Source organism: Astyanax mexicanus, chromosome 23 (assembly GCF_023375975.1).
Source record: "Astyanax mexicanus isolate ESR-SI-001 chromosome 23, AstMex3_surface, whole genome shotgun sequence".
Taxonomy (NCBI): Eukaryota; Metazoa; Chordata; class Actinopteri; order Characiformes; family Acestrorhamphidae; genus Astyanax; species Astyanax mexicanus.
The window spans coordinates 18,332,860-18,546,506 of NC_064430.1; the positions used below are offsets into that span (position 1 = coordinate 18,332,860).

Below are 213,647 nucleotides of genomic sequence, written 5' to 3' on the forward strand. Positions count from 1 at the left end.
TTTGTGGGGGGGTCCACTGTGATTTTATTTCTGCCCGGAACAAGCATGTATGTTTTTTTTTCTCACATGTCCTCTAAAAAAAAAATACAGGCTGAATTACCTACTGTTTTTAGCTTAACTCCATGGTCCTTTGGTAATTTTATTCCCGTCCAGAATCACATCTCTGTCTGCTTGTCTGCTTGTGTTTATTAATAAAATAGCTATTTGTTCACTGCCACGCACCGTAATTACACTTCGGCTGCACATATCCACGGAAATACATGTAAACACAACAGTGAGTGAAAATGGAGGAGCTACTGAACACAATGTCATGTGACCAAGAAAGCCAAAAAACTCACTGGTCTTCCTGTTTTTCCAGTTGCAAACCAGATTTAAAAGTTTTATCAATAAGAAGACATGCAAAATATTTTTCACAGACGTCCTCCTGAGAAACTAATCCCCTCTAGAGGGGCTTTTGTCTCCATCTTGTGTCGGGTGTCTGTAACTGTCTCAGCTTCAGTAATAAGACAGAACAATGTGGCCCACCAGGGCTAGAGACTAATAGGCTGTTTTTTAATTCTAGGTCTAAACCCACAGGCAGTTCACTACCCTGCACAATTCCAACTATTCTCTTCAGCGGCAGAATCAGGCTGTTTGAAGGGCAGGGGTGGAAAATAAAAAGAGCACCTAGAACATTTTTTGATTAATCATTTTTGATCAATATTGACATTGCATTATTGGACAATGCAGACTACAGTTTAGTACAAAAAAAATCATTTTAAATATTAAATAAAATGAAATAGCATAGTGTGAACAGGAAAGTGGTCACAAGAAAAACACGCTTTGATTTTTTTTTGTTTACAACATGAGCAGACAACATTTAACATACATATATTTACTACACTTAATATACATTAACAAACCTATAAAAATATATAAATCACTTTTCAGTCAAATCAAATTGAAATCTGATGTACTTCATACGTAATTGACAAATAATTCATAATTTTAAAATATAGGACAAAGACAGATATACAAATATTAAAAGAAATAATAGACAATACAGTACTTACAATAACAATTAGGATTAATTAAAACATTTTATGCAACAAAAATATGTAAAACTGCAAAAAAAATGTAGAAAAAAGAAATATAAATAAGAAACAGAAATAAAAGAAACAGTAAATAAAAAAAGAAACTTATAAACCAAAACTTCATTCTAGATGAGTAGTCTGGTGTAAGGCCATGCAGTCCCTTAAAAACTAATAAATTTACTGTGCAAGTTATGAACATATCTATGTTGTAAATGCCAAGTACTTTAAAAAACTCAATAAACAAAGCTTTAAAAAAATAATAATAATAAATATTAATTAATATAAAAACTAAATAAAGTGTAAAGACTAATGGGTTCTATATTACACCCTGCACAAGGCGTGTTGCGATGCTTATTGCTATCTTAAACAATGACAAAAGTCAACTGTCAGACGTTCATTCCTATTTTTGCTATGCAGGTGCAAACACATATTACACCCTTAAAGGTGTAATATGTCTTCTCCTTTTGGTTTAAATATAAAATCGTGCAAAAGAGTTTTGCATCATAACTAATTAACTGATCAACTAACTATCCTGCTAGCTCTTAAAGCATGCATGGGTCTTTCTGTGTTGCTCGGAAAGAGAAATTCATGTTAAATTACATGGGTGGTAAAAAGGTGTGAAATATTCAAAATGCCCTAAAATAAAACATACTGTATTTTTTGCACCTTATGTATGAATGTGTATTTACCATGTTAAAACAAGCTACGTGGGACAAACTGCTAGTTAATGTCACCCTGACTTACAGGAACACTCACGGTTTCTCAGTGTCGCACTTCCTCATCCTTTAAATAATAAATAAACCACATAAAAATATGCAGTGTGAAAGCAAAACTAACCAGACCGAATAGACTCCTTGGCCAAAAAAAAGTCCCCCCCTGGATTTAAGTAAGTAAATGATGTGGGGTTAAAGCTTCAGTTGGTCTGCAGGTCTAGGTTCAGCAACAGTATGTGCTGAAAGAATGAGGTCAGCTGACTTCCTGAATAAACTGAATATAGACCAGGTTATTCCATCAATGTTTTTTTCTTCCCTGATGACACGACCATATTCCAAGATGACAATACCAGGATTTATGGGGTGGGATTGTGAAAGAGTTCAGGGTTCAGGAAGCATGAGATCATCATTTTCACACAAGGATTGAGAGTTTTCTCCACAGAGTCAACCTCATTGAGAAAAACCCTTAGCTACATGTGATATATACAACCATTCCATTAAGTAAGTAAATTTATCTCATTATTATTCTCTTATTTGATTTTTCAAAATCGATACTTCAGACCATTTGTATGTGTGTTGGGGGTTAAGTTTAAAGCTCACCTTCCGTCGTTTTTTCTTTCATTTTAAAATGTCTAGTTGTGGTCTCTAGTATGAATGAATGACATGTGAGCCGTTTTTGTAAAAAAAAAGTGCTCAGGTGTCTCTGTATAGTAGAGGTGTGCCAAAAAATCGATTCACATAAGAATCTTGATTCTCATTTACTACGATTCAGAATCGATTTAAAATGTCCCAAAATCGATTCTGAGGGGCAGGTTTTAGACTGATTTTGGGCTGGGTATTTTTGTTGGACCTGGCAACCCTGGGGATAGGGCTTGTCCCTTCAAACGGAGATCTTCCAGACACACACAGAGCGTAGGTGTTTGAGAATCACCGGTAAGATGGCAGAACAAGCACTATATTACCTTAGATTAACGTGTAGTTTCAATGTTTTATGGCAGAATGCTTCATAACAAGCATAAAAAAGATCGCTAGTAGTTAGTTTCAGTAACTGTTAGCTAGCTAACTAGCTAACTTTCCAGTTCCACCTTAAATAACGCTACAGGTGGCAGCGGGCTGCAGCATTTAAGGCGGAACGGAAAAATAACAATAAGCTAATCAGAGCTAATTTCAGCTCCTCATCACAGAGGAATTAAGGAATGGACAATATGAATTAATTTCTCCACCTCCTGCCCCCTTTCTGAAGAAATACAACGACCTTAAAGTTAACTAGTTAATCAGCAGCTGCTCCTGAACTTTAGCGCTCCACTGCTATCATCACATCAGCCCAGCAGCGTCACCTACACACCACCGCTAGTAGCCTGGTAATAAAGCAGTGTTATTTATTATTTATTTATTGTTCATTAACGTCATTGTGATATCCCAGTGATTTCTCTGTCACTGAGGACCCACATTCCTGCACATTTTATTGTTTTTGTAACACATTACTTGCTCCAGGACCAGTGTATATTATGGAGGGTTTTTTTTCAATAAGATTCATAAGCCAGAAGCAGAAATTTTTATAATTCAAATCGTTTTGAATCAAAAATCGATTTTGAATCGAATCGTGGCCCCCAAAATCGGAATCGAATCGAATCGTGAGATAGTAAACGATTCCCACCCCTACTGTATAGCTCTTTTTTAATGGACTGTTTTAGGGGTGTGTCCAAAATGACCGGATTCCAGCTTTGCTAATGAATATTCATACATGCAAACAGCATGCAAATATCTCTCCTCTGATTGGCTAGGAGCACTGCGACGCCCCTCCACCGCTCTGCCGCTCACTGCCTCCCACCTCCTAACTGATGAGCGGTGATGTTGCGTCGCTTCAGCTCCGCCTCTGGGAGTTTCTCGAGCCAAGGTGGGCTGGTCTGTGAGTTTCTGCCTAGGTAGGCAGAAAGATAATTCAAAATTCACCCGTTTTTCGGAGGGGGGGAGGGGGGATTTCTTTGCTTAGCTCCTGCAGACAATGGGGGCTGCAAAACAGTTTAATGTGCAGGTGTACACATTCAACTCGGAGAGACCTACTGTATTCCACAAAAAACAAGAAAAATCTGATTTTCGCGGAAGGTGAGCTTTAAGAACCCCTGATTTAGAGATTTATCAGTTAAAACAATGACATGCTAAGGTCAATGTTGGTGTAATACCATGTTTTACTCACTGGGGGTCAGCAGGACTTTTGCTGAAGTTTACAGCAGCGTACTCAACATCCTGCTCCTCTGGAGCATCTACAGGAAGTGTGTAAGTTGTGGGTTTTGGAGAGGTTTTAAAGCGAACGCTGGAGTACTGAACAGTGTCCTGATCTTCTGAAGCTTCTCTTGATGAGGGCTTTGTGCTCAAGACCGGGTTTGAGGTGCTATCATTCACATGGCAGGAGTCACACTGAATAAAAGAGAATAAAATGCAAATAGTATCAATATTAGGTTAGATTTGTTAGAATCACATGATCACATCCCCCTCCGCCTCATGCTCACCTCTCCACTTTGAGCTTTAGACCTTCTCCACCTAAAGAAGCAACAAAGAGAACAGGGCTCTGTTTACTTGTTCATTTGACAGGCAAATTTAAAATATAATAATACAAAAAAAATCACATACCAAATCCACACAGCAGCTGCGATGACTATCAGAGCCAGAATGACCACCAGTGATCCCACTGTGGTCAACAGTAAGCTCCTCTCTTGAGCTTCAGAAACAAACCATGAACCACAGAATCATCAGATGTTACAGCAGATTACAGATTCTGATCATGATAAAAATATAGTGAAACTATTGGAGAGACTACCAGCAATTTTACTTTACACAACAAGAGTGGAACTTGTTTTGGTTTAATGGTTCAAGTCTGATAAAAAAGTATCTTCATAGAAACATTTGAACCATTTAAACAAACAATGAACTACTGGGTGAGTCAAAAGTCACAGGAAAATCTTACATATCTGAATTCAACTGCAAGTAATTGGTGAGGTGGCCGATACAATATAGGCCATCTTGAAACAAGGTTATTATTGTTGACGAAAACGAACAAAATAACGAAAACTGAAAAAAGTGAAAAAACATTTTCGTTAACTGAAACTAATAGAAACGTTAATTAAAAGGAAAAAAAGGTAACTAACTAGAACTGTAGTTTGTGTTTATAAAACTAACTAAAGCGAGCTGAAATTACAAATAGAATACGAAATCTTGCTCGCTAAGGGGAGTCTGTGGCATTACTTCTTGTTTAGAGAGCTAATGTTAGCTGCAAAATAATGACAGAAAACCCTGAGGAAGCTGCAGAATTCTGAATGGGATTAAAATATGAGTGTGAGGGAGATAAAAGCACGTGTTCTGTAGTGAAACAGGAGATACAGTATGAGGAATAAACTCCACTCAGCTATTGGTCTATATGAGAAGCAGCTGTGAGAACCTTTACCTGTGAGCAGCTTAATACCTGAACACTCCACGTGGGAGAATTAACTGATTAATCTCTCTCTTTGTCTCTCTCTCTCTCTAATTTCTTTGGTGAAAATGAGTGAAACCTCTAGAGTTTATTGAGTTTCTGAGTTTGATTATGTGTTTCTCAGATTAAGCTTTCTGATATGATGTGTATTTCATGTTTATTTGTGTCCTGTTCTCTATTTTAAGCAGCAGTATTACATATATTTTACACTTAAGGCTGCAGCTTGTGGACTGTTACAGTTTTTGTGGACAGTTGGTTGTTTGACAGTAACTGAATATGTTTACAAATGGTTTCTTTTTGAATCCTGTACTTCACAAATAACACAATGTATGAGAAAAACTAATACTAGCATTAATAATAACTAAATAATAACTAAAACTAAGCATTAATAAAAAATAAAAACTAGCAAACCTACTCTAAAAACTAATTAAAACTAACTGAATTGGGGGAGAAAAAATGAAAACAAAATAAAATTAAACTATAATGAAAAATTCAAAACTATTATAACCTTGTCTTGAAAGGGTCCATATTTTGTTTCTGAAATAAAAGGGTGTCCTGTGATTTCAATATTTTATACATACTCTGTTGTTAAGTATAGAAATTGTTTTAAAGGGTTTAAGATTTCATGGTTTAGTAAATACCCACCATCTTTAATAAACAGGCTCTTTTTTTTAGGAGTAATAATGTCAAGCACTGTTTTGCATTTCTCAAACTGGAGACTAGGGGGTGCTAAAGGACAGCAAAAAAAGTCTCTAACAGCAACTTTATAGGTTATTAAACAGTCTTTTGGCATATCTACAAAATGTGTTTTTACAAAATATTAAAAATAAAAGTCATGGCAATCCAATGCTCACATAAAAAGAACAAAGCTAGCAAAAAGTTCTGATTATACTGATCATTTATCTGGTCCAGAAAAAAATTAGCATGCAGTTATGTAAACGATTACAGTTGTGGTTAGATTATACACTGCGTTTTGTCACAGGCCAAAAGTCTCTTAACCTAAAAGTGTGCAGGATCTATAGGCCTAGCTGCAACATCTGAACTATCAGAAAAAAGAAACACTTTCTGATACCTGTAACTTTCAGAGTGACTCCAGGATTTCCAGAGAATTTGTTTCCTTTAGATCCATTGATTCGAAAATAATATTCTCCAGAGTCGTTCATTCTTACATCTCTTATCCTCAGAGTGCAGTTCTTCTCTTTATCTCCAATAAACTCCACCCGACCAGCAAATTGCTCGTCCTCTTTCAGGTCATTTGGCTCAGTTTTAAACCACATGTAATGCCAGAAGACTTCAGTAACTGTGAGACCACTGGGATATGAGTAAGTGCACGGAAAGTCCACTGATGAACCCTCCAAAACACACACTCTTCTGTTTGTGTAGATCACATTCCAACAGTTCTCATTAGACACACCTGTAAGAAAGTAAAAGATTAGCATGCTTTGATTTGATTTGATCATAAATAATTAGATATGAACAGATCTAATACTCACACACTGCATTGGAGTGGATTTCTGTATGGCTGCTAACAGAGCAGGAGTAACTGCCAGCAGTAAGGTGGGACAAAGTCAAAGAACCCTTATCACCACCAATTCCAAAAACCTCTCCTCCATTCTTGTACCACTTGTAAGAATGAGTCCCAGAAGTCAAACTGCAGGAAGTTCTACAGGTCAATTTCTCTCTATTCTCCTTGACCTGAAGGACTGAAATGAAAATCATTTATAAACACAAGCATCATAGTTATAATTACTGAACAGATCATCATATTCCTGCTCTGTTTACCCATAACTGTGAGTCTGACTGCAGGAGAGCTTTGATGTTTCACTCCATCATCTGTAATAATCATGAGCTGATAATCTCCAGAGTCTCCCTCTCTCAGGTCTCTTATTGTAAGAGTTGAGTTGGAGCTGGTGGTCTTAGTGGTCACTTGTTCTGCGCAGTCTGAATGTAAAGTTAAATCCTCTGGATGATCCTGATTCTTCCATTTATCTTTCTGTTTGGAGTTGAACCAGAAGACAGTTCTGATGTTGGTGTTTGAATAAGAGCAGGTCAGGTTCACCTCTGAATCCTGCAGAGCACAGATAGTCTGAGGCTTGCAGGACACACTGATACGCTCACCTACAGAACCTGAAAGAAATGACAATTACAGAAAATGAGGATCCATACAGTATATTCAGTACATTAGCTTCCATTCATTCCATTCAGCGGCAGACTGCTGTCCCAGTCCTGCTCCACAGACAGACTCCGAAAGTCTTTTGTCCCTCAGGTCACAAGACTGTTCAACTCCTCTCAGCACAGCAAACTGAAGACTCTGTGACACCTTTTCTTTCCGGCAATTCTGGCCACACCATGGACACACCCCCATTTATGGACACACTCTCAGTCTTGCTGATGCCTATAACACTATTTTTATAGTTCTACCCTATTTTGCACTAGTAGTTCATTCACTAGTTCACTCATCTACTGTTTACGTATCTTTTGCACTGCTAAATTTAAATTATTATTTAGCTTTTTTTTTTTGTTACCAGTGGATACCAGTGATCAATATGCTGGATTATTCTAGTCTGGTGCTGGATGATCTGAATAGGTTCTATTGCTAGTGGCCAGACTTTTAGGCTCAGTAAGTTCCATTTAATGATCTGCTGATGTACAGCGGTCCTGTGCTCATAAACTGACCAAGTATAAATGTGTTCCGAATGTGAAGAATAATATAAAGTGGTCAAACAAATGATGTATCTAATAAAGTGAAAAGTGTGTGCATTCTTACCTGGAATAAACAACAGGATGATAAAGGATAGAATTTCACATTTAAAGCCCATGGTACCACCAGACCTGATCTCTGCAGAAACAAACAACAAGCAGCATTTAAAGAAGTCAAATTCTGTGAGGCAGTCAAGGAACCACATCTTGTTACAGGAAACCCTGTGTGAATGCCAGTGCTACGTTTAATACACTTGAGGTTCATGCTTTAACATGTAATATTGGCACTGCTGCGGTAGAGGCTGAGTGCCATAGAGCATGTAGCATGGTTGGTAGGTTAGCATGGTTGCCTCTATTGTCAACTATTTCAGTCAAAATTGTGGAAATCTAAGCTTACTGTGAATAAACCTGCTTTACTCACTTAAATAAGGGTTTCAGGACAGAAATCTGTGTAGACTAAAGTGTAGTGCTCATTTAACCTCGAAAGAAAACGTTTTTTTAAGAATTAAAGTTTTGTTTACTTCGGTGTTCCCTAGCGGCAGCACCTGCAAAATTACCCTACACTGTAAAAAATTGCTGTAAAAATACAGCCAAATTGCCACAGTACAATACTGTTTTTCTTAAAATAGGGTAATACTGTCAATAGTAACGCTTTATTCACAGTATTACCGTATTTTGCCGGCATATGGCACAAGTAAAACATTTTACAGTAAAGAACAGTATTTTCCCAAAGCCATCCTCAGGAGATGTATCCAATTGCACAGCCGGAGAGCCACCGCAGACCTATCTAGACCTGTGGTTTTAGACCTGCAGTTCTAGACGTGCCGTAGTTATAGATGTGCGCAGCCAAGGGGCTTGAAATGTAACATGTAATATACAGATACTGTTTTGGTATGTCATGGGAGCAGACTAAGGAAAGAGATGTTTGTAAGCAACAATAATATATGATAGCTTGTAATGTCTGAAGGTCATTTTTATAATATTTTTATAATAATTATAATTTTCATCATGAAGGATGAATCTGGCTAGCAATGATGTGTCTTAGTTCATTAAGTTCTACTTAGCTTTATAGCTACCAGGTAGCTAGTTTGACTAATTTTACCAAATTACCAAATTAATCAAAACTGTCCAAAAAAAAAAGAATGAAAAAAATGAGTTTTACTAATTTTATTTAAATACAAAATGTGGTGTAAATGTTACGGGAGAGGGAAGTGTTGGATATTTTATTTATATATGTTTATGCAGATATGTTTATATTTCGTTGTTTATTTGATTAATCATTATGAATGTGCTTTACTATTATTTAGCTTGCACTTTCTTTTAGTGAAATAAAAGGGTCTGCTTGTGGAACTTGTTTTGACTGGAAAACAGGTGGAAAAATAAATGATCTTAAAAGAGGTGTAGAAAAAAAGGCGGGAATGAGAACAAACAAGGAAAGGAGCTCAGTCTTGAGGGTCGTGTCATTTGTGAGGGCATCCTACCTACATTCTTGACCAGGTTTGCAACTTTGTTTGCAATGTACTATGTGTTCAATTTGCAGTACCAGGAGGAGGCCTCTTGTACTTTGAAGTTCATTCAGAGTTGTTTCTTATATCTGTCATTTTCTTCTTGTGCATGCTTAATTTCCTAAATCACTCTAAAAGTCACCAACTGAATGCTATTTTATACTGCTGTATCTCCAGACGCTTCATTGGGATAAACCTAGAGAGGGGTTCAAAGACGATCCGGGGCAAGGTGGTCTCAAAGAAGACAAGCAAAATTGTCTACAAGAAATCTCAGGCAGTCAATCCTCGTGTCTCCACACTCCTAAAACATCTCATGAACTTTCAGTGGGACTTCATTTAAATGTTCACACACTCATTTTTTGCATTTTTGTTTTCAAAGAAACATTTTAGTTTATTTTAACTAGCCTTTACCAGAAAACAACTAATTTTTTATTCTTACTTTTTTGGAGCTTGAGAATGAGAGGGGTTTGATGGACAGATTGTTTAGAACTCACTGAGTGTATCTGCTCTGAGGTTGTTATTATATTGTCATTTTGTTTAATAAAAAAATGTACTATAGCATATTTAGTGCTGTTTTTGTGTTTATTCAATTGCTATCAGCTATGCCCTTATAAAATAGTAAATGTGTGGACCATGCTATCAAAGTATGCACACTGAAAAACACTCTCTGAATTTATTGAATTATTTCATTATTGCCACTGATGAACCATGTATTTATGTAGTCTATATTTCTGTTTCTTTTCAGAATATGCTGACCAGGTAAATATTTTCTGGTGGATAATTATATTTATTTTTTGGGGGGTTGGCAAGGGCACAGATGTTGCAGATGTTCCAGATGTGGCAACAACGGTGTCTACGCCAAAGACTTTACATTAATTGTTATTTGTTATTAATAATTCATTCAGCTTAGTGTAAAAACTGACACAGAATATTGTTAAAGTATACAACAGTATACATGTATTTTTTTTTTCATTTAGATCAGTTGTTCACAAAATAATGACAACATAATGAACATAGAACTACTAGGCTACTTCAATAAACAGGATATGACGCTCCTCAAGCCGGGCCAGAACATAACTTATAATGCAAGTTATGTCCTGGCCCTGGCTTAAGGAGTTATACATTGTCAGTATGGACAAAACGAGATGTATGAAAAAGAGAGAAAAGGGGAAATTTTATATTAATAGAGCTGTAGAATATTAAGTTTTACGTTACACTGGTACCAACACCTCAAATGCAATCAAATCCTCACAACAATGCTCCAAAATCTATTAGAAAGTCTTCCCTCTACAGTAGAGACAGTTACTCCAACAAAAGAAGGAAAAACATTGAAGTACCTCTGATTATAGAAGAAATACTTAAAGGACAGGGGTTTCAATTCATTTATTAAGATAGTGTAAATGGTGTAGTACAACATTGTAATATATTCACCTGTGGAGTTTAAATTGAGGCCAACTGAAGTTATTTAAAGTTAAAACATATTAATGCATATTAATTGTGTAGGCCCCTTTATATTAATACTAATTTAAATTCCTTTCAATATTTACTTTTAAAGGTAACAACATTTTGGATGCCCAAAAATTGGAATCAATTATTATTTTTATTACATAAAATGCATGGTTGATATACTGTTTTGCAAATTTTATTGAAGATTAGAATTGGAGAGGGGTGTCATCTCTGGGTCATGTACATAGTAAGAGCTAATGATTAAGATTTAAGGTTTTTAGAGTCTCTCACTTTTTCATTTTCTGTTAAAAGAAGTGTTTTTTCTGTTGTTTTTTTAATTAGTTTTAAATCATCGATACATTTCTGCATGTTTTTAATTTGTAAATCTCTTAAATAAAAAAGTAAAAACTGCATATTATACAGGATACTTGAGAAAGCTGTAAAAAATCATATAATTAACTCTACTGAGCTTCCGATCTGTACATATCCAGCCAACGCCCTGTCGCCCAGCCAACATACAACTGCAACATACAACTGCAACAAATTCAAAGTTTCCAAAGTTTAAAGTAATTTAAGTTGTTCTTTAATATATAAACAGTATGCAAACCAAACATTTGTGGACACCCTTTCTAATAAATTAGTTTAACTGCTTTAAATTGCACCTATTGCTGGCACAGATGTTTAAATGCGCACACTCACACACTGATCTCTCCCTCAGAGGAACATGCTCAGGATATTATTATGGGATGAGTTGTAAATGAGGTAGAGTGGTGATCCTCCAACATCCTGACCTCACTAACACTCACTAACCATTGGCTGAGAAAGAAACAATGAATAAGCTGGTGTCCCAATACTTATGTCTGTGTAGTGTATGTAGTCACAGCCAATCACAGCAAGAACAAACATACGTTATTTTATCTCTCTTTCTTTCTTTGGTGAATCTTTATAGTGATCTAAACGGGTCACAAAACACGCTGTGTTTGTCATGTGATAAAAAAAAACAATATGAAGCCAATTATTCTACAATTCTACTTTTCTATAATCATGGATAATTATCCACAGAATAATGGATAAAGAGATGCTGATCTTTATAGAATGATCTTCTGCATGTAGAACAGAAAAAAAAACAAATCTTTACTTACATTTCGTAGAGAAAGTGTCTCACTTTTTCTTTAAGTGGAAGACAGCTTTGAGAAGTGTGGAAGTAGAGATGGTGTGTGTGTGTGTGTGTGTGTGAGAGTGCATGTTTCTTTTTTAAAACCAGCAATGTGCTTCCCTTTTTTAATGCTCATAAGATTTTGTTTTTATCAAGCACATTTATAATTAAAGTGCTGTACACATTTGAGTCACAGAAAAAAAAAAATCTTTAAAAACAGATGAAGAGCTGAAGACTTTTGCATTTTTATTTTATAAAAAAATTGAAAACAATGTATAATTTTCATTTCACCTTACAATTATGTGCTATTTTGTGTTGATTTATCGATTAAAATCTCTATAAAATTCATTTAAGTTTGTGGTTGTGAGGAGACAAAATGTTCAAAAAAGGTTCAAGGGGAATGAATACTTTTGCAAGCCACTGTATATCACAAAACTACAACACTAGAACTCAGGGAGCATGAGATATCATTGTCACACATGGATTGGCCACCACAGTCGAGACCTCAACGCCATTGAGAATCTTTGGGATGTGCTGGAAAAGACGTTGCAGAGAGGTTCAAATCTCCCATCATAAATAAATTAGTACAAACTCTGGACAGAAATAAATGTTGTGACATTGCAGATGCTTGTGGAAACTATGGGGCAGTTAATGCAGTCCAACCAAAGTGTGTGACTTTTTTTGGGCACAAGGCGTATACAGTAATTGGAGGAAGCTATGGTTAAAACTCATGCAAAGATTTTTTTTTTAAATGTTGACCACAATGACATTTGCACACTGGTGTGAAAAAGTGTTTCCTCTTCATGATTTCTATTTTTTTGCATGTTTATCACTCTTAAATGTTTCAGATCATCAAACAAATTTAAATATTAGTCAAAGACAACACAAGTAAACACAAAATGCAGTTTTTAAATGAAGGTTTTTATTATTAAGAGCGAAAAAAATCCCACATGGCCCTGAAGCAGACAAACAGCCCCAGACCATCACACTACCACCACCATGTTTTACTGTAGGTATGATGTTATTTTTTTTAAATGCAGTGTTACTCTTACACCAGATGTAATGGGGCATACACCTTCCAAAATTTCAACCTTCGTCTCGTCAGTCCGCAGAGTATTTTTCCAAAAGTCTTGGGGATCACCAAGATGTTTTCTGGGATTTTTTTTTTTTGCTTAGCAGAGTTTTTTTTTATTTTGGCACTTTGCCATGTAGGCCATGTTTGCCCAGTCTCTTTCATATAGTAGAGTCATGAATGCTGACTTTAACTGGGGTCTGCAGTTCTTTGGATGTTGTTGTGGGGTCTTTCGTGACCTCTTGGATGATTTGTCACTGCGGTCTTTGCGTAATTTTGGTCAGCAACCACCCCTGAGAAAGTCACAAAACTTTAAAAAGGCTTTATAACCTTTTCCAGACAGCATTACAACATAATGCAAAGACACTTAGTTCTAAAAAATTATGACTTGTCGTAATGTTTCGGGGATTTAAAGGCCACCAATTTCAGAGAATCAGAGAAAGATACAGGGGAAAAATACTTTAATTTGTAAAATTTACTTTATTTCTAAAATTAGTGCCCAGAAAAATTACACATTTGAAAAAACTTTTTTTATGTAATTTTTCATTCAGTTTTTTCTTAATGCAGGGTTGATAAATCAAAATCAGTTTGGAACAATGGTTTATTAATGAAGTTGATGTTTTTTACGTGCATATCTGTATATCTGGAAAGGAACAGTACAATCACAATAAAGATTAAATGGCAGCACTATAACTCACCACTGAGGTAGGTCTGGTGAAACAGGATGTCGTGAGGAAATCAGTGGTTAAAGCTTGTCTTACTTCATCGTGTGCTGCAGGCTGTTCTGAGCAGATTAGCAGACCAGTAATTTAAATTTAGTAAATTAAATAATAAATTAGACGGCTGATCCTTTTTAGATATGATGTTGACTACTGATAAACAGAGCTAATCACTCTGCTTACTTTCAGTTTTGGATCACTGTCCTGCTGCAGAACCCAAGTTTGTATCAGCTTAAGGTCACAAACATTCTTTTTGGTAGACAGAGAAATTAATGGTTCCATTAATCTCAGCGGGTCTTACAGGTCCTTAAAACAGCCCCATAACATCACACAACATTTTACAGTCAGTATGATGTTCTATTACTGAAATGTGGTGGTACTTTTACACCAGATGTAATAGAACACACACCTTCTAAAATTTTAACTTTTGTCTAATTAGTCCACAGAGTATTTTCCCAAAAGTCTTGGAGATCATTAAGATTTTTTTTTGGGGGGGGGGGGGGATTCGGATGAGCCTTAATGTTCTTTTTTATAAGCAGTGATTTGCCATTTTTTTCCTTTAACTGTTTCTCATGGTGGAGGCATAAACACGGACCTTAACTGGGGCAAGTGAGGCCTGCAGTTCTTTGTATGTGTCTTTTGTGACCTTTTGGATGAATCGTGCTGTGTTCTTGGGGTAATTTTGGTCAGCCAGCCCCTCCTGAGAAGGTTTTTCCATGTTTTTGCCTTTTGTGAATAATAGCGCTCACTGTGGTTTGCTGGAGTCCCTTTAGAAATGGCTTTATAATCTTTCCAAACCCTAATACTGCGCAGCCAGTCACAGCTGCTGCAAACAATCAGCAAACATATGGTTATCTTTTATTCTGTTAATTGTGTATATTCAAACTCCTGGTAATTGCTGAAGTTTTTTTTCAAGTCCTTATTTATGTCTTATCTGATTGTGAACAAGATATAGAGTGTGCGGGAACAAACAGGAAACTGTTCTTAAGGTTCTTATCTAATTAAAAGAAACTTCTTATCACTTGTCACTTATTTAACCTTAGATTTAGGCATATCTTTACACTGACTATTGTGTTAAATTCGATTTTTCTGTTGAATTTAAATATTTCTGGAAATCATCAGGTCCTATTTTAGTAAGGTAGTAGTTAAAAAATAAAAACTAAATGTATACACACTGCTACTGTGACACAGGTATGATTTTGTTTGATTCAGCATGTGAGTTTGACTTCCCTTCAGAAACTGAAATTCTTATTGGATGTGCTGTATCACTGTTGTACTGTGTCTATATTTTAGGGTCTGTCTGGTTTAGAGAAAAATAAATGTCTTAATCAGTGGCTTAAGTTTTGAATATTATCCATTGGGAATATGGGTACTAAATTAATTTTCCAGATTAAAAACTGTGGCATTACTGTCCCGCAGGCCATCTGTTTAATATCCCTGTTTAGGACGAAAACAGAAATATCTTTACTAAAGTTAATCAAAGATACCATGGGTATAACATAAGTTGTCAGTAATGCACAGGGAGAAGTAAAATTGTACAACCTTTTATTTTCAAAAATAGAAATATTTAAAAGAAAAGAAGAAAAAAAATACAACATTAAGTCTGATGCAGTCCACAAGCCAAGTTTAAGGGGGAGAATAATCATCCAAAGTCCAATTTACAATAAAAGTCCTTAAAAAGGGGGTGCTGCAATCTAAGAAAGAAAACTAACTTAGTGTAGCGCTCCCTAGAGGTGACTACAGGTAAGTTTAATTTTAGAATGGACAAAGGGAACTGATGGACCAGTTTAGGTTCGCTCGTGAAGCAGCAATAATAAAGACACAAAATTAAACTGGGGTAAAATTACAGAAATTGTATTAAAACTTTAAAAATAGGGGTCTCAATAGGTAAACAGAGTAGGGGGTAAGGAAATAAAATAAAAAAAAAGATCAAAGAAAACACAGTATCACAATAAAACAAATAATAAACAATGGTATTCACCAAGAGGTATGTATCAATTTTGTTTCCCTCTTTCTATAAATATTTTACATAATACCCAGTGTTAGACGTTTATAATATTTTAGATATATATTTAGAAAGTATTTACTATTTTATTACTCAGTCCTCAGTGTTAGTATTTTAGGTTTTATTAGGGTTTTTAATCATCGGTTTCTTTTCCTTATTTTAGGTTTTAAGTTAGGGGTTTTGGATCAATATCTAAGGTAAGTATAATTAGGGAATTATGGTAAGTATTTAAGGTAGGTATTGTCTATTTTGCAGGTTAAGAGGTAAGTATGGTATTTATATTATTCTATAATATATTTTACACAGTTTTCAGTCTCAGATTTCTTTTTCCAACAGAATAAATGATTCCCAATGTTTCACAGTAACAATATAACCAAACAATTAACCAAAATAACAAAATAACAAAAATAAATGATTCAACAGTAAATTAAGTTCAAAAGAATTCAACCCAATCATTCAATTAAATTCAATAAAAGAAATATAGTAAAGGTGTGGATTTCAACAAGATAAAAGTCTCTAGTGAAGGTTTAGCGCTTCCAGTAACCTTTAGAGATTAGAGAACTTCAGTCTATTATGTTTAGCGCAGTGTAACTCACTCAGAGTAGTTGGAAAAACAGTCCAACCTCAAAAATATGGGATACTCAGAATCAATGCTCGGGTACGAAGTTCCGTGGACCGTGGCTCGCCAGCTCGTGTCCCACTCGACTGGACTCTCGCACCCAGGCGGCAGGTCAGAGCAGATCAGTAAGATTCATCCCCAGGGAAACTGGCCTATTCATATGAAACATGGCTTTTAGTGCTCAATCAGAGTTTTTTTTTCCTAACATTTAACAACTATTTACAGTAGCCTTTTAGGTTCTTATGTCTCTGGTTACACATCTAACATCCCAAACTTAGCGTTAATATATCACAGCACAGTAGTATTAAACATTACAGAATTACAGCCTTAACTCATCAGAAAAAAAAAAGGGTACAATTGAAAAAGATTTGCTTAACCCACTCTTATTAGCTTAGCTAAACAGTTATACCTTCACCTATGCACGTAAAACCAACCAAAATACCAGCTTTTAAAGTGTAGAACTCACCAAATCCGATCCGGAATTCTTTTATTTTTTGTTAGTCTGGGATCCGCGTCAAGGACTCGGCTCCCGCTCGGGCGACGAAACGATTCACAGCGAAGAATCGGCTCCTTGCGGTGATGACAAAGCGATCGCGGTGAAGACTCTGTGTCCCGCAGCGATGACTAAGCGATCCGCTGTACAGACTCGGCTCACCGCGGCGATGACTAAGCGATCCGCGGTACACTCGGCTCACCGCGGCGATGACTAAGCGATCCGCTGTACAGACTCGCTCCCCGCTCGGAATAACTCCGTCTCTGTTACAAATCCTCTCGCCGGTTTACACGACCGAACTGCTTGTTAGCCGTCTAGCGTTAGTACCGATGGCTAATAAGCATTACTCACGTATGAGGTACTTATATCTCAACGTAGCTTTCTATTCTCAGCGCGATAGCTGTGCCGCGATCCGCACGGTTCAGCTTCCAACTCAAGAGTGAATGCGTTTTCCACACAGGGGGTACTAGACTAACTTACTAAGCTGCTGATTGGTTGGTCTTCCCGCGCAGTAGGCTGCTTCAGAGTTATCTATTGGTTAAAATAGTGGCGTGATCTGTTTCAGGGTTTCTACTGGATAAAATTGGCGCGATAGGGGTTGTCCTATTACCACTGCTGGTCAGATTTAAAGAAATAGTTGCCTTATTTTTAAAATAAGTATTTTCTGAAATAATTATTTAGTTCTTTTTTTTTCTAATTTCAATTCACAAAGAAATTCCTATTAATTATATTTTTAGTTCTTTAATATTTTAATTAATTAATATTTTATTATTTTCATCTTATTCGTTAGGACTTGATAATCTATAATACTTACTAGGGGTAATTTCTCTAAAGGGTGTCAGCTTTAGTAACCTGGGTTACATCCTCCCGCCTTAAACGGTATGCACGTCCCTGTGCATGCGAAGGGCATGGTAATCAGGTGAATCTGGGTTCCCATAAGGGGTTTCTAGGAGGGACTGGGTAAAGGCAGTACTTAGGCCTTGAAATAGTGACTGTACTACGGAGATGAGGGGATTCCCTAACTCAGGGTAGGTTAATCTTTTGGCTCTTGTTCTAGACCTAGTAGAGTGTCTCACTGGGTTTTCCATTTCATCCTCTTCAGCTATACAAGACTGTTGATGAATTTCTGTCTCTTCTTCCATCTTGCTTTCAGGTTCCACTTGTTCGGGTGTGTCCTTGGAGTCAGTTTGGTGTACAGTAGGATCAGTAGCTACAAGTGTGATATGTGATGTTTCTCCTGGTAACTCGGGAAAGACATCCCTATCCTCAGGTGGGTTTTCAGGAATCATTTCAGGTAAGTTTTCAGGTAAATTCTCAGAGATTACTTCAGGTATGTTTTCAGAGGTTGTTTTTGGTGGGTTCTCAATAGAGCATGTTGCTTCTATTGGATTGAATCTGAGTGGGTATGTGTAGTAGTGAATGGGGCTTTCATCAAAATCTGAATCGACTTCAGATTCTTCAGGGTCATTTATATGTGATGCTGCTCTTGTCCTAGGTTTTGTTACCTTGATTTTGGGAGTTACATCTTCTGTCGACAAGAAGTTACAGGGTCGCAACAGATCCCTGTGTAGTGTGCGCAGCTGTCCTTTTTGATTTTCAGGTCTGACAGTGTACACAGGAAGTTCCCCTGCTCTCTTCACAATAACATGGACTGTAGGTTCCCATCTGTCAGCCAGCTTGTGCTTGCCTCGTAGCTTTACATTCCTGACCAACACTCGATCTCCCTCCTCCAAAGTAGACTCTACCACTCTTTTGTCAAATCTGGTCTTGTTCTTTTCTGCCATCTTAGTTGTGTTCCCCATGGCTAGCTTGTAACTCTCCTCTAGTCGCATTTTGAGATGTTTCACATATTGAGAGTGAGATTTCCCTTCTGGCTGACCAGGAAAGATATCAAAGATGAGGTCAATCGGTAATCGTGGTCTTCTCCCGAACATAAGCTCGTAGGGTGTAAATCCGGTGCTTTCATGTTTGGTGCAGTTGTAAGCGTGCACTAGAGGTTTTACAAAGTCATGCCAGTGGGCTTTTTGTTCTTCTCTTAGGGTTCCAATCATACTTAGTAGTGTTCGGTTGAACCTTTCTACTGGATTCCCTCTTGGATGGTATGGTGTGGTGCGAATTTTGTGTGTACCAATCACTTCACATAATTCTTTTATTGTCTTTGATTCAAAGTCAGGACCTTGATCGCTGTGGAGTCGTTCTGGAATGCCATAGTGAACTATGAAATGTTCCCACAAACATTTAGCGACTGTCTTGGCTTTTTGGTTTGGGGTAGGCACGGCTACAGCGTACTTGGTGAAGAAATCGGTGATGACCAGCACGTCTTTTGTGTTGCTTCGGTCAGGCTCAATCGAAAGGAAATCCATGCAGACTGACTCTAGAGGTCTGGTAGCTCGGATGTTGACCAAAGGGGCAGCTCTCTCCAGCGGTGCTTTACGTAGGATGCAGCGGCGACAAGTTCTAATCTTGTGGCTGATGTCATGTGCCATTCCAGGCCAGTAGAATCGTGACCTTACTAAATCTAAGGTGCGTTCTACACCTAAATGACCCATATTATCATGAAGGCTTGTCATGACCATGTCTCGCCACTGTTCAGGGAGGACCAGTTGGTACTGCATCTCCTGTTCTCCTTGGCGTCTCCTATACAGTATGCCGTCTTTCAAGAACAGTTTGTTCCACTCTCGACACAAAAGGGACAACTGTGGGATCTCCTTCTTTACTGACGGAGATGGCACCCCTCCCCCCTTTAAAGAAGAGATTATTTCTCGAATAGCCACATCCGAGTTCTGTTTGTCACGGACTTCTGCTGCAGGCACTCTAGAATTTAGCGGGAACCCATCAAGGAATTCATCTTGTACAAAGTCATCTGGTAGGCAATCCGGATTTGAAGCCAATGATTCTACAAATGGGATTCTGGAACCTTCTGAGGATTTATTTGAAGACTGGCGTACTAAGCGAGCTTCACAGATGGCGTGAACTACTTCAGTGTCAAGTTTGGTGTTGTCAGCAAGCTCTGGCAAATGCTTCAAGGTAAACTGACGGATTCTATCCTCTTCCTTCTGTGAGATGGGGTCATCTATTGTATGGTCGTGAGGACGTCTGGAAAGAGCATCAGCGTCTAGGTTCTGTTTTCCAGGTCGGTACCGAAGGGTGAATGAGAAAGTGGATAAAGCAGACAACCACCGGTAACTTGTGGCATCTAGTTTGGCAGAGGTTAGGATGTAGGTTAAGGGATTACTGTCTGTGATGACTGTGAATGTATTGCCATAGAGATAGTCGCTGAACTTCTCAGTTACAGCCCACTTGAGGGCTAAAAACTCCAGCTTGTGGGCGGGATACCTAGACTCACTGTGTGAAAGTCCACGACTAGCGAAGGCGATTGCTCTTAGTTGTCCATCCTGTTCTTGGTAGAGTGCAGCTCCTAAACCTGTGGTGCTTGCGTCAGTATGTAGAACATACGGGAGTTTGGAATTGGCATACGCTAGCACAGGGGCTGAAGTCAATTTGTCGATGATTGTGGTAAAGGCGGATTGACATTCCTCTGTCCAACGGCATCCAAAGGGTTCTTTAGGCTTAAAAAGAGGAGATTTCCCAGAGTTCACTTTGCTTCTCTTCGCAGGACCATAACCAATGGTTAAGGAGTTCAAAGGCTTCACTATTTTTGAGTAGTCCTGTATGAATCTTCTGTAGTATCCGGCGAATCCTAAAAACGATTGTAGCTCTTTAAGGTGTCTCGGACTTGGCCAGTCTCTAAGAGTTTTGATTTTTTCAGGGTCAGTTTCAACACCATTCCGGGATACGACATGTCCAAGGTACTTGACAGATGTTTGGAAAAATTTACATTTTTCGGGGGACAATTTCAACCCGTACTCTTTTAACCTTTGAAGGACCCTGAGCAGCCGTTGCTCATGTTCTTCCAGGGTTGCAGAGAATACTATAAGGTCGTCTAAAAAGACAATGACTTCTTTTAAATTCAGGTCAGATACGCATCTCTCCATGAGCCTCTGGAAAGTACTAGGGGCGTTGGTAATCCCCTGCGGCAGCCTGTTAAATTCCCAGAACCCTAATGGACATACGAAAGCGGTCTTGTGTTTGTCTTCTTCTGCTAGTTCTATCTGGTAGTAACCAGATTTCAGATCTAGCACTGAGAACCATTGGGAACCACTCAGCACCGAAAAAGTCTCTTCAAGATTTGGCAGGGCATAGGCATCCTTCACTGTCTGCAGATTCAACTTGCGGTAATCCACGCAAAGCCTGATGTCACCATTCTTTTTTCGGACTACGACAATGGGAGATGAAAACGATGACTCAGATTCTCTAATCACTCCAGCTTCTAGCAGTTCTTCCAGGTGTTGGCGCACAGCATTGATGTCTTGGGGGTGTATGGGTCTGGCCCTTTGTTTAAAGGGAGTCTCATCATTTAGTCTGATGTGGTGTCTTATTTTGCTTGAATGACCAAAGTCAAGATCGTGGTGTGCGAAAACTTCAGGGATGGCATTAAGCTTTTGAGTTATCCTTTCTTTCCATCTTTCGGGAATGGGAGAATCAGCAAAGTCAATCTGCACTCCTGGAGTAGGGGTAGATGATTGGGATTTTGAAGCTAATTTCTCTGCAGGGGTTACACTAGGGACAACCTGCTGCACTGCATGTAGCTCAGCTATAACTCGTTTGGGCATAAGCACTATGTCGTGATCTGATTCATTCCTCAACATTACTGGCAATCTGGCACGGGGCTTGCTAGGTAAGGTAAGTAAACTACTTGTGATTATCAGCCCTCCTGGAAGAGGAGTAGTGGGTTGTTGTATGACGACTCTGGTCTCTGGGTTTTTGGTGGTCACTGAACCCTCTAACACTAAACTTTGACGTGCAGGAATGACGCGTGGTTCTTGGCTGGAGAGTCGTACATCTCCTACTCGGCTGTCGTCTGTTTGCTTGTGTCGGATTTCAAGCGTTTGCAGTACCATCTTATACCCATAGCGATGTGGAAGAGGTTTTTCTGGGCTACCTTCACAGTAGCTCTCATAGAGGGCATCTAAGGTGTTGGTACCGATCAGTACAGAAGACTGGGTTGAGCCATTTGCATCTGGAACTACCAGGGCTAGGGTGGGGATAGTCAGAGTGGTGCCCAATATCTCTTTGGGAAATGTGATGGTCAGTTCGATGTATCCATGATATGGTACAAGCTGTCCGTTCGCTGCTTCTACTTCAAGCAAATCACTAAGGGGTTTAACACTTATGTGGGGCAACCAGGTTTCATGAAATGACTGAGGAACTGTGGTGACTTGAGATCCGGTGTCCAGAAGGCAATCGTGGCTGTGACCATTGATAGTTACTCGGGAAGTACATTTGGTTCCTACCAGCCTATGCGGTAGTTGGTTTTGTGAAGTTGCATGAACAGCATTACTCTTTGCTGACATCTTGTAAGGGTGGGGACTTTTCACATGGTCAGCCTCCATCCGTCCCTCGACAGAGCCTGACATCAGTTTAAAGAGGGTTCGGAGGTTTTTCCCAAGTCCCACGCTCGTTGTTTTTCCTTCAGATGTTTTCTTTTAGTGGCCACTAAAGATGGATTCGGGACAGACTGGCATGAAGCAGCTATATGTCCATCTTCGCCACACGAAAAACAATACCAGGCTCTGGGCCTCCCATCAGCTGGCTTAGAGACAGTGGTTGGAGGATTATGTCTCACAGTTTTGTTAGGTCGTCTCACCTTGTCATCCTGGCGTAGTTCTTTCTTCTCAGAGGTGCAACTGGTTTGTAGACGTGCTACTTGACTCTGAAGCTGAACAACTTGGTTTCTCAACTCGGACATATCTTCAGAAGGAGTGGGATTCTTTTGAGATCTTAAGGCCTTGAGGTGTCCATGAAACTCACCCATCTGTGTCTTTAGCTCCTTCACCATCTTGGTCAGTGATTCTTCTTTTCCTTCAGCCTCATTCGTTGCCTGAATAGCATGAGAGCCAATGCGGTGCTTAACAGCTCCAAGGTGTTTTTTCATCCGTCTCTCCTTGGCTACTTGCTTCTCTTCTTCCGTACGTAGCAGGAGTAACATTTCAGAGAGTGGTGGGGGCTCATGTTTCCTCTGCTCTAACTGGAGGTCAGCGATCAACCCATTGTCCCAGCATCCGCGACAGAACTGACGCAGTATCTGTTTATCAGCTTCAACAGCAGGTACAACTCCTTGCTTCGTAACTCTATTCATCACTGAATGCAGCCTCTGGAAATATTCCGATGGCTTCTCGTTTGCGTCTTGCAGAGTATTTAGAAATTTTGCAAAAAGTTCATCGCCCTCCTCAATCGTGGCAAAAGCTGAATCAAGCAACTCGAGGTAGGCCTTGGGTGCAGACATCGGGCCTAAATGCTTTACAAGGTGGGCGGCTGGAGGCAGAAGACTATCCAGAATCTTACGGGCTCGGTGTAAATCTGACAAGACAGGGTCTCTCAGGAGAAGTTCGACATTGTTACGCCAAGTGTCGTAATCTACCTCATGAGCGGGATGAGGAATTCTTCCTGAGAAGGTTCGGAGTTTTATGGTTGCATGGGAATGAGAAGCAGCTTCTTCACTTCTCACTATATGCTCAACGACGACGCGCTGTACTGCAGGTGGGTTTGCATCGCACAATGGGATGTTTACACTTGCACTGGCTTGTGTTCCAGAGTCAGTTGATACGGCACTTGGGCGGTGTGAATAAGAAGGTGCTTGATGAATCGATGGAACATCACTCACAACAGCAGCTGCTGGGTGTTCTACACTGGTATCATCATGAACTGGTTTAGGTATGCTCGACTCACTGCACAGGGAGAGGTGTTCTTGTAGGAGTTCAGAGAACGGTTTACCACTCTTATTTGAGAGTTTCCTTAATTCTTCCAGGAAGCAGTGGGTGGCGCGTTCAGCGGCTGAAGGTGCATACACTGTGGCTAGGGCTTTTAGGTGATAAGCAACACCTTCTTGGCTAGGGCTATGATAGGTGTGTGGAAGTGCTTTAAGTGTTTTCAAAGCATGAGCAGTTTTGAACTCAACTACTGCAGCTCTATGAAATGAGGATGTTGGGTCATCAATGCGGAGTACTCGACTGATGGGACCATGCTGCTCTAAGTAGGTAGTTAGATCATTATCAGTTTCAGTTTCGGTTAGACCACTAACGAGGACTGAGTTTGCCACCACAACAGCTTCTTGTTCTATTAATTCCATGTTGGCTATGTAGGTTATCTGTTAGTTGACAAGGCACTCTAATTTGAATAATTATAGTAAGTTGGGCAGAGGCTTTTATTTTAGTGTCTTTTAGTGTTAACTGCTCCTGGCTGGCTCGCCAAGCTCTGTAGCGCTCCCTAGAGGTGACTACAGGTAAGTTTAATTTTAGAATGGACAAAGGGAACTGATGGACCAGTTTAGGTTCGCTCGTGAAGCAGCAATAATAAAGACACAAAATTAAACTGGGGTAAAATTACAGAAATTGTATTAAAACTTTAAAAATAGGGGTCTCAATAGGTAAACAGAGTAGGGGGTAAGGAAATAAAATAAAAAAAAAGATCAAAGAAAACACAGTATCACAATAAAACAAATAATAAACAATGGTATTCACCAAGAGGTATGTATCAATTTTGTTTCCCTCTTTCTATAAATATTTTACATAATACCCAGTGTTAGACGTTTATAATATTTTAGATATATATTTAGAAAGTATTTACTATTTTATTACTCAGTCCTCAGTGTTAGTATTTTAGGTTTTATTAGGGTTTTTAATCATCGGTTTCTTTTCCTTATTTTAGGTTTTAAGTTAGGGGTTTTGGATCAATATCTAAGGTAAGTATAATTAGGGAATTATGGTAAGTATTTAAGGTAGGTATTGTCTATTTTGCAGGTTAAGAGGTAAGTATGGTATTTATATTATTCTATAATATATTTTACACAGTTTTCAGTCTCAGATTTCTTTTTCCAACAGAATAAATGATTCCCAATGTTTCACAGTAACAATATAACCAAACAATTAACCAAAATAACAAAATAAATGATTCAACAGTAAATTAAGTTCAAAAGAATTCAACCCAATCATTCAATTAAATTCAATAAAATAAATATAGTAAAGGTGTGGATTTCAACAAGATAAAAGTCTCTAGTGAAGGTTTAGCGCTTCCAGTAACCTTTAGAGATTAGAGAACTTCAGTCTATTATGTTTAGCGCAGTGTAACTCACTCAGAGTAGTTGGAAAAACAGTCCAACCTCAAAAATATGGGATACTCAGAATCAATGCTCGGGTACGAAGTTCCGTGGACCGTGGCTCGCCAGCTCGTGTCCCACTCGACTGGACTCTCGCACCCAGGCGGCAGGTCAGAGCAGATCAGTAAGATTCATCCCCAGGGAAACTGGCCTATTCATATGAAACATGGCTTTTAGTGCTCAGAGTTTTTTTTTCCTAACATTTAACAACTATTTACAGTAGCCTTTTAGGTTCTTATGTCTCTGGTTACACATCTAACATCCCAAACTTAGCGTTAATATATCACAGCACAGTAGTATTAAACATTACAGAATTACAGCCTTAACTCATCAGAAAAAAAAAAGGGTACAATTGAAAAAGATTTGCTTAACCCACTCTTATTAGCTTAGCTAAACAGTTATACCTTCACCTATGCACGTAAAACCAACCAAAATACCAGCTTTTAAAGTGTAGAACTCACCAAATCCGATCCGGAATTCTTTTATTTTTTGTTAGTCTGGGATCCGCGTCAAGGACTCGGCTCCCGCTCGGGCGACGAAACGATTCACAGCGAAGAATCGGCTCCTTGCGGTGATGACAAAGCGATCGCGGTGAAGACTCTGTGTCCCGCAGCGATGACTAAGCGATCCGCTGTACAGACTCGGCTCACCGCGGCGATGACTAAGCGATCCGCGGTACACTCGGCTCACCTCGGCGATGACGAAGCGATCCGCTGTACAGACTCGCTCCCCGCTCGGAATAACTCCGTCTCTGTTACAAATCCTCTCGCCGGTTTACACGACCGAACTGCTTGTTAGCCGTCTAGCGTTAGTACCGATGGCTAATAAGCATTACTCACGTATGAGGTACTTATATCTCAACGTAGCTTTCTATTCTCAGCGCGATAGCTGTGCCGCGATCCGCACGGTTCAGCTTCCAACTCAAGAGTGAATGCGTTTTCCACACAGGGGGTACTAGACTAACTTACTAAGCTGCTGATTGGTTGGTCTTCCCGCGCAGTAGGCTGCTTCAGAGTTATCTATTGGTTAAAATAGTGGCGTGATCTGTTTCAGGGTTTCTACTGGATAAAATTGGCGCGATAGGGGTTGTCCTATTACCACTGCTGGTCAGATTTAAAGAAATAGTTGCCTTATTTTTAAAATAAGTATTTTCTGAAATAATTATTTAGTTCTTTTTTTTTCTAATTTCAATTCACAAAGAAATTCCTATTAATTATATTTTTAGTTCTTTAATATTTTAATTAATTAATATTTTATTATTTTCATCTTATTCGTTAGGACTTGATAATCTATAATACTTACTAGGGGTAATTTCTCTAAAGGGTGTCAGCTTTAGTAACCTGGGTTACATTAGGGTTACCAAAAAGAAGAGAGCTGGCGACAGCTTAATACTGTAAAACATATGGATCTAAACAGGGATGTAATTAAAAAAAAATACCATAAAGTATAAACCTTCCCAACAATAAGCACGCACACTACACACAATAATAAAAATACTCCCCTAGCTAAAAATTCAAGAAAACTCAACACTATTCACAGCAAGAAAATAAAATGAATAATTAAAACAAATAAAAAATGTATTAATTAATCAGGCATAATAAGAGGCCTAACAGTAATAATTACTCTCCACCACAAATTCAAGACTATTAAATTTTACAAGAAAAAAATATCAGCTTGTTGCACATAAAATGAGGGCACCATATACATAAACACATGTGCACATTAATGTAGAAATTATTTACAACTGTACAGATTTTCAGACATGCATTTAGATGGTAAGTATTATTACTTGTTTGTTCTACTCATTTCTTTCCCACTGGTTTTTCTACAAATATAATGAACAACTAATATGAACAACAGTGTCTTTGTTCTATATATGTATATATTTTAGGCTATAAGTATATAATAGTTATTGGGCTGAACTGCTGAGCATTTTACAGTTGTACATGATGATTTCCTGAACTCTCGCTGGGATTACTTAATTTTAACATTAAATGGGACTACTGATCATAAAGCTTAAAGTTGTGAATGCAGGAACATTGTTAAAAACATGTACTGTAAACACACACTCAGTGTAGGTGCTGCAGGCGGCCTGTTATATTGCTGTAATCAGACGACAATGTGGATTGGTTCAAATTTGAGTATGTGTCACTGGAAGAGCCTGAAACACACTGGGGTTGGTGGGGCAAAGAAGAGGGGGGGGGGGGGGTTACAATTAAAGACCAAATATATATGACCAAGAGAAAAGTCACAAAACACTCACACACACACACACACACACACACCCACACACACCCAAGACCTACCTGTAGAGCATCATAGTCTGAGCTGATGGTGGTGGGGTTCAGAGCTGTGTAAGTGTTGTTTGTGTCTTCAGGATTTGATGTCTTTTAGAGAGAGATAAGAAGAAAAACACGTGAGACGCCGCAGTTCGCTGTTTGGGATTTTTCAAGTTTTGTTAGTGCTCGAGTCTCAAGACAATAAACGAACCTTAGGTAGCAAGCAAGCTATATAACCTTAGCAATGAGCTAGCTAAAATACATTTTTTACCGGACAGAGATCTAGCATTAGCAATGAGCTAGCAAACCTTTGCGATAAGATAACTAAAATACTAATGTTACCAGGGAGAGACCTAACATTAGCAATAGGGTTGCAGCTGTAACCGGTTTCACGGTATACCATGGTATTAAAATGCACGGTTATCATACCGTGTGTGTTTGCTTATTACCGGTAAAACGCAAGCCAGCGGAGAAACTCACCCGCGCATGCGCGACTCTGCTCCGCTTCAGCTACTCAGCACACAGCGGTGAGAACAGCAGAAAGAGCATCAGACTAAACAAATCTCCGTCCGCCTAAAAAAAGGCTAAACTAAAATCAGCAGTGTGGGACTATTTCAGAGACCCGCTGAACGCACCCGAGGATGGGTGATCAGATTTGTAATCAATGTGGCCGTAAAGTCACAGCTAAAGGTGGACATACGTCAAACCTGTTCTCCCATCTCCGAGAACATCACTCCGCTGTGCAGCGCAAAGTATGTGTTTAGTTTATAATTTTAATCTGAACCTAAATAAAACCTCTTTGTAGTCGTGCATAACCCAAAAGCACTGAGTTATCCGAAATTTGGGCACGCAGGTACAGGCGTGAAGTGCGTGCTACGATGGATTCACGTGTCCGTGTAAAGGCCGGACTGGATGTGAAAGACCCCATTCATTTACATGCGTTCATTTTCAAATTCTGACATGCCTGTTTTTCATATGTTAAAACCAGACTCGGTGTGAAAGCCTTAAAATAGAAATCTCTATTGTGAGGATCATGTCAGAAATAAATCCCCTCTTTCTGCAGTATCTGGTTATATACCAACTTGGCAGTAAAACGGACGTTTACAACAGTTGTTGATCAGACACTGACCCAGGCTCAGTTTATCAGATATTAAATAATTTAAACTTAAATAATTGTACTGAATATTTTAAATACAGGATCTTTACTTCTTAGAGGACATGTAATGTGTGTAACGTGTGTGTGTATGTGTGTGTGTGTGTGTGTGTGTATATATATATATATATATATATATATATATATATATATTATATATATTTATATATATATATATATATATATATATATATATATATATATATTTTTTTTTTTTTTATTTTTTTTTTATATACACTCTTAATGCCCTTAAGAGTAGTGGAAAAACCTGGTTTCCTTCACCTGATGGTGTACAGCTTTTTTTTTTTAAGGAGACATTAAAATTATTGTTCCAGGTTTCTACAATAAATAGTTAATTGAACAAAAAACCTTTGTTGTAATTTCTTTAAGGGTCAGTTTAATAATATATGAAAATTTCATACCGTTGCAACCCTAATTAGCAATGCCCCTCCTTATAAGAAAGATTCTGATTGTTTCAGCCTCTGAGATTCACCACCCTACAAGGACTTGGTTTGATCGAGACAACCATAAACCAACAAGAGAAAAGTCACAAAACACACGCACTAGACGTACCTGCAGAGTATCATAGTCTGAGCTGATGGTGGCGAGGTTCAGAGCTGTGTAAGTGTCGTCTGCAGGATTCAGACTCTTTTAGAGAGAGATGAAAAGAACACATATTTTCATTGGTCTTCATTCAGTAGCAGCTTCAAAGGAGTAAGTAAAGAGAAAGAAAGTGAACTCTTCTCTCAGTACCTGAATATGTGTGTCTCTCTCTGCTCCTCTCTTCTTCCTGATCACACAGAACACACACAGAGCTGCAGAGATGATTAGTAGGACCAGTATGACCACCACTGCTACTGTGATCAGCTTTAACTCTACGTTGTCCTCTGGATCTTAATCATCGTGAGAAACAAAGCATGGACTGCAGGTTAAATAACTTTAGGAACAATGCATGGAATAAACAAATGTTCATCATCATAATATCATCATATTTATTGTTTTAATCAAAACATTTAAGGTCTTGAAATTGCAAAAGTAAAATCAATCAGGAATTTTAAATTATACAGACTCTGTATTTAAGATCAAACTCAAAATAAAGTGCTAGTAGCACTTCCTGTATTTTAAAACAGTTGCTATCTCAGATAACAGACATAACGCTTTTCCACCAATGTGTAACCGGCACAGTTCTGGTTCGCTAACGTAATTTTGAACTGGTTCGCCGCGTTTTCACCAACAAAAGTAGGTTGAGGAACCAGGAATTTTTGTTCAAAGCGGGAACCAAAAAATACTAGGTTCTTCAGCGTTCTTCAGGTTCTTCTGTTCACCGCCGCTGTGCAACGCCCTCTGTTGGTGACATAAGATGTGACATTTTGACGGTTCCACTTAAATTGGTGGAAATGCTGGCTGGTTCGCTGAAGAGCACCTGAACAGAACTTTTTTAATATAATGTCCTTGTGGGAAAGGTGTTGTAGCAGTGGTGTGCAATAAGGCCCTTCTAACTCTTCAGAGAAAGGGTGACAATAGGTGCATGTAAATCATTACATAATATTTAATCAGGAAATATATATTATAGTTATTGTAAGTGTAAGCATATATTTTTATACATTAACTAAAATAAAATGTCTGTCTAATCCCTTCTCAGCGTTCTGATGAAGGTGCTATGCATTGGTTAGTTGTAAAACTTTGTTAAATGGCTGTACATGTACAAAATTAAGCATTGATTGTTGTGGTCTATTGTACATGATACTTTTGTCATTTATAGCTGTATTTGTGGGCTGTTAATGTGTATTAAGTTCATATCACTAAGTCAAGACAGAGAATATGTATTTATTGTAATATGTGTAGGCCGGCGGGGGTGGGGTGTTGCAGAAGGGGTACCCACTATATTAACTGCACACCACTGTGTTGTAAACAATACATTATGAAATGAACAGCAGAACCAGTAAAAAATACTAACCCTTTCTGATACCTGTAACTTTCAAAGTGACTCCAGGTTTTCCAGATAATATTTCTCCTTTAGATCCAATGATTCGAAAATAATATTCTCCAGAGTCGTTCATTCTTACATCTCTTATCCTCAGAGTGCAGTTCTTCTCTTTATCTCCAATAAACTCCACCCGACCAGCAAACTGCTCGTCCTCTCTCAGATCATTTGGCTCAGATTGAAACCACATGTAATGCCAGAAGACTTCAGTAACTGTGAGACCACTGGGATATGAGTAAGCGCAGGGAAAGTCCACTGATGAACCCTCCAAAACACACACTCTTCTGTTTGTATAGGTCACATTCCAACACTTCTCATTAGACACACCTGTAAGAAAGTAAAAGATTAGCATGCTTTGATTTGACTTGATCATAAATAATTAGATATAAACAGATCTAATACTCACACTCTGCATTGGAGCGGATTTCTGTATGGCTGCTAACAGAGCAGGAGTAACTGCCAGCAGTAAGGTGGGACAAAATCAAAGAACTCTTATCACCACCAATTCCAAAAACCTGTGCTCCATTCTTGTACCAGATGTAAGAATGAGTCCCAGAAGTCAAACTGCAGGATGTACTACAGGTCAATGTCAGTCCGTTCTTCTTTACCTGCAGGACTGAATTGAAATAATTTGTAAACACAAACAATATAGTTATAATTACTGAACAGATCATCATATTCCTGCTCTGTTTACCTGTAACTGTGAGTCTGACTGCAGGAGAGCTTTGATGTTTCACTCCATCATCTGTAATAATCATGAGCTGATAATCTCCAGAGTCTCCCTCTCTCAGGTCTCTTATTGTAAGAGTTGAGCTGGAGCTGGTGGTCTTGGTGGTCACTCGTCCTGTGCAGTCTGAATGTAAAGTTAAATCCTCTGGATGATCCTCATTCTTCCATTTATCTTTCTGTTTGGAGTTGAACCAGAAGACAGTTCTGTTGGTGTTTGAATAAGAGCAGGTCAGGTTCACCTCTGAATCCTGCAGAGCACAGATAGTCTGAGGCTTGCAGGACACACTGATACTCTCACCTACAGAACCTGAAAGAAATGACAATTACAGAAAATGAGGATCCATACAGTATATTCAGTACATTAGCTTCCATTCATTCCATTCCATTCCATTCAGCGGCAGACTGCTGTCCCAGTCCTGCTCCACAGACAGACTCCGAAAGTCTTTTGTCCCTCAGGCCATAAGACTGTTCAACTACTCTCAGCACAGCAAACTGAAGACTCTGTGACACTTTTTCTTTCCGGCAATTCTGGCCACACCATGGACACACCCCCATCTATGGATACACTCTCAGACTTGCTGATGCCTATAACACTATTTTTATAGTTCTACCCTATTTTGCACTAGTAGTTCATTCACTAGTTCACTCATCTACTGTTTACGTATCTTTTGCACTGCTAAATTTAAATTATTATTTAGCATTTTTTTTGTTACCAGTGGATACCAGTGATCAATATGCTGGATTATTCTAGTCTGGTGCTGGATGATCTGAATAGGTTCTATTGCTAGTGGCCAGACTTTTAGGCTCAGTAAGTTCCATTTAATGATCTGCTGATGTACAGCGGTCCTGTGCTCATAAACTGACCAAGTATAAATGTGTTCCAAATGTGAAGAATAATATAAAGTGGTCAAACAAATGATGTATCTAATAAAGTGAAAAGTGTGTGCATTCTTACCTGGAATAAACAACAGGATGATAAAGGATAGAATTTCACATTTAAAGCCCATGGTACCACCAGACCTGATCTCTGCAGAAACAAACAACAAGCAGCATTTAAAGAAGTCAAATTCTGTAAATTGATAATCATGTGAGGCAGTCAAGGAACCACATCTTGTTACAGGAAACCCTGTGTGAATGCCAGTGCTATGTTTAATACACTTGAGGTTCATGCTTTAACATGTAATATTGGCACTGCTGCGGTAGAGGCTGAGTGCCATAGAGCATGTAGCATGGTTGGTAGGTTAGCATGGTTGCCTCTATTGTCAACTATTTCAGTCAAAATTGTGGAAATCTAAGCTTACTGTGAATAAACCTGCTTTACTCACTTAAATAAGGGTTTCAGGACAGAAATCTGTGTAGACTAAAGTGTAGTGCTCATTTAACCTTGAAAGAAAAAGTTTTTTTAAGAATTAAAGTTTTGTTTACTTCGGTGTTCCCTAGCGGCAGCACCTGCAAAATTACCCTACACTGTAAAAAATTGCTGTAAAAATACAGCCAAATTGCCACAGTACAATACTGTTTTTCTTAAAATAGGGTAATACTGTCAATAGTAATGCTTTATTCACAGTATTACCGTATTTTGCCGCCATATGGCACAAGTAAAACATTTTACAGTAAAGAACAGTATTTTCCCAAAGCCATCCTCAGGAGATGTATCCAATTGCACAGCCGGAGAGCCACCGCAGACCTATCTAGACCTGTGGTTTTAGACCTGCAGTTCTAGACGTGCCGTAGTTATAGATGTGCGCAGCCAAGGGGCTTGAAATGTAACATGTAATATACAGATACTGTTTTGGTATGTCATGGGAGCAGACTAAGGAAAGAGATGTTTGTAAGCAACAATAATATATGATAGCTTGTAATGTCTGAAGGTCATTTTTATAATATTTTTATAATAATTATAATTTTCATCATGAAGGATGAATCTGGCTAGCAATGATGTGTCTTAGTTCATTAAGTTCTACTTAGCTTTATAGCTACCAGGTAGCTAGTTTGACTAATTTTACCAAATTACCAAATTAATCAAAACTGTCCAAAAAAAAAAGAATGAAAAAAATGAGTTTTACTAATTTTATTTAAATACAAATTGTGGTGTAAATGTTACGGGAGAGGGAAGTGTTGGATATTTTATTTATATATGTTTATGCAGATATGTTTATATTTCGTTGTTTATTTGATTAATCATTATGAATGTGCTTTACTATTATTTAGCTTGCACTTTCTTTTAGTGAAATAAAAGGGTCTGCTTGTGGAACTTGTTTTGACTGGAAAACAGGTGGAAAAATAAATGATCTTAAAAGAGGTGTAGAAAAAAAGGCGGGAATGAGAACAAACAAGGAAAGGAGCTCAGTCTTGAGGGTCGTGTCATTTGTGAGGGCATCCTACCTACATTCTTGACCAGGTTTGCAACTTTGTTTGCAATGTACTATGTGTTCAATTTGCAGTACCAGGAGGAGGCCTCTTGTACTTTGAAGTTCATTCAGAGTTGTTTCTTATATCTGTCATTTTCTTCTTGTGCATGCTTAATTTCCTAAATCACTCTAAAAGTCACCAACTGAATGCTATTTTATACTGCTGTATCTCCAGACGCTTCATTGGGATAAACCTAGAGAGGGGTTCAAAGACGATCCGGGGCAAGGTGGTCTCAAAGAAGACAGTCAATCCTCGTGTCTCCACACTCCTAAAACATCTCATGAACTTTCAGTGGGACTTCATTTAAACGTTCACACACTCATTTTTTGCATTTTTGTTTTCAAAGAAACATTTTAGTTTATTTTAACTAGCCTTTACCAGAACAACTAATTTTTTTATTCTTACTTTTTTGGAGCTTGAGAATGAGAGGGGTTTGATGGACAGATTGTTTATATAACTCACTGAGTGTATCTGCTCTGAGGTTGTTATTATATTGTCATTTTGTTTAATAAAAAATGTACTATAACATATTTAATGCTGTTTTTGTGTTTATTCAATTTAGCGTAATATGTAATTGAGAATACAGCACAAAAACTTGGTAAATTTGGTAAAAAGCTGGAAGCCCTGCTGCCAGTATTTTACTGTATTTTGTCAAATTCACGGTCTTTTCATGTTTTAAATAAAACAGTAAGAAACTGTTATTCAGAATACAGGACAGAAACCGTAAAAATTACAGTAAAGAGCTGGAAACCCTGCTGCCAGTATTTTACTGTAATTTTACAAGGAAATTTTTTACAGTGTATTTTAAATCCCCTTTTTTGGCCACCCTACATTTAGCCTAAAATACCCTATTTTAACTGGAAAATATATACACTTGAGCTTTTATTATAATAATAACTCTTAACCTATGCCATGTCATGGAGACATGGCATTTCTGCACTGCGCTTATCCAGCGCCTCCCCAGTGGTGTATAATTACATTGTTAAATACATTAAATTATTGTTTTGTATATAAATTAATATAACTCAAATATATGTTAACTTACATAATAATCACTATCATATTTATGCACACTTACATAACATTGTCAAACCACCATGCTATCAGCTATGCCCTTATAAAATAGTAAATGTGTGGACCATGCTATCAAAGTATGCACACTGAAAAACACTCTCTGAATTTATTGAATTATTTCATTATTGCCACTGATGAACCATGTATTTATGTAGTCTATATTTCTGTTTCTTTTCAGAATATGCTGACCAGGTAAAACATTTTCTGGTGGATAATTATATTTATTTTTTGGGGGGTTGGCAAGGGCACAGATGTTGCAGATGTTCCAGATGTGGCAACAACGGTGTCTACGCCAAAGACTTTACATTAATTGTTATTTGTTATTAATAATTCATTCAGCTTAGTGTAAAAACTGACACAGAATATTGTTAAAGTATACAACAGTATACATGTATTTTTTTTTCATTTAGATCAGTTGTTCACAAAATAATGACAACATAATGAACATAGAACTACTAGGCTACTTCAATAAACAGGATATGACGCTCCTCAAGCCGGGCCAGAACATAACTTATAATGCAAGTTATGTCCTGGCCCTGGCTTAAGGAGTTATACATTGTCAGTATGGACAAAACGAGATGTATGAAAAAGAGAGAAAAGGGGAAATTTTATATTAATAGAGCTGTAGAATATTAAGTTTTACGTTACACTGGTACCAACACCTCAAATGCAATCAAATCCTCACAACAATGCTCCAAAATCTATTAGAAAGTCTTCCCTCTACAGTAGAGACAGTTACTCCAACAAAAGAAGGAAAAACATTGAAGTACCTCTGATTATAGAAGAAATACTTAAAGGACAGGGGTTTCAATTCATTTATTAAGATAGTGTAAATGGTGTAGTACAACATTGTAATATATTCACCTGTGGAGTTTAAATTGAGGCCAACTGAAGTTATTTAAAGTTAAAACATATTAATGCATATTAATTGTGTAGGCCCCTTTATATTAATACTAATTTAAATTCCTTTCAATATTTACTTTTAAAGGTAACAACATTTTGGATGCCCAAAAATTGGAATCAATTATTATTTTTATTACATAAAATGCATGGTTGATATACTGTTTTGCAAATTTTATTGAAGATTAGAATTGGAGAGGGGTGTCATCTCTGGGTCATGTACATAGTAAGAGCTAATGATTAAGATTTAAGGTTTTTAGAGTCTCTCACTTTTTCATTTTCTGTTAAAAGAAGTGTTTTTTCTGTTGTTTTTTTAATTAGTTTTAAATCATCGATACATTTCTGCATGTTTTTAATTTGTAAATCTCTTAAATAAAAAAGTAAAAACTGCATATTATACAGGATACTTGAGAAAGCTGTAAAAAATCATATAATTAACTCTACTGAGCTTCCGATCTGTCCATATCCAGCCAACGCCCTGTCGCCCAGCCAACATACAACTGCAACATACAACTGCAACAAATTCAAAGTTTCCAAAGTTTAAAGTAATTTAAGTTGTTCTTTAATATATAAACAGTATGCAAACCAAACATTTGTGGACACCCTTTCTAATAAATTAGTTTAACTACTTTAAATTGCACCTATTGCTGGCACATATGTTTAAATGCGCACACTCACACACTGATCTCTGCCTCAGAGGAACATGCTCAGGATATTATTATGGGATGAGTTGGGGGTGAGGTAGAGTGGTGATCCTCCAACATCCTGACCTCACTAACACTCACTAACCATTGGCTGAGAAAGAAACAATGAATAAGCTGGTGTCCAATACTTATGTCTGTGTAGTGTATGTAGTCACAGCCAATCACAGCAAGAACAAACATACGTTATTTTATCTCTCTTTCTTTCTTTGGTGAATCTTTATAGTGATCTAAACGGGTCACAAAACACGCTGTGTTGTCATGTGATCAAAAAAACAATATGAAGCCAATTATTCTACAATTCTATTTTTCTATAATCATGGATAATTATCCACAGAATAATGGATAAAGAGATGCTGATCTTTATAGAATTATCTGCTGCAAGTAGAACAGAAAAAAAAACAAATCTTTACTTACATTTCGTAGAGAAAGTGTCTCAATTTTTCTTTAAGTGGAAGACAGCTTTGAGAAGTGTGGAAGTATAGATTGTGTGTGTGTGTGAGAGTGCATGTTTCTTTTTTAAAACCAGCAATGTGCTTCCCTTTTTTAATGCTCGTAAGATTTTGTTTTTATCAAGCACATTTATAATTAAAGTGCTGTACACATTTGAGTCACAGAAAAAAAAAATCTTTAAAAACAGATTTTAATAGATTTAAAAATATATGCTAAAAATAGGTTTTGAGTCCATTTTCTTTAAATACTGAGGAGTAAGAAATTGTTTAAGTTAAGTTAAGTATTTTGTGCTAAATTATACGTCAGAATCCAGAAATTACAATGTTAGGTTTTTAATATGTTGTTTCGAATGTTCTGACCCAAAGGGACTTTTAGATTTAGATTTTAGAAATCAACCGGGTACTGCATATATTTTTATGTGTCATTGCTATCATAATAATGGGAAAAGTACACCTTTTGCAGCTAGAAACACGCAAAAGGCATGTACTAATTTATTAATTTATCATGGGCATCTGTGTTGCCAAGATAGCAATGAACGCCTGACTGTTTTCTAAGTTGCTTTCAATCGGTGGTGCACCTGTCTTATCTGTTGCCCAGATAGCAATACACCAAAAATGTACATAAACACACCTCAATTCCAAACCACCACTATGCCACATCTGCGTAGATGGGCATGAAAATAGTGAAAACAGTTGGTGGAGTATAAGATAGCAATAAGCATTGCAACACACCTTGGGCAGGGTGTAAGGTGTGGAAAGGTCGTAAGATAGGGCCCCAAGAGTTTTAGTTCCTATAATTTCAGTACCTACAAAAAGTACCTACATGGTACAAAGCTTGTAGACTATTGTAATGACAGTGGCTTGCAATAGTATTCATACCTCTTGAACTTTTTTCACATTTTGTCACCGTACAACCATAAACTTATACGTATTGAGGTTTTAAGTGACAGACAAGCACAAAATATTCCATACGTGTGAAGTGGAAAAAAGACACATTGTTTTCAACATTTTTATCAAATAAAAATCTGAAAAGTGTGACGCACAAAAGTATTCATTCCCCCTATATCAATACTTAGTAGAGCCACCATTTACTGCAATTACAACTGTAAGTGCTTTGAGGTTTATCTCTACCAGCTTTGTGCATCTAAAGACTGAGACATTTGCCCATTATTCTTTAGAAAACTTTTCTGCTGCTCCTCCAGAGTGACCGTGGGCCTTTTGGCTCTGACCAGTGCAGATAACGTTTTCTATTTTTGGATGATGGATTAGACAGTGCTATTTGGGATGCTTAAAGCTTGGGATATGTTTTTATAACCTAACCCTGCTTTAAAGTTCTCCAAAACTTTATCTCTGACCTGTGTGTAGGTCAGTATTTACACTAAATTACACACAGCTGGACTCTATTTACTTCTTCAGTGATATCTAAAGGGAAATGACTGCACTGGATTTTATTTAGCGGGTTCAGACTAAAGGGAGCTGAAGACTTTTGCATTTTTATTTTATAAAAAAATTGAAAACAATGTATAATTTTCATTTCACCTTACAATTATGTGCTACTTTGTGTTGATTTATCGATTAAAATCTCTATAAAATTCATTTAAGTTTGTGGTTGTGAGGAGACAATATGTTCAAAAAAGGTTCAAGGGGAATGAATACTTTTGCAAGCCACTGTATATCACAACACTACAACACTAGAACTCAGGGAGCATGAGATATCATTGTCACACATGGATTGGCCACCACAGTCGAGACCTGAACGCCATTGAGAATCTTTGGGATGTGCTGGAAAAGACGTTGCAGAGAGGTTCAAATCTCCCATCATAAATAAATTAGTACAAACTCTGGACAGAAATAAATGTTGTGACATTGCAGATGCTTGTGGAAACTATGGGGCAGTTAATGCAGTCCAACCAAAGTGTGTGACTTTTTTTGGGCACAAGGCGTATACAGTAATTGGAGGAAGCTATGGTTAAAACTCATGCAAAGATTTTTTTTTTTAAATGTTGACCACAATGACATTTGCATACTGGTGTGAAAAAGTGTTTCCTCTTCATGATTTCTATTTTTTTGCATGTTTATCACTCTTAAATGTTTCAGATCATCAAACAAATTTAAATATTAGTCAAAGACAACACAAGTAAACACAAAATGGAGTTTGTTATTATTAAAGAAGAAAAAAAATCCCACATGGCCCTGTGTGAAAATGTGTTTCTTCTCTAAACTGGTTCAGCCACCCTTAGCAGCAACAACTGCAATCAAGTGTTTGTGGTAACTTGCAATGAGTCTTTCACAGCGCCTTTTTCAGCCCACTCTTCTTTTCAGAATTGTTGTAATTCCACCACATTGGAGGGTTTTCGAGCATGAACCATCTTTTTGAGGTCATGCCAAAGCATCTCAATAAGATTCAGGTCAGGACTTTGACTACGCCACTCCAAAGTCTTCACTTTTTTGGTTTTCTTTAGCAATTCAGAGCTGGACTTGCTGTTGTATTTTAGATCATTGTCCTGCTGCAGAACCCAAGTTCGTTTCAAACTTTTTTGTTTTATTAGATAGCAGACTTCATGGTTCAATTTATCACAGCAGACAAACAGCCCCAGACCATCACACTACCACCACCATGTTTTACTGTAGGTATAATGTTCTTTTTCTGAAATGCAGTGTTACTCTTACACCAGATGTAATGGGGCACACGCCTTCCAAAATTTCAACCTTTGTCTCGTCAGTCCGCAGAGTATTTTTCCAAAAGTCTTGGGGATCACCAAGATGTTTTCTGGGAGTTTTTTTTTTATTTTGGCACTCTGCCATGTAGGCCATGTTTGCCCAGTCTCTTTCATATAGTAGAGTCATGAATGCTGACTTTAACTGGGGTCTGCAGTTCTTTGAATGTTGTTGTGGGGTCTTTCGTGACCTCTTGGATGATTTGTCACTGAGGTCTTTGCGTAATTTTGGTCAGCAACCACCCCTGAGAACATCACAAAACTTTAAAAAGGCTTTATAACCTTTTCCAGACAGCATTACAACATAATGCAAAGACACTTAGTTCTAAAAAATTATGACTTGTCGTAATGTTTAGGGGGTTTAGGGATTTAAAGGCCACCAATTTCAGAGAATCAGAGAAAGATACACAGGAAAAATACTTTAATTTTAAAAATTTACTTTATTTCTAAAATTAGTGCCCATAAAAATTACACATTTGAAAAAACTTTTCTATGTAATTTTTCATTCAGTTTTTTCTTAATGCAGGGTTGATGAATCAAAATCAGTTTGGAACAATGGTTTATTAATGAAGTTGATGTTTTTTACGTGCATATCTGTATATCTGGAAAGGAACAGTACAATCACAATAAAGATTAAATGGCAGCACTATAACTCACCACTGAAGTAGGACTGGTGAAACAGGATGTTGTGAGGAAATCAGTGGTTAAAGCTTGTCTTACTTCATCGTGTGCTGCAGGCTGTTCTGAGCAGATTAGCAGACCAGTAATTTAAATTTAGTAAAGTGGAGTTATGTATTATAACTAAGTTTTGGGAGTGATCCACGCCCTCACTCCTCCCACTTTCTTCCCTATTTAAACAGTCACTTCCTCTCTACCTGCTCATTGAACAAACCTCGCACCCACCTCCTCCCCATCTTCCTCCTTCTTTAATTTTTTCTCTTCTCGTGTTTCTCTTCATGTGAGGGGGGGCTTCGGCTTCACGCTTTACAGCGAAGCTGCCCCGAACTCCTTCCCAAATACTCTGAGTTCGCTCCCCCTCTTTTCTTCTTCTCTGCCCAGTCAAGGGCGTGGGTCAATCCTAGCAAACTAAATAATAAATTAGACGGCTGATCCTTTTTAGATATGATGTTGACTACTGATAAACAGAGCTAATCACTCTGCTTACTTTCAGTTTTGGATCACTGTCCTGCTGCAGAACCCAAGTTTGTTTCAGCTTAAGGTCACAAACATTCTTTTTGGTAGACAGAGAAATTAATGGTTCCATTAATCTCAGCGGGTCTTACAGGTCCTTAAAACAGCCCCATAACATCACACAACATTTTACAGTCAGTATGATGTTCTATTACTGAAATGTGGTGGTACTTTTACACCAGATGTAATAGAACACACACCTTCTAAAATTGTAACTTTTGTCTAATTAGTCCACAGAGTATTTTCCCAAAAGTCTTGGAGATCATTAAGAATTTTTTTTGGGGGGGGGGGGGGGGGGGGGGATTCGGATGAGCCTTAATGTTCTTTTTTATCAGCAGTGATTTGCCATTTTTTCCTTTAACTGTTTCTGATGGTGGAGGCATAAACACGGACCTTAACTGGGGCAAGTGAGGCCTGCAGTTCTTTGTATGTGTCTTTTGTGACCTTTTGGATGAATCGTGCTGTGTTCTTGGGGTCACCGCTGTTCCATGTTTTTGCCTTTTGTGAATAATAGGGCTCACTGTGGTTTGCTGGAGTCCCAAAACTTTAGAAATGGCTTTATAATCTTTCCAAACCCTAATACTGCGCAGCCAGTCACAGCTGCTGCAAACAATCAGCAAACATATGGTTATCTTTTATTCTGTTAATTGTGTATATTCAAACTCCTGGTAATTGCTGAAGTTTTTTTTCAAGTCCTTATTTATGTCTTATCTGATTGTGAAAAAGATACAGAGTGTGCGGGAACAAACAGGAAACTGTTCTTAAGGTTCTTATCTAATTAAAAGAAACTTCTAATCATTTGTCACTTATTTAACCTTATGTTCCTTATTTAGGCATATCTTTACACTGACTATTGTGTTAAATTCGATTTTTCTGTTGAATTTAAATATTTCTGGAAATCATCAGGTCCTATTTTAGTAAGGTAGTAGTTAAAAAATAAAAACTAAATGTATACACACTGCTACTGTGACACAGGTACGATTTTGTTTGATTCAGCATGTGAGTTTGACTTCCCTTCAGAAACTGAAATTCTTATTGGATGTTCTGTATCACTGTTGTACTGTGTCTATATTTTAGGGTCTGTCTGGTTTAGAGAAAAATAAATATCTTAATCAATGGCTTAAGTTTTAAATATTATCCATTGGGAATATGGGTACTAAATTAATTTTCCAGATTAAAAACTGTGGCATTACTGTCCCGCAGGCCATCTGTTTAATATCCCTGTTTAGGACGAAAACAGAAATATCTTTACTAAAGTTAATCAAAGATACCATGGGTATAACATAAGTTGTCAGTAATGCACAGGGAGAAGTAAAATTGTACAACCTTTTATTTTCAAAAATAGAAATATTTAAAAGAAAAGAAGAAAAAAAAAACAACATTAAGAGAGCTGGCGACAGCTTAATACTGTAAAACATATGGATGATCTAAACAGGGATGTAATTAAAAAAAAAAAATACCATAAAGTATAAACCTTCCCAACAATAAGCACGCACACTACACACAATAATAAAAATACTCCTCTAGATAAAAATTCAAGAAAACTCAACACTATTCACAGCAAGAAATTAAAATCAATAATTAAATCAAATAAAAAATGTTTTAATTAATCAGGCATAATAAGAGGCCTAATAAATATACTACTATAGACTTCTTTAGTAAACAGAATAAAACACTGAATTATAACACAAGTTAACATTGGTGACGGTCCGGACCTTAGCCTGATGAAATTTTCTCTAACTGGATCAAACTGAATTCTAATTAAATACCCCTGCTTTATACCATATACTGTATGATATGTTGCTTATTGCCACAGGCCTAATACCCAAATCAAAAGCTGTGCTACCTTTACTGGCTTCTGTCTTCAGGTCCATCTTCACAGTGTGTATTTACACAGAAGCCTACACATTCTCAGTCCAGGCTACACGGTTATGACTGAAGCTTTCCTCTTAAGAAAGGCAAAACCAGTTGAGGCACATTTGAATAACTTCATACCTCAGGTTATTGTTAAGTAGGTTGGGCTAAAGTGTGTTCGGATTAATGTCTGCCATAATAAAGAGAACGAGATGGATGAATAAGTATAAATAGGAATACATAAGCTGTTTACTAAAAATACTTGATATTTTATTTTAGTACTTTTTAATTTGAATCACATTCTAATGTACTTTGAATCACAGTTTGAAAAAAAAATAATTGATGGTTGTCCTGTGATTCTTGATTTGCACAGATTATTGGACAGTGAGGGGTCATGCTTGAATACCAGAGGTGGAAAGTAACTAATTACATTTACTCACATCACATTACTGTAATTGAGTAGATTTTATGAGTAATTTGTAATTTTTAAAGTAGTTTTTAAAATAGGTAATTTTACTTTTAGTCAAGTTCATTTTGACAAGAAATTTACTCCCTGTTACTGAGTAAAAAATAAAATGCTGGGAAAAAAATAAATCTGAATAAAAAAAACAAGGAGTTTTGTTCTCCATGGCAGCGCAGCTGAACTTTTCCATGCAGTGTTTATTACGCTTAGCGGGAGAGGCGCTTTGTAAATCAGCTGTGTAGCCTGTGGTCTGTGTGCGTAGCTCGGGGGAACTGGTGTTCTGTCGAGTTTTTATTGGCAACATTAAACAATCTGCTTGGATGTTAAAAAAACATGTAAATAGCAGTTAAAGCATAGCAATGGCAAGTTAAAAAATAATAAACTGTAGAAACTATAAAAATGCAGATTAGTTACCTATATGACCAAAGTTTTTAACTTTTTAACAGTATAGGAAAAAAATGGATCATAGAAATCTATGCCACTTGTTCTTGAAAACATTTTATGGGGTGTTCTGAACAAATACTGCCTAAAGGTCCAAATTATTTAATTTAATAATTATTTAATTTATGATTTGTACTTTTTACATCAAAAATTAAAAGTAACTAGGTAACTTTTACTCAAAGTAAATTTTAAATTTTTTACTTTTACTCGAGTAGATTTTTAGATGAGTACTTTTACTTTTATTTACTAGAATTTTTAAAGTAAATGTACTTTTACTTAATTACAATTTTTCAGTACTTTTTACACCTCTGTTGAATACTAAAAAACTGTGTAAATAGAAAAGTTTGGATCTTAACTTGTAAAATGTATATCATATTTTGAAAATGTTTGATGTATAAATATGTATGTAGCTCAAAAATGGTTTTACCAAGTCTTACTATCCTGTTATTTAATGCACTCTGCTTTTATTATTATGGTTTACCACAGGAGTATCTAGATAAGGTGGCTGCCTTAAAAGTCTCCTTCCGCTAAAATCCACTTTTTCTTGTACTTTGTGAAATACAATACAGCTAATGTCACGTTCGCACTACACGATTCTAGCCCAGTTTTTCTGTTGCAGAAAGTTTTTTGTTGATCGCTGACAAAAACTCTGCAAGAAGGCAAATCAGGGATCTTTTGGCACTTGCTCAGTCGTGTAGCGTGAACTACTGAAAGATGCTCGCCGAGCCGTCGCAGACACAGTTGCCTGGCACAATACAGTGTGAACCTGACATAACAATCACCTCACCAATATAATAACTTCTATAAAATGTGTTAATTATAAAAGAAAATGGGATTTGAAGTCGGCGTTAAATGTTTTACTGTAGCCAACCACCAGAGGGCATAAGAGCACACTATAGAATAGTTCTGCACCATAACGCATTCTACAAGTTTTAGGGTAAAGTGTGAAATACACCCTCTTAGTAGGGTATTGTAAGATTAGCTAGCTGATGAGATTATAGCCTGTCAGATCCTTTTAGCTTTAAAATTAGCAACCATCTAGATCCCAACCCACAACCTTGTGGTATGTTTTTTTTAGCTCTAATGTGCAGTAGTGAGGTTTGATTTAGAGGAAGCAAACTATGGAGAATAAATATGGCAAAAGCCTATCTGCTAAAGTTCAGATTTCACTTCCTCGCTAGAAAATCAATCACTTCTTCACTTTCATTTTTGTTTTGATTTTTTGACACTGACATCATGAAAATAATGTGCTGTTCTGCAAAGCACTTTTTAGTTTTCTGACCAAATCTAAGTTTATTTTAGACTGTTTACAGTTTCATTTTAATGTGAATCATATCTGACGTGTCTGAATAGTTTGAAAGTGAAGCTGATATGCATGCACAAAAAAAAAAAAAATTCTGGTCATAAAGTTAGCCAGAATCCAAATCAAGTAAAGTATCCTGGAAATAAGTATATCTGCCACTGACTTACATTTTACTCACATACTCTCATTAATAATTTGGTCTTTTCTTGTGTTTAGTAGACCTGTAAGTGTACTCTGCTCTGCGGTGGGATTTACATCTGTATCATGATAGACTACAGAATAGAATGAGGTAAATGAATGGTCAAATAAAGGTCACTTAATGAGTATGATAGAGAGGTTAATATTGAGGCTAGGACCAGCAGATTGAGGGACAACCCCATCCATCAGGCTGTTAGAATGCTGAACTCTCTCCCTGCTCTACCCCCCCATCCTGCCCCCAGCACACACTCACTCAGCATCCTGACCCCCACCTACACAGTACTGCAACTTTAAGAACAGACTTGTGCTCACACACCCCACACCTGCACTACTGCTTATACTCGCACTGTCATACCCACTTTAATTCCCCCTACAACTGTGAACTTTTCAGAACTACATGCACTCATTGACTTTACCATCCTTAAGCTTTTATACCACTATATTTGCACTAATGTTTATACAGGTTATGTTTATACTTGTACTGTCATTCCCTCTAAATCACCCCCCATCACTACTGCACTATTGTCTTCTGTCTCACGTATGTCTATCTGTGTTCTTGTTGTATTGCATATAAAGTGTCTCAAATTCTTTTATATTTATAATCTTTTTCTGTACTTGCTGTAATTCTTGATACCACCTCCTTGTGCAGGGCTCAATACGTTTGTTTTAGTCTGAACAAGTGTTAACCGGACCACATACTCCTGTGCTGCTCACATCATTAAAAAAAGTTTGAAATGGTTGAACACAGAATCTGCTCACTGTATTTAGAAAAAAACACTCTAAGTAAACCAACTTACCACCTGATTTTGAAGAAACAACCTACAGGTGTAACAAAAACACCCTCAGTGCTTTTATGGAGAATGTATTGTGCTAGGGAATACTCACAAAGCAGAAAAATTATCCTCAGTTCCGTTGGGTGTACAGTACACTCCAGGTCTATTCACAGCATGCATGAATCCTCTGAAGCCCTGTCCATCTTTCACAAAGCCCATTTACTGTGAGGGCCAGCAACCAGGTTTACTTAATAACTATAGAGAACGTCTACTTTTACAATGGCCAGCTAGTGCAGCTCTGCGTGTTTATTGGATCCGCAGTCAGCTCTCTCACTGACTTTACCACAGCGTTTGGTTTCAGTCCTCCCTCCCTCTCCCACCCTTTCTCTCTCTCTTCCTCGCTCCCTCTCGCTCCCTCTCTCTTGCTCTTCCTCCCTCTCCCTTCCTCTCTCCCCCTCCGTCTCCCTCCCTTCATCTCCCCTCCCTCCCTTCATCTCCCCCTCCCTTCCTCTCTCTCTCCCTCACTCTCTCCCTCCCTTCTTTCCCCTCCCTCTCTCTCTCCCCCTCTGTCTCCCTCCCTTCATCTCCCCCTCCCTTCCTCTCTCTCTCTCTCTCCCTCACTCCCTCTCCCTCCCTCCATCTTCCCCTTCTTTCCCCTCCCTCTCTCTCCCCCCTCCCTCCCTTCATCTCCCCCTCCCTTCCTCTCTCTCTCTCCCTCACTCTCTCCCTCCATCTTCCCCTTCTTTCCCCTCCCTCTCTCTCTCCCCCTCCGTCTCCCTCCCTTCATCTCCCCCTCCCTTCCTCTCTCTCTCTCTCTCCCTCCCTCCATCTTCCCCTTCTTTCCCCTCCCTCTCTCTCTCTCCCCCTCCCTCTCTCTCTCCCACCATCCTTCCCCCTCCCTTCCTCTCTCTCTCCCCCTCCCTCCCTTCCTCTCTCTCTCCCGCTCCCACCCATCCTCCCCCTCCCTATCTCCCCTCTCTCTCCTACCCTCCCTCGGCCTGCCTTCCTCTCTCTCTCCCACCCTCCCTTCCTCTCTTCCTCCCTCTCCCTCCCTCTCTCTTGCTCTTCCTCCCTCTCCCTTCCTCTCTCCCCCTCTGTCTCCCTCCCTTCATCTCCCCCTCCCTTCCTCTCTCTCTCCCTCCCTCACTTCCTCTCTCTCCCGCTCCCTCCCTCCCACCCATCCTCCCCCTCCGTCTCCCTCCCTTCATCTCCCCTCCCTGCCTCTCTCTCTCTCTCCCTCACTCCCTCTCCCTCCCTCCATCTTCCCCTTCTTTCCCCTCCCTCTCTCCCTCTCCCACCCATCCTCCCTTCCACTCTCCCTCCCCCTCCCTCTCTCCCCTCTCTCTCCTACCCTCCCTCGCCCTCCCTTCCTCTCTCCCCCCTCCCTTCCTCTCTCTCTCTCTCTCCCTCCCTCCATCTTCCCCTTCTTTCCCCTCCCTCTCTCTCTCTCCCCCTCCCTCTCTCTCTCCCACCATCCTTCCCCCTCCCTTCCTCTCTCTCTCCCCCTCCCTCCCTTCCTCTCTCTCTCCCGCTCCCACCCATCCTCCCCCTCCCTATCTCCCCTCTCTCTCCTACCCTCCCTCGGCCTGCCTTCCTCTCTCTCTCCCACCCTCCCTTCCTCTCTTCCTCCCTCTCCCTCCCTCTCTCTTGCTCTTCCTCCCTCTCCCTTCCTCTCTCCCCCTCTGTCTCCCTCCCTTCATCTCCCCCTCCCTTCCTCTCTCTCTCCCTCCCTCACTTCCTCTCTCTCCCGCTCCCTCCCTCCCACCCATCCTCCCCCTCCGTCTCCCTCCCTTCATCTCCCCTCCCTGCCTCTCTCTCTCTCTCCCTCACTCCCTCTCCCTCCCTCCATCTTCCCCTTCTTTCCCCTCCCTCTCTCCCTCTCCCACCCATCCTCCCTTCCACTCTCCCTCCCCCTCCCTCTCTCCCCTCTCTCTCCTACCCTCCCTCGCCCTCCCTTCCTCTCTCCCCCCTCCCTCCCTCGCCCTCCCTTCCTCTCTCCCCCTCCCTCTCTCCCGCCCTCCCTTCCACTCTCTCTCCCCCTAACTCCCTCCCTCCCACTCTCCCCTTCCCTCTCCCCCATCCTCCCTTCCACTCTCCCTCCCCCTCCGTCTCCCTCCCTTCATCTCCCCTCCCTGCCTCTCTCTCTCTCTCCCTCTCCCTCCCTCCATCTTCCCCTTCTTTCCCCTCCCTCTCTCCCTCTCCCACCCATCCTCCCTTCCACTCTCCCTCCCCCTCCCTCTCTCCCCTCTCTCTCCTACCCTCCCTCGCCCTCCCTTCCTCTCTCCCCCCTCCCTCTCTCCCGCCCTCCCTCCCCCTCCCTTCCTCTCTCCCCCCTCCCTCTCTCCCGCCCTCCCTCCCCCTCCCTCTCTCCCGCCCTCCCTCCCCCTCCCTTCCACTCTCTCTCCCCCTAACTCCCTCCCTCCCACTCTCCCCTTCCCTCTCCCCCTCTCTCTCCTACCCTCCCTCCCCCTTCCTTCCTCTCTCCCTCCCCCTCCCTCCCTCCCACATATAAATATGGGTGGGAATATTAAAATAAATGATTTAATAAGCTTAAAAACTTCATAAAACACATAGCAAAAATAACACTACAAACACTACAAAATATTAAACAAAATGAATTATTATTTGCGATTAAAGAATTGGAGTGTAATCACAGGACATTAAAATATTATTACAAAATGAGTTAAACTCAGTTTCCAAAATACAAAAATGAGATAATTAGAGAATTAACACTGAAAAAATGCTATTATAAAGCTATATGATCAAACTCAATCACAGTATAATACTAGATGCAATGTACATATATGAAAGGGTTTAAAAAAGAATACATTTGTAAGCTAAAAGCTTGAGAATTAAAAAAGAGTGAAAAAAAACAAAATCATTACAAATAGTAATGAAATTCTCTAGATCAATAATTAAGCTAAATGCAATATATAAGCAATATGTAAGTATATAAGCAGAGCAATATACATTTTGACAGATATTAAGAACAGCTTTGAACATTACTTATTTTAATATGGGTAGTCTGCTGGAGAATCTGATGGTTTGATGGTGAGTTTTAATTCTTTATAGCAGATTTTTGGACACTAGTTGGTGTGATAAATTGCACAGCTATGTTTACCAACCTTACTGAAGCTCAGTGATTACCTGTTCGGATGAAAAACAGCCAGCTCGCCCATGGTTTTGTGGCGGCAGCAGACTGTTTGCATGCTGTTTTCTATACTTGGCAACCCTGAGTGTGGAAATGTGACTGGGGGTGGGCAGATTTGTATGCTACATCCCACACATATTTCTGTGATGTACTGCACAGTTACAATAAAAATACTGGCTGAGGGTCTGCTGATAATATCTGCCAGTGATTAGTCCTTAATATCTGATGATACATCCTGATATGTTATGAGTTACTACAGAAATAATAATCCTTTAAGTGTGATTGAAACTATTTTTTTTTTATTCCCAGTCATTATTTTCTGTGCTCAGAGAAAGTCGTTAAAAGTTATTGTAAACACTGTTTGAAATGCTATAGATCAAAAATATATACATGATCGGTTTTACACTGTCTTATTTAACCTTTTAAGAAAATGAATTTATACACTGCGCTAAAACAAGGGGGCGCTATTAGCACAAAAATGTTTATGTCTGTTTAAAACCAGCATGAACTCACACCAGCAGGATCTCATGAATGCAGTGTTTTGTCTACCTGAGAGCTCAGGGTTTAACAGATTTCACTGTGCTGTACACGACCTCGTCTTCCTGCTTAGGAGCATTTCCGTGTTGGACAGTGGAGTACAGAGCCGCTTCCTCCGCGTGAGAGCGTTTGAACTGAACACTGGAGTACTGAACCCCTTCCTGATCATCTGAGGCTGCTGTTGTTGTCAGGGTGGAGGTTGTGGCCAGGTCTGAGACGGTCTCATACACAGGAGTGGAAGCATGCTACAAGAAAGAGAGAGAGGAGAGATAAAAACGGTGGTCAAACTTAAAACTCAAAAAAAGTACACTTTCAGACCTGAATTATCTCCAGTGAGGAAATAAGGTAGAATGCTGTTTTTTGTCTGTGCAGAAAAGAAAGCTCTAATATTCTATAAAAAAAATCTAAATAGCAAACAAATTCATTTTTTGTATTTCGATTGAAGTGAAAGCCTGTGTGTAATATTTCATATATGTTTTATATTAAGTACCTTTTGATTACTTTTTATTTCTTAAACAATCCCTATAAACCTCCATAAAATGTAATTTAAAAGTGTTCTAAATCACAATAAATTAGCAAAAAATTGCTATTACTCAATGGCTCTAGTACTACTGTTTTTTCCAGTGCAGTGGGCGGGGCCAAATTACAGTTTCAATGGTATATAAACTTGTTTATTGGATGGTTCATGGTCTATTCTGATGGAAAACAGTCCTCAAATAGTGAAATGTGCAACAACACATTTAAATTGAAAGATAATATCTTAATAAGATAATGTCTAATCCAAAGTGAAGTACTGGTAACCTTATTCATTTAAGAGTTGTAACACTAATATTAAAACATGTAAGCAAATGATACTGCACATCAGTTAATCTGGTTCTTGATAGTCAAGGTGGTTAAAAAGCTGCTCATTCTGGGGAATTCTGTCCCAATGCTGATAAGCAAGCAGGATGAGCAGCTTAGCTCCTAACCAGCGCAGCATATGATTTCAAATAGGTTTGATGGTTTAGCTGATACTGCTTGTAGTCAAATAATGTTGATTTAGAGCACAGCAACATTAGCTTACATTTAACAACATTAAAATTTGAACTCTTGAATTACCTAATAATTGAGAAGATACAGTGATGTACAGTACACAATTTTACACAGAACAAAACACTGTATTACAGAATGTGATAGAGATCATTTTTGAAATCCATTACTGTCATTGAAAAATCAGTGTTAGACCCAGAGTGTCAAATATGGCATACAGAGGACTACAGAAAGATGCATTACTTCTGTGGGAAGAAGCAAGGGTTAAGGGTCTTGCTTAATGGGGTATCTTGGCCCAACAGTGTTGGCTCGCCAAACCCGGGTATCAAACCCAAACCCTGTAACCAATACCTGCTCTAACCACTACCAGCTGAACCACCACTGTCCCTACTGCCTGAAGGCAAATTGGAAAATGCTTGATAGTTCCTTGGGTTTTTAGGCATGTCTAATTGGAGTCCTAAATGAGACTCCCGTTTAATCTTTAGACTCATCAATACTCACAGTTCCTCTGTTCTCTTCTCTCCTGCTTCTGGAAGTGCCAGAACGTTTTCTATTGGCAATTACAAAGGAACATCTTTAGTTTTGTGTATTTCTTGTCTGTCACAGCTGACAGAGCACAGCTGCATAAGGCGTTTCTGAGATGTGTAATATCTTAAATGTAAATGAAGGTTCTTACCTCATGAACAGAAAGCCAGCAATGATCATTAGAACCAGAACCACAGCGACTCCAGATGCTGCATATTTCACTGAAGAGTAATCTGAATCTGTGCAGAGCATCGAAGACATTGTACATCAAAACTGCTGCAGGCAGGATTTAATGGTTTAGATGGATTTAGCTTTTTTTTTAAAACATGCTTTAGCTATGCCGATTATCCCACCCATTCAGCTGTATCTCCCTCATCACTAGCGATGTTCCAACACTAGGAGGGTGAAGACTAACACATTCCTCCTCCAACACATATGAAGTCAGTCACCTCCTCTTTTAGAACTGCTGCTGATGAAACATTACTTGGTAGCCAGCATGCTCAGAGGAAACCGAACTCGACTCTGATCCATCAGCTCACAGACGCCTTATGCTGACTGCCTTGTGGTTATGTCAGACTAATGTGGAGGGAGAGCACCAACTACCCACCCTGAGAGAGTATAGCCAATTGTGCTCTCTCAGACACTTGTTGCTGATGATAAGCTGCAGAGATGCTCACAAATTTTTGGTCACGAGTCCGATTCAAGTCTCAAGTCTTTGGTCACGAGTCCATGAGGCAAATAAGGCCTGCTCTTTAAAATAATGGAAAATGAATAACAAAATTTAATACTAACAGAAAAATAATATTACAAAAAAAATATCAAATATATCAATAATATATCAAAAATATGCAAATATCTGCATCTAAATAATCTGTGTCTGGACAAGTTAGCAAATCTAAGAGCTTTCTCAATGTTTTGTTCTGCTGAACCGAGTGCTGGTATCAGAAAGTTCTGCATACTAGAGTTTAGATTGTCTGCTTGAACAAAAACCTAAACCCGAGCCTGAACCCGAGCCTGAACCCAAGCCTGAACCCGAGCCTAAACCTGAGCCTAAACCCGAGCCTGAACCCGAGCCTAAACCCGAGCCTGAAGGCAAGCCTGAACCCGAGCCTAAGGGCAAGCCTAAACCCGAGCCTGAACGCGAGCCTAAACCTGAGTCTGAAGCCGAGCCTGAACCCGAGCCTGAACCTGAGTCTAAACCCGAGCCTGAATGCGAGCCTAAACCCGAGCCTGAACCTGGGCGCGAGCCTGAACTTGAACCCGAGCCTGAAAGCGAGCCTAAACCAGAGCCTGACTGACCCAATGCATGAACTCGGGCCGTCTGAGAATTCCCACTGCTTTCCTCGATGCTCTGTCAGGTTCAGCTGAAGAAAATGGTCATGACATAGACCTATGTTTTAATGTAACACATTACACTTTTGTGATGTTCCACCAGTTACAACTCATCCGTGTGTTTAAAGATCAATGCGTGAATTAATCTGTGCGCTGCGCACCTCACGTGCTCGCTGGGGGGGTTTAGAGAGTCTGTCAAGCAAGATAATGGACAGTTTTGGGGGCAGAGATGATGAAGTGGTTGCATATTGAAAGGGTTGCATATAAACTGTTTTATCCCATGAGAAACAGCCGAAATAATTAATAAAAGGGATGATCTATTGACACAAACAGACTGTCAAAGCCCACAGAACAGCCCAACTCACTATTTCAACTGAATCTTCATTTTGACAGGGCTTCTCCTAAACCAGCACAAATTCTGATTAGGAAAGAAATGGTGCTGTGCATTTTTTATGGTAAAAGTTTAACTGTTAGCCTTGGGGGCATTTTTTTTATACAGGAATAATTCCTAGTCTTGGACTACAAAGCATTTTGAATAGAGGTTTTCCACTGTAAGGAAACTATAGTCTGGAAAACTGATGATATTAACATACTGGTCACAGTTGAGTGGAAGTTACTAAAAGTCCATCCAGCATTATTATTATTATTATTATTATTATTATTATTATTATTATTATTATTATTATTATAGATAGGTTAGCACGTTTTTCTAAAGTGATCTGTACTATGCTGGCTAACGCGGTCATGCTGCACACACTAATGTGAACTAAACTCAATAACAACTAGGGGCAGCCGTGTCACTTCTGATTAATACCTAAGCAGAGATGAGTACTCCTAAATGTACGGCAGAAACCGACAGTCTCTATACTGACTCAGTTTATCTATGAATGCGATTATATATATTGATTGATTTGTTATGTCCAAAATGATTAATGGTAAAAGTTACTTATGGCCTACCTAGCAATTATCGAGCTATTTAGCTGTTAATTTATATGTCTGTCGTGTAACATACAGTCAATATAACGCTAGATACAGGTTTAAGAAGAGTTTAGAATTTCTCCTCCTCCTCCACTTACCGCTCTCTGCCTCTCTGCTTGATAGCATCTAGATCAGGCTACAACAAGATAAAATGGTAGGATACTTAAATGTACATGTACATGTTATCTGCTAAACTAAGCAGTAAATTACTAGGACCTGTAAAGTAGTAACTCCAGCTGTGGGGTGTGTATTTTTGGAGCAGTGGGATTTTTCAGGTATAACGCATGGCTTAGGCTAACGCAGCTAGTGGTGCATGAAGCTAGTTTAGCTAGCTACAGATAAAGTTCACATGAGCCGGTTTATAATATGACTTGTTGTTTCAGGTCATGGTAGAAGTTACTGAACATGTCTTTCACTGGATTGTGTAGATTCAGGCTGGCCCAACTTGGCAACCCGAGTTAATGTCCCATCTGAAGAGGGGTGGGCGGGGCAGATTACTCTCTGTGGTGTTTTGAAATTGGACTGCTGTAGCTATTTCACACGCTCGCTCTGATTTCCTAAAGAATGTACCTTAAAGTGATTTCTAGATTCTACAGGTCTGGCAGTAATCAGGCCTGGTTGTAGTTGGTAGTGAAATTGAACTCAGCTTTACAAAAAGTGTGATTAATCACAGTTAATTTATAGGGGGGCAAACACTTTTTCACAAAGTGCTAGATTGGTTTGGATAGTTTTTTTCCTGAATAAATAAAATCATCATTTAAAAAGAGCTTTTAATAGATTATATTATACAAAGTGAAAACTATTTTACAGGCATGTACGTAAATGCTCAAAAGGCAAGCCGACTAAATCTCAAGAATTAATAGATCTTAATGACAAAATATAATCATAATACAACATCTTTGATATCCTGTTATGCTGCTGTTGTATCTTTTGATTGATGCTTTTTATTCTATTGCTGTATTTGATCAATTATAAGCATGAAGTTTTGAGCTGTTTCTGAGATTAACAGAAGCAGTGTTAAGGTGCTGAATTGCTGGAAAAGAGACATTGTTTTATGTTATACCTTCAGCCTTTTTAGCGAACATTGTACCATTAATTCCTTAATGTAACAACACATTTATAAACTATTTTGCTCAAATGATCCACATCAACCCATATATTTTGTCTCATTTGGGAGTGCCCTCTTGTGTCTGAAAACCTCAGAAGCACAGAATTCTGTCTATACACCCAATTTCCACATTTCCCATGCAGAAAAGAATCATTAAAAACACACAAAAAAAGTCTGATGATAAAGAAACATGAAATGCAACAATGATCAGAGTCCAAGATGAGGAACTTACGTAACACATTCAGATGAATGGGTGTTGAGCTGTGATGTCCGAGCTGGTTGTGTGCAGTGCAGTAGTAGAATCCGCTGTTCTGGGAGCTGATGCTGGTGATGATGTAATTCTGTTCTGTAGTCAGTGGTGTTTCTGCAGGTTCTCTCTGATTAAACCAGGAGTAGGAGAGAAATGGAGGGTTTGCATCACTGCTGCAGCTCAGAGTCACTGAATCCCCCTCCACTATCTCTCCAGAGGAAACCAGCTCTGCTCTGGTGTTTCTGGGAGGATCTGTAGAGTAACAAATTATTTTAAACAGAGCCAGTGAGCCTCAATAAATGAGAAATAAAAGAAACACTAACAGATGACAGAAGGAGAGAGGTTAAAAGTGAGGTTCTTACAGACAGCAGGAGAGCAGAGTTTCTCATATCCTCTTACAGCACAGGAGTAGTTGCCTGCATCAACAGTACTGTCTTTAAGGTAGAATTCAATTTTTGACTGGTCAGATACGGGCTGTCCGTTCCTGTACCAGATGTAAGTGTAGTGGTCAGTCAGAGTGCAGGTGCTGCTACAGATCAGCTTCTTTCCTCCACTATCTGTGTCTGACACTGTAATCTTTAGACCTGTAAAAGATTTTAAACAAGGTTTGGTATTTTCATTTGCTGAATATTCTTATATAAAAGTTACTTAATGTAGGGCGGCGCTACCTGTAACAGTCAGAGTAACTCCAGAATCTCCAGTGTGGTCTCCTCCATCAGTGTAGAATCTGAATCTGTATGTTTGAGCGTCGCTCTCTCTCAGGTTATAGATTATCATACTACAGTCATTCTGGGAGTTCTGTCTGTTCTGCACTCGTCTCTGATACTCCTCATCCGCTCTCAGATCCTCAAGTTCAGCAGCAGACTGATCTTTAATGAACCACACTGTTTTAATGATCTTCTGATTATCAGGGAAGGTGTAGTAACAGTCTATGTATGCTGAAGATCCAATCAGAGAGCAGATAGCTTTGCGGTTATAAGCAACACCCCAGCAGCTCTTCTGATCTGAATCAGCAGAAACACCTAAAATACCAGTAGAATAACCCTTTAGAAAAATGAACACACTGGAAACACTGAAAACACTAATTATCTGTAATTTCAGATTATAGTAGAGCAGTATATCCTCACTGTCCAAACAAAATCATCATCTCCAAAACCTAATTTTTCTAAATATTTCACATTAAAAAACATTATTCCAAGGTTATGAAGTGATATTTTACTTCAAATAATACAATGTCTTGCAAACGTATTTATAACACATTATTTTTTTTTTACATTTTGTCACCTTATAACCACAAAATTAAATGTAATTTATTCTGAATTTAAGTGATAGACCAACACAACTATTATTGTAAAGTGGAACAAAAATCATACGTGAAAATCTAAAAAATGTGACATGCAAAAGTACTTAACTCTCTTATATCAATACATAGTAGAGCCACCTTTTGCTGCAACTACAGCTGAAGGTTTTTGGGGTATTTCTCTACCAGCTTTGTGCATCTAGAGACTGAGATAATAACTCAAGCTTAGCCAGGTTGGATGGAGAGCATCTGTGAACAGCAATGTTCATCTCTTGTTACAGATGCTTAAATGGATTTAGGTCAGGACTTTTACTGGGACATTCTAAAATATGAATAAACTTTGATTTAAAATGTATAAAGGAAAATTGATTGCACTGAATTTTATTTAGGGTTTTAAAGCAAAGGCGGCTGAATACTTTTGTACATCACATTTTTTCAGATTTTATTTAATTACAGTTTTGAAAACCATGTATCATTTTCATTCCATTTCACAGTTATTTGCTACTTTGTGGTCTTTCACTTACAATCTCAAAACATACATTTATGTTTGTGGCTGTAAGGTGACAAAATGTGAAAAGTTTACTTTTGCAAGCCACTGTAGATGGTTTTTAATTAACAGTAAGAATTTATTAGGTCATTAGTAACTGACATCTCATTAAAGTCAAGCAGCCCTCATTTAAGCTGATCTGAATATTAAATATGAAATATTAAAGTGAAAAAATATTCTGAGAGAATAAAGTAGAATTATGAAGGATTGTATTCATTCCTCTAATGATTTATGATTAAAGTAATTCTGGTTTAAATGAACTAACTGATCTTTGCAGATGTTCAGAGAGTCTGGAGAAAATTTAGGTGTGATATTTGAGCTGAGTGTCACTTACACACTGGAGGAGAGCGATACCAGCTTCCAGACACCTTACAGGAGTAGCTGCCCTGATCAGATGGACTGGTGGAGTCGAGCAGAATGGAGGAATCATCTTTTCTTTTCGTGTATTCTCCATTTCTGTACCAGACGTAGTAAAGGTTTGTACCGAGACTGCAGGTGGAGCTACAGGACAATTTCACCTTATTCTGTCCTACAGTGTTAGGATCCACCTTCACCTGCAAATCTACACACACACACACACACACACACAAACACACACACACACACACACACACACACACACACACACACATTACAGTGTACACAAGAACTGTGTAAACCATGTCCTACAGAGACTGTATGTGTGTGTGTGTGTGTGTTTACCTGTAACAGTAAGATTAACTCCAGGTGAAGCTGATATCCAGTCACTGCTTGATGTTTTAAATCTGAAGTTATAAACTCCAGAGTCGCTCACTCTCACATACCACACAGTCAGATCACAGTTATTCTGCTCTGAGTTTACAGAAACTCGTTCTGAGAATTCTGGATCTTTTTTTAGAACTCGTTCTACATCATCAGAGTTCAGGTACCACTCTCTCTCTCTGACACTGGAGGAATCAGGTGTTGTAAATGTGCAGGAGATTTCTACTGTAGATTCAGTAACAGCACAGATACTCTGAGAGGAGAAAGTTACACTGGACTCAGCCTGAACTCCTGCAACACACACACACACACATACAAACACACACGCACACATATAAGCTCTCATGGTGTAACTAACAGACTGGCCACAGGTATTGTTGCTATGGGCAACACAGTTAAGTTCCTCTGTGGTTTTTACATCACCATCCAGCTTTATAATAAAAAGTACCAGAGGTGACCACAGCACCGTGACAGATATAAGCTATATGGGGCCTTATCTATCACCCTACAGACTAAGATCTTACACCCTGCACAAGGCTCATTGCAATGCTCATTGATATCTTACACCCCGCCAACAGTCTATTTTCACGCCTTGCACCGGCATTATGTAAATAACAACAATGATTGTGAATATATATACACCAATGTCTGTGGTCTCGAAATAAGGTGTGTTCAGGTAACCCAGATAACAGTCAGATGTTTATTGCTATCTTAGCAGTTAATTGTCAACAGGCACATCCCCAACATGCCTGCACCTGTAAGAACCAACCAAGGAGATTTGGATGCAAACGCAGGCAGGCTTTATTAATCCAAAACGCAAGGCAAAAATCGTAATTCAAAAGTACAGGCAGTAGTTCAAAACCAGGAATAAATCACTAGGCAAAATCGTAGTCAAAAAACAGGCAAGGATAAAAAAAAAAAACAGATATAACAAACACAGGCATAAACGCTCGATAAGACACTAGAGTGGCAATATCTTGCAACTAGACTCAGTAAATGTCCCAGTATAAATAGTCTCAGTAATAAGCTGATGTCCCACAGGTGTGTGGGAGGGGCGGAGTCAGCTTATTAGTACTCCGGCGAGGCTGATCTTAAAGGTGCAGGTGTGACAGCACCCCTGCTTTTTATACTCACATGCACACGCGGCAATGTACTTAATTTTACAACAATAAACTGAATGAACAAATAGGTCAGTGTACAAAAAAACGTGGCAATAAAAATACATTAAGCTTTATTAATAGTGGATTAATTCAATATGTACTATTTGAAATTGTTTAAAATATGTATGTAGGAGATGCAAATACAAATACACCCACAATTTTAGAATAACCCAAATACACTGATCAAGCATAACATTATGACCACCTACTTGCACCCGTTATGCATTTTGTCAGCTCCAGTGAGCGTATAGGAGCACTTTGTAGTTCTATAATTACAGACTCTGTTTCTTTGCATACTTTAATTTTCTTCCATTCACCCTGTTCTTTAATAGTCAGGACCCCACAGATCAGGACTTATTTGGGTGGTGGTTCAATCGCAGCAATGCATTGATACTGGTATGGTGGTGATGTGTTAGCAGTGTGTGTTGTGTTGGTACAAGCTTGCAAAACACACTGTAACACACTAATCACCACCATGCCAGTGTCACAGCAGTTTTTTTAGGTTCTGTGTTATTTACTACACTGTAGATTAATAGATTAATAATTCTCAGCATCAATCCATATTCACATTTTTGTTAAATGTCCAAAGGTATGCGACAAATAAACCGAAATTCCTGGGGGAGGGCCGTTCTCTGTTTTCCCTAGAGACAACGGTGTGAACAATTCTGATTGGTTAATTTTCTAAGCATTCTTTGTTTTGTTTTCAGCACAAGCAAGAAAAGTGGTTTTGAAAACCGATTTAGAGAAAAAATCCAAATGATTGCTACAGCATATTTACGTGAATTACATAAAATAGAGAAATTAAGATTATTTTCTTTTTCAAATACAACAGACCTTCAAAGAAGGCCTTGAAGGCCCTGACATTTTGCCATAGTTAAGTATTCAGATAAAGATATTCAAAAAAATGTAAAAGAATGTCCATGGAGGCAGGTCCTTTATCAGAATTTAGCTCAGGACCCCAGTGAGATCTGAACTAACTCTGAGAATAACCCAACACTTAAATAACAGCTAATCTGTGGGGGTCCTGTGGGGTTCAGACTATTGAAGAACAGGGTGAAAGAAGAATAACAAAGTATGTAGAAGGTACAACAGTCTGTAATTAAAAACTACAAAGTGCTTCTAAATGCTCAGTGGAGCTGAAAAATATGATAAAGGGTGTAGAAACAAGGACATACACAGATCAGATATACTTTACAATTTTGTAGAGTATAGATGTCAACACCTCTGATCCCATCCAGAAGTTTCCTATCTAGGTGAGCGCAGCATGCAGTACCAATAAACACCCCTGATAATTTGTGTGGGGAAGCTAAATTACAGGAATTAAATCTGTAATATAAAATGTAAAAGTTTACCTGCTAGCAGGATGAGGATCACTGCTGCTGTAACATTTCCTGAAGTTCTGGAAAACATGGCAGCATCACTCTGCAGTCACAGCTCTTAAATGTCTAGAAAAGAACAGATTAAATAAAGTTTCACTGGAAAGTATCAGGATTGACCCCTTACTAAAATAAATGAGCAAGTAGAATCACTGTATTATCTATGAGAGATCAATGAACTGATCACTACTCTGATAACTCTTACTCATCCTACACTGCTGAACAGGCCGAGACCCGAAAGATTCATTTTTTATCACCAGCATTGTGCTTCTGAACACGACAGAGAGGATTAAAGTCACTGATGATTCCTTTCCTGTTTTATATGATTTATCTTTACACAAATACTGGAACAATTTGGAAAAATGAGGTGTGGAATAAAGTAGCAGCTGGTTTCATAGGTAGCTTGCTAGATTAGCCTCTGTGCTAACCAATCACGCCTTTACACGTTCATAAGTGACATCTCAAGTAGCCGTGAACGCAGCCACAAGAGACACAGGGGACGACATGGACGACTCGTCACCTGCCGTCTACATTCATCAGAGCAACACTTCTTTCTTATTGTTTAAATGGCTTTGACGATTTTATGCAGCTTATGACGGTCCAGCAAACTAGGCTTACCTGTATTTTATAGTTTTTGACTCATATATTTTAAATGAATCTGCTTTTTTTCTATTTAGGATAAATTAATATCATACAGTGTATCAAACTATGTTAAATATTAGTCAAAACAGAGACTTGCTCAAAACATATGGCTATATGACTTTTTCCTGGACCATTAGACACCAGTAGGTAGATTTTTTTATTTGTTTTTTACCCTGATTTACCCTGAAATCATTGTCAAAGAATATATTTCAATTTTGAAAATGAAGGCATTGGAAAGAAGACACAGTTTTAATTACATACACACTATTCATAAATTAGATTATTTAAAGATAGATAAGATATGGTTAAGAAAATAGTTATTACTACTTACTTTTCTCTAAAAAGGCCTCTCACTGCAGTCCAACTTGGTTCACAGTGTAGACTGTGTTAACAGTTAATGTGAGTGTGTGTGAGAGAGAGAGAGAGAGAGAGAGAGAGAGAGAGAGTGAGAGAGAGAGAGAGAGAGGGAGAGATTTTTTTTATTTATTTCCTTCCTTATTCTTTGAACGTCATAAGGGCTGCTGTTTAATTATAGCTGTGTTTTAGCAGTAAATATTAGACTGACTACATGCAATGCAAATATATAAATACACCACATTTCAGAATTTCTTTATAGTTATAAAATTCACACAGAGACTACACCACCCATAATGCATTACTGGAAGAGGAACATGGTTACTGTGATGAGAAAACAAGTGATAAAGTGAAGATTTGTGTAAAAAAAAAAAGAAAAAGAAAAAAAGTCTGTCCATTAATCATCTTAACTGGAACTAAATCAATTTATGTGGTGCAGTTCCAACAATATGTGATTTAACTGTGTTCATAGTTGTGCACTTGTGTCTTGTCATCAATTGAGTACATGCTTAAATATGTCAATCTCAAAGCTTCACAGGATTGGTTCTGTTAACGTTTTGGCTCTCTTCCAGTCAGTTAAATCAATGAACTGGTTTTACTGGTGTTAACTTTAGGAAAGTAATGGATACATTTTATTAGAAATATCCTGTCATGCTTTTCAGTTCAGCTCTGTTGTTTCAGATCATTTTGAGTTACACATGGTAGACTGGAGCTGCTACAGATTTAGGAGATATAAGAGATTTAAGAGATATAAGAGATTTTCTCTTATATTCCGTAAACACTGCTACTTTAGTTCTGAATCATTTAACTATGTATTTATTTATTATGTGAAGTAATACAGGAAAAGATGTCACAATACTGAACTTAAGAATTGGGGTTACACATAGGGCACAGTACAATTCCTCATAGTCCAATCAACCACTACATCACCAGCTCCTCACAGGGTCATCAGATAGGCCCCACCCTTCATCCCTTCATCAGTGTTTTATTGAGTTCAGCCCATGACACCTCAAGAAGACCCAGCAGTGACATCTGGTGTCCGGACTGGTATCACTGGATACTAAGGTCCTCCTAGTCACATCAGCCCTGTTGATGCATGCTTAGTGCCACCAGATCAACTTCACTATAAAAACATATCCAAAGAACACCTGCCACCACGTCACAACTACACATTAATCACACACTGCCCTTCCACAACCAACCTCAGCCCTTTTTATCCACAATCACTGAATAGATCCTTCAGGTATTTATGACCGTTTCTTCATGGCTGCTCTGAGCACATGACCTCTGATTCTGATTTTTGGTGACTCTACAAAACCCCTAACCCTGCGTTCACACTGGCAGACGACAAGTTCCTCACACTGCCACAAGTTTGTCTCTTGTGGGTGTGTTTGAGGCACTGAGCTTGCACTGTTGATGTTGGTGTGTATCACAGTGGCTGGTTAGCATGCTGGCTAATCTATATGCTGCCTATTCAACTCTCCATCACTTTTTTCCACACTTCATTTCTCTCCATATTGTCCCTGTATTTGTCCAAAGACACATCGTATAAAACAGGAAAAAGACGAAACTGCAGTTATATGTCTCTCTTCCGTGTCTATAAATACAATAGCTTGGTATCAAAGCCTCTGCTTCATTTGAAGTAGGACAACACGAATGCTAACATAAATAGAACAGTGTAATGAGGCTGCATGGCTTGGTGTGCTTTTTAATTTCTTCACAGAAATAATTGATGAAAATGGATCATTCAATTTACTAAAGTTACTAAAGCACACATTAATTCAGTAGTTTAGTTTAGGAAGGTTTCGTTTACAATTAGGCTACTCCAGTTTATAAGGGGCAGCCAGTCACCGTGGACAACACCAGTAGATGGCATGGCTCTCCAAACCACCACTGATTGTGGAAACTTCACACTAGACCTCAAGCAGCTTGGACCGTGTGCCACTAGATGGCAGCACTGTGTTAAAGACACCAGATGTCTCTGCTGATCTACTGGGATGAGTGTGTTTAACTCCTTCAGAGTTATCATAGGCGTCTTGGTAGCCTCCCTCTCTAGTCTTCTTCTTGCAGGGTCGTTCAGTTTGTGAAGACAGGAGAACTATGAAGGTACGCATATGGAATTATGAAGTAAACAAAAAAGTGATTAGCCTCCACAATCATCCCACCTAAACCCAACAGAGAGGAGCTGAGATGAGATGAACTGCAGAGTAAAAGAAAAGCAGCCACAAGTTCTCAGCGTGAATTTACACAATACCAGGTCTGGTCAGTGAGACATCTCAGGCAGAAATTGGGATATACAAGGAAATACTTGGCGGGAAATAGGCGTATATTTATGGAAAATTTGACCCATACCTACAGCCATACAAAATATTTGGAAGAGGCGACTAGAAAACTTTAGAATTGCAACTAAATATTTAAAGTATCATCATGTGTACCAGTTTATAATAGGCCACTAAGTTAGGACATTCATACTAAAGCATTATTTAGCTTGAGGTGTTGATTTATTTTGAGTTTAGCAGTTAATTAGCCTATTTTTATGTTTGGCATGTTTTGCTCTAAACAACTGTGCCTTCCAATGTTCCTGATCCCAAAGTTAAAAGAGAAATTCAATCATTATGGGCTGGAAATAGCTGTCAGTTAGCCTCATTAATAAGTGATGTTTTTAAGGCTACACAGATGTTTAGTCCTAATCTATTGAGTTATCTTTTCATTGTGCATGTGGAAACCTACTTTCACTAATAAACATATCCCTGAGTTCTAGTGTTGATTTTCTACCATTTGATTTCACTTAAGGTATTAGAACAGTATATCCTCACTGTCTAAACAAAAGCATAATCTCCAAAACGTTAGTGTCCTAAATATTTTAGACTGAAAAACATTATTTCAAGGTTATGAAAGGATATTTTAATACAATGTAATACAATGGCTTGCAAAAGTATTCATATCACTTGTAGCATCCCAATTTGCATGACGGCATGAAACTTTACTGAAGGTTGTTAATGTTGTTTTATTTTTCAGTCTTGAGCACAACTTGAAGTAACAAAAAATAAAAACAATTTGACATTAACCTACATAAAAGCTTGTGCCTTTACAAACCGGGGCTAAACCGCGTGAACAGCTCTGTCTGTCTCCAGCACTGCTGCCTACTACTCTTCAGTCCTCACTTTTTCCCCGCAGTTCTGGAGGCTGCCGTTTTTATAAACACCAAATAATTTGTGTTTACTTAAGGTAGACTTTAAACACAACTAATTTACAACAAACAAATAACCGTAGGAAATTATTGTAAAAACTATAACACAGTCCATATCTGTAATATGCCTACTCAGCTTCTAGCAATAAAACTAACTTGTGAACTGGACGTTCTACCAGGGAGAGTTTGCCGGTGTGTTCATCTTTCTTGTTTAGTCCCTTTTCCCCAAAACATATTTTGACTCTTCTTACCAGTCCATCTTTGTCAGTAAGAGTCTCTGAGACTCTTCCTAGTCTCCACTGACTTCTTGGTATGGATTCATTAGTGTCCATTATTACATCACCAATCTGTAGGTTTCTCTTGGCGCTGTGCCAGCACGGTCTTGCTGTCATGTTGTGGACATACTCTTTTTTCCATCTACTCCAGAATTGTTCTGTGAGACACCATCTTTTTCTTCCATATAGATCCTCTCTTTCAAATTTGCCTGGAGGAGGTAAGACTGTGGTGGATTTCATAGATATCAAATGATTTGGAGTGAGAGGTTTCAAGCTGTTAGGGCTGTTTAGGTTATCCACAGTGAGTGGCCGACTGTTAACTACAGCCATGGCTTCGTAGAGCAAGGTTCGTAGTGATGCATCATTGAGCCTACCTAAAGAGAGTAGTAGGGTGGCATTCAGAACACTTCTAACAGTTCTTATCTGGCGTTCCCATATGCCTCCTGCGTGGCTTGAATGGGGTGCATTCATGACGAATTCACACTGCCTTTCTGCAAGAAACATGGTGAGTTTATCTTTGTTAAGCTCTTGTAATGCAGTGTTCAGTTCATTCTTTGCTCCAACAAAGTTAGTGCCTTGGTCACACTTTATTTGTCGAGCATATCATCTCAATGCAGTAAAGCATTGCAAACCATTAATTAATGAATCAGTTGACATTTCAGTATGAATGGCTCTGGAGCAGAAACAGGTGAAAAGCAAGCCATGTCTTTTTACTTTGCTGAGTCACAAACAGACCAAAACAGTCCATCTCACAATATGTGAAAAGTGGTGTGGGTTCTGTCCATTCCTTTAGTGTAGATCACTTATTCTTTGACCTTCAGCAGACCTTTTGAGTTTTCGACAAGTAACACAATGACAAATGTAAGTGGAAACTGCTCTGCTTAGTCCAGGAATCCAGTAGCCATTGGACTGAATTTCATTGATGGTAAAGCCTTTGCCCTGATGTTTAACCATCATGTGGTAATGAGAAATTATCAGATTAGTGACATGATGTCCTTTGGGAATGATTGTGGGGTGCTTAAATGAGCTAGAAAAGAATGAGTGCCACTACACCGTCTGTGTCCAAAAAGATGCCAAGATGATGCAACTTGTTGTGGCTTGGTAGCTGACTCCCTTTGCTTAATAGCTGTATCTCTAACTGGTATGCTTGTCTTTGTAAGTCTCTGGTGAGGAGTCTTTCGGCGCTTTACCTCTCACTTACTGTCGACAGGGCTTTTGATTTGTTTCCCTTGACACGACGCAAAAGGCGTGCTACTGCCTGAACGACGTCAGACCAGGATGAAAAGTTGAACAGTCTGTCTAAAAGGCTCAAATGTTCTGTAGCTCTGGTCTGCAGAATTTGGGCCTTTCTTACTTCTGGATCTCTAACTGGCAGCTCCTGAATCACCTCCACTGGAGTTTCTATTTCCTTTTCCCACAGGAACTGGGGACCCGTGAACCAATTCGATGAAAGCAGCTCACGTACTGATGCCCTTCTAGATGCATTGTCAGCTGGGTTTTCATCTGTAGAGACGTAAAAATACTGCTTGGGACATGAACCTTGGCGGATTTTCTGCACTCTATTCGCTACAAAGGTGTTAAAGCGACGAGCATCATTATGTATGTAGCCTAAATCTACTTTACAATCTGTCCAAAAGAATTCTTCTATTTGAGAGTAACTTAACTCTTCTCTAAGCAGACTGCTCATTGAGACTGACACTGCTGCTGCGATCAGTTCTAACCTGGGTATAGTTGTGATCTTCATTGGAGAAACGCAAATTTTGCCCAGGACGAGAACGCAGTGAACTTTTCCCTTCTCATTCTTCAGTCTCAGGTAGGCGCATTGGCCATAACCACTGGTGCTTGCATCTGAGAAGTTGTGCAGCTCTGTTTTAATTACCTTTCCAAAGTCAGCTGGCAAGTAGCATCGAGCTATGCATATCTTTTCCAATTCACTAATATCCTTTTGCCATTTCTCCGTCGTTCTGGTAGTGGGTCATCTCAACCAGTTTGTTGGTGGCACATTTCCTGGGCAATTATTTTTCCATTGAGGAGATAAGGTGCTACAAAGCCTAGTGGGTCGTAAATGGAAGCAACAGATGACAGAATGCTGCGACGTGTGGCTGGCTGGTTCTTTGGTACAACTTTAAATGTGAAACTGTCACTCTCAATGTTCCAGTGGATTCCAAGGGCTCTCTCTAGTGCCAAGTTACTAAATGTGAGGTTCTTTGTTTTGATGTCTGTGGCATGCTCAGAGGAAGGGATACTCTGTAGAACAGCACTAATATTATACACATAGTTTACGTGCCTCCTTTGCTAACTGAACTGCCTTTTTTCAGATTTAACACTGCAAATCCAGTCCTCCAGATAGAAATCTCTTGCAATGAATTGTGCTGCGTGTTGATGTGGGAGACTGTATTCTTTGGCCAGCTGCTTCAGTACATAGTTTGCACAACCTGGTGAAGACACAGCTCCGAACAGATGCACTTTCATTCTGAATTCATGACGTGTGGTGCTTATGTCTCCATTTTTCCACCACAGAAAGAGCAGATAGTTGTGATCATTCTCCTGGACATGAAACTGATGTTACTGCTTAGTTACCTATTAACTATGGAACAGTATTATAAAGTGTTACCGTTTTTTTCAGGAGTCTCTCTATACTTACTTTTCATTGTTTGGTAGAATGTTGGCTATCAAATCAAATTTAATTTATATGCTACTTTGTATTGGTCTTTCAATAAAAGTCTCAATAAGATACATTTAAGTTTGTGGTTGTAAGGTGACAAAATGTGAAAAAGTTAAAGGGTTATGAACACTTTTGCAATCCACTTTACATATGCAGGGCAGGGTGCCTCCAGGACCACAGTTGAGAAACTTTGTTAGTTAATTCTGATATTATTATGAAATTGACACTAAGCAAAGAAGTAGGACAGAGTGTAATCTTTGTCTTCTTACGTAAAAATGATATTGCAGGTATCTTCATTGATTAAGAGAGGATTCCATTCTCTTAAAAGTATCATACATAAAAGAAAAAGCAAAGGGGCTCAATTTGGGACTAAAGGCTTGGAAAGTTCTATAGAAAATCCATCCAACCCAGTACTTTTCCCAGAAGGCAGTGAACACATTGCTCACAGCATTTCTGTATAAAAGTGAACGTAGAGTTCAGCTGTTTGTGTTGTCTTTAAAGATAGACAACAGGGTAAAGATGCAGAAATTTGATTCATAGAGATTTTCTGATGTGCATGTCTGTGTATAATAGTCAAGTAATGAAACTTTAGTGACCGTGTATCATAGTTTACCCGTAGTGCTGCATTAAGCTGCTATGCTAAGAACCTGCTAGTCTTATTTCCACAACTGAAATTTCTTATTCTACACAGAACTGAATTTGTTGAATTTCACCGATATCAGGATTTTTTAATGGATGTCATAAAGTTCAAATATTCTTTGTCTTTATTGAAATATCAGAATATGATGTGATTCTGTAAACATTTTAGATAAATAATATTCAGAGAAGACATTCCAGTGAAAATACTTTATTTCCTTTCACAATAATGACACATTTAATTTGGTCAGTTTTCTACATGAGGTCATCCCATTATAATTTGTATCATAAAGAGAGATAAGAAGATGACAGGATCATCACTTCATCTCCAGACGAGCTGTGATCAGTTGTAAATGGGACACAGTAGGGTGTGTATTTCAGCAATTGTAGAGAGTGTTGATCCTCTGGATGTCGATGACGGACAGGTCCACTCTCTGTCCAATCTGCACTGATGCATCAGGAATAGGTGTGATGGTGTTCAGGCCGTTGATGGTGAAGGCCGTTTTCCCATAGTGCATCACGGAGGAGTAGTCGTACGGTGTGTTGAGGTTGTTGGTGTTCTCCTTGTTGAAGTTGTACTGCATTGTAGGGTCGATGTTCTGCCAGTTGATGGTCACGTAGCGGTCGCGGTCACTCCTGGTGTGCTCGTGGTAGAAGCCCAGAGCGTGGTTCAGCTCGTGCTGGACGATGCCGTGGTACACGCAGCCCCTCGTGCTGAGAGAGACCACCTGCTTCCCACCTGTTCTGCCCAATGGAGAGTAACACCTGAGAGGAGAGAGAGAAGACTGTTCAGGTGACTGAAGTAAAGCTATGGACAGTGCTCTTCAAACAGGAGGAACACAAGTGGAAGATCATCTAAAAGCTCCTTTAAATACTTCAGCTGCTCTCACCCATCTCTGTTCTCAATGCTGAGGTAGTCGATTTCAGTGCTTCTGGAAACAAAGCGAATGCAGGTCTTGCTGTGGAAGGTGGCCATGGCCCCGGCAATCACAGCCCTGTCAGTGGATGCTGTAAAGAAAACCATCAAAGCATCACCAATCAATAATCAGATCATAGCCTCTCTAATCAATAAGATGATGAGAACTGGAAAGAGTGAAGCATGAGCTTCTACTTACAGAAGTCGGCGCTCACTGTGAAAGGCACCTGCACTAAACCAGTTGAGGACTTCTTCCAGAAGCAGTTGTTGTTGGCACAGACCAGAGCGTTCTTGGTTCTTGGTAAGACTATGTCTCCCTCCAGCAGCAGTTCCCTGGATCCTTCATCCACAGATGGAAATGAGGGTTTGATTAGGAAAAGCAGGAAATGGAGTTTAGATCAAAACTATTCCAGGAGTTTCTCAGTCTAGTGTCCTGTTTTGGAGCAAAGCTCAGTCTAAGAATTCTTATCTAGAACTAATAGAATAAGCAGCTTCTTTACCGTTGTTGGTGCTCAGAATTCTTGTTGTGATGTCCACGTGCTGAGGCTCCATGAGAGGAACAGCCTGGGTGAGGCCGAGCATCAGCAGGGCTAGAATGGAGAGAGAGGCTGTGGGCTCCATGTTGCTTCAGTGTGTGGAGATGATCTGGATGCTCCTTCAGTGAAGCTCAGTGTCTGAACCCTGTCATACCTGCTCTTTTATACACATGGACACACATCGGTGTGGCTGTCTGGGGATTAAAGCTAGGCTCTGTCCACTGTCTAATGTGTGGAACTAAAGGGAGGAACCCTCTGAGCTTAGGGTTCTGATATCGTCGCTGTCCAGTGAAAAACACTTATGTCCAACACAGCAACTTTACAGGAGAGAGAAAAAAAACTTGTAAACTTTCAATGGAAAGAGTTTATTTCACGTCATTTAGAATTTCTATTGGTCCGTTCATCAAGAAAGTTTGGCACAGTGTAAGGAACAGTTTGTCTGTTCAGATTATGTGATAAACTAAAAATCGACAAAAATGGAGATAAGTGTTTTTCATAGGACAGTGACGATATGGAAAACAGAACCTTGAGTTTCGGGTTTGGGAGTTCCTCAGGGTCCTGTGTTTTGACCTGTTTTATACAATCATTTATTGTTGTTCCATATATTCTAGGTTAATTGCTTATTTTGCTTAATAACTATGATAACTTGATCCATCATTGTGTCAGTCAGAGTTTGTGTTGCTAATCTTAGCTAATAGTGAATATGTGAATATTTTGGTATTTTACATACATTAAAGATTTAAAACTGTTGCTGTTTTATTATCAGTAATGATAACTTATTTGAGTTATTATGCTTATGTGATTTCTTTATAATTTTCCTTTTTGTTATATTATTTTTCATAATTCCGGAAGGTATAACATTTTATTTATTTATTTATTTTTACCCACATGAATTTAGACCTAGATATCAGATTGTATCTTAAACAAATCTTCCTAATATTATTTTTTTTCATATGTGAGCATTTATGCTTTTTTAGGTCATTCATACAAAACTATCTTTAAAATTATAATAATATTTTTATTTATTAAATGTAAGTCAGTTTAAGCAAATGAAATGACACTTTGGATGTACATGTTGTAGTGTAAATATTGTGTATTTATCTATGAATACAATTTACTACATCAACATGACAGTTTAATATTGTATGAGTAAGTGAGGTATTATACACATTAAACAATTGAGATTAATAACTTTTTAGAAAAGTGTACATAATAATAATGCTTCAATGCAACACATGCTGTTTATTTCTTATACCTTTTCATTGATTATTTTTTATTTTTCTGTTTTACCCTTTTTACTGTTTACGTTTTTTAGAGTTCATTCTTATTATATCTTAGTGTTTTTAGTTGCTTAATATTTTAGTCTTCTATTATTTTTTAATATTCTAATTTATCTCTTTAATTTGGTTATAAAAAGAAAGGTTTAACAACATGCTACATGTCTTGCGTTGCAGCATCATAATAACGTAAATATATATAACAATTCTAAAAAGTTATTAATCTAAATTATATGATGTGTATAATACATACATTTTTCTTACAATTTTGAAATTTTCAAAGTAGTCATAGAGAACTAAAACTAATTATTTCTTTTTTGTATTAATTCATTTTGAAATTACAAGAAAAGGTGGTTGATAATCTATGCTGTATAGAGTATTTATACTACTATAATATAAACAACTAAAGAGGCAGTTAATATATGTGTGAATATGCTGACTTATATTTAAGAAAAAGGGGAAAAAATATATATTTTTTAAGGACTGCACGTATCAATGGTTTTGTATAAATTAGCTAAAAAAACATAAATGCTCACATTTACAAAAAATAATTGGGAAGGTTTCTTTAAAATAAAATCTGGTCTCTAGGTCTGAATTCAAATGTGACTAAAATAAAAACTGAACAATAAAACGTAATACGTAAAAGAAATATGAAAACTAATATAATTAAAAGTATTATAGTTATTAAACAGAGTAAATAAGCAAATTACCAACAACATATGAAACAATGAATAATCAGAGTAAATATGAAATAAAATGAGATGTTTGCAAAAATATAACAGGGCCATGAGAAACACCAAAACTCAAGGTTCTGTTTTCAGATCAGATTCCTGAGCTGAGCACTTATATGAAATATGAGGTAGAAAATGAATAGGGCCTAAAACAGAACCTTGAAGAACACAAAAGGAGATAAATACAGTTCTAGAAAAGAAATCACTGATATTTAAATAGAAGATTATGTTTATGTAGAGAACAATCATCTACAAATCAGATTCCTGAGCTCAGAGGGTTCCTCCCTTTAGTTCCACACATTAGACAGTGGACAGAGCCTAGCTTTAATCCCCAGACAGCCACACCGATGTGTGTCCATGTGTATAAAAGAGCAGGTATGACAGGGTTCAGACACTGAGCTTCACTGAAGGAGCATCCAGATCATCTCCACACACTGAAGCAACATGGAGCCCACAGCCTCTCTCTCCATTCTAGCCCTGCTGATGCTCGGCCTCACCCAGGCTGTTCCTCTCATGGAGCCTCAGCACGTGGACATCACAACAAGAATTCTGAGCACCAACAACGGTAAAGAAGCTGCTTATTCTATTAGTTCTAGATAAGAATTCTTAGACTGAGGAGCTTTGCTCCAAAACAGGACACTAGACTGAGAAACTCCTGGAATAGTTTTGATCTAAACTCCATTTCCTGCTTTTCCTAATCAAACCCTCATTTCCATCTGTGGATGAAGGATCCAGGGAACTGCTGCTGGAGGGAGACATAGTCTTACCAAGAACCAGGAACGCTCTGGTCTGTGCCAACAACAACTGCTTCTGGAAGAAGTCCTCAACTGGTTTAGTGCAGGTGCCTTTCACAGTGAGCACCGACTTCTGTAAGTAGAAGCTCATGCTTCACTCTTTCCAGTTCTCATCATCTTATTGATTAGAGAGGCTATGATCTGATTATTGATTGGTGATGCTTTGATGGTTTTCTTTACAGCATCCACTGACAGGGCTGTGATTGCCGGGGCCATGGCCACCTTCCACAGCAAGACCTGCATTCGCTTTGTTGACAGAAGCACTGAAATCGACTACCTCAGCATTGAGAACAGAGATGGGTGAGAGCAGCTGAAGTATTTAAAGGAGCTTTTAGATGATCTTCCACTTGTGTTCCTCCTGTTTGAAGAGCACTGTCCATAGCTTTACTTCAGTCACCTGAACAGTCTTCTCTCTCTCCTCTCAGGTGTTACTCTCCATTGGGCAGAACAGGTGGGAAGCAGGTGGTCTCCCTCAGCACGAGGGGCTGCGTGTACCACGGCATCGTCCAGCACGAGCTGAACCACGCTCTGGGCTTCTACCACGAGCACACCAGGAGTGACCGCGACCGCTACGTGACCATCAACTGGCAGAACATCGACCCTACAATGCAGTACAACTTCAACAAGGAGAACACCAACAACCTCAACACACCGTACGACTACTCCTCCGTGATGCACTATGGGAAAACGGCCTTCACCATCAACGGCCTGAACACCATCACTCCTATTCCTGATGCATCAGTGCAGATTGGACAGAGAGTGGACCTGTCCGTCATCGACATCCAGAGGATCAACACTCTCTACAATTGCTGAAATACACACCCTGTGTCCCATTCACAACTGATCACAGCTCATCTGGAGATGAAGCGATGATGCTGTCATCATCTTATCTTTCTTAATGATACACATTCTAATTGGATGACCTCATGTGGAAACTCATTGTGAAATTAATAAAATCAAAAAACGATTTTTACTGGAATATACTCTGAATATCAGTTGTTATCTAAACAGTTTATCTGATCTGATGTTTTATCATACATTCTAACACAAAGTGAACAACTAGGAATAAAGGTAATGTTAGTAAAGTTAGGATTACACAGGGACTTTGAGGTGATGGAGGTAACATTAGCTCTATTACGGTCAAGAATGAGAACTGTAGGATGAGCAGCAAGTGTATATTTAAGGCTACAACTTTATTTTAGATATGTAGGTTAAAGGTGTGTTGAAAGGCTGCATAGTTTGAGTTTTGTAGTTCATGTGCTGTGGTTCAACTTGTTTTAAAAACACTAAAACAAGTGAAATAACAGATTTTAAAACTGATAAATGATCAGTTAACCTAAAAAGAAAGCGTAAAAAATCTAAATGTTATATTAGCAAAAGGTATGCCCACACTGAGTAAAACAGTGTCAAATGCTTTGAAGTTGCATGAATTTAAAAAGCAGCCCTGTTTGTAGCCTGATGCATATATATGTTATAGCTGCCTATTGTAACCTGAAGAATCAGAATTGAGTTGTTATATCAGAGAAATTCAAAAATACATATTAACCATAAACACAATTACCCCCCCCCCAAAAAAAAAAAAATAAATAAATAAAATAAAATAAATAAATAAATAAATAAATAAATATATAAACCCAAATCGGGCCACACTACTTTAAGGGGTGATATTTGGTGAAGGAGGGGGCGTGTCCTCAGGCTCTGACTGCGTGTTCACTTTAAGGGGTGATATTTGGTGAAGGAGGGGGCGTGTCCTCAGGCTCGGACTGCGTTTTCCCTTTAATGGGCGTGTCCTCAGCTGTTCAGACTTCCTCATTAGTCCGAGAAACACAGAGGAACTTCAGCAGCAGAGAGAGAGAGAGAGAGAGAGAGAGAGAGAGAGAGAAAGAGGACATGGCTGACCAGCACAGCAGCGATACTCTCAGCTTTTATGTTAATGGAAAGAAGGTGAGGGACTGTGTGTGTGTGTGCGTGCGTGTGTGTGTGTGTGTGTGCGTGCGTGCCCGTTGACCGTTTTACTAGTATTATGTTATCTTAGATTTTCGTTTTGTGTGTGTGTGTGTGTGTGTTTATGCCTACCTACTTAAGCAGGGCTCTATATTAACTTGTTTCTTAGGTTCACAAAAGTACAAAAAAAAGTACAAACAAATAAACAAATTCAAATAGCATTACATAGCAATCAGCTGTTACTCACATTACTGTCAGTACACGTTTTACTATTTACTGCAGGACAAATATGTACTTTATATTATGGAATCAGAAATCTTGCACAAAATCAGAAAATGCGATTTTCAGTTCTATTTGACGTTCACAATAGGAGCACACATAGAACGTAATAATGCTTTCCCTAATTAAACTGAATTCATTAATATAAAGTCTTTTGCAGTCTTTTCTCATACAATAAATGATCATTTCTGGTCAAATTATAAGTTGACAGAAACACCTATAGATTTTTAGCGCTTAGGTTAAACATAAGCTACAGATTTCCATAATCTGCATGAACGTATTTTGTTAGAAATTGAAATTCATAGGATCAAATTAAGGAAAAATAAATTGGCTCTAAAACCCACAAACACAAGAGGAGAGAAACACTCCAAAAAAGAAAAATCACATTTTAACGGGTTCAATTTTTTTATCGCTGTGCATACAGGCAATATGTAGCTACCTTTATTTGAAATAAAGGTACATGAATATGTTTATTTTCACATGGATTTCTAGGGCTATGAAAAATATGTTTTCAATGTAGTCTTTATCACAAACTAATATAAAATCTATTTTATTTATCTATTTTCATTGTTTTAATTACATTTGTTATCTCTGTCAGGACTGGCATTGGTCGTTGAAAGTCACGTCTGTCTAAAGGCGTAACGTCATCAAAGGTTGAAGGTAGAGTTACTGAAAGCTCTGCAGTGAAAGTAGTAGAAAGTAACTTGTGTGGAGAATTTTACCTGGATATGACAAATGCTATCTTATCTACACATGTAAACACTACTGAAACCAGGCTTTAAAACCATAGACCTTTTTCCATTTGAGCTGAAGTACCAGAACAACACAATCCAACTGTCCTAACTGTCCTGCTGTAATAATTAGTAAAACTTTTGTTAAATGTACAACTTAAAGGTATGTACTTTCTCCTCTGCCGATACTGGTGCAACGTGCATTCTGCCATGTCGGACTGCAAGAAGTCCACACAAGTCACCTTCCATGCATCCTCAATAATGTGGGAGGAGCAAGAACACATCCAGGTATTTGTAGTGAACTTGGCTAACTGTGAACTCCTAACTGGAACAGTACTTGGGCTGCGACTGATGACGTTTCCCGAGTCCTCAGGAACACAAGTACAGACAAGAATGCAGATTGTATGTGTGTTAAAGAAATAAATAATGTGTGTTAAAGAAATAATGTGAGCCTGCTGTGTTTCAGGTAACTGTGAGTGATGCAGACCCGGAGACCACCCTGCTATCCTTCCTCAGAGACACCTGTATCCTTTACTGCTTTCACTGCGTTACTGTTTTACATGCAAAATCTGTCAGCAAGAGCACTGAATAGTTCACTCAGAAAAAGAGAGAGAAAAGAAGAAGAAAGTAAGAAGGAGAAAATAAAAATGGCTTGAAAACTAGAGTTTTATTTGACAAAATCATATAATGCAAACTATATAATAACAGACTGATTTCTCTCACACATTTATTTTATAAGACATAGAAATAAGAATAAGATCTATAAAAATAAAACTTTTCTAGGTCTTATATAGTGCAAACAATAAGTGCAAACCACAACCAGTCATATGGTTTGTGTTATTTTCTCCTAAATCTCTTGTAATTTAACTATGTATTACCATAACCAGTCATATTAAGACTATGCTTGAGGTGCAAATATTATGTAGTAAACTAGGCAGGTAAGGAGCTTATATAGCCCCCATCTCCTATTCTTAAGTATGTAGGCACAGAAGTCATTGCTGTACACTTTAACTGTTTCCGTTATTTAAGTTGCCCCATGTCAAAATAATATAAAACTAAGTAAATAGTTTAAATAAATCAGGGAAATATTTATATTTACTTTTATTCACTGATTTCTTTCCAAAACCCTTAACAAATCTTAAGTTGTATTTTTACAACTGCAGCATGTTATTTCCTTGACCGTGTTTGTGTCCAGTGCATCTGACGGGCAGTAAGTCCGGGTGTGGAGGAGGGGGTTGTGGGGCCTGTACTGTAATGGTGTCCAGATATGACCCTCACACCAAAACCATCCAGTATCCTTCACTCAGCTGCTTAACCTACTACATACACTGTACAGCCTAATGTTTGTGGATGTCCTGTATTATAAATGCATTCAGCTATTTCAAATTGCAATTATTGCTGAGACAAATGTGCCAAAAGTATAGGAATCTCTGGAGGAGATGAACATGAACCTGTTAGAGCCATACCTAATGCCAGTCTTGGCATAGAGAGAGATATAAAGCCCCCAGAATTAAGACAACAGGAGTGGAGCAGTGTAACTGTGTTCTCTGGAATGTTGGTGCTCAACCCACAGTACTGTCCACTGTGGGCAGTAAACCTTTGTTGACTTATTCCCTCTAAACCTGAGACACTGTGGATAAAGGAATATCAAGTTCTTGAACAACTTTGGAAATTAAATGTCATATCCATTTTGCATCCACCATATCATCCCTGATAACGCAAACCACCTTGCCATGAGCATGCTGGCATGTATTCATCCGTCCCCACAAGATAACACCTCACAAATTCCTACGCTGTCCCTTTAGGTAACACTTCATGATGAGTTTACAAACAGCTGTGCCCTGATTTGTGGCATGGCAGTGTAATCTAGTTTATTAACATTAATAAACTAATATTAAAAGAAGATATATTATGTAAAACTCCCCTGCCCCTTTAAAAACTCCAAGGCTGAAAAAACTATGCATCCATTTTCTGTGATTTGCGTTCTGGTGTAGGGGAAAGCCAAACATGTGACCATGTGCTTCAGTTTGAATCCAAAGCAGCTTTTCAAAAGTCCCTCTACTGGACTGAAAAAATAAAATGAAAACACAAAGAAATAATACATTTAAACAGTATTTAGGTCAGTAAAAAGATTTAGCTCACGGCTCAAATAATCTTAAGAATCTTGAGATTCAGTTCACAGGCAGATTCCCTAACATTTTCTCTCAGAATTTGCTGATATATGATGACAAGCTGTAATGGCCCGGGTCCAGCAAAACAGACCCAGACTATGATGCTACCACCAGCATGTTTCATAGGTGTTTTTCTTTTTCCAAATGTAAGATCTTTCATTAGCCTTCTGGCTCGTCCATGTGAGTTTTAACTAACTGTAAACAGGCAGGGATGTTCCTTATGGAGAGCTACAGAATTCTCCTTCGTTGCAACTCTACCATGCACACTAATGATGGGAAAAGTATGCCTTCCGCGGCTCAAAATGCACCTCATTTCGAGACCACCACGCCCATCGGCATAGATTTTTTTAGAAGCACTGTTGCTATTCACTCATAATCCTATGCGTGTAGTGACTGCTGCGATTTCCTTCACTGTGGAGTCATTTCTCGGTTAATGCCTGTCTGATGCCCGTGTGCCAGCTGGACGGGGCAGCTGTCACCACTGTCGAAGGCATCGGCAACACCAAGACCCGGTTACATCCAGTGCAGGTAATTCAGATTATAACACAGAGCGGATTAGTGTGCATTAGTTTTAGTTACAGCAGTTTGCAGAGTTGATTTTGTGAGGGCTTTTATTTTTGCAGGTGTTACTTCATTCATGTCATATTTACTATATTTATGTTTATATCATATATTTTTATTTATGTCTTTTTCTAGTGGTTTAATTAGAAAAATAAAGTCCTTTTTGGATTGCTTTAAATGCAGTTAATGTTAAAATAAATGTGCGTATGTTTTATCAGGAGCGAATAGCGAAGGCCAATGGCTCTCAGTGTGGTTTCTGTACTCCAGGGATGGTGATGTCCATGTACACACTGCTGAGGAACAAACCAAAACCCAGCATGGAGGATATCAAAGAGACTTTGGCAGGTAACACACACAAAAAAAGCTTTTCCATCTTGTATACTGCAATAAATCATTTGAAGCACTACTGGTGGGTTATCATCAAAACATCCTAAAAACAGCAATAAACATAGCACCCTAAAAACCATCTAATAACCACCTACCCTTACTCTGTCAAAAGCCAGGAACATTATGGCTATCTAGCAATACCCTTGCAATCAGCTCGAGGTACATCAGTAAAAAATATAGGACATCCATCAAGAACAAAACACTTGCTGTTGCTCTGCATCTTTTACACAGCAAAAAAACATGAAAGCAACACATTTACACAATTATATTTCCATAACAGCACCCCAGAACAACTATTTAACAACCAATTTACCAACTTCCTAGCATCACGCTAGAAACCATCTGGTTCCACCCTAATAAAACATTGGAGATACATCAGGAAAAATACAGCGCATCCAACAAGTACAAATACTTTGTCCATTATTTACTGTAAATAGCAAAAGTGCATGGTGATAATACCCTAGAAACTACCCTATTATCAGTCAAACATGCAACTAAAATTTCGTACTTACCTAGCAACATCCTGTACAACTGTAAAACCCTTGCCAATAAACAAATACTCAACAAGTTTGTTTCCATCAGTGGAACAACCTCTAGGTTAATAGCCGTAATAGTGTAATCACTAAGCATGTTTAACTTTTTTTTATTTTTGCAGGAAACTTGTGCAGATGTACAGGATACCGACCCATCATTGATGGATATAGGACCTTCTGTGAGGTTTGTAATTGCTCGCCAATTAACTCCTTCATACAGCACCATACCACTGCTTATTTCACCATTTTTACATTGTAGGTTATAAAAATATATAATTATAATAATTATATTACTATTTACTATTTATTTAAACAGTTACAACCCATAAACTCTTATCATTATTATTTTTTATCATCATCATTAACTTCATCTTTACATGTAAAGCTGTAAAACTGCTCTCAGCTAAGCTCTGTTTTGCACTGTGCTGTTCGTCATGTGAAACACATTACCTGTGTCCGTCAGGGTCAGTAGTGGATTAATCCTTGACTAATGATGTAATGGCTTAATATTGGTATAATGACTCAGCAGGTTTGGCCTTTTATGCTTTGATCTGCTTTTATTCACTGAAAGTATGAAGTGTATATTGTTTATCAGGAAGAAAGTGTGATGAATTGATGTTGCTGTGCAGATCACACTTGTTATTAAATGTGAGATTTTTTTTTTAGGGTTGTAATGTAACATTCACTAGTTTGACCCTACAGTGTTTTTTTTTTGCATTATTCTCAGCACTGCAGTGACACTGGCATAATGATGGTGCTGTTTTTGTTTTAGAGTGTGTTTTGCTAGTATATGTGGATCAAAAACAGCAGTGCTGGTGGAGTTTTTAAACACCTCAGTAGTACTGCTGGGTAGGGAATAGTCCACCAGCAGCATCCTGTGTGCAGCATCTTGTGAACACTGATAAAGAAATAGAGGATGACCAACAAAAACTGTGCAGCAACAGATTCAGAGCTTCTGTCTCTGACTTTACTTCATCTACAAGGTGGAGCAGGTCCTACAAGTAGGAGTATCTAATAGAGTGGAGGACAGTGGGTGAACACAGTGTTTAAAAACTCCACCAGCTCTGCTGTATCTGATCCACTCATTCCAGTACAACAAAAAATAACACCTCATACACCACAACCATGCTAATCATTGATAATCACTGCAATGCTGAGAATAACGACCCACAACCCAAATAATAATAGCTGCTCTGTGGTGGTCTCTACTGAGCAATGAAGAACAGAGGAAGGGAGGATAATAAAGTTTAACATTAGCTAGCTCTCCGCTAACCTTAGTTAGCTAACTCTGTGCTATCCTTGGTTCTCACCCGGGTAACGTTAGCTAACTCTCTGCTAACCTGAGTCTGTTAGCTAGCTCTCAGCTAGCCTTAATTATCCTCCAGGTAGCATTAGTTAACTCCGCTAACATTAGTATGTTTGCTAGCTCTCCACTAACCTTAGTTCTCTCCCGGGTAACGTTAGCTAACTCTCTGCTAACCTTAGTATGTTAGCTAGCTCTCGTCTAGCCTTAATTATCCTCCAGGTAGCATTAGTTAACTCTCCGCTAACATTAGTATGTTTGCTAGCTCTCCACTAACCTTAGTTCTCTTCTCTTAATTATCCTCCAGGTAGCATTAGTTAACTCTCCGCTAACATTAGTATGTTTGCTAGCTCTCCACTAACCTTAGTTCTCTTCTCTTAATTATCCTCCAGGTAGCATTAGTTAACTCTCTGCTAACATTAGTATGTTTGCTAGCTCTCCACTAACCTTAGTTCTCTTCTCTTAATTATCATCCAGGTAGCATTAGCTAACTCTCCGCTGACATTAGTATGTTAGCTAGCTCTCCACTAACCTTAGTTCTCTCCTGGGTAACATTAGCTAACCCTTCGCTAATGTCTTAGTTCTCTCCCTCATAGCGTTAGCTAACCCTCCGCTAATATTAGAATGTTAGCTAGCTCTCGGGTAGCCTTAATTCTCTCCCATGTAGCGTTAGCTTACTCTCCTCTAACGTTAGTATGCTAGATAGCTCTCCGCTAATGTTTGTTCTCTTCCTGGTAGTGTTGGCTAACTCTCCTCTAACGTTAGTATGTTAGATAGCTCTCCACTAACCTTAGTTCTCTCCCCTGTAACATTAGCTAACTCGTCGTGTTAGTAAGGGCTTTCTCACCAGCATTTAAATCACTGTCTAAAAATGTAGAAGGTGATTTTAATGTTATGCTTGATTATTTTATCATCCCAGAAATCATAGCAAAAAAAAAATTATAAAATAAATATGTATTAAGGTTATGTTCATATATTGCACACTACCTTAGTAAATTCTAGCTGTGTAATGTATGTGTATGACTAGATTCATATTTGTATGCATAAAGCCTAGTTTCTTTTTTTTTCTTCTTCTGCAGAGTGAAAACTGTTGCCAGATGAATGGCAATTCCTGCTGCATGACGAATGGAAGTGGACCTTTGGAGTCTGCTGAGAACGTAAGATTATCTCAGGACACTGATTGGCCCATTTCATTGTTATATAACTGTTTTATTGGTTTGGCATTTTGAAGTTTACTGTATTGCACTGCACTGCTTTTACACACTTACACTTCTTATGCTGTGTGAATAACTGTTCCACATGTTTACACTGATAAAATAATTTTGCAAACATTTATAATATTTGTATCATGTATAATGCATGCTTTTTTTTCTATACGGTCAGCACACTTTTTACACATGTTTTATGCAGGAAGAATAGATTCTGCATATCATTTATACTGTATGGATACTGTTTATATATATCTTATACTGCCTTGTGTAAGGATAACCCTTAAACACGTTTTGTACTGTAATAATTATGCATATTGCTTATAATATGGAAATCACGATTGAACACATTTTATGCAGTTAGGGTGACTTTTGCATGCATTCATACAACAGCTATACAAAAAGATATATGCAAAAGTGTTTACATTTCCTATACTATAAAGAACATTTTTGCACATTCTTTCTACAGTAAAGAAAATCCACACCTTTTTGCCATAAAGCTCATGTTTTTATATTTGTTATACTTTTAGTATATATTTGGTGCATTTTTAAGCTGTCAGATTAACTTTTGCACACTTTTTATACTGCAAGGATAACTTTTGCATACTGTTTATATTGTAAAGGCAAGGTTTGCACAATTTCTGTACTGTAATTGTCATTTTTTTACACTTTTATACTGTAAAGATAATTTTTGATTTAATATTTATACGACAAGCATAACTTTTACACACTTTTTTTTACTAAAAGGATAGATTTTGCACACTTTTCATACTTTAAATGTAACTTTTACACACTTCTTATACAGTAAAAATAACTTTTGCACATTTTTTTAATACTGTGAAAATACCTTTTGCACACTTTTGTACTACAATGATAATTATTGCACATTTATACAGTGAGAAAACTTTTGGACACTTTTTTATACTGTAAGGATAACTTTTGCTTTTGCTTTTTCTTATTTATTCATAATATAATAATTGCATCATATTTATACCATCAGAATAAGTTTGTATATAATACTATACATTTTTATTTTTTTTCTAAACTATAAAAATAATCTTTCAATACTTTTTATTCTATACAAACAACATTTGGAGGTTTCTTATAATATTTCTTTGGAACTTCGGAACTGTTTATATTGGAGATTAGATTTCTTATTGTACTGTTACGTTGTATCTTTTTTTTACTGTAAATATATTTTTACTGTAGGAATTACATTTACACAGTGTTTATGCTGTAACCATTTTGCATAATGTTTGTTCTGTGAGAGTAAATTGTACACATTTAAAACTGTTATATTACCTTTATAATGACAGGACTGTGAAATATTTGTTTTCATGTCTCTTCTCAGGGTCAGCCGGAGCTGTCTGGTAAGGAGGAGTTTATGCCACTGGACCCCACCCAGGAGCTTATCTTTCCCCCGGAGCTCATAGTGAGAAATTTACACATTTAATTTGATCTTAAAAGGTCATCATATGATAGTAGAGCGAGTTAAAAACTTTTTTATATAATGTTGATTTTGTTACTGTGATAGAGAATGGCGGAAAGTGCGAAACCAACTACTCAGAGGTTCCGGGGGGAGAGGATGACCTGGATCTCCCCCGTCTCTCTAAATGAGCTTCTCCAGCTGAAGGCCCAACACCCACAAGCCCCCATCGTCATGGGCAACACCAATATAGGTGAATATATTTAAAGTATTGATAATAGAAGTAACTCCAGAACTCTCTGGACTAGACAAACAAGCAGAATATATTTGTTACCATGTCTAATGCCAGGCGTCAAGTGGAACCGTATAAAGCCCCCCCAGCAGTGTAGCAGTGGAACTGCTCCATCCCATGCTTTCGGGTGTGATAAGATGTGAATTTGGGAATGATGAGATAGGATAGTGATCATCAGCCAACATCCTGACCTTATGCTGTTGCTGAATGCAATTAAATCCTCACAGCAATTCAAAAAGTCTAGTAGATAACCTTCTCTGGACAGTGGGGAAGGTTACTCCAACAAAAGCAGAATAAATACCCCATTTCAGATGAAACAATAAAAGAGAAGATGTGCCTATGCTTTTGTCCATATATTGTAAGAATATACAGTGGGAAGAGGTTTGACATTTTTATCATAGGTACACTTCAACACTTCAAATCCATAAAATCAAATTTTAATGCAAGAAATAAGTATTTGTTCAAATAGAAAAACAGAACTTAATATTTAGTACAGAGACTACATACATTTAATGTAGTTTTTGACCACGTTTACACACACTGTAGCTAAGATTTTGGCCCAGATTAAGTTTCAGCTCTCTCCAAAGATTTTCTGTTGGTTTCAGTTCTACCTCTTTCGCCGTTTAGAGGTGAATATATATCTCAAATTGTAGCCTGTGTGTTTACCTTGTTAAAACAAGCTACATGGGATGAACCAGTAGCTGATAGCACCTTGGTTTACCGGAACACTCAGGGTTTTTCAGTGTAGCGCTTGTAGTGTGGCGTTTACTAGCGCTAAGAACTGCTAACCGCAGCTAGCGGTGCTGCTAACCGTGCTTAAATATTGGAAATCTAAGCTCACTGTAAATAAATGGAAGAGCTGTACTCACCTAATATATATATATATATATATATATATATATATATATATATATATATATATATATATATATATATATATATATATATATATATATATATATATATATTTTTTTTTTTTTTTTTTTTTTTTTAAGAATTAAGAATTTATGAATTTTTAAGAACTTAGTTTACTTATGCTGCCCCAGCGGCAAGATTTTCCCCACTGATAAAGACTGATAAAGTTCTCCTGTTTTGCTGATGTTTAAACCAGGACCAGACATTAAGTTTAAAGGAGTCGTCCATCCCATAATAATCTCAGCCTCCCGAGTGAGGGAACTGTTCGAAGTTGAGCACAAGCCCGAGGGTAAGTGTGTACACTCTGTGTGTGTCTGTGTGGGTTTACAATGTGCACTGTGTAGTAGTTTTCATACTATATTGTGACATTTTCATTGTTATCTGACAACAAATGAAATTTGTGTGTGTGTGTGTGTGTGTATCAGGTGTGTGTGTGGGTGCGGGCAGCAGTTTGTCTGCGGTGCGTAGTGTGTTGGAGAAGAGTGTGAGCTGTCTTCCTGAGGAACACACTCAGACTATGGCAGCGCTGCTGGATCAGCTTGGACGAGTGGGAGGAGAACAGATTCGCAATGTAGCTGTGAGTTAGTCACACACACACGCACACACACACACACACACACACTTTGACACACACAACAAAAAATAACCCAGGGGTTCTCAACCTTTTTTAGCTTATTCATAACAGGTGTGCAAGACAATGGGCAACAAAAAAAAAAGCGAGGAAAAAATGTTGGTAACACTTCCTATGAACCCTGTATTCATAATGCTTTATGAATTTATTCATAGTGCATTATATGACATGCCTAATACCTTATAATGACTGTAATAAGCCTGTATAATAACTCATAAGTACTTACAGCGACATTCATAACACATTATAAACTATAATTATAAGGGTATGTAAAGAAAGGTCTTATAATACCTTATAATATCACATTATAAAGCCTTATATAGAGTCATTACTGACTTTTAAGTGAAGTGAATTTTATCATGCTGTTTAAACATGAAATAAATTTTATTATGCCTCACTATAATGTCTAGACAGTAATGACTGTATATAAGGCTTAATAATGTGTTGAGCACTATATAAAAGCTTAATTTCAGAAATAATAACTGCATATATATAATGCATTATACCAAAATATACTGAATCTGTGTTATAGTGCATTACAACACTACATTGTACAATGTTCTTATGAACAGATATTATAAGGCATTATAAGCCCTTTCTTTATAAAGCCTTATACTTGTAGTTTATAATGTGTTATGAATGTCGATGTAAGTACTTATGAGTTATTTTACAGGCTTATTACAGTAATTATAAGGTATTATGCATGTCATATAATGCACTATGAATGGATTGATAAGGCATTATGAATACAGGGTGTGGTGGAAATCAAAGATTAGGGACAGAACAAACACGAAAATCTGAGTCTGGATCAAGTGAGTAGCATTTATTTAATTGGAGAAAAGATAGAATACATTGCAAAGCATGCGTTCAAGTCTCTCCCCCCATACAGCCAACATCTCAGCGTATTTGTACCTTTTTAGGTCCCCTCAGGCCATTGCCTTATATGGTAAAAAGTCCACGTCTCTCTGTACAGCACCTGGCCAGTCTTGCCAGTCAGCTCCGTTGCATGCCTACAGCCTGGGGCGAGGGTGAAGCTTACACTTTAGAGACACGTAGCTTCCTGAAACTTTCAGGCCACTGGTCAGTAACTTGTGCCACATATGTTTTATGGTCGATGCCCGAGGGATGTGATCGTGTGGTCACCTGTCCCGCACGCCCATGTGAGCCACATACGCACGTTCTAATCTCTGCAGCTAGTCACGTATCTCCAATCACAAGGACATACATGATTATGGAATAATTTACCCTCATTATTAATTATGAATCACCTTAATTAAATACATTTCCATTACAAGGGTTCATAGGAAGTGTTTTGTGTATATATACTGAATTACTGAAATAAAGTAACTTTTCAATGATATTAATTTTTTTGGAAATGGACTAGTAAATATTATTATAGTGTTTTACAAAATGTCTTTATTGTGCTATTTCTATGTGTTTTTATGCATTTGAGTGTAGACTCTTGGTGGAAACATTGCCAGTGCGTATCCAAACTCAGACCTAAACCCTGTTCTAGCCGCTGGGAGATGTTCAGTGCTTTTGCTGTCCAAAGGTGAACTAATCACTCACTTATTAAATATACATAAAGCAGACCTAAAGCAGCAGGACAACACCACCAGACACTGACAAAGCTTGAAATAAAAGTTTAAAAGTTTAATCAGAATACCAATATTATAGTATATTATAATCATTTGCTGTCATTTGCTGTAGAAGATTTTTCCATCATTTTGGTAAAGTAACATGGTTGCCAAACCTTTTGAACTGGACAGTAGATCATTCAGGAGAACAGTCCGTTTTTTTTCACTGCTGTTCCAGTGTTATTTGTTGATCTGTGTGTGTTCTTCTCTGTATTTGTGTTTGTATGTGATTGCAGATGGAAAGCGGGAAGTTCTCCTAAACAAGGAATTCTTTGTGGGGTTTGGAAAGACCATCCTGAAACCAGAGGAGATTCTGCTGTCTGTCTTTATTCCCGTTTCCAGAAAGGTAATATCCGGCATGTATTTCTAATAACATTGAATATTCAATTTGATGTTCGTTCTCATAACTGTAATAACATGTTTGTGTGTGTTGTTGACCTGCAGGGGGAGGTAGTCCGGGCTTTTCGTCATGCTCCTCGTAAGGAGAACGCTTTGGCCACGGTGAACGCTGGAATGCGTGTGTGGTTTGAGGAGGGTTCTAATGTGGTGAAGGAGATGAGTGTGTATTATGGTGGGGTGGGACCCTGCACAGTCAGCGCAGAGAAAACTGCCCAGCAGGTCGTGGGAAGGTAGCACAGTTACTATCTGCTTAAAGCATGTTTGATTTGAACTACAACATTCATAGCATGGCGGCAAATTAAATCAGAGGACTTTTATAATTGTAGTTTATTTCAGTATAAGGAGCACTTAAAATCTTTTAAATTTCCCATAAATCAACAGTGTGCCTTACAATCTGGTGCACCTTGTGTATGAATTCTACCTGTCACATTGTAAAGAGCAGTAAAGCCACTACTCTGAGGTACAGTGTTATAAAGGAGTTTCAGTGAAGTTTCTCCAGCACTGAGGCTGGAGCAGTATTAGCATTAGCTGCTAACCACAGCGCTAGCTCTTTTGCCGTTCAGAGGTGGGTATATCGGACTGTAGCCTTCGTGAATACCATATTAAAACAAGCTACGCTGGACAAACCGCTAACTAATAGCACCCTGGGTTACAGAAACTCTCAGGGTCCCTCAGTGTAGCACTGTCGGCGGCATTTACTAGCGCTAAGTGCTGCTAACTGCGGCTAACTGCGGCTAGTGCTGCAGCTTACAGCACTCAAATGTCTGAACTTACTGTAAATATATGGACGTTTTACTCGCTTTACTCACCTAAATAAACAGTTTTAGGAGATAAATCTGTGTAGTTTAACATCAATTGCTTGTTTAACTTCGAGTGAATTTTTTTTTTTTTTTTTTTTTTTTTTTTTTTTTGAATTACAGTTTTGTGCACTTAGGTGCCCACAGAGGCGAGACCTGATGAATTAGATGGGAAACATGGCAGCACCCTTGTTCCTTACTATTGTAGCTTAAAATGCACCTTAAAATCTGATGCATGGTACATATGGTACAAATGGTACATATTTAGTAGGTTGTGTAGGTGTGTGCAAGTGCATTGACTGCATGTTCTTGTCTGTTTTTGGGGGCCAGGTCGTGGAATGAGGAAACGTTATGTGATGCATACAAGGAGCTGGTTGATGATGTCACTCTGGGGGCGTCGGCTCCAGGGGGCAAAGTGATGTTCCGCAGGTCCCTCACACTCAGCCTGCTCTTCAAGTTCTACCTGCACGTCCTGCAGCACCTTAAAGACACGGTACATCCTCCACTGTTATCTGTTTCCACCATGCACACTTGTTTTCAGTGTAAATAAATCCAGTAGGAATGAATGGGGTGCAAAAGTGTGTGCATCTTTCTTATGTTACTATATTGGTTAAATACCTAGCAACACCCTATCAACCTCTAAACAGCACCATATCAGACCCCAGCAGCACTATGGCAACCACTACACATTAGGCTACCATGGTAACCACCTAAATGCACAATAGCACCCATCTATCTATACCATAGCAACGCCATGCTAAACATATGTAATACTATGATCACCTAGCAAAATCATTGAAACAGGCCCTTTAAACCACATATGAACACAAAAGCAAACACTAGCCATTATTTAGCAACAACATTGCAGTCATCTGAAATTCCATGGAAACCATCAACCAATCTATCAATAACTTCTGGTCACCTATGGGTCCGTGGAGATCACAAGCAATGCTCTTAACAACCACCATAGCAACAGCTTAACATGGCGACACTATAGCTATCATCTGAGGCATCATGGCAACCACCAACAAGGCCTAGGAAGCCCTTAGTGTAGCAGCCACTTGAAAAACCATAGCAACCCCATGATTGCTCAATTGGAGCCATTTACCAGCAACCATAGCAGTCGTCTTTGATATCATGGGTACCCTTTAGCAGCATCATAACAAACAACCCTAACAAAAGACACTATCAACCATTTAGCAACACCATAGCAACTATCTGAAATACCATTGTAACCACCTACTACCATCAAAGCAACCACCAACAAGACCATAGAAACCACCTAGCTACACCAAAGCAACACAGTAACTTCTAACTACCGAAACCCTAGCAATCAACCGGCAACAACCACTTGGTAAGGCCACGTGAACAACTTGTGAACAACACCATAGCAACCACCTAGCAACTCCATATTAAATACCTGTCTGTGTTTGTGTTGTCAGAGTGTGAGTGAGGGGCAAATTCCCCCTGAGCAGCTCAGTGCTGTGGAACCTCTTCCCAACATCATCCAGCCCAGCTACCGAGAGTTCCAGGTACTGAACTTCACCTATTACTGAACACCTTGTGCCGGGTCTGTTTGTTAATGCTATTTTTATTTTAGATAAACCCATGGCGTGCTAATCACAATATAATCACACAAAGCAATCCAGACTGTTCTCATACAGAGTTCCCCAATGGTGGAACAAACTACCTTCCACTACCAGATCAGGAGAATCTCTCGCTATCTTTAAGAGACTCCTGAAGACAGAGCTCTTCAAAGAGCACTTACTCTCTTAACATCTCTAACACACTAACTACTTCTAACCCCATTTCCGTCCTCCCCTCCTTCACTTCTCTATCCCTTTATTTCCCTTCGACCTCCTTTAAGCCCTATCTAAAAATGGGTTATCTAAATTCCTATTACTTTTGTACTTCATTATTGTAAGTCGCTTTGGACAAAAGCGTCTGCCAAATGAAATGTAATGTAATGTAATGTAATAATCAAGTAACAAATCAAACTGTGTTTTACAAAATGTTGCACGAGTTAGAATGTGAGCTCCTCCGCTTGGCCCTCATAGCTTATAAAATTAAAAAATCATTTGTTCAGAAAGTATTTTATATTCTTAAACATTGTTAATTATATTAGAGTAGAAGAAAGTAATGGTAAATTATGTTATTGTTCTTGGTCTTTTTTGGTTTAATGATTGTGCCTTCCATAGCCTTATTGCTATTTCAAGTGTTAATTATATTAGAGTAGACGGGGAGGATTTGGTTCTTAATGAATATTTTTCTTAAATTACAGGTCTATGCTTCTTCAGTGTTGCAATGTTTAACATAATATTGCAACTTCTTCAGTGTTGCAATTAACATAATACTGAACAGACTTCACTCATTCAAACAGTCTGAAAATTATTGTAAAAAGCTCAGTTTTAACGCTCTACTTACTAAAAAAATGTCTTGTTTAAATCAGGCTCGGGCTCGGTCTCAAAAACAGTTTATGAGGGGGGTGGGGGTTTAGGCTCAGGCAGAACGTGCACGGGCTCGGACCGGGGATGGGTCGGATTTTTCGGGCCTTATCTAAGCTCTAATCCACACGCATTAAGGAGAGAGTATGTGATGGTCCAGCATGCAGTTAGCACAGTGCTAATACGGTCCTATTACACATTAGCTACGCTAGCCTCATAGCTACAGTTCTATGTTTTTCTGTTTTTGTGTAGGATGTGTTGGAAGGGCAGTCGGAGCAGGACCCCGTGGGCCGGGCGCTCTGGCACCGCTCGGCTCTGTCCCATGCCACAGGCGAAGCCGTGTACTGCGATGATTTCCCTCACACTGACGGAGAGCTCTTCCTCTCAATGGTCACCAGCACCAGAGCACACGCCAAGATCACGTAAACCACCTCACACACTCCTCCTCTCACTACACCGACCACACAGGAGAACACCAGACACTGACCCAAGTCAATTTCAGAATCATTGGAGAAACTTTTACCGTGTTCTAGATGTTTAAAGAACATTTAATGATTTCAGGAAAGATCTAGAATAGGTAATGTTAGTACATTTTTTAAATGTTGAGTCAAGTTATACACCGTAGGCAGTTATATTTTTAGTAATAAATTATAAAATTATCAGGATATATCATCAGATATTAAGGAAAAATGCTGAGTTAAATCACTGGCAGCTCTTGTCAGCAGGGCTTCAGCCAGTACATACCTATTTGGACTGTGCAGTATCATCTCTGTTTCTGTGTTGACCACTAGCAACACCTGGCAACAGCATAGCAATCATCTGAGGCACCATGGCAACCACCTAGCAGCATCATGGCAACCACCAGCAAGGCCGAGGATGTTGAGTCAAATTAAACTGCAGTTTAAATTACAGTATTCTGGAGTTCTGCTGGATTAAAGTAAGGGGTTAAATCTGTGAGGCTATATAGTAAATATCAGGTTTGTTCTCTCATTTGTATCTCATGGGGAGATTAAGCTAAACCAGCGTTCTCATTGGCTGGGACTTTATTGGTGGAACAGAAGACCACAACACAATACAGCCACTTTAGTCCATCTGAACGCTGCAATTATAATCAGTAGTTTGAGCAGATACATATACATAGTATTGCCGTCCTTTTGTGGAAGTTCTAGATAGTCTGAGTGTTTCTGTAAGCAAAACAAATGCAACTCTAGTCCTTCTGATGGTTCTAGATAGACTGTGAGTGTGTGCACTATTTTCATTAGAATAGATTGCAAGAATAACAAACATTACTCTAGCCCTACTGGAGGTTCTAGATTGGCTGTGAGTGTGAGCAAAATAAACATTGTTCAGGTCCTTCTGGATTTTCTAGCTAGGCTGGATTTCTAGATTTCCTTTGCAGAACCATCTGCAGAACCCTGAATGTACCTGAGTGTTGACTAAATGTTGTGGATTCTGTTTTTTTTAGCCATATTGATGTGAGTGGAGCTCTGAGCATGCCTGGAGTGGTGGATGTCTTCACTGGGGACGATATTCCAGGACAGAAGTTCAGGTCCTTCGCTGGGATCAAGGAGGAACTGATGGCTGGAGAGGAGGTAGGTTCATTTCCTGTACACAAGGGATTGTGACAAGAGCTCGTAAAAATTTATTGACATCCATCCCTCCATCCCTCCATCCATCCATCCATCCATCCAGATGATTACTTATAAAATAAAAAAAATCACCTGCAGTTTTACATTTTGTGAGTTTTGGTGAAGTAAAATATAAAATAAGTTAGATATTTTCAATCATACATTTCAAAAATACAGCTCTGGAGAAAATTAAGAGACCAATTCAGTTTCTGAATCAGTTTCTCTGATTGTGCTATTTATAGGTATATATTTGAGTAAAATGAACATTGTTGTTTTTATTCTATAAACTACAGACAACATTTCTAACAAATTCTAAATAAGAAAATTGTCATTTTTGAAATAGCTGAAATAACAAAAAACGATGTAGAGCTATCAGACCTCAAATGATGCAAGAAAACAAGTTCATATTCATAAAGTTTTAAGAGATCAGAAATCAATATTTGGGGGAATAACCCTGGTTTTTAATCACAGTTTTCATGCATCTTGGCATGTTCTCCTCCACCAGTCTTACACACTGCTTTTGGATAACTTTAAATCCCCAGTGCGCCTTATAATCCGGGGCACCTTATGTATGAATTCTACCAATCTGGTTGTATGGAGCAGTAAAGCCACTCCGCTGAAGTGCACCAATATAAAGAAATTTCAGTGAAGTTTCTCCAGCACCGAGGCTGGAGCAGTATTAGCATAAGCTGCTAAGCGCTAGCTCTTTCACTGCTCAGAGGAGAGTATATTGGACTGTAGTGTGCCCGTACCATGTTAAGATAAGCTATGTGGGATGAACCGCTAGCTGATAGCGCCCTGGCTTACCGGACCATTCAGGGTTCCTAAGTGTAACGCTGTCGGGTGGCATTTACTAGCACTAAATTGCTAAACCTTTGATCCTTGGCTGAACCTGGTCACAAATCAATCATTCTCATCTAATTTTATACTGAAGAAATATATTGATCTTTACCTGTGCTCAGGTGACCTGCGTGGGTCAGATGATTTGTGGGGTCGTCGCCGATACGAAGCAGCATGCTAAACTAGCCGCCAGAGCCCTGAGGATCAGCTATGAGGATCTACCAGACCCAATCTTCACTGTAGAGGTCAGAAACTGCACTCGTGTAAAATAATAATATTGCAGAGCTTTGTGTTCTATAATGTTTATTCATATTTTTATTATGATATGTTTTATTGTTTATGTTGAAGTTATTTTGTGTATGTGTGTGTGTGTGTGTGTGTGTGTGCGTGCAGGAGGCTGTGCAGAAGCATTCCTTCTTCTTGCCTCAGAGGAAGCTAGAGAAAGGAGATGTGAGCAGGGCGTTTCAGGAGGCAGATCAGGTTCATGAAGGTCCGTGTTGAACCAGACGCAGCACCAGTTATGAGTTCTGAACCACTGGAGTCACTTTGTGTTTTTGTAGTGTGGAGCTGAAAATGCTAATGGAATGACAGAATTGAGGAATAAAAGTGGAATTCGGCTATAAACTTAAAAAACGCAGAATGCGAAAGTCTTAAAAAACAATTGGCACTCTAGCTTGATCTGCTGTTCTGACCTTCATAACTGTAGGCCGGAGTAACTTACAGACACCACACACATATCATATCAAACAGCAGAACATACCATATCTAACCAGCACATTAATATCATTCTGGAATCAAAACTCAGCGATTAATTCAGATTTCTCAAAAAAAAACATAGCATCCAACCATTATTATTGCATTACAATGTCTTTGTTCATTATTGTTTGCAATATTTTGTGCAGTTAATCCTGATTAATTGTTTTATTCATGCATTTCAGTGGGTAATTGTGATTAATCACTTTTTGTAGTGTTCATGGTTAATTATTTTGATTTGTGTGGTCAGTTGAGATTAATTGCGTTGCGTTATGTGCAAACAAAATTATTGTTATATCTATATGACTATATGAGTCCTGCATGCTTTAATCCTGAAACTGTGAATCCCACAGGAGAGATCCGACTGGGTGGTCAAGAGCATTTCTACATGGAAACGCAAAGCATGCTGGTCATTCCAGTAGGAGAGGAGAAGGAGATGAAGGTCTTTGTGTCCACTCAGCACCCAACAATGGCCCAGGTACAACTACATCTACCAGTTCCCAGTATATTCCTATTTACACTATCCGTCCTCGTCATTACAAACATCTGCCTTCATCACTGGCCACTTTATTAGAAACAGTTCTCTTTTCTTGTGCTTTATCACTATCTATATTTATATTAAAAACTCCTCTCTTGTGCTTTTATGTTTGTAGGAAGCTGTAGCGGAGACGTTGGGGATCCCGTCCAATCGTGTATCTTCTCATGTAAAACGGGTCGGTGGGGCATTTGGTGGCAAAGTGACCAAAACGTCCATTCTGGTCAGCCTCACCGCTCTGGCTGCTTGGAGGTGAGCTTGGAGGAATGAGATAATGGTCATTCCATCCTCCTATTCCTTCATTTTTATCTATTTGCCTGCTCTTCCTAATCCTTTTCCATGAGTGTGCTATGCCTGTTTCACTGCTTTTGATAAACTCTTTTGATAAGCTAGACCAGGAGTTCTTAAACTTACCCCACCACAAAACTTTCCACAGTCCCAATGAATACTTCGTCATTTTCTGTTCCTGTGCACGTAAGGCCCAGTGCTGGGTACTCACTGCTGCAGTTTCTTCGTTTGAATTTATGCTTGCTTTTCTTGCAGTGGCTGCTTTACAACCACAAACTTAAATGTATTTTATTGATATTTTGAGCGATAGAACACAAAGTAGCACATCATTTTGAAGAGAATGCTCAATAGGATTTAGGTCAGGACTTTGACTGGCCGTCCTAAAACGTGAATATTCTTTAATCGCTGGTTCGGATCCTGGTCATGCAGCTCACCATCAGCTGCTGGAAGCCTGAGAGAACACAATTGGCCTTGCTCTCTCTGGGTGGGTAGATGGCGCTCTTTCCCCTCATCTCTCCTAGGGTGATGTCAATCCGCTGCGCTTTCCTCCGAGTGCACTGTGATGCTACTCGGCAATGCTGCATTAGCAGCAGTTGGAAAAGAGTATATATATGTATTGTGGCTGGTCTTCACCTTTCTGGTGTTGGGGTATCATTAGTGGGAGGGGGAGTCCTAATGAGAGGGTTGGGTAATTGGCCTTGTAAATGGGAGATAATGGGATAAAAATTAGAAATTTGAAAGAAATAACTATCCTTTGATCTAAACCATTCCACTTTAGCTCTGGCTGTATGGTTAGGGTCATTGTCTTGCTGGAAGGTGTACCTGCTGAAGAAAAGCATTCCCACAGCATGATGCTGCCACCACCATGTTTTATAGCGGGGATGGTATTTTCAAGGTGGTGAGCCGTGTTACTTTTCCACCACGCATAGCGCTTAGCATCTAGGCCAAAAAGTTTCCATGTTTTATTCTGCTGTTTTTCTGCTTTGGTGTGTAGGACAGGGAGGCCTGTGCGGTGTGTGCTGGAGCGAGGGGAGGACATGCTGATAACAGGAGCACGACACCCAGTGCTGGGAAAATACAAGGTTTACCATTGCTTAACTTCATTAGTTTATTTATTAGCGATTAACTTGGAAACAGCAATGCGTTATTATTTTTCTAACACAAGTTATCCGTTATCCTTAATCTGCTCCTCCCCCGCATAGATTTTTTTTCTGACTGAACGAATGAAAAGGTCCAACATGACAACACAATGACATATAGAAGCACATGGAGCAGATAGGACACTCTGACCCACTCTGGCAGTATTCCTATTGTTTATTTATGAGTTCATACATGAGCTAATGCAGCAACTAGGCACATTTATGGTGTTACTTACAGAGATTATATAAATAAAGAAAGGAGCTTGGTCCAACGGTCTCCATGGTACAGAACAGCACACACTCTGGATCTCTGCGCTCTCAGCATAGCTACACATATGCCCCACGACTGGCTGTTACATATTTCCCGAGATTTTGTATACTCAGCAAATTAAGTTCTAATTCAGAAATCATTACGATCAAGCTGAGATATTTACAATAAAAAAGTAAAAAAAAACAACCTCTATCCAATTTATAATGCATTTTTATTCCAGTGCCCCATGGCTTTATCTCCCCTCAAACATACAAGTACATACTAGTATGTTAATTGACACCACTAATATAAATATAACTGCATTGTACATTTCTTATATTCATTCTTTTATTTATGGTTGAAAAACCACTATAAAAATGTATCTTAACATAATCACAGAATGTTGTCATGATAATCAGATTACCTTTTTTTTACACCACTAGTTTATTTAATCAGCATCATTAGTTTGTGAAGTGCATTTATGTGTAAGACAATACAGTTTTTTATGATTTTCTACATTGTAAATTTAATATTGAAGACTTATATTAATGCTATACAGGAACACATACTAAATTATTTTGGAAAAAAATGCTAAACACACCAGTTTTATACTTTATGTTCCTCTAAGTACCATATGTAGCTTTGAGGACAGATCTGCACACTCTTGGTATTTTAATCTCAGAGTCTTTATGAGGGAGAGTCACCTGGAATAGTTTTTTTTACTGTCTTGAATGAGTTTCTGGAGGTGCTGAACAATTGTTGCTGCTTTTTCTTCACGCTGTAAGGCTCCAGCTCATCCCAAATCACCTCAAATCACCATCTCAGTTGTGGAGAACAAACTTTTTTTTTTATTATTTACTACGTAATTCCATATGTATTAATATGTGTATTAATATTAAATATAGAAATAAAGAAAAACACTAAATGAGAAAGTGTGAGCAAACTTTTGACTGGTACTGTATTATTTGTGTTTGTGCTCAGGTGGGCTTCATGAAAGACGGCAGGATCACTGCAGCTGATGTTCAGTACTACGCCAATGCAGGAAACACAGCAGACGAGTCTGTGCTGGTACTCACCTCAACTACTCAACTACTCACCGCCACTAAACCGCTGGAATATTAATAAATAAGACAATAAGAACATCTAAATACAGACTTGCTGTTTCTCTCATTCTCTCTTTTAGGTGGCTGAGAAGATCCTCCTCCACATGGATAACTCTTACAACATCCCCAACCTCCGCGGCCAATCATCTGCCTGCAAGACCAACCTGCCATCCAATACGGCCTTCCGAGGGTTCGGCGTTCCTCAGTCCATGCTGGTTATGGAGAACATAATCAACGATGTGGCGCTGATTCTCAACCGGCCAGCTGAGGAGGTCATCATTCATTGTAGACATTCAATAATCTATAGTAAATACTGGACAATATATAGATGATGCATTAAATGAATACTGAACAATTCATAGTGGATCCTGAATAGATCATAGAAAAATATAATAATCCGTAATAGATATTTTTAGTGGATACAGGACAATCCATGGAGGATACTGAATCATTTTTAGTGAATGCTAAACAATTCATAGCAGATACTGAATAATTCATAGCGTATACTAAACAAGCCATAATGGGTCGTGAGTAGTTCATAGTGGATACAAAAAAAAATCATAGTGGACACTGAATAATTCATTGTGGAGACAGAATTAATTATAGTAGATACTGAACAGTTCATATTAAATCCCGAACAATTCACTATTCCTAGCAAGTGCTGACTCATTGACGGTGTATAGTAAATAATTCATAGTGGATACTAAACAATTCATAACAAAAGATGAATAATTCACAGTAGCTACAAACTCATTTATAGTGGATGCTAAATAGTTTACAGTAAATAATGAACAATTCATAGTGGAAACTCAATAGATCATAGACTACATGAATAATCCATACTAGATACTAAAGACTTCTTAACAATAACTTCTTTATTGTGGATTCCACAATAGTAACATAGTTACATTTTGTCAGTATTAAACAGTTAGATCTTGTTAGACTAACATTATAGATCCTAAACATTTGATAAAAATCCTCATCATTCCTAGCAGATGCTGAATCATTCATAGTGGATCATGAATAGTTTATAGTAGATACTAAACAACAATAATAATAAATTATAATAAAAGCTGTATTATTTACAATTGAATAGAATAGAATAGAATCCTGCATAGTGGATACTGAACAATTCATAGTGGAACCTAAATAGTTGATTAAAAAAATGCATAATAAATAGTAGATACTTAATCATTCATAGTGTGTACTAACAAATTCATAGTGCACTCTGAACACTTTATTATAAAAGCTGAATAATTCACAGTAGATACAGAATCATTCATAGAAAATACTAAATAATAAAAATGGAACCTGAACCATTCATGAAAAAAAAACACAATACATAGTATATATTTTTTCATTCATAGTGGATAGTAAATAATTCATAGTGGATAGTTAACAATTCTTAATAAAAACTAAATCATTCATAGTGCACCCTAAACAATTCATAGTGGATAGTAAAAATGTATTGATAAAAGCTGAATAAAAAAAGTATATACAGAATTATTAATAGTGGATACTAAACAATGTATAATAAAAGCTGTATAATTCATAGTATATACTCAATCATTCATTATGGATATAAAAGTATTCATAGTGGATAGTAGAACATATCTTAATAAAAGCTGAATAAATCATAGTATATACTGAATCATTCATAGCGGATAGTAAATCATTCAAAGTGAATAGTAAGCAGTTCATAAAAAAGCTGAAAACTTCACAGTAGATTCTGAATTATTCACAGTGGATCCTTAACAATTCATAGTGGATAGTTAATAATTTATAGTGAATAGTAAGCAGTTCATATTAAAAGCTGAATACTTCACAGTAGATTCTGAATAATTCATAGTGGATCCTTAACAATTCATTGTGGATAGTAAACATGTATTTATAAAAGCTGAATAAATCACAGTATATACTGAATTAGTAATAGTGGATCTTGAACATACTAAACATACTAAAAGCTGCTGATTAGAGTAATTCACAGTAGTTACTGAATCATTGATGAGGGCGTACTGAACAGTTATATGAAATGTTTTTTTCTGTGTGGTCTAGATCAGGGAGAAGAACCTGTATAAGGAGCCCTCTCTAACCCATTATAAGATGGAGTTTGACCCGGAGAATCTGCTGCGCTGCTGGATGGAGTGTAAAGAAAAAAGTGAGCTGGACGGCAGGCAGCTGAGCATCGCCCAGTTTAACCAGCAGAACCGCTGGAAAAAACGAGGAATCTCCATGATTCCCATCAAATACGGCATCGGCTTCGCTGAGGGCTTCCTCAACCAGGTGCGTCCATATGATGTAGAACCAGAGAACTGGAGTCTGTCTACCTTAGAGTTCTAAGTTTACAATAAACACTGAAAAACTACACCTTTTCAGGGTAAATGTAATGTGTGTGTGTGTGTGTGTGTGTGTGTGTGTGTGTGTGTGTGTGTGTTAAAAGGCTGCTGCGCTGGTGCACATCTATAAGGACGGATCAGTGTTAGTCAGTCATGGAGGAACTGAGATGGGTCAGGGCATTCACACCAAACTCCAGCAGGTATTCCTCCTCAGCCAATCACTGCAATCCTTACTGTGTTAACTCCGCCCATTCTAACAACAGGCTCTGTGCAGGTGGCCAGTAGAGAGTTGAATGTGCCCCTTTCTCTGATCCACATCACTGAGACCGCCACCAGCTCCGTCCCAAACACCTGTCCCTCTGCTGCGTCCTTTGGAACCGATGCCAACGGCATGGCTGTGAAGGTAACAGACACACATACAGCACTTAAACATTATATTCTATTATATTCCATTATACCCTATTTTATAGTGGTGCTTGAACATTTGTGGACTCTTTAGAACTTTCTTAATATTTCTGCATAAATATGACCTACAACATCATCAGAATTCCAAAACATAGAAAAAGACAAAAATATTATACTTGGCCATTTATTTATTGAGAAAAGTGATCTAATATTTTGTTTTAATGAGTGCCAAAAGATTGTGAACTTCTTCTCTTCACAACACATTTGTGGAAGTATATTATGGCACGAACATAGGAGACTTCTAAGGAGCTCAGAAAAAGAGTTGTTGAGGCTCATCAGGCTGAAAAAAGTTCGAAAAACATTTATAAAGAGTTTAAACTCTTAAAAGACAGACAGACAGATTGTGTACAAATGTGTGGAGGAAATTCAAGACCATTGTTACCCTCCCCAGGAGTTGTCAACTAACAAAGATCACTCCAAGATGAGCAAGATGTGTGATGGTTTTAATGGAACCCAGGGTAACTTCAAAGCAACTGAAGGCCTCTCTCACATTGGCTATTGTTAATGTTCAAGAGAACAATGAACAGCAGGTGCTCTCCAAAAAGAACATTGCTGCTGGTCTGCAGTTTGCTTAAAATCCCATGAAAAACCCACAAGGCTATTAAAATAATGTTTAAGGGACAGATGAGACTAAAAATATGTTTTTTTGTTAAATGAAATTGAAAAGCATTTTGTGTGGAGAAAGGAAAACTCTACATTCCAGCATAAGAACTGTGTATCCCATCTGTAAAACATTGTGGTGGTAGTATCATGGTTTACACCAGATACTGAAAACAAGGGTTGTGATACTTTTGCAACTCACAAATATGTAACATATAATATATTTCCCTAATAAAAAATTGATCTAATTTGTTATGCTTTTCTCTTTATCTACTTTTAGGACTTTTAGGAAAATCTGATGTTATTTGCAGAAATTAAGATATTTTGATAAAATCCACTGTATATACACCATTTATTTGGTCACACTACTTATTGTATTATATTGCATTATATTGCATAGTAATTGACCAGCAAAAATAAATAAAAATAGAAAAAATATGATACATAAAGTGATGTGCACAAAATGATGTATGCTTCTGTATTACATATTATTGAAAACTGTGAAATAAAGGCTGTATATATTTTTGTATTTTGTAGGATGCCTGTGAAACTCTGTATAAACGACTGGAGCCAATCAGAAAGCAGGACCCCAATGGCACATGGAAAAGCTGGGTACTGCTATTTATATAAATGTTTTATATTATTTAATCACAGCTAGTGATACATATTCAGTGCATGATATTAATGCATATTATGTTGTTTTTGTGCAGATTTCTAAAGCGTTCTTTGACAAAATCAGCCTCTCAGCTACTGGGTACTACAGGTACAGTTGACTCTGTTCTTTGTGTGTGGATCTATGATCAGCAGAAGAATAATAATCAGAAGAATTGCCAGTTTGTAATGTATACCACTAGGCTATACTATATACTGTATGTAGTAAAGTCAAAAGTTTGGAAACACCAGAATATGTGTTATATTTTAGATTTTTCAAAGTAGCACCTCTTGCTTAGATGACAGTTTTGCACATCTTGGCTGGATTTTCTCAGTCAACTTCATGAGGTAGAGTCACCTGGAATTCAGGCTTTCAGTTAGCAGATGTGCTGAACTTATCAAGAGTTGATTACTTGAATTTCTTGTTCTATTAATGTTTTGGAGAGCATCAGCTGTAAAGATGTGAAGAGGCAGAGTTACAGGTATACAGTGAATAGTTCTATTTGAGTAATGTTCTAATCCATTCCATAATAAGAACTACTCAACTAAGTAAAGAAAAAATGACTTTATGAAATGAAGGGAAGTCAATCAAAAAAAAAAAATCAAAAACTTCCAAAGTATCCTCAAGTTTACTTGCAAAGACCATTAAAAACGTTATGATGAAACTGGCTCTAATGATTACTCAAGTTACTACATGATTCCTTAGGTGTACCTTCATAGTGTGGATCACTTCAATATTAATGTACAATTTAGAAAAAAAAACAAGTAAAAACATTAAATAAGAAGGTGTGTCCATACTTTTGACTGGTATATATATATATATATATATATATATATATATATATATATATATATATATATATATATATATATATATATATATATATACATGTGTATTTGTTTGTTTGTATCAGGGGTCAGGACCTGTATATGGACTGGGAGAAGCAAGAGGGCCTGCCGTATGCGTATTTCACCTACGCCGCCTGCTGCAGCGAGGTGGAGCTGGACTGTCTGACTGGAGAATACAGGGTCAGTCAAACCCCTGACACTAAAACAGCTGAAGTTTAATAACCCTTTAACACTTTTAAGCTGGCCTAAAAATCCACACAAAACACAACCGTGTAGCAGCTTTGTGGTGACCATGTGCATAACAACTGCATAGCAACCACATGGGATTTAATAGCAGTAAACTATGAACACCAAAACAACCACCAGATACCTCAGAGCAGCCACCTAGTGCCTCCATTGCAACCACATAGAAACTACATTGCTGCCATCTGGCTACTCCTTAGAAACCATCTACAATACCATAGCAATGCCACAGCAGCCACAAAGGAATAAAATGGCAACTACTTATTTCTCCACTGCAACCACCTAGCAACTACAGAGCAACCACCTAGTAACTAACTATCAACCACACAGTTACTAGGTGGTTGTAGCAATATAGCTAGGTGGTTGCCATAGTATCCCACTTGGTTGGAACACAGGGCACTTGCTCTGGAGTTGCCAGGTGATTGTAGTGGAGTTGTTAGGTAAGTTGATTTGGTACCCTAACAATCAAATAAAATACCTAGGAACTACAACCACATATTACCTGTGTTTCAAGCATCTTCGATACCATAGCTACCACCTAGCAACTCCTCTACAACCACCTAGTAACTGTGTGCCCCCCAGCCCTCCATTTTTGCTATAGTAAAATCACATTTGACTTTTATAATTAATAGTATGGAATGTGTTCTTCACGGATTTAATGGTATAATTTAACAGTTTGATTGGCTGGTTTTATAATTACTTCGCATTATTCCAGATTGCTACAGTAAAATCATTTGAAACATATACCTTGAATAAAATAAAATAAAAATAAATAAAAATTGAATAAATTTAGTGGTGAGATATGATTACCCTTTGATTTTTATATTTTATAGGACTCCAAACTCTGGTCTATACAACCAAATTTTCCTACATTTGCCATACCATTGATTCAAATTCTTACAGTATTATTTCTTGAAACATCTGTAATAAATAATATTACAAGTATATTAAAGTTTTCTTAAAGACTTCAGTGGTTTCATTTGAAAGCACCTCGATTGTCTTCTTGAAGAGTTTAAATTGTGGTTTATACATAATAATAAGTAATGTTTAAAATGCATTGTACTTGAACTGAAAACAGATTTACTTTTAGTTAGAGAAAGGTTTGCATTGCCAGAATGTAACACTGTTCTAAAGATAGGTAGTTGTCTTTCTGGTGTATTTCTATTGATTTGATCTGGTTAATTATGTTCATTGAGCTGTAAAACTAATTTCTGTTAAATTTTCCATCTCTGGACAAGAAGTGAAGCAGCTTCCCCCCAGCATGCTTCTGTAATACACGATTTAGAAGCACAATCAAACTTTTGCACAGGAGATTCATCTTTTTCTCTAGCAAATATGTAACTTTTGTATTGATTAAATATGCCCTGATTATGATTACTATTATTATGTTCATTTTTCACAAGCTACATTTTTGGTGCCCCCTGTGCACTTGGCGCTCTACGTGCAGTCCTTGATGCACGTGGGTGGAGCTCTGGCACTGAAGCTACCAATTTCTTTTCAAGCCAATTTAAAAGTTGTTTCTGACCTTTTCTTTTTATTAATTGTATTTTGTAATGCTTTCAGACTATTAGAACTGACCTGGTTGCTGATATCGGCAGGAGCATCAACCCATCTATTGACATCGGACAGGTAGGCCAGAGTCCTCATTTACCTGCAGAGATAATGGAATTCTATACACTTCTGTAAGCTGTACGTGTTTGTGTGTGTGTGTTTCAGATTGAAGGTGCCTTCATGCAGGGTCTGGGTCTCTACACCATGGAGGAGCTCAAGTTTTCCCCCTCAGGCGTTCTCTACACCCGCGGCCCGGGGCAGTACAAGATTCCTGCGGTGTGTGACGTCCCACTGCAGTTCAACGTTTACCTGCTGTCTGGATCCCACAACCCCCACGCCATCTACTCATCCAAGGTGGGTACTCCTATTCTACTATGTATATTCAGTGTATTAGAGATCAGCTTTTGGGTCCATGAATAAATGTAGGGGTTACATATATTTTTTTCCGCACTATAAGGCACACTTAAAAACCTTTTTGTTTCCCCCAAATCCTCCGAGTGCTTTATAATCCGGTGCCTTATGTATAAGAGCAAGCTCTTTCTTTACAGGTCGGGCCATCCCACGGTGAGCCCTGCTAATTTGATCCTGTTCCATCCATGTTTTGATCCTGTGTCGCATAATGCGCCTTATAATCCAGTGCACCTTGTGTATAAGAATAGACCAGAAAAAGATGTTTATTGATAGTGTGCCTTATAATCCGGTGTGCCTTATAGTGCAAAAAATACAGTAATATTAGACAGGTGGTGTAATGTTATGGCTGATTGATTGTAACTATATAGGATTCTATAATACAGCAATGCCAAAGCAACTACCAATAAATGCCAAATAGCAACTCAATAGCAATACCAAAGCAACCACCTAGCCACTATATTAACATTTTAGTAAGCCCGTGAATAATATATAATAAAAAGCATCTTATTATAGTGGGTCACGGGTACCTTTTAGATGTCTTGTAGTCCATGCTTTTTTGAGTCGGAACTGTTTTGAAGGAATGTTACACAAAATCAGACAGGTGGTTTTATTGTTATGGCTGATCGCAATCATCTCGAATTTTACATGCCAAAGCAACCAACGAGTAATACCTTAGTAGACACCTAACAACTGTAGAAATTCTATAAATAGCTAGCCTCTATTATTCATTATTATTATTATTGCAGAATGTATAAAGTAGAACAGAGAGATTCAAAATATGTCTAAAAATTGAAAAAGTAAAAAGCCCCAAATATGGTTTGTTTGTTTGTTTATTTCAGGGTATTGGTGAGCCTACTCTGTTCCTGGGCAGTTCTGTGTTCTTTGCGCTGAAAGAAGCCATGGCAGCAGCCCGGAGTGACTCGGGCCTGAGCGGACCGTTCCCTCTACACAGCCCGGCTACACCAGAACGAGCCTGCAGTGCATGCAGCACTCGCTTCACACAGATGGTACATAGACCTGCCGTTTTACAGTGTTTTGTCTACAGTTATAGTTGCTTAGTTAATATCAACTGTAAATCCATAAAATATATTACATTTTTCTTGTATTTACATATTGGAGTGGAATTAGAAATAACTTTTTTCACTTTGTCATCTAATTTATTTTATTAAGTATGTAATAAAATAAATTAGATGTAATTTATTGAGATTTTTAAGTAATAGACCAACCTAAACTAGCACATAATTGTAAAGTGGAATGAACATGATTTTAATCAAATAAAATTAAACAAAAAAGTTAACAAACAGGTCACCAGCTCACAAGGAACTCACCAGACAGATAATTTATTAGCTGTGGAAATTTTTAATGCAGGTTTAGGTTATCCAAAGCTTTGCTTGTCCCAAAGAGCACTACAATTGCAACCGTACTAAGACATGGCTGTCCACCCAAACAGAGCAAGGAGAGCACTAGTCAGAGAAGCAGCCAAGAGGTCCATGGTCACTCTGGAGGAGATACAGAAATCCACTACATTGGAATGGTTTAGATTATAAAATATTTATGTGATAGAATGGCCCAGTTAAAGTCCTGACCTAAACCCACTGAGTGTCTGTGACAAGACATGACACAGACGTGCTCAGTTCAACCTGGCTGAGCTTGAGCTGTTTTGTAAGAATAATAGGCAAAAATCTCAGTCTCTATATATACTTGGGGTTTTCACACTTTTCTACTTTTCGATCACTGGCACTAATTTCTCTTGGGAAAAATACTATTAAAAACCAATAAACAATTGTGACTTATATCATGACTTACTTACACCGTGTTTCTTGCTTTTTCCAGATTCCAGAGGCAGAAACAGGATCTGCCCGTTCGTGGGCCCTGGAGCTACCATGATCTGCCCCAACAGTCTTCTGTTCACCTTCACTATAGTTATTCTTCCACCATAACATCACAATGTCTGTTTTATTTTATAGGTATAAAAAGTGACCAGATTTTAAAATACTGCTAAAATGGTTCAGCTCACTGTCAGTATATACATACTAACATACTCATGGTTTGGTAGCTGCAGGGTTCTCGCAGGGTCCAGCGTCTCTTGCACGTCAGGTCGGGAAGGTTTGAAGCAAGGAGTTTCTGAAACACAGGGGTTGACTTGTACAGTGGCCAGCCCTCTGCCATTCTAACCATTCTCTTGATTAGGGGATCCTGCCTGCTGCCCCTGCTAAAGAACATTAAGCTAATATTACAATTCATAAACTGAAACATTAGCAGCATTTTTTAGCTGCTAATCAAATTTAGCTGCTAATGAAAAGTTTAACAAGCAATTTTAACTATAAAAGCTGTAAACGCTGCATCATATAGTGCTTAATCAATTAAAAGAAGATTACTTACTGTAATGATTATGATTTTGTTTAAAATTATTTGTTAAATCTGACTGAATGCTGATCGTGAAAGTGCAGTGCAGACTGACTTAAATAACTGTGTACCTCTTGATCTGAGTAAAACCGGTTCCATATGGCTTTTCTCCTGAGAAAATTTTCACATGGGTTGGGACAGGTTTGGTAACAAGGCTTTGCTGATGATTGCAGCTAATAAAAATATAAAAACATGTAACGATTTTCTACTTAATTTACTTTCGCTGAACATTACTGTGTTTTTTGCACTAATCAGTGCACTTAATCCTTCCATTTTCCTAAAAATTGTCAGTGTGCCTTTTAATCCGGTGCACTTTATGTATGAATTTTACCAGTCAGGTTGTAAAGAGCAGTAAAACCACTCTGCTGAAGTACAGCGATATACAAGAGTTTCCGTTTAGTTCTCCAGCAGTTTTAGCATTTACTGCTAATAGGGCTAAGCGCTAGCTCGTTTGCTGTTCAGAGGTGAGTATTATCAGCCTGAAGTCTGCGTGTTTACTGTTTTAAAACAAGCCACTTGGGACGAACCGCAAGCTTATAGCGTCCTGACTTTCCGGAAAACAAAGCTCATTTGACTTTAAAATATATATATATATTTTTAAGAATCACAGTTTTGTTTAATTAGCTTAGCATTTTGGCAAGACCTGCTAAATTAGAAGGAAAACAAGACGACACCAGTTATTTACTTGTGTCGCGTAATGCGCCCTATAATCCAGTGTGCCTTGTGTATAAAAATAGACCAGAAAATAGACGTTTACTGATAGACGTGCATCGTATAATCCTGTGAGCCTTTGTAAATTCAAAAAACAACTTAATAAAAATGTCTTGTTATCTTTAAGGTTCTCTTAATGTAATTATTTTTGATACATAAATTATAATACATAAATGTGTCTATGTTTAATTCTTATTAGTTATGAGACAATAATCAATAATCATGCATAAATAAGCTTACTGTAAGTTAGTTAGCATTCAGTAAATATGATACATACCTGCACAACTTTGAATATGAAAAAGCATGCACCATAGATATTTACCACCACACCATTAACATGAGCAGCACATGCAATTTAACTAGCTAGTTAGTTCACAAAGGTAGCGTTAGTTATCTAGCAGAAGTTTCAGGGACATTTGATATTAGTGACCTAGGTTAGCTAGCTAATGTTATTTTGTGTGTGTGTGTACTGTTTGGTATGAAGCTAGCAGTTAGCTTCACACATAAAAAAAACATTAGCTATTACTTCTAGCTAGCTAACCTCATATCTAACCATACACAGAAAAAAATGTTAGCTAGCAAACTACTGACTACTTCATTCTATGGCAGTTCATGTAATTGTAGTGCTTTTAATGTGATTCTTTTAACACTTCTTGCCAATACACAGCCTTAATACAATGACTGACATATTTCTACACTCACTGTTCATATTTTCAGCTTAGCAGTTTCTCTACATATTTTAACAGCCTGTCAATGTCACAGCAGTGCTGTTCCTCAACCCAAATAACATCTGGTCCTGACCAGTGAGAAACAGGGTGCAGGGAGGATAATAAAGTATACTGAGAAACATACAGGACTACAGTCTGTAATTCTAGAACTACAAAGTGCTCCTATACGCTGGAAAGAGCTGGAGTTGAAAAGATGACAGTGTGTAAAGCATGTGGTTTTAATGAAGTAGCTGGTCAATGTTTGTAACCAACTTATGGGTTTAAAAAATTTAAAGACGTAAAGAATGTTTTTAAACTTTTGTACTAATGATTTGCTTTGTTTGTTATAGAAGCAATGCACTCTGCAGCAGTTGCAAATAAAATATTAAAATACGTTTCAGTGTAACAAATCAGTTTTATTGAAAAAATTGTTGTTTTTAATGTTGTAGAAGTTTTAAGAACATTGTATTTTTTAAATTAAGCAAAGTTGTCTTCAATTTTTCCTTTTATAGGAGTAGCAAGATTTTTTTTACTGTATTGGTTTAGTATACTATAAATACAGTAATATAGACTGTAGTGGTTTATTATAGTATAAATACAGTAATATAGACTGTAGTGGTTTATTATAGTATAAATACAGTAATATAGACTGTAGTGGTTTATTATAGTATAAATACAGTAATATAGACTGTAGTGGTTTATTATGGTATAAATACAGTACTGTAGACTGTAGTGGTTTATTATAGTATATTTCTTTCATTGCTTGTTTCATTGTATTTTTATGTATTGTAATTACTTTTTTTTTCTTGTGTCTTATGATACACTAAACACATATATAATACACAAGCAGATAAAATAATTTTAAATGTCTTTTTTTGTAATTAGTGATATTTAATATAAGGTATTTTATTTAAGATCATTTTGGGATAAACCCTGTAATATGCTGAAATTAGCTGTTTGGGCGGTTTGCCTGCATTTTGGCAGAGTTGAAACGTTTTACCAGTGAATTGGGTTTACCTGAATCCCAATGTAATAATCTGGTAACCCTGATGGCTGACCAGGGAAGCTAAAGCCTTTGCGCAAGGCTGTATGTTGGTGCCATATGGTAATGAGTTATTTCAGATAATTTGAGACAAGCCAACCCTTAATCATACTCATAATCATTAACTTTAATTAGTTATAAATAACTTTGATAATGACCTGTGATTGACCTATTAATGTTTGATATCTCAGACAAATATGTCCCATAATAAAAACACTCCGTAAACACATACTTAGGTGTATTAGTTTTATTATGGTGATTCATAAACAAGTAAACATCTGCCGCAAGGCCACAGTCTCTCACACGTTAAGTTATTATATTATTATTAATTTAATCTCTCTTTTAGTATTGAAGACTGACCTCATTCTTCACTCAGGTTAATAACTGACTTTAATGTTAGAGCAAAGTCCTGTTGGCTGCAGAATCTGCTGATTCACCGTCCGGCTTGCTGAGGATCAAGGCTAGGTCATTGTCCAGCAGTGAATTAAAAACAAATGACATTACATTCAAGGACCAGCTTTTGCTGAGCCTGCAACACATTAAAAAAAAAGTTGGGATGGAGTCCCCCCGGAAAAAAAAAAAAATGAAACAAAAATACTGATGTGATTCTAAACATGTGATGTCAATCATGCAGACGTGATTATAATCAGGTTCTGGTACAAAAGCAGCATCCATGGAATGCTGAGCTTTTGAAGAGCAAAGATGGGCAAAAGATCTCGAGTTTGTATATAATGCATGAAAAAACAATGTCTGCCAAAATCACATAGGGAGTGATTACTTTGTGTTGTAGAGCATAAACAAGATGCGCCACGTCTCTGAGACATGTAGATGGACCATCATGCATTGGAATCAATTATTGTGGTCAGATGTAACAGTATTCCAGATATTGACATTGTGAGCTCAGGAGCAAAAACAAAAGGATCATCCGGACCGTTATCAGTCAAACCATCAGGCAAACTTGGCGTGAATGATATGGACAGATGTGTAATAACGCAGCAAAAGGACTTTCATTTTGAAGTTGATGACAATTGGGGGAAATTATGCTCATTTTTGGGATATAATATTTTATAGTCCGACGGTGGCAATATGTCATTGTCTCCAATAAAAGCAGTTAAACCTCCTCTGTCCCACATGAAAGGAAACACTGCCTTCTTATTTGCATGTTCCATACTATCCTGACTTTTTCTGATTTGAGGTAGGAAATAGAAAACTCAGATTTAGGTTCCCAGGGGCTTTAGAAATTTATGCAGTTCTCCAATTATTGTCGGTAGCAGATTTTGTGAGGGCAAAGGCAACCTGACTCCTTATCAACCCAGAGTTAATGATGTGTGTGAGACACTGAAGAATAAAAGAAAGAGTTAGTTTGGATAAAAGGTGAGAAGCCCACAGGTGAGCATCAGAGAGGTTTGGATGGATGCCATTCAGATATCAATAGCCCAGGGTTTGCAGGGTTCAGGCGTCACGGAGAAGGCCTAAATAAAGAGAAAGAGAGGATGAAATAAAATAGGAGTGAAATGTAAAATATGGGCTTAAAATAGTCCAGGAATAAGTAAGTGTTGGTGTAATAACAGGTGAGTTGTCCTCACCGCGGTGGTACAGGTGTCTTCACAAGCCAGCCGGATCTTCTCAGCCGTGGCCGGAGAGGAGAGGTTAAAGCTCTCACTGAGTCCTCTCTCTCTCCGAGCTGCAGCAATCGCTTCTTTAATAGCAAAGAAGATGGTGCAGCCGAAGAACACGGTGGGCTCGCCGATACCCTGCAACATTTTATATACACATAAAAATCTCAGGAAGTGTTTGGTATTGCACACATGCTTACAACAGGGGGATGACCATTTAAATGGCCTGGGTGAAATATGTAATGGCTCCGGGGTATTACAACTTGTTGGATCATTTTTAGTTTTTTTTCAGAAAGAAAAAATAAATATGTGCAGAATATGTGGAGAAGTCGGGACAGATTACAGCAGAAGTTGGGATGAAAAAAAAATAAAAATTTAAAAATTAAAAAGTTGTGTTAAAAAAATTAAAACATTACCGATTCCAAATGAATTGTGTGCATTAATGCTTTAAACATTGACAGCCCTTATTATTTTGTACATACAGTGGCTTGTGAAGAATATTCATACCCCTTGAACTTTTCCACATTTTGTGGTGTTATAACCACAAACTTAAATGTACAAACACAAAGTATTGCATAAGTGTAAAGTGGAACGAAAATGATACATGGTTTTCAAATTTTTAATCAAATAAAAATCTGAAAAGTGTGACAGTCAGAGAAGCAGTTAAAAGGCCCATGGTCACTCTGGAGGAGCTACAGAAATCCACAATTCAGGTGGGAGATTCTGTATAAAGGACAACTATCATAAGTCATGCGCTCCACAAATATGGCCTTTATGGATGAGTGTCAAGAAGAAATACATTGTTAAAAGAAATATATGAATTGATGTTTGCAGTTCCTGCAAACATGTGGAAGAAGGTGCTGTGGTCAGATGAGACCAATGTTAAACTTTCTGGCCTAAATGCAAAGCGCTATATGGGGAGAAAGAGTAACACTGCTCATCACCCAGAGCACACCATCCCCACTGTGAAACATGGTGGTGGTAGCATCATGCATAATGTTGATTGGAAGATGGATGGAGATTAAATACAGGGCAATCCTGGGAGAGAAAACCTGTTGAAGGCAACTAAAGACTTGAGACTGGGAAGGAGATTCACCTTCCAGCAAAATGATCACCCTAAACATACAGCCATGGCTACAGTGGAATGGTTTAGATCAGAAAACATTTATGTGTTTGAATGACCCAGTCTTAAATCGCGTTAAGCTTCTGTGGCAAGACATGAAAATAGCTGTTCACAGACACTCTCCATCCAACCTGGCTGAGCTTGAGCTGTTTTATAAAGAAGAATGGGGCAAAAGTAGAAAAAATAAATGTCTCTAGATGCACAAAGCTGGTAGAGACAAACCCCAAAGCACTTACAGTCGTAATTGCAGTGGCTCTAACAAATATTGATATTTTGAATACTTTTGCACGTCACACTTTTTTATATTTTTATTTGATTAAGATTTTGAAAACCATGTATCATTTTCGCTCCACTTCACACTTATGCACTTTCTGTTTGTCTATCACTTAAAATCTCAATAAAATACATTTAAGCTTGTGATTGTAAGGTGACAAAATGTGGATAAGTTCAAGGGTTTTGAATACTTTTGCAAGACACTCTATATATAAATATATATTTTTTGGAGATGGGGTCACTGGATCAGAGTCTGTGTGATTGTGTGTGGGGGACTGTTTACCTTGGAGGAGTAGATGGCGTGGGGATTGTGTGCGTTGGTCAGCAGGTGTGTGTTGAGTGTGCGTGGGATGTCTATGAGGGCTGGGATCTTATAGTCTGAAGGTCCTCTGGTCCTCAGAGCTCCATCAGGAGAAAACTGAAGCTCCTCTATAGTGTAGAGTCCCAAACCCTGCACAAAACCGCCCTCAACCTCAACACACACAAACACACACACACACACACACATTACATTGCATTACATACACTTGAACAAACACATTTCAGCGTATTATGATTGGGTTATAATGTGGTACCTGTCCGATGTCCAGGGCAGGATTCAGACTTCGACCAACGTCCATCACAATGTCCGTCCTAATGTTCTGAAATAACAGAGCGGAGAGGACAGCGGGATAAACCGTGATGCTAACAGAAACAGCAGCCGGCTTCATCTGAGCTTAAACAATTTATCTGTGATTGCTAACAACCAAATTAAATAAAGTATGTAATGCTTCCAGCCTAATTGGTTTTCTGAGCTGGATTACTCGCTGAGGTGACGACAGGCTGAAGTCTTTATTGAGCTTAGCCTTCACACTGCCTTGTGCCTTTTGATAGCTTCATGCTAACTCTGATGTATTTGGCTCCATTTTGTTTTTAAATCTAGTTAAGTGTGAAAACACTTTGATATGATATTAAATTATGTTAGTTATAGTTTGGCATAAATCAATCAGTCTTTTAACTTTTTTGACCAAAAGGGCTGTTTTTTGTCTGCACTGCAAAAAACATCCAAAATATACCAATGGTGTAAGCACATATTCCTTACTATGTCTTAAACTAATTGCATAGTCTCAGAGTGAGTCAAGTAAGACTTTAATTACCCTTAAATTGGGCACAAGAATCAGAATGACTTGACTGGTGTGCTTATTTTAGTTTGGATTAAAACAAGTTCTAGTGATAATCTAACATTTCTAACATTTAAGACAAAAAGTCTTAGTGGAGTAAAGAAAAATAAAAGTTTATAATTTTACTATAAAATATTTTATATAATGCAGTGTGAATATGTGTGGTTGCCAAATATTCTGTGCATCATTTTAAAAAAATCTGTTGAATCTACATGAAAACAGTGCATCCACCCAAAAATCCTGTATTCAAAGCAAACCCCACACAATCAGACCGAACAACCTGAACAACGAGCTAAACTGTCGGACGACTTACAGAGAAGAATCTATACAAACTGCATATCAATAGAGTTGGGTATTGCTTTGCAATGGGATAAACATATTACTTATTATTGGTCTAATTTATTATGAGGCTCTATTTGTTTAATAATATGTGCTGATTAGATATCTATAACACTGGCTTAGATATGCAACAGAGAGATAGGAGATAAAGGCAACCAATACTTCTCCACAGCACTGTAAATTATACAGTAAAATTAATTAGCATTAGAATTCACCTAGCAAACTTTAGGCCTGGTTCTAAACCTCAATCTCATCAAAATCCCAATTTTTAATCCTAAAATACTGCTGATAATCAGGTGGATTATCAATTGATATTGGTTAAAATGTACCAAAATTGTGACATATATATAGTATATGGACAAAAGGTGAAAAGAGTTTATCCTGCTTTTCTGCCTACTGCCCAAGGATGGATTTTGCTAAATTTTGGAGCATTGCTGTGAGGAACTGATTGCACTAAATCTTAAATTTAATTGTACTTTAATTGTAGAGGTATTAAAGCAGTTCTGACTGTGATACAAAAGGTGCATAAAATGTAGGAAGGTGATTTTTGACACAGTACTTTGTGATCTCCGGTCAGACAGTCGATCTCCACCTCAGAGCAGCACGCCCCAAAGGTGAAGTAATAATATGCAGTCCCCTCACTCCTCTCCCAGTCCACACCAGTGTGGGGCCCCCTGGTGGACAAACAGAGAAACACAGTCACTCTCTGAGGCTACTGTACTTCAGCTGAGATTATTTGAGATTTATGATGGGGTTGACCTACATGAAGAAGCCTGTGGCTGATAAGCTGACCTTCTGACAGTAGGCCTCCACCACCTGATAGAGAAAAAAAACAGGTTTATATGGTTTACTGTAATGCAGTAATGCATGTAGGCACATGTTTACTGTTCTGTTTTTATATATGTCTAATAATTAATGATTCCACTGATGTGAAAACACAGAGGGAATCTGATACAGGGGTCAATATCAATATCAAACATATCTATTTAAATTTCAGACAAACAGTGTGTAACATTACACTTTTTAAAATTTACTCTGAATATATATATATATATATATATATATATATATATATATATATATATATATATATGCACACACACACACACAGTGGCGTGAAAAAGTATTTGCCCCCATACAGTTTTTTGTGTTTTTGTATTTTTTTTAGACTTACATTTTTCAGATTATCAAACAAACTTTAATATTAGACAAATATAACCTGAGTAAATATAAAAAAGCACTTTTTAAATAATGATTCAATTTATTTATTAATATCCCTTTGTGAAAAAGTGTTTGCCCTCCTATAAATTGACTGTGATTAATTACACTTTTTGGAAAGCTTAGTTTTTACTTTAATTTCACTAAAAACAACCAGGCCTGATTACGGCCAGACCTGTAGAATCAAGAAATTACATAAATGGAACCTGTCTGACAACATGAAGCAGATAAAAGACCCCAAGAAGCAACACAGCAAGGCAGCCGTGTCATCCCATTACAATACCATTACAGCTAAACTTACCCATTCCTTCACTAGTGTTTATAAACACAGCCTGCATGACTAGGTGCTGGATTTTTTTTTTACACTTGTTGCAATGGGCCTGAATGCAAAGCTTAAACTGAATTATTGATAGGTGTCTATATAATTTGTATTTGTAAATAAATATGATTAAACTATGGCATCGTTCATTTAACCCTTTGTAGCATCTTTATTTTTTAACAGTAGCATGCAGCTCTATGCTTACCAGCTGTTGCCAGGTGTGTTTAGGGTTATTCTTTCTGATTGGCTCCAGTCGGCCCATCAGCTTCTCACAAGCATTCTGTAGGAATCATACAAATCAACTCAGAACATTCAAAATTATGTTTTTTAAGGCCACGTTGTTTTCTTGTTTGTACCCTCACTGTCCATTTGATCAGCTCAACAAGGCATATAGGAGAACTTTTTAGTTCTATAATTACAGACTTTAGTGTCTGTTTCTCTGCATACTTTTATTATACTTCTTTTATCATGTTCTGTAATGGTTAGAACCCCACAGGTAGACCACCATAGAGCAGGTATTATTTGGGTAGTGGGTCATTCTCAGCACTGCATTGACACTGATATGTTAGTGGTGTGTTAGTGTGTGTTGTGATGGTACAAGTGGACCAGAAACAGCAGTGCTGCTGGAGTTTTTAAACAACTCAGTGTTTCTGCTGGACTGAAAATAGTTTATTAACCAGAAACAGCTAATAGCATCCTGTGAGCAGTATCCTGCGATCACTGAAGAAGGACTAGAGGATGACCAACACAAACGGTGTAGCAACAGAGTCAGAGCTTCTGTTTTTGACTTTACTTCAGCTATAAGGAAGCAGCTCTAGGCAGAAGTAAACACTCCAGTTTAAAAACTCCAGCAGCACTGCTGTATCTGATCCACTTACTCATATGAGCATAGCATACACTAACACACCACCACTATGTCAATACAGTCACTGCATGGCTGAGAAAGACACACCACTCATATAGGTAGTTTTAATGTAATGGCTGATTTTTTTCTAATTTAATTACCTGTTTATGATGGTCTTGACATCAAAGGGGGCATATTATAAAAAAAAACAAAAAACTTTTTGCATAATATTTTTTGGCAAGTTTGTATTTTGTTTCTCAACTGCCCCTATAAACACTCAAAGCGTGGAAAAAAATCCATCTGTATTCTGTGACTCAAATGAAAGTGTTTGGTGTCAGGAATCATATGCTTCTATGAGCTGTTTGGTGGGTTATCACGATTAGGAAACCTGTTTAGAAACATCCTGGTATCACCCCTCACCCGTCACCCCAACAGAGCCCTGCCCACTAGATCAGCTAAAGATCTGCCATTTCAGTCAGACTTTTTCTGAATGAGGGATCTGCACCTACTGTCTGTGATTAGTCAGCAGACGAGGGAAATGGAAGTAGTTTTGAATTATGAAATAATGTTGGGCTTCTATTGCAGTTAAGCATGAATTAGCTTGTACGTGTTTTGCCATTCAGCACAAGCTAACACTAACGTGTGGTAAACGCTTAGCATATGCATGGTGTGGCCAACACTGACAGAGCCCTTAAACTGCTCATTCTTATAGTGACTAAAACTGGCAAGAACTGAAGTGGGGAAATCTCTTTATGTGAGAGTGACTTTGTCCAAAGAACTTCATGAACATGTTTTGTATAGCCCATAGATAGAACTATTGTAGCAATAAAAAAAGAGATTGAGGATAATAAAGTGTGCAGAGTGAAACTAATCAAACAAACAGTGAGTGTAGAAACAAGGAGTTCGCATATTGAAGTATTAGGGTTTGTTTGATCTATATGTGTCAGGTTACCTTCACGGCCATGCCGACGGCGTCTGTGCCGAACGAGGCAGCCGATGGAGCAGCATTAGGAACATTGCCAGTACAGGTTTCCTTCACATGGATGGAGGACATGGGGACGTTCAGGATACGACTGGCAATCTAAAACACACAACACAAGACTATTTGTCCAAATATGGCCCTTTGCTAATTAGATTAGTGACCCCTAGTCTTGAACATCCTCTAGTAAAAAAAAAACCTGAAAAGTTTGAAATGATCTAAATTTAAGGCAATAAATTTTATTTTTGCTCTTACAAGTATCTTAACAACCACTGCAAGTATAAAATTTAAAATAAAAAACAGCCTTAACGCAGACATCCCAAGTTGCAAAAATGTATTTCAGGGAGGTACCCCCAGACCTGGACTTGGACCCCCCCAATCCCCAGCCCAAAAAAAAAATAATCTTGCGCACACACAAGGATGGCAAAGGAAAATAGAACTTTACCTTCTGGCTATTATATATACACTGCGTTCCAAATTATTATCCAAACTAGATTTAAGAGTCATAAAGATATTTTTTTTGTTTCTCAATTAAACTCATGGATGGTATTGTGTCTCAGGGCTCTTTGGATCACCGAAATCAATCTCAGATACCTGTGATAATTAGTTTGCCAGTTTGCCCAATAAAAGGAAAACTACTTAAGAAGGATGTTTCACATTATTAAGCAGGCCACAGGTTTCAAGCAACATGGAGAAGAAAAAGAATCTCTCTGCTGCCGAAAAGCATTAAATAGTGCAATGCCTTGGACAAGGTATTAAAACATTAGATATTTCACGAAAACGTAAGAGTGATCAACGTTCTGTAAAGAGATTTGTGGCTGATTCAGAGCACAGGCAGGTTTGTGCAGATAAAGGCAAAATGAAGAAGGTTTCTGCCAGGCAAGTTCATCGGATTAAGAGAGCAGATGCTAAAATGCCATTACAAACCAGCATATAGGTATTTGAAGCTGCTTGTGTCTCTGGAGTCCTGAGAACTTCAAGGCGTAGGATCCTTCAAAGGCTTGCTGATGTGCATAAATCTACTATTCAGCCACCCCTCACCAGAGCTTACAAGCAGAAACGGCTGCAGTGGATCCAGACATACATGAGGACTAATTTCCAAACAGTCTTCTTTACTGATGAGTGTTGTGCCACCCTGGATGGTCCAGATGGATGGAGTAGTGGATGGTTGGTGGAGGTCAACCATGTCCCAACAAGGCTGCGACATCAACAAGGAGGGGGCGGAGTCATGTTTTGGGCAGGAATCATAAGGAACAGAGCTGGTAGCCCCTTTTAGGTCCATGAAGGTGTGAAAATGACCTCAGCAAAGTATATAGAGTTTCTGACTGATCAATTCCTTCCATGGTACAAAAGGAAGAACCGTGCCTTCTGGAGCAAAATCATCTTCATGCATGACAACGCACCATCTCAAGCTGCAAAGAATACCTCTGTGTCATTGGCTGCTATGGGCATAAAAGGAGAGAAACTCATGGTGTGGCCACCATCTTGCCCTGACCTCAACCCTATAGAGAACCTTTGGAGTATCATCAAGCAAAAGATCTATGAGGGCGGGAGGCAGTTCACATCAAAACAGCAGCTCTGGGAGGCTGTTCTGACAAAGAAATTTAAGCAGAAACTCTCCAAAAACTCACAAAGTTCAATGGATGCAAGAATTAAGAAGGTGATATCAAAGAAGGGTTTCTATGTTAACATGTAACTTGGCCTGTTAGGATGCTTTTGATTAAAATAGATTTTGATTTCAGTGAATGTGAAATCCTCCTAATGCTGAAAACTCAACAAATTATCATTTTCTGTTCTTTACAACCTATAAAATGTTTTGAAACTCTGCTGTGCATAATCATTTGGAACAGTGCATTTTGAGTTTTTTTATTTTCAAAGAATATACTGTTATCATCAGAAGTAAAATTAGATTTATACTCTAACGGGTGGTGACTTTTATTATACTAACTGTCATTTGCATCAACCATTTTGGAAAATCAGGGAAAGAATGTTGTTTTGCAGTCAGAGATTTCCTCTCTTAGAATAGTTTTTTTTTTTAATTATGTGCAATTGATAATTAAGACAGAGCTGACCTGTATGGCTTTGGTGTTGATGCCCTGACCCATCTCAGTCCCACCATGAGAAACCAGCACTGAGCCGTCCTTGTAGATGTTCACCAGTGCTGCTCCCTGACCAAGACAAACACAGAAATAGGGTGTCAGCCCATTTGAACCACTCAGAAGCTCACCTGTGGACCTACAAGAACACCACAGCCCACCTGGTTGTAGAAGCCCTTGGAGAAGCCTATTCCGAACTTCATCGGGACAATGGACATTCCTCGCTTCCTCCAGCGGTTGGTGGAGTTGAACTGCTGGACAGCGAGGAGGCGCTGCTCATAGTCCGATTTCTCCAGGCACTCGCTCCAGCAGCGCAGCATATCTTCGGGGCTGAAGAGCTGCTTGTGGTGGGTGTAGCTGTCCTCGCTCTGGTACATGTTCATCTCTCTCACCTGCACAGAAACAAACATACACGAGTGTAGTTGTTATACATTTACACTCCCAGTCTCCGAATAAAGCATTCGGACAGCAAGTCCAAGTTGTTTAACTTTGTTTAGCTATGAGGCTTTTGAGCTATGTGCCTAAGGTAACCAACATGTAACGCAAGTTGAAAACCAAAGTATTAGCTCTTGAGCTACAAGGCAAATTACGCTAATAAAATAATGGATAAAATAAAATAATGGCTTATTCCCCACTAATTAGAACTATAGATATAAGGCTGCTGTAGATAACAATAAATACAAATGGTTACCCCACCAATTAGCAGTGGAGCTATAAGACTAAATCCAAAAACTGTTAATGCAAATGTATACAACAAATTAGCACCATAGCTACAAAGCCATTTTTAACCATTTAACAATGAAGCTATAAAGCTAACAATGCTATCAATTAATATAAGCTTATTTTCAAACATTTAACAATAAAGCTATAAAGATAATGAAGCTACAAATTAATACAAGATTATTTATAATAATTTAACAATGAAGCTATAAAGATAATGAAGCTACAAATAATACAAGATTATTTATAATCATTTAACAATGAAGCTATAAAGATAATGAAGCTACAAATAATACAAGATTATTTATAATCATTTAACAATGAAGCTATAAAGCTAATGAGGTTAACAAGTAATGCAAGCTTATACTCCACCAATTAGCAAAGGAGCTATTAGGTTAATGTAGCTTAAAAACTAAAGGAAGCTCATACCTCTCCAATTAGCAAAGGAGCTGAAAGGCTAATAAAGCTAACACTTATTGGAAGCCTTGTAGCCAACCAATTAGCCCTAACGCTCTGAGGATAAAGTAGTTCACAAATAACGCAAGCTTATAACTCACAAATTAGCATTAGAGCTATGAGGCTAATAACATAATGGAGACTTATACTCATCAATTAGCACAGTAACTATGTGGATAATATAGATAACAATACCAAAGAGATAAAAAGCTATTTTATGAGGTTTACCTGGTGCGCAGGTAGCCCACATTTAGCTGCCACCTCATGGAGAACGCTCTCAATCATGGTGAGGCCCTGAGGGCCACCAAAGCCTCTGAATGCTGTGTAGGAGGGCAGAAATGTCCGGCACACAAAACCACGCCCACGCAAGTGAGGAATCTTGTAGCCATTGTCCATGTGAAGAAGAGCTTTCTCCATGATCTGAATTAATAAAAGAGAGAAAGAATAGGCCACAGACAGAAAACTGATAGGTACACGGGTTTGATAGGTGGTTGCTAAGCTGTTAAAAAGGGGTAGATATGATATTACACATTGTTGCTATGGTAAATCTAGTGGTATATATATATTAGTGGTTGCTGTGGTATGCCTCATGGTTGCTGTGAGTTTACTAGGTGGTTGTTTGGCAATTACCAAGTGGTTGCTTTGGTATTGCTAAATGGTTGCTGTGGTTTCTTTAATGGTAAAGATAGATTTGTTAGTTGGTTGCCAGACTGGTATCTGTGGAGGTTGTTATGGCTTTGCTAGATGGTTGCTTGGATGTTATCATGTGGATGATATGATATTCCAAGTGGTTGCTGTGAAATCTTTGGTTGATGCTATGATGCTATTGCTAGGTGGTTGTTGTGCTATTCCAAAGTGGTTGCATTGGCATTGCCAAGAGGTTGCTCTGCTATCCCAGGTGGTCAAAACTCACAAACGAAGACTCGTCCAGTGTGCACCCCCCATTGCTGTAGTAGGTTATATCCGCAGCCAGGATGGTGCCATCGTCCATATACCCGACCTGAGAACATGCACACCTCCATGTTATATAAACCTGCAGAAGGCAGGGCTAATGGCCAAAAAAATATTGTTGTGCAGTACCTTATACTTGCCCAGGAAGGGATGTCTGCCACTGGTGATAAGCATATCATCACCACGTTCCAAAACACACCGCACAGCACGGCCGGTTCTGTTGAATGAACGATCATGATAAATCAGGGTTTACAAGCAGTGATCACTAGGAGCATTATGCACTATTATGGTGTGAACCCATTTTAGTCCCACCAATTTTGCCAGCAGTTACTTCCTGTCCAGCTCTTCCTGCCCAGCTCTCAAACAGTTTACAGTAGTTTAGCACCATCCATTCATACTGCAGCAAACTAAATGATTTTATTGTGTGCAAGTGAATTTATTAATCAGTCGTGCCTGTAGGCAGCAGTTGCAGTGATGGCGGACAATGAGGCGATCTTCATCACTTTCCCTCCGAATGCTCCACCCAGTCTCTTCACGTGGCATGTAATCTTATTGGAGTCCACGCCCAGAGTCAGTCCAACCACCTCCTGGTGAAGGAAGATGGAAATTTCACTTTAATCCTGTGTTTTCATTCACTGGCCACAATATTGGATGACTCAGACATATGTTGCTGCACAGTTCATCATGCACCATCTACTGCCTTAATCAGGAGTTAGCTTCTGACCATAGACACAGGCTACGTTCACACAGCAGGTAAAAATTGCCCAAATCTGATTTTCTGACCAAATTTAATGTTTAGTTTAGGCTGTTCACAATTTTTGAAAGTAACTCATATCTGACATCTGTCTGAACTGTTAGTGCTGTGCAAGTGATACACATGCACAACAGAGGAATGCTTCATGTTAAGTTTCACTTTGATTTCAGACACTTTATGTGAAGAACTATGAATGAGTTCAGGCTGCAGCTGAGCTAATCAAAGAGAATTTGCTCTAGCTCGCACAAAAAATAGCACATGTTCTGACCTTGGACAGCTTTTTATATTTTTTTATATTTGACACCGCAGCCATGACCTGTAGCCATGTTTGGCCAATTAATTAGTAAACACCACAAGGATGCAATCTAATATTATTAAAACTAATTATTATTATTACTACTATGTTTTTCATTTCGCCATCTCTTCATGGTCATTTTTCTCTATATCTTTTTTCTTTATTTTGCCATCAAACATGCATGAATATCAATCTAGTCATTCAGACCTAGTCGCATTGCCTCAAATCAGATACTTATTACCACATATTGAAGTGGCCCAGATTGGAATTGGAAATGTTAGATTCTGTGTGTTTTTTGCTGATTACACAGCCGACACAGCTGTGTCACATGTGATGTAAAATATCAAATTTGGGCCACATTTACCTGCTGTGTGAACGTAGCCTAAGTGTATCAGTGTCTGACCTGAGTGTAGGCTGCATGCTGTGTGGCTACATAAAGCTCCATCTCCCCAGCCTCTTCTCCTGGCACTGCAATCAGCCCCTGAGTCTCCATGTAGAAATGCTCCTGTCCTCCCATATACAGCTCACCTGAAAAAAAGACCAGCACTAAGATTAGCAACTCAAGCACAATTATGAAAAGTAAGAACACTGTATCAACTGTTAAGCATGGTGATGATAGCATCATGCTCTGGGACTGTTTTGCTGAGAGTTAAACTGAAGATTAGATTCAGAATTGGAATTAACATCAGAATCTCCAATGAATGTGCCTAAAGCCAGTCATAATGCTATAGCCAAGAGCAGTATGGGTTGCACCCAGACTTAAAAAGTATTTTTAGTCTCTGTAACAGTCATGATGATGCTGCCTCCACCTTTCTGGGTTGGAGTTACTTCTGAAATGAAGATTAAACAGAGCAGAACTGAACAGAATTAGGATAATAAACAGTGCAGTGATACATTACCCTCCAGGATGTGGTCTGATTGTTCAAACCCTTCCTCCACATTCCCTCTCTCCAGCTTCCTTTTTGGCTCAAAGAAGGACTGGTGCTCTATGGCTTCCTGAAGACAACATCAAAGAACAATGAACAACAATAATGGGGAGAATCGGATGGCTGCATTACGCAGGGCCGCATGCGCACAGTCCAGTGACTCTGAATGGCTTATCTTTATCTTTAATTCTGTTTTTGTCTTGGTAAAGACAACGAGTAAATCAGTGAATCAAAGTACAGAACACTATTAGAAACCTCTACAATCCTTGTAAAGATGTCTAGAATGTTGTGGTAGCAAACCTTGCGAAACAACTACATACTGAGGCAGTTCACTTTTATTTGTGTAGCTCAATAAACATTGGCCATATCAAGTCTATTTTTAATTATTCATTGTTCCTGGTCACTCTTATCTTACTTCTGAGTTGTACTGTAATCCAACACTTCCTTATCAATGCAATTATAATATTTTGACTGAAAAAAACCTGTATAGTGAAGAAGACAGGCAGTACATCCTCATATGTCACAGTGACCAGACATGATGCTCTCTTCGCAAGCTCTCGGTTTTCAGCCACGATGGCTCCAATAATCTGACCCACACAGATCACCTGTATTAGAGATAAAAAAATGATGACATTAAAAAAAAAATACACATAAATACATTTCACAAAACCAATGGTTTGTGGTTGCTATTTGTTACTGTTGTAATTTCTGCCAATTTAAGACCATTTAATTGTTTTTAGGCGCTCTTTACTTGCTTTCGCTATACACTGAAATACCAAAAGTATTGGGACAGGAATAAATACTGTGTGCCGAGACTTTTGCCATGTCCCATGGAAGCTACAGAAAACTGCACTGACCAGCACAACATGTGTGTTCTGTTCTCTGCATTGAATGTGAATATGACTGACGTATTGTCAGAACACATGTGAATGTTTTATTTTTGCAAAAAGATAAAAAAAAAAACTTAAACCTGCAGTGTTTTTTGCTGCCAGCTAAATTTTCCAATCACAGATATGTTTTTTTTTCAGCTAATATTTTAATTTGCTAAATATTATAGGAACTAGGAACTCCTTCAAGAGTTAATAAACTATGCCTGGTGACTAACTCATAAAGCTGTCAGAGAATGCCCAGACATTCCATGTGTGTGCATATACTTAGTTCTACAATGCTAAATATATAAATAAATAAATGAATAAATAAATAATAAACACATTAAATGAGAAGCTGTTCATACAGGTTAAAACTACAAAAACTGTAAAATGGTACCTCCTCCTCAGCAAAGAGTTCTTCAATGTTACCAAACCACAGTCTTCTGTTTTGTCCAGGGACATGTTCAGCAGTAATGAAAGTCACAACTCCAGGCATGGCAAGTGCTGCTGAAGCATCTATGGACCTAAAGATCAATTACAGCAGATATTAAAGGAGTTTTGTTTTTGTATTTTTGTCATAATTACATTTTTAGATTATCAAACAAACCATAATCTTAAACAGATTTGTTTAAGTTGTTGCCGCCAAAGTTGAATCTGTAGAGGGCAAATACTTTTTCATGTCACTGTAGGTAATGTGTAGAGAACACACTAAACTACAGACAAACAAGTATTTCTCAACATTCACTGTTAATCCCCATAGTTCCCCCCTTCATTAGTGCAGTTTAGCCAAACAAACACAAACTGCCACTCAGACTGAATAAAGTATTGGATTTCTGAGTTCTGTATTACTGATTTCAGAGGGTTCCTCTCCTTACTTTCACACATTAGACCAATTAAATAACCAAATTACAAAGAGCTAATGGTACAACATTGCGGTATCAGAGTAAAAATGAATTAATTTGAAACAATTGTTCAAATGGAATTGTAGGGTAAATACAGATCCAATAAAACAGGGCCTAAAATAGAGCCTTGAGGAACTCCCAACCCCAACACACAAAACAATGTATGATTCCTGACCTCAAAGGGTTCCTCCCTTTAGATCCACAAATTAGACAGTGGACAGAGTCTAGCTTTAATCCCCAGACAGCCACACCGATGTGTGTCCATGTGTATAAAAGAGCAGGTATGACAGGGTTCAGACACTGAGCTTCACTGAAGGAGCATCCAGATCATCTCCACACACTGAAGCAACATGGAGCCCACAGCCTCTCTCTCCATTCTAGCCCTGCTGATGCTCGGCCTCACCCAGGGTATTACAGTCATGGAGCCTCAGCACGTGGACATCACAACAAGAATTCTGAGCACCAACAACGGTAAAGAAGCTGCTTATTCTATTAGTTCTAGATAAGAATTCTTAGTCTCAGGAGCTTTGCTCCAAAACAGGACACTAGACTGAGAAACTCTTTTGATCTAAACTCTATTTCCTACTTTTCCTAATCAAACCCTCATTTCCATCTGTGGATGAAGGATCCAGGGAACTGCTGCTGGAGGGAGACATAGTCTTACCAAGAACCAGGAACGCTCTGGTCTGTGCCAACAACAACTGCTTCTGGAAGAAGTCCTCAACTGGTGTAGTGCAGGTGCCTTTCACAGTGAGCGCCGACTTCTGTAAGTAGAAGCTCATGCTTCACTCTTTCCAGTTCTCATCATCTTATTGATTAGAGAGGCTATGATCTGATTATTGATTGGTGATGCTTTGATGGTTTTCTTTACAGCATCCACTGACAGGGCTGTGATTGCCGGGGCCATGGCCACCTTCCACAGCAAGACCTGCATTCGCTTTGTTTCCAGAAGCACTGAAATCGACTACCTCAGCATTGAGAACAGAGATGGGTGAGAGCAGCTGAAGTATTTAAAGGAGCTTTTAGATGATCTTCCACTTGTGTTCCTCCTGTTTGAAGAGCACTGTCCATAGCTTTACTTCAGTCACCTGAACAGTCTTCTCTCTCTCCTCTCAGGTGCTACTCTTCATTGGGCAGAACAGGTGGGAAGCAGGTGGTCTCCCTCAGCAAGAGGGGCTGCGTGTACCACGGCATCGTCCAGCACGAGCTGAACCACGCTCTGGGCTTCTACCACGAGCACACCAGGAGTGACCGCGACCGCTACGTGACCATCAACTGGCAGAACATCGACCCTACAATGCAGTACAACTTCAACAAGGAGAACACCAACAACCTCAACACACTGTACGACTACTCCTCCGTGATGCACTATGGGAAAACGGCCTTCACCATCAACGGCCTGAACACCATCACTCCTATTCCTGATGCATCAGTGCAGATTGGACAGAGAGTGGACCTGTCCGTCATCGACATCCAGAGGATCAACACTCTCTACAATTGCTGAAATAAACACCCTACTGTGTCCCATTCACAACTGATCACAGATCATCTGGAGATGAAGTGATGATCCTGTCATCTTCTTATCTCTCTTTATGATACAAATTATAATATAATGACCTCATGTGGAAAACTGTCCAAATTAAATGTGTCATTATTGTGAAGTAAAATAAATCAAAGCATTTTCACTGGAATCTCTATTCTGAATATTATTCATGTAAAATGTTTACAGAATCACATCATATTATAATATTTTAATAAAGACAAAGAATATTTGAACTTTGACATCCATTAAAAAATCCTGATATCGGCGAAAATCAACAAATTCAGTTCTGTGTAGAATGTACATTATGAAAAAGGAAATAAGACTAGCAGGTTCTTAGTATAGCATCTTAATGCAGCACTACAAGTAAAGTAAACTATGATACACAGTCACTAAAGTTTCATTACTTGATTTTTATGCACAGCTACACACATCAGAACATCTCTATAAATCAGATTTCCGCATCACTACCCTCAATCTCTAAAGACAACAGCAAACAGCACTACACTTACTTTTATAAAGAAATGCTGGGAGCAACATGTTCACTGCCTTCTGGGAAAAATACTGGGTTAGATGGATGTTCTGTAGAACTTCTCAAGCTTTTTGTCTCAAATTGAGCTCCTGTTCATTTTCTTTTATGCATGAAACCTTTCTGAGAATGGAATCCTCTCTGAATCAGTGAAGATACCTTCAATATCACTGATATGTAAGAAGGCAAAAATGACACTGTACTTCAATCCATCCTTTTTTATTACTTATGGTACATTTCATAATAATATCAAAGTCACCTAAGAGAGTTTCTAATTCGTGGCCTTGGAGGCACCCTGCCCTGCACATTTACCGCTTTCCCTGCACCCAGCACTTCTCTTTATAACGGTCCATTAGTTACGGTACGATAGAAGACTATAGATTAATTAATGTCTATTATAATACATTTAATGAGGGAATACACTCTTTTTGACGCTACATGCATGTAGTTGTACATGTGTTTTGCAACTAGATACCCCTCTCTAAAGTACACCACTAAGCCCAGTACAGTGAGTATCAGAACAACAACCAGATACTATTCTCTAGAGTATACCACTAAGCCCAGTACAGTGAGTATCAGAACACCAACCAGATACTACTCTCTAGAGTACACCATTAATCCCAATACAGTGAGTTTCAGAATACCAACCAGGTACCCCTCTCAAAAGTACATCAAAGAGACCACTACAGTGAATAATAAAGAACTAACCAGATACTCCTCTATAGAGTTAACAAATCAGCGCAGTACAGTGAGGTTCAAAACACTAACGGAACACAGCTATGCTCAGAATCATCGATCGGCTCATCATACTGAAAGACAGTCAGCAGTCCAAATCAGCGCTGAAAACTGATCGTCAATCACTATTTTCTACTCTCATATCTAACATTTTTTAAAATGAAAAATAAAAAACTAAAACGGTAAGTACTACTACTAATAATAAATCTTTTAATTAATTAATATAAAAACATTTTTGCAAAAACTGCATTAAGAGGTTTATAATTATTTTAACCCAATTTGCTTTTGTATTTCTGAATTCCAAAATTTATATTTTACTTTGATTTACACAATTTAAGATGTGTTTAATTGACATTTTCACTTCTAATCTCTTGGATTCATAATCTTACAATATTACAATTTTTAGACAGAACTTTATATCCGATTCTCTATGTTTTGTCATTTTGTATATTTTGATGGAAAATTAACTTTTTCAGAATAGAGGCATTTTTATTTAATTTAATTTAATTTAATTTTTATTTAAGACTTTCCAAATATACATAACTGAAAAAAATGCCTCTCAATTGTTCCTTAAAACAATTAACAATTGAGATGTTTCAGTTTAATGCCTGTCTGAAATAAAGTTGTGTATTTTTCAAAGCTGATTTTGTTTCTGATACTGATGAATGCAGAACAATTAAAAACCTACAATCAAGAATCTGGAGTTCATATGTACATATAAACAAATAGTGCCTAAATTACAACCCTGAGGAACACAAGAGAATGTAAATACTGTTCTAGAAGAGGAATCAGATTCTGTTTCTGTAGAGAACAATCATCTTCAGATTAGAGCTCAGAGGGCTCCTCCCTTTAGTTCCACATGTTAGAGAGATTAACTGAGTCGGGATTAGAGACCAGTTTAAACAGAATAAACTCATTTTCAGCAGATCATTAATAAGAAATATGTAGGTAGAATTTAGAAATTGGAGTTCATATGTAGGTAACATTATTAGAACCTTAAGCAGAACCTTGAGGAACACAAAAGAGAATGTAAATACTGTTCTACAAAAGAAAATCACTTAAAGAGAAGCTGCTGTTTATGTAGAGAACAATCATCTACAAATCAGATTCCTGAGCTCAGAGGGTTCCTCCCTTTAGTTCCACACATTAGACAGTGGACAGAGCCTAGCTTTAATCCCCAGACAGCCACACCGATGTGTGTCCATGTGTATAAAAGAGCAGGTATGACAGGGTTCAGACACTGAGCTTCACTGAAGGAGCATCCAGATCATCTCCACACACTGAAGCAACATGGAGCCCACAGCCTCTCTCTCCATTCTAGCCCTGCTGATGCTCGGCCTCACCCAGGCTGTTCCTCTCATGGAGCCTCAGCACATGGACATCACAACAAGAATTCTGAGCACCAACAACGGTAAAGAAGCTGCTTATTCTATTAGTTCTAGATAAGAATTCTTAGTCTCAGGAGCTTTGCTCCAAAACAGGACACTAGACTGAGAAACTCCTGGAATAGTTTTGATCTAAACTCCATTTCCTGCTTTTCCTAATCAAACCCTCATTTCCATCTGTGGATGAAGGATCCAGGGAACTGCTGCTGGAGGGAGACATAGTCTTACCAAGAACCAGGAACGCTCTGGTCTGTGCCAACAACAACTGCTTCTGGAAGAAGTCCTCAACTGGTTTAGTGCAGGTGCCTTTCACAGTGAGCGCCGACTTCTGTAAGTAGAAGCTCATGCTTCAGTCTTTCCAGTACTCATCATCTTATTGATTAGAGAGGCTATGATCTGATTATTGATTGATGATGCTTTGATGGTTTTCTTTACAGCATCCACTGACAGGGCTGTGATTGCCGGGGCCATGGCCACCTTCCACAGCAAGACCTGCATTCGCTTTGTTGACAGAAGCACTGAAATCGACTACCTCAGCATTGAGAACAGAGATGGGTGAGAGCAGCTGAAGTATTTAAAGGAGCTTTTAGATGATCTTCCACTTGTGTTCCTCCTGTTTGAAAAGCACTGTCCATAGCCTTACTTCAGTCACCTGAACAGTCTTCTCTCTCTCCTCTCAGGTGTTACTCTTCAGTGGGCAGAACAGGTGGGAAGCAGGTGGTCTCCCTCAGCACGAGGGGCTGCGTGTACCACGGCATCGTCCAGCACGAGCTGAACCACGCTCTGGGCTTCTACCACGAGCACACCAGGAGTGACCGTGACCGCTACGTGACCATCAACTGGCAGAACATCGACCCTACAATGCAGTACAACTTCAACAAGGAGAACACCAACAACCTCAACACACCGTACGACTACTCCTCCGTGATGCACTATGGGAAAACGGCCTTCACCATCAACGGCCTGAACACCATCACTCCTATTCCTGATGCATCAGTGCAGATTGGACAGAGAGTGGACCTGTCCGTCATCGACATCCAGAGGATCAACACTCTCTACAATTGCTGAAATACACACCCTACTGTGTCCCATTCACAAATGATCACAGATCATCTGGAGATGAAGTGATAATCCTGTCATCTTCTTATCTCTCTTTATGATACAAATTATAATGGAATGACCTCATGTGGAAAACTGTCCAAATTAAATGTGTCATTATTGTGAAGTAAAATAAATCAAAGCATTTTCACTGGAATCTGAATATTATTTTTAATAGTTTAATATCTGTATACAGCATCACATCATATTATGATATATTAATAAAGACAAACAATATTTGAACTCAATGAAATCCATAAAAATAAGAGTTATGATTCGTGATATTGGAGAAAATCATCAACATACTCAGTTACATGTAGAGTGTTTATGATGAATAAGAAAATAAGACTAGCAGGTTCTTAGTATAGCATCTTAATGCAGCACTACAGGTAAAGTAAACTATGATACAAAACAAACCGATGTGTTATTACTTGATTTTTATACACAGCTATAGACATTAGAAAATCAATTTGAATCAGATTTCATCAGCTTCACCCTAAATCTTCAAAGACAACAGCAAACAGCTGATCTCTACATTCACTTTTATAAAGAAATGCTGTGAGCAATGTGTTCACTGCCTTCTGGGAAAAATACTGAGATGGATATTACGTAGAACTTCCCAAGTTTTTTGTCCCAAATTAATCTCCTTTTCTTGTTCCGTTTTCATTCATTTCATAATAATATCAAAGTTATAACAGTTTCCCAACCGTGGTCCTGGAGGCACCATGCCCTGTACATTCACAGTGGATTGCAAAAGTGTTCATAACTCTTGACCTTTTTCACATTTTGTCATCTTACAACCACAAACTTAAACGTATTTAATTGAGATTTTAAGTGATAGACCAACACAAAGTAGCACATAATTGTGAAGTGGACCAAAAATGATACAGGTTTTTAAATGTGTAATTAATAAACATTTTAAATGTGTGACGTACAAAAGTATTCCACTGTAGCTCTGGCCGCATGTTTAGCGTCATTGTCTTGCTGGAGGATGAATCTCCTTCCCAGTCTTTTGTCTTTTGCAGCCTTCTTTCCCATATTCCCCTAGATGGGTTGTTTCAAACTGCATACGGCACTTCTTATGTCTTAGTTCCAAAAATGTTCTTTTTTTGCCACAGTTCCATAAAGGCCAGAGTTGTGAAGTGCACAACGTATAGTTGTCCTGTGGAAATATTCTCCCACCTGAGCTGTGGATTTCTGCAGCTCCTCCAGAGTGACCATGTGCCTCATGGCTGCTTGTCTGACCAGTGCTCTCCTTGTTCGATCTGTCAGTTTTGGTGGACAGTCAGGTCTTGGTAGGTTTGCAGGTGTAGAATACTTTTTCTATTTTTGGATGACTGACTGAACAGTGCTCTGTATGATGCTCAAAGCTTGGGATATGTTTTTAAACCTAACCCTGCTTTAAACATCTCCACAACTTTATCTTTGACCGGTCTGGTGAGTTCCTTGGTCTTCATGATGCTGGGTGTTCACAATCAAACTACTGAGCCCTACCTGAACAGGTTTATTTACACTGAGACTTTATTACACACAGCTGGACAGTATTAACACATTAAGAGACTTCTGAAGGCAATCGATTGCTCTGCACTTTATTTAGGGGTTTCAGAGTAAAGGGGGATTAATACTTTTGCACGCCACTTTTTTCCGATTTTTATTGCGTTAAAATTTTGAACATCAAGTATCATTTTCATCCACTTCACAAGTATGTGCTAGTTTGTGAGTACGTTTGTAAGGTGACAAAATGTGAAAAGTCTTAAGCATATTAATTCTTTTGCAAGCAACTCTACAAGTTTGAATTCTAAGAGCCAAATCAGACCATAACATCTAGTTAAGATTTACAGCATCTTTAAGTACAGTGAGTATCAGAACCAGATTTCAGGTTTGAGAATACATAATTCAGCCCAGTACAATAAGAATAAGAACACTAACCAGATATCCCTCTGAAGAGTACACCACTCAGCCCAGTACAGTAAGTATCAGAAAATAACTAGACACCCCTCTAGAGAGTAGATCACTCAGTCCATTACAGTGAGTATCACAACACTAACCACAGATACCTATTCTAGAGTACAATTCACCTTGAAAGACCACACAGAACATTACAGATACCCTGCAGGAGCATGCTCTACTAAGTCTGCCTGGAAAGGTTAAGTGGTATCTGGCCCCGCTGATTATACTCATTGATCCACATCAGCGCTGGAAACACTGATCAATTTAATTCTTTATGTTTTGTCATTTTGTTATTAATTTACATTAAGAAATATTACTAAGTGTAATATACTATACTTTTATCCTATTTTCAGATACATTTTTCTGGTACTTTTGCCATTTACAGCAAAAGTACAGTTCATGGAAAGACATTTATTACAGTACAAACAACCAGACTGTCAGCGAATCACAAAAACCTACAACCTATCCATTAGAACAGATTAGCCAAACAACGTGACAGTGTGAGTTTTAAAATACTTGTTGACTCCAGAGGATCCTCCCTTTAGTTCCACATGTTAGAGAGATTAACTGAGTCGGGATTAGAGACCAGTTTAAACAGAATAAACTCATTTTCAGCAGATCATTAATAAGAAATATGTAGGTAGAATTTAGAAATTGGAGTTCATATGTAGGTAACATTATTAGAACCTTAAGCAGAACCTTGAGGAACACAAAAGAGAATGTAAATACTGTTCTACAAAAGAAAATCACTTAAAGAGAAGCTGCTGTTTATGTAGAGAACAATCATCTACAAATCAGATTCCTGAGCTCAGAGGGTTCCTCCCTTTAGTTCCACACATTAGACAGTGGACAGAGCCTAGCTTTAATCCCCAGACAGCCACACCGATGTGTGTCCATGTGTATAAAAGAGCAGGTATGACAGGGTTCAGACACTGAGCTTCACTGAAGGAGCATCCAGATCATCTCCACACACTGAAGCAACATGGAGCCCACAGCCTCTCTCTCCATTCTAGCCCTGCTGATGCTCGGCCTCACCCAGGCTGTTCCTCTCATGGAGCACGTGGACATCACAACAAGAATTCTGAGCACCAACAACGGTAAAGAAGCTGCTTATTCTATTAGTTCTAGATAAGAATTCTTAGTCTCAGGAGCTTTGCTCCAAAACAGGACACTAGACTGAGAAACTCCTGGAATAGTTTTGATCTAAACTCCATTTCCTGCTTTTCCTAATCAAACCCTCATTTCCATCTGTGGATGAAGGATCCAGGGAACTGCTGCTGGAGGGAGACATAGTCTTACCAAGAACCAGGAACGCTCTGGTCTGTGCCAACAACAACTGCTTCTGGAAGAAGTCCTCAACTGGTGTAGTGCAGGTGCCTTTCACAGTGAGCGCCGACTTCTGTAAGTAGAAGCTCATGCTTCACTCTTTCCAGTTCTCATCATCTTATTGATAAGAGAGGCTATGATCTGATTATTGATTGGTGATGCTTTGATGGTTTTCTTTACAGCGTCCACTGACAGGGCTGTGATTGCCGGGGCCATGGCCACCTTCCACAGCAAGACCTGCATTCGCTTTGTTGACAGAAGCACTGAAATCGACTACCTCAGCATTGAGAACAGAGATGGGTGAGAGCAGCTGAAGTATTAAAGGAGCTTTTAGATGATCTTCCACTTGTGTTCCTCCTGTTTGAAGAGCACTGTCCATAGCTTTACTTCAGTCACCTGAACAGTCTTCTCTCTCTCCTCTCAGGTGCTACTCTTCATTGGGCAGAACAGGTGGGAAGCAGGTGGTCTCTCTCAGCACGAGGGGCTGCGTGTACCACGGCATCGTCCAGCACGAGCTGAACCACGCTCTGGGCTTCTACCACGAGCACACCAGGAGTGACCGCGACCGCTACGTGACCATCAACTGGCAGAACATCAACCCTACAATGCAGTACAACTTCAACAAGGAGAACACCAACAACCTCAACACACCGTACGACTACTCCTCCGTGATGCACTATGGGAAAACGGCCTTCACCATCAACGGCCTGAACACCATCACTCCTATTCCTGATGCATCAGTACAGATTGGACAGAGAGTGGACCTGTCCGTCATCGACATCCAGAGGATCAACACTCTCTACAATTGCTGAAACACACCCTACTGTGTCCCATTCACAACTGATCACAGCTCGTCTGGAGATGAAGTGATGATCCTGTCATCTTCTTATCTCTCTTTATGATACAAATTATAATATAATGACCTCATGTGGAAAACTGTCCAAATTAAATGTGTCATTATTGTGAAGTAAAATAAATCAAAGCATTTTCACTGGAATCTGATTATTATTTTTTACCCCAACTGTATACAGCATCACATCATATTATGATATATTAATAAAGACAAACAATATTTGAACTCAATGAAATCCATAAAAATAAGAGTTATGATTCGTGATATTGGAGAAAATCATCAACATACTCAGTTACATGTAGAGTGTTTATGATGAATAAGAAAATAAGACTAGCAGGTTCTTAGTATAGCATCTTAATGCAGCACTACAGGTAAAGTAAACTATGATACAAAACAAACCGATGTGTCATTACTTGATTTTTATACACAGCTATAGACATTAGAAAATCCATTTGAATCAGATCTCATCAGCTTCACCCTAAATCTTCAAAGACAACAGCAAACAGCCGATCTCTACATTCACTTTTATAAAGAAATGCTGTGAGCAATGTGTTCACTGCCTTCTGGGAAAAATACTGAGATGGATATTACGTAGAACTTCCCAAGTTTTTTGTCCCAAATTAATCTCCTTTTCTTGTTCTGTTTTCATTCATTTCATAATAATATCAAAGTTATAACAGTTTCCCAACCGTGGTCCTGGAGGCACCATGCCCTGTACATTCACAGTGGATTGCAAAAGTGTTCATAACTCTTGACCTTTTTCACATTTTGTCATCTTACAACCACAAACTTAAACGTATTTAATTGAGATTTTAAGTGATAGACCAACACAAAGTAGCACATAATTGTGAAGTGGACCAAAAATGATACAGGTTTTTAAATGTGTAATTAATAAACATTTTAAAGGTGTGACGTACAAAAGTATTCCACTGTAGCTCTGGCCGCATGTTTAGCGTCATTGTCTTGCTGGAGGATGAATCTCCTTCCCAGTCTTTTGTCTTTTGCAGCCTTCTTCCACATATCCCCCTAGATGGATTGAGTCAAGCTGCAAACAGCACTTCTTATGTCTTAGTTCCAAAAATGTTCTTTTTTTAGCACAGTTCCATAAACGCCAGAGTTGTGAAGTGCACAACGTATAGTTGTCCTGTGGAAATATTCTCCCACCTGAGCTGTGGATTTCTGCAGCTCCTCCAGAGTGACCATGTGCCTCATGGCTGCTTGTCTGACCAGTGCTCTCCTTGTTCGATCTGTCAGTTTTGGTGGACAGTCAGGTCTTGGTAGGTTTGCAGGTGTAGAATACTTTTTCTATTTTTGGATGACTGACTGAACAGTGCTCTGTATGATGCTCAAATCTTGGGATATGTTTTTAAACCTAACCCTGCTTTAAACATCTCCACAACTTTATCTTTGACCGGTCTGGTGAGTTCCTTGGTCTTCATGATGCTAGTTGTTCACTAGTGTTCACAATCAAACTACTGAGCCCTACCTGAACAGGTTTATTTACACTGAGACTTTATTACACACAGCTGGACTGTATTAACTCATTAAGAAACTTCTGAAGGCAATCGATTGCTCTGCACTTTATTTAGGGGTTTCAGAGTAAAGGGGGATTAATACTTTTGCACGCCACTTTTTTCCGATTTTTATTGCGTTAAAATTTTGAACATCATGTATCATTTTCATCCACTTCACAAGTATGTGCTAGTTTGTGAGTACGTTTGTAAGGTGACAAAATTTAAAAAGTCTTAAGCATATTAATACTTTTGCAAGCAACTCTACAAGTTTGAATTCTAAGAGCCAAATCAGACCATAACATCTAGTTAAGATTTACAGCATCTTTAAGTACAGTGAGTATCAGAACCAGATTTCAGGTTTGAGAATACATAATTCAGCCCAGTACAATAAGAATAAGAACACTAACCAGATATCCCTCTGAAGAGTACACCACTCAGCCCAGTACAGTAAGTATCAGAAAATAACTAGACACCCCTCTAGAGAGTAGATCACTCAGTCCATTACAGTGAGTATCACAACACTAACCAGATACCTATTCAAGAGTACAATTCACCTTGAAAGACCACACAGAACATTACAGATACCCTGCAGGAGCATGCTCTACTAAGTCTGCCTGGAAAGGTTAAGTGGTATCTGGCCCCGCTGATTATACTCATTGATCCACATCAGCGCTGGAAACACTGATCAATTTAATTCTTTATGTTTTGTCATTTTGTTATTAATTTACATTAGGAAAGATTACTAAGTGTAATATACTATACTTATATCCTATTTTCAGATACATTTTTCTGGTACTTTTGCCATTTACAGCAAAAGTACAGTTCATGGAAAGACATTTATTACAGTACAAACAACCAGACTGTCTGAGAATCACAAAAACCTACAACCTATCCATTAGAACAGATTAGCCAAACAACGTGACAGTGTGAGTTTTAAAGTACTTGTTGACTCCAGAGGATCCTCCCTTTAGTTCCACATGTTAGAGAGATTAACTGAGTCGGGATTAGAGACCAGTTTAAACAGAATAAACTCATTTTCAGCAGATCATTAATAAGAAATATGTAGGTAGAATTTAGAAATTGGAGTTCATATATAGGTAACATTATTAGAACCTTAAGCAGAACCTTGAGGAACACAAAAGAGAATGTAAATACTGTTCTACAAAAGAAAATCACTTAAAGAGAAGCTGCTGTTTATGTAGAGAACAATCATCTACAAATCAGATTCCTGAGCTCAGAGGGTTCCTCCCTTTAGTTCCACACATTAGACAGTGGACAGAGCCTAGCTTTAATCCCCAGACAGCCACACCGATGTGTGTCCATGTGTATAAAAGAGCAGGTATGACAGGGTTCAGACACTGAGCTTCGCTGAAGGAGCATCCAGATCATCTCCACACACTGAAGCAACATGGAGCCCACAGCCTCTCTCTCCATTCTAGCCCTGCTGATGCTCGGCCTCACCCAGGCTGTTCCTCTCATGGAGCCTCAGCACGTGGACATCACAACAAGAATTCTGAGCACCAACAACGGTAAAGAAGCTGCTTATTCTATTAGTTCTAGATAAGAATTCTTAGTCTCAGGAGCTTTGCTCCAAAACAGGACACTAGACTGAGAAACTCCTGGAATAGTTTTGATCTAAACTCCATTTCCTGCTTTTCCTAATCAAACCCTCATTTCCATCTGTGGATGAAGGATCCAGGGAACTGCTGCTGGAGGGAGACATAGTCTTACCAAGAACCAGGAACGCTCTGGTCTGTGCCAACAACAACTGCTTCTGGAAGAAGTCCTCAACTGGTGTAGTGCAGGTGCCTTTCACAGTGAGCGCCGACTTCTGTAAGTAGAAGCTCATGCTTCACTCTTTCCAGTTCTCATCATCTTATTTATAAGAGAGGCTATGATCTGATTATTGATTGGTGATACTTTGATGGTTTTCTTTACAGCATCCACTGACAGGGCTGTGATTGCCGGGGCCATGGCCACCTTCCACAGCAAGACCTGCATTCGCTTTGTTGACAGAAGCACTGAAATCGACTACCTCAGCATTGAGAACAGAGATGGGTGAGAGCAGCTGAAGTATTTAAAGGAGCTTTTAGATGATCTTCCACTTGTGTTCCTCCTGTTTGAAGAGCACTGTCCATAGCTTTACTTCAGTCACCTGAACAGTCTTCTCTCTCTCCTCTCAGGTGCTACTCTTCATTGGGCAGAACAGGTGGGAAGCAGGTGGTCTCTCTCAGCACGAGGGGCTGCGTGTACCACGGCATCGTCCAGCACGAGCTGAACCACGCTCTGGGCTTCTACCACGAGCACACCAGGAGTGACCGTGACCGCTACGTGACCATCAACTGGCAGAACATCAACCCTACAATGCAGTACAACTTCAACAAGGAGAACACCAACAACCTCAACACACCGTACGACTACTCCTCCGTGATGCACTATGGGAAAACGGCCTTCACCATCAACGGCCTGAACACCATCACTCCTATTCCTGATGCATCAGTGCAGATTGGACAGAGAGTGGACCTGTCCGTCATCGACATCCAGAGGATCAACACTCTCTACAATTGCTGAAATACACCCTACTGTGTCCCATTCACAACTGATCACAGATCATCTGGAGATGAAGTGATGATCCTGTCATCTTCTTATCTCTCTAAATGATACACATTCTAATGGGATGACCTCATGTGGAAAACTGTCCAAATTAAATGTGTCATTATTATGAAATAAAAAAAATCCAAGTATTTTCACTGGAATCTCTATTCTGAATATTATTCATGTAAAATGTTTACAGAATCACATCATATTATAATATTTTAATAAAGACAAAGAATATTTGAACTTTATGACATCCATTAAAAAATCCTGATATCGGCGAAAATCAACAAATTCAGTTCTGTGTAGAATGTACATTATGAAAAAGGAAATAAGACTAGCAGGTTCTTAGCATAGCAACTTGATGCAGCACTACAGGTAAAGTAAACTATGATACATGGTCACTAAAGTTTCGTTACTTGATTTTTATATACAGACATGCACATCAGAAAATCTCTATGAATCAGATTTCTGCATCTTTACCTTCAATCTCTAAAGACAACACAAACAGCTGAACTCTACATTCACTTTTATAAAGAAATGATGTGAGCAATGTGTTCACTGCCTTCTGGGAAAAGTACTGGGTTGGATGGATTTTCTATAGAACTTTCCAAGACTTTAGTCCCAAATTGAGCCCCTTTGCTTTTTCTTTTATGTATGATACTTTTAAGAGAATGGAATCCTCTCTTAATCAATGAAGATACCTGCAATATCATTTTTACGTAAGAAGGCAAATACTACACTCTGTCCTATTTCATTGCTTAGGGTCAATTTCATAATAAGATCAGAATTAATTAACAAAGTTTCACAACTGTGGTCCTGGAGGCACCCTGCCCTGCATATGTAAAGTGGTTTGCAAAAGTGTCCATAACCCTTTAACTTTTTAACCTTTTGTCACCTTACAACCACAAACTTAAATGTATCTTATTGAGACTTTTATTGAAAGACCAACACAAAGTAGTATATAATTGTGAATTAGTATGAAAATTATATGTGATTTTCAAAGTTTTAATCACATGAATATCTGAAAAGATGTACAAAAGTCTTCCATTGTAGCTCTGACTATATATTTAGAGTCATTCATTGTCTTGCTGGAAGGTGAATCTCTTTCCCAGTCTGAAATATTTAGCTGCAGTCTTTAACAGGTTTAATTCTAGGATTGCCCTGTATTCAGATTCATCCACATCACAGTTTTCACATGTTCCTCTACATGACTGATGGCAAACTATAAACGGCAGGTCTTATGTTTTTTTTTGTTTTTTGTTTTTTCAAAAAGACGTTTTTTCCATGAAGGTCAGATTTGTGGAGTGCATGACTTATCGTTGTCCTGTGGACAGATTCTCCCACCTGAGCTGTGGATTTCTGCAGCTCCTCCAGAGTGACCATTGGCCTTCTCTGACCAGTGCTCTCCTTGATAGATCTGTCAGTTTGGGTGTACGGCCATGTCTTGGTAGGTTTGCAGTTGAAGAATCCTTTTTCCATTTTTGGATGATGGATTGAGCAGTGATCCTTATGATGATCAATGTCTGGGATGTGTTTTCATTACCTAACCTGGCTTTAAAGTTTTCCAAAACTTTATCTCTGAACTGTGTGGTGAGTCTGTTGGACTTTACAATGTACTACCAAATACCCCCTTAAGTGTAGACCACTCAGTTCATTACAAGTATCACAACAACAAACATGTCCCCTTTCTAGAGTACATCACTGAAAACAATACAATATGTCTCAGAACATTAATTGGAATGTCCTCTCGGAAGGACATCATTCAGAAAAGTAAAGGGAGTTTTAGAACAGTAACCAGATACCCCTCTGAAAAGTTCATCAATCAGCACAGTACAGGGAGTATCAGAAAACTAAACATATCCCCTTCAGAACCCCAGTGTCTATTATTCTGGTAGTTTTGCCATTTTTAGAAAACGTCAAGTTCAAGAAAAAAAATTTTAAGTGGAAAAAAAAGTAAATTTTCCATAAAACAAATACACTGTTTGAGAATGTTTGACCAAAACATACAACCAATCGATTAGCACAGATTAGCCAAACAATCTGACAGTGTGACTTCCAGTTGACGCCAGAGGATCCTCCCTTTATTTCCACACATTAGAGAGATTAACTGAGTCGGGATCAGAGTCCAGTTTACACAGAAGATACTAATTTTTAAAGCACTAATAAGAAACATGTTGCTAGAATTTAGAAACCGGACTTCCTATGTAGAGAAAAATGAAACAATATTAAAACAGGACCTTGAAGAACACAAGTGAAGAAATGACTGATATCTAAAGAGAAGAGTCTCTTTATGAAGAAAACAATCATCTACAAATCAGAACCCTGAGCTCAGAGGGTTCCTCCCTTTAGTTCCACACATTAGACAGTGGACAGAGCCTAGCTTTAATCCCCAGACAGCCACACCGATGTGTGTCCATGTGTATAAAAGAGCAGGTATGACAGGGTTCAGACACTGAGCTTCACTGAAGGAGCATCCAGATCATCTCCACACACTGAAGCAACATGGAGCCCACAGCCTCTCTCTCCATTCTAGCCCTGCTGATGCTCGGCCTCACCCAGGCTGTTCCTCTCATGGAGCACGTGGACATCACAACAAGAATTCTGAGCACCAACAACGGTAAAGAAGCTGCTTATTCTATTAGTTCTAGATAAGAATTCTCAGCTTTGCTCCAAAACAGGACACTAGACTGAGAAACTCCTGAAATAGTTTTGATCTAAACTCCATTTCCTGCTTTTCCTAATCAAACCCTCATTTCCATCTGTGGATGAAGGATCCAGGGAACTGCTGCTGGAGGGAGACATAGTCTTATCAAGAACCAGGAACGCTCTGGTCTGTGCCAACAACAACTGCTTCTGGAAGAAGTCCTCAACTGGTGTAGTGCAGGTGCCTTTCACAGTGAGCGCCGACTTCTGTAAGTAGAAGCTCATGCTTCACTCTTTCCAGTTCTCATCATCTTATTGATTAGAGAGGCTATGATCTGATTATTGATTGGTGATGCTTTGATGGTTTTCTTTACAGCATCCACTGACAGGGCTGTGATTGCCGGGGCCATGGCCACCTTCCACAGCAAGACCTGCATTCGCTTTGTTGACAGAAGCACTGAAATCGACTACCTCAGCATTGAGAACAGAGATGGGTGAGAGCAGCTGAAGTATTTAAAGGAGCTTTTAGATGATCTTCCACTTGTGTTCCTCCTGTTTGAAGAGCACTGTCCATAGCTTTACTTCAGTCACCTGAACAGTCTTCTCTCTCTCCTCTCAGGTGCTACTCTTCATTGGGCAGAACAGGTGGGAAGCAGGTGGTCTCCCTCAGCACGAGGGGCTGCGTGTACCACGGCATCGTCCAGCACGAGCTGAACCACGCTCTGGGCTTCTACCACGAGCACACCAGGAGTGACCGTGACCGCTACGTGACCATCAACTGGCAGAACATCGACCCTACAATGCAGTACAACTTCAACAAGGAGAACACCAACAACCTCAACACACTGTACGACTACTCCTCCGTGATGCACTATGGGAAAACGGCCTTCACCATCAACGGCCTGAACACCATCACTCCTATTCCTGATGCATCAGTGCAGATTGGACAGAGAGTGGACCTGTCCATCATCGACATCCAGAGGATCAACACTCTCTACAATTGCTGAAATACACCCTACTGTGTCCCATTCACAACTGATCACAGCTCGTCTGGAGATGAAGTGATGATCCTGTCATCTTCTTATCTCTCTAAATGATACACATTCTAATGGGATGACCTCATGTGGAAAACTGTCCAAATTAAATGTGTCATTATTGTGAAATAAAAAAAATCCAAGCATTTTCACTGGAATCTCTATTCTGAATATTATTCATGTAAAATGTTTACAGAATCACATCATATTATAATATTTTAATAAAGACAAAGAATATTTGAACTTTATGACATCCATTAAAAAATCCTGATATCGGCGAAAATCAACAAATTCAGTTCTGTGTAGAATGTACATTATGAAAAAGGAAATAAGACTAGCAGGTTCCTAGCATAGCAACTTGATGCAGCACTACAGGTAAAGTAAACTATGATACATGGTCACTAAAGTTTCGTTACTTGATTTTTATATACAGACATGCACATCAGAAAATCTCTATGAATCAGATTTCTGCATCTTTACCTTCAATCTCTAAAGACAACACAAACAGCTGAACTCTACATTCACTTTTATAAAGAAATGATGTGAGCAATGTGTTCACTGCCTTCTGGGAAAAGTACTGGGTTGGATGGATTTTCTATAGAACTTTCCAAGCCTTTAGTCCCAAATTGAGCCCCTTTGCTTTTTCTTTTATGTATGATACTTTTAAGAGAATGGAATCCTCTCTTAATCAATGAAGATACCTGCAATATCATTTTTACGTAAGAAGGCAAATATTACACTCTGTCCTATTTCATTGCTTACGGTCAATTTCATAATAAGATCAGAATTAATTAACAAAGTTTCACAACTGAGGTCCTGGAGGCACCCTGCCCTGCATATGTAAAGTGGTTTGCAAAAGTGTCCATAACCCTTTAACTTTTTAACCTTTTGTCACCTTACAACCACAAACTTAAATGTATCTTATTGAGACTTTTATTGAAAGACCAACACAAAGTAGTATATAATTGTGAAATAGTATGAAAATTATATGTGATTTTCAAAGTTTTAATCACATGAATATCTGAAAAGATGTACAAAAGTCTTCCATTGTAGCTCTGACTATATATTTAGAGTCATTCATTGTCTTGCTGGAAGGTGAATCTCTTTCCCAGTCTGAAATATTTAGCTGCAGTCTTTAACAGGTTTAATTCTAGGATTGCCCTGTATTCAGATTCATCCACATCACAGTTTTCACATGTTCCTCTACATGACTGATGGCAAACTATAAACGGCAGGTCTTATGTTTTTTTTTGGGGTTTTTTTTCAAAAAGACGTTTTTTCCATGAAGGTCAGATTTGTGGAGTGCATGACTTATCGTTGTCCTGTGGACAGATTCTCCCACCTGAGCTGTGGATTTCTGCAGCTCCTCCAGAGTGACCATTGGCCTTCTCTGACCAGTGCTCTCCTTGATAGATCTGTCAGTTTGGGTGTACGGCCATGTCTTGGTAGGTTTGCAGTTGAAGAATCCTTTTTCCATTTTTGGATGATGGATTGAGCAGTGATCCTTATGATGATCAATGTCTGGGATGTGTTTTCATTACCTAACCTGGCTTTAAAGTTTTCCAAAACTTTATCTCTGAACTGTGTGGTGAGTCTGTTGGACTTTACAATGTACTACCAAATACCCCCTTAAGTGTAGACCACTCAGTTCATTACAAGTATCACAACAACAAACATGTCCCCTTTCTAGAGTACATCACTGAAAACAATACAATATGTCTCAGAACATTAATTGGAATGTCCTCTCGGAAGGACATCATTCAGAAAAGTAAAGGGAGTTTTAGAACAGTAACCAGATACCCCTCTGAAAAGTTCATCAATCAGCACAGTACAGGGAGTATCAGAAAACTAAACAGATCCCCTTCAGAACCCCAGAGTCTATTATTCTTGTAGTTTTGCCATTTTTAGCAAACATCAAGTTCAAGAAAAAAAAAATTTAAGTGGAAAAAAAAAGTTAATTTTCCATAAAACAAATACACTGTTTGAGAATGTTTGACCAAAACATACAACCAATCGATTAGCACAGATTAGTCAAACAATCTGACAGTGTGACTTCCAGTTGACGCCAGAGGATCCTCCCTTTATTTCCACACATTAGAGAGATTAACTGAGTCGGGATCAGAGTCCAGTTTACACAGAAGATACTAATTTTCAAAGCACTAATAAGAAACATGTTGCTAGAATTTAGAAACCGGACTTCCTATGTAGAGAACAATGAAACGATATTAAAACAGGACCTTGAAGCACACAAGTGAAGAAATGACTGATATCTAAAGAGAAGAGTCTCTTTATGAAGAAAACAATCATCTACAAATCAGATTCCTGAGCTCAGAGGGTTCCTCCCTTTTGTTCCACACATTAGACAGTGGACAGAACCTAGCTTTAATCCGCAGACAGCCACACCGATGTGTGTCCATGTGTATAAAAGAGCAGGTATGACAGGGTTCAGACACTGAGCTTCACTGAAGGAGCATCCAGATCATCTCCACACACTGAAGCAACATGGAGCCCACAGCCTCTCTCTCCATTCTAGCCCTGCTGATGCTCGGCCTCACCCAGGCTGTTCCTCTCATGGAGCCTCAGCACGTGGACATCACAACAAGAATTCTGAGCACCAACAACGGTAAAGAAGCTGCTTATTCTATTAATTCTAGATAAGAATTCCTAGTCTGAGGAGCTTTGCTCCAAAACAGGACACTAGACTGAGAAACTCCTGGAATAGTTTTGATCTAAACTCCATTTCCTGCTTTTCCTAATCAAACCCTCATTTCCATCTGTGGATGAAGGATCCAGGGAACTGCTGCTGGAGGGAGACATAGTCTTACCAAGAACCAGGAACGCTCTGGTCTGTGCCAACAACAACTGCTTCTGGAAGAAGTCCTCAACTGGTGTAGTGCAGGTGCCTTTCACAGTGAGCGCCGACTTCTGTAAGTAGAAGCTCATGCTTCACTCTTTCCAGTTCTCATCATCTTATTGATTAGAGAGGCTATGATCTGATTATTGATTGGTGATGCTTTGATGGTTTTCTTTACAGCATCCACTGACAGGGCTGTGATTGCCGGGGCCATGGCCACCTTCCACAGCAAGACCTGCATTCGCTTTGTTGACAGAAGCACTGAAATCGACTACCTCAGCATTGAGAACAGAGATGGGTGAGAGCAGCTGAAGTATTTAAAGGAGCTTTTAGATGATCTTCCACTTGTGTTCCTCCTGTTTGAAGAGCACTGTCCATAGCTTTACTTCAGTCACCTGAACAGTCTTCTCTCTCTCCTCTCAGGTGCTACTCTTCATTGGGCAGAACAGGTGGGAAGCAGGTGGTCTCCCTCAGCACGAGGGGCTGCGTGTACCACGGCATCGTCCAGCACGAGCTGAACCACGCTCTGGGCTTCTACCACGAGCACACCAGGAGTGACCGTGACCGCTACGTGACCATCAACTGGCAGAACATCGACCCTACAATGCAGTACAACTTCAACAAGGAGAACACCAACAACCTCAACACACCGTACGACTACTCCTCCGTGATGCACTATGGGAAAACGGCCTTCACCATCAACGGCCTGAACACCATCACTCCTATTCCTGATGCATCAGTGCAGATTGGACAGAGAGTGGACCTGTCCGTCATCGACATCCAGAGGATCAACACTCTCTACAATTGCTGAAATACACACCCTACTGTGTCCCATTCACAACTGATCACAGCTCGTCTGGAGATGAAGTGATGTTTCTGATTCTAATGGGATGACCTCATGTGGAAAACTGTCCAAATTAAATGTGTCATTATTGTGAAGTAAAATAAATCAAAGCATTTTCACTGGAATCTGATTATAATTTTTTACCCCAACTGTATACAGCATCACATCATATTATGATATATTAATAAAGACAAACAATATTTGAACTCAATGAAATCCATAAAAATAAGAGTTATGATTCGTGATATTGGAGAAAATCATCAACATACTCAGTTACATGTAGAGTGTTTATGATGAATAAGAAAATAAGACTAGCAGGTTCTTAGTATAGCATCTTAATGCAGCACTACAGGTAAAGTAAACTATGATACAAAACAAACCGATGTGTCATTACTTGATTTTTATACACAGCTATAGACATTAGAAAATCAATTTGAATCAGATTTCATCAGCTTCACCCTAAATCTTCAAAGACAACAGCAAACAGCTGATCTCTACATTCACTTTTATAAAGAAATGCTGTGAGCAATGTGTTCACTGCCTTCTGGGAAAAATACTGAGATGGATATTACGTAGAACTTCCCAAGTTTTTTGTCCCAAATTAATCTCCTTTTCTTGTTCTGTTTTCATTCATTTCATAATAATATCAAAGTTATAACAGTTTCCCAACCGTGGTCCTGGAGGCACCATGCCCTTTACATTCACAGTGGCTTGCAAAAGTGTTCATAACTCTTGACCTTTTTCACATTTTGTCATCTTACAACCACAAACTTAAATGTATTTAATTGAGATTTTAAGTGATAGACCAACACAAAGTAGCACATAATTGTGAAGTGGACCAAAAATGATACAGGTTTTTAAATGTGTAATTAATAAACATTTTAAAGGTGTGACATACAAAAGTATTCCACTGTAGCTCTGGCCACATGTTTAGCGTCATTGTCTTGCTGGAGGATGAATCTCCTTCCCAGTCTTTTGTCTTTTGCAGCCTTCTTCCACATATTCCCCTAGATGGATTGAGTCAAGCTGCAAACAGCACTTCTTATGTCTAAGTTCCAAAAATGTTCTTTTTTTAGCACAGTTCCATAAAGGCCAGAGTTGTGAAGTGCACAACGTATAGTTGTCCTGTGGAAATATTCTCCCACCTGAGCTGTGGATTTCTGCAGCTCCTCCAGAGTGACCATGTGCCTCATGCTGCTTGTCTGACCAGTGCTCTCCTTGTTCGATCTGTCAGTTTTGGTGGACAGTCAGGTCTTGGTATGTTTGCAGGTGTAGAATACTTTTTCTATTTTTGGATGACGGACTGAACAGTGCTCTGTATGATGCTCAAATCTTGGGATATGTTTTTAAACCTAACCCTGCTTTAAACATCTCCACAACTTTATCTTTGACCGGTCTGGTGAGTTCCTTGGTCTTCATGATGCTAGTTGTTCACTAGTGTTCACAATCAAACTACTGAGCCCTACCTGAACAGGTTTATTTACACTGAGACTTTATTACACACAGCTGGACTGTATTAACTCATTAAGAAACTTCTGAAGGCAATCGATTGCTCTGCACTTTATTTAGGGGTTTCAGAGTAAAGGGGGATTAATACTTTTGCACGCCACTCTTTTCAGATTTTTATTGCGTTAAAATTTTGAACATCATGTATCATTTTCATCCACTTCACAAGTATGTGCTAGTTTGTGAGTACGTTTGTAAGGTGACCAAATTTAAAAAGTCTTAAGCATATTAATACTTTTGCAAGCAACTCTACAAGTTTGAATTCTAAGAGCCAAATCAGACCATAACATCTAGTTAAGATTTACAGCATCTTTAAGTACAGTGAGTATCAGAACCAGATTTCAGGTTTGAGAATACATAATTCAGCCCAGTACAATAAGAATAAGAACACTAACCAGATATCCCTCTGAAGAGTACACCACTCAGCCCAGTACAGTAAGTATCAGAAAATAACTAGACACCCCTCTAGAGAGTAGATCACTCAGTCCATTACAGTGAGTATCACAACACTAACCAGATACCTATTCTAGAGTACAATTCACCTTGAAAGACCACACAGAACATTACAGATACCCTGCAGGAGCATGCTCTCCTAAGTCTGCCTGGAAAGGTTAAGTGGTATCTGGCCCCGCTGATTATACTCATTGATCCACATCAGCGCTGGAAACACTGATCAATTTAATTCTTTATGTTTTGTCATTTTGTTATTAATTTACATTAGGAAAGATTACTAAGTGTAACATACTATACTTATATCCTATTTTCAGATACATTTTTCTGGTACTTTTGCTATTTACAGCAAAAGTACAGTTCATGGAAAGACATTTATTACAGTACAAACAACCAGACTGTCTGAGAATCACAAAAACCTACAACCTATCCATTAGAACAGATTAGCCAAACAACGTGACAGTGTGAGTTTTAAAGTACTTGTTGACTCCAGAGGATCCTCCCTTTAGTTCCACATGTTAGAGAGATTAACTGAGTCGGGATTAGAGACCAGTTTAAACAGAATAAACTCATTTTCAGCAGATCATTAATAAGAAATATGTAGGTAGAATTTAGAAATTGGAGTTCATATGTAGGTAACATTATTAGAACCTTAAGCAGAACCTTGAGGAACACAAAAGAGAATGTAAATACTGTTCTACAAAAGAAAATCACTTAAAGAGAAGCTGCTGTTTATGTAGAGAACAATCATCTACAAATCAGATTCCTGAGCTCAGAGGGTTCCTCCCTTTAGTTCCACACATTAGACAGTGGACAGAGCCTAGCTTTAATCCCCAGACAGCCACACCGATGTGTGTCCATGTGTATAAAAGAGCAGGTATGACAGGGTTCAGACACTGAGCTTCACTGAAGGAGCATCCAGATCATCTCCACACACTGAAGCAACATGGAGCCCACAGCCTCTCTCTCCATTCTAGCCCTGCTGATGCTCGGCCTCACCCAGGCTGTTCCTCTCATGGAGCCTCAGCACGTGGACATCACAACAAGAATTCTGAGCACCAACAACGGTAAAGAAGCTGCTTATTCTATTAGTTCTAGATAAGAATTCTTAGTCTCAGGAGCTTTGCTCCAAAACAGGACACTAGACTGAGAAACTCCTGGAATAGTTTTGATCTAAACTCCATTTCCTGCTTTTCCTAATCAAACCCTCATTTCCATCTGTGGATGAAGGATCCAGGGAACTGCTGCTGGAGGGAGACATAGTCTTACCAAGAACCAGGAACGCTCTGGTCTGTGCCAACAACAACTGCTTCTGGAAGAAGTCCTCAACTGGTGTAGTGCAGGTGCCTTTCACAGTGAGCGCCGACTTCTGTAAGTAGAAGCTCATGCTTCACTCTTTCCAGTTCTCATCATCTTATTGATTAGAGAGGCTATGATCTGATTATTGATTGATGATGCTTTGATGGTTTTCTTTACAGCATCCACTGACAGGGCTGTGATTGCCGGGGCCATGGCCACCTTCCACAGCAAGACCTGCATTCGCTTTGTTGACAGAAGCACTGAAATCGACTACCTCAGCATTGAGAACAGAGATGGGTGAGAGCAGCTGAAGTATTTAAAGGAGCTTTTAGATGATCTTCCACTTGTGTTCCTCCTGTTTGAAGAGCACTGTCCATAGCTTTACTTCAGTCACCTGAACAGTCTTCTCTCTCTCCTCTCAGGTGCTACTCTTCATTGGGCAGAACAGGTGGGAAGCAGGTGGTCTCCCTCAGCACGAGGGGCTGCGTGTACCAAGGCATCGTCCAGCACGAGCTGAACCACGCTCTGGGCTTCTACCACGAGCACACCAGGAGTGACCGTGACCGCTACGTGACCATCAACTGGCAGAACATCGACCCTACAATGCAGTACAACTTCAACAAGGAGAACACCAACAACCTCAACACACTGTACGACTACTCCTCCGTGATGCACTATGGGAAAACGGCCTTCACCATCAACGGCCTGAACACCATCACTCCTATTCCTGATGCATCAGTGCAGATTGGACAGAGAGTGGACCTGTCCATCATCGACATCCAGAGGATCAACACTCTCTACAATTGCTGAAATACACCCTACTGTGTCCCATTCACAACTGATCACAGCTCGTCTGGAGATGAAGTGATGATCCTGTCATCTTCTTATCTCTCTAAATGATACACATTCTAATGGGATGACCTCATGTGGAAAACTGTCCAAATTAAATGTGTCATTATTGTGAAATAAAAAAAATCCAAGCATTTTCACTGGAATCTCTATTCTGAATATTATTCATGTAAAATGTTTACAGAATCACATCATATTATAATATTTTAATAAAGACAAAGAATATTTGAACTTTATGACATCCATTAAAAAATCCTGATATCGGCGAAAATCAACAAATTCAGTTCTGTGTAGAATGTACATTATGAAAAAGGAAATAAGACTAGCAGGTTCCTAGCATAGCAACTTGATGCAGCACTACAGGTAAAGTAAACTATGATACATGGTCACTAAAGTTTCGTTACTTGATTTTTATATACAGACATGCACATCAGAAAATCTCTATGAATCAGATTTCTGCATCTTTACCTTCAATCTCTAAAGACAACACAAACAGCTGAACTCTACATTCACTTTTATAAAGAAATGATGTGAGCAATGTGTTCACTGCCTTCTGGGAAAAGTACTGGGTTGGATGGATTTTCTATAGAACTTTCCAAGCCTTTAGTCCCAAATTGAGCCCCTTTGCTTTTTCTTTTATGTATGATACTTTTAAGAGAATGGAATCCTCTCTTAATCAATGAAGATACCTGCAATATCATTTTTACGTAAGAAGGCAAATATTACACTCTGTCCTATTTCATTGCTTACGGTCAATTTCATAATAAGATCAAAATTAATTAACAAAGTTTCACAACTGAGGTCCTGGAGGCACCCTGCCCTGCATATGTAAAGTGGTTTGCAAAAGTGTCCATAACCCTTTAACTTTTTAACCTTTTGTCACCTTACAACCACAAACTTAAATGTATCTTATTGAGACTTTTATTGAAAGACCAACACAAAGTAGTATATAATTGTGAAATAGTATGAAAATTATATGTGATTTTCAAAGTTTTAATCACATGAATATCTGAAAAGATGTACAAAAGTCTTCCATTGTAGCTCTGACTATATATTTAGAGTCATTCATTGTCTTGCTGGAAGGTGAATCTCTTTCCCAGTCTGAAATATTTAGCTGCAGTCTTTAACAGGTTTAATTCTAGGATTGCCCTGTATTCAGATTCATCCACATCACAGTTTTCACATGTTCCTCTACATGACTGATGGCAAACTATAAACGGCAGGTCTTATGTTTTTTTTTGGGTTTTTTTTTCAAAAAGACGTTTTTTCCATGAAGGTCAGATTTGTGGAGTGCATGACTTATCGTTGTCCTGTGGACAGATTCTCCCACCTGAGCTGTGGATTTCTGCAGCTCCTCCAGAGTGACCATTGGCCTTCTCTGACCAGTGCTCTCCTTGATAGATCTGTCAGTTTGGGTGTACGGCCATGTCTTGGTAGGTTTGCAGTTGAAGAATCCTTTTTCCATTTTTGGATGATGGATTGAGCAGTGATCCTTATGATGATCAATGTCTGGGATGTGTTTTCATTACCTAACCTGGCTTTAAAGTTTTCCAAAACTTTATCTCTGAACTGTGTGGTGAGTCTGTTGGACTTTACAATGTACTACCAAATACCCCCTTAAGTGTAGACCACTCAGTTCATTACAAGTATCACAACAACAAACATGTCCCCTTTCTAGAGTACATCACTGAAAACAATACAATATGTCTCAGAACATTAATTGGAATGTCCTCTCGGAAGGACATCATTCAGAAAAGTAAAGGGAGTTTTAGAACAGTAACCAGATACCCCTCTGAAAAGTTCATCAATCAGCACAGTACAGGGAGTATCAGAAAACTAAACAGATCCCCTTCAGAACCCCAGAGTCTATTATTCTGGTAGTTTTGCCATTTTTAGCAAACATCAAGTTCAAGAAAAAAAAAATTTAAGTGGAAAAAAAAAGTTAATTTTCCATAAAACAAATACACTGTTTGAGAATGTTTGACCAAAACATACAACCAATCGATTAGCACAGATTAGACAAACAATCTGACAGTGTGACTTCCAGTTGACGCCAGAGGATCCTCCCTTTATTTCCACACATTAGAGAGATTAACTGAGTCGGGATCAGAGTCCAGTTTACACAGAAGATACTAATTTTCAAAGCACTAATAAGAAACATGTTGCTAGAATTTAGAAACCGGACTTCCTATGTAGAGAACAATGAAACGATATTAAAACAGGACCTTGAAGCACACAAGTGAAGAAATGACTGATATCTAAAGAGAAGAGTCTCTTTATGAAGAAAACAATCATCTACAAATCAGATTCCTGAGCTCAGAGGGTTCCTCCCTTTTGTTCCACACATTAGACAGTGGACAGAACCTAGCTTTAATCCGCAGACAGCCACACCGATGTGTGTCCATGTGTATAAAAGAGCAGGTATGACAGGGTTCAGACACTGAGCTTCACTGAAGGAGCATCCAGATCATCTCCACACACTGAAGCAACATGGAGCCCACAGCCTCTCTCTCCATTCTAGCCCTGCTGATGCTCGGCCTCACCCAGGCTGTTCCTCTCATGGAGCCTCAGCACGTGGACATCACAACAAGAATTCTGAGCACCAACAACGGTAAAGAAGCTGCTTATTCTATTAATTCTAGATAAGAATTCCTAGTCTGAGGAGCTTTGCTCCAAAACAGGACACTAGACTGAGAAACTCCTGGAATAGTTTTGATCTAAACTCCATTTCCTGCTTTTCCTAATCAAACCCTCATTTCCATCTGTGGATGAAGGATCCAGGGAACTGCTGCTGGAGGGAGACATAGTCTTACCAAGAACCAGGAACGCTCTGGTCTGTGCCAACAACAACTGCTTCTGGAAGAAGTCCTCAACTGGTTTAGTGCAGGTGCCTTTCACAGTGAGTGCCGACTTCTGTAAGTAGAAGCTCATGCTTCACTCTTTCCAGTTCTCATCATCTTATTGATTAGAGAGGCTATGATCTGATTATTGATTGGTGATGCTTTGATGGTTTTCTTTACAGCATCCACTGACAGGGCTGTGATTGCCGGGGCCATGGCCACCTTCCACAGCAAGACCTGCATTCGCTTTGTTGACAGAAGCACTGAAATCGACTACCTCAGCATTGAGAACAGAGATGGGTGAGAGCAGCTGAAGTATTTAAAGGAGCTTTTAGATGATCTTCCACTTGTGTTCCTCCTGTTTGAAGAGCACTGTCCATAGCTTTACTTCAGTCACCTGAACAGTCTTCTCTCTCTCCTCTCAGGTGCTACTCTTCATTGGGCAGAACAGGTGGGAAGCAGGTGGTCTCCCTCAGCACGAGGGGCTGCGTGTACCACGGCATCGTCCAGCACGAGCTGAACCACGCTCTGGGCTTCTACCACGAGCACACCAGGAGTGACCGTGACCGCTACGTGACCATCAACTGGCAGAACATCGACCCTACAATGCAGTACAACTTCAACAAGGAGAACACCAACAACCTCAACACACCGTACGACTACTCCTCCGTGATGCACTATGGGAAAACGGCCTTCACCATCAACGGCCTGAACACCATCACTCCTATTCCTGATGCATCAGTGCAGATTGGACAGAGAGTGGACCTGTCCGTCATCGACATCCAGAGGATCAACACTCTCTACAATTGCTGAAATACACACCCTACTGTGTCCCATTCACAACTGATCACAGCTCGTCTGGAGATGAAGTGATGTTTCTGATTCTAATGGGATGACCTCATGTGGAAAACTGTCCAAATTAAATGTGTCATTATTGTGAAGTAAAATAAATCAAAGCATTTTCACTGGAATCTGATTATTATTTTTTACCCCAACTGTATACAGCATCACATCATATTATGATATATTAATAAAGACAAACAATATTTGAACTCAATGAAATCCATAAAAATAAGAGTTATGATTCGTGATATTGGAGAAAATCATCAACATACTCAGTTACATGTAGAGTGTTTATGATGAATAAGAAAATAAGACTAGCAGGTTCTTAGTATAGCATCTTAATGCAGCACTACAGGTAAAGTAAACTATGATACAAAACAAACCGATGTGTCATTACTTGATTTTTATACACAGCTATAGACATTAGAAAATCAATTTGAATCAGATTTCATCAGCTTCACCCTAAATCTTCAAAGACAACAGCAAACAGCTGATCTCTACATTCACTTTTATAAAGAAATGCTGTGAGCAATGTGTTCACTGCCTTCTGGGAAAAATACTGAGATGGATATTACGTAGAACTTCCCAAGTTTTTTGTCCCAAATTAATCTCCTTTTCTTGTTCTGTTTTCATTCATTTCATAATAATATCAAAGTTATAACAGTTTCCCAACCGTGGTCCTGGAGGCACCATGCCCTGTACATTCACAGTGGCTTGCAAAAGTGTTCATAACTCTTGACCTTTTTCACATTTTGTCATCTTACAACCACAAACTTAAACGTATTTAATTGAGATTTTAAGTGATAGACCAACACAAAGTAGCACATAATTGTGAAGTGGACCAAAAATGATACAGGTTTTTAAATGTGTAATTAATAAACATTTTAAAGGTGTGACGTACAAAAGTATTCCACTGTAGCTCTGGCCGCATGTTTAGCGTCATTGTCTTGCTGGAGGATGAATCTCCTTCCCAGTCTTTTGTCTTTTGCAGCCTTCTTTCCCATATTCCCCTAGATGGATTGAGTCAAGCTGCAAACAGCACTTCTTATGTCTTAGTTCCAAAAATGTTCTTTTTTTAGCACAGTTCCATAAACGCCAGAGTTGTGAAGTGCACAACGTATAGTTGTCCTGTGGAAATATTCTCCCACCTGAGCTGTGGATTTCTGCAGCTCCTCCAGAGTGACCATGTGCCTCATGGCTGCTTGTCTGACCAGTGCTCTCCTTGTTCGATCTGTCAGTTTTGGTGGACAGTCAGGTCTTGGTAGGTTTGCAGGTGTAGAATACTTTTTCTATTTTTGGATGACTGACTGAACAGTGCTCTGTATGATGCTCAAATCTTGGGATATGTTTTTAAACCTAACACTGCTTTAAACATCTCCACAACTTTATCTTTGACCGGTCTGGTGAGTTCCTTGGTCTTCATGATGCTAGTTGTTCACTAGTGTTCACAATCAAACTACTGAGCCCTACCTGAACAGGTTTATTTACACTGAGACTTTATTACACACAGCTGGACTGTATTAACTCATTAAGAAACTTCTGAAGGCAATCGATTGCTCTGCACTTTATTTAGGGGTTTCAGAGTAAAGGGGGATTAATACTTTTGCACGCCACTTTTTTCAGATTTTTATTGCGTTAAAATTTTGAACATCATGTATCATTTTCATCCACTTCACAAGTATGTGCTAGTTTGTGAGCACGTTTGTCAGGTGACAAAATTTAAAAAGTCTTAAGCATATTAATACTTTTGCAAGCAACTCTACAAGTTTGAATTCTAAGAGCCAAATCAGACCATAACATCTAGTTAAGATTTACAGCATCTTTAAGTACAGTGAGTATCAGAACCAGATTTCAGGTTTGAGAATACATAATTCAGCCCAGTACAATAAGAATAAGAACACTAACCAGATATCCCTCTGAAGAGTACACCACTCAGCCCAGTACAGTAAGTATCAGAAAATAACTAGACACCCCTCTAGAGAGTAGATCACTCAGTCCATTACAGTGAGTATCACAACACTAACCAGATACCTATTCTAGAGTACAATTCACCTTGAAAGACCACACAGAACATTACAGATACCCTGCAGGAGCATGCTCTACTAAGTCTGCCTGGAAAGGTTAAGTGGTATCTGGCCCCGCTGATTATACTCATTGATCCACATCAGCGCTGGAAACACTGATCAATTTAATTCTTTATGTTTTGTCATTTTGTTATTAATTTACATTAGGAAAGATTACTAAGTGTAATATACTATACTTATATCCTATTTTCAGATACATTTTTCTGGTACTTTTGCCATTTACAGCAAAAGTACAGTTCATGGAAAGACATTTATTACAGTACAAACAACCAGACTGTCTGAGAATCACAAAAACCTACAACCTATCCATTAGAACAGATTAGCCAAACAACGTGACAGTGTGAGTTTTAAAGTACTTGTTGACTCCAGAGGATCCTCCCTTTAGTTCCACATGTTAGAGAGATTAACTGAGTCGGGATTAGAGACCAGTTTAAACAGAATAAACTCATTTTCAGCAGATCATTAATAAGAAATATGTAGGTAGAATTTAGAAATTGGAGTTCATATGTAGGTAACATTATTAGAACCTTAAGCAGAACCTTGAGGAACACAAAAGAGAATGTAAATACTGTTCTACAAAAGAAAATCACTTAAAGAGAAGCTGCTGTTTATGTAGAGAACAATCATCTACAAATCAGATTCCTGAGCTCAGAGGGTTCCTCCCTTTAGTTCCACACATTAGACAGTGGACAGAGCCTAGCTTTAATCCCCAGACAGTCACACCGATGTGTGTCCATGTGTATAAAAGAGCAGGTATGACAGGGTTCAGACACTGAGCTTCACTGAAGGAGCATCCAGATCATCTCCACACACTGAAGCAACATGGAGCCCACAGCCTCTCTCTCCATTCTAGCCCTGCTGATGCTCGGCCTCACCCAGGCTGTTCCTCTCATGGAGCACGTGGACATCACAACAAGAATTCTGAGCACCAACAACGGTAAAGAAGCTGCTTATTCTATTAGTTCTAGATAAGAATTCTTAGTCTCAGGAGCTTTGCTCCAAAACAGGACACTAGACTGAGAAACTCCTGGAATAGTTTTGATCTAAACTCCATTTCCTGCTTTTCCTAATCAAACCCTCATTTCCATCTGTGGATGAAGGATCCAGGGAACTGCTGCTGGAGGGAGACATAGTCTTACCAAGAACCAGGAACGCTCTGGTCTGTGCCAACAACAACTGCTTCTGGAAGAAGTCCTCAACTGGTGTAGTGCAGGTGCCTTTCACAGTGAGCGCCGACTTCTGTAAGTAGAAGCTCATGCTTCACTCTTTCCAGTTCTCATCATCTTATTGATAAGAGAGGCTATGATCTGATTATTGATTGGTGATGCTTTGATGGTTTTCTTTACAGCATCCACTGACAGGGCTGTGATTGCCGGGGCCATGGCCACCTTCCACAGCAAGACCTGCATTCGCTTTGTTGACAGAAGCACTGAAATCGACTACCTCAGCATTGAGAACAGAGATGGGTGAGAGCAGCTGAAGTATTAAAAGGAGCTTTTAGATGATCTTCCACTTGTGTTCCTCCTGTTTGAAGAGCACTGTCCATAGCTTTACTTCAGTCACCTGAACAGTCTTCTCTCTCTCCTCTCAGGTGCTACTCTTCATTGGGCAGAACAGGTGGGAAGCAGGTGGTCTCTCTCAGCACGAGGGGCTGCGTGTACCACGGCATCGTCCAGCACGAGCTGAACCACGCTCTGGGCTTCTACCACGAGCACACCAGGAGTGACCGCGACCGCTACGTGACCATCAACTGGCAGAACATCAACCCTACAATGCAGTACAACTTCAACAAGGAGAACACCAACAACCTCAACACACCGTACGACTACTCCTCCGTGATGCACTATGGGAAAACGGCCTTCACCATCAACGGCCTGAACACCATCACTCCTATTCCTGATGCATCAGTGCAGATTGGACAGAGAGTGGACCTGTCCATCATCGACATCCAGAGGATCAACACTCTCTACAATTGCTGAAATACACACCCTACTGTGTCCCATTCACAACTGATCACAGCTCGTCTGGAGATGAAGTGATGATCCTGTCATCTTCTTATCTCTCTTTATGATACAAATTATAATGGGATGACCTCATGTGGAAAACTGTCCAAATTAAATGTGTCATTATTGTGAAGTAAAATAAATCAAAGCATTTTCACTGGAATCTGATTATTATTTTTTACCCCAACTGTATACAGCATCACATCATATTATGATATATTAATAAAGACAAACAATATTTGAACTCAATGAAATCCATAAAAATAAGAGTTATGATTCGTGATATTGGAGAAAATCATCAACATACTCAGTTACATGTAGAGTGTTTATGATGAACAAGAAAATAAGACTAGCAGGTTCTTAGTATAGCATCTTAATGCAGCACTACAGGTAAAGTAAACTATGATACAAAACAAACCGATGTGTTATTACTTGATTTTTATACACAGCTATAGACATTAGAAAATCAATTTGAATCAGATTTCATCAGCTTCACCCTAAATCTTCAAAGACAATAGCAAACAGCTGATCTCTACATTCACTTTTATAAAGAAATGCTGTGAGCAATGTGTTCACTGCCTTCTGGGAAAAATACTGAGATGGATATTACGTAGAACTTCCCAAGTTTTTTGTCCCAAATCAATCTCCTTTTCTTGTTCCGTTTTCATTCATTTCATAATAATATCAAAGTTATAACAGTTTCCCAACCGTGGTCCTGGAGGCACCATGCCCTGTACATTCACAGTGGATTGCAAAAGTGTTCATAACTCTTGACCTTTTTCACATTTTATCATCTTACAACCACAAACTTAAACGTATTTAATTGAGATTTTAAGTGATAGACCAACACAAAGTAGCACATAATTGTGAAGTGGACCAAAAATGATACAGGTTTTTAAATGTGTAATTAATAAACATTTTAAATGTGTGACGTACAAAAGTATTCCACTGTAGCTCTGGCCGCATGTTTAGCGTCATTGTCTTGCTGGAGGATGAATCTCCTTCCCAGTCTTTTGTCTTTTGCAGCCTTCTTCCACATATCCCCCTAGATGGATTGAGTCAAGCTGCAAACAGCACTTCTTATGTCTTAGTTCCAAAAATGTTCTTTTTTTAGCACAGTTCCATAAAGGCCAGAGTTGTGAAGTGCACAACGTATAGTTGTCCTGTGGAAATATTCTCCCACCTGAGCTGTGGATTTCTGCAGCTCCTCCAGAGTGACCATGTGCCTCATGGCTGCTTGTCTGACCAGTGCTCTCCTTGTTCGATCTGTCAGTTTTGGTGGACAGTCAGGTCTTGGTAGGTTTGCAGGTGTAGAATACTTTTTCTATTTTTGGATGACTGACTGAACAGTGCTCTGTATGATGCTCAAATCTTGGGATATGTTTTTAAACCTAACCCTGCTTTAAACATCTCCACAACTTTATCTTTGACCGGTCTGGTGAGTTCCTTGGTCTTCATGATGCTGGTTGTTCACTAGTGTTCACAATCAAACTACTGAGCCCTACCTGAACAGGTTTATTTACACTGAGACTTTATTACACACAGCTGGACTGTATTAACTCATTAAGAAACTTCTGAAGGCAATCGATTGCTCTGCACTTTATTTAGGGGTTTCAGAGTAAAGGGGGATTAATACTTTTGCACGCCACTTTTTTCAGATTTTTATTGCGTTAAAATTTTGAACATCATGTATCATTTTCATCCACTTCACAAGTATGTGCTAGTTTGTGAGCACGTTTGTCAGGTGACAAAATTTAAAAAGTCTTAAGCATATTAATACTTTTGCAAGCAACTCTACAAGTTTGAATTCTAAGAGCCAAATCAGACCATAACATCTAGTTAAGATTTACAGCATCTTTAAGTACAGTGAGTATCAGAACCAGATTTCAGGTTTGAGAATACATAATTCAGCCCAGTACAATAAGAATAAGAACACTAACCAGATATCCCTCTGAAGAGTACACCACTCAGCCCAGTACAGTAAGTATCAGAAAATAACTAGACACCCCTCTAGAGAGTAGATCACTCAGTCCATTACAGTGAGTATCACAACACTAACCAGATACCTATTCAAGAGTACAATTCACCTTGAAAGACCACACAGAACATTACAGATACCCTGCAGGAGCATGCTCTACTAAGTCTGCCTGGAAAGGTTAAGTGGTATCTGGCCCCGCCCTCAACTGACTGATTATACTCATTGATCCACATCAGCGCTGGAAACACTGATCAATTTAATTCTTTATATTTTGTCATTTTGTTATTAATTTACATTAGGAAAGATTACTAAGTGTAATATACTATACTTATATCCTATTTTCAGATACATTTTTCTGGTACTTTTGCCATTTACAGCAAAAGTACAGTTCATGGAAAGACATTTATTACAGTACAAACAACCAGACTGTCTGAGAATCACAAAAACCTACAACCTATCCATTAGAACAGATTAGCCAAACAACGTGACAGTGTGAGTTTTAAAATACTTGTTGACTCCAGAGGATCCTCCCTTTAGTTCCACATGTTAGAGAGATTAACTGAGTCGGGATTAGAGACCAGTTTAAACAGAATAAACTCATTTTCAGCAGATCATTAATAAGAAATATGTAGGTAGAATTTAGAAATTGGAGTTCATATGTAGGTAACATTATTAGAACCTTAAGCAGAACCTTGAGGAACACAAAAGAGAATGTAAATACTGTTCTACAAAAGAAAATCACTTAAAGAGAAGCTGCTGTTTATGTAGAGAACAATCATCTACAAATCAGATTCCTGAGCTCAGAGGGTTCCTCCCTTTAGTTCCACACATTAGACAGTGGACAGAGCCTAGCTTTAATCCCCAGACAGCCACACCGATGTGTGTCCATGTGTATAAAAGAGCAGGTATGACAGGGTTCAGACACTGAGCTTCACTGAAGGAGCATCCAGATCATCTCCACACACTGAAGCAACATGGAGCCCACAGCCTCTCTCTCCATTCTAGCCCTGCTGATGCTCGGCCTCACCCAGGCTGTTCCTCTCATGGAGCACGTGGACATCACAACAAGAATTCTGAGCACCAACAACGGTAAAGAAGCTGCTTATTCTATTAGTTCTAGATAAGAATTCTCAGCTTTGCTCCAAAACAGGACACTAGACTGAGAAACTCCTGGAATAGTTTTGATCTAAACTCCATTTCCTGCTTTTCCTAATCAAACCCTCATTTCCATCTGTGGATGAAGGATCCAGGGAACTGCTGCTGGAGGGAGACATAGTCTTACCAAGAACCAGGAACGCTCTGGTCTGTGCCAACAACAACTGCTTCTGGAAGAAGTCCTCAACTGGTTTAGTGCAGGTGCCTTTCACAGTGAGCGCCGACTTCTGTAAGTAGAAGCTCATGCTTCACTCTTTCCAGTTCTCATCATCTTATTGATAAGAGAGGCTATGATCTGATTATTGATTGGTGATGCTTTGATGGTTTTCTTTACAGCATCCACTGACAGGGCTGTGATTGCCGGGGCCATGGCCACCTTCCACAGCAAGACCTGCATTCGCTTTGTTGACAGAAGCACTGAAATCGACTACCTCAGCATTGAGAACAGAGATGGGTGAGAGCAGCTGAAGTATTAAAAGGAGCTTTTAGATGATCTTCCACTTGTGTTCCTCCTGTTTGAAGAGCACTGTCCATAGCTTTACTTCAGTCACCTGAACGGTCTTCTCTCTCTCCTCTCAGGTGCTACTCTTCATTGGGCAGAACAGGTGGGAAGCAGGTGGTCTCTCTCAGCACGAGGGGCTGCGTGTACCACGGCATCGTCCAGCACGAGCTGAACCACGCTCTGGGCTTCTACCACGAGCACACCAGGAGTGACCGCGACCGCTACGTGACCATCAACTGGCAGAACATCAACCCTACAATGCAGTACAACTTCAACAAGGAGAACACCAACAACCTCAACACACCGTACGACTACTCCTCCGTGATGCACTATGGGAAAACGGCCTTCACCATCAACGGCCTGAACACCATCACTCCTATTCCTGATGCATCAGTGCAGATTGGACAGAGAGTGGACCTGTCCGTCATCGACATCCAGAGGATCAACACTCTCTACAATTGCTGAAATACACACCCTACTGTGTCCCATTCACAACTGATCACAGCTCGTCTGGAGATGAAGCGATGATGCTGTCATCTTCTTATCTCTCTTAATGATACACATTCTAATGGGATGACCTCATGTGGAAAACTGTCCAAATTAAATGTGTCCTTAATGTGAAGTGAATAAAATCAAAGAATTTTAAAATATGAAAGTCTGAAAGAATCTGATTTCTTTGCCTTATATTATATTTCAAAAGAACCAAAACTATCCATAAACCCACTTAATGCTTTCATTGGGTGTACATCCAATTTTTTTTCATCGCAAATACCTAGCACCTGCCTTACAACAACATAGCAGCATTCTAACAACCACTATCTAACCCCATAGCAAAAGCAAAAGTCATTCTGTATAGGAAAACTCGGTTCGGAATCTCTGATGAAGACGATAGGTTCGGTGCTTTTGGGAGTCTGTGGGAGAAGACGTTATATAGACCTTTAAATAACTTGTTGCCATCTCAAACAAAATCACCCATGTAATAATTGTCCAATGCCAAGCTCTTACTGTTCACATTCGAACTGAATCATTATGACTGATCTGTGCAGACCATGGCTTATCCGTGGCTTATTCCACCCTTTTTAGCAACTCTAGAGCAACCTACTGCTATACCTCAACCAATCCCTAGATAAAATACTGACCATTATTGTGGAAACCTCTTAAGCTATGCAACTTTTCTAGTTATTAAATATTTTCTTTGCTTACGTGATTTTGGCGTGAGCCCTGGTGCTTGTCACCATGGACAAAAAGAGCTCCCCTTTCACTGCAGGGATGTCATCATAGTACTGTGCTTCTCCTGTGGCCTGTTGGAATGCTGCTTGGTGCATTCTGGGACGTCCTACCGGATCTGTGGAGGACTGATCATCTGACACCATCTGCGGACAATCAAAGATGGATAGAATATTTGTTTCAGTAATTCAATTCAATAGTGAAATTATATGGACCATCACTGATTGTAGAAACTTAAGACACTAGACCTCAAGCAGTTTGGACTGTGTGTCTTTCCACTCTTCCTCCAGACTCTGGTTGCTTGATTCCAAATGAAATGCAAAATTTACTAATGATCAGTGATGGATATGAGAGTCATCTGCGATGTCATCTGCTGGCGTTGGTCCACTGTGTTATATCAAATCAGTCCAGTGTTTTCCTAGAAAATCTTACAGCACTTCATGCTTCCCTCTGCTGACAACGTTTTTGGAGATATGGGTTTCATTTTCCAGCAGGACTTGGCACACTGCCCACACTGCCAAAAGTACCAATTGGTCTGATTTTCTGAGATACTGATTTTTGGATTTTCATTGTATTCATCATAACCATCAACAGTAAAAGGAATAAACATTTAAAATAGATCACTCTGTTTCTAATACATCTATATGATATATGAGTTTCACATTTTGAACTGAATTACTGAAATAAAGTAACTTTTCAATGATATTCTAATTTGTGGAGATGCACTAGTATACTACACTATACTATACTTACTCTTTGTTTATTTATATTTATATCATATTATTTCATTGTAGTTTTATAATTGCTTTTTATTTGAAAAGCAAGGCTAAAATAGATTTAAGCTATTTAATTTATGAAACAGTGACAAATTTGATCAAAACCTGCAACAAACCGTGTTCATAATTCCATAAAACCGTTTTGGCATAATGCTTGATTTTGTCCAGTCTCTGTTTCAGCCAAAAAATAATAATTTCTATGGATCATTCATGACTGCTAATGCTGTTTCTTTCTGATATACAGGGGTTGGACAATGAAACTGAAACACCTGGTTTTAGACCACAATAATTTATTGTGATGACGGACAGTTCTGGTGGAAACAGGAAAGTTGAGGTGCACATTGAATTCTGCCGTGTTTTGGGCAGCCGTGATTTTATGTTTTTTGGATACAATCCGGGTTAGCCACCGAACATCCCTTTCAGATAGCTTCCTCTTGCTTCCACAGTTGGATGTGGTTCGTCTTTCTTGGTGATATGCTGATATTACCCTGGATACCGTGGCTCTTGATGCATCACAAAGATTTGCTGTCTTGGTCACAGATGCTCCAGCAAGACGTGCACCAATAATTTGTCCTTTTTTGAATTCTGGTATGTCACCCATAATGTTGTGTGCATTGCAATATTTTGAGCAAAACTGTGCTCTTACCCTGCTAATTGAACCTTCACACTCTGCTCTTACTGGTGCAATGTGCAATTAATGAAGATAGGCCACCAGGCTAGTCCAATTTAGCCATGAAACCTCCTACACTAAAATGACAGGTGTTTTAATTTCATATTAAATATTCATTTTTAAGTGGGAATCTGAAAACACTGCTCTGGCACTGCCCTCTCTGTACAGTCAGGTCTGCTCACCTGAAAGGTGTGGTGCCCTTGTGGCAGCTCGCTCCTGTATTGGGTCAAGGCGCTCAGGTTCTCCGGAGGAACATCTGTTACAGCCACTCCCTTAAAAAATATACTAATACAATTAAACTGAAAATTCTAAAACAAGTAGAGATATTAATAACAAAAGATACAATGTGAAGGAAAATTGAATACACGCACCCGCTGTCTTAGCTCCAGCAGCATCTGCATGTAGAACTTGAAGAAGAAGCTGAGAATCAAAGACTTGCGGTACTCCACCCTACCACCAGGGGCAGCAGGGGACAGAGAGATTTCCTCTTTCAGGAGCCGAATTCCTTCTGCCAGGAGACTCTCGTCCCAAAGTCTAATGTAGAGAAGAAGCACTGGTCAGAAAGAGCACAGCCTGGTCCAAATCTGGTATAAAGAAGACTGTTTTAGACTTTTTTAGTGTTTATTGTGTCGAAACCTACATCTGTTTAGATTTAATCCCACTTATTCAGTCTACAGCAGGTTAGTTTTAGGCCCAACCATGCGACCTACAGAAATTTAGCTCCACCCATTTGGCCTAGCTTAGTTTAGCTATATCCTTTTAGCTTAAAGCACTTTGGCTCCACCCATTAGGTCTACAGCAGTTTAGTTTTATCCCTTCCCTTTCAGCCTACATTATTTTAATCCCATCCATTCAGACTACAGAATTTTAGCATGGCCTATTCTTTCTGCAGCAGGTTCGCTCCACCCATTCTGCCTACAGCATTATAGCCCCACCCATTCAGACTACAGCAGATTAGCAACACCTATTCTATCTACAGTAGGTTAGTCTGGCCAATTCTGTATGCAGCAGGTTGGCTCCACCCAATTGGCTTACAGCAGTTTCGCCCCACCTATTTGGCGTACAGCAGTTTAGCCTCAGCCATCTAGTTTAAAACTGTGAAATGTTAGTCCCACCCATTCAGCCTACAGCAATTTAGCCTCACACATTCAGCCTACAGCAGTTTAGCCCATACCTTTCTTCCTACAGCAGTTTACATGCACTTTCTATGGAAAGGAAGTTACTGACCTTCCTGACAGCTCCTTGCAGGTGTTCCTGGCTTTGACCAGCGAGGGACCCACACCTCCGTAATACAAGTCCAGAGACTCGACCACTGCAGACTCATCTCTGAACACCACCTTCATGCCGGCGTTCACTATGGAGAAGGCAAACTCCCTCCGCTGGGCCTGACGAAACGCTGAGATGAACTCCCACTGCAGCCAGAAATGGGTATCAGACATTAGCATGTTTAATTAGCACTAAGTAGGAATGCTCAGGTAGGATTTTTTTTTCCAACCGTGTACGAGTACAAGTACTGTAAGTGCAGGTTTCAATACAGGTTTCAATTCTACAGTTTCACTTAAGTATTGAAAACTTTATTAAATTCAATACATTTTGGGCCCTATTTTACACCCTGCACAAGGTGCGCCGCAATGGTCATTGTTATCTTATACCCCACCAACCTTGCACCTGCATCATTTAAATAGCAACAAAGCTTACGAAAACATTTACATAAACAAAAATCAGAATTATAATTATACAAAATATATTAACATTGCTTTTCCCATAAATGACCCTGTGCTGAGAAGCACAGAAGTGCTTCGCCGTTAAAATACCAATCCGCCAAAGTCAGAGTGTACATGGCACAAGACATGCTGATTGGTTTAGTTCATGTTATGCCCCAAAACACAACCGTGATTAATTAAGAGAATTAGTACATGCCTTTTGCTAACCGCACAAAGGCATACTTATCCAGTCACTATGATAGCAAAGACACACTGACACCCTAAATCAAGCTGCACAGTTGATGGCTTGCCTATAGACCGCTAAAAAAAGGGCCCGTAAAGTTGAATTTAATTCCAATGATTGTAAAAGGAGCCATTGAGCCATTTAACTCTTCTTGATAGACACAGACACACTTGGTAAAGTCATCATAATTTCGAGCTTCAAGTTAAAAGCCCTGAACTGATAAATGACCCCAAGCATGATTAGCATTAGCCTCAGGCTCAGTCTGTGCTTTTTGGCTGACTCACAGGTTTAGAGTGTGGAATGTCTATAGCCAGCAGAATCTCGTCCGGCCTCAGTGCTGTTTTACCAAAGCCTGTGAAGAACTCCTCATTCAGACAGACCTCCCGAACACCAGCTGAAAGGAGAGAGAGAGAGAGAGAGAGAGAGAGAGAGAGAGAGAGAGAGAGAGAGAGAAAGAGAGAGAGAGAGAATGAAAGTGACCAGGAAGCTAATGGCACTGTGGGCTTTCAGACTCTGGGCCTGTTCTTATGTGCTTATCTGGACATTAAAACACAAACTAATACAGCAGTAGAACTAGATATGAGTTAATTTGGGCTATTATTAAAGATCCACTAAAATGAAACACTAAACGCATTTTTCAAGCAATTATAAAACTACAGTTTAAAAAATTATGTTTTAACACTTCACATTTATTATCCCTGCAGTCAAACCAACAAACTACAATTTACCTCAGCAGTGCAATTTTAGTCATAATTGTACCTCAGTAGTGCTACTCAAGTCAAATCTGAGTAAAATTGACACAGAAAAAGGCAATTATTTGGTAGACAAACAGATGCTAACTCTAAAATAACTCAGCTGGCCCTGCACAGTTCCTGTTTTTTCTTCAGGAAAACAGCAAGTTTGTAAAGAGATAGTAAACTAATCATCCTAAGGATGACAAGTGATGCTCAATGCTTTTTAGAGCTTGCGCTCACGTTTATTCCTTTGCTCTGGAGAAATTTTTAACGGCGTTTGTAAACTGGGTTTGTGGTGTTGGTTGCTTTCTTGTCTTCATTAGCGAGATAAGCAAAATATGCTCACACTTCACTCCTCAAGCTCGTTTGTTCAAAAGTTGCGGATGAGAGAGGACATATTTGATTTTAGCTGTTGGCAAACTACGCACGCTGGTGCTGTTGCGCTGCTGCTCTTGCGCTGCTGCTCTCTCGCTGCAGGCTTGCGTTTGAACGTCTTGCTCAACTGAGTCAAATCAATACTCGTGAATTGATTAATTTGTTCAGAATAGTAGGTTTACCTTAATTCAGCCACACCGGCAGTGGTGTGAATCAGTTGTCTTATGATGTGAATTAAATTGCGCCTACTAATTTGACATCTTTGAAGCTAGTAACTGGGTTATATACAGTATTGAAAGCATTGAATGCTAAATAACCGAATTGTTTGTGATGACATTATATTCAAAAAGCAACAAACATTCGATGCAACATGCAAATCTACAATGAAGCACAATACATATACAGTACATCAGCAGTGCAATTTCAATCATGAATCATGCCATGTTAGCAGTGCTATTTCAGTCATAAATTTACAGAGAACTGCATCCAGTCTTTTAGTACTTCAGGATTACTAACGTTACTGTACCTAAGCCAGCATTCCTATCCTAGCCCTGTACAGCTTGTATATTTCAGCTAGAAAACGGTCCGTTTGTCATAGAGACTGATACTAGTAAACTAGATTAGTAAACTGACACTAAGCGTAACAAGTGACGCTTAACCGTTTTATGTGGCTTAATTTGTGTAAGTAAAGTGTTAATATAAATCATTATGAGGAACCTACAAAAACAGCAAGTAAGTAATAAACCTTAAGAATAGACCAACCTGTGGAGATTATCTGAAGCGTGCATTGTGCAGCGGCAAGAACGCTACACAGATCATACTTTGGGTTAGCACTCATGATGTTGCCTCCAATGGTCTGTAGATTTAACCACACACAAACACACACTTGTGAGACTTTTGGAATTCATGGACATGCTTTTTGCATCTACAGTCCTGATAATTCCTCTAAACTAACCACACTAACCAAAAAAAAAAAAAAAAAAAAGATTTTGCTAAAGGCTTTGATATTGTATGTTCAAACTGTATACAAATAAAATGTAATTGTGCAAGTTTCACTACACTTTTAGAAACAAAAGTGTTGTTTCAAAGATGCCATAGGGAAAAAAAATTGGTTCCAAAAGAAGATGCGAGTGTGGAGAACTTTTACACTAGTAAAGAATGTTTACAGCAAATCTTTTAAACATTTTCTTCACCTATGTAATGTTTTACAAAAACGTATTTTTTAAGGAAGGAAAATGGCTATTCAATTCAATCACTCAAATATTTTTTTTTAGAGTGTACTACAGTTCTAGTATAATCAAAACTCACAGCCATGTTGCGGATCTGCTTGGCAGCGAGACACTGCAGGGTTTGCAAGAGAGCCTGGTAGATGCGGCTCTCCTCTGGGTTCAGCTGCTCCATTTTCATCTGCAGAGCGTCCTTCAGGGCCGAGAGACTGCATCCTGCACCCACCCTGACCCCTAAACAACAGACAGTATCCAAACAGATTTCAGTTCCATCAGTTCAGGAGTAATTTAAAACAAAAAACGTAAATAACAGTAGAACTACATGAGTGTTTTGATTAAATATTTTTAATATATATAATAATATATAATATATATAGGCTGGACTATAATGAATCAGTCTTTTAAATAAAAATTCATAACAAAACATTCAAAACAGATCTAGAGATCTGAGAACCTACAAATCTTGATGCCTACATCTCCCAGAGTACATTTATTCTGGTTAATCTGATCTATCATTAATAGCCTTGGTAGCTATTTTTTGGCAGCAGACAGTGTATTTTTTTAAGGTTTTAGCATGACACAGCAACCATTAACACTAAAATTATAGCCAAACATGACTGCTCCTCCCTAAATCATTCTCTTTGATATTAATTCCACCCCTAGATATAAATATTTGATAACGATAAGTATCATATCAGTATTTATAATGGCAACAGAACCAGTAGTTTCCGCTTTATGTTCATAGCTCTTAAATAACACTAAATGTCTGTAAGATTTTGCTTTGTAGTCCTTCTGACTCACCACTGCTGCTCCAAGTAATGGTCCTCAGTTCTGGAATCCTGCCAGCATAAAGGAGGACAGGATACAGTGCTCCATTCAGATTCATCTTTGGCCCTGGAATCAAAACCACTCTGTTAATCCTTTCTGAAACCCTTAGCGAAAATCTTCTGTAGCCAGTTTCCTCCCTTTCCATAAACACACAAGATATGACCAGACATGTTTAGGAGCTACAAGACCAATGGAGGCCCCACCAACTCACCACACAACATCAACTCAAACTGTGTGTTCTAGACCACAATAATTTACTGTCCTGACGGACAGTTCTGGTGGAAACAGGAGAGTTAAGGTGCACATTGAATTCTGCCGTGATTTGGGCAGCTGTGGTTTTATGTTGTTTGGATACAATCTGGGTTAGCACCCGAACATCCCTTTCAGACAGCTTCCTCTTGCGTCCACAGTTAATCCTGTTGGATGTGGTTGGTTCTTCTTGGTGGTATGCTGACATTACCCTGGATACCGTGGATGTTGATACATCACAAAGACTTGCTGTCTTGGTCACAGATGCGCCAGCAAGATGTGCACCAACAATTTGTCTCTTTTGAACTCTGGTATGTCACCCATAATGTTGTGTGCATTGCAATATTGCAACTCCCACACTAAAATGACAAGTGTTTCAGTTTCATTGTCCAACCCCCTGTATGTAAATGATTACAATATTGCAGTGACAACACATTTCTTAGATCTGCCGTGAAAGGCAACATGTGACATCTCACATATCGCTGAGCTGCTAATGTCCTTCGTATCTCCTCCAATTCAGTTAGTTTTAATTTGCTAGTTTTTATTTTATTAGTGCTTAGTTTTGGTTAGTTTTTTTTTTTTTTTTTTCATACTTTGGATTATTTGTGAGGTGCAGGATTCAAAAAGGTGTTATGTAATAAAACTCAACAAAAGAAACCGCTTAAAAAATATTAATTTCCTGTCAAACAACCAACTGTGCACGAAAGCTGTTAAAAGTCCACAAGCTAGCAGCCTTAAGTGCAAAATATATCTAATACTGCTGCTTAAAATAGCCAATAGAGCTCAATCAAAAAATAAAAAACTCAGAACCCCAATAAACTTTACAGGTTTCACTCATTTTCCCCAAAATTATCAACTCAGAAATAAAGCAGAAAATGGACACCAAGCAATAAATACAGATACAGCTTTTTACCATATCAGTGCAAAACTAACTATTATGTACCTTACATTTATATCAAAGAAAAGAACACAGCTGTCTGAAATACAGATCTTTTAGAGTGTGTGTGAGTGAGAGAGAGTTTTATTAGTTCATCCTCCTGCCTGGGTGGTTCTGGTGTATGAGCTACTCACATGTAAATGTACTCACAGTAAGTGCTCTTATGCTGCTTCTCAAATGGACTTATAGCTGTGTGGTGCTTATTCCACATACTGTATCTCCTGTTTTACTACAAGACATATGCTTTTTTATCTCCCTCACGGTCAGATTCTAAGCCCACACACCATTCTGCAGCGTTTTTTTGTTGTTATTTCACAGCTAGCGCAAGCACTGTAAATAAGAAGTAATGCCACGGACTGTGAGGTGCTGCATTTTGGCGCCTTCTGTAAAACTGCTCAAGTGTAAACAGAGCTTATAAATAAATTGCCAACAAGAAAACGAATGTATTCTCGCTGTAATTTCAGTTCATTTTAGTTAGTTGTATAAACTCTCAATTCAGTTCTAGTTAGTTACCATTTTTTCTTTAAATTATTGTTTCTATTAGTTTTAGTTAACAAAAAGTTTTTTTTTTCACTTTCAGTTTTTGATAACAATAACGGGGTGACCAAGTGTCATATGCAATTTTTCCCCTGATAATCGCACCAGAAGTTGGGCTGTATGTCGCTCCACAGCAAAGAAAAATTTAAGTGCTCACCACAAGACCTCAATAGTTGACCCAGCCATCATCAAATGCCAAATAAAAAAACAAAGAAAAAAAGGCCAAAAAAGGTTCCAGTCCAGAGAAGTCCAGGTGAACATATACATCAGAGTGAAAGGCGGCTCTGGCTGCTGTGCTTCGGTAGCCGAGACAAAACTCAAAATTACAAAAAGCTTAATGATCCTCTTTACAACAAGCTCCATCATGGCTTTTTAATTCATTCTAAAATGTAAATCTCTGATCTTTGTCTTCTCGTTGTTGCAAGGTAAATTACTAAAATGTACTTTCTTTTAAATATCAGGTGGTCGACTCTGGAAACCCATTCTAGGGTGCATTAAAAGCATAAGAAAATTTGTACATTTTTGTTTTCATTATATACTTTACATAATACTTAATTCATACGCAGATTAAAAACTGATTGATCAAAACAAAACAAAAACCTGAAGGACTGGTGTGCATAGAGCCTACTTAGACTGAAACGCACCTAGTGTTGCATTTCCCACCAGCATTGGGAAATCTGTATACTGGGCCTTTAGCTGAATCAGATCTGTTAGAAGAGCCGGAGAGATCCACTTCACCCTCTCACTCTGGAAACACAACTGACCACCGTCTGGCTTCTTCCCCATTAGCTATTGGACGAACAGAGAAGACAGCACTGATGAAATTACACTTATTCTTCATTCTGTAACCTTTTCTCTGAAATTATTAAAAACACTCTACACTTACAATCAGCTCTGGAGGGAAGATGAGGTCCTGGGTTGGGTCCAGGGGAATAAAATCCTCCACTCTAAACAGTTCTTCAGATATCTGCTCAGAATAACGATGTTAGAGACTTACCATAAACACTGTTACAGTAGTGCTTGGCGGTATGACCAAAAATATATATCACAGTATTTTTTTAAGATTCTGAATATTTCACTGTATATCACAGTATTTTGTTTTTGTATGACTGGGCTTTAATATAGGTTTGTGACTTACAGTACTGTTATGAGTACATACAGCTCTGAAAAAAAAATATCAGACCACTTCAAATAAATAAGTTTCTCTGATTTAAATATTTATAGATATATACGTGAGTGAAATAAACATTGTGTTTTTATTCTATAAACCACTGACAACATTTCTCCCAGGTTACATATACAAATATTGTCATTTAGATAATTTATTTGCAGAAAATGAGAAAGGGTCAAAACAATGACAACAATGCTAATTTTTATTAAGGAGTTCAGAAATCAATATTTGGTGGAACTATACTGACTTATAAATCACAGCTTTCATGCATTTTGGCATGCTCTCCACAAGTCTTTCACACTACTTTTGGGTGACCTTATTCCACTCCTGGCACAAAAAATACCCCCTACACTCCCCCTGAGACATGACAAGTTTACATACTGGTTAAGTTCCATGGTTTGTGGCACATATCTGACTTACATTATCGTCCAGGTTGTGGGTGAATCCATTTTCCAAGCAGCATTTTACACGTTGCTCTCCATTCTGGCAGCACTGTTCTTTCTGTGAACATGTGGATCAGCAGTCACACTCAGCAGAGCACATGCTTATTTACTGCAGCTGTGCAGATGTTTGTATGTGTTTCTACTCACGTTACAGAATGTTTTAAAGCCATCAATGATGGGCCTGTATCCAGTGCAGCGGCACAGGTTTCCTTATGTGAAAAGAAACACAGCCTCAGTTATAAACATCAACTAATGTGTATGCATGTGTGTTTGTTTGTGTGTGTGTTTGCACCAGTGTTAATTTCAAAATTAATTACACTTTTCATCAAATAATATAAAAACTAAACAAAAATGTCAAAGGCTGACAAATGGAGAAATTATTTGTAATAAATTATATTAGCTTTGCTAACTGGGGCTGGATAGCGCTGCTAACCGGGGCTGGATAGCGCTGCTGACCGGGGCTAGCTAGCGCTGCTAACCGGGGCTGGATAACGCTGCTAACCGGGGCTGGATAGCGCTGCTAACCAGGGCTAAATAGCGCTGCTAACCGGGGCTAGCTAGCGCTGCTTTCCGGGGCTGGCTAGCGCTGCTAACCTGGGCTGGCTAGCGCTGCTAACAGGAGCTGGATAGCGCTGCTAACCGGGGCTGGATAACGCTGCTAACCGGGGCTGGATGGCGCTGCTAACAGGGGCTGGATGTCGCTGCTAACCGGGGCTGGCTAGCGCTGCTAACAGGGGCTGGATGGCGCTGCTAACCATGGCTGGCTAGCGCTGCTAACAGGGGCTGGATGGCGCTGCTAACCAGGACTGGCTAGCGCTGCTAACCGGGGCTGGCTAGCGCTGCTAACCGGGGCTGGATAACGCTGCTAACCGGGGCTGGATAACGCTCCTAACCAGGGCTGGAAAGCGCAGCTAACAGGGGCTGGATAGCGCTGCTAACAGGGGCTGGCTAGCGCTGCTAACCAGGGCTGGCTAGTGCTGCTGACCGGGGCTGGCTAGCGCTGCTAACCGGGGCTGGCTAGCGCTGCTTACAGGGGCTGGATAGCGCTGCTAACAGGGGCTGGATGGTGCTGCTAACCAGGGCTGGCTAGCACTGCTGACCGGAGCTGGCTAGCGCTGCTAACCGGGGCTGGCTTGCTCTGCTTACAGGGGCTGGATAGCGCTGCTTACAGGGGCTGGATAGTGCTGCTAACAGGGGCTGCATGGTGCTGCTAACCAGGGCTGGCTAGGGCTGCTAACCGGGGCTGGATAGCGCTGCTAACCGGGACTGGATAACACTGCTAACAGGGGCTGGATGGTGCTGCTAACCAGGGCTGGCTAGCATTGCTGACCGGGGCTGGCTAGCGCTGCTAACTGGGGCTGGCTAGTGCTGCTAACCGGGGCTGGCTAGCCCTGCTTACATGGGCTGGATAGCGCTCCCAGCCGGGGCTGGATAGCGCTGCTAACAGGGGCTGCATGGTGCTGCTAACCAGGGCTGGCTAACGCTGCTAACTGGGGCTGGATGGTGCTGCTAACCAGGGCTGGCTAGCACTGCTGACCGGAGCTGGCTAGCGCTGCTAACCGGGGCTGGCTTGCTCTGCTTACAGGGGCTGGATAGCGCTGCTTACAGGGGCTGGATAGTGCTGCTAACAGGGGCTGCATGGTGCTGCTAACCAGGGCTGGCTAGGGCTGCTAACCGGGGCTGGATAGCGCTGCTAACCGGGACTGGATAACACTGCTAACAGGGGCTGGATGGTGCTGCTAACCAGGGCTGGCTAGCATTGCTGACCGGGGCTGGCTAGCGCTGCTAACTGGGGCTGGCTAGTGCTGCTAACCGGGGCTGGCTAGCCCTGCTTACATGGGCTGGATAGCGCTCCCAACCGGGGCTGGATAGCGCTGCTAACAGGGGCTGCATGGTGCTGCTAACCAGGGCTGGCTAACGCTGCTAACTGGGGCTGGCTAGCACTGATTACAGGGGCTGGATAACGCTGCTAACTGGGGCTGGATGGCGCTGCTCACTGGGGATAAAATTGTGGAGCCAGGTAACATACATAACGCAGCTCTGTTAGCTAGGTTAGCTCGTTTGATTTGTTTCTGTTTTAGTGTTTGCGATGTTTAATATCTAAAAACGATTAATGGAATTTGTGCAATCCATGATCATTAGCTAAGGGGTTTTGGTTGTATTGGCCACAAACGTTCGTCTTTCCTTGAGCAGCGAGGCACTATTCATACAGCCTTAACTACATTTCACAAACTATTAAACTAATGGGACAAGTATGTTAGCCGTGTTAATCCACTTTACATGTAAATCAACATTAAATCCATCCTGAGATAGTAACGGATTAGTAAATGCGCTTTCTGTCTTTTTCCTAACCCTCACTGTATATGTCAGAAAACCCTGAAGGCAGAATTCTCCTTTGTCTCTGTTTATAAAGTGATTGCTTTGTATTTTGAGTTTAGAGGGTTTGTTGTGCTGGATATTTTACTAAATACAGAAGATATATATGTATATGTATACATATATTTGTGTAGCTGCAAATGAACAGAGCTAAACACTGCTCTGACTTGACGGATGAATTTTAAATACACTTGTAAGCAATGTAAGTCTGTAGGTCTAGTCCACTGAAAGCCAGTAATGTTAGTATAAATCTGTACTGCAGTAGAAGTGTATCTTTTCAGAAACTTGGCTTTATTTGTCCCACCACCTTTACATGTCACTTGCTTTAAAACATTTTAATGTTAGCATAACTTAAATGCTAGAAAACTTAAGGCTCTTATTTGGAAATAAATATTTGCAATACCATATTTTTCAGACAATAATATGCACCTAAAAACCTTCAATTTTTCCTAAAATCACCAGTGCATTTTACAATCCAATATGCTTTATGGATGAATTGTACCGCTCAGGTTGTAGGGAGAAGTAAAGCCACACCAATGAATTACAGCGTATAAGGGAGTTAGCGATGCTAATTGGGGCTGTCTAGCGCAGCTAACAATGGCTCGGTAGCGCAGCTAACAATGGCTGGGTAGCGCAGGTAACAGTGGCTGGCTATGCTGCTAACCAGGGCTGGCTATGCTGCTAACCAGGGCTGGCTATGCTGCTAACTGCGGCTGGGTAGCACTGTAAAGTGAGGCTGCTTAGCACTGCTAGCCAGGGCTGGCTATGCTGCTATCCACAGCTAGCGCTCACTCTTGGACAAAACACTGAAATTTTAAGAATAATGTAAATACACAGAAGCGCTTTGCTCACCCAAATAAAGATTTTTCAGGAGAGAATCTGTGAATCAGCGCTCCATCCAGCGCTCGTTTGACTTTAAAATAATATTTTTTATTTTAAGGTGCTTTTCCCAGCTTCCCCATTAGAAGGGAAACATGGTTACACCCTTTCACACTTTGATGTAGAAATCCTTAAATAGTGTCACTTAATGCTCTTAATCCGGAGCGCCTTATGTATCAAAATAGACCAGAAAATAGACACTCATTGATAGTGCACTTTATAATCCAGTGCGCCTTATAGTCTGAAAAATACAGTAAATAGTCTCAAAATAACAACACAAATCTAAAATAGTAAAAATAAAAATACATACTTTTTATTTGACTAAAAGTTATTAGACTAAAATGTTGTTTGTTTTTGCTGACTAAAACTAGAAATAACCAAAAGACTAAAAGACTAAACTGTTATACATTTTAGTCAAAAGACTTAGACTGAAACTAAACCAAAATCACCTGTCAAAATTAACAGTGGTTTGCATGTATATTTTCACATAGAGCATAAAAGTACAATATTAACATAAAGGTGCTTGGTGAAACCTCTTTCCTCCCAGTAGTATGCATCTTTAGCACTCCAAATAAAAATGTGTGCGTGTTACCTGCCAGAGCCTCTCTGATATCCTCCATGCTGGGCTTTGGTTTGTTCCTCAGCAGTGTGTACATGGACATCACCATCCCTGGAGTACAAAAACCACACTGAGAGCCATGGGCCATTGCAATACGCTCCTGAAAACACACACACACAAAGTTATTTTTATCAGTGGCCACATCTGTATCAGTATTGTATGTCGTGTATCAGGTAGTATGTATATGCGTTTCATGAGGATTGTTAATTAATAATATATCCGATACTGCAGATTCTTTGACTATATATATACTTGGGTGATGAGTCATGCTCAGCAGCTGAGGAGCCACTGTCTCTGACTTTACATCTACAAGCTGAAGCAGCTAGGTAGACGTGTCTAATAAAGTGGACAGTATGTGAACACAGTGTTTAAAAACTCCAGCTGCACGGGAGTCTCCAGCAGAGACTCTTTTGTCTCATATTCAACTTTGAATGACAAACCCAAATGTTTTCAGTCTACAGCAGAAATAACGGATGGGCCATGCTGTTCCAGTACTTTTGGATGGGACTGTAGATATTACATACACAGTTAGATAAGTAGTATTTTAATAAACCACATTACTCCGAGGGCTGTGTAATGTGTTCTATGGCTGTTCAGTGAACTTTGAAACGATTCCCACCTGGACGGGATGTAGTTTGGTCCTGGTGCTGCCGATGCCCTCCACTGTGACCACGGCAGCTCCGTACAGAGAGCAGATGGGCTGCAAACAGGCAGTCACCGCACAGTGGCTGAGATGGACGATAAGGATATACATGTGGATTGATATGTCCATCAGCACATTTTCTGTATAATCCATGCTACAGTGTGTCTCACAGCATCTCACAAAAGTGAGTACATTTTAAAAATATTTACTATATCTTTTTACAGGCATAATTAGGCCACTTTCACTTACTTACTCACTTTTGGTGCCATTGGTTTGGACATTATTGGTTGTGTGCTGAGTTATTTTGTCTAGTTGTGGTCCCTAGTATAAATGAATGTCATGTGAGCTGGTTTTTGTGAAAGAAAAGTGTTCTGGTGATCCGGTATAACACGTTTAAGTCTGGTTTAGTGGTGGAGGGGGAGAAATAGGATTTTGGATCTTGCTCATGCATATTCAAACATATTTCCTCCGATTGGCTAACAGCGATACAGACAACAGTTAAAAACATTGTAAAATAAAGACATTTTTACACCAATAACAGTCTTTGCAATGTCATGTTACTTTACAACATGTGTAATGCCCTGCTAAATGCAATTCAGCCACTGACATAGTCTTAGAGTCTCTCTGTAAAACACGAAACCCACCGGATATCCTATGTAAACCTAAAGTTAAACACAGATGTAGGTAGTCCAGCTCCAGAAATAAAAAAAAATTCACCCCGGGGTTTTGTTGGCTGAGCTGCAGAAGATCAGCCCAGGCAATTGGAACAAAAACACAGGTGAATGTTTACTTTTTGGACCTGGGCTACCCACCTCTGCTTACCCAAGATAGCTAGCTTGATCAGGGGTTTATGTAGGACAAAACCTTTTTTTACTGTTCACTATGTTATTTTATATGTGTCCCCTAATTGTTTTTTATGTGTTTAATATTAATATACAATAAAAAAAAATAATTAAAGAAACAATAAAGAAAAAACTGAATGAAAACTTTGACTGGTACTGTATGTCCACCAAACTGGACTATTCAAGTGATGTGCCTTCTGAAGGATACTGAATGGACTCTTCGACAGGATCATATCTGGACACCATTACAGTGCAGGCCCCGCAGCCCCCTCCTCCACAGCCATACTTAGTGCCTGTTAGACCAACTGCACACACACACATACAAAGACACATGATAAAGGTCAATGTACATATTAGAACCCATTTTAAAACCACTCTGACCTGTAGCTGTTTATATCTCTAAACTAATTCAAATAAAACAAATAAACCCTGGATGCTGTACCTTTCCTCCGCAGGTATCCAAGAAGCATCTCTTCTGGATCTGCATTCTTCTCCACCACCTAAAAGACAAACCACTTACAATTAAAGAAGAGTGAAATGCTTAAAGGATCTAGACTCAAACATATGGACAGATGGAGAACTTCCAAAAAAACATGAGGAAGAACCACAGACTGGATCCAACATTCAAATGAGAACTTCCCAAGGAACATGAGGAAGAGCAACAGGGAGGAACCAGGCCAAAGAAGAACCTTAGTAGGACTGTATAATGTTAAAAATGCTAATTGATTATAAGACATGGCTGAGACACTGTTATTGGTTGGGTTTCCCCAAAAGGTCCTTAGCATTAAGATGGTCAAAGGAGCTTCCCTCTAAAGCACTCTCTCTCTCCATGCTAAGATATCCTTAATGCTAATATGCTTTTGGAAAACTGGGCCTGGGTTGGTGTGTGTGTGTGTTAGTGTATGTGCATGGAGTGTATGATGTAGTCACGTGTGGATGAGTGTGTCATTTAGCGAGAAACTGACACACTGCTGAGCATCATGTGGTTAACAGCATTTAGTCAAGGTGATTGAATTAAAGTTCATGTGGTTCCTCTCAGTTATACCACACAGCTTTTACAATAAAAATGTATGACTAATGGAGCTACCAAGGAACAGAATCCTATATTCTATCAACTTCTGTTAATGAGTTATGGGGCTAATGTACTGTAGATTACAAGTAGCAGAAGCACCGATATGCATGATATGAAGTTATAAGGCTAACATAGCTAAAAACCAGTGGAACGTATACTCCAGAAATCAGCATTGGAGCTATGAGACTGTTCTATTTTCTTCTTGTTGGTGTTCTATGCAGTAGAACCCTTTGTGTCAAGTGGTTCTATAAAGAACAATCTACAAAGAAATAGCATCTCTTCCAGGATTGCAAACATTTTCACAGATCCATTGCCTTTACTAAATAACCATTGAGAAACCTTTTTATTAATTGAAACTAGAGTCTTTTGAAATGGTTTCAAATGATCTGAAGAGGTCTTTGCATTCATATGTTCGGCTTATAACAGGACAGTTTAAAAAAAAAAAAAAAAAAACATTCTACAGAGCACCAAGAGGGCTCCACTATTGTTACAAGAGATAAAGAACCCTTTTCAGTAGTATATGAACCCTTTTGGCTTAAAGTGAACATACACAGGATCTAAAATAGACACTGAATGAACAAGTTATTAAATGTTATTTATTTTTTGAACCCACCTTCTTTCCATTGATGTAGAAGATCAGCTCACTGCTTGTGGTTGAAGATGGCATGGTGAAACACCTCACAGATAGTTAGTCTACACTCTCTGGAAGGTTCTGCTGAACTGTGATGGTGAGTGAAATAGCTGGTACATCCCACATCCCATCACATCACATCACATGCTGAGGGTTTAACGCTGATTTCCACAGTTTAATTAGTATGCAGCATGATAAGACACTTTTTTTTATCCTGCTTCACTGCACAGTCCAATACTCTTCCAACTTGTAACGAATCTCAGCCTAAACACAAACTACACTCAACCATGCTGAAATCAAACCTGAAAAGACATGTACACCTATGCTCAGTTAATAACAGGATTAAAAATTACATTATCCTGTACAGTAATAGGATTACAGATTACATTATCCTGTATTATATTAAACCCAGCCTCAAACTCAGTCTATAACTAGGCTTGATCTCTGCCTGGGAAACTGGCCCTTAATCTTTTGCATCCTTCTGCATCAGTATCTTATCCCAGACATTTATCATAAAGTGCAAAACAACTGCAGACAAAAAGCTCAAATGTATTTAACAGGAATAATTATTATGACTGTATTGTATTCATTGCCAACCCATAAGAGCCCAAACCCATTTCTGAATATTGATACCAAATTAATATTTTAATCAGATAAACTCAATGAGCAGCTTATGCACGTTTTCTATTACTATGGGCAAACAACTGTAAATATTTTAATGTTTAAATTCCTGATATACCGTAAGTAATGCATCAATTATTTTATATATATATATTTAACAGATCCATTGCTTTTACTGAAGAACCAATGAGAAACCTTTTAATAATGGATTGAAACTAGAATCACACAGTCACACACACTGACCTGCAGCACACTCAAGATGTCAGTGTATGTCAATTAGGGAGTTTCTGAATTAAAAATGGATATAGTGCTTTAAATAATTTAACACTGATTTCAAAGGGTCTGTGACACCATTGGCTCTTTTGGGTTAATGCTAATTCCTAAAACTATTTGGGGCAATATCCCTGTTTAAAACAAATCTCTACTGCACATCAAACACAAAATAAATACACTTTGGATTGTTTGGGATTGACATGTTCAACATTCTATATGATTTAATATTTAAAAAGATAGAAAGTTCCAGATGTTACCTTTTTATGTTTAAATGTCCAGACTCCTTTGTCATTTCAGCTCTGTTGTAATTTGTTTAAACACATATTCACTTAACACAATAGTCATGCAACATTTAGTGTTTCACAGTTTACATTTACAACTTAACAACTTAACAAGTTTAAATTTACAATTAACCAAACAATTTCTTTTTCTGAATCTGAGAGATGAGTATCTAAAATACTAAAGACAATGTTTTTGTATTTATTTAACATGCAATATTAATATATTTTAGTTTATCCCAGACTTCTTTAGACCTATAACAATCAAAGAGAAAATGCTCTATGAGTTCCTCATTAGTACAGTTTGGCATCGGACACTGTGAGGTTTTAACATACCAGCTCCATTTCACTACCGCTCTCACTGGAAGCCTTTGTACAGAAATAAGTCAAGATATATCTTGTAGCATTTTAGATAGGATTTTACTGTTAGGATTATTAATAATTGATTGAGAGTCATTTTTGGTGTATCGCTAAATTCAATTAAACCACCATATAAAACAGTTGCTATCTTTTTATTATTTATTATTATTTATTATTTTATTATTTTATTAAATTTCTTTAATCGTGCCAAAAGTCCAGCAAACATTGAGTGCTTCATATATATTTATAAAATCTAAGAAGATAATTTTATAATACGGTATATTTGATCTTGATATCCCTATTTTTTTTCTTCCAATTTGTAATATTGCCCACCCACTGAGCCTCGCTATAATTTTGCACACTTCTATTTTTGTTTTTAAACCAATATCGATTGCTCCCTAACCACCAAATTATTTACTTTAAAAATCAATTTTCTTTTTGTTACCTTATGAGTAGTGACCCAAATAAAGTTACAGCTGATTTCATAATTTATTTTTTAGGTTTCAGTGTGTGGAAATATACAAGATGAAAAAATACATTTTATATAAAATATATGCTGTAATAATAAACATTTTTGTAACTTAAGTTTTCATTTTTAAATTGGCTAATTTCGTATTTTATTTATTTTTTTATTTATTCATTCCAGTTTATGTCAACGCAATTATTATTATCAAACTTTATTCCTAAAATCTTTATTTGATCTTTTTCAGGTATATTAATTGATAATGTTTCACTGGTATTGTCAGTCCATAGACACTCTGATTTGGACATATTTAATTTGGTGCCTGATGCTTGCTCATATTGTTTAAATGTTGTTGAATGGTTTTATTTCTTCTCTTGATGTAATTATAACTGTAATATCATCTGCATATGCAGATATAATAAACCTTTTTTATTTACTTGAGCACCTTTTAGTGAGTCATATATATATTTTTAATTTTAAACGGACTAATTGCTAACTGAGCAGCCTTGTTTCAGACCTCTCAGAATCAGAAATTTATCAGTGAGTTCACAATTTACATTCACTTGAATATTTGACATTTTATAAAAATATTTACCCTCTGATAAGTTTGTTCAGAGGCACGCTGAGAATTACTGGCAAGATGTGATAAACTCTTAAATCATAAACTCTCTACCTTAGTAACTGCTGTGATCATGCATGTTCTATATGTTACAGTGTATTAAATATGTTTGCACCTTATCCCCTCAATAAACCCACAAATTTAAGTAATTTCTATTTAAATAAAAATATGATTCTGATAACCTCTAGTTATAAACCTCTAGTTATATAAGTAGTTTCAATGTTTTATGGCCATTTTCTTAATAACAAGCATTAAAAACACTGCTGGTTCGTCTCAGTAACTAGCTAGCTAACTTTCCCATTCCACCTTAAACAGTGCAACATACGGCAGAGGATGCAGCATTTAAGGTGGACTGGAAAATAAAAGCTAATAAAAGCCAATAAAGGGTAATTTCAGCTCCACATACAGATGAATTACGAAAATGACAATAATAATGAATGGCTGCAGCACCTGCCCCCTTTTTAAAGGCATACAATGCCCTCTCTCTACAGTTTACCAGTTAACCAGCAGCTAGGTGTCTGAACTTTAGTGCTCCACTGCTGTATCTGTATAGGATGATGATGATCTAAGGGTTGTTTCAATTTTTAGGGAAAGGATTTAACACCTTCCCCCTGCAATACTATTCCAAGGGCTATGAGTATAAAAGACAAATGGAAATGAGCCTATAACTCCTAAACTAAACCCCTTACGTCCTGTAAACTGAAAACACCACGTTTGAGGCCTAAACTCCAAATCACGGCCTTATGACAACCGCGTGGGTGACTTTTGCCGGTCTGCGGGGGAGCGGACTACTGAAGAGCTAACACAAACACATTCACGAGGGCTAGTGTGTACATATATGCGCTTATTATTAGTAAGAAACACTTTAGATATATTAAAATACGTGTGTTGAGCTCAATAACACTTACATGGAATAAATTAAGTACGTAGATAAGCTAGAATTTTAAATTACAGTCCCCCTTTAACGCTCACAAATGGACAGATCCAGTCTACAGCGAACAAAGCCGCAAAGCTGGAGAATGTCGCTGTAATTAATCTAACAGCCATTTGTGGTTGTTATTTTTTAATATAATGCTGTTATTGCGTTTTTGTGACTATTAAAACACTATATAAATACATAAACCGAGTGTTTTTAGTCTTGTCCAACATCTCCACTGACTTCACCGCGCGTACTGCGCATGCGCGGCCGCTGTATAGCGTATTGTGCGCATGCGTGGCAGGCCTTGCTAGCTGTGTTAATTCGGACGCTTTGTTCGCTGCTGACTGAAGCCGTTTATTATCTGCATTCATTTCGGTGAGTTTTCATAACTATCTGATTAATAACTAAAGTTTGCGCGCTTTTTACTTAACGAGGCTCGCGTGAGTTCAGCTGTCGGCCGCGGATGGCTGTTAGTTTGGTTGAAAATGCCTTTGGTTTGTCGCTCTGGTGGGATTAGCTTCGGGCTAACCGCTAATTAACGTGCCCGAGTCGATTTTAAAAAAAGCGGAGAGACTGAAGCGATGTATCAGATTTAAAAACGTTTAACAGCTGTTATATTAAATCTAAATATACGATATTATGACTGTCTGAGGTTCGTGTAGCAGTAACGACTCTTTCTATCGTCAAACTCGAGCTATTAGCTTAGCATAAGTTCAGAAATGACCCTACACCCAAAATAGGACCAGGCAAACAGAAGGCATGGGGTTAGGTAAGTTAGGCTAGTTAGCTAGTTAACTAAGTATGAAACAGCTTAAATCCAATTAACACCCGTTTAATTAAATCTTTATTAAATATAAATACAACCTAAAACTACATAAACCCCTATGTTAGTCTAACCCAGGATAAACACTGACAAAAACGACATAAAACTTACTAACCCATCCTTAAAGTGTGGGGTTAATATAAATATGTATGTTGAATATTAAATTTAAACACACAAATTGTGCAGTGAATAAGCTTAATTTTAGCTAAAAACTGTCTAAACGGCAAGCTCTGCCCAACACCAGGCCCGAACCAAATTAGTACCTGCCACTTTTGTATTTAAAATAACAAGCCTAAAGCGTCACAGACCCTTTAAAGTGGTATTATTTTTTTATTTTTATTTCATGGTATTTTCGCGATAACGTTACTCAAGGCAACATGACGCACTGTACAAACACTGTATTAAAAATATTTCAAGAATACACTACTGCAACAAAATAAAATTGTTATTGCATACGATATGATATGGCACACCCCTAACTGACAGTAAAAAAAACGAGATTTTTTTTAGATTTGTAACTGAAGTCAATGATCCAGAATGTCATGGTACTAATAATGCACTCAAAATATTTCCATATATCCAAGTTTAAAATAAAGTTAATGATACTGGACAGATATAATCTGTATCTGGTAGATATATAATCAGAAATGAGAACAGTGAATTTTTCTTTTGCTAAAACAGCAAAAAAAAAAAAAAAAATAGTAAGTTACCCTGATGTGATAATTAGGGGTGGGTGATATGGTATGTTTCAGGGTATAACATCATTTACGACATTAAAAATGTTGCATGCGGTACAATGCGGTATGGCACATCCCATTTTCAAAAGATGGGTAAAGTTCCTAACAGCACTCTGTCCATCATTTTAGTTCATTCAAGTCTTGTTTAGTGGCACATACTAACACAGGACAGATGTCTTTTATTCATCTCACCTTATTTAAAGAATGTAGGTTATGTGTTTGGTTAGTGTTGGAAAATGTGTATTTTCTGCTTCTATGTTTTTTTTTATCATTTAACTAGTTCTTCTGATGGGCCAAGATACTGATGTTTGGTTATTGATAGTTCTGCCTATGGGTGTGCCATAGATTTTTTAATATTGAATAATATACCCTGAATTATTGTGCCATATCACCCACCCCTAATTATCACATCAGTGTACTACTTTTTGTCATTTTTAGCAGGAGAAAAATTCATATATATATATATATATATATATATATATATATATGGACTAGAGACAGATTATAATTTATTGTACTTCAGTACTATATATACTATATACTATATAGTACTATAGTATATTTAGAGTGCATTATTAGTACTATGGCATTCTGGATCATTGCTTTATTATTTATTATTATTAAAATTATTGTGTTATTTAATATATCAGTTAGGGGTGTGCCATATATCGTATGCAATATAATAATTTAGTTTTCATTTTGTTGTAGTAGTGTATTCTTGAAATTATATATATTATTTTTTACTTTTTTAAGTTCAGTGGCTTATCTTGCCAGAAGTATCGTTATCGCAAAAATACCATGAAATGTGTTTATTATTTTAGGGCCTTATCGGCCACTTTTTTCCTGTCACTTCAGCAGCTCATCCTCAAATGTATTGAATGAAGCCATCATTCCATGGAATCACATTGTGTCTTTAGCCCAACACTGAATTGGGCGCCAAGCTCGTCCATGTCTTAAATAATGATGCTGATAAAATCTTTTTTTTTTTTTTTTTTTTTTTTTTCTCAGTCAATGTAATTAGTCCAGATGGTATTTTGCTAATGTTTAAAAAAATGTTTCTTTTGTGTGTTTGTGTTAAACAGGTGTCTTTTATGAATAATCAAAAGCAGCAAAAGCCAACGCTTACCGGCCAGCGTTTTAAAACCCGAAAAAGAGGTGAGCACCAAAGCTAAATTACCAAACATGTATATGGCTGCTTTTGTCATGCTGCCTTCATAGAGAACTGTGTGGTTTTCCTCTTCCTCAGATGAAAAGGAGAGATTTGATCCTTCTCAGTTTCAAGAAAGTATCGTGCAAGGCTTGAACCAAACTGGCACTGACTTGGAAGCGGTTGCAAAGTTCCTTGATGCCTCTGGTGCCAAGCTCGACTATCGCCGGTATGCAGAGACTCTCTTCGACATCCTGGTGGCCGGCGGAATGCTGGGTGAGGAACCGCTTTTAGACAAAGACACTCTTCACACATGGTGATGTTTAATTCAGGGTTTAGACTGTTGTGTTTGTGTTTATTCTGAGTTTTTCGGTTCCAGTTTTGTGCTCTAAATTTACTTGCTACTTTGTATGCCACTTTAATTATTGTATTGGCAATAACATTTTAAAGACTTAAGTGTACATTTAATTAACTTGGTTTTAGACAAGTGATCAAATTGGTAAATGCACCAGAGTTTTCACAAATTGCAACTTCATGACCTTAAAACCACTAAACTCTGCAGAGGACTTTTAATTTTAAAGCATACCAGGGCAAACTCTTCAAGTTCATTGGCTATTCAGATTCCTTAGGATGCCGCAACACAACATGCAGCATTTTGGCTGTACTATATTAAAATAAAGGCATATAGAAAGCCTGGAAATCCACAGTATATCACATGTGTGTTAGTTTACACAGATTAGTAGTATTTTTGCATACAAACAAATGCTAGGTTACTTCAGCTAACAGTACTGTTCTAGGCTGTATATTTCAGCTAAAACATCCAGTTTGGAAAAAAAGGTAATAAAGTAATGGTTTAAGTCATGCAGAGGTAGAGGTAGCTTAACACTGGTTTCATTAGCTGTCAGTCATTATTTTAGCCAGTTTGGCTTGGTTTTTACTGGATTTTAAGAGAGATTACTAATATTTTTATTTATTCATTTGTTTTCCTCACAATATAGCTCCAGGCGGGACCCTATCCGATGACATGACTCGTACTGAGTACTGTCTCTTCACGGCAAATGAGGACCTGGAGACAATGCAAGCATATGCTCAGGTAAAAACTAAACAAAACCCTTCTAATCCTGCCTCCTAACTGACTATGTTCAAAGTATAGTTACAGAATATATCCGATATATAATCTGTCCCAGTTCCACTCTTTCTCACTGTTTATTGTGTTTAATGCTTGGCTGAAACAGATTTACTGTTCTTTGTTATAAATGTGTCTGAACTCGCCTCTCCTGTCTGCAGGTTTTTAACAAGCTGATCAGGCGGTACAAGTACCTGGAGAAAGGGTTTGAGGAGGAGATCAAGAAGGTGAGTGGTAGAAAAGTTTGCTTTCAGAGTAGCTACTGAAATTTTACACTTTCTCTGGTTTAAACATCTGTTTACCCTGGTTTGTTGCCATTCCTCAACCAATGTCGGGTTGTTCACACTTTTTAAATGTATTAATTAAAATTAAATTATGCAATATAATATATTTTCTCTAGCACATTCTTGAACTTCTATCAGACTTAAAGCCAAATAAATTAAGATATTTATCAGCATAGATTGGTCATTTGTGGCAGAACACGTGTGTGATTGTGGTATCCATCCCTAAACTGGATTGGTATCAGCAATTGAACAGTAGGACTGAAATAATTAGGCTTTAGCAGACTAACATTGACTTCTTGATTTAATTTGCTTGTTTTTCTGCCTTGCAGCTGCTGCTGTTTTTAAAAGGGTTCACAGAGTCTGAGCGTAACAAGCTGGCCATGCTGACCGGTATCCTGCTGGCCAATGGGAACATTTCAGCATCCATCCTGAACAGTCTCTTCAATGAGAACTTGGTCAAAGAAGGTAAACAACCTGCGATGATGATGATTAATGATCTGTAAATATCTGGAGCTAGTTATAGTCAGCCAGTTGCAGAAACACATTGCAAGTGAAGCTCTGTTAACGTGAGGTAAATTTGTGATTTGCAGGTGTTTCTGCTGCCTTCGCTGTCAAACTGTTTAAATCCTGGATCAACGAGAAGGACATCAACTCGGTCGCTGCCAGTCTGCGGAAAGTTGGCATGGACAGCAGGCTGATGGTAGAGTATAGGAACTCTGTTAAAGACACAAAGATTGGTTCCCTCGTTCCTTAGGTAGAATAGCTAATAGATGTCTTTTGATGGTGACCAAATGTCAGGGTTGGGCCTGTCTCAACATTTTTTTTTTTTGGGACGTTAGATTTTCTATAAACGATAGTATTGTCATATTTGGAGCATATATGTACTGATACCTGTAATACGGTAGCATAATAATGCAAATACACATTGTCTTTAAAGAGTTATAAGCTTTTTAATAATTCATATACCTTATACAATTACATATTCCTTATACAATTACATAATTATTCATATCTGAACATTATCTGCTTAGATTATCATATATTAATCATATACTAAAAAAGTCACATTATTAAATATTTCCTTTTTATTTTATTTAATAATAGGTTAATATTAAAAGATATTGGAATTGATATATATATATATATATATATATACACCGTATATATATATATATATATATATATATATACACCGTATATATATATATATATATATATATATATATATATATATATATATATATATATATATATATATTGGATGGATTACTTCCTAACACTTGAAGACAGGTCAAGGGCATTGCAGTGGTAAATAAGAACCTTTTACTTGTTCTTGAGATATGAAAAATAGAGTCGCGATTGGCTTCAGTGCTTGCTGTTTTTCCATGCTGTATTACTCACCGATTGTTAATGACAGATTCAGGTCACTGGGCTTGTTAGCAAGGATAGGTTTCGCTGTTTGGTAGGATTTGTATGACATCTATGTTATTCAGTTTTTTGAGTTATAAATCTCCAACAAAAAAAAATCATGATGTTGAGATTTAAAATAAACATGTTCTCATCTCTTGTGGTATCATAGGAGCTGTTTCCCGCCAACAAACGGAGCTGCGAGCACTTCTCCAAATACTTTACGGACGCCGGGCTGAAGGAGCTGTCTGACTTCGCTCGTAACCAGCAGTCCATCGGTGCCCGCAAGGAGCTCCAGAAGGAGCTGCAGGAGCAAATGTCCCGCGGAGAGACCCTCAAAGACGTAAGTCAGCCTGTAGATCCTTTTCACAGCTAAATGTTAGTGTGCTTATTTAAATAGCCATTGGGGTGTCTTACTGTTCTGCTCTGTGATCGCAGATGATTGCATACGTCCGTGAGGAGATGAAGAAGACCAACATCTCTGAGCAGACGATGATCGGCATCGTGTGGACCAGCATCATGAGCTCAGTCGAGTGGAACAAGAAGGAGGAGCTCGTCACAGAACAAGCCATCAAACACTTGAAGGTACTGTCTTGTCATGTAAATACGCTACTGTATATAGGCAGGGGTAATGGGACCCCTCTCTATCTCTGGCTTTTGTTTTGTTGAAGTAACTGTTTGTAAATTTTAGGGAAGGCTTTCTATTAGGCTTTGGAGCAATGTAGTCAGGATTTGAACATCCACAATGATTTGGTCATAGTGTAAATTATTTCTTCTAGATGTGAGTGAAATCTACTGAGATCACTCAGAATAGCACTTTAATCAGTGACTGTATATTCTAGGTGAAGACTTTTACAGAGAATACTCCTTCAGGAAGAAACGCATTCAGTCTTGTTTAATCATGCTGTAATAGAGTAACTGGTAGCCTGTTTAAACACGCTTAATAAGTCTCCCTGCACTTTTGCACCAAGTACAGTGGCTTACAAAAGCATTCATACCCCTTGAACTTGTTCACATTTGTTAAAGACTAGTGGAACAAAAATGATACGTTTTTTTTTTTTTTTTTTTTTTTTTTTTTTTTAAATAAATAAATAACATTTTAAGCCACCCTTCACTGCAATTTCAGCTGCAAGTCTTTGGGGGTTTGTCAAGCTCAACCAGATTGGATGGACAGCGTCTATGAATAGCAATTTTCATGTCTTTGCCACAGATTCTCAATGGTATTCAGGTCAGGACTTTGACTGAGCCATTCTTACACATGAAAATTCTGTGCAATGAGCCATTCCACTGTAGCTCTGGCTGTATTTTTAGGGTCAATGTCTTGCTGGAAGGTGAATCTTTTTCCCAGTCTCAAGTCTTTTGCAGCCTCCAACATGTTTTATTCCAGGGTTGCCCTGTATTTAGCTCCATCCATCTTCCCATCAGCTCTGACCAGCTTTCCTGTTCCTGCTGAAGAAAAGCATTCTCACAGCATGATGCTGCCACCACCATGTTTCACAGTGGATAATATGTTCGGGATGATGGGCAGTGTTTTTTTTTCAGCTGCACAAAGCGCTTTGTATTCAGGCCAAAAAGATCAGCTTTGGTCTCATCTGACCAGAACCACCTTCTTCCACATGTTTGCTGTGTTCCCCTACATGGCTTACAGTTTCAGTTTGCAGTGTTAGAATGTAGACAAATTGAACAGTGCTCTTTGGGATGCTCAAGGCTTGGGATACATTTTTATAATCTATTCCTACTTTAAACTTTTCAACAACTTTATAACTTTATCTCTGACCTGTCTGGTGAGTTCCTTGGTCTTCATGATGCTGTTTGTTCACTAGTGTTCACTAACAAACCACTGAGGCCTTCACAGAACAGGACTATTTATACTTAGACTACATTTTATACACAGCTGGACTCTATTAATTAATTAAGTGACTTAAGGCAGCTAATTGCTCTGGACTTTATTTAGGGTTTTTAGAGTAAAGAGGGATAAATACTTCTGCACACTTCACGTCACACTTTCCAGATTTTTATTTGATTAAACTTTTTTGAAAACAATGTATAATTTTCGTTCCACTTCACAATAATCTGCAACTTTATGTTGGTTTTAAGGTGACTGAGAACATGCAAGGGTTATTTTATTTTATTTTATTTTTTTTCCTTTTGTGAGGCACTGTACGTGACGTTTTTGAGGTCATATACTGGTTTAAATTTAAACTTGCTGACGCACAGGAAGAGCAGTGGAGTATTTGTGCTCTTTGTCCCATAATCTGTATTTAAACTGTCAAAGATTATATTGTAATACTTCAACACTTGTAATGATTAACAATATTGTTTTTTCTGGTTTTATACTAAGCTGAAACAGTGGTTTGTTTAGGAGTGGGCAATAATTTGGTAAACAAGAACAAGAACATTATTTTGAAACACATTTTCAATACTTTAATAGCACTTTGTGGAGAAACATGGAAAGACATACATCAGCCTTTTAGCTTATGTTTCCTCACAGTCAAATGTGCATTTGGACTGGTCCCTTATTTAAAAAAAAAAGCTTAAAAAAAGTCTGTTGTTTTTAATGTCTACACTAACATTTCAGAAATGTATGGTAATGAACATTTGTCTTATCCCAAAAGAGCCCATGGGTGGTGTATGTGTCACAGAACCTTTTAAAGACGTGTAAAATTCCTTACAGACCTTTCTCAGTCATTTTAACACTCATTCTCATGAAAGTGACATATACTGAACATACTAAGCATCACAACAGTGTGTAAATGTGTGTTCCTTTATCTGACTTTATTTATAGAATGAATGTAGGAATGCTGGAGATAAAAAAAAAATTGCTTCTGCAAATCCACAATTTTAACCAGTCAATTAAAAGGTGCATGAAACCCCCTGGTTTTTAGCTCATTCCACCTTGAGCTCAAATTTTGAAAAAAGGCAAAAAAAAAAAAAGTGGGTTGGGGCATTGCTAATGATCAGGGGAGGGCAGCTGAGAGGGTGGAGTATTCAGCATAGCTAATTTGGGGATAAAAGCAGGAGAAAACTTTAAAATAAATAAAAATGGAGCTGAATTTACCCTTAGTAATTGAGTAATTGTGTCCGTCATTCATTTTAATCTCTTAGTAGAATCTTTTCTGATTGATTTCTGAGTCTGCTCATGTGTAAAACAGGCCCTGTTATTAGAGAGAACCCAGCCCCTGCACAATGGTCATGAAATCCTTTCAGGCTCACTCTGAAACTGAAGGATTTATTTAATGCTATTTTGGCTGAAGTATGGTCTTTATCATGTTCATATTCATATCATTGAATGTCATGAAAACAACACATGGAAATGCACATGGTTCTACATAATATATCTTGTGGTTAATTAATAAATATCCTTATTATTGCAGCAATACAGCCCACTGCTGAAGGCTTTCACCTCCCAGGGTGTGTCTGAGCTCACCCTTCTTTTGAAGATCCAAGAGTACTGCTACGACAACATTCACTTCATGAAGGCCTTCCAGAAGATCGTGGTGCTGCTCTACAAAGGTGAGTCTGAGCAGATCCTTCATGTTCATATGGAATGTGCACCAAACACCAATTCATTGATTTTTCCATTAGTTGGAAATGACTCTAGGACAAGTTTGGCAGTCTAAAAAGATGAATAGTTAATCTGGTGTCAATGCATTCAGTGCTTTTGATGCTTTGATGCCTGTTTTAAGTGACAAAGATAGAAAACATTATCAAATGCATCCTAAATTTAGTTTGCTCCTCTTTTAGCTGATGTTCTGAGTGAGGAGGCCATTCTGAAGTGGTACACTGAGGGCCACGTGGCCAAAGGCAAGAGCGTCTTCCTGGAGCAGATGAAAAAGTTTGTTGAGTGGCTGAAGAACGCAGAAGAAGGTACACACACAACTCTTCCTGTCCTGCACTTATTGTCTCCCTTATATACTGATATTTCATATTTATATTTCCACCCATATACAATGTTACCAAAATGTAGTGTAATGTGTCAATAAAACTAAATGACTAAAATGTGACAAATTATTTTAGAGTTCAAGTATAGCGGGTACAATTATGAAGTCAGTAGAGCAGGGTTTTTCCAGCACAGGTAGATTGTGTTCCAGTGATGATGATTGCTATGTTCAGCTGCCTAAAAGGCCTGTAAGACCCTTGCAGAAGAGCCTTAATGGTATTAAGACTGGCCTCATTTATTGGCTTCTAGTCTTTTTATAAAGATAATTTTAGATTTTTTTTTTTTTTTTTTTAATTAATGTCAATAAAAAAATGCATAGGTCTATGCATACTATAGTGCAAGATGTATGTCTTTTTCGTTTAACGTGTGATCTGTGCTTGTGTTGTTCCTGCAGAGTCTGAATCTGATGAGGAAGAGGGAGATTAAGATCTTCAGTTTGGGACCTGCAGCAGCTTGGCATCAGCTAACATAGGAGCTGCAGAATGTTTTGTTGTACTTTTTGTTCATTTTTAGTTTTTTCCTTTCTTTTTTTTTTTTATTTTGTTCTTTTGATTCTACCTCCTGTTTTTTCGACCATAACATTTAGATGTCATTTAAGGGCTTTGTAACAAAATGGTTAATTTTAACAGATTTTTCTATCTAATCTTAAGGTTTACACTTTAAAGAGAAGAAAATTATATATAGATATATATATAAATGCATACAGCACAAGTTGTAAATCGTCAACCCTTTTGTAAGCATTCACATGGAGATGTAGAGTGTTGACATGTTTGGACATCTTTAAATTATTTATTACCACATGATTCCTTTCGAAAAAAACATTCCATGAAATTTAGCCAGAATAGAATCTCGCTGTATGTTGGCTTAAAGACGGCCCTTTTTATAAGTGCGTTATCGATGCCTTCGTGTCCTTTAGCCCTGAAGGGAAACAGAGCTGCCCAGGCAGTTGGAACACAGAAATCCTGATGTGGATTTTTACTTTGCCACCATTGCTCCAGACAAAATGAATAAATCATGTAAATTGGGTGTGAGCTTTCCATTTGCTGAGAGATAGTCTCCTCGTTGTGAAGTTGTTGCCAAAGGTTATTAAAGCCCTTCCAGAGGACCATCTGCACCAGCTCTTTCTAGCTGCTCCTGTCATCATGTTCAGCTGTACAGCGCCGAGTAACACAGCTAGCTGCCCACTTTAAATGACCCTTAAATGACTGCTGGCCTTTTCCCTCTAATCTCTCACCACCTTTATTGATTCATCACTGATTTCTTTAATCTGATGACCTAATTGACTTTTTTTAAGAAATAAAAATTAGAAGTAGCCTATTTGTGTGTTGTATTTATTTTTTGTCTACGATAGGTGTGTTTAGCTTCTACTCGTACTCTGGAGCAATAAAAGGTCATGTAATCAAAGTCCAATCTTTATGCTCTCTAGCAGATTTTCCCTGTTGCCAACCTCACTGATTATTGCTTTTCCTAAAGGTACACAAAGTTTATTCTCAATCCCTTAAGTTCTCTTTGTGTTGGGTGTGGAAATGCTTTGACTTTCACTATTAAACATATCCCTGAGTTTTAGTGTTGGTTTTTCTAAATTAGATTTCAACAAAACATTTTATGTACCTGTGTGTAAACCTAATGTAGAAATACAAAAGCTTCTTCATAAAGTAAAAAAGGAGAATAAAAATGAAAAATTTGTGCTGAAGGGAACACTGTCATACATGAATTAACATAGAAAATGAATGCGGATCATATTTGATCCATGTCTGCATTAGAGGGGTAGTGATACAAAAGGGCTTTTATTTATTATAAAAAGAACAAATAAAATAAGGATGTACTATAATTAATAGTATAACTTTTTACCCATGTTGCTCATTAGAAAGATACAGAATATTAAAACTCAGCCAGGTCACTTTTGACCCATGTCAAAAGCTTAAATCCATATGATGTATTTTGACAATCAAAAATTAGTCTGATCTCCAGTGATGATGGGGGGGGGGGGGGGGGGGGGATTAAGAATTCTGTTTTCTGGCTGTAATGCGTAGAAAAGAAGACTCTTAATATTTTACTATAAAATTATATAGAAAATAAATCCAATTAACTAAAATATTTAATAGTATTTTTTTATTTTCATTACACTGTAATGTGTGTAATATTTAATTTTCCATATTCTTATTTTATGAACCATCCCTAAAAAGTAAAAAAAAACGTGAGTAGAAAGTGTTCTAAATGAAAGTTAGTACGAATAGCTGTTATTTTCCATCAGTGGCTCTAGTACTACTGTTTTTCAGTGGGTGGGGCCAAGTTACTGTTTTATTGGTTTATAAATCAGTGGCTGGTTCATGGTCTATTCTGATGGACAACAGCTCTAAAATAGTGTTATATATTACAAAACAATTAAAAATATAGAAAATACACGATGCAGGGTTTTAAAGGGTTAAACAATCTATGTTTTCATGTCCACCAGATGGTGCCACAATCCACAGTTCACCCATAACAGTTTTTTACATGTATGTTTACTTCAGTAAAAAAAAAAAGAAATGATTTTTGAAAATAATTTATTAGGTTTTGGAAAATCACAAGAAGAGTACAGACAAAATTCTCTTACTGTACAAAAAAATACATGATCATTTAAATAGCAGCAGCTTTCACATTGCCATGTGCAAAGGACAATTCAAGTATGTTGACAGGGTTCGAGGCGCAGCGTACTGAATTCATATTTTAGAGGTAGGAGACAAAACATGCAGTTACTAAATTCAGGGTTCTTGTTGTTAAATAAGGTCTGTTTGAGGCTTTTGTGAATGTAGAAATACATAGTAAAGCAAAATTACATTCCTTTAGGACGTGGTGCAACAAAGAGGTCCAGAATAGATCCAAAAGTTTCATTACATCAACTAGAATTGAGTAAATGATGTGACGTGCATGTGATCTGCAGTCTTTATCAATATTTTATGTATATTAAACACTAACAATTATAAGGAGAATTATTTAACACAATATTTTACAACAGCTTGTTTTCATAAATGTATGTACGCTTTTCTTAAAAAAAATAAAATAAAAATATTTTAGATCTAAAATGTCTAGTATATATGCCACATATGCAAAAACCTCAAATTTCCTCAAGTGTCATGGTGCGCAACCAATTAACAGGGACTTTTATTATATTATTCATGCTTTTTAAACAGCATGGTCAGAGTTTTATATAATATGATTTACTTAAATATTATTTGTATGGTTGCACTGCATGACATTTTGTGAGTATTCTGTTCACAGATGAAATAGTTACAGTGGCTTGCAAAAGTATTCATACCCCCTTTTTAAGTTTTTCACATTGTGTCGCCTTACAACCACAGCCTAAATGTATTTTATTGAGATTTTAAGTGATAAACCAACACAAAGTAGCTACATAATTGTGAAGTGAAATAAAAATTATATATGTTTTTTATTTTAACTAAATACAAATCTGAAAAGTGTGACATGCTAAAGTATTCAGCCCCCTACTCTGAAACCCCTAAATAAAATCCAGTGCAATCAATTGCCTTCAGAACTCAATTAGTTTATTAGTGGAGCCCAGCTGCGTCTAATTTAGTCTCATTTCTGTAAAGGCATCATAAAGACCAATGCTTTCACCAGACAGAGAAGTTTTGGAGAGCGTTTAAACAGGATTAGAGAATAAAAACATATCCCAAGCCTTTGGCATCCCAAGGAGCACTGTTCATTCCATCATCCAAAAATGAAAAAAGTATTCTACAACCTCAAACCTAGCAAGACGAGGCCGTTCATCCAAACTGACAGATCAAGAAGCAAGAAAAGAGCTGGTCTGAAAAGCAGCCAAGAGGCCCATCATCACTCTGGAGGAGCTGCAGAAATCCGCAGCTCCATGGATGGAGCTAAATACAGGGCAATCCTGGAAATAAACCGGCTGGAGTCTGCAAAACACTTGAGAATGGGATGGAGATTCACCTTCCAGCAAGACAATGACCCTAAACATACAGCCAGAACTACAGTGGATGGTTTAGATGTCCTGACCTAAATCCCAATGAGCATCAATGCAAAGACGTGAAAAATGCTGTTTACAGACGCTCTAGACAGGGCGCTATTTTGCAAAGAAAGTATCTCAGTTTCAGAGAGATACTCAAAACTGGTTGAGACAAGCCCTGAAAGACTTGCAACTGTATTTTCAGCAAAAGGTTGCTCTACTAAGTATTGAAATAAGGTGCTAAATACTTGCACTTGCACATCACACTTTTCAGATTTGTATCCTTTTTGTTTCACTTTACAATTATGTGCTACTTTGTGTTGGTCTGTCACCTAAAATCTCGATAAAACACATTTAACAAGTTTGTGGTTGTAAGATGACCAAGAGTGAAAATGTTCAAGGGGTAGGAATACTTTTGCAAGCCACTGTAAATTGCACTTGAATATTTTTAAAGCATGTTAAAGAAGATTAACCCTGATTCAGCACCACTATATGACATATTAAAAACACTCACTATAAGCTTTAAAACACTGCGCCGGAGACGTTCTGTGTTCTGTTAAACAGACTGTAGGCTCTAGACACTAATCAGGCTCTAGACACTACAAAACGAATCAATCTGTGCAATACACGCAAACGAGTCAAAGTAAACATTCAGGTTTCAGATGACCTCACAGCCCTAGACACTGATATACAGAGTAATATTAAATATGATTACAGTAATATGAAATCCCTCCTCACTTCCATATTAACTCTATTAGCTAAGTGCAGACTTTAAATAAGATATAAATTCAGATTAGGGGTTTACACGATTAGCCAAAGTGTTACAGGCCTTTCTGTCATCGCTGTCATGCCCATAATTGGCACCTGATTGGCAAAACCTGTTATTAAGGGTCCTGCTATAGTGGCCAGTAGATGTCTACTCCAAGAATTGGCATTGGGTCGGGCTGAGATATCCCACCACTTTCCCTGGGCCAGGTCGGGTCGGGCTTTGTTTTTTAATGCTATTTTTATTTGATTTTATATAAAACTATGGCATGATGATCACAATATTGCAAAGTAACAAACCAGACTGTTTTTAAATGTTAGAATGTTATAGCTGCACAGTATGTGTTTTTGGACCTAGGATATTTGCTTAGTATAAAATAAATAATTTGTTTAGAGGGTATTTTATATTCTTAAACATAGGTAATTATATTAGAGTAGTAGAAAGTTAAATGATTATACAGTTCGTGGCCTTATTATTGTTTTTTGTGTTTTTGCACTTAGGCTAAATATGCTAAACATTATAGTGTTCATTCGTTCAGAAAGTGTTTTATATTCTTAAACCATGTGAAATTGTATTAGAGGAAAGTAATTCAGACATAATTCTTGTAGTCTAATTTACCGATGTTTAGGCCTGTGGATTATTGTTCGCATTGATCCTGTTTTAATCTTTTAGAGATCTGTTCTTCATAAATATTTTTCTTAAATAATAGATCTATGCTTCTTCAGTGTTGCAATTTTAATTAAAATCATTTTGAACAGATTTCGTTCAAATGATATTTGAAAGCTCAGTTTTAACACACTTTTAATGACTAAAAAGGCTCAGGCCAGGTTGGGCTGAATTTTTCGGGCCTGATCTAAGCTCTAATCTGTATAGGGTCCGTACGATGGGGGAACGTCAAGCTGGTGCTCTGCAAAATCAAGTTGCAGCATTACTAGGAGTGAGACCTATCTCATAGTCTTTGGTAGATTCTCGTAATATGATAAAAAGTGCTTCATCATTTTGGTTACGTTTGCTAATCTTAGTGCAAATAGATCATGATGTAAAGATAAGGCTGTGCTCTGCAGTGGTACAGATACTCTTATTTCAGCTTTTTCCAAGTATCCAGGTTAGGCAGGTAAGGTTCTCCAGCTTCAGTTTAGAACAATAAAGTCAAGCCAGCTATCCTAAAACAGCTAAAGTCACTGCTCTGCTGGAGAAGAAACAATCAGCATAGATAGCTCAAGCTGCTCAGGCTGGTTATGTTGGTTGACCTGCTTAGCTCTTGACCAGCGTAGGGTAGGTTTGAAAATCAACCAGCAACAGTCCTCTTTTAATAAGCAGCTTTTTAAAAAGATTGACCCAGCTGAGGTCATTCATGATCTCCATTGTAAAACATTAGCTAGCTATCTCTAAACAGTCCTCAGTGCTAAGTTAGCACAAGCTATTCCTGTAACGCCAGGTGAGCCTCCATCATGCATATCAGCTATAACATTAAAAACACTTTCCTTATGGTATGTAGGTCTCACTATGGACTCCTCAAGACCTCTGAAGATTCCTGTTGTATCTGACTTGCACTAACAAACATTGGCAGCAGATTTAAAGTTCTGTACAAGTTGTGAGGTGGGACCCATGACCCAGCCTATCAAAAGTTCACTGGTTGTACTGGTAGGTACTGACCATTGCTAGACCTGCCTGATATTTTGGAGACGTTCTGACCCAGTCGTCAAGACGTCACAGTTTCACAGCTTCCAGAACTGACTGTTCACTTTAGTTGTCTAAAAGATCCACCCCTCGACAGGTGCCACTGGATCCATATCATCCAGTGTTATTAAAACAGGTTTTAATGTTCTGGCTGATCTGTGAGGGCAGGGCAGTGACGGGTCAGTGCAGCGCTTTGTCACTTCGACCCTGTAACGTGAACATATCTGTAGTCTATAGAGAAGAAGGAACGGCGGGTACCGGGGGGGGTTTGCCCAAAAGTGCTGTGACTGTGTACTGACAGCAACCGCTGCAGGTTTCGGTTACCATCATGTGACCTGGGATGGCCAGACATGGGGCTTGTTTTTTAAGGAGAGGCCCGTGGAGGCTTACTATATCTGACACTGAAATAACTTTGTGCCAGGTGCAGCTTTACACGCTAGGCTCTGATTACACTCACCAAAACAAGGGCATAGACACAAACACACGTACACACACTCACACACACTTGTAAACGAAAGAGTGGGGTGGGGGGAAAAAAAGTGCATTTCAGTGTTTGATTTTCAGGTTCTGTTTCCGTCTGTCCTCAGATTTAAAAAAAATATACATCTGCTTGTTTTGTCTGTACAAGAGTCTTTACATGTAAACGTTGAAGAGGACGCAATGTCCCGTCCAGTCCCGTCCCATCCTGTCCAACTGTCCGGGTCCGTGGACTCACACTGTGTGCTTCTCCCCGGCTCGCATCTGCAAAACATAGAGACACGCAGATCAGAGACCAACACACACCCTGCAGCACTGGTCCTGCATCCTGTCAAACCGTCACACCTACAGTGTCTTGCAAAAGTACTTAAACTATTTGAACATTTTTCACCTAAAGTGATAGTGATACACCAACACAAAGTAGCTCATTATTGTAAAGTGGAAAGAAAATTATACATGGTTTTCCATGGTATTTCCCATGCCATTAGACTGGAATGAAAAAGGGAGGGGGGGATTTGGAAAGGAGTTCGGGGCAGCTTCCCTGGAAAGCATGAAGCTGAAGCCCCCCCACAAGAAGAGATATGGGAAGAGAAAAGGGGGAAGGAAAGGAAGGAGGAAGATGGGTGCGAAGTTGTTCAACACGCAGGTAGAGGGCAATTGAGGATTTCTGTAGGGTGGAGAATGGGTGGAGTAAAGGGCGTGGATCAAAACTAAGTTATATTCATAACTTCACTAGTAGAGTCACATTTTCTTGCAATAACAGCTGTAAGTATTTTGGGGTTTGTCTCTACCAGCTTTGCGCATCTAGAGATCTAGAGATCTAGATCTAGAGATTTTTGCCCCATTCTTCTTTACAAAATAGTTCAAGCTCAGCCAGGATGATGGAGAGCGTCTGTAAAGAGCAATATTCATGTATTTAGGTCAAGACTTGACTGGGCCATTCTAACACATGAATATTCTTTGATCTAAATCATTCCACTGTAGTTCTGGCTGTATGTTTAAGGTCATTGTCTTGCTGGAAGGTGAATCTCCTTCCATTTTACCAGCTTCTCTGTCCCTGCTGAAGCATTCCCACAGCATGATGCTGCCATCACCATGTGTTACAGTAAGGATGGTGTGTTCAGGGTGATGAGCAGTGTTACATTCTGACACAAAGTTCAACATTGGTTTCATCTGACCACAGCACCTTCTTCCACATTTTTAGAAGTTTGCATTTTCGTTCTACTTCGCAATCATGTGATACTTTGTTTTATTTATTAAAAAAATACATTTAATTTTGTGGTTGTAATGTGAAAATGTTAATGTTAAAAGTTACAAATAGATGTACAAATGCTTTTACAAGCCACTGTAATGTTCTGCTCATGGCTTGTTTCTCCGTGCGTATCCTACACTGTAAGGTGGTGATCACTAACCCCACTCCTGGACACCTACCACCCTTGTTTTTCCCCTGTTACCTTCTGAGAACTCTCTTTATTGCTGTAGACTGCAAATAATGTCCACTCTATTAGAACACAGTGGTAAAGAAAGAACCAAAACTGTTTTGGCCCTGCAATCTTTTTAACATGCTTTTAGTCTGTTTCATAGTTTATAGGATCCTAATATCCTATTTAATCAAGTTTTAACAAGTTATTTTTATTTAATCACCTTTTTATTTTGTTTCAAACAATAAACAGCGCTGAACCTCCAAACTCAGTTTCAGATTTTGGTTTTATCTGTGCAGACGGTGCATTTATAGGCAAAGGAGTAACCAACATGAGAGCTGACTATGGATTAAAACAAGTAACTATTTGGAATATCCAGAAAAAGAAAGTCGTCACTGGTGTACTAGGTAACAGTTATAACAAACGGGTAGACCAAGGAAAATCACAACAGTTAATGACAAACATTCTGTTGTCTGCTGTTAAGAAAGACCCCTAAAACAGCTTTTATTCAGCTCCTGTTTACAGAAGGCTTCCTAAACAAAAATACGGAGGATTCACCAGAAGATTAAAAAAAAACCCACTATTATCACAGTGAAGAGGAAGACCAGGCTGGACTTTGCACTGAAGTTAAGAGACAAGCCTATGGAGTGGTGAGACAGAGATTATCATTTACCACTATGATTTGAGATCCCAAACATACCAGCTCATCTGTGAAACACAGTGGAGGTAGCATCATGGCTTAAGCTTGCATGGCTTCTTTTGGGATGGGCTCATTAATCTTAATTAATGTAAAGTGAACTCAGAAGTCTACAGAAACATTCTGCAGCAAGATAATGACAAAAAACACACTTCCTGGAAGAGGATTACAGAAGAAGAGTGTAAAAGTTTAGTGATGCAGTTATTGCAAGCAAAACATTTGCAACTAAATATGAAGTTTTTATACATTGTATATATTATAGGTTGATCTGATCCAGTACTTTCGAAAAATAAAAGCTGAAATGTTGAATGTGTGTCTCATATTCATCTTTTAATATCAAACCCAAATATTTTCAGTCTACAGCAGAAATAAAGGGATTGGCATCACTGTTTGGACTGTAGTGTATTCAATTAGAATTTTTACCAGGCAGTCCTGGGACCAGTGTTGAGCACTTTTGTGTGTAATATGTCTCTAATTCTGTCAAGAATGACTGTCAACCACTCTTTTAAATATGCTGCATGTTCAATTTTCTTACTATGATTAATTTTATTATTTATTATCGGACTGCGGCCTGCACGTTTACTGTGTTAAAACAAGCTACGTGGAACAAACCGCTAGCTGATATAGCCCTGGCTTACCAGAACACTAAGGGTTTCACAGTGTAATTCTGTCAGTGTAGCGCTGTTTACTAGCACTAAAAGCGGCTAGCGCTAGCAGTTATCCGCTAATGCTGCTGCACCCAGCCTTAGTGGAAATCTGGAATTGCTTTTCTCACCCAGATAAACAGTTTTCAGGCGCGAAATCTTTGTAGATAAACATCAATTCCTCTGTTTCTTACTATTGCATAATAGACCAGAAAATACACTCTGATATTGATAGTGCTCTTTATAATCCAGTGTACTTTATAGTGCAAAAATACGGTATCCACAAGCTCTTTCTGACAGTAGGGGTGCTCACCATTTTCCTCTGGTTCCCTAGGCAGAAGGTGCAGATGGGTCTGAGTGAGGCACGGGTGGCACCACCCTGCAGTACGCCGCGGTACTGCAGACACGGCTGCCCATCTCTGCAGGTCTCACCCAGCAGCAGGACGTTGGCGAGGTGGGCGATGTAGCTGGAGGCCAGCCGCAGTGTCTCAATCTTGGACAGCTTCCTGTCAGCCGGCTCGGTGGGGATTAGAGTCCGCAGGGCGCTGAAGGCCGTGTTCACACTGTGTGTCCGGTCACGCTCACGGGCGTTTGCCGCCTGCCTCTGTTTACTGACCCCCACCAACCTCCGGGTAGGTCGGTGGGTGCGCTTCCCAGGTTCACCTGTCGACTTCTCTGAGCTTTCGCTTCCACTCTCCAGCTCCTCCGGGTCCGAGGGGGAAGAGCTACAATGAACAATAAATAAACTCCCTTACAAAACAATAACATATACAGTAATTCCACTTAACAGAAACATATCTTGTTAGGATTCATTTAATCAAGAGCAATCCAGACCACGGAAAAAATGAATTGAACTGATTATTGAAATCAATCAATTAACTCCATTAAAACCCATAAATCCATTTCAGATCCTTTCTTTTCACTGATGTGTTCTAGCAGAGTACCCCTGATGTCTTCTAGTTATTCCCAATCTACAGCAATGAGGAAAGAGTAACAGGAAAAAATGCTTTGCTTTCTGTAGTGTAAACTCAATGAAGGCAGTCTGAGACATGCTTGGTCTGGGAAAATGGAACAGGTCTACCAACTTAATAGGCAAGTCTGGCAGCACCACTGGGCAGACTCTGATTGCAATAGAATGGGAGGTAATGGAATCCGGTGTCCAAGTTTTTGTACAGTAATAGATTTAGCTTAGTTTTAGGTTCACTCCCTCAGAGTAAATTTTACAGCCGTACTACTGGTAATGGTGGTCACATTTAATGCAGACCTCCCAAGTCTCCCGGAAGTTGCGGGAGTCTACCGCATATCAATAATGGTACCCTGATCCCCCCCAAGTCAGATACAATCTCCCTGAATCTAGAACGAGTGGCCCAATAGTAAACACAAACACATGCAGGCGACACAAACAATTTTCCCCAATCACATGTGTGAAAGAGAGGGAGAGAAAAGCGCTCCCCTCATGTACATATTCATGAAGCGCATTGGCTTTTTCTCTGCAAAGAGTCTGTGAGTCAGCCAATCAGTGTTTAGTGTGGGTGGGCAGTGTATTGTTTTCTCCTCTTGGACGGGATGCGTTCAAGAGCATCATGGCTCCCATCAAAACTCATGTCACCTGTGACTACTCTAAAGTATATCCATGTCTGGTAAAAGTAAAAAACATAATAATAATTGCAAAAGGCATGCTGAGGTGAGTTACTGTGACACACACTCACACACACACACGCACACACACTCACACACACACACATTTAAATGATTAAGGTAGTTAATAGCCCATCAGCATCACTAACGATTTCATCCAACTTCTTCTATGCTGCGTTTAAAAAATATATCAAAATATATAAAATTTAGCTATCTTAGCTATAGCAGCGTCTCCAGCTTGTGGTTTGTGAGAGCCATGTCATCAGCTGGTGTTGATACACTGTGTTATATGAAGTCCAAAGTCAGAGCAGTGTTTTCCCACAAAATCCTACAGCACTTCATGCTTCCCTCTGCCGACAACTTTTATGGAGTTGCGGATTTTATTTTCCAGCAGGACTTGCCCAAACAGAACACTGCCCAAAAGTACCAATTGGCCTTATATAATATTCTAATTTTCTGAGATACTGATTTTTGGGTTTTCATTGGCTGTAAACCATAATCATCAACAATAAAATAAATAAACACTTAAAATAGATCACTCTGTGTGCGATAAATCTATGTAATATGTGAGCTTCACATTTTAAACTGAAATACTGAAATAAAGTAACTTTTCAATGATATTCACATTTTCTGAGATGTACCTGTATCTAGCTTTTGATGGGGAGTGAACTGAGTGAACTGACCTGCTTTTAAAGACTTGAAGCACAGTGTCACATTTCCATAAACAGTGCAACATAGGTTTGGATTTTTTTGTGTGTAGTTCATGCCTGCACTTAGCACAATGCTAACTGTAGTACACAAGCTTTTATTACGTGCTAGCTAAGCTACATTAGCCTTATAGCTCCTACATTAGCCCCATAGCTTCAGTGCTAATTTGCAAAAATAAGATTTATTACTTGTTAGCTAGCTACATTAGCTTCATAACTCTATAGTGCTAAGAATTGTCTATATTTTATATATAAATTTAACCTAAAACATCATCAGATTTTTACACAAGTCCTAAAAGTAGATGCCAGTTGAACAAATGAGACAAAATATTATACTTGGTTATTTGTTTATTAAGAAAATGATCTAATATTACATATTTGTGATTTGCATATGGTTGTAATAAGGAATACTCATAAGCAAACTCTTAAAAGAAGCTGGGTCATGCAGCAAGACAATGACCCTAACTAAGCACACAAGTCGTTCTAACAAAGAATTGTTCAAGAAGAATAAAGTTAATGTTTTGGAATCGCCAAGTCAAAGTCTTGAGCGTAATCAAATCTAAATATTGTTGAAGGACCTAAGCGAGCAGTAATGTGAGGAAACCCACCAACATCCCAACATCAGAGTTCTTCACATACATTTCCTACTTATAAATATGTAGTATTGGATAATTTTACTCAATACATAAACGACCAAGTATAATATTTTTGTCTGATTTGTTTAACTTGTTTTTTTTTTCATCTATTTTAGGGCTTGTAGGAAAACCTGATGATGTTTTAATTCATATTTATGTAGAAATATAGAACATTCTTTAATTCTGTAAGCTTTTAGTACTTGTTTGCTAAATTGGCATTATATCTCTAGTGTAACACAAGCAAATTAAACTTCAGAAGCTGAACATAATTTTTCTATTTTACCACATTATGCAAAAGACTATCGCTTTTCTTATAATAACTACATAGCTACATGCTTTAGTACAACCACATAATAATCTGCATTGCTACACCACACAGTGTTTAGTTACACAAACACACACACGCACAGTGGTCACACACACTCACAGGCAGGAGGACGGGTGGTCCTTGGCCCCTGCGGACTTCATGGCGTGGGCGTAGAGAAGGCTGGGAGTGTGTGTGAAGGCTGCTAGTCCAGGCTGGAGCTGTTGGCTCCCCATGCCGCTTTATGCTGGAGTGAAAATAGCAGCCGGAGGCAGCTGTGGCTGATCCGGTGACCGGGGGGCTCCCACTGACCACCGACCCGCTTTCACTGCTGCATGCCATTTCTCACTGTGACCTGCGGGCCTTGTTGGAATGGGACTCCACCGTGTGGCTCAGCGTGTGAATGATTTGGTGAACTTTTAGGGTCACAGCAGACCTTTTTGAAGAATCTAATGAATGTGTTCAGCTACTTTTAGTTGCTTACATATAGTTATGGCTGAACGTGTTGTCACCCCTTAATTTTTTCGAAATAATGAAGTATTTCTCCCAGGGAATCATTGCTTGAAACAAAGTTATTTAACAACAACATTGAAAAGGTTTCAGTCATTTTGTCCAGTCCATATATATATATATATATATATATATATATATATATATATATATATGTATCAGTCTATGGTGTGTGTGTGTATATATATATATATATATATATATATATATATATATATATATATATATATATATATATATATATATACACACACACACCATAGACTGATACACACACACACACACACGTGCATCTCAAAATGTAATTGAAATATCATTGAAAAGTTGCTTTGTTTCAGTAATTCTGTCCAAACTGTGAAACTACTACACACAGAGAAATCTGTTTTAAGCATTTTTATTGTTGATGATTATGGATTACAGCCAATAAAAACCCAAAAATCAGTGTTTCAGAAAGTTAGAATATTATATAAGACTAATTGGTACTTTTGGCAGTGTGGGCATTGTGCCAGGTCCTGCTGGAAAATGAAATCCGCATCTCCATAAAAGCTGTCGGCAGATGGAAGCATGAAGTGCTGTAAGACTTTCCAGGAAAACACTTCACCAAGTTTCCACCATTCAGTGATGGTTTGGAGTGACATCTTTATCTGTATGTTTATTCATTTAATGTATTGATATTCACATTTATTTATTTATTTGCACTTCAGTCAGTTTTTGTCCTCCATAGTGGACATGGCAAAACCACCTTAAGAAAAAAGTTATTTAAAGTAAAGGTTTATAATCATCTATATTTGTAATAATGTGTTCATTTAGATTAAATCATTAGAAATGTATTGGTTCATAGTCTTTTTTATAAAATTTAAACAACTATGCTAAAATAAAAAACGATATTATTTTTATTTGATCACATTATATTACAGTCTTCAGATTAAGTGTTAACAGGAGGGGTTCCTGTGTCGGCCACTAGGTGTCAGTGTTGCACTGTGCAGTAATCTGCAGACTGCTGTGAGCTGAGCTGAGCTGAGCTGAGCTGCAAGCACATCGTCACTGCATGAGCCTCTGAACAGAAGAATGATGAGCCATGTTACAAGTTCAGAGTAAAATAGATGTAAGTTCTAAAATGTACATCAGTGGCGGATCCTGGTCTTTCAAGGAGGGGAAGCTCAATTTCGGCCTACATCTTAACATATGTCGTTTTATTTTCACTACACAAAGGTACCCATTCTTTACATTGAACAATTACATAAAAAGACGCTATGACATGAATAAACATAAAATGATCAGTAAAAAAAAAAAACATTACGCAAATTTTTTTAAGTTGGTAAAGGAAAAAAATGCAGGTAAATTTAGTTCATTTTTGGACAGTTTTAATTTCCTTGAATAATCCCTTTATTAATTAAAATTATTTACATTATTTTTAATGATAACACAATACTTACTACTTGCCCCTGTTCATTTATGTCCTGAGATAGTTTCATCAAGAGGCATGGCCATCAGTACATTTTATTTGTTACAGCACTTCCAGTCAGCCAGCTCACTTTATCATACCAGAACAGCTGAAAATACCTGTTTCTTTTCCCCACCTGCTGTTTAACTCTAAGTTTTTCTTCGTAAGGAAGACTATCAAATGGCTTCTCCAAAATTCGGTCCACAACATTAAAACTGTCTGACATTATGTTCAGCTTGCTACCTAGTTAGGGACTGGAGCGAGGCTAGTGTGAAGTGTGTCCGTCTGTGAGTGCTTTGTGACGGTGGAGGGGCTGAGCAGCACCCGCTGGACAGAAACTGCGATTGATAGAATACAGTCTCCAAACACAAGCAGCTACAGAAAAGCACCAGAAATAGAAGCTGGATTTGTCGCTAGGCGTTTTTAATAAAGAAAATGGCGCTATAAGGATAAGGAAAGTCTCCGGTTCAACTCAGAACAGAATTAAAATGCTCCCAGCGCGCACGTTTACACCCAGAGATCGCTGATTCGCTTATTTCGCTGTCAATCAAAAAGGGACTCCGCCTCAGACAGATCATCCAATCATCATGCAGAAGCTGAGCGTCCGGGCCGGCCGAGGCCAGCCCACTGCTCCATAGACCCCCAGAGACGCTGAGCGTCCGATGGGCGGGACAAAACTCAGCATTTATCCAATGACTCGTCTCGTTTCGCCGCGCGCTTTGCTCCGCTATTGAAGTCCTGTTTAAAGCAGCGCTGTGAAGCTGCGGGAATGAGTGAGAGGAAAGCCGCGGCGTTACCAGTGATAAGAAGCTGATTCTGAACCTAGTTCAGCGCGGTGTAGCGCATATTTAATCAGTGAGATGTACACACACCAGTATATATTTAATCACTTATTTTTTTACATTTTACAGGTTATCCTTAGTATTTTCCCCAGAAGTTTTTCTTTCCACTTTAAATTCCACCTTAAATGTGGCAGTTCCAAAGCAAGACACAGTTTTAGTGAAGCTAGCGTTAGCGACAAGTTCTATTTTTTTTTCTCACTCTAGCGCTACTATAGCCTGCTAGAGTAGTTAAACAACACCTTTTACTCATTCTTAGTAAATTCATAACTCACTCACATTAAGAGAGTTCTTATTTCCACCTTAAATTTTGCGTCAGCTACATTCAAAGAAAAACAACATCAATCCAAACATTTTAATAATACATTTAAAAGCTTCAAGGTCTTTTCTGACCCTGATGTTATGTGGAATTATTTAAGAAGCACAGCCAGTTGTATATTTACTTTATGTACACTGTTATGTTATAAACTAATGATAATAATAAGATTAATGTAACTCTTGTGTTAATTCTCCATGTAAACACTAATATACTATTTTTTTTTAATAATGGTAAGTTAATGCTGTATTCCTTATACTAGCAGTTCTCAAAATTCAGTTTCAATTAAAGAAAAATGTGTTTTGCATAAAGAAAAAAAAAACACCTCAAAGAATTTTTTTTCTGAGCTTATCTGGCATACCACAGTTTGAGAACCACTGCCTTATACAATTACAACATTAGTTCTCTAAAATCTTAATAAATATATTTACTTTTTTCAGATTTATAATCAATTAATCGAAGTAAATTTAAATAAATGTTAGTTGCAGTCTTAGATACTACCCTGTTCATCAAGAATTTACTCACAGGCTCCCTCTAGCAGTGTGCAGTCATGTTCTGGTCAAACGAAGAGTTACATTACATTACATTACATTACATTACATTGCATTACATTTGGCAGACACACGAAGCCAGATTTCATAAACCTTGTAGTCTAATCCTGCGTTCACACTGTGGGATAGACAAGTGCTTTAAGTTTTCCGCAACACCAGGACACACAAAATATATCATTTAATTACAGAAATGGCCTATTCTATAGAAAATACTTATACTGTAAAATAGATAATATAACACAATTATTTTAATTATTCAAACGGTATCATTCATGATAAACTTCTAATACAATATAAATCTGACTCTCTCTCTCTCTCTCTTCTCATGACACATGTGTGATCTCTACTTTTCTGTGGTAGGCATGTCATGCTTCAGTCTCTGAATTTTCCATCATTTTGTGTGTGTGTGTGTCTGTCTGTGTCTGTACAGCTACGGCAGGATTTTATATCTTGAGAAATCAACACTCCTCAGGGAGCTGGCATTCAGCAGGTGATTGTACAGGTGTGAACCCCCTGAACAATAATGATCTGAGACCACTACACTCCGCTGATTTAGATCACTGAGGTCCACTTATTGATATCCCTAAACAATAATGATCTGAGACCACTACACTCCACTGATTTAGATCACTGAGGTCCACTTATTTATATCCCTCAACAATAATGATCTGAGACCACTACACTCCACTGATTTAGATCACTGAGGTCCACTTATTTATATACCTGTACAATAATGATCTGATACCACTACACTCCACTGATTTAGATCACTGGGGTCCACTTATTTATATCCCTGAACAATAATGATCTGAGACCACTACACTTTGCTGATTTAGATCACTGAGGTCCACTTATTTATATCCCTAAACAATAATGGTCTAAGACCAATAAACTCCACTGATTTAGATCATTGAGGTCCACTTATTTATATCCCTGTACAATAATGATCTGATACCACTACACTCCACTGATTTAGATCATTGAGGTCCACTTATTTATATCCCTGAACAATACTGATCTGAGACCACTACACTCCACTGATTTAGATCACTGAGGTCCACTTATTTATATCCCTGAACAGTAATGATCTGAGACCACTACACTCCACTGATTTAGATCACTGAGGTCCACTTATTTATATCCCTCAACAATAATGATCTGAGACCACTACGCTTCACTGATTTAGATCACTGAGGTCCACTTATTTATATCTCTGAACAATAATGATCTGAGACCACTACACTTTGCTGATTTAGATCACTGAGGTCCACTTATTTATATCCCTGTAGAATAATGATCTAAGACCACTCCACTCCACTGATTTAGATCACTGAGGTCCACTTATTTATATCCCTGAGCAATAATGATCTGAGATCACTACACTCCATTGATTTAGATCACTGAGGTCCACTTATTTATATCCCTGAACAATAATGATCTGATACCACTGCAATCCGCTGATTTAGATCACTGAGGTCCACTTATTTATATCCCTGTAGAATAATGATCTAAGACCACTACAATCCACTTATTTAGATCACTGAGGTCCACTTATTTAAATCCCTGAACAATACTGATTTGAGACCACTACACTCCACTGATTTAGATCACTAAGGTCCACTTATTTATATCCCTCAACAATACTGATCTGAGACCACTACTTTCCACTGATTTAGATAATTGAGGTCCACTTATTTATATCCCTGAACAATAATGATCTGATACCACTACACTCCACTGATTTAGATCACTGAGGTCCACTTATTTATATCCCTGTAGAATAATGATCTAAGATCACTACACTCCACTGATTTAGATCAGTTAGGCCCACTTATTTATATCCCTGTAGAATAATGACCTAAGACCACTACACTCCACTGATTTAGATCACTGAGGTCCGCTTAATTATATCCCTGCGGTCTAATGATCTAAGACCCCTACAATTCACTTATTTAGATCACTGAGTTCAAATCATTTAGATCACAGAGGTCCATGTATTCATGTTGCTGTAGTCTAATGATCTAACACCACAACAATCCATTAATTTAGATAATTGAGGTCCACTTTTTTGTATCCCTGCAGTCTAATGATCTGATACCATTCCACTCATTTAGATCACTGAGGTTCACTTTTATTTTCATCACTGCAGCCTAATGATCTAAGACCACTAGACTCCACTCATTTAGATCACTGAGTTCAGATCATTTAGATCCACTTATTTATCCCCTGTAGTCTAATGATCTGAGATCACTACACTCCACTGATTTAGAGCACAGAGGTCCACTGATTTAAATCACTGATATCAAATAATTTAGATCACTGATTTTCACTAATTTACACCACTAAGGTCTAACAATTTACATCACCGGGGCCTGATATTTTTTAATTATTACAGTGCAATGATTACTAAAGTGCAATTTTTTAAGTGATTCTGGATCAGTGCATCTGCCAAATGCATATGCTGAACTAAAGGTTCACTCTCAGAAGTGTTTCTCTTTGCTGTTAATTTACTCCAACTAAATTAATGATCAGATAAAAAAAACCCTCTTCACTCCACTCCTCACAACCTTTTCTGTTCTTCTCCTGGGTGCTCTAAAGCAATGGGTCTCAGCCAAGAGACCTTTAGTGCGCACACGCACACACTAGAGTGTGCTTTAATTACTCTGCAGTGTCACACTCCACACTCTCTCCTGCTGTTAAACACATTCTATACAGTACCGGAACTGAGTGAGGGTTCAAATCTGAGATCATCTTCTGTATAGAGGGTGAGAAAGAGATTAGAGGAAAAAAAAGAGAGGGAAAAATAAAGAAGGGAAGTCTTTGATCTCTTTGCAGCATGCCTGTGGCCTGTGTTTAACCCTTCATTGCAGAGGGTCACTAATCCCTACTGCGTCCCACTGGTTGCTAATTATAGCCTCTGAAAAGGCTGCAGATGAACCACTATTTCCACTGTATTATTTTATGACACTCAGTAATTTTAAGCTTTAATCAGTGGACATCTGTAATATAAATTAGTTGCCTTCAGTAATAATAATTACACTAAATTAGTAGAGCTGCATGCACTGAATGTGCATGCCCTCAAGTGATGTAAATTGTAGAAAATTGGTGATTTAAATAATCGAGAGTACCTCAGTGATGTAATTGGTGGACCCAGTGATGTAATTGCTGGGTCTCAGTGATCTAAATCATTGGATCTCAGTGATCTAAATTAGTGGAGCTTGTTGATCTAAATAAGTGGATCTCAGTGATGTAATTGATGGACCTCAGTGATCTTAGTCTTTAGAGTTCACAGATGTATATTCTAGAGTCCATTTATTTAGTTAATAAAGACCCACAGATTTAGATCACTGAGGTTCACTGATTTAAATGACTGACGTCTCACTGATGTAGATCACTAAGATCCATTGATTGAAATTAGATTAATGGGGGCATTGATTGAAACAACTGAGGACCACAAATTTAGAGCACTGAAGTCTAATTATTTGGATCATTTTTTTTATTGTGGCACACTGATATAGATCACTGGGGTCCACTGATTTGGATTTCTAAGGTCTATTAATTAAAATAAATGAGATCCACTAATTTAGACCACAGAGGTCGACTGAATTTGATCAGAGTGGTCCATTGTTGTAGATCACTGAGGTGCACTGATTAAAGTTAGTCAGGTGCAATAATTGAATTCACTTAGGTCCACTGATTTAGATCACTGAGATCCACTGATGTAGATCACTGAGGTCCAATGGTGTAGATCATTAAGGACCACAGATTTAGATTACCAGTGTATACTAGTTCACATCACTGAGGTCCACTGATTTATCCATTAGCTTTATCTAAATGTATTTGAGCACTAAAAGTCTAAACTTGTTCAGAGCAGCACTGCAGTGGTGGAGCAGGGATATAGTTGATGGAGTGGACGGAGGAGATGAAGACATTTTGGGCTCGTGGTAAGGGGATAAACAGCCAGGAGGCGTTGCTTCCTATATGTCCTGCTGGGTGAAGGATGATCTGATATGCAGCCAGAAAGCAATTTTCCCTGGTTCCCTCTGTCTCACTGAGAGCTGCTCCTTCACCCTCTTGACTTCAGACGGGTGAAACTACTTGTCCTTGTTGCAACGTCAGTTATCAGTCATCCGCTGATAGATGAGCCCAGGGTTCTTCTCTCTCTCTCTCTCTCTCCTCAGTAGATATGATAATGATGAAGTGTCGGTCTTATAAATATGGAAGGCCTCCAGTTTTTAACCCTCAGTTTTGTGTTGGGCTTTTCTACAGGGCTCTCCTGTGAACAGCTGGATGGTAAAGCTGTAATGGATGCTGTAAATTAGCAGCCGTTTGAGGCCACTGCTGTCGCCCGGATCGTAAAGCTGCAGCCACCATTTCAGCCTGCCCGAACCACCATAACGTATAGTGGTAATTTATTGATAACCAAATTCACACAGTTCCCCTTTTATTTCAAATGCAGCAGTGTCTGAAATTTGGCTTTTTTGTAATAGATTAGAAGCTTAAGGATTAATGTTGCTAAAATTTTTTATATATTTTTATTAATACCGATAAATGTGGTGCTAGCTGTATGTCTTAATGATCACACACTCAGGTGGGAAGTAATCTCTACTAGATCTAGCTTTTTGGCACTGTATTACTTCTAAATTCTGAGTGGGCTTTGTGGCATTCTTGCTACTCAGTGCTGATTGGTTGGTATTCTGGCTACTGAGTACTTATTGGCTGCCCTTCTGAATATGGAGTGCTAAATAGCTTGCATTGTGACCGATTAATGCAGATTGGCTGGCATTTTGACCTCTGACTTTGAGTGGCATTCTGGCTCCTGAGTCTTTCAAGGCTAACATTCTTTCTACTGAGTGCTGATTGGTTCAAATTTTAAGTACTAAAAGCTGTCATTCTGTCTACAGAATGCGCACGAGCTGCTGTTCTGATCACTCAGTGCAGATTGTCTGGCATTCAGACTATTCTGAGTGCTGATTGGCTGCTAATCTGTTTACTGCATGCCAATTAACTGGTACTGTAGGTACTAAATAATGACTGTGTGGCATTTTAACTACTGATTACTAATTGACTGCTGTTCTGACTACTGAGAGCTGACTGGCTGGCTTTCTGGGTACTGAGTACTGAAAGCTGTCGTTCTGATTACTCAGTGCAGATTGACTGGCATTCTGAATACTGAGTGCTGATTGGCTGCTGGTCTGTTTACGGAATGCTGATTAATTGGCACTGTGGGTAGTAAATGCTGTTTTTTGAAATTCATACTACTAAGTGCTGAGTTGTACTGATTACTGAAAGCTGGCTTTCTGAATACTGAATGCTCACCAGCTGCTTTTCTGACTACTGAGTCTTGATTGGCTGACATTCTCACTACTGAGTGCTGATTGGATGGTATCCTGGTTACTAAATAATGACTGGCTGGCATTTTGACTACTGATTACCTATTGGCTGTTCTTCTGACTACTGAGGGCTGACTGGATGGCATTCTGTTTGCTAAATACTGAAAGCTGACATTCTGTCTACAGAATGCCCACAAGCTGTTATTCTGACTACTGAGTGTTGATTGACTGACATTCTGACTACTTAAGTGTAGATTGGCTG

The 213,647-nt window shown here is 38.6% G+C and overlaps 18 protein-coding genes across 18 annotated transcripts; 13 read left to right on the forward strand and 5 right to left on the reverse strand.

The window, feature by feature from the left end:
* Window positions 1–6,737: 6,737 nt before the first annotated feature.
* Window positions 6,738–8,074, reverse strand: LOC125787117 (uncharacterized). The gene is made up of 3 exons (XM_049470882.1): window positions 8,023–8,074; window positions 7,038–7,382; window positions 6,738–6,958 (listed from the first exon to the last, which is right to left on the reverse strand). Exons 1-3 carry the CDS (start codon window positions 8,072–8,074, stop codon window positions 6,738–6,740), a joined length of 618 nt encoding a protein of 205 aa, XP_049326839.1.
* Window positions 8,075–49,517: 41,443 nt separating this feature from the next.
* LOC111197072 (B-cell receptor CD22-like) lies at window positions 49,518–59,877 on the reverse strand. Its single transcript, XM_049470883.1, has 8 exons — window positions 59,820–59,877; window positions 57,269–57,598; window positions 56,901–57,128; window positions 55,388–55,741; window positions 55,082–55,303; window positions 54,702–54,971; window positions 52,351–52,415; window positions 49,518–49,742 (listed from the first exon to the last, which is right to left on the reverse strand). Exons 1-8 carry the CDS (start codon window positions 59,875–59,877, stop codon window positions 49,518–49,520), a joined length of 1,752 nt encoding a protein of 583 aa, XP_049326840.1.
* A 7,923-nt stretch (window positions 59,878–67,800) lies between these two features.
* Window positions 67,801–69,207, reverse strand: LOC125787314 (hatching enzyme 1.2-like). Its single transcript, XM_049471362.1, has 4 exons — window positions 69,022–69,207; window positions 68,721–68,861; window positions 68,496–68,613; window positions 67,801–68,370 (listed from the first exon to the last, which is right to left on the reverse strand). The coding sequence occupies exons 1-4, from the start codon at window positions 69,140–69,142 to the stop codon at window positions 67,983–67,985; spliced, it is 768 nt and encodes a 255-aa protein (XP_049327319.1). The 5' UTR covers window positions 69,143–69,207; the 3' UTR covers window positions 67,801–67,982.
* A 2,233-nt stretch (window positions 69,208–71,440) lies between these two features.
* LOC111197076 (hatching enzyme 1.2-like) lies at window positions 71,441–72,838 on the forward strand. Its single transcript, XM_049471361.1, has 4 exons — window positions 71,441–71,630; window positions 71,794–71,934; window positions 72,042–72,159; window positions 72,285–72,838. The coding sequence occupies exons 1-4, from the start codon at window positions 71,510–71,512 to the stop codon at window positions 72,670–72,672; spliced, it is 768 nt and encodes a 255-aa protein (XP_049327318.1). The 5' UTR covers window positions 71,441–71,509; the 3' UTR covers window positions 72,673–72,838.
* An 858-nt stretch (window positions 72,839–73,696) lies between these two features.
* On the forward strand, window positions 73,697–107,378 carry aox6 (aldehyde oxidase 6). The gene is made up of 35 exons (XM_049471358.1): window positions 73,697–73,803; window positions 75,280–75,337; window positions 76,009–76,105; window positions 77,404–77,512; window positions 77,764–77,890; window positions 78,588–78,649; window positions 80,848–80,925; window positions 82,328–82,408; window positions 82,511–82,655; window positions 83,806–83,898; window positions 84,035–84,186; window positions 85,699–85,792; window positions 86,114–86,223; window positions 86,322–86,506; window positions 87,404–87,566; window positions 88,516–88,605; window positions 89,770–89,939; window positions 90,983–91,109; window positions 92,108–92,230; window positions 92,379–92,475; window positions 93,092–93,216; window positions 93,392–93,525; window positions 94,556–94,643; window positions 95,932–96,018; window positions 96,134–96,325; window positions 98,109–98,336; window positions 98,494–98,589; window positions 98,664–98,792; window positions 99,992–100,066; window positions 100,165–100,217; window positions 101,020–101,134; window positions 102,761–102,826; window positions 102,914–103,102; window positions 103,999–104,166; window positions 104,993–107,378. The coding sequence occupies exons 1-35, from the start codon at window positions 73,750–73,752 to the stop codon at window positions 105,044–105,046; spliced, it is 4,014 nt and encodes a 1,337-aa protein (XP_049327315.1). The 5' UTR covers window positions 73,697–73,749; the 3' UTR covers window positions 105,047–107,378.
* Window positions 107,379–108,257: 879 nt separating this feature from the next.
* aox5 (aldehyde oxidase 5) lies at window positions 108,258–178,888 on the reverse strand. Its single transcript, XM_049471366.1, has 35 exons — window positions 178,442–178,888; window positions 177,199–177,256; window positions 176,965–177,061; window positions 175,891–175,999; window positions 175,245–175,371; window positions 171,545–171,606; window positions 171,375–171,455; window positions 170,670–170,750; window positions 170,428–170,572; window positions 168,034–168,126; window positions 167,315–167,466; window positions 166,769–166,862; window positions 165,182–165,291; window positions 164,178–164,362; window positions 163,322–163,484; window positions 163,133–163,222; window positions 161,481–161,650; window positions 123,361–123,487; window positions 122,577–122,699; window positions 122,068–122,164; window positions 121,572–121,696; window positions 120,573–120,706; window positions 120,249–120,336; window positions 120,082–120,168; window positions 119,397–119,588; window positions 118,154–118,384; window positions 117,969–118,064; window positions 115,870–115,998; window positions 114,279–114,353; window positions 113,300–113,352; window positions 113,096–113,210; window positions 111,613–111,678; window positions 111,321–111,509; window positions 109,612–109,779; window positions 108,258–109,497 (listed from the first exon to the last, which is right to left on the reverse strand). Exons 1-35 carry the CDS (start codon window positions 178,493–178,495, stop codon window positions 109,447–109,449), a joined length of 4,017 nt encoding a protein of 1,338 aa, XP_049327323.1. The 5' UTR covers window positions 178,496–178,888; the 3' UTR covers window positions 108,258–109,446.
* On the forward strand, window positions 124,148–125,556 carry LOC125787313 (hatching enzyme 1.2-like). The gene is made up of 4 exons (XM_049471359.1): window positions 124,148–124,336; window positions 124,491–124,631; window positions 124,739–124,856; window positions 124,982–125,556. Exons 1-4 carry the CDS (start codon window positions 124,216–124,218, stop codon window positions 125,367–125,369), a joined length of 768 nt encoding a protein of 255 aa, XP_049327316.1. The 5' UTR covers window positions 124,148–124,215; the 3' UTR covers window positions 125,370–125,556.
* On the forward strand, window positions 127,891–129,309 carry LOC111197483 (hatching enzyme 1.2-like). The gene is made up of 4 exons (XM_049471360.1): window positions 127,891–128,080; window positions 128,244–128,384; window positions 128,492–128,609; window positions 128,735–129,309. Exons 1-4 carry the CDS (start codon window positions 127,960–127,962, stop codon window positions 129,120–129,122), a joined length of 768 nt encoding a protein of 255 aa, XP_049327317.1. The 5' UTR covers window positions 127,891–127,959; the 3' UTR covers window positions 129,123–129,309.
* On the forward strand, window positions 131,934–133,425 carry LOC125787316 (hatching enzyme 1.2-like). Its single transcript, XM_049471364.1, has 4 exons — window positions 131,934–132,199; window positions 132,363–132,503; window positions 132,611–132,728; window positions 132,853–133,425. The coding sequence occupies exons 1-4, from the start codon at window positions 132,085–132,087 to the stop codon at window positions 133,238–133,240; spliced, it is 762 nt and encodes a 253-aa protein (XP_049327321.1). The 5' UTR covers window positions 131,934–132,084; the 3' UTR covers window positions 133,241–133,425.
* LOC111197481 (hatching enzyme 1.2-like) lies at window positions 136,151–137,551 on the forward strand. The gene is made up of 4 exons (XM_022686887.2): window positions 136,151–136,324; window positions 136,488–136,628; window positions 136,736–136,853; window positions 136,979–137,551. The coding sequence occupies exons 1-4, from the start codon at window positions 136,204–136,206 to the stop codon at window positions 137,364–137,366; spliced, it is 768 nt and encodes a 255-aa protein (XP_022542608.2). The 5' UTR covers window positions 136,151–136,203; the 3' UTR covers window positions 137,367–137,551.
* Window positions 139,766–141,228, forward strand: LOC125787317 (hatching enzyme 1.2-like). The gene is made up of 4 exons (XM_049471365.1): window positions 139,766–140,010; window positions 140,165–140,305; window positions 140,413–140,530; window positions 140,656–141,228. The coding sequence occupies exons 1-4, from the start codon at window positions 139,896–139,898 to the stop codon at window positions 141,041–141,043; spliced, it is 762 nt and encodes a 253-aa protein (XP_049327322.1). The 5' UTR covers window positions 139,766–139,895; the 3' UTR covers window positions 141,044–141,228.
* On the forward strand, window positions 143,505–144,893 carry LOC125787315 (hatching enzyme 1.2-like). Its single transcript, XM_049471363.1, has 4 exons — window positions 143,505–143,693; window positions 143,857–143,997; window positions 144,105–144,222; window positions 144,348–144,893. The coding sequence occupies exons 1-4, from the start codon at window positions 143,573–143,575 to the stop codon at window positions 144,733–144,735; spliced, it is 768 nt and encodes a 255-aa protein (XP_049327320.1). The 5' UTR covers window positions 143,505–143,572; the 3' UTR covers window positions 144,736–144,893.
* LOC111197070 (hatching enzyme 1.2-like) lies at window positions 147,532–149,012 on the forward strand. Its single transcript, XM_049471367.1, has 4 exons — window positions 147,532–147,791; window positions 147,955–148,095; window positions 148,203–148,320; window positions 148,446–149,012. The coding sequence occupies exons 1-4, from the start codon at window positions 147,671–147,673 to the stop codon at window positions 148,831–148,833; spliced, it is 768 nt and encodes a 255-aa protein (XP_049327324.1). The 5' UTR covers window positions 147,532–147,670; the 3' UTR covers window positions 148,834–149,012.
* On the forward strand, window positions 151,295–152,683 carry LOC125780432 (hatching enzyme 1.2-like). Its single transcript, XM_049471368.1, has 4 exons — window positions 151,295–151,483; window positions 151,647–151,787; window positions 151,895–152,012; window positions 152,138–152,683. Exons 1-4 carry the CDS (start codon window positions 151,363–151,365, stop codon window positions 152,523–152,525), a joined length of 768 nt encoding a protein of 255 aa, XP_049327325.1. The 5' UTR covers window positions 151,295–151,362; the 3' UTR covers window positions 152,526–152,683.
* LOC111197482 (hatching enzyme 1.2) lies at window positions 155,398–156,805 on the forward strand. Its single transcript, XM_022686888.2, has 4 exons — window positions 155,398–155,576; window positions 155,740–155,880; window positions 155,988–156,105; window positions 156,231–156,805. Exons 1-4 carry the CDS (start codon window positions 155,462–155,464, stop codon window positions 156,616–156,618), a joined length of 762 nt encoding a protein of 253 aa, XP_022542609.2. The 5' UTR covers window positions 155,398–155,461; the 3' UTR covers window positions 156,619–156,805.
* Window positions 159,531–160,924, forward strand: LOC111191931 (hatching enzyme 1.2). Its single transcript, XM_022668127.2, has 4 exons — window positions 159,531–159,709; window positions 159,864–160,004; window positions 160,112–160,229; window positions 160,355–160,924. The coding sequence occupies exons 1-4, from the start codon at window positions 159,595–159,597 to the stop codon at window positions 160,740–160,742; spliced, it is 762 nt and encodes a 253-aa protein (XP_022523848.2). The 5' UTR covers window positions 159,531–159,594; the 3' UTR covers window positions 160,743–160,924.
* Window positions 178,889–182,214: 3,326 nt separating the features above from the next.
* Window positions 182,215–192,773, forward strand: bzw1a (basic leucine zipper and W2 domains 1a). Its single transcript, XM_007257064.4, has 12 exons — window positions 182,215–182,367; window positions 184,635–184,707; window positions 184,799–184,975; window positions 185,698–185,792; window positions 185,987–186,052; window positions 186,439–186,574; window positions 186,700–186,809; window positions 187,689–187,859; window positions 187,955–188,101; window positions 190,891–191,029; window positions 191,261–191,383; window positions 191,851–192,773. The coding sequence occupies exons 2-12, from the start codon at window positions 184,644–184,646 to the stop codon at window positions 191,880–191,882; spliced, it is 1,260 nt and encodes a 419-aa protein (XP_007257126.2). The 5' UTR covers window positions 182,215–182,367; window positions 184,635–184,643; the 3' UTR covers window positions 191,883–192,773.
* Window positions 192,774–193,985: 1,212 nt separating this feature from the next.
* On the reverse strand, window positions 193,986–204,686 carry si:ch211-246m6.4 (transcription factor 15). Its single transcript, XM_007257093.4, has 3 exons — window positions 204,516–204,686; window positions 201,422–201,833; window positions 193,986–198,610 (listed from the first exon to the last, which is right to left on the reverse strand). The coding sequence occupies exons 1-3, from the start codon at window positions 204,626–204,628 to the stop codon at window positions 198,581–198,583; spliced, it is 555 nt and encodes a 184-aa protein (XP_007257155.2). The 5' UTR covers window positions 204,629–204,686; the 3' UTR covers window positions 193,986–198,580.
* Between the last annotated feature and the right edge of the window lie 8,961 nt (window positions 204,687–213,647).

Excerpts from the sequence above, each read along its gene's own strand:
- LOC111197481 (XM_022686887.2), top strand. The coding sequence starts at position 136,204 with ATGGAGCCCACAGCCTCTCTCTCCATTCTAGCCCTGCTGATGCTCGGC. Across the intron at positions 136,629-136,735 it reads CACAGTGAGCGCCGACTTCT|CATCCACTGACAGGGCTGTG; the intron begins GTAAGTAGAAGC and ends TTTTCTTTACAG. Across the intron at positions 136,854-136,978 it reads AGCATTGAGAACAGAGATGG|GTGCTACTCTTCATTGGGCA; the intron begins GTGAGAGCAGCT and ends CTCTCCTCTCAG.
- LOC125787313 (XM_049471359.1), top strand. The coding sequence starts at position 124,216 with ATGGAGCCCACAGCCTCTCTCTCCATTCTAGCCCTGCTGATGCTCGGC. Across the intron at positions 124,337-124,490 it reads AATTCTGAGCACCAACAACG|GATCCAGGGAACTGCTGCTG; the intron begins GTAAAGAAGCTG and ends CTGTGGATGAAG. Across the intron at positions 124,857-124,981 it reads AGCATTGAGAACAGAGATGG|GTGCTACTCTTCATTGGGCA; the intron begins GTGAGAGCAGCT and ends CTCTCCTCTCAG.
- LOC111197070 (XM_049471367.1), top strand. The coding sequence starts at position 147,671 with ATGGAGCCCACAGCCTCTCTCTCCATTCTAGCCCTGCTGATGCTCGGC. Across the intron at positions 147,792-147,954 it reads AATTCTGAGCACCAACAACG|GATCCAGGGAACTGCTGCTG; the intron begins GTAAAGAAGCTG and ends CTGTGGATGAAG. Across the intron at positions 148,096-148,202 it reads CACAGTGAGCGCCGACTTCT|CATCCACTGACAGGGCTGTG; the intron begins GTAAGTAGAAGC and ends TTTTCTTTACAG.
- aox5 (XM_049471366.1), bottom strand. The coding sequence starts at position 178,495 with ATGCCATCTTCAACCACAAGCAGTGAGCTGATCTTCTACATCAATGGA. Across the intron at positions 167,467-168,033 it reads CATTACTTGGAGCAGCAGTG|GGGTCAGGGTGGGTGCAGGA; the intron begins GTGAGTCAGAAG and ends TCTGTTGTTTAG. Across the intron at positions 122,700-123,360 it reads AACTCTTTGCTGAGGAGGAG|GTGATCTGTGTGGGTCAGAT; the intron begins GTACCATTTTAC and ends TCTCTAATACAG.
- si:ch211-246m6.4 (XM_007257093.4), bottom strand. The coding sequence starts at position 204,628 with ATGGGGAGCCAACAGCTCCAGCCTGGACTAGCAGCCTTCACACACACT. Across the intron at positions 201,834-204,515 it reads GACCACCCGTCCTCCTGCCT|CTCTTCCCCCTCGGACCCGG; the intron begins GTGAGTGTGTGT and ends TGTTCATTGTAG. Across the intron at positions 198,611-201,421 it reads TAGGGAACCAGAGGAAAATG|ATGCGAGCCGGGGAGAAGCA; the intron begins GTGAGCACCCCT and ends TATGTTTTGCAG.
- LOC125787317 (XM_049471365.1), top strand. The coding sequence starts at position 139,896 with ATGGAGCCCACAGCCTCTCTCTCCATTCTAGCCCTGCTGATGCTCGGC. Across the intron at positions 140,011-140,164 it reads AATTCTGAGCACCAACAACG|GATCCAGGGAACTGCTGCTG; the intron begins GTAAAGAAGCTG and ends CTGTGGATGAAG. Across the intron at positions 140,531-140,655 it reads AGCATTGAGAACAGAGATGG|GTGCTACTCTTCATTGGGCA; the intron begins GTGAGAGCAGCT and ends CTCTCCTCTCAG.
- aox6 (XM_049471358.1), top strand. The coding sequence starts at position 73,750 with ATGGCTGACCAGCACAGCAGCGATACTCTCAGCTTTTATGTTAATGGA. Across the intron at positions 91,110-92,107 it reads AACTGATGGCTGGAGAGGAG|GTGACCTGCGTGGGTCAGAT; the intron begins GTAGGTTCATTT and ends ACCTGTGCTCAG. Across the intron at positions 94,644-95,931 it reads CAGTGCTGGGAAAATACAAG|GTGGGCTTCATGAAAGACGG; the intron begins GTTTACCATTGC and ends GTTTGTGCTCAG.
- LOC125787117 (XM_049470882.1), bottom strand. The coding sequence starts at position 8,074 with ATGGGCTTTAAATGTGAAATTCTATCCTTTATCATCCTGTTGTTTATT. Across the intron at positions 7,383-8,022 it reads CATCCTGTTGTTTATTCCAG|GTTCTGTAGGTGAGCGTATC; the intron begins GTAAGAATGCAC and ends CATTTCTTTCAG. Across the intron at positions 6,959-7,037 it reads AGTCAGACTCACAGTTATGG|TCCTTCAGGTCAAGGAGAAT; the intron begins GTAAACAGAGCA and ends TTTTCATTTCAG.
- LOC125787315 (XM_049471363.1), top strand. The coding sequence starts at position 143,573 with ATGGAGCCCACAGCCTCTCTCTCCATTCTAGCCCTGCTGATGCTCGGC. Across the intron at positions 143,998-144,104 it reads CACAGTGAGCGCCGACTTCT|CATCCACTGACAGGGCTGTG; the intron begins GTAAGTAGAAGC and ends TTTTCTTTACAG. Across the intron at positions 144,223-144,347 it reads AGCATTGAGAACAGAGATGG|GTGCTACTCTTCATTGGGCA; the intron begins GTGAGAGCAGCT and ends CTCTCCTCTCAG.
- LOC111191931 (XM_022668127.2), top strand. The coding sequence starts at position 159,595 with ATGGAGCCCACAGCCTCTCTCTCCATTCTAGCCCTGCTGATGCTCGGC. Across the intron at positions 159,710-159,863 it reads AATTCTGAGCACCAACAACG|GATCCAGGGAACTGCTGCTG; the intron begins GTAAAGAAGCTG and ends CTGTGGATGAAG. Across the intron at positions 160,005-160,111 it reads CACAGTGAGCGCCGACTTCT|CATCCACTGACAGGGCTGTG; the intron begins GTAAGTAGAAGC and ends TTTTCTTTACAG.
- LOC111197482 (XM_022686888.2), top strand. The coding sequence starts at position 155,462 with ATGGAGCCCACAGCCTCTCTCTCCATTCTAGCCCTGCTGATGCTCGGC. Across the intron at positions 155,577-155,739 it reads AATTCTGAGCACCAACAACG|GATCCAGGGAACTGCTGCTG; the intron begins GTAAAGAAGCTG and ends CTGTGGATGAAG. Across the intron at positions 156,106-156,230 it reads AGCATTGAGAACAGAGATGG|GTGCTACTCTTCATTGGGCA; the intron begins GTGAGAGCAGCT and ends CTCTCCTCTCAG.
- LOC125780432 (XM_049471368.1), top strand. The coding sequence starts at position 151,363 with ATGGAGCCCACAGCCTCTCTCTCCATTCTAGCCCTGCTGATGCTCGGC. Across the intron at positions 151,484-151,646 it reads AATTCTGAGCACCAACAACG|GATCCAGGGAACTGCTGCTG; the intron begins GTAAAGAAGCTG and ends CTGTGGATGAAG. Across the intron at positions 152,013-152,137 it reads AGCATTGAGAACAGAGATGG|GTGCTACTCTTCATTGGGCA; the intron begins GTGAGAGCAGCT and ends CTCTCCTCTCAG.
- LOC111197483 (XM_049471360.1), top strand. The coding sequence starts at position 127,960 with ATGGAGCCCACAGCCTCTCTCTCCATTCTAGCCCTGCTGATGCTCGGC. Across the intron at positions 128,081-128,243 it reads AATTCTGAGCACCAACAACG|GATCCAGGGAACTGCTGCTG; the intron begins GTAAAGAAGCTG and ends CTGTGGATGAAG. Across the intron at positions 128,385-128,491 it reads CACAGTGAGCGCCGACTTCT|CATCCACTGACAGGGCTGTG; the intron begins GTAAGTAGAAGC and ends TTTTCTTTACAG.
- bzw1a (XM_007257064.4), top strand. The coding sequence starts at position 184,644 with ATGAATAATCAAAAGCAGCAAAAGCCAACGCTTACCGGCCAGCGTTTT. Across the intron at positions 188,102-190,890 it reads AAGCCATCAAACACTTGAAG|CAATACAGCCCACTGCTGAA; the intron begins GTACTGTCTTGT and ends TTATTATTGCAG. Across the intron at positions 191,384-191,850 it reads GCTGAAGAACGCAGAAGAAG|AGTCTGAATCTGATGAGGAA; the intron begins GTACACACACAA and ends TTGTTCCTGCAG.
- LOC125787316 (XM_049471364.1), top strand. The coding sequence starts at position 132,085 with ATGGAGCCCACAGCCTCTCTCTCCATTCTAGCCCTGCTGATGCTCGGC. Across the intron at positions 132,200-132,362 it reads AATTCTGAGCACCAACAACG|GATCCAGGGAACTGCTGCTG; the intron begins GTAAAGAAGCTG and ends CTGTGGATGAAG. Across the intron at positions 132,504-132,610 it reads CACAGTGAGCGCCGACTTCT|CGTCCACTGACAGGGCTGTG; the intron begins GTAAGTAGAAGC and ends TTTTCTTTACAG.
- LOC125787314 (XM_049471362.1), bottom strand. The coding sequence starts at position 69,142 with ATGGAGCCCACAGCCTCTCTCTCCATTCTAGCCCTGCTGATGCTCGGC. Across the intron at positions 68,614-68,720 it reads CACAGTGAGCGCCGACTTCT|CATCCACTGACAGGGCTGTG; the intron begins GTAAGTAGAAGC and ends TTTTCTTTACAG. Across the intron at positions 68,371-68,495 it reads AGCATTGAGAACAGAGATGG|GTGTTACTCTCCATTGGGCA; the intron begins GTGAGAGCAGCT and ends CTCTCCTCTCAG.
- LOC111197072 (XM_049470883.1), bottom strand. The coding sequence starts at position 59,877 with ATGTTTTCCAGAACTTCAGGAAATGTTACAGCAGCAGTGATCCTCATC. Across the intron at positions 52,416-54,701 it reads CATTCATCTGAATGTGTTAC|CTGAACCTGACAGAGCATCG; the intron begins GTAAGTTCCTCA and ends CATTTTCTTCAG. Across the intron at positions 49,743-52,350 it reads GGCCCGAGTTCATGCATTGG|CATGCTTCCACTCCTGTGTA; the intron begins GTCAGTCAGGCT and ends TCTTTCTTGTAG.
- LOC111197076 (XM_049471361.1), top strand. The coding sequence starts at position 71,510 with ATGGAGCCCACAGCCTCTCTCTCCATTCTAGCCCTGCTGATGCTCGGC. Across the intron at positions 71,631-71,793 it reads AATTCTGAGCACCAACAACG|GATCCAGGGAACTGCTGCTG; the intron begins GTAAAGAAGCTG and ends CTGTGGATGAAG. Across the intron at positions 71,935-72,041 it reads CACAGTGAGCACCGACTTCT|CATCCACTGACAGGGCTGTG; the intron begins GTAAGTAGAAGC and ends TTTTCTTTACAG.